Source organism: Caretta caretta, chromosome 8, assembly GCF_965140235.1.
Source record: "Caretta caretta isolate rCarCar2 chromosome 8, rCarCar1.hap1, whole genome shotgun sequence".
NCBI classification, from domain to species: Eukaryota; Metazoa; Chordata; order Testudines; family Cheloniidae; genus Caretta; species Caretta caretta.
The window spans coordinates 20,034,310-20,278,102 of NC_134213.1; the positions used below are offsets into that span (position 1 = coordinate 20,034,310).

The 243,793-nt window shown below is 41.7% G+C and overlaps 3 protein-coding genes and 2 long non-coding RNA genes across 14 annotated transcripts; 2 read left to right on the plus strand and 3 right to left on the minus strand.

Annotated features, from left to right (window-relative positions):
* Positions 1 to 47,334: 47,334 nt before the first annotated feature.
* On the plus strand, positions 47,335 to 48,027 carry LOC142073076 (uncharacterized). Its single transcript, XR_012669764.1, has 2 exons — positions 47,335 to 47,480; positions 47,598 to 48,027. It is a non-coding gene; the product is annotated as an uncharacterized LOC142073076 (long non-coding RNA).
* Positions 48,028 to 100,604: 52,577 nt separating this feature from the next.
* Positions 100,605 to 147,294, minus strand: NSG2 (neuronal vesicle trafficking associated 2). The gene is made up of 5 exons (XM_048861223.2): positions 147,145 to 147,294; positions 146,147 to 146,297; positions 130,309 to 130,428; positions 104,124 to 104,234; positions 100,605 to 102,530 (listed from the first exon to the last, which is right to left on the minus strand). Exons 2-5 carry the CDS (start codon positions 146,273 to 146,275, stop codon positions 102,339 to 102,341), a joined length of 552 nt encoding a protein of 183 aa, XP_048717180.1. The 5' UTR covers positions 146,276 to 146,297; positions 147,145 to 147,294; the 3' UTR covers positions 100,605 to 102,338.
* A 10-nt stretch (positions 147,295 to 147,304) lies between these two features.
* Positions 147,305 to 168,529, minus strand: C8H5orf47 (chromosome 8 C5orf47 homolog). 5 transcript variants are annotated; one of them, XM_075131332.1, is made up of 5 exons: positions 167,981 to 168,520; positions 166,404 to 166,492; positions 164,838 to 164,940; positions 162,575 to 162,624; positions 154,284 to 154,760 (listed from the first exon to the last, which is right to left on the minus strand). In XM_075131332.1, exons 1-5 carry the CDS (start codon positions 168,414 to 168,416, stop codon positions 154,695 to 154,697), a joined length of 744 nt encoding a protein of 247 aa, XP_074987433.1. In that variant the 5' UTR covers positions 168,417 to 168,520; the 3' UTR covers positions 154,284 to 154,694. The 5 variants fall into 5 exon arrangements, with proteins under 5 accessions (XP_048717178.1, XP_074987433.1, XP_074987434.1 ...); XM_048861220.2 differs by lacking the exon at positions 154,284 to 154,760 and adding an exon at positions 160,094 to 160,956 and having other exon boundaries at positions 167,981 to 168,523; XM_048861221.2 differs by lacking the exons at positions 154,284 to 154,760; positions 162,575 to 162,624 and adding an exon at positions 147,305 to 147,406 and having other exon boundaries at positions 167,981 to 168,529.
* On the plus strand, positions 168,241 to 188,646 carry LOC125641375 (uncharacterized). The gene is made up of 5 exons (XR_012669588.1): positions 168,241 to 168,353; positions 177,601 to 177,777; positions 178,002 to 178,063; positions 186,803 to 186,912; positions 188,522 to 188,646. It is a non-coding gene; the product is annotated as an uncharacterized LOC125641375 (long non-coding RNA).
* On the minus strand, positions 180,288 to 241,702 carry CPEB4 (cytoplasmic polyadenylation element binding protein 4). Of its 6 annotated transcripts, none has more exons than XM_048861208.2 (9): positions 241,568 to 241,702; positions 223,028 to 223,109; positions 198,175 to 198,198; positions 195,737 to 195,910; positions 190,287 to 190,376; positions 189,406 to 189,524; positions 188,623 to 188,737; positions 188,142 to 188,323; positions 180,288 to 184,729 (listed from the first exon to the last, which is right to left on the minus strand). In XM_048861208.2, the coding sequence occupies exons 1-9, from the start codon at positions 241,595 to 241,597 to the stop codon at positions 184,502 to 184,504; spliced, it is 1,044 nt and encodes a 347-aa protein (XP_048717165.1). In that variant the 5' UTR covers positions 241,598 to 241,702; the 3' UTR covers positions 180,288 to 184,501. The 6 variants fall into 6 exon arrangements, with proteins under 6 accessions (XP_048717165.1, XP_048717163.1, XP_048717166.1 ...); XM_048861206.2 differs by lacking the exon at positions 241,568 to 241,702 and adding an exon at positions 235,286 to 238,120; XM_048861209.2 differs by lacking the exon at positions 241,568 to 241,702 and adding an exon at positions 233,340 to 233,440.
* Positions 241,703 to 243,793: the final 2,091 nt, after the last annotated feature.

Consider the following 243,793-nt stretch of genomic DNA (forward strand, 5'->3'; position numbering starts at 1 on the left):
CTTCTGGGAGCGAGCTTCCTAGCCTGGGTCAACAGACTTGTGTTAGTGGGGCTTGCACTAGCGTGCTAAAAATAGCTGCATAGTAGTTGCTTTGATGTTGTGACTCACGCTGGAGCTCAGGCTCTCAAGCCCAATGTCTACACAGCTATTTTCAGCTCTCTCCCTGTGATCCCTCATGAAATGTCTTGACCATTCATGGCCTTTAAAAGACCCCCTGGCATTCTTCCCAGGAATGATGAAGTGAAGACTGGTGTTCTAGACAGATTACATTCTGCTGCCCTAAATTCCCCCTGCTATTTCAGTTGGACATGGTGTTCTTCCTCATGCCCTGTCCTAAAATGATGTGCACTGTCAAATATATGCTGTGTTCTATCCCAGAAAAGGCTGAATTTCAACGGTAGAAGAAATAACCCATAATATTTATTGCATGTGAAGTATTCTGGGATCCTTCTGGATGGAGAGCATTACTGACTCAGAATACAGTCCAGGAGTCTGATTTCTCAAAAGACATAAAAATTCAGATAGGATTTCCAGCTGGGATTTTCAAAAGCACATAAGCAGGTTACAGAGTAGCAGCCATGTTAGTCTGTACCCGCAAAAAGAACAGGAGTACTTCTGGCATCTTAGAAGCTTCAAAAACAGACTCCAACGAGAAACTGCTGAGCTTGAATTAATATGCAAACTTAACGTGGGTTTGAATAGAGACTGGGAGTGGCTGGGTCATTATACATATTGAATCTATTTCCTTAAGTTAAGTATCCTCACACCTTCTTGTCAACTGTCTAAATGGGCCATCTCGATTATCACTACAAAAGTTTTTTTCTCCTGCTGATAATAGCTCATCTTAACTAATTAGCCTCTCACCGTTTGTATGGTATCTTCCAACTTATCTGTATGTATGTATAATTTCCATTCTGTGCATCTGATGAAGTGAGCTGTAGCTCATGAAAGCTTATGCTCTAATAAATTTGTTAGTCTCAAGGTGCCACAAGTTCTCCTGTTCTATAAGCAGGTTAGGTGCCTAGCTCCCATTAATTTCAATCAGGTATTAAGTACCTAACCTTCTTCAGCACTTTTGAAAATCCCACTAAGCACACAACTGCAGTTTTAGGCTCCTAAATACATTTGAAAATCTGGCCCCAGATCCTCAGATGCATCATAGCTCAGCAGAAGTCAAAGGAGCATAAAGTCTGGCAAGTGAAGTACAAAAATATATTAGGAAGGCCAAAAAATAACGTGAAGAAAAGCTAGCCAAAGACTCAAAAAAGCAATAGCAAAAAATTATTTATGTACAGTACTTCAGAAGCAGGAAGCCTGCTAAACAACCAGTGGGGCCACTGGACGATCAAGATGCTAAAGGAGCAATCAAGGACAATAAGGCCGTTGCAGAGAAACTAAATAATTTTTTGCATTGGTCTTCATGGCTGAGGATGTGAAGGAGATTCCTAAACCTGAGCCATTCTTTTTAGGAGACAAATCTGAGGAACTGTCCCAGATTGAGGTGTCATTAGAGGAGGTTTTGGAACAAATTGATAAACTAAACAGTAATAAGTCACCAGGACCAGATGGTATTCACCCAAGAGTTTTGAAGGAACTCAAATGTGAAATTGCAGAACTATTAACTGTGGTTTGTAACCTAATCATTTAAATCAGCTTCTGTACCAAATGCCTGGAGGATACCTAATGTGATGCCAATTTTTAAAAAGGGCTCCAGAGGTGATCCCAGCAATTACAGGCCAGTAAGCCTGACTTCAGTACCCGACAAACTGGTTGAAATTATAGTAAAGAACAGAATTGGCAGACACATAGATGAACATAATTTGTTGGGGAAGAGTCAACATGTTTTTTTGTAAAGGGAAATCATGCCTCATCAATCTACTAGAATTCTTTGAGGGATTCAACAAGCATGTGGACAAGGGGGATCCAGTGAATATAGTGTACTTAGATTTTCAAAAAGCCTTTGACAAGGTCCCTCATCAAAGGCTCTTAAGCAAAGTAAGCTGTCATGTGATAACAGGGAAGATCCTCTCATGGATTGGTAACTGGTTAAAAGATAGGAAACAAAGGGTAGGAATAAATGGTCAGTTTTCAGAATGGAGAGAGGTAAATAGTGGTGTCCCCCAACGGTATGTACTGGGATCAGTACTATTCAAAGGGGTAAATAGCGAGGTGGCAAAATTTGCAGATGATACAAAACTGCTCAAGATAATTAAGTCCAAACAGACTGTGAAGAGCTACAAAGGGATCTCACAAAACTGGGTGACTGGGCGACAAAATGGCAGATGAAATTCAATGTTGATAAATGCAAAGTAATGCACATGGAAAACATCATCCCAACTAGACATATAAAATGATGGGGTCTAAATTACCTGTTACCACTCAAGAAAGGGATCTTGGAGTCATTGTGAATAGTTCTCTGAAAACATCCATTCCATGTGCTGCAGCAGTCAAAAGGGCAAACAGAATGTTGGGAATAATTAAGAAAGGGATAGATAAATATCATATTGCCTCTATATAAATCCATGGTACACCCACATCTAGAATACTGCATGCAGATGTGGCCATCTAATCTCAAAAAGATATATTGGAATTGGAAAAGATTCAGAAAAGGGCAACAAAAATTATTAGGGGTGTGGAACAACTTCCAGATGATGAGAGATTAATAAGACTGGGACTTTTCAGCTTGGAAAAGAGATTGGGCGGGGGAAGGGGGTAGGGAAATATGATAGAGGTCTATAAAATCATGATGGGTGTGGAGAAAGTAAATAGGGAGGTGTTATTTACTCCTTCTCATAACACAATAACTAGGGGTCACCAAATAAAATTAATAGACAGCAGGTTTAAAATAAACAAAACAAGGTATTTCTTCACACAACGCATAGTCAACCTGTGAAACTCTTTGCCAGAGGATGTTGTGAATGCCAAGACTATAATAGGGTTCCAAAAAGAACTAGATAAGTTAATGGAGATAGGTCCATAAATGGCTATTAGCCAGGGTGGGCAGGGATGGTGTCCCTAGCCTCTGTTTGCCAGAAGCTGGAAATGGGCTACAGCGGATGGATCACTTGACAATTACCTCTTCTGTTCATTCTCTCTGGGGTACCTGGCGTTGGCCACCGTTGGAAGACAGGATACTGGGCTAGATGGACCTTTGGTGTGACCCAGTATGGCCATTATGATGTTCTTATAATTTGTCTTAATTGATAATAAATACTAGTGTAAGTGGGATTTGCTGGGAAAGCACTCATAAAAAGAAGAGCATATCCATGTTTATTAGAGGAATACTGTGTATTTTAAATACATGCTTACCTAACATTTAGAAACAATGTGGATTGGTAATGAACACTAGCAGCAGTCTGATCATTGAGCTTGTCTCAAAACAAAACAAAAAATGATGAGGCATATATGATGAATGGTACAATGCAGTAAATAAAAATATCGGCCATTATGTAATAAAGTTAATATCAGCCAAATGTTAGCAAAATGCCTTGGAAAGGAACAGAGTTAGGAATGCCTGGCAATACTAGATATTCATCAAACAAATGCAAGTCATTTGTGTAAAGTGTCATGAAAGACTAATGGAAGCTATAATAGATAATAGCTATAATACAGATAAAAGTTGTCCCTCAGCCTTCAGGTTAACACACATGCAATAACATTGCTCCTAGGCATTTATAAAACAGCATCTTCCATCACAAAGTCATCCTCTTTCAGCACAACAGCCTATGAAATATTTCAGCTGCAGGTTACATATATAATGGTCCAATCTGGATACCACCAAAGTCTAAATTTAAGGGTGAATTTTTATCCCAATCCTAGTCCACATTGAGATTTCTAACATCGGAAACAAAATGGCAGAACTCTCGTGAGAATTATATTTCCACTTTCCCCTATCCTCCCCCTTCCAGCACCTTCCTTCTCACTGGGCCTCAACTCAGCGCTGCAGTGTTCACCCACCTACTATTAGCCCCACAGGGGCTTTTGTGATGTGTAGTTCCAGTGCATGGTATGAGCAGTGGGCTCATCCTACTGTACTGTGGGAGGTAGGATGAGGGGGTGGAAGGGGGCTGCTTGTGCCAGCTATCACTTCCTGAGCCAGGAGACATCTGTGGTTAGTGGAGGTGCCCGGGGCAGGAGGTTTCAGGGTGTTATTAATACTAGTAGGAGCTGAAAGCCCATGCTGTTGCACAAGGGAGACAGTTGGGTCAAGTAATCCATCATCTGTGCAATCTCCCTCATACAACCAATGGAATTGCTTCATTGCCTGCAATTCAGCTGTTGACTAAGGGTGGTGATTTGTTGAGTTGCCTCTGATATCACAATGGTTTATACTACCACACAGGTGTAATTCGTGAAGTAAAAATGGCAGAGAACTTAGAAATTAGATGGTATCACACTGCAAATCCAAGCAATGGTTGAATCTGGTGATATTCTGAACAAAAAGAGCTCTCTGCCATGCTTGTAGCTGTTCCTATCCCTTCACACTGGCTAAACAAACGTAGTTTTCAGAGTGACACACAGACAAGAGACAATACTGGAATCTTATTATATAGAGTACAGCCATTTATTTGGTGCCCATCGCCATGATATCGGTACATCTAGATGGGGCAGAGCCAAGATTTCTACTTGCAAAATTGGCTCAGGCACCAGAAAATGGATCTGGTATTCCAGCCAACTGAACATCCCCCAAGGTCGAGAGATTTGGTTACTTGGGACCCAGAAGTGATCGTGACTTGCTGAGAACAACATTCCTAATGCCAGGGCTCCACAAGCCCAGCCTGGCCCTTGATATATTCTTTCCACATTTGACATGGTCAGTGGCTAGAATTGGGAACTTCGCTGGCAGATGGGAGAGGCAGGGAAAGGGTGTGCAGTTTTGTCGTCTCGGTACTGGTGAGAACGGCTCTGCAAGGCTCAGAGAGCCTAGCGTTCAGACAAGCATTCAGAAGTTCAGATGTTTATTCATTCTTTGAATTGATCGCATTACTCATTTTCTTTCCTGTGAGGGAGGAAAGGAATGAAATATAGGTGGGAGGGGGAGAATCATGTGACCCGGTAAAAGATTTTCCAAGGTTAAAAATGATTACATCTGACTAGTCTTAATTCTTCACCTTCCACTATAAACTCTTTGAAGGAGGGCAGCTGGTGTTAGCTAGACCTTATGGACTCCACATCATGCTGTAACTAAGCAGCCATCCACTTGACTAGGATTATAATTGCGGCTCCTAGGCTGCAGACTGACGTCAGCTCTTTGGAGGAGGATGCTGATTGCTTAATGAATTTCACTGGACAGTGTTTAGCATCCACTCAGGAAAAAAAAAACTCAAAAATTGCTTTTAGGGAGCTGTCAGCATCCATTATCTTCTTTCTGATGATAATTTATATGTATTAATTCTTGCCTTTCATTTTAGTGAAAAATACTGAGAGGAGGACTTCTTCCAGAACTGAAACTTCAGCTGTGATTATGTGGCAAACAGAAGGTGACATATATGTCTAATTACCAGGTCCATTTCCAGGAGAAAATTAATTTCCATTACATGCTCAGCATGAAATGGGTCCTCATGTTAATTCTTTATAGCGCCTCTATTTCTTTTGCCCAATTGTTAGTTCCCTCTTCAAAGGTTGGAAGTGTCTTTCCCCCACCATTTAGTCCTCTCTCCCTTTGGCAAAAAATTTTTCCTGTGGTTTTCAGTTAAGCTAAAATTTACACACACAGGTTTTTTGGTTGAAGTTCTTTGTGTTAAATGACAACAACATTTGATGAATGTTGATCTCAGCATGCTACTGAGATCACTTTGTGTTTCAGCACAAAGAATTCAAACATCCTTCCTTATTAGGGACACTCCGCATTGTAGATCCAAGTTTATTGCAGTTGCAACACAAATTATTTTTACTGTATATTACTGAACCACCAGAATCATGAAGAGTATGTTATGAACAAAGTTATAAATGCTGAGGAGATTAATCATGCGTCATTTAGTGCTCCCCACTTGTTCTTGTATTTTTCATTTTGAGCCAGAATGAGCACTGAAATCAACAGAATCATAGAATAACAGAGTTGGAAGGGACCTCTGGAGGCCATCTAGTCCAACCCCCTGCCCAGAGCAGGACCAATCCCAACTAAATCATCCCAGCCAGGGCTTTGTCAAGCCTGCCCTTAAAAACTTCTAAGGAAGGGATTCCACCACCTCCCTAGGTAACGCATTCCAGTGTTTCACCACGCTCCTAGTGAAAAAGTTTTTCCTAATATCCAACCTAAACCTCCTCCACTGCAACTTGAGACCATTACTCCTTGTCCTGTCATCTGCTATCACTGAGAATAGTCTAGATCCATCCTCTTTGGATCCACCTTTCAGGTAGTTAAAAGCAGCTATCAAATCCCCCCTCATTCTTCTCTTCTGCAGACTAAACAATCCCAGTTCCCTCAGCCGCTCCTCATAACTCATGTGTTCCAGACCCCTAATAGTTTTTGTTGCCCTTTGCTGGACTCTCTCCAATTTTTCCACATCCTTCTTGTGGTGTGGGGCTCAAAACTGGACACAGTACTCCAGATGAGGCCTCACCAACGCCGAATAGAGGGGAACGATCACATCCCTCAATCTGCTGGCAATGCCCCTACTTATCCACCCCAATATGCCATTGGCCTTCTTGGCAACAAGGGCACACTGTCGACTCATATCCAGCTTCTCGTCCACTGTCACCCCTAGATCCTTCTCTGCACAACTACTGCCTAGCCATTCGGTCCCTAGTCTGTAAGCGGTGCATTGGATTCTTCCGTCCTAAGTGCAGGACTCTGCACTTGTCCTTGTTGAACCTCATCAGATTTCTTTTGGCCCAATCCTCCAATTTGTCTAGGTCCCTCTGTATCCTATCCCTACCCTCCAGCGTATCTACCACTCCTCCCAGTTTAGTGTCATCCACAAACTTGCTGAGGGTGCAATCCACACCATCCTCCAGATCATTAATGAAGATTTTGAACAAAACCGGCCCCAGGACCGACCCTTGGGGCACTCCGCTAGATACCGGCTGCCAACTAGACATGGAGCCATTGATCACTACCCGTTGAGCCTGTCAATCTAGCCAACTTTCTACCCACCTTGTAGTGCATCCATCCAGCCCATACTTCTTTAACTTGCTGACAAGAATACTGTGGGAGATCGTGTCAAAAGCTTTGCTAAAGTCGAGGAATAACATGTCCACTGCTTTCCCTTCATCCACAGAACCAGTTATCTCATCATAGAAGGCAATTAGATTAGTCAGGCATGACTTGCCCTTGGTGAATCCATGCTGACTGTTCCTGATCACTTTCCTCTTATCTAAGTGCTTCAGAATTGATTCCTTGAGGACATGCTCCATGATTTTTCCGTGGACTGAGGTGAGGCTGACCGGCCTATAGCTCCCAGGATCCTCCTTCTTCCCTTTTTTAAAGATGGACACTACATTAGCCTTTTTCCAATCTTCTGGGACTTCCCCCGATCGCCATGAGTTTTCAAAGATAATGGCCAATGACTCTGCAATCACATCCGCCAACTCCTTTAGCACTCTCGGATGCAACGCATCCGGCCCCATGGACTTGTGTATGTCCAGTTTTTCTAAATAGTCCCGAACCACTTCTTCCTTCACAGAGGGCTGGCCACCTCCTCCCCATGCTGTGCTGCCCAGTGCAGTAGTCTGGGAGCTGACCTTGTTCATGAAGACAGAGGCAAAAAAAGCATTGAGTACATTAGCTTTTTCCACATCCTCTGTCACTAGGTTGCCTCCCTCATTTAGTAAGGGGCCCACACTTTCCTTGGCTTTCTTCTTATTGCCAACATACCTGAAGAAACCCTTCTTATTACTCTTAACATCCCTCGCTAGCTGCAACTCCAGCTGTGATTTAGCCTTCCTGATTCCATTCCTACATGCCCAAGCAATATTTATATACTCATCCCTGGTCATTTGTCCAATCTTCCACTTCTTGTAAGCCTCTTTTTTGTGTTTAAGATCAGCAAGGATTTCACTGTTAAGCCAAGCTGGTCGCCTGCCATATTTACTATTCTTTCGACACATCGGGATGGTTTGTCCCTGTAACCTCAATAAGGATTCTTTAAAATACAGCCAGCTCTCCTGGACTCCTTTCCCCCTCATGTTATTCTCCCAGAGGATCTTGCCCATCAGTTCCCTGAGGGAGTCAAAGTCTGCTTTTCTGAAGTCCAGGGTCCATATTCTGCTGCTTTCCTTTCTTCCTTGTGTCAGGATCCTGAACTCGACCATCTCATGGTCACTGCCTCCCAGGTTCCCATCCACTTTTGCTTCCCCTACTAATTCTTCCCAGTTTGTGAGCAGCAGGTCAAAAAGAAATTGTCCCCTACAGTTTCCAAAAACTTCCTGGATTGTCTGTGCACCGCTGTAGTGCTCTCCCAGCAGATATCAGGATGATTGAAGTCACCCATGAGAACCAGGGCATGCGATCTAGTAGCTTCTGCGACTTGCCGGAAGAAAGCCTCGTCCACCTCATCCCCCTGGTCCGGTGGTCTATAGCAGACTCCCACCACGACATCACCCTTGTTGCTCAGGCTTCTAAACTTAATCCAGAGACTCTCAGGTTTTTCTGCAGTTTCATACTTGAGCTCTGAGCAGTCATACTGCTCCCTTACATACAGTGCAACTCCCCCACCTTTTCTGGCCTCTCTGTCCTTCCTGAACAGTTTATACCCATCCATGACAGTACTCCAGTCATGCGAGTTATCCCACCAAGTCTCCATTATTCCAATCACATCATAATTCCCTGACTTTGCCAGGACCTCCAGTTCTCCCTGCTTGTTTCCCAGGCTTTGTGCATTTGTATATAGGCACTTGAGATAACCCGCTGATCGCCCCTTGTTCTCAGTATGAGGCAGGAGCCCTCCCCTCTCACACGCTACTGCTCGTGCTTCCTCCTGGTATCCCTCTTCCGCACTTACCTCAGGGCTTTGGTCTCCTTCCCCCGGTGAACCTAGTTTAAAGCCCTTCTCACTAGGTTAGCCAGCCTGTTCGCGAAGATGCTCTTCCCTCTCTTCGTTAAGTGGAGCCCATCTCTGCCTAGCACTCCTCCTTCTTGGAACACCATCCCATGGTCGAAGAATCAAAAGCCTTCTCTCTGACACCACCTGCATAGCCATTCATTGACTTCCACGATTCGATGATCCCTATCCTGGCCTTTTCCTTCCACAGGGAGGATGGACGAGAACACCACTTGCGCCTCATACTCCTTTATCCTCCTTCCCAGAGCCATGTAGTCCGCAGTGATCTGCTCAAGGTCATTCTTGGCAGTATCATTGGTGCCCACGTGGAAAAGCAGGAAGGGGTAGCGGTTCGAGGTCTTGATGAGTCTCGGCAGACTCTCCGTCACATCGCGAATCTTAGCCCCTGGCAAGCAGCAGACCTCTCTGTTTTCCCGGTCAGGGTGGCAGATAGATGACTCAGTCCCGCTGAGGAGAGAGTCCTTGACCACCACCACCCGCCTCCTTCTCTTGGGAGTGGTGGTCATGGAACCCCCAACCTTAGGACAGTGCATCTCATGCCTTTCAACTGGTGGAGTCTCCTTCTGCTCCCTTCCCCTAGACATATCATCTGGGCCACTCCCTGCAATGGTACCTGTGGAGAGAACTATTTGTGGAGTACGACACTACTCAAAGTAAGGAATCAGAATCTGGCCCTTTGAGAGTTGGTCCAATATAACTTCTCAAATTTAGCTCAGGAGTTTGAGCATTGGCCTGTTAAACCCAGGGTTGAGAGTTCAATCCCTGAGGGGGCCATTTAGGGATCTGGGGCCAAAATTGGGGATTGGTCCTGCTTTGAGCAGGGGCTTGGACTAGATGACCTCCTGAGTTCCCTTCCAACCCTGATATTCTATGATTGGGAAAAAAGAGGATCAAGCTCATCACAGTTAAAAGGATGCATCTTAGATGAGGTGTATACATGAATGACACTTTTGAAAAAAAAAAAAAACTCTCCCTGGAGATCAAGGGAGAGTTTTGTTCTTTTTTCAAAAGTGTCATTCATGTATACACCTCATCTAAGATGCATCCTTTTATCTGTGAAAGCTTGATCCTCTTTCTTCCCACACTCTTCCCTTGTCCACTCAGTTTCTTTGTCCGCCTCAATTATTTTTTTAATATTCTTATAGGTTAAGAATAGTGTAGGTTTAAACATTTTGTAAGCTATTGGTTAAGTGAATAACTCTGGTGCCTCTTGGGATCAATACAGCACTGTCATCCACATGATCTGCTAGTAGTGATATGGTGATGATGCACACAGTGGTGTTTTATTATAGATCACTGAATAATTAAGTTGAGATCTCCTCTTGAGCCAAGATCCATTTGTTGAAGGGATCAGGGGGCTGTCAGGCAGCCAATTGCAGGGTGGCCCCTGGAGAGTTTAGAACAGCCTGAGAATTAGCTAGGACTAGTCCAAAAGGAACAAGACATCAGTTGGGGATTGCTTGAGTACACTGTGCTTATTCCATGTCCTCACTCCACCACTGAATGCCTTGACAGTGGGGCTGGGTACTGAAGCAACCAGGTAGGCTAGCGCTGCATCAGCTAAGAGCTCCTTCACACAGGGGGGAATTCTCAGCAAGCCAGACCCAGATTCTTTCTGGCATCTTTGTGATGGGAGAGTAGCACAAAGAGGCCAGAACACTTGAGAGCATCTGATCCTTAGGCAAGGGTTATATTCATCCCTCGTATAACTCCACTAAAGCCAAGGGAGTTACATAAGGGGATGTATTTGCTCCATTAACTCTTCTGGAATGATTGGTTTGTAGCAATGATGTACCTATCCTGAGATCTTGCTATGAAAATGAATATAATTGCTTCACATACTGCATGCCTGAGTCAGATATATATTATACACACACACACACCCACCCATTCTGGTAACCAGGAGGGAGCCCACAAAATAAAGGGCTGAAATAACAAAACTAATAAGTGTTACAGAAGCAAGCTTTGTTTTTCCTTTTGTAACGTGCAATGAAATGTATTTCCCAGGGATCTTCAAAGCATCACAACAATTCATCTGAATTAGCAAGATTCAGGTGGTAGGTTTTGAGCACTTGGAATTTAGTGTGAGGATTAATGCACATAAATGAATTATGAAATTAAGACAAACTATAACTGTCTTTAAGATAAAAAGTTCTAGCAGCATGGAGTAAGTAAAAATGGCCTGAGTGGGTGGACTCATTTCCATCACCAAGGCACTAATATAATAACATAATATTGCAGGTCTGCAGAAGTGTTCCCAGAGTTTCTGTATTGGGAAGGAAGTGGGTCAGAAGTCCCTTCACGGCTACAGGAGTGCAGTGCCTGGCTTACTGATTTTAAGTCCCCGATTCCTTAAAATCTCATGTTGAATCCCAGCGGGGGCAACTGAGCTCCAACGCAGTTAATTTTGTGGGGGTTTGTCAGAATGCCTTTGAAAACCAAATCCTTGTCTGTATAAGCAAGGTGCTGAGAAAACACAATGATGCTGGGGTACAAGAATTAGACAGATAGCTAACCTAGACCCAAAATCCTCTTGGTTGTTTGGTGAGATCCAGCATCCTCGGCCAAAACTTTCCCTTCCCTCCAATATTGCACAGTGCACCAAATGACAGCTGAGCTATGGCTCAGAAGCTGGTGCCCCCTTCGTGGGGGCTGTATGTACAGTTCGGGCTCTATAAAGAGAATTTATTGTTATGACCCATATGAAGCAATGCAAATATGCCTTGTGGTGCTATATCTCTAAGCCGCCACAAAGTGACAGTGTTTCAGAACATTCCTTTCTTGCAGGGCCAGATACATGATCGGTAAGACTATGGGGTGAAGTTTAGCAGTGATGCTTAGGCTACAAGGGATTTGGACAGATTTTAAAAAAGGAATTGCCAAGGCTTACCATACAAAATCAATTGTTCAGGTAAGGACCTTGCAGTAAATATATCTGCATGCACTATCTACTACCCCTCCCCATCTGAGGGCCTGATCCTGCATCCATTGTAGTCAATGACAAAGCTCCCATTGACTTCAATAGTGCAGGCTCAGGATCTGAGTCTGCTCCTCTCCCCATCAGCATGGGTCTAAGCCCAGTCGTTCCTCACCACTTGTCATGTGAGAGATCTCTCCTCTCAAGTGCCTTCTCTTTCTCGGTCCTCTTTCCCCTCCCCCCCCCCCCCCCAAAAAAAAAAAAACACACAGAGCTCAGAATGATCTCACTTTTAACAAAAATGTTAGGGAGAAAAGGAAGCCATGTGATGTTCTGCAGTGAGCAAAAAGTATTTTCACTGCACTGAAGCAAAGTCACGTAGCGGCTCAATGGGATTGTACCACTCATGTAAATCAGCTTCTCCAACCACGTTGACTAGGGAGCCATGAAATGGCATTTCAAGCCATTTAACAACGTGAAACCCAGGCATTGCCATGGAGGCTTCAAATTGCATGGCTCCTGCTCTCATGTAAAGAGAAATCAGGGACTCCGCAAGAGAGAGGGGGCTGTCAAAGCCCCACTTGGCACGTAACTACTGTCGGATGGAAATGAATTGCAAATAGAGGCTAGTATTCATATCGCTAAGCGCCCTAGCTCCCCAGTCTGGTATATGCCTTGTTGAGGCATAAGTGATTTTCATTTTTGTCATTAGATCCTCTATGGGTCATGAATGGCATTGCAAGTCATAATTTGCATTGGAAATACAGTAGTACCCGGTTTATAATGGACTGCTACACATCAGGAGCTAATGTGATGAGTGTAAAATAAGCCTGTCTGAACTCTGTATGCAATCTGCCCAGCAGTGGGAAAAATATAATTTCCATTTTCCATCATGAGTGGCTCATGATTGACATGGTAGGAAATGTCACCATTAAAACCATTTATTATTCTGCAGCGGCATTCATTTAGCCCATTTTTTACCATCATACTTTGGGAGGGGTGGGGAAAAGGCATGTACTCTGCTGCAGTTTCCCAGCACCTCAAGCTGAGTGGATCACTTTAGAGTCAAAGCTGTCAAAAGAAATCAATGTAATGTCTAGTCCCAATGAGGGGCAGAGCAGCAGCGATAATTTTTTATCCTTCAAGCACTGTTACAGATATCTGAACTGCAGCTGTGCAGGAAGGAAGCTGCATCTCATTTGCGAGGATGGAATTCTATTCCACAGATAAAACGATAATCCCCATTACCAGAAGCTAATTAATTTCATTCTTGAGTTTTCTTTGAAGTACCAACTGAAAATAAAAGGACCAAGATTGATAGGGGGAAAAAAAAACCCTATAACTTTAGGTTCTATCAGATCTGGCTGTATGAATCCGCTCAGAAGAAAAAACAGCCTGTTCACAGAATGTATTACAGCAGGGTAATTTTTAAAATAATGAGCTGATGCCAAAAGAGAAGTTAATGTTAAATGGAGACTCTGGGTTATTCAGCAAGAGAAGAGGCAAGGAACTAATCTCTCACACGTCTTTTTAAGTACTGGTGGCATGTTTCTGAAATAGCCAGCATGAGGACACAAATGTGCTGTTCACTGGGCTATGGCAGATGGTGGGTGTGATCTTCTCCAGGAGTCTTGATTTGAGTGTGAGTGCACAAGTGTATGTACATGCATGTTTGTGTCTTTATTTGTGCATGTATGTTTGCATTCATGATACTTATCTATCTATATATATGGGAGGCTGGTGGGTGTGTGGTGTCCATGAGCACAAATGTCTGCATGTGCGGGTAAGTACGTGTGTGGTGTGGGTATTCAGGGAGGGGTGTATACACATATGTGTGTGCACATTTGACAGTTCAGTAAGAGGAATCACTATTCTGAGCACTTTGTCTTCTTCTTTTCAAGAACTAATTAATAAGGGCAGAAAACCTTTTTTGCAGATGACTGAAAGTCCCCCACTAGCAGTTTGCTGAAGAACTGTTTGCACGCTGCCTGGAGGGGGAAAAAACCACATATCTGGCACAATCTACACAGCTGACCTGTCCCTCAAGGTCTTTTCACTTCTCTTTCTTTGCTTATAATTCAGACTTGAAAGTGCATTCTATAAAGGGTCAGATCAAAAATAACCTCTGCTATCTCAGTCCAGCACACCTACTCCTCTAGGTAAGCACGGTCGCCTGGCAGGCTGGAAACAGAGAGGTCCAATGCTCTCTCCTTTATGCACACACATAGCACACATAAATGTTAATGTGAGAGGGGAAGGTGCAGGAAACCATCCGGGAGAACATACCCCAAAAGTCTTCCTCACTTGCTGTCTATGTACAGTACACAGCTGGTAAAACTCAACTTTTTATTAAGTGTTCAGCACTGGCTGTTTGCTTGAGGAGGAGACCAGCAGGCTGCAATTCTGTATGTTTGTATAGAAATGTCAGCCTGCAAACTTGTATTAACCTAGTTTCACCAGAGATGTTTAGAATAACACAGGGTTAGGACTCCCTGACCTCTCCCTGCATTTGTATGCAGAGGTTGAAGAGGATTTATCTTCAGCGTATTCAAAGGTGCGGTTTAATGCTTGTAGGGAGGGTTGGTTTGTGTTTTGAGGCCATAGCACCCCTGCTGTATTTCATGTTTGCATTTTATGATACACTGAATCCTTTGGTGCCTCATTCTAAGCCCTGATATAGAAATGTCACTAAATCCATTGCAGGTAGATTGTTCCCTGCACTTGCCAATTCTTTCTATGAGAGAAAAATCCCAGGCACATTGGAGAATTCTTCTCTTACAGCTCAGTCATTCATGGCTTTGCTTTCCCCTCATGCCAAGTCACAGCAACGTCATGGATATGCAGCGACTGTGCACGGCTGACATGCCGACAACAGGTATTACTGAAGAAAAGGCACATTGTCCGATTAATGCACAACATTAAACACACTGATGATCAAGCAGGAGATGAAAGAGCGACACCTTGCTTAAAGATTTAACATTCATCCTTTTGCTGTATATTCATAAAAGCTCCCCTGCCTCTCTCTGTCCAGAATTATTAATAGAGATGAGCTGTAGCTGCAGAATTTGCATCTGGGTTTCAAAACACCGCAAAGATCACAGGCTTGGTTCAGGCCATTATAAAGACAGAGACAAAATTAAATGAAGGTCTGGGCTTGTATTCTGCATATCTGCAAAGTTAGGGATTGCCCAGATCTGGGGGTTTGGCTCAAGCCTATATTTAATTGCAAGGAGTTGTTGCAAGCAGCTTAAACATGTGATACAGACTGCAGGTAATTGATGTAATGCTAGGATAATGATGCAATTCCCATCATAGAAACTTATTTTTCAGTGAGATTGAGTTTGAGTTGCAATTTCTGCTTTGTTCTTTGGTATTAAATAATAACTGGCTTTGTTCATATTCCAGCCAGTATGAGAATTGCCTGATGTTTCCTTCATTATTCTCCACCCACTGGGCTGGAACATGAAAAGACACCCTCTAAAATCTCAGCCTCAAGACACAGAGTGTGTAGAGAAATTGGATGGCATACTGGCTAAAGCACTGACTTAGTGATCTAATCAAGCATACAGCTCTGACACAGACTTCCTGTGTGGTGTTAGACAAGTCATGCTCTCTGCCTCAGTTTTCCCATCTGTAAAATGAGGGTGATAATATTTATCAGTCTCTTACTAGTGTGGTGAGGATAAACTTTGGATTTTCAAAGCACCTAAACACTCAAATCCCATTGAACTGCATTGGGATTTGGGCTCCTAACTTCCTTAGGCTTCTTTGAAAATCTCACCCTTAAATGTTCCCAGGCCCCTAGATACTTCGGTGACAAAGTCATACAACTAGATAGATCAAAAGCATATTCCAGGCCATCATGTGAGGACACATTGTCTGCTCCCCTTTCACTCCCACAGATAGGAAGAGAGAGTAAGCAGAGGGAAAACTGATGGAGGGAGGAGAAATGGAGAGGATTTCTGTGGCTGAGGGTACAACCAGAGATTTGAAGGGATAAGGGCTCCTCAAAAAAATAATCTCATTGGAGAATCCTGAAATTCTGGACCAGGCTTTCCTTATTACAATCTAAACCTTAACATAAATCCTTGTTTTTAATCTTCTCTACGAAAGGTCATCTGCTCACATTTCTCCCTGAAGCAGGCTTGTTAAGAATCCAGCAGTGAATTGCTACAATTATGGTTTAATTCAAAATTAAAACAACCACCACCAAAAAAGCACTCTGAAATCTTTCTGGGAAACAGCACATATAAATATTCTAAGCCATCTCCTCTTTGCTTCTCATTTATTGCCCTGCCTGGGAGTTCCTCCTCCTGCAGCTGTGTGTCATTGGGATAATTAGACAGCACAGTTGCTTTGCTATGTAGTGGCCAGACCAGTGGGGATTTCAGGAGATAACTAATTCTATTTGATTTTGTATCCAGGAATGATAATTTACATTCCCTTCTACCTTAGAGAGAAAAATAGAGTCTGGGCTAGAATTAGGCTTTTCTTCTGTCTCCTTTAGTCCTCCATTCATCTTACCACTGGGCGGTGGCGGCAGTAGCAGCAGAAACAGAGGAGTCATGACAACTGATTGCTCCTGAAGGAATTTGGGTTTGTCAGAGGAAAGAAGATATCCCCATAAAACACAAGTGCTTGAAAAAGCAATTTGACCACAATACTGAATGAGATAGAAAATAACTTCAAATGGTTTCCATAGGGTGGAAGATATTTATCTGCATGCATGACTATTGTGGGGCAGATCCTCTCCTGGTGTAAATCGACATTGCTCCATTGAGTTAGGTTGATTTATGTCAGCTGAGGGTCTTGCCCATGTATTGGGCCTACAAATAAATAAATGCCCACACAAATAGCTAATTAAGGACACAGCTAGCTTTTTGCATAAAGGTGGGATTTTCAAGAACACCTAAATAATTTAGGAGCACAAGTCCCACTGATTTTCAATGGGGGTTGTGTTTCTAAGGCACTTAGACAATTATGAATACCCCATTATAAGTCAATTTGCATGTATATCACAATAACAGAGCATTCAATCAGCAGGACACTTTTATTGCAGTATTTAATGAATGAACTTGAGCGTCCAACTTTAAAATTTGGCCCACACAGTGAAGCATTCAACCCAAACCTTGGATTGTGCCCTCAGGAAATAATGGGGAGCGTGGACAAGTTGATTTGATTAACATAAGAACTCTTTTAAACCTTCGTGATTGGATATCTAGTTAGTATACCACGGCATGATGGGTTTTATTCATTTCTACCCTGGCTTTCATATTATAATAATACTTTGCACGTACGTGGTACCTCTTCATCCAAGAATCCATTGCTTTACAAACTTTAATCAATTGAATCTCTCTCTCAAAACCCATGGGACATTAACTAAGGGCTTGTCTATGCTACCCCGCAGTTCAGACTTCGGGGGGGTTGAATAGAAGTGTGCACCAAAGTTCTGCACTGTAACTCCCCCATGTGAATACTGCGGGCATGGACTCAAGGTTCCGAATACGCATTGAAGTAGCTCTCTTCAAACAGGATTACATGAATGTGAACTAGGAACCTTTTCGTTTACACCCACAGCATCCACACAGGGGAGCTGCAATGCAGCACTTTGGTGCACACTATTTACACCCCCATAGTCCAAACTGCAGGGCAGCAGAGTCATAGCTTGAGCGATATTGCCAACTCACAGAAGAGTAAACTGAGGCCCTGAGATATTAAGTGGCTTGCCCAAGGCCACCCAGCACATGAATACCAAATGCCAGAACTCCTCACTTCTACCCATCAGCCAACAGTACCTCTCTGTCCAAACTAGAGCAATAGCAGTGACCTTATTTATCCCTTTGAGCTCCAACTTAAGGTGATGAAGCTTCTCTTCTACCCTAATGTTAGTCATTCTTTGATACGCTATCATTAATCTGTTTAGCATCAGGGAAGAAGGCATTAGTTCAGGGATCCAAACTTGGCAAATCTTTCTAGTTCCCGATAAAGTCCATAGACACTAAATATATTTCCATAACAGTCTCAACCAGAAAAAATATTGCAACAGTGACATTATTTTCAAATGCTCTCAGATGTAAAATGAATTCTCTGGTTCATACTTTTACGGTAGGGTTGTAAAGACCTAGTGGAGCACAAATGTTTTATTTTTGCAAATGAAATATGCAGTCACATGACTGGATTAGTTGTATAAAATACCTAAGCCTAACAGGCAAAAATATCTCAAGTCCTGCCCTTTGCCAACCACCCATGGTCTCTCTGAGACCCTGTTCACTTTCCCCTCTCCCTTCAATTTCTTTCCTTCATAAAGATATGTATACACACACAGTATAATTTCATATTCTCTGTGTATATATAAAGTCTGCTGCAGTTTCCACGGTATGCATCTGATGAAGTGAGCTGTAGCTCACGAAAGCTCATGCTCAAATAAATTGGTTAGTCTCTAAGGTGCCACAAGTACTCCTTTTCTTTTTGCGAATACAGACTAACACGGCTGTTACTCTGAAACCAGTATAATTCCAGATATCCAAATTCCCTTCATCCAAAATCATAGTTATCTGAATCTACAGTGGGTCTCCTATGTAGCCCGTTGCTAGTCAATAGCTGCTTCCGTTTATCCAAACACCTGGTTATCCAACGGTTCCGAATGTGCCCTGGGCCATTCAGGGAAACGGACATGTACTGCATATTCAGGGGCTGAAAAGGCTGGGCACTGGTAGTTCTAACGGTATCTTTTGTAGCTCTCATTTATCCTGCTATCCAGATAGTAAAGGCAAAGCAGTAACATTTTATAGAGGAGAGAACATTTTTATTCAGTTCTCCTAAATCCTTTTTTAGCAGTTCTATACAAAACCAGTTACATTGTAACTGGAATTTAGTAAGTGAGCCAGCCAGGGCACGTATCCTGACAAACTGCTTATTCCTCCGAAACCATTGCATAGCTATCCTATTTATTCAAAAAGCCTATTCATAGGCCTATATTTACACTTTGTTGTTGTTCTCTCAACAGCCTTCAAATATTTTCTACTGATTTTTTTTCTTGTATTTATTTTTTGGTTGGTTGGTTAGTTTTTCTTTTTTAAATTATCAGTGCATTTTATTGTTCACAGCTACAAGCGTGATAAAAGTGAGTATAAATACTGTACAAAATTCCACACTCAGGAATAATGAGTGTAAGTATTGCGCAAGCTTCCCCAGTGTTCTTCCGCCAATGGCTTATGGCACCTATGATATTTCATTCTTGTTCCCCCGCACAACTTTTCCTGACCTTCCATTCTCCATCTATTCCATCCCTGCAATATCAGTGCTTCTCAATCCTAATCTGAACCCACCACCTGTTTATAACAATTCTGGGGCTCTTAGAAGCAGAGTGAATGAATCCTGCTGTATCTAGCAATAGTTGTGTGATGTGAAAAAGAGAGGGACCAAGGTAAGACTAATGAACAAACCCACCTTTCCTCGGGACAAAAGCTAGGATCGGAGCCCAGCTCCTGAGAAGTGAAAGGCTTCTGCATTAACCTACTGCACCTCCAAGAGTTTGCATTAAATAACTAAAGACACCTTTATCAGAAAATGTAAGCTGCATGGAATGCTTATTAAACACAAAATAAATAGAGTTCTATACAATTAAACCCACACAAGAAACCACCTTTATCCGCAACCTCTTATAAGAGGCTTACATTTGTTCTTTCTTTCCTTGTTACTTTGTTCAGCTAAAAGCCAGCAAGTACATTTTATTTTCTGTGTATGGAAAACAGAAAAAATTACATCAGGGTAATACTCTTACATTGGTATAACAGTTTGGCTCATTGCATTCAGCTCCCCTCCACCTTCATCAAAAGCGACTGGAGTGCAAAAAAAAAAATGGTCTGGTTATGAGGGCAGTGGAATGGGACTCGAGATACCTGGGTTCTGTTCCTAACTTGACCACAGATTGCCTGTGTGAATGTGAGCATTGTAGTAGTAGTTGATCTCAACTGTATCGGTTCCCAACTGTATCGGTTCCCATCTGTAACATGGAGAGAATACTTCACTAGGGTACCGTGAGGCTAAAATCCAGGTACTCAGATACTGTATTCACAAAGGCCCCATATAAGTACCAGACAGAAAACAACCTTCAAGTCTCCAGTTTCTGTTAATAGCCCGGAGTGGTTGCTTAAAACAGATTTCGCTGGAATTACAAAGTCATGGGCAAATACATTTCATACACTGTTTAGGCTTCCTCAGCTCTGTCTGCTGCACAGGGAGATTTATGCCTCCAAACATTTGGCTTCTTAAAAAAAAACAAACTGAGAAAAACAAACCTGCCTCCCGGCCAGTCCATTTCCTGTCTCTCTGCCAGCTGGTTAAGTGATCAGATAATTTATTTCTTGTTGCTATAAATTTGGAACATAGGATTGCTGCCTTGAAGCATTTTAATGGCACTGTTGACCTTAATAATAAAACTATCCATTCTGGTTAGAATTGGTAATGCCATCCAATACACCTTGAGTCACAGAGAAAGAATGAGCCTAATAACAGAGTCAAGTGAGACGCGCCATAGGATAAGCAGCAGCAAGTGAAGAGAGCCCCATTTTCTATTCTAATCTCCCTTTTTACACCCTGGCCATCTGCAGAATATTTGAACTGCCTACATGCAAGCAGGCAACTCTTGGGTATGGAGAGACTTGTGGGACCATTTCTGCACTGCTCTTTCCTATAGCTTACTAGAGGTACCCCTACACTGTCTGACACTGATCGTTGCAATAGTCACTGCATCTCAGGCCTCTGTGTAATTTGGATATAAATTTGCATACTTCTGCAACCGAGGGCATAAATTAAATATATTAACGCACACAGTACTAACGAGCATGGAAGTGGTCACAGCTTCTTCCACTGTATTTTGGAATGGGTTTCAACACCTCTTCATCTGATGTGCCTGATAGTTATAAGAGACGTTTAAGGACACAGAGCGAGTGATAATTATCATCAACATGCATCACAGGCTTTTTGTCAAATGATCAGAGAGGCGCCTTCCAGAATAATTAGCCTCCTGAAATGGCTGAATCCCTTCTGCTGTGTTTTGACAGGAGTGAGGGAGCGGTCTCAGATTATGCTGGATTCTTTATTTAAAGCAACCCCTAGAAGATAACAGTTCCCCATCCATATGCTCCCCTGTCCTCCTCATTCTTTCCCCAACCTGCCACTGGTGTTTTCAAGCAGATATTGCATCATATTCCTGCACTGTTGAGATCACATTGGCTACAGAACACCACAACCTGTGAATCATGTTAAGCTTTATCAGCCAGCAACTTGCAAACCTCAGTAGTCTATGTACAGCCATCAACCTTTAGTGCAGGGTGAATATGAAACTTTTTGGGGGAAAAGCCCTACTCAATATTTCCTCACCATACAGTAAGGGTGACAAACTTGTGACTTCATTGCTGTTGTTAGCATAGCAACCTTCCTCAGTGAACAGGAATAAGGTCAGTGACAGAGCAAACTTCCCCCAAACTACCCAGCCAGTCATGTGAGCAGAAAGTTTAATTCAATCCTCTGTTGAGATAAGTGTCTGCAGTGATGTGGGCAGATGTGCAATAGGAAATGGCCTGAGACCATAGCTGGTATTATGGCCAAACAGCCATCAGATGGTGAGGACTTTGGCCATGTACCATGCAATGATCCTGCCTGATGGGTAGGCTCAGAAGAAATGTATAGTAGTCGTCTCTGGGCAGGGGCAGGGAGGGGCTGTGCCATTACAGACTCCTGAATCTCTTTGTGGGGAGCTCCAGAAGACTATCAAAGATGTGGCCAGTAAAGAGGAAGCAGGGGTGTAAAGGGAACTGACGATTTGAACTCATGTCTCTGCTTTCCTTTCTTTTAAGGTAGGAAGGAGAGTCTCATGGTTAAGACAGAGTTCTGTTCTGAGTTCCATTCCTAGCTTTGCCATAGATTTCCTTAATCAAGACCTTGGGCAAATCATTTAGAACGAGAGCCACAAAAGTACGTTGGCGTTACAATGCTTAACTCCTAGGCATTCTGCTTCCCAGTGGAATTCATAGCCCTCAGTTAGGCATCCAGGCTCCCCATGCATTGTATTGGGAGAGTCAAGAAACTAAGAAAGGGATTCACAGAAGCCAGCAAGCTGAGTGGGGAGCTGCCTAACCTAGCCAGTAGGAAATGCCAAGGAAAGAGGGAGTGGGGCCTAGAGTAGTTAGGCGCCTCTCTCTGCTCAGTATTCACAGATGTGAGCCCTAGAGTTGAGAAGCTGAGCCCAGTCAGCCCTTTCTCATGGGAGAGAGACCCACCTACCCCATTATAGCCAATAGCCAAGGGGTTAGAACAATCCCCTTGCATGCAGGTGAGCCAGGTTCAAGTCCCTGCTCCAGTGAATGTTTAGCTATACAAAATGGATATAGCTTCAACCACAGAGTTTGAGAGAGACCCACCACATAATAGCCTGGTGGCTGGGGCATTTTCCTTGGAGGTGGGAGACCTGGCTTCAAGTCTGTGCTCCAAACCAGACAGAGTGAAAATTCAAACTTAGGTCTCTCACATCTCAGGTGAGTGCTCCATCCACAAGGCTATTGGATATAATGAAACGCAGCCAGCTGCACAACATCTTGTCCATGGCTGACTTCTGTGCTGGTTAGGATGCTCTGAGCATGCCTACAAGGATAGGGCCCAACAGGCAAGATAGGCAGGGGATCACCTAGTTCGAGAATCTCATTGGGGCTTGAATATGAGTGAGGGTACCAGGCAGCTCAGAGGCATCAGGACCTAAATGGTTTTATGCATGACCACCAGCACAAACTAAGGCACCTACAGGCTTAGACAGCAGCTGAGTGGGAAGTTTGTGAATGGCAGTCTGGCCTAGATGTTGGACTTAGGTGCCTAAAATAGCATTTAGGTGTTTAAGTCCCTTTGTGGATCTAGCCTTTAACCTCTATGGGTCCTCTGGATCTTAAGGCATGCCTTTACTGCCAGAGCTCAAAGACACAGGTTTCTTAGCCAAGGCTGTAGCAGGCTCATCAATCTCTAACTGGCATAGCCACCACTAGAAGGGGAAAGAATGCCTCTCCTATCAGCGTTGGCTTGCATTGCAAAGTGGCTTCTGATCCTCAGATGGAAGGTTCTATAGAAGCCTCAAGTGTTATCAAGGGCTCTTGTGGGTCTATATTGTTTGCCAAGTTCAAAAGAATAGTGATTTAGAATTTAAAGCCTCTTTTCCCAATTCCAGTCCCTTCCATTCTAGTCTATATAGGTTCTTATATCACCCTCATCACCATGGCATCTGAGCACCTTCCAGTAATGCATTAAGCAACGTGACTACACATTTGTCATGTGTTTATTCTCTCATCCTCTCCCCAGAGGGAGAAGTGTGTGCAGTGGAGTGTCATGGTTTGGCAGGGTGTGCGCTGGGTGGGGGGCTTGTTTTTATTATATATATGCCTAATATAAACACACAGAAATAGGTTTATATATTGAGAAGGCAACGTCAAGGAAATGTGCCTGGCACTTGGAGTTGAAAGTTCAAGATGGCTCTTATTTCTTGGGGGAGGGGTGCCCATTCCACAGTCTGACCACCCCAGGAGAAAGTTCTGTGCCCCTTAATGTCCATCTACACTGCAATAAAACACCCATGGATGGCCCGTGTAAGCTAACATGGACTCAAGCTGCCAGGCATCAAATTGCAGTGTAGACATTCGGGCCCTCATGTCTTGGGCTGTGAGGGACAAGAGCCCAAGTTACCGGACACAGGCCAGCCACAGGTGTTTTATTGCAGTGTAGATATATTCTTACTGTGTGACTGTCAGTGCAGCTAGTATCATGATGATGCTAGGTACTACACAAACCTAAATAGGTATCTTTATGAAGTCCTTTTGCAATGAAGATTAAATATATTCCCGAACTGTGATTTTTTCTTTCCCTTTCCTTATGAATCTGTATTTACTCTGTCCCAATGATATGGGACTTTGCTGGCAGGTCAGTTAATAATGAGATGATGAACTACAGCCTGTGCCCAGCATGCTTAGCACTAACAATGAATAAACAATGCACCTTCTTTCCTTAACATTTAGAGAGTAGTTCCAAAGAACAGAGGAAATAGGAACTGCTGCTGTATGAGCTACTGGCCATAACATTCCACTTGGAGAAAACAAGCCCCAGACATCTGTCAGGAAAAGAATAGCAAAACCCCAAAACACCAAGTTTATTTTAAGTAGAGATTATCTTGAACCCAAAATCTGGATCCAAACACCTTCAAACTTGAGTGTGTTCCAAACCGGATCTAAATGTGTGCAGGTTGGGCCCTTTTCCAGTTGGAACTACTTGTCTAACTGCTGAACTTTGACTACTGAGAAGCGTGCCTGCTGTCTTCAAGTAGGAGTTGCTGAACACTGCAGATACTACATGTCCAGCTGGAACATACCTGTTTTGATATCATGTATTCCTGATACATCCAGGGAGAATTTCCTTGGTCTGTCTCTGCCAGAATAAAATGCCCTGCTGTACTGCTGAATTTTCCAAGGAGGTTCAGAAAGAATGCTCTTCTCCTTCTAGATTTTTCAAACACACCTAAGTATAACACACTCGGCCAAATTTGCCACAGGCGTAAGGAGAATGCAATTTCAATGATGTCAGTGGAGTTGCATTCACGCCAGCAATGAAAATGACTCCTCCGTTGTGCTGGTGAAACTTTCAGGAACATCCTAATATTCTCACGGATTTCAGGGGAAGGCAGCAATCTGGCAAATGCAATAAAACACCTTCCGCGAAACTCAGGCCTCATGTCAGCAGGTACAATTCCACTGGCCGATTTGGATTTGCCCTGAAACTTGCATCCCTTGCCTCAATTACACAGAACACATCAGAACAAAAGGTCAGCTCAGAAGAGCTTTCACAGGAGGAAAAGCCAATATTTTGCTGCAGGTTGGTTTCCCTGTGATATCTGCAACATTTCTACCTGGGAAAAATGTTTCCAAGTATCTGTTTTGCCTACTATTCACATATAATAAACTGATATTTCCTTGAGAATATCATAAATTTGGCCCAGAGCAAAATTGTGTCATCTCTGCCAATTAATCATTTTTTTTCTCTGCCCAGTCCTCCCCGTATCCCCCCGCCCTACCTCCAGAAATAGTGACAATCTGCTCAATGGTGAGAATTCCTGATTTTGCCCAATGACAAGAAATGTTTTTCAGATGTGATGCTTGGCGGGGAGGGTACAGACAGCTGATATTTCTGAAATCAGAGTGATTTGAGACTGTATGGAAAGGACTATCAAAATAGAAGTCATATACATATCTACATATATATATATATATATATACACACACACACACACCCTTGCCTATGTTAAAAATGAAATATTTTGAAATCATTCATTCTTGATCATTTATTACATTGATTTACATGTTTGCACTTCAGTTAGTTTGGATTAGTCCATATCCTTCTGTTTTCTAGGCAGTTGCATTTTCGTGGTTCCCAAATACTGGTATGGTGTTCCCTCTGCCCTCAGACCCTATTTCCTCAACCTTCCACCTTTGAACACAACTCCCCTCTTACATGGGTGTAAATCTAGGCTGTGATGTAAATAAGAGGAGAATCAGACATTTTATCCTATATGGCCCTGTGAATTGTTTTTCCTGCTACACACCTCTCTCTTAGAATCATAGAATCATAGAATATCAGGGTTGGAAGGGACCTCAGGAGGTCATCTAGTCCAACCCCCTGCTCAAAAGCAGGACCCATCCCCAATTAAATCATCCCAGCCAGGGCTTTGTCAAGCCTGACCTTAAAAACTTCTAAGGAAGGAGATTCCACCACCTCCCTAGGCAACACATTCCAGTGTTTCACCACCCTCCTAGTGAAAAAGTTTTTCCTAATATCCAACCTAAACCTCCCCCACTGCAACTTGAGACCATTACTCCTTGTTCTGTCCTCTTCCACCACTGAGAATAGTCTAGAACCATCCTCTCTGGAACCACCTCTCAGGTAGTTGAAAGCAGCTATCAAATCCCCCCTCATTCTTCTCTTCCGCAGACTAAACAATCCCAGTTCCCTCAGCCTCTCCTCATAATCATGTGTTCCAGTCCCCTAATCATTTTTGTTGCCCTTCGCTGGACTCTTTCCAATTTATCCACATCCTTCTTGTAGTGTGGGGCCCAAAACTGGACACAGTACTCCAGATGAGGCCTCACCAATGTCCAATAGAGGGGGACGATGACGTCCCTCGATCTTCAGAAGGTATGGAAGTTATTATTTTTTGCACACTCACTGAATGTCACATTCGTATAAGAGACAAGGCGGGGAGGTATTGTCTTACATTGGACCTACTTCTGTTGGTGAGAGAGACAAGGGGCACATACAGCGCTGCAGCTGTACTGATGCAGCTGTGCCATTGCAGCACATCTGGTGAAGACTCAGTGCCAACAGGAAAGCGCTCTCCTGTCAGCATAATAAAACCACCTGCGGGAATGGCGGAAGCTATGTTGGTGGGAGAAGCTATGTTGGTTGAGTGATATAAGTTACGCAGACATAAGCTGGAACATAGCGATAGCCAAGCTTTCACACCACACAGATCTCTTCTTCTGGTCTGGGAAGAAGAGCTCTGTGTGGCTCGAAAGCTTGTCTCTGTCAGCAACAGAAGTTAGTCCAAGAAAAGATACTACCTCACCCACCTTTTCTCTCTAATATCCTGGGACCACACAACTACAGTTACACTGTGTTTATGTTACTCCCTGATTACTTACCTTTGTTTTCTGTCCAACTTACGCATGGAGCCGGATTGTTACCTCACTTACTTTGGTTTTACACCAGTGTAATTACACTGACCTTAGTAAAATTACTTCTGATTTACACTGGTTTGTGTTTAGAATCAGGCCCATGGAGTGTAACACACTACTGTTTACATTATCACTGATCTTGGCCATTTGAGTTTAATAAACCCCATACTCTCCATCTGAGGCCTGGAAACTGCTTGACATTGGCCCTTTAAAAAATATTTAATATGATTTCCTCTCAACTTCTTTCTGGAAAAATATATATTAACCTGGGCTGGATAACATTGTACACCAGCTGTAATCCTCAGCCCACTCCCAACCACACACCCTCTTCAAAAAATATGGAATTATTTTATTGTCTTACTTTGGTCTCCGATCAGGACGACTGGAAACCTATTACACAGTTTTTACAGCAAAGGCAATAAATGTATGCATGGCATGTAAAATGACTTCTGACAGGTGCAAACCTTGGCTCAGTTTTAATTGTAAACTTGTTGGTTACCACAGATGCTCAGATGACAGATTCCATTGGCAAGTTAGCAGTGTTGCCAATGAAACCTGCATTCTGATTTCAGACCCCACAGGAATTAATACTGGGGATGCAGATGCATTTGAGCCATACCCATTCATCCCCCAAAATGCCCAGTTAGAGACCAACAAGTCTTTGGCAACAGTTGTTACCTGCTTTTTGCACTGCTGTACAGGTGCCAATCTTGTGTCACTCTGAAAGAATAAAAACACCAATCTGTGGGCCTGAGCCTGACCACCTTACTCACAGCAAGTAGTACTTACACTACTGAATAAAAGGGGACTTTTATGTGAGTAAATGCTACTCAGCATGAGTAGTAGTGGCAGAACCTACAGCTATCACCTACATTATATGAATGAAAGGGGTTTTTCTTAAGCTTTACATTTCCCCACACAGGGAAAAATAAATAACCCAAACTCTATATATGTAGGAGGCACTAAATCAAAGATTTATGGATGGAATATTTTAAACAGTCCAGGGCTTGTGAATTTATGTGTGAGCACCATGATGGGATGAATAAACATCAAAAAAACTTTTTCTTGTTCTCAGAAAGCCCTTTACAAAATTCTTCCCTTCATAATCTCTTAAGATTTTTAATTTTTCCACCCCCAAAACACAAACAGTATCAAAGGCCAAAGGGTCTAATCCTGCAAACACAACCAAGCATATGCTTACTACACCAAGTAAGAAGCCCCATTAGCATCAATGGGGCCTACTCCAGATAACAAGAATGCAGGATTGAGCCCCACAGACCCTATTCAGCAAAGCACTTGATTAACTTTAAACTTTTCTTTTAAGCTTGACTTCATTGGGATCTAAGCACATGCTCAAATGCATTGCTAAATGGGGATGGATTTACGCATGTTTTTATGTGCTTAAACGTGTGTTTCAGTGCTTTGCTGAATTAGAGTTTAGTGCTGCACCATTGAAATCAATGTTTTCAACAGGAGGCCCTTAAGTCCCAAGGGGAAAAAAAGGTATAATTGAGGGATCCTGTGGGCAGTCCAGGTTTGCAAGGAGATGGATTCTCACAAAGAACTCATAAGATAGGAGTACAAATGCACATCTCTAATGAGCTATAACAAAAGTCCACTAATTTGTTTGTGCAGTTTAGTCTGCGTTTTGATTATTTCCATTGTCCTTCATTTCCTGTATGTGGCTGTGAGGCATTCAGAAAAAAAGCATGAACATTTGCGTGGAGCATCATCTGAAATATCCATTTAAAACGATCCACTTTGTTACAGAAATTAACCTCGTAAGTGGAACCAAGTGTGCAGCACTGACAATAGTTGCTAGCAATCACCTCACTTCCTAATCAGTCTGCTTCTTAAAGCCTTTTAATTTCTTTTTACTAATGACTATATGGCAGATTCTGCATGGACTTACATTGTAAGGGACTCCAATGAAGTAAATGGGATTGCAGAAAGTATAAGTTAGCACAGAATTTTGTCCAAGATGTCTTAAAGCTGCTCTCATCCTGGAGTATCCCAAAGCCATGACATAGTGTTTAATGTTAGACACATAAACCTGCATTTATGTGCATCTAAGCAGATGGCCTGATTTTCAGACATGCTTCGACTTCAGTCTTGACTCAACTGACAAGCACTCAAGTTTCAAAATGTTGTCTCTAACACTCAACCCCCATTGCCTCCCCTCAGGTAAGGTGGGTCTCTCTCTTCTGGTGCTGAAGTAGCCCTGCCTTAGGGCACAGCCCTGCAAGGATCTGAAACACCTGCAAGTGTTGCCGAGCATCTTCAACTCCCATTAAAGTCAGTGGGAGTGGAGGATACTCAGCACCTGTCAGAAATGCTCAGTCATGTGCAGGATCAGGATCAGAACCTTTACACACAAGTGCAAAGTCCACGGAGATTCCCTTGAGAGTGAATGACCCTGAGTTTAACCCGCTCATTTACATCAGAGTAAACACACACACACCATATTTTTGTAGGAGGAAGGCTAAAGTCGATGTTAGATTGTTAATCCTTTGACAGAAATGCATGTGTTCCCATTAAAACACAGGTCCAATTATATTAACATAACCCTCACCAATTAAAATCCCCTCAGCACCTTTAAACCTTCTCCACCTTTTATGATGCATAGACCCCACTGGGGTCTGTCTTCTCCACAGCACTGTAATGGAGAGTCATTAAAGAGGCACTGGCAAGGATTCCTTCTGCAAAACTGCAAAGGATTTATGGAGACAAGAGAGAAAAAAAGTGTTGCACATCCCTAGGTTGGGCTGGCCTAAAACCAGAAAAATCCACCCCCCCACCCCCCCCCCCCCGAGAGATGTAGCTATGCCGAGCTAACCCCCAGTGTAGATAATCCTAGGCTGACGTAAGAATTCTCCCGTTGAACTAGCTACCACCTCTCGGGGAGGTGGATCATCTTTGCTGACAGGAGAACGCCTCCCATCAAAGGGGGTATTATCTACAGTGGCTGGAGCTGTGCTGCTGAAGTGACTTGGGCGTAGACATACCTAGAGAGAGAGAGCGCGTGCTGGCCCTTGTGCATGAAATGCTGAACTGCTGGCGAAACCCCTGCCCTCTCCACTTTCAAACCCCTTTAAAAATCCCACTTCTATGGGGATGCCTACAAGAAACCTTCTGATTCTAAGTGGTGAGCCACAACCTACGTACTGTATCTTTCTAAGCAAAAAGAATTCAAGACACTGGTTCAAAGAATTACATATTGAACCATAACCGTGACATAATATGTCTAATTACCGTCTTGACCCCTTTACTCCTATGCTACATTCCTTCCCCTTCCTTTGGTCTGTTTTTCTGTCCATCTTTTAGCTTGTCAGCCCTTTGAGGCAGGAACCAGACCTTTTTTTTTGTTTGGTTGGTTTGGAAAGCACCTCGCACATTGTGGGAACTATCATAAGCAAAATCATCCATGAAAAATTTCATCAATCTTTAAAAAAAAAAAGACAAATTAATTTGAGACAATCACAAATATTAGAGAAATCATTTGCCACTATGCCTGTACCTCAAGGTGCCATCAAAAATAGAATCCTCATATTTCAAAGGCTCAGGTCCCTACCATTTTAGCTAAGTGACTATCTCCCTTGGCTTTTAGCAGTAAAGAACTAATGACACGCAGCTGAGCAGTTCTGGTTCCACCCAGTAGAGAACAATGTTGCATATGGGCACTAGTCAATTCATTAGAGTCTAAGACCTGGAGAAATTGCCTTGAGATGTACATCGCATCTTCATGTACATCCTGGAGTCGAGGCCCTTTTAAAAATTTGGTCTCAACAGCCCTAAAGTCTTGAAGCAACTCAGGCAGTCCATGACAAAAGACTTGATAAGCAATTATGAATAAGAAGCTGTATGATGATCTTATTCTTAGGAGTTTGCACCTGCTGCCTATCACCCTTTCTGTAGCCATAATCCTGTTTGTGATATTATCCCATGGATTGTGCAGCACTCCTGCTTTTGATTATTTGAAAGAAACTATGGAGGCTGGTGATGTATGAAAATAGGTAGGCAAAATTGCCATGTGGTGTTGTGATCAGAGCCATTTTGCACCAGCAGCAGGTATAGATTACACTGGCACAGTGGGGCAGTGCAATCTGGAGGAATAAGCAGGGGACTGAGAGTAAGGAAAAGGTCCTGAGTTCCGATCCCAGCTCTGCTAGTGACTTGCTGTGTGATCTGGAGTAAGTCACATGCCTCTCTGCCTCAGTTTCCTCATTAAAATGTCAGGGCGGGGATAATATTTATCTATCTCACAGGTGAGGCATTATCAGTTAATATGTAAGGGTGCTTTGTCCTATGTTATAGGACAACATAAAAAGGGATGTTTGACACAAAGATGTTAGGGCCCCTTGAATAGACGAGACACCTGACTCAGATCAAAGGGAATCAATTCTCTACCTCACCTATCCCGAAGAGTCTCCACTAGGAAGAGGAATAAAAGAGGACGGCTCTCCCTGCAGTCCTTACTCAGCACCTGTTCCTGCCACCATGGGAGTCAGTGGCAATACTCCCATTGTTATCAGCAAGAACAGGCTCAGGTCCTCACTCTGTAGCAGGCAAAGCTGTCACTGAATACAGCGAGCCCTTTGCCAGAGGAGGGAAGGTACAATTTGACCAATGGCGACATTGGAGTTTGTCATTTCTTTCCCCACCAAAGATGCTGGGGAAAGGCGAAGCTGCAAGAACCCGATGAGACAGAAATATTAATTTGCTGTTATTGCATCAAGTTTGACTAACAAGCTGCATGAATAAATCTGCAGTCTTAAATGGTTACAGTTTCTGCCAGCGCTAAGTTACTATGGCAACCACCACCCATCACATCTTCAGGAATTTCATTAGCAGGGAATAAGGTGGGGAGAATCAGTCTGTCAAGTTACAGGCAGCACTTCCATTTAAGGAGAGAGTCATTTGGGACTTTTTTAAAAAGGTACTTTTTAAAATTCATATCATTCTGTTAAATGAAGCCAGCAACTCTTTTTCCATTTGGGTCTTGGGGAGCGGGATCAATAACCTGCAAGCTGGAACTGCATTTGATGAACTCGCATGTATTTTCCAGTGGCTCAGCATTCAGATGAGCCCATTTGCACACATGCACTGATCAGAGCTGTCACTTCCCTCCCTGCACCCCAATTTGGGAGCGTGAAAGAACTGCCACTGATGTGAGAGTTCTTGGTATCTGTCTGGATCGCGGAGGAACTGGCTGATGGATACAAATACCAGGGGAGGAAACCTACTGCTGGGAAGTTATAATGGAGCTTTAGCCAACCACATACACACGTCTACAGAGCCTCAACATTTAATATTCTTGTGATTGGAATGAGCTCTCTGGTTCCATACAACACACAGCCTCCCTCTCCTCCTCAAAGCCCTTTCTCTCTCTCTCTAGTTCTTCCCCACACTCTTGTAACAAATAAAGATAAACCCAATATAGAAAGCCAAACCAAAAAAAAGGGGGGGGGAGAGGAGGACTGACGATACTGTGTAGACCCAGAGATGAGAAAACCTATTGTGTGTACAAGTAAACCTCTCTTACCTGTTCCTCTCCCCACCAAGTTATATTGACTCAGATTTTATTTTTTTACTGGCCCAGGTGCCCCAACTGCAGAGTCATCACAGAAGGGGATGTCGGTGGACAATTACAGAAATTACGGGGTACAAATTAGAGGGAAGAATCAGCTGATAGCAGCCTGAAGAGGGGCAGCCAAAATGGGTACAATAGAATAGCTGGGGTAGAGGAGGTTGTAAACCTTGGGAAAAGGTTAAGATGGGTAGGGATGGGACTTCAGGTTGGGCCAATGCTTATCCTTTCTAAGCCTAGTATTACAGCTGATCAGGTAGAGAGAGAAAAGTGGTCTGTAGCTATTCATTCAGACTTAAAGCAAAAGTCCTTTGGATTAGCCCCTTTGAACCGTTCTGTGTTTGATCTCTACTGATATGCAAGCACTCAGGACTATCTGCAAATTCTCACAGAAAGAGAAAGACAATAATGGTTTCAAAATGGGTCATTTCTCGGTCATTTTATATATGGCTCAGTATCTCTTAGGCAGCATCTGTGGAGATAGTTGAGTAAGATGATCCATAATTCCCTCCTCACTTTTACCAGTTTTACATTACTGTAACTCCATTAACATCAGCGAAGTTATCTCCCATTCACAATTACACCCATGTCAGTGAAGAATCAGACCTATTATAAAAAACACATCAAAAATTAGATTTTTTTTGGCTCGCGCTAAGTGAATCATAATTAACTCAGCAGTTGTGACATTTACTATCACAATTCATGGTGTACTTGTGAGTTACATAAATCATCTAGTCTGGGAACAGAAAGTATCATGTAATATATCTAACTAAGCAAACAACCACAACCTCACTTTAGTATAGTGAATTGCAACTATTCAAAAAAGAACTGTTTGTAAAATGATCTGCAACCCAGTTTCATTATTCATGGAAGACGTTTACAGACAATTTAGAACAACAAATAAATCCAAACATTTTGTGCTCTGTCTGTAGCTCATTCATGAGCTGGAGAAAACAAAAAGCAAAATCTGTGGAAAGAATTGCCTCTATGGTTGGCTCTATCTAGTGTACCCCTGAGGCTAGTGACTTAAAAATCATTTAATGCATATTCCAGAAAGAGACCAATATTTGCTAAACTGTATCAGCAAAGCACCCAAAGCAACAAAGGTAAACAAATTATTTGTTCAGGACTCGTCTGCAAGTTCAGAGAGGAGTTCTGGGGAAAGTTTCACCTTATTAGCATTGCCCTCTCCTGCATCTCCTTCTAGACTGCAGACTCATGAAGCTAGGGATTTACAGTATCTCATTGACAGAGCAAAATTCAAGAAGAAATCGAAATTTGTAAGTGACTTTGCAACGTGTTTGTTTTCAACTCTTTGTCAGAGCAAAACAGATTTCCTAAAGTAAAACTGAAGCCTATGCAGTCCTTTCTGAGAGCCTGTTGACTTCAGTGGACTTTGGATCTAGCCTTAAGGTAGCCATGGAGCTTTAATGTGGCTTGAGCTACCTTGTTACTAGAGAAAGCCTACCTGAAATCAATGGGAGTTGAGGGTGCTCAGTACCTTTCAATTGCCCAGACAAACCTGGTACACCATACTGAAACCATAGCCCAAGCACACTCATCCACTGAGGCCTGAACAGACAGAACATTTCTGATGGAAAGTTAACATAACACCTAGGCAAGAACAGATTCTCAGATGAATCTTTCTATTAGAATTAATACACAGAAGCAGTATTTAAAATAACAGCAGCAGCAGCAGCCGCCGCCACCTTCTGACAGCCCTGAGACCAGGAACCAAGAACTATTGGGAGCTCAGGTCATCTCTGGCCTGTTGATTGTACTCCTGATAGATACTCTGGCAGGTATTGTCCAAAATAGACCTGACTGGAGAGCTCTCCAGTACTTAGGCATGATGGAGTGAGTGGCAGCCTTAACACAGGGTGGTATCTCTTTTCTCTTCTCACTTTAAGACAGGATCCTAATGCTACTTCAGTAGCACCTTCACGACTTGAACTTCCTTTGACCGGCAGCAATAACGATATGAATACCACATGAACAACAAAGGTAGCCCTGGTTCAACTGTGCTGTGGTTCTCGGGGTGGCTTGAGCTCCAGTGCATTTCAGTATCCCAGACATAAGAACAGCCATTCTGGGTCAGACCAAAGGTCCATCTAGCCCAGTATCCTGTTTTCCGACAGTGGCCAATTCCAGGTGCCCCAGAGGGAATGAACAGAACAGATAAATATCAAGTGATCCATCCCGTCGCCCATTCCCAGCTTCTGGCAAACAAAGGCTAGGGACACCATCCCTGCCCATCCTGGCTAATAGATTCATAGAGGATAGCCATTGATGGACTTATCTAGTTCTTTTTTGAACTCTGTTATAGTCTTGGCCTTGCCAACATCATCTGGCAAACAGTTTCACAGGTTGACTGTGTGTTGTGTGAAGAAATACTTCCTTTTGTTTGTTTTAAACCTGCTGCCTATTAATTTCATTTGGCGACCCCCAGTTCTTGTGTTACGAGAAGGAGTAAATAACACTTCCTTATTTACTTCCTCCAGCCCAGTCATGATTTTATAGACCTCTATCATATACATGGTGTGGGGGGTTAGCATATCAGCCATCCTGACCGATCACTCATTCCCCAACAGAGGAACATTTTCTGTCACCCATACTTACTGCCTGGACTTCTTTTTTCTTTCTAGATATTCTGAAGGATTCTCTCAAAACAGTTGTGTGCACAAACGATTACCATCCAGCCACCTCCCTTTACTGTCTGAATGGCTCTCCAACAGAAATGAGCTCACAATGCAAGATCTCAAAGAGAAAAAACTCAGCTGAGACTGCCATAAATTTCTCAGGGCTTTAATGCAAAAGTCAGCCAGTCAGTCTGGGGGCCTGTCAGCAAAAATGGGTGAGATTTGGGATTGTGGAAAAACCCAAACCACATAAAACTTGCCTGGTTTTGACTTGGGAACATTCTGTACAACACTATCCTGAACCCTCCCTACTCACAGATAAGGACAAAAGAGAGACTAAGCCGTATTCTTTCATCTTAGACATCTTCACGCTAGTACTCAAAGCCCCACATTGCTGATTATTAGGGTGTGCCTACTCCAGGAAGCCTACTATGTTGGGGCCTCATGGAAAAATCCTATAGAGTTTAACATCCCATACAGTTCTACAGAAACTACTGTAAAAATCTATGGGCTAGATCCTTGGCTGGAGCAAACCAGCAGCTGAGGATTTGGCCCATATATTAACAGAGAAACAACCTATCAGACAGAATAGAGAATTACACCTCTGCTACCTAGGCTGGTCCTGAAAAATGTCAATAGGAAGTTAGAGACACAATGTGGGTGAAGTAATATTTTTTATCAGCCACCATATCTCTCTAATATCCTGGGACTGACATGGCTACAACACTGCATAGGACAATGGGAAGTTGTCACTCCCAAATAAATTCTGAAGGATTTTTTCCATAGGAGGCAGGCCACATTACAATATGGTAGTTCCCCCAACACTGCTGAAACACCATTTGGACATGTGGTTGCAAACAGGACCTTTGCTGTGCTCCTTGCCCCATTGAAATTTTGCCTGTCTCTTGTACATGGGCATCTGCTTGTACTCTCTCCCTGGACCTCACTTGCATGTGCGTACAGGCCATGTCTAATAATGATGATGATAATAATCATTGCTGTTTTGTTTTTAGGACATTAATACCAAAAGGCCCCAACTGAGATCAGAGCCCCAGAGTAGGAGACAGTGCCTGCCTCACATACATTACAGCCTAAATAGACAAGACAGTCAAAGAGTGGGAGAAAGGAGAATCAGACAAATATAGAGATGGGCAACTGAGTCATGGAGCAATTAGATGAGTTGCCCAAGGTCATAAATAAACCCCACCTTTCCAGGAATACACAGCTGAGATCTGGACAATATTAAACAAAATGCAATTTTAGATCTCTAAAAAATTCTATATATGGCAAGTAGGAAAAAAAACATATGTACAAGAGAAATAAAAAGAAACATGATACATAGGGCATGATAACATCAGATGGATTTTTCTGTTTTATATTCCCCACCCAATCCTTTCGAACCAGCCTCTCCAGTGTCAGTTCCCATGAATATGTAAAACATTCCCCAACACTTCAGAAACCCATTTTTTTCCCCCATCTGTAAAAAAGTAGGGTGGGTAATTATAAGAACCTGATTATGAGCTCTCAAAAAACACTGGACAAGCTGATTTGTGCTCTCCATGTCTGACTGAAAGCAACTGAGCACGATCCTCCTGCTGTAATTATTATCATCACTCACTCTTCACTGCGGCAAAAATTTATTATTTTTAAACAAATATGAAAAACAGAATTAACTCTTTCCAGAGACACTTCACTCTGCAGTTTCATAGCAAGACATTGCTGCAGGTGAAAGCCAATGAGGAAAAGGTTTACCCCGCCCCATTTTGAGTTTTTATTTCTCTCGTTAAAATATTTTGGAGTGAAAAGTAGAACAAGGGACAGATGACTTGGGGCAGAGATTCATTTTCAGATGCTAATTTGATGCCTTACAGGAGCCTGATTTGCAGCAGGTGGGTGCTCAGCACTTTCTGAAAATCAGGCCCTTTAATGGGTCTCAGAAACTGAATCAAAATCACTAGTCATGGAAAATCTCGGCCTTGTTAGTGTTCGAGAAAGTGAAGAGATTCACAGAACTGGCAAGATTCAGGTACGTATCCCAGGTACCATGAATACTTTCTGTGTAGCCTCAACATGTCTACCAATGTGCCTCCAGGTTGATGCTCCCTTTAATTCCATTTCTATCCCCAACAGAGCTCTGCTAGCACCCCTCAGTCCCAAAGTGCAACACCCCCTGCCTCAGTGTATGGGGGGAGTGGGGGGGTAATGATGGTGCATTTCTGCTCAGCAGGAGACCGTGAATCCAGCAAGCTACAAAGCAATGCTAGGAGGAAATATTTTAAAAGAGAGAACAAGAAAAAGAAACATCAATATGGGCCCGATCCAGGGTTCATTTCCTCCAAACCCCAACAGATGGAGCTCTAGTAGGTGCTTTATGTTGTTCAGGAACATCAGCCTGGTTGTAGGTCAATGAAAACAAAACCAGTTCTAAGTGGGCCAATCACCTTCTGGTGTCCAAAACTCCTTTCTGCAGAGAGTGAGTGAGCAAGCTATGAATGTTAAGTCCGAAGTTGGAAGAGTGTGGCATAATTTCTCTCTTAGTCTAGCCCTCCCTGTCTTTATACCATGCACATCCCGGTAGCATCTGAGAGCCATTAGGCTGGATAGCTGCAGTAATTCTTTTAACTCAATGAGGAGCAATTCATACACAGGGTTAGTAACTCTTAGCTCTTTTCAGCCATAAACCTCATAGAACTTAGCAGTGGATTAGCCCATTGTTAACAGATGAGAAAACTGAAGCACAGGGGAGCGAAGTTTCTTGCCCAAGGTCACACAGCAAGTCAGTTGCAGAGCTGTAAATAGAACTTAGCTCTCCTGACTGCTCTATCCGCTGATGCATCCTACATGCCTTCCCCACCCTCCCCAGCCCTATTCCCTGTGGTGACGTTTGGCCCTTGATTATGCATTGCAAGCTTAAGCTCTGGGAGGAAGCTCCTGAGCCTCAAATAAGGAGGAAATGCAGCTGGGAGGAGGAAGCAACGATCAATAAGCACATGGTTTTTAATGAGTTCAATATGTGGCCAGTATCTCCGGGAAATCTGTTTGCAATTGTTCCTTATTAAAGGCAAATGACAAGCTGTTTTCCAGGCATAAACCTCCTCCTCTCTTCTCTAGGATGCCAAGGCAATTATTCATGGCATTATTTCTTCGCTCTCGTTCCTTCTCTCAAAGGGTTCTCCCACCCACATGCAGACATTACATAGGCAGCCTTGACATTCGCAGCATGGTTATGGTGGCAGAAGTTAATAACTAGAGTATTGCACCATTAAAACAACAAGCAGCTTAATAGGGGGGCAGGGCCTACTTACTGCTAAGTAATACTTTGCCCCAAACAAAAGAAAACAAAGAAAAGGCAAAAAGAAATCGTAGTTTAATAGCAACTGATCTGTCTGTATCTTACCCCATTGTTCTGAGTATTGCAAAAAAAGTATGTTATGCAATTAGCTGTACATACGCTCCCTGCAATATCTGGGAATGAGAGAGGAAATTAAGGTTAGGAGCACAGATAACTGAAGACAAGGTTTTTAGACAAGGTGTGCAAATACCTGCATAAATTGTGCATCTCATTTGCACATGCAGTTACCATGAGTAAGGCTATGATTTAGTCATGGGTATTTTTAGTAAAAGTCATGGACCGGTCATGGTCAATAAACAAAAATTCATGGGCTGTGACCGGTCCATGACTTTTACTAAAAATACCCATGACTAAATCTTGGGTGGGGTGCCACCACTGGGGGGAGGGCGCAGGAGCACACCCTGGGAGGCCGCTGCTGGGGGTGGCTGGAGCTGCCAGAGGCTGCTGAGCAGCAGCTGCTCTGGCAGGCCAGGGACCACTGCTCGGGCAATCCCTGGGGCTACCCGCACCCACCGCTGCTCAGGTGGTCCCCAGGGCTGCCTGAGCAGCAGCTGATGTGGCTGTTCCCGGGGCTACCTGAGCAGCTGGCCCCAGAACCAGTTGCTTGGGCAGCTCTGGGGTCAGCCGCACCAGCCACTGCAGAAGTCACGGAAAGTCACAGAATCCGTGACTTCGACGACCTCCAGGATAAACACAGAGCCCTAACCATGAGTGCAGGTGTACATGCATCTGATTAGCCCTTTGCACATGCAGTGGGTATGTGCACAAATTAGAAATGTATTCCTCACGTAAACAGACTGAAAAGCTGGCCCCGTCACCCTGGCTTTTGCTAAAGGGCTTATCATTAGAGCTAAGCTAATTATTCACTCAGTGAATTTAGCCTCTTCTTCTGCTTGGAGAAGGTCCGGAAGCAGATTACAAATTCCCAATACATTCAATATTCAAAATCGCTCACGTCCTTGGTGACACTAAGTAAATTTGAAAGTGTAGAACTGCAAAAACCAAATGCCCCCCACACCCGTTCCCAAAAAAGAACCATTATTAAACTGCCACTAAGCATCTCCACTTCTGTGTTCTCTATTTAAGACAAAAGATGGGCTCTGGAAACTGGGATGTGGATTTGGTTTTGCAAACTCTGGTCAGTTGAGGCTCCCACAAGACCCGATACGCATATAGATGGAACACACTGCATGCATATTTCCCCTCTTCCCCCATGAATGGAGGTCAGTCACCTCTACACCATTCCCAACCCATCCATCCTCCAAAGGATGTTTCACAGGGACCCTGTAAGGGGAGCATGCAGAGGGTGGGTTGGCTGGGGTCAGTGCAGATGCACACTGACTCCCTCCAACCCTACAGAGATTCCTAGGGAAAGATGTATGCTGTATCAATATTGTCTTTTCTATATAGCCCTCATCTGGGGCCCAGAAGCAACCATGGCTTTGGGAGTCACTTGAAGTCTGGCTTCAATGGAGCTACGCTTGAGAAAAAAGAACCAGTTGGGAAGCAGTGGTGTGGAGGCACCAGGCCCTCAGTGTAGATGTCCTGGTATCCACAGGATCTAGGTAAGACTCAGCCTTTTCCAAAGGCGTGCCAAATCCTGCACCCCTTAACAGTCATAGAGGAAGTATGTGAGGGCCCCATGTAAAGATTTCCTCCCCCATACCCCAGTCCCCTGGATTCTTCCCTGTCACAGTCTCCAGGCTGCTCATGAGCACAGCTAACCCTGATTGACCACTTTGCCTGTTTGGCCAAGAAACTCAGCAAGGCTGTTCTTAAGCCAAACAGCAACAATTGATCTCTGGCTACTCAATGCTTATGCCCGCAGCTGCAATCGCTCCCATGTCTGCCTCATCTCCAGGCATGCTCCTGCCCTGCTTCCCTTCTGCTTCCTGACTCTGACCCCCAGCTTTAATTCCTGACTCCTGCTCCCACCCCTGGCTCCAGCTCCTGACTCACCACGACTGCTCTGACCACTAGGCCTGGCTCCTGCTCCAACCACTAGGACCAACCACCCACATCCTGGTTCGTGACATTCCCATGGGAGGCAATGATCAGGACCAGAGTAAGGACCTCATGTTCTGGGCCCCTACTTGGAGACACTTCATTCCAGAAGGTGCCATATAGTTTTAGTGGAGAGGGCAGAGGTAAATAAATATGAGTCTGAAATGAAGTATGATCAGGTGAGCCATAAAGAAATCAATAGACATTTTTTGCTGTTCTAAAAGCAGGAGGGACATGTTATCTCAGTTGGGTTATATTTATGTCAAATAAGCATTCTGTCTCACACATGTATTGTTATAGCAATGACTGACTCATTCCACCTTCCAAGTTATTTTCTTAACTATTCCTTTTGTTTTGCTTTATTTCAACCTACAAGGAGCCAAACGTGCTGTGTCGATTTCCCATTTCATACTATGAGGCTGCAAGTTATTTCCATGTGTGCACACGCACTCACGCACTGTCTGCAAATCACTGCAAATGCACAGAGCAACCTGGGAATAACATGCTCCCCATAGCTTCCTTCCTCAATGTCTAACAAAAGACCCCAGGAGAAATTAGCCTTTCAGAGAGTCCTAGAAACATTAGCCCTAAATCTACTGAGGGGGAAACCTCTCAGTGCAGCAAATGCATTCTGTTTATAGGAGCAAAGAAAATGTGTGTCTTTGAGAGGTAGGGGGAGAGGTCTTTCAAAAAATAGGCCTATAAATAAATCTGTGAACATTGATTGGTTATGCTTTGACATGGTGAAATAGGGAATGTGAATTAATATGCCAACATTTACCAAACAAGCTATGGTAGTGACAGTCCCTGTGAGTGATGCAGAACTGCTAGTGTAAGATGTCGTATTTTCTTTGTCTGTACAGTCTCTCCCCCACTCACCATTAAACACACACACACACACACACGATAGGGGACAAACTAAATAGCAGAGCAATCTGAGGCTAGGTGAAAGCTTTGTTACTATGGGCTCAGTGTTTAGTCTCTGAACAGCAGTGTATACAAGGGGTGAAATTAAAGGCTGTTAGAGTGATTGCATCATTCACTCTTTTTTCCCCCTTTAGATGTTCATTTAAAGAGAGAAAAAAAGATGAAAGCTTTTAACCTGAAATAGCCTGATTGACTGATGCTGATAACCCTACCTAAGAGGAGCAACAGGAAAAGCTGTGACAATGATAGATGAAAAAAATTAAATCAAATCAGTGATGAAGAAATATCAAGTAAACTAAAACAGGTAGACTGTAACCAGGTCTACATAGAAATCTAAATAGACATATAGGGTCAAGATTTGACCCTATTGAAGTCCATGGGAGTTTTGCCATTGACCTCAAGAGGGGCCAGAGTTTCAGCCATAAAGGTATAACTATCTTTTTAATTTCTGGATATTGAGTGAGATTTTCAAAAACTGTTCAGGGACAGATTTTCAAGAGAACTCAGCTCCCACTTAGGTACCAAAATAAGTGGCCAGATTTTCATCAGTGCTCAGCCTGCTGGAAACTGAGATGACCTAGAAGTCTGGCCACAAATGTCACAGTTGTAGTGGCTGATTTCTGAGTGTTTATTTGTGTTATTTTGTTTAAATCTGAACCAATAGCCGGAAGCAGGTAAAATTAAAAATTCTTTTTGAGGTTGGGTCTTTAACAATGTTGCTTAGATGAGAAATATCTTAGCTTGTGCAATCATTTTTAACCTCAGCGCCTATATGCTCCATCTGCAGTGTAAGCGTTTATTTTCCCGCAAAGTGCTCATGTACCCTACATTTCCACGTATACTCCAGTACAATTGATAGTATTTTTTGTTGCAGGATCAGGTCCTAAATGGAATTATTTTACCCCATTTGCTGTTGAAGGACCCTGAAGTCATTAAACCAGAGCGAGTGTCTTTCTAGGTTGACTTTCTCGAAATATGGGGTTTAAATAAAGACTATCCATAAAGGAAACTGGGGGAAAGGTAAGGTTTTTTAGGGAAAGAGGAGGGGATGTGAGGAACAGAATAGGCCAGCCATTTTTATTTTATTTTTGTTTAAGTCGTTGTCAATATGTTAGCTGTGCCATCTGGCATCTGTGATAAATTAGACATGTGTGTGTAATTGCAAGCTGCAGAGAATTTTTAAAAGGCTGGAAATTTCTCTATCTAGGCTAGGTTCTTATATGGCCCTCATCACTGTAATAACCGAGTACAGAAAAGCACTATTTTCTTTTTAACACTGACCTGGGACAAAAAGACCTCTGGCTAGTTATTGTCTTTTTCATTTCATTTTATCTGAACAGCAGAGCAAGCTTGGAGTCTCCCTCCCTCATACCCCGCATGAATATTTCATATACATTTTAGAGACCCAGGGAACATAAAACTCATCTATTTTTCAACAAATTCCTTCCTTCTGTTACAAACCTCACTACAGATTAGTAAACGAACGAAAGAATATTAAAAATATGACTTACATTTCACCATTTGTCCTCTTCATTTTTTATTTATTTATTTATTTTTACATTTCACTTGTCATAGGCAATTAAACTACATTGGTTGGTGGCGCATTTGTTTGTAGCAGGCTACTGGCCGCTTTCTGCTCTTCATGCATTTACTCAGCACTTTTATAGTGTAGGTTCACAATGCTGTACAGGATTGTTCTCCTTAAAATGAAAACAAATCCAAAGAACAAGGATTCATATTAGGCTTTGCAAAAATCCTTTCATTGTTTGTGTTTGGTTGGTTTCTGGGCAGCTGTAGCTCACGAAAGCTTATGCTCAAATAAATTGGTTAGTCTCTAAGGTGCCACAAGTACTCCTTTTCTTTCTGGGCAGTGTTGTTGTGTGTCTATGGGTGTCAATGTGGTTGTTTGGTTGGCTGAGGGCTCCCCACCGCCCAAAACATTTGATCCTAAAATCCAAATCAAAGTTAAGGCCCAGACTTCTCATTACAGCAGGAGAGAAGGGCAGATGGGGCACCAATTATGAATGCCTGAGTCTCAGGGCAATGCTGTACCACCCTGAGCCCTGGCTTTCTTTACAGCAGCCAGAGGATGCTCTGATTTACACCATCTGGCTACAGTCCCTAAGGGAACATATATCAACTGCGCAATGCTAGAGCACAGGGCACTCAGGCTATGCTTCCTACCTACCGCAACACACACCTTGCACTGGGGCCAAGTGGGGATGGCACAGTGCTAAGATGACCAGCTCCATGCCAGCTGACAATTTCCCCCTGTGCCAGGGAAGTTATCAGCTGGCCAGATCTGAATGGTTTCCAGCTCCTCTGCGCAAAGGGGCCAAAAGGCAAATCAAGCCCTAAATCTAAGACTATTTGTTAGTGTCCTTCAAAAGGTGTTTGGCCTAGAATGGGTGCTGCTAGCTGAATTTACAAGGAAACTATCAACCCATTTAAAGATCAAATGTGATCTGCTGGTATATTGTAATGATCTAAAGGATAACGGTTTCCACATTTGAAAAACCCACTTTTAAAATATCCCACTATTTATTTTAAAAATCCATCTATTACCGAGAAATGTTTCCATTCTGGTGTTGCTGTATCACAATGTGTGCAGCAGAACTTGCCTGTAACACCCTCTTCTGCAGTGAGCTCCAAACCACAGGGACAGAATACAAAGATGAAGCAGTGCCTGGCATTTTGTTAGCATGTGGCCAGCTCCAAAGAGACGTGCAGGTTCCAGCTAATGGAGTAAAGTCACCCATGGAATTGGGGAGAATGGGGGGAAGACGCCTTATCAGTTGGGTTTTGGTTTTGTGAACTTACTACCAGAATTCATTCAGATTTGGGTCCCATTTCTCTGAATACACTCCCCTCTTGCAGCCCTCCCAAAAATGTAGGACTCTAAATAGGTCTGGCCAAAAAAAAAAAAAAAAAAAAGAGGGGTGGGGAGGCTGTTTTTTGTTTTGATGGAATACTCTCCCTAGGGAAGTGGTAGACTCCCCATTGTTTGGCACATTCAGAATAGGACTAGACAAAGGACTAGTGAATAAATGTAAAATAAGGAGTGTTTCACCATTTTCAGGGAGAGGAACTCAGTGGCCAATAGGTCTATTTCATCTCTAATTTCACTGAGTCTCTAAAATCCAGAGTAGTTCAGATTGGAGACATTTATTCAAATCCTTCTCCCGCAAAAGTACTGGGATTCCAATCATCTCCACTCACCCAATGTTAATGCACAGAGGAATAAACACAAGGTGGCCTTTTCCAGTGCTAGCAGGAAAACCAAACAGAAGAGGTTTATTTGCCATGCAAAGAGGGACAAGATCAGCACGAAGAGATTTGTGTTCTCCAGATCCCAAGACGGTGTTCTGAACAATGGGGGTGGGGGGGAAATCCACAAAACGGGTGTGTCAGACATGATGCCAGCCCTGCAGTAAAAGGACCCAATGGATTTACACCTGCCTACCCCAGTTCTGAATTTGGCTGGAACCTCAACTGAATCTGCATGAAAAGCAAACATGAATAACGAGGGTTGAGAAGGCAGCTGCAGTAGCTAACAATGAATATTGGCCTGTACGAAATCTCAAAAGAACAGGGTTAGGAAAATGTGTGGAACTGACTAGTTAACTAGACTGCAATGTGTGCAAATTTAGCTGGATGTGATACAATAGAAGCCAGTGGACCTAAGCAGTACAGAAGAGAAACCTGGGCCCGTAATTGTGGAGGCATGTGCCGTTTTAAGTGCACTAGTAGGCTCAGTACAGACCTTTAGCCTTGGGGAACATGTTCAGAAACCATCATGCACAACCTTAGTGGAAACAAAGTTTGTATCTAGTTCAAAAAAATGTCACTGTCTCCTGGCTAATAAAACAGACATAGAAGTCAGGACTGGTTTAACAACCTCCTTTCTCAGAAGTTCCCAACCATTAAATTTCAAGGGTTGCTACTTTGATCTTGGGAGAACTAGAGAAGTTTTTTTTATTCCACCAGGGCTCTACAGCACAGTCTATAACTCTCCTACTGTGGGTTGTTTTTGTTTCTAACTCGTCTCTAATTATTTTGTATTGGGGGGTGGAAAACACATTATAGATTTGAGCATCTCTTCAACTGAAAACAAGAAAGCAAAGAGGAAAAACAATTTGGTACGGTAGGTAAGTGTTTTGTTCGTCAATCAGATAGTAACTTATCTCCTATATAAAAAAAGACCTTTGAATTTCCAAAGGAGAGCGAGCCAATAAAAAGCACCATTTCTCTGAATGCAGCACAGAGTCAGTGCAGTCCTTTTCCTTAGTTCATTCCCTCCTCTTCTCATTAGTTCAGATAGCTTTCATAATGCTAATTCCTTAGGTGCTTCCATCTTTATTTCCCTTGAAACCGCTGCTGAGAAAATAGTAGTAGTCCCTTTGCGGTGGATTGAACCCCATAGTGCTCCTGCCAATATTAAGTCTCCTGCTGACGCCAGGTGGAAGGGACAGTTCTAAAGCTGGGGTAGTTGTTTCATGCTCATACGAACAGAGGAATGAGGCCAGGAGATCTTGTTTAGGCTTGTCCCTCAGTTTTATGTCAGACATTTATTTCGCATATAATTGGCTATGCTTAAGGGTGAATCCAGCTTCCTCTGAAGCCAATAGAAAAACTCCCACTGACTTTACTGGGAGTTTGAGTTGGTCTTCTAGGTTTGAGCTTTAATGGGCCTTCGCCAGCCCCCTTTTTTTACCCACTTCTTGATGTCGCGTAAGCAGCTATCTATCTGATTTGAAGTCACAATGAGATAATTTGATGCTGCGTGGCCTCGTTTGCACCTCCAGAATGGAGACCACAGTTACCTATGGGCAAAAAATGTGGACAAAAGAAAGGTAGGGTGGCTTTTAAAAATAACGCTGTTTTCTCATTTTTAAAGAGTTGATCAGAAGACTTTCTATAATAGCCCATTGTTGTAGCACAACCCACATTACTGTACACTGCTTTGCAGCTGTTTTTTAAAAAATATGAAAGAGAGAAGACACATGCCAGGGGGCAGAAAGGGGAAGAGGAAAGCTCTAGAATAAATTAGTTTCTCCAACAGTCTATCCCTGAACTTCCCGGCAGCAACATGGTCCAATGGGCAGAGCACAGGACAGGAAGCTGGGAGATATGGGGTGATATCCTGTCTGTTTAAGACAATGGGAGTTTTGTCATTGATTTTGACCATGGGATCTAGTCCACGGACTCAGGGTGTGGCTTTGAGCAAGTCATATGTTTGCCTATTTGTCTCAGATGGGGAAACCGAGGCACAATCATACAGATTCTGACTTAAAACATTATTAAATGTAATATATAAGTGGTAGGCATTATAGCCATTCCTATTAATTAACTGATGTGTGTTACATTTGCTACAGTATTCCACAGCAACAGTCCCAAAAACTACTGCTTACAACAGCATCACTGCGCTGCCCTGTGCTACTGACTGTGGAAGATTTTAAAGCGACTTGATAATTAAATTCAGCCTCTGCTATAAAAAAATTAATTTATTCTGCAGCCATTTCTCTCTCTCTCACACACACACACACACACACAGTCTCGGAGAGAGAGAGAATCAGAATCCAAATAATGGGTGAGCATTTTGTGGATGTGTAAATGCCCAGCTTTATGCCACAGTTGTCTTTATGGGCTTCCTGATGGATCAGTGCATAACAAAAACCTGTTTCCAGCCCTTTCTGGCTACTAACTTGAACTGAAGACAAATATCAAGGACCCTAAACAGCACAAAGGTGTCATCTGATGATGTTCATTAGCCAGTCAGATATTTCATTAATGTACCGCATACCCGTTACCTATTTAAGTAGGGAACACCACTCACAAGCACAAATGACCAGAGGTATGTTAGCATTTGAACGGGAATATACATCATTCCTCATTTCCCTCCCCCCCCACTCAACTAAAAATAGCACGATATGTGATCTGCAATTTAATGTGAGGTTAACAAAAGGTATGTGCAATTTGCAGAACACAGACTGGTAACCTAGCAACAGGATGCAGCTATTTGAAGCTGTCACTGGTCAAAACAAAGCAGAAGAGAGGACTCATGCTTTTCTTGCCAGGAGAGGGGTGGAGATGGTGAGGAGGAGTGGGGGGATGTCATTCTGTTCCCAAGAAAACAGTAAAACATCGACTGTATCAGCACCTACACTTTGTTTCTTTTTTCAATTCTTCTTCAGTACAACATGTAGACAGCATATCTGGTCTGATTTTCCTGAGTGCTGAGGTCCCACAGGCATTAGTGGGAGGGAAAGCGGGGCTTGCATGGTATTATGGTAAGGGAAAAAAGGGTTTTTCTAAAGAAAAATGCCTACATTTTCAGTATGCTTGTAATGATTCATATACTAGACACTAACAGAATGGTTTGTGTTTCTCACCTTCTTCATACACAGAGAAGTTCCACGTTCGGAGTAAGGAGAACCTGACAGGATTGAAGGTATGATCCTGCCCCACTGACTTCAGCAGGTGCAGGACTGAGCCCTCGTTTAGGAAGAGCATGACAATGCTGCCCCCTAACTGAATGGTGACTATGAATTGACCTGGAGTGCACCTTGCCCAGGACTGCCTCAACTGCGTTACCAGCCTGTTCAGACCTTACCTGCAAACTGCGGTAGTGTGGTTTAGTGGTTAGACCATAGACCGGGGAGTCAGACATGGGTTCTATTCCTGTCACTAGCATTGAATCAATGTATGACCTTGAGCAAGTCACTAATCTCACCAGGCTTCAGTTTTCTCCTTTGTACTATAGGAATAATGAGATTTACCTCCCTTGAGTGAAGCACTTTGAGATCTAAATATGAAAAGTACCAATAAAAATGCAAAGCCTTATCATGATATTTTTTTAAACAGCCTTTCTATCCCAGTTCCCAGCCTCTTAACTGCACAGATTGACAACTGTGCTGAATTCAGATAGGACCACACATGGCCCTCATGAGACTAGTCTCAGAGCATTCTCTCAGAGTATTTCATTTGTGCACTAAGCTGGGACATGGAACCAGGTCTCAGCAGAGGTGGAAGGTAGGACAGTGGGTTACTAAACCACCTATGGAATCTGTACATATTCATCCCAGGTATGATCTGTGATGCTGGTTAGAAGTTCCTGCAATAAAGAGACCATTAGAGTTGCATGATATTGACTGTTCTGAACTAGTCACTAATAACAAAATCTCCTGCTGGAGATGAACAACTAAAGCAATTCTCCAGTGAGTCATAGATGTGGATACCCCAGTGCCAAAAGAGCAACACAAAACCTCACACATGGCAAGATGCTTCAGAACATTGAGGGGGGTCCTGGGTGTCTGTTGTTTCATCATTTTCATTGTCAATTAAAAGATGCTATTGATGGAGTTGTCAAGATCAATAGACGGCATTTTCCCCTTTCCATCCTTACCCCAGATTTTTTTTAAATTCATCTAAATGCACATTACAGTTATACAGGCCCATAAATTAAAGTGTCAGATGAAAGGGGCAATGGAAGTCCATGGAATGTGCGCAAATTACTCATTCCTTGATGCCAAAATTACTAATAACACTTCACATTAGCCAGCGTATCTTTCAGCAAAATCCTATTGAATTTAGGGCTAGATGTTCTTTAAGTGATCTATGCACTGTTCACCCAGGGATTCCCTTGCATTGATCTGGAAAGGCAAGCAATTCGTTTCCATAATTTATCTTGAGTATGGCTCTGAGTCCTTTAAAAGCATTTGCATTCAGCACAACTAGCTGTGATCTTTTTCAGTTGGACAGTTGAATTTACATGAGACTTCTATATATACACAAAGCTTTAGCCAGAATCTTTAAACTTGGGCTGCTCCTTTAAGAATAAATGCTAAATTAGACTTACATGGGTGGATTCATTTTACTCCTTTTAATAACTGTGCATAAAAGCAGATTATACCATGCTCAGATTGCTAGTAAATGAGATGACCTGCTGATTCCCAAATCCCCAAGCCAAGCATAACAAAGACAGCTGAGCAGCGGCTCCCCTTTCCAGTCATCCCTTCAGCGATCTCAATCTTTATGGACCCCCTCCTCTTCCTAGTATTGAATAAATATTCTTTGATTCTCTGTGCAAATGGACAACCCTGAGTCTTTCCTTGACAATACCCACAGCACTATGCCAAAAGAGAATGTCACCTCTGTTGACCTCTCGGGTCAGTTCATGCATTCATTTCACATGAAAGGCCCAACAAGCAGGGGAGTAGAAAGACAGAAAGCTCTTTAATTCACGATTTTAAAGCAGATTTTAGGCTTCAAATTTCATCAAGTTAGGCCTGTGTTTGAAAACCTTGGTTCCAATGCAGCAAAGCATCTAAGCCTGTGCTTACCTTGAAAAGTACTACAGTGGGAATCATGCACTTGGGGTTTTTTTGCTGGATCAAGGCCCCTGTTCACACACATAATTACTGATCTTTTGGACACAAATCAGGAAACTGTACCTGCCAGGGGCTAATGGTGTTTATTTGTGCATTCAATTACCTAGTTTGCAGATGTAATTGCGCATGGATTTTGTTCCTGCCATTGTTTTCCTAACTTGCTTAAAAACCAGTTCTGTTTAATATTAATACATTATGTCACAGGGTAAAGTCCTTATCACATAGATGGTAACTGTTGACCATTCAATTATATTGTTCCAATTCCTGACATCTCAATCAAAACTCCCATTTAGTTCACTAGGAGTAAGGAGTGCAAGGTATTTAAGGTAATTTGCATTTTCCGTATACAGTGACAGTCTCTGGGAGAGTCGCACTCCTTGCTTGCTAGGTCTAATGGACGTGTGGAGCAGACTCTGTGACTGGTACAGTTCATAGAAGAGAGAACCATAATTGTCTGGTGAATCTCATGCCACAGGATGGTGGGGATTATGTCCCATTTCCAAAGGGAAAGGTTGCTTAGCCTGGTGTACTCAGCCTCTTCTTCACTTATTCCTAATGAGCTCTCATGAATGATTGCTAGTAGAGATGGAAGAAACTAACCAGCCATCTATTCTCAACGCCCCCAATACCATCCTCTCTCCCACGACCCTGCTAGTGCAAAGAAGTTCCCCATATTTTTTGAACACTACTCTGTGCTTCAGTGCTGCCTCGCCATAAAGAGCTTGCTAGAGTGGCTCCAAGACACAAGGAGTTAACCTGAAGGGTTTAACATTCACACCTTTGGCCCCATCTTCCAGGATTTGCTTTCTATCCTTGTTTGTTGAGCTCCTGTTTCACAGCACAGATTCTCGCTTCTTCCCTCAGAGCCCTTCACTCATATGCCTGACAAAGCTGCCCCTAGACCCTTCTGAGCCTCTGACATCCAGATTAGTCAATACGTACAAGTAAAGACCCCAGCTTTGCTTCTCTGGAAGGGATTAGAGTGTTTCCAGAGGAATATCAACCCTGCAAGCTGTTCACTTTGCTCTGCTTCATGCACTCGTATGTGTGCTGAGCCACACCAATTAAAAAAAAAAAAAAGTGAGATCACCTCACTACTTCCCAGCTTTATCCCTTTTTGCCTTTATCGGGGGGGGGGGGGGCGGGGGTGTCTAAGCAGCAGCATATTCTGTGGCTGGTGCAGCAGCTCACCATACTATGAGTCAGATGTTAATAATTATTTGGCTGTTTAGTGGGCAGAGAAAATGAAAATTGAATTTACATGCACCACTACAGTGGCCTTTAAAAACCTTAGCATGAAAAATGCCTGGCTGCCTGGGCATTATTTATTCAGCAATAGGTAGAATTGTGTGAAGATCAGACTCCTTGGTCAGGGCAGACAAATCGGGCGGAATTGAGTCTCAGGTTTGTCAGTCCACGAGCAGGTATGGGTGTGAGGGGGCAGGGCAGGGGGAGAAGCATTTCAGCATGTCAGACATACTAGCTTTGAAACACTAATCTTACTTTTGAATGATACCCGGGTTTTATATGCTTATGCATCAACATAGGCTGGCCTGGGAGTGTATCATACGAGATCCTTCACCCCAGAATCTTAAACTGGACTGACTCCCTATTGCTGAAGCCCTTTTATATAAAATCTCTTTGCCAAGATTGAGCTTTTGGGCCTAGTAGCCCATTTGTATCAGCTTTTCCCTTGGTGCATGCCAATGGCGGACAAGGTGATATGTGTGCACAGTTGAGGATCTGTGGTTACAAATGCCCCTAGAGTTCCCCCCGCACCCACTTTTTCAGTTGTGACTCTTACATGAAAATAAATTGCAATCTCTGGTCCAGATGAGTTGTGAATGCTCATGTGTGAATGCACATCTCACATTTGATCTCAGACTAGTCTCAAACTGGTCTGATCCAGTATTAAGCAATACTCAGACCCTACCATACATGCTCAGCCACTCCCCACAATACACACAGCCCCAGGCTTACTAAAATCAGTATTGAACAATAATCTGCGCACGTCACTGCTGTCTGACAGTGTGCACAGGTAGCAGTCTGAACAGCAGTAAGACACTGCATTTATTTAGCACCATCCAATTTCAAAGCTCCCTGTAAATTTTACCTAAACTCATTAGTTAACTCATGACTGAACATCTGGTCACTCTGTAGGTTTTCTTTTGCGAATGATAAATCTGAAATGCTGGGGGTCTATTTCCTTGTGATTTGCAAGCTTTGAAAACAAGCAATCATCATCCATACAGTCAGAGCTGATTAGAAACTAGTATTAAGACATCCCACTTGAACTAGTGGCCGACCCTGCATCCTTGATACACATTCATTTCTCCTGAGAGTGAGACTACAAGGAGTGCAGTCTGGGAATAAAAAGCAGCTGACGGATCATTGCTGTCTGACTGCATCACACTCCAAATCCCATAAAAGAGCAGATCCCTCCCTCACAAGCTCCTTCTTCTTACACCCATCTTTTCCCTTAATCTTTAGCTTTTTGAAGAGGAAAGAGAGCCAATGAGCAGGGCACTAGCCAGAGACCCATGTTCAATTCCTAGCTCTAACACAGACATACTGTGTGACCTTGGGCAAGTCACTTAGCCTCTCCTTGCTTCAGTTTCTTATCCACACACAGGGATACAGCACCTCCCTGTCTCACAAGGGTGTTGTAAGGATAAATTTGTTAAAAGATGGTGAGGTATCAGATATGACAGTAATGGGGGACATGCAAGTATCTTAGACAGTGGAAGTTTACCCCAACCAGAGATCAGATACCTCAGTGATTGGGGCCATCCATGTGATAGCAAGATAGATCTCTTATAACAATGTCATTTGTTTCCTTTCCTGGATCGTTACTTCTGCTCATTTTCCTCTCATACTAATTGTCTTGCTAAATATCCTGTTATTTCCCTGAGGATCCTTTCATTAATGTGAAATGTGTATCTCTGCAGCAGCCAAACTCCAGCTTCCAATTGATCAGTCTGTCATCTCTAAGCAGTAAGGGAAATCCTAGCTGCAGTCTATGCGTGTAAACAGCTACAAAACAGTGTTATATGGCTATTTTAACCATTACTACATAATCAAGAGTGCACATAAAACAAGATCATCCAAAACCACAAAGAAGTAATGAGTATAGGCTGCTTTCTGACCTCCACCCCAAAGTCCCCATGCAGGCATGAGGAGGGACAACAGGTGTGGCCAGGGAAATGATTAGAGGCTAAGGATCCTCCATAAACCCTAGCCCCAACCTTACATACCTCACCTCAGCATTCCAGTTACCAAGCAACAGCTGATGGATGTGGGATTGTGGTCTGGGCATCACGTTTTAGGAAGGATTATTAATCATGTTTATTACAGTATTGACTAAGCACCATCCAAGCATAGGGGCCCCATTGTGCTAGGCACTGTAGAGAGACAGAGTCACCGACAATCCCTGCCCCAAAGAGCTTACAGTCTTCTTAGACTAGACAGAGCAGAGTGAACTATGCGAGGGTGGCAGAGAGTATGTTAGTTTTTGTTTGCTCATTTTTAGGGTTATTTAACTAGGAGGGAGATCAGCTAAATGGGAAGAAAGTAAAGGGAGAGGGGACACTAAAGGAAAGGGGGTGAAAGGAAAAGGGAAGGGAGAAGAGGGCTAAAAAGGCAGGAATGGAGTGAACTGAGGTGAGGAGATTGAGGGAGAAGGTTGGAGGAAACAGCCAATCAGCACAGCACAGGGAAAGTTCTCTGAATGCCCCAAGATTCCCATTTTGACTATTTCAAGTTACATTAACTAATTCTCAATTTTATGTACAGTTCAGTCTGTGGAGGAGGGGGAATATGTTGCTTAGAATGCATCCTACCCATCCAGCCCCTCTGCTCGCTGGCTTTCTTCCATGAGAACAGTGGGCTTGGATGATATTGTACAGAAAAAAACAACTATGCAGAGAGAAAACATCTCATATAAGTTTTCCCCAATCCATGCAGTCTCCTACTTTAGCATGATTTTGTTTCCCTGGCAGTGGGTGGGAGGATATGGGAACCATAGCACTAATGGGCTTCCCCCTTTTGTGGCCTAGTGTTAGGACTCTGCATTGTCCATGTAGGAGCTAAGGATTGAATTCCAGTCTCAGTTCGTACAGCAGGAGCTGGAAGGGAATTGTGCCTTGCATCTCTCAACAGCAAACCCTCCTGGGAGCAAAATTTCATCAGCTCCATAGGGAGTCCCAATGGAGGAATTCACAGAACGATGCTAGCAACAACAAAGGGCTTCAAGAAATGAGATAAGGGATGAAAAGGGGGGTTCATGGATGTCCATAAAAGGATATAGGAAAAAAGGAAGCTCCCTGACTCCCCCCCCCCCCCCCGCACACACACACAAGCACGGTGTTCAGATGAGATACAGGCTTTATCAGGTTAATACAGTCTTATGCATGTATTATGCCAGTAGGATATTTCTTTCCCCTCCCTTTTGAATGCAGTAAATGTACCACCTACATCATATAAAATACAGTAGTGCCTCAGTGCGCAGCCATGCTGCAGGAGCAATCTACTCTTAAGCTTGCTGGAAAATTGCTGCTTGCTGTAATGTTACCCAGGGGAGCAGTGCTCGCTAATATTTGTTTAAGACAAACTGGTGAACATAAAAGTAATGACCTTGTCCACTTTGTGCATCGCAGGATGCTCACTACAACGTTGGATAAAATAGATTCTCCACACAGCAGGGCAGAAGGTTTCTCTGCTACAGAATTAGGGATCAGAATATAGTAATAAATAAATAAAATAAAATAATGGAGAGGTGAACAAAAATTAATATGTAAAAGGAGAGTAGACTACCCTATCAGCATTTGGTACCCCTCTGGGATGGAGCATGACTTCCTGCTGCTTTCTATCAATGTTTACATAAATCTTGTTAGTCTAAACATAGGCTTTTTTTAAAGAGAGAAACATGATATGTTAATTTCAGAAAAGGGGTGTGCGCAAGTAGGAACCCAGTCATATGAAATGCCAAGTGACTTCAACTCCCAGTAAAGTCAACACAGATTGAAGGCACTGAGCACTTTGGAGATCAAGCTCTAGATGCCCCTTGGAAAAAGTCCAGAGAGAACTAAGGACATAGGAAAACCCGGGGAAGGAGCTAGTGGCATTGACAGTCAAGCCTGGTATAAAGAGCCACCAGCCGACTTGTCTGGTTCATAACTATGTCTTGTATTAATATAGCAGGAAAAAAATTCCCAGTAGCTAGTAACATCTCCTGTAGTGCAGAAATATCACTAGGAGTCTGGCTTTTATTGTCTGTCCTCTGGTTCACAAAAGTGCATTTGGTGAAGGTGATGTGTCACACACAGGTAGGCAATTTATACTCTTCCATGGAAATTGGCCAAACACATGTCTCTCATTTTATACAGCTTTCATACATTTTAAACAGAGTACTAGTCCATGTAAACAAAGAAAGTGACCTTCAGCAACCCTTTATTTCTTGTCGTTTTTCTCCGTAACAAAAGAATGTCCATAAGAGGAAGAGGAAGTTTATAGGGAGGACATGTGCTCTCATTAGCACTGCTTTGGCATTCTCCCATTTTTCTGATGTTTATGTGTCAATGCCCAACTGCTGTTCTGCAACAAATTTCAACTCCACTGGTACCATGTCACTCAAGGATGAGTTTTCTGAACATATGCCATCCATATTGCACTGTGAAAGCTTCCAGAAGGTGGCATAATAGGGTCTGACCCCAGTTATTTGCCATAATACCCACACTAAGCTACATCAGATCATCCAGAACAGTGAGAGATTTCAGAGAGATTTTCTGGTGTTGGCTGGGATTTAGAGGGTTTGGCCTGCTTTTTATGCTAGGGGTGGTAGCCGCCACAACTATCCTTCTAGGAGCAGAAGAGACCTGTCTGGTAAATGGCCTGTATTTTTGCCTGGATAGTTACAATTAAACACTGTTTCCAGCCAGGCAAAAATACCGGTAATTCACACAATTCCCATTTCTCAAGCACTCTGAACCAGTCTCCACCGTCTTCATGCAAAAATGGGGCAATCCTGAAATTCTTACTCATAGCTAATATCTGTCACTCTTACTCATATTATGTAGCACCTTATGCTGTAAGTAGCCCCGGATCGATTTCAATGACAGTAACCTACTACTCAGTAAGAGTAATGGTGGCAGCATCCGACCCTTGGTAATTACTCCTGCAAAGTAAAAACTGAGTAAGAATTTCAATGTTCTTACTAACATTTGTAAAATGTTTTGAGAGCCTAGACTGGAAGGTACTTTGCAGTGAAACAGTTAATATCCTGCATGAGTCCTTGCAACATTGCTCCTGGTAGCCATGTGACAATGAGTGTCCTTTCCCCTACCACACTCCACGTTTTTCTGTAAAAAGTATGGCTTTCTGGATCGGAGATTATCTGAATTCAGTTGTAAGGAATATCTTAAGACTTGCTGCATGGGTGAAGAAGTATAGTAGAATATAATACAGAACCCTTTGTCACTGGCTTTACATTTATCATTCATCAGCCACAGTTTGTAGATGCAGGGAAAAAATTAAAATCACTCTCCTTGAAAAAGGTGTTTGTTGAAATAATTGGGTATTGTTATTCCCAGAACACATTGTCATCAAAATGGTTCCATGAAACTGCCATGCATATGTGCTGCCTTTACATTGGACTTGCATTTCTTGACTGTAATTATTTGGGTTGAATATTTCTCTCTGTGTCACACTGAATACAGAAAATAATCTCTAAGCATCTCTCTCTCTCCCCCTTGAATAGTGCAAGAAGGCCTGGATCCATAAATTCCTTTCGTGCCTCACATCACTTTCATGTACTGGAAGCATCCAATGCTGTATCCATAGGCCATTTGGTGCATGAGTGTGTTGCATGTTATTAATTTTTATCTTCTGTAACAGAGTCAACCAAACCAACCCCTTGTGGAATTGTCATATTGCTCTGCATTTCTATAGCACCTTCCTAATGAAGATCTCAAAACTACCATTAAAAAGAGTGAAGTTTTGCTACCCTCCTTTGAGGTAAATAGGTATTATGCCCATTTTACAGATAGGTAAACGGAGACCTAGTTAAGTGGCTTGCCGAAAATCACATAGGAATTTTGTTGAACCTGGCAGGAATAAAATGAAATCAGTATAACCCAGATCTCCTGATTCTCAGTCCACTGGTTTAACCACAAAGCCTTCTCTCCTGCCCATAGAGAGAGAGATGCATTGCTGTACTGATCACATGGCACAGAAAAAAGAGAGAACAATGTAAGGGCCATAAGCTGTCCCCAAATCGTGAATTGGTAACCCATATATTGGAGCTCACCCTGACAAGGGAACTATGTAGCTGCTAAAACAGATCTCCTGTACTAAGCAAATGCACATTTTTGTAATGTAAGGAAAACCTAATCAGATTTAATTTGTTTACTTTATTTATTTAAAGAGCTGCTCTATGCTTGCTGCCCTGGAGCTCTCAGGCGCTAGAAAGTAATGGCTCTCTGTCAGTCCAATGGAGACCGTTATTCCAACTCTATGTAATTAAGAGCTTGGTTTATTTCACTGCAACTGGACTCAATCTATTAGACTTTAATTTCAAAGATCTTCCTTATGTGTCCACTTCTTGCTACTCTTTAATTAAGCCTTTATGCTCACTCTTGCAGGCTCTATAACTGACCATGATTTTAGTTATGTGGCCCAAACCAAAGGCGAGGGTGCATGATTGTGTTGTCAAGGTCAATTATCTTGTGCTAGAGTTCTCCAGCTAAGTGAGTCATTGCTGTTAGAACATGCCATTAAACAAGGGCTTATTCCCAGCTAACATTGTTTTAGCTGCACTTTTGCTGAAAGCAGTACTAACAGATGATCCGCGTCAAAGACAAGGGTGGCCAACCTGACCCTGAGAAGGAGCCAGAATTTAGCAATGTACATTGTATGAGCCACAGTAATACCTCAGCAGCCTCACATCAGCTCCCCCTGCTCCTGCTCCCAGTGTCTCCCACCTGCCGGCAGCCCCACCGATCAGCGCCTCCCTCTCCCTCCCCATGCCTCCCACCCCCCACAATCAGCTGTTTCACAGTGTGCAGGAGGCTCGGGGGGGGGGGGGGACGGGGAGGAGCGAGGGCACAGCAGGCTCTGGGGAAGAGCAGGAGCTTTGGGGGAAGGGGTGGAGTGGGGTCAGGACCTGGGCCAGAGCCAAGGGTTGAGCAGTGAGCACACTGGCATATTGGAAAGTTAGCCCCTGTAGCTCCAGCCCCGGAGTCAGCACCTATGCAAGGAGCCGCATGTTAACCTCTGAAGAGCCGCATGCAGCTCTGGAGCCACTGGCTGGCCACCCCTGGTCAAAGATGATTGCAGGGTTGCAAACATACAATAAAGATAGTCAAACCTTTTAGCAGGTGTCTAATAAGAATTCAGTGGAAACAGCTTTATTGAGGGATTTTGTTTTTATCGTCATAACTGGCCTTTCTATAGTACCTTTAATCCAAAGATCTCACCATTTTGCAGTATTTAATTAAGTCTCCCAACATCCTACTGAACTATTATATCCATTTCAGTGGTAGGTAAACTGAGACATGGGGAGGTTAAGTCACTTACCCAAGGCTAACCAGAAAGTCAGTGGCAAAGGATCATAAAAATAAAAGATGGGAAAATGTCTGAGATCACTCGGTTCATCTCCCCACCAATGCAAAATTGTTCCCCAAAGTCAATTATGAAGCATTTGTACAGTAATTTTTTTAATCCTAAATATTTGGGTAGCTTTAGTATGATGGCAAATGAGAAACCAAATCAGTAGCGTTGAATTATATCTAAAAGGTGCTAGAAAAAAAAAAGATTTCTATAAACAAGGGAAATTGTATCAGGTGGAGAAATTAAGGAACGTTTTGAACTGAGAAAGAAATTCTACATGCTACAAAACATTAAAGCTTTCCACAGCTGACAAGGGGATCCTGAATTTCATATGGTTTTAAACAGCTCAGGTTTGTCAAGGAGCTGGCAATCGGCAGTGAACCTTTCAATTACCACAATCCTAAACCATACGTGTTCCACACCTGCTTTCAGCCTGTCAACTCTCTTTCTATGACCAGAAAACGTGCAGAGGATTTATGGGTGGGCCTGAGCTAAACTCCAGACCTGAATATCCCTGATCTTTCAAGATGGTTATAATCTGAACCTACATCCAAATTTTGTGAAATGGCCCCTACTCCCTAGAATATGGGTAACCAAAGCCCCAGATCTAAATATATCGGGCATTCAAAATATGGATTTTGATGGACATGAATGAATCATGACCTACTGATGCACTGACTTTCAATTGGAGTTGGGTGCATAACTCCCCTCATCATCATCATCATGGCAAATTCCAAAAGGATTAAGTACCACCTGAATGAATCTCTGGCTAGGTCCTTAAAATGGTCTGGCTTATGGTCCAGTTTATAGTCCAATCACTAGCAATCTTATCACACCACCTAAGCTTTTGGTGCCCATGTGACTGCCAGTCACATGGCAGTATTCCTTGATGCACGCTTCGGAGTTCACTGACCTTCCATTCTAATATGTCCAACCAAGAAAGTTGCCAAAACAAACTGTGCTGATGGAGGCGGTCACTGGGTTCAGCTTCCAAAATCCTTATTTCTGATCTTGTCCCTCACTGGATATGGAGCAGCTGACAAATTAAACAAGAACCAGAAACAAACATTGATCCAAGGTTCTTCAGCCTTCCTCAGCGTCCATGTTTCACTTCCCTGTAACAGAGTTAATAAAAATGTGATTCTATAGAACTGCAGCTATGTAGCATGCTTGACGTCACAAAGTCTCCACAGAGGCCACTGAAAGGCATGAAACATGTCAGCAGCTGCTGCTGCTATAAAAGCATCCATCTCTTTCAAGCATGCTCCAGCATTGTCTATGACGATGCCCAGATATTTGACAGTTGCACCTGTTCAGCGTCCCATCTGCATGGGTTAATATTGAGCTGGTTGTACTCTGGAACTGGAGGCTGCTTGATGGTAATGGCCAGGGGGTTAGTTTTATTCTGATGAATAACCAAACCAATGCATGCTGTTCTTGCCCAGCCAGATTGGCCATCAGCTTCACGATCCACCAAACTGAGCCAACATGACAATGCCATCAGTGTATTAGAGACTTCAAAACAGCATGGTGTTCAGTTCAATGCCACCAACAGCTACCTCCTTAAGCTTATCCATCAACCAATCAATGCCAATATTTAACAATGGTTACAGAACACAACCTGGCCAAACTCCCATGGAGATAGGAAACCATGTTGTGTAACTGCCATCAACTCCAGCGCAGCTTTCCATTCCATTCCGGAGCTGGAGCGTCATGAACTGATCTTCCCATTGACACAACTGATCTTGCAGACGCTGGTTGATGCTGCCACCCCAATTCTTTACTGGAGAAGCTGGTGCCACCTTTCCCTAAAAACAACACAAAGTTGAATATAAGACACAGAGAACGTGCTTGCCAGCAGCCTTTTCTAACTGACTGGCTGAGTCGACCATCAGGATTCCTTATTTTTTTTTTTTACAAAATGACTTCACGATGTTCCAAAGTCAAACCCATTCAGCCTTTACTTTTGCTCCCAATAAACACGTCTTTGAAGACTCAAACTGTAGCCTTGTTTTGTTCTTAGTTCCATTGCGGAGACATCTTCTCATTGATCCACGAACGGCATTTGAAGGGCTGATGTCCCATCACTGAGCTGGCTGTGGTCAGCACTCATTACTTGAAACAACACCGTTCCACATCAGAGTCAGAGAGAGTGAGACTTAAGCCTCTAATGGTTTGGTGGCCTTAAGCAATTCAGAATGGAAAGCTCTCCGCGAGCTTTATTGTTTCAGCTCGTTAACTGGCTGTCTTCAAAGTTATAGGTGCATTTTTGTCAGAAAAAGATGGCGGTCAGTGTCAAGTTCAGCACCTCTTGGAACTGTATAACTGTTGATAGAGTTATAGCTGCTTCTGTTACATATTAATAATTAACAGTTAATATATGCTACATTGTTGTGTGTGCCCAAGGAATGCTATTGGATATCGGTTTGGAGCTCTTGTACAATACAAATGTGTTTCACTTTCAGCAGCATTTTCCTGTCCTCTGAATTACTACTTGGACTTTTAATAAATCACACACATAAAGAGCCACCAGTGGAAAATGTGTCTGTTCTCATTTACATTGTATAATACAGTCACATTTTAAAGGAGAGATAAAGAAATTGTACTAGTGTGTCAAGACTGAACCTGGTAATGGGATCAGAAAATAATCACCATTTAAGAGAGAAATCGTTCAAATTTCAGGTGAAAATGGGTTCCTGATTATGAGCTGAAAGTCTATCCATTATCTGGAATCTGCAGAGGATTCAATGGGAAAGCTATTGTTGCATTTCCTTTATACTTGCTGACATTCAATTTCACTTTGTATGCTTCTTTGACATTAATATATTGATGTTTACATCACTACTATACATAGATGCCAGAACTGGTAATGAGGAGAGAGTAGAATGCAACTAACATCAGAATTAGGAAGGGAAAAAAGTCCTTGAGGAGATTTATAGCTCCCAATTACTCACTGATTTGGTGTGGTTGTCTACTGTTTGGGAATTCAATCTTCCTTTTAAACAGCTCTGAACAGAGAGTGATCTAAGATGTTTAGATCTTGATTAAAATACTCAGCCTGTCCTTTTCTTTTTAATTTCCCTGAAGTAAATATTTGTGTTTGGGGGAGGTCAGGGATTGGTAGTTCTAGAAAGTGGCATCCTTCAATCAAAGACAGTGTTTTTGACATGGTGAAGCCATTTTCTTTTAAGGAGATGAAGGGTAATTCAGTTTCTGTACAAACTGGATTCAAACCTTCGTCTAGTTCTCAGAGTGCCCACCGGCCCTAATGGAGCATGATAGATTCACAATCAAGCTAGAGTCCCTTGCTGACTGAACTCTACCAAATTCATTTTATTTATAACCTCAGGTTGGACTCCAAACTGGGTCACAAAGGGATAAAGCCAACACTTTCTTAATGCACAGCAATGATGAATTCAAAGAGGATATTCTCTACCATTGCATGGATAGGTACTGGGATAGACTATCAGTCAGTGCTCACAAGGGTATTGAGAGAAAGAGCGTAAAACACTGCAACACTGTTGACTTGAAAACTGTTGTCATGTTACCTTGATTTCTGGATCCTGACTTGTGTCAATATGCTCTCCCCACTGCTCTGAGTCTGTCAAAATGGAGTAAATACAAAAAGAATGCTCTGAAGTTTAGGTGAAGATACTACACACCTTCATCTTTCAACTGGCCTCCTCCATAACCTCTCTGAGGGGGCTGTCTAAGTTGTAGAGCAGACCTTTTCACACCTCAGAATCTCCTGGCAGAGAAGAGATTATGGCAGAAGCTCATTTCCTAAATTCTAATGTCCCACTCAACCATCTACATAGATAATGCTGAGGTGTCTTAAGCCTGACAGGGCTAGCACACAAATAGAGAGGGAACCTGAAACCTTCAACCTTCTATGTACACTGCGGTTTCCCCAATCTCATTAGTACTGTACCAATCCATTCTCCAAAAAAATCAAACAAAGAAGAATTCAACAAGTCTTTTAGGCTTATTTGTTTCCGGTCTTCCAGCACACCCATAGGTCAGCCATTATAATAGCCAAATTAAAAACACAGATTTATGAAGGCATAGATTTTAGGGTTTGGAGGGACCGTTAAAATAATCTAATTTGACTTCCTGCATAGAACAGGCCATAGAATTTCACCCCCTGGTTCGTGTATCGATCCCAGCTATTTGTGGTTGAATAGTATTATTGTTGTTTATTTGTATTGTGGCAATGCCTGGAGCGGCCATTCATGGATCAGGGTTCCATCGTGCTAGACACTGTATGAACAAATAACAAAAAGATGGCTCCAAAGAGTTTACAATCTAAGAGTAAAATGAGAAAGACTACAAAGAGAGTGAGGGGTTTGTTTGTTTTACAGAACATAATCTGGATTTAAAGGCTCCAAATAATGGAGAATTTATCACATCCCTTGGTAACTTGTTTCAATGGTAAATTATCCTTGCTGTTAAAAAAAAAAAAAGTATCTTATTTCTAATTATATCTTTGCTGAATTAAACTTTCAGCCATATTATGCCTCTAGCATCAAATCTTCTCCCTATATAGGCACTTATAGATCATGACTAAATTGCTTCTTTACCTTCTTTTCCATAAGTTTAACTGAAAATCATAAGATCAATGAAGGTCCAAAAAAGTACCATTTCTTGGTGACTCTGATTTTCCATAAAATCTTGTTTTTGCAGGAACAAATTAAGTGCCCTGCTCGCTTGCTACCTTTGATTCCTTCCCATTTTTTTCCTAAAGAAAATGTATTTTAAAAGAAAATGTTCTGTGCCTTCTTAGGAGAAGCTCGTTTTCAAGCAAGGGTGGTTTCATGATAAATCAGAACACTTGAAAGTACTCAAAAAGGTGCACCACAAATGCCTTGGGACTGAACTCAAAACAAATCTGGTTAATGACAAATGAAATAAAACTAGGGATATATGGATTACAAGATACCCTACGTACTATAGAGGACAGATGATCCTGTGGTTGAAACACAAGACTGAGAGATCTGGATTCTATCTTTAACTACCACAGATTTAGTGTGTGATAATGAAAAATTCATTTCAACGTTCTGTACTTCAGTTTACCCATTTGGAAACTGGAGATAAAAGTCCTCCTCGAAGGAGTGTTATGAGGATGAATTAATTAATTAGTGTTGGCAAAGTACTTTGAGATCTTCAAGTGGAAGGTCCGATTAAAAAAAAAGTTACCACCACATTGATTCATAATATATGGTTCTATTCACCCATTCAGCTGTCATCACTCACAAAGTTCTCTCTCTTCTTCCTTCCCTTCTGCTTCCCATTTGCCGCTAGCAGGAGCTTATCAGACTCTACTTCAATACAATAGGCCAGATTCTGATCTCACATACAACAGTTTTACCCTGGCAGATTTCTCCCAACACAAGTAAGATTGGCCCTGATTCTGACCTAGTCCTAGAGTAGAATACTGAGCTTTACAACATGACAGAGCTAATACCTGACGCTTTATCTCCCCTTTCCGACGCTGAGTCAGGCACTTTAAAGTATTTATTCTGTTTTGCCTGTTGAGAACTCTGCAAAACCTCCTTTTTCTGTTGTTGTAAAGGGCAATGCCAGGCCATTAAATATTAGATATTCTTGCCTCTATGGAATCCTAGGCTAAATGTGCAGCACCATCTTCGTGTTCACCCACAGTTATTCCTCCTGGTTCAATGAAAAAGCTTCCATTCCCAAGACAACTAAAAAAGCCTGCATTTTCCCCTGAGACGATCCACCTGCTCTAAAGCCTAATATACATTTTACTAGCATCTTAGAGATAGTGGCGTTAACTAGCAGCTACTTACCAAGTCTTTCCACTGTGTAGTGGGGTGGACACCCGCTGGGGCCCAGAGGGGTTTAAAACAGCCCTGAGAGAGGGCTGCTGCAGAAGAAAGGCAGCGGGACTGATTGGGGAAGCAGCCGCCTCAGCTGGGGGCCATGCCCCAAACAGACCCAACGGGCCTTATAAAAGCCAGGGAAGCCAGGAGCAGAAAAGCACTCTCTCTCTAGCTCTGAGAGGGAGGGACCTGGCTGCAGAGACCAGAACAGAGGACCTAGTTTGGAGCAGGGCTGGGGAAAGGCCAAGGGAGCCGGGAAGCTCTGGCCTAGGAAAGCTGCAGGCCTGGAAGGCCTATTAGGTACAGGGGTTGTAGGGGCATCCACGGGCAGGTAGAGGCAGCAGGTCCAAACCCAACCTTGCCTGTGATGAGTGGCTCATACTGCAGTCTGCCCCAGGGCGCAGGGGCTAGCTGGTGACTGGCAGGAGCCTATGACTGAGGCGAGGTAGGGATAGTGGGTGGGGGGTTCCCCTGGGAGGGGGAGACCCAGAACTGCAGTGTACTGCCAGGAGGCAGCACACAGTGAAAGGGGCATCGGGGTCCCGGGAGGGACACAGGAGCCAGCAGCAAGGCGAGACACCGGCCTGAAGAGGGCGCTCCAGAGGCTGGAACGCTAATTCCCAAGGACAACCAGCAGGAGGCGCCACCAGTGAGTCTGTGCCCAGTTACACACTGACAGTCATACATCTCATTGACCAAATGGTCCATGACAACTAACATGACAAGAAAAGTCCTTGGCTTGAATGTAGGACAATATAAGCTCACCGTGCATCAACATTTTGTTTCTTACATCATTTACTCCAGCGTGAATGAATTCAAGGTGGGTGTAAAATGCCTTCAAATTATTTAATCTGCACCATTGTAATTTAATCTGCACCAGGTGCAGTGCAATGGTGGATTAGACCAGGGAGTCCGGGTCTATTCCCTTATCTGCCATCAACTTCCTCTGTGAACTTGGGGCAAGTCACTATTAAAGTACATGCAAAAAAGTATGCACCCCTCAGTGTCATTCGCTACATGTCTGAGGTGCACATTTGTTCTGCAGATTTGCACATGTACACATCAAGATATGCACAGCACAGAATTATGCATCTGGGTTAGGCACTTAGCCGAGTGGAAGAGGTCTCGGGGGAACCCCAACACTTCGTATACTCAGTTCCAGCATGTATGCTTTTAAATATATAATCAACTTTATTGTGCCTCAGTCTTTCTATCCGTAAAATGTGGATAACAATGGCCCTACAAGGCAAAGGCTTGTGAGATTTAAATAATTGGTAAGAGTCTTCCAAAGCCTTCTGTATTTAATTTTCATGAGGTTCCTAAGACCCAAGCCTACAGCTTTTATGAGATAAACAGGAATTTAGATAAAAGTCAACAGTCTGATCAGAAATAGAGTTTATTCATTTTAAACAGCATTTTTTCCTATTATTCTTTCAACTCTGGTCAGAGGCATGATATGAAATGGCATCTAGATAATAACTCTGAATAGGTGGAGAATATCAATTTCAGCATCTCAGATACAGTAGCTGTTGAGCCTAATCATATTCCCAACGGCTATGTGTCATGATCTCTAGAGTTGGTACTAAATCCCATCATTAAGTGCTCAACGTAAACTCACAGGCGTTCTCAGATTTTGAGTTCCTAGCTCTACAGATAATTACTTGAAGTAACTTGTTCATTGTATTTTTTGGTTGGCTGGTTTTCCTTTGACCTCCCAACTCTAAGTCTCTAACACAAATTCCTCCAAAAAAGACTAAACAAATCTCTCCTGATCCTCCACTGTCATTATCTTGCACTGCCACAGGGCAAGCTGCAGGCCCCTGATGAAATAATACATGAATTTCAAGTATATATTTTGAATGCACAAGTCACAGAAATCTACTTCTTGGTGAAGACTGCAGAACTTCATATTTTCTTGTCCTTATAGCAGTGGTCCTCAAACTTTTGTACCGGTGACCCCTTTTACAAAGCAAGCCTCTAAGTGCTCTCCCCACCCCCACCTTATAAATTAAAACACTTTTTATATATTTAACACAATTATAAATGCTGGAGGCAAAGGAGGGTTGGGGTGGAGACTGACAGCTCATGACCCCCCATGTAATAAACTCGCAACCCCCTAAAGGGTCCCAACCCCCAGTTTGAGAACCCCGCCTTACATAGTATGCAGCTTTGACCAGAGAATTTACACACACACACACACACACACACAGAGAGAGAGCAGAATATACTCGCATGTATTACTACTGCAGCTCTAGCTTATCTCCAGTATTTAGAAAATGTATAACTAAGTAGCCCAACTAACTTCAGTGGAATTACTCAGGTGCTTAAAATTACACACATACTTAAGTAATTTCCTGGATTCAGGCATAAACTGGGAAAACTTGAAGACATCCATAAACATTTGACAAATTTTTGGAATAATCTAAGGCTTAAAACAAGTTCTAGGAACTTCTGGTCACTCAGCACTGGTTCCTTCTATTCTTGCTAATGTGCTCCTTGCTGAGTACACCGTTTATGATTAATAGACATAGCGGGGTAAAAATCATTGTTTGCAGGAGTTCTATATAGAACTCTATAAGTACAGAACTGGAAACTTAGTTCAGTTCTGTATTTCAGCTATTTCCCATACTCTAGCAGCCAACTAGAGATCCCTGGAAAGTGTCACTATTAACACCAACTTTTATCTAGAGCTTTTCACCAGAACATCTCACAGCAAGGTCAGTATCATTATCCCCATTTTACAGATGGGGAAACTGTGGAGCAGAATGATGAAGAGACTTGCCCAAGGTGTCCTAGCAGGCTAGTAGCAGAGCTGGGAATAGAGCCCAGGTCTTCGGAGTCCAGTGCTGTATTAGCCCCGTCTGCTCAGTAAAGTTGTTACCAGTCTCTCTGTTTACTATAATCTCCGAATAGCTCATGTTGTGCCTCACTGGACTGTTGAGCCTAGCAGGAGATTGTTAAAGCTTTGCCACTTTTAGCTTCATTTACTGAAGGACTGATTATTTATATCACATCTGTCTTAAAAAGGAGAGAACACCAATATCACCAGTAGAATGGCTGAAACTGGTCTGGCCCATTATTGCAATGCACAAGGGCACCCATTCAGGCAAGCACTTAATCAAATGCTTAAATTCATTCCTAGTCAGGGAAGCAAAAGGTTTACTTTGAAGTCAGTGGGAGTTACACACTTATTTAAAGTTAAGCGTGTGCTTAACTGTTTTGCTGAATAGCGATGATTTCCTGAATTGCAACCCAGGGCTTGCGGGAGTCTCTGCAGGAAGGGAAGCCGGGAGGAAAGCTAACAACACTGAGAAGTCTGCAAAAGGGAGAGTCTAGGGAATAGATAGGGCAAGAACGCACGCAAAGCTGAAAGCAGGCATAAAAAGACCTACATTTAAAAAGGAAGGAGAAAGTGTCTGGGGATTGCAGAATTAAAATTAAAGACATGAGCCCTGTAAGCTGGAGAAAGGGGATTGGGACATGAAAAGCAAAGGCCCTATTTTTCCCTTTTCTTAAGCGAGAGTTAATTCCCCAATCAGTTAGAACAAGCTTGTAATCTACAACCTGCTTCTTGTTCCCCTAACCTGCAAATGGAAATGGGTTTCTATTATTATTGTTTATTAAAAGTAACTGTTCTTTGTGGGAGCACAACAAGCCTCTTTTCCTCTTATCGCTTCTCCTTCATGCTCTGGCCATGTGTGATGAATGCTAATGAGATCAGACTTTTTCAAACCCCATGCAGCCATGCTTTTTGCATCACAACAGTACACCCAAGCTGTAGCTCTTTGGAATACTATACTAAGTGGGATACCTCATTACCCATAGTGTATTTTGATAGTATCAAGTCAGGTATCAACACCCATCTACATCTAATATGCAGCATTCATAGATGGGCAGCATGTGTTCCATTCTGAGTCTCCTATGCTTTCAAATCACAGTAGAGGTTAAGAAAAAAATAGCATCAGACAGGAAGTATGTATGCTCTGTAACACAATACAGGGTTCATATATCCCATGCTAGAACATATTGGGGTAGCTATTTCATATCATATCTATCTTGTTGCAGGAATGGTACATTCAAATGTGTTAATACAAGTTACAGGAATAGCAAATGCAATATGGCAACACATGCTACAAGGTTCATATACTTCATGCTATAATACATTTCAAGGTAGTATATTCCATGGGGCAATGAAAGTTGTAGGGATAGTACATTCTATGCTATAGCAGACGACAGAGATAGCACATTCCATGCTGCACTGTAGCATGCTTCCCAGCGGTCCTTCATTACAAGGAATAGCTGCAATTTACAACTCAAATTCCTCCCGCACAGGCGCTATTGATTCAGTTTTTATTACTGTAGGTTTCTGACATCAGAAACATTAAGTAAGGTAGGGAAAAAATTACTTATGGTAAAAAAATTAACCTGGCCAGACTTCCATGTTTCCTACACTGCTAATATGCATTTTCTTCTGGCTGTTTTTCATATCTAAAGGCCATGGCTGCTAGACTGTCCTCTCCAGGGGATCTGACACCTCTGGCTTTAAAAACTCAAAGGGCAACATATTTACTGGTCAAGGGATCCACAGATGCTGATTAGCACATTTCCTTTATCCCTATGAATAGCCCTGAGGAGAGGGATGTTCCTGGACACAGCAGATGAAATTGATCCTGTGCTGAGGGCTGAAGAGTGAGAACAGGGTCTTGCTGACTGAGTGGAGGAAGCAGAAAATGTGGGAGGGGGGCCTTTGAGGTCTCAAAAGAGCACAGAGCAAAGCATGTTACAGGGAGCTTTTACAGGCTGAGCAAATTACAGGTTAGCTGTGGTGGGAGGTTTGGGCATGAAATAGAGGCAGTTCCCTGTAGACAGGGAGTTACGTATGAGCTTCTAGTTGATAGGCTGGAGAGCACAGGTGGTGTAACAGCAAGGGAGCTAAATGTAATCAGTTACTAGTCAAAGACCCCTGCAGCTGAGCAGACTGCAATGCTGCAGTCAGTGAACTACCAGCAGAAAACAGGGAGCAGTGAGCTGGGACATGGCAGGGAATCCAGGAAAAACCTGAACGACCCAAGAAGTCTGAAAGAACAGGGTACTTTAATATTTGATGATGAGCTGCAGGTCCTGTGCATTAGTGTTCTAAAGAGCAAAACCCAATCAACAAATGGGGATTCGCTGGGGGTCACAGTGAACAAGGAGACTTTCCCAAAAGGATCCTGGTCTCCGTCTCTCTCCACCTCTTATACCTCAAAGTCTTGATGCGGACTGCCTGGCTCCCCCACCAACCACCTGCCGGGGGAAGGAGCAGAGAAGAGCAAGGAACAGCATTTCTCTAAAACATGTCAATCAGCAGCCAAGAATTTAATTACTTGCCTTATCAAAAATCTATTTCATGTCTTGTTCCCTTTGATTTCTTCCCTCATTTAAAAGAATCAGTTTCACCTTGTTTGCCTGCATTCACTCCCTTGGATGCCCACATGCCCTGACATGCCTGAATTGTCCCTTTCTGAAAGGTTCCCCCCAGTACTGGTCACACAGGCTTATCTCCCCCAGCTACAGCATTGCATTCTGCTAAGATGTCATTGCATTCCAAAGCTCACATTTTATACACACAAGGATCCTGATTGAAATGACTCAGATGACACCAAGTCTGATTGACTCATTAAGCAATTGGATAAGTGGGAGTTAAGCAACAGGGCTATACTAGAAGAGACAATGGGACAGCTTATTAGAAAAGGGAATCTGTCAGAGTATCTTTCTTACCACACTATCCACTAACTGTGGGTGAAACCTTGCGCTCATCACAAAGTGATGCTTAGTGGTACCATCCATTCGTGTGGCCAGGAGTCACCCTATCACAGCTGCTTAGGACAGATCAGGACAAGCCAGGGGAAGAGCACCAGCAAATGCATTTTGTGCCTCCTTAATAAAGGAGATCCCAGGCTTCCCCTGCAGTCTCATAACACATCACATACATAACCTATATGTGCGAAATATCTTCTAATGCTGCTGATCTCTCAGTTAAGGTTTTGCGCTATAGTCTGAGGGAGATGAAGGTGTTGTGTGCAGTGTGTTTCCTTCTCCACTGGACACAAAAGGACATGCCTTGGAGAGGCCCACAGTCTGCCACTGACTAAGGAAATGTGTTGAGTGTGCATCAGAGTAGGGTTAAGAGGCAGCCCTTAACTTGGCATGTCCTTGCTTGGGAGGATTTGCACTGTGGGAACATCACCCTTGAACAACTTCAGCTGGTTTCAAATGAAATTTTTGGTAATGGGAATATACATGTGTGACGAAGTTGGGGGTTTTCTTGGGTTTTTCCAAATGGTTTGTATGCAGAAGGGGTGGGACTCAGTTTCCCTGGATGTTACTGGTTTAAAAAGGTGATGGGAGAGGGAGATTCTTACAGAGGACCGGCGACGGAACTTGGGGCTCCAGCCAATGGCCTGGAGAATGGAGACCGCAGCGACTGGTGACCTGGTGACCAGGAGGCCCAGCTCAGGAGTCACAGCCAGTTCAGGCCAGTGGGAGGACAATGGGCTGTGAAGAGAGGACCCCAGTGACCTGACCAGCCTGTTCCAGCCAGAAGGGGCCAGAGGACGGAAGAGAAGAGGAGGCCCAGGTGACCCTGTTTACCTGGATAGAAGACAATGGACAGAGGCAGGACTTGTGGGAGGTGATATCAGATGCCGAGCTGGGAAGCAGTGGGGCTCGGGACTGGAGAGAGAGAGCAGGCAGGGCCACCTGGATGCAGGGGACACTTGGATGTGCTGTGCTGAGGGAGGCCAGGCCGGAGGGCCCTGAGAGTTTCCTATGCTGTGTTCAGACGCTCAATAAACCCTCCTGTTTTACGCTGGCTGAGAGTCGCTCCAGTCTAGAGAACAGAGTTGCATTATTCCCTCTGGGAGTGGGGGCCCTGCGGGTCCAGAGCGAGTGGACTCCCTGAGGGGGTCCACAGCAAGAGACAGGAGTGCTAAGGCTCAGAGGTGTGGTTCCAGGAGGTGGAGGGGCTTAACCCTCGAGAGTGGACCCCCGAAAAGGGCTGTCATGCTGAAGGGGGTTCCCCCCAGGGACTGCACAGGGCCAAGAGTGGGCACAATTTGTGAGTCCATGACAACATGTGAAAGCTCTTGGTAACAGCTGCTCCAACAGGACTTTGCCTTTGTTTCTGGTAGCACTGACAGGCTCGGATTTTTATTGTACAGCTCAAAGGACACAGAGGATTCAGCGGCAGCAGCTTGGAAGAGGGAGCATTGTCTGCCCTGCCTTTGGCATTTTACACTATATTTCTCCTCCCCCCCAGCACCGTGCAGCAGGAAGAAGCATGAAGGCCTTTGCCAGTTACGAACCCCCCCCAGTTTCTCTTTAGCCTGCTGTGCTAAGCTACCGTGACAGAGCATTTCGCTCTCTAACAGGCTCTTTCCTGGCTAATCAAACATGTAGCTTGGCCCTGAACCCCATTTCTGTTCCAAACGGTTAGAGCTGGGAAATAGAATAATTACATGAATAGATAAGGACGTGTCTGAAAAGCTGGCCTGGTTCTTTGATGGAATAGTTAGTTGCAGACTAGATGGAAATGGATGCAGAGATCTGCTGGAGGCCACAATCGTTGTTTCCTGGTTCATTACATCAAGATTTCTTGACTACCCACACCTGAGACAGAGGATTGCAAGGGGAGGAGTCAATATGGTTCATCCAGTGGCTCATGTGGGCTGCTTGTGGATCTGTGGTCCATACAGAGCACCTGCTACATTCACCGCAGCGCTTTTTGGTTGGCAGCCCCCACCAGATCAGACAGCAATTCCAGAGGGAAGGGCGTTAAAGTTCTGAAAGCATGATACAGGAACTGATTAAACATCCAGCTCCAAAAGCACAGTGCACACAGCCAGTGAACCCATTGTAAAGGGATGGGAATAATGGTCCCCAATAACAGCTCTCTTCTCCAGGGACTGGTTCTCTCTTTTGCTGTCTCCCTACTTGTGTGCTTAAAAGAGCAAAAAGAAGGGGAGAGCTTCAGGATTATGGTAGCAACCAGTGCATGACTGATGATCTCAAGACTGTAGCATGTGCATGAAGAAGAAGGATGCGGGGAGATTAAATAGAATCGCACTATTCCAGGAGATGGGTCTGCGGCACAGAGTCTGGTTCTGAGTCTGTACTTCCCCTAATTCAGGGTTCCATTACATAGAGTGAACTAGGCTGTAAAGCTCAAATCAGAAACTGAGTTCTTCTAAAAGTTCAGGGGTCATCAAAAGGGTTTGGATTCAGTGTTCTGGTCATGATGGATCAGGGTTTGAACACCCGCAATGTTCAAGGGAAGTTGGGTTTGAGGGTCTGGCTGTTTTCAAACATTTATTTGAACTCCTTGGATGTAGTGGGTTTCATTCAGAAGGCCTCACTCCTGGGAAGGCCTTTTTTTTTTTTTTTTTGGCTTTGATCCATGCAGAGTTTTTATCCTGAGAGTTTCATTTTGAACTTTAAATGAACCCAAATAAGCAAAGAGTAACTCAGTCAAAATGGTCACGTTTGTCCTGGTTTCTGGCTGAGAGTAGAAACATCTAACACCCCAATATTTGGGGATGATCAGCTCTAGAGTTTTGGTTAAAGAAATGAGACATTTGCAAAATTCAGATCTAGAGTGTAATTTGTACTGTGAACTCCTCCCCAGCTGTGGCTTAATCTGAAGTTTTAATCTGGCCTCACATGTAGTTGACAATAAGTACTATGCGAAATCAGTTCAGTCTTATCTATTATCCACTTGATCTGAACCTATGAATTATTCCAAATTCACTGTAAATTCACCACAGTGTCACTCAAAATGGAGCCTTCATTCACCACTTGCCTTTAGTTCCAGGTTTCTAATGAATTCCAAAAAGTAGGGACAGGGTACAAAGATGACATGCATGTCTGAGGGTGTGTGCATGACTCCTTCATCTCTCACAGCACTTAGATTTTCAAGTGTTCTTCAGCATCCTTCATATGGGGCTAATGCATTCCACCAACACACAAAAATAAAATCATTGAATAGCCACTTTTTTAAAGCCATACCAAGTTCATCACTTAATGTCACTTTTCATCATAATCTAATCACCACAGAGCGAGGAAAATCATCATATGGGAATGTGCTTGTCTCCATCAAGAAACCAGTGATTATTCAGACAATAACTAGGTTTATTCTCTTCGTTTCTTAAAATGAATGGAGTCTTACGAAGATACTCTGCAGAAGGGATTATTTATATTGGCTTTTGGATACTAAAATAAGTGATGGGAGCATTAGAAAAGGCTAAGAGATGTTCATTTGAAAATAAATATAAAAGTCTTAATGATTTTCACTCTGCAGAAGGAAAAGGAAATGTTAGGTTATTCATCAGATTAAACGTGCATTGCTCATTCCATCTGGTTACATCCAGGTCCTGTATGTAATGCCATAGCTGGAACTTAAATACCAAGACAGCCAACATTTTTGCTTGGATTTTTATTTTTAAGTTAGCATTGCCACTCTACAGCCAAATGGCCACTATTTTTTTGCTCATTCTTGGAAATTCAGTTCCAAATATAGGACTAGACCCTTAGATGGTGTAAATCAGAGTAGCTCCATTGACTCTGACAAAGCTACATCAACTGATACCAGCTGAAGATCTGGCCCTGAATCTCTAGCATGCTGTAATAGGAAAAATGTATAGTTCATCCCTGCATGGATGACAATGTCCATTAATGGAGAGACAGAGCAAATCCGAATGACATGTGCACACTCTCACATTCCAGGAGACAGGTGCATGCTGTAGCATTTCATGCAAATAGATGTCTTCACTGAATGCATCAAGATTGCCTGAGCATCTTAAAAGAAAATAAAGATGTCAGGAAAGAAAACCAATTTCCTCCATGATCCAGTTGCCCTCCCAGCTATTCATCACACCTCCAGATTTAAGTGTACACATGCAAAGACCACTCATGCAGCAGAAGTTCTGGTTGTGGGAGGATAAAGTGATTCTGAGGAATAACAGAAAAATATTTCCATGGCACAAACAACAATACGTCATTTATGAATTACTGATAACAAAAATGTATGGTCAGGTCCTTCTGACCTCACTCTGGTGAAACTGCCATTGACATCAATGGGAATGTTTGCCCAGATGATCTGACCTATAATTATGATGGAGGCATGGTAATGACTTCATAATTAGTCCCAAGTAGAGATCTTGGTGCACTGGAGCTGAATCCCGTTTGAAATACAGGGGAGGCCAGATTAGGTAAGAATTTCATAACCTGTACCTATCTCAGCAATGAGTGGGGGGGACAATGGGATGAAATCAGAGAAGGACAAGATGTCCTTTTGCTTAAGGTTCTGGATTAAGATTCAGGAGATCTGGCTTCAATTCTTGGCTCTATTGAAAAGTTCCTGCATGACTTGGAACAAATCACTTAACTTCTTTGTGCTTGAGTTCACCATTTGCAAAATGGGGATAAGATCTCCTTTTCTCTGCCCTTTGTCTGTCTCCTTTGTTTAGACTGTAAGCTTATTGGCTTGTGTGTTTGTACAGCACCACCTAACACAAAAGAGCTTAAATGGAATTTCTAAGGGCTACTATAATATATATAAAATAAATAAATTAACCAACAGCCACCACCACCACCAATTTTAATAGAATTCCTGTATTTTCTGCTAAAGCCTCATTTGATATTCCATAATCAGCCCTGGCTTTTTTACTGTCTTTGAGAGAGGACCTAGCAGGGACTTAACTCCTTACTTGCTGGAAAACAAGCAAAGCCTCTGGACCTTTTCAAAGAACCAGACCATCCAAAAAACTCTGGGGAAAGTTGTAATTTGGGTACAGGTCAGGATCTGAACTTCATGACTTGGATCCATGGCTGCCAGAGACACTGCCTAAGAAAAGTCCTTTAGCCCACTTTAAAACATTCACGATAAATCTCCTTTTGGCTTGACATTTCTGTAATACGTTGTTGCAGAATGTTCCCATAACAGCTGCAGGCAGCTTGTGCCATCTCAGTGACCTTGTGCAGCAATGGTGCACAAACTGTAAAAGCTTGGAATGATTTTGCATTCTTACAGTGTGGTTGGTAGGAAGGGTCAAGGGGAAAATATCAGCAAGAGACAATACAAACTAAAGTGGGGTGGCAGAAGAAGATTGGGGAACTAGCTTGGGGAAAAGGATAAATGAGGGGCAATCCCTACTTGCATGGCGGGAGGCAAAATATATAGTGAGTCAGGCCACAATGGGAACCTGGTGGCATATGGACTCATGCCCTGCTTTCCTGTTTGCGCTCGGACACGTTGCTATGGGTAGATCAGGGCAGTTCTCCTCTAGGGCTCGAGGAAGTTGACTATAGTGTTGCTACAGGGTGCCTGTGCACTGGTATGGCACCTACCTCAGCCATTGAGCAGCTAGGAATGCCACATCACTTATCTGCATAGGGTACCATGAGACCATCAGAGTCCCTCAGGTGGAACTATGGCTATGTGTTGCAATGCAAAGCTGGACTCCTTTACAATTTCAACAAGCTACTTTTTATTTCAATTTAACTGAAATTATTATTATTAAAATAATGCCAAGAAGGCCCAACGGAGATCAGAGCTCTGTTGGGCTGGGCACTGTAGATACACATAGTAAGAGATGGTCCCCAACCCAATCTAAATAGGCAGGACAAAGGATGGGAGAATTTCTCTCTTTTCTTTCAATATTTTCATGCAAAGTGAACTTAGCATAAATTTAAGTTTTCTAGTGATCAAAATCAGAGAAAGCCAGCAGATGCTTCTTCCTGTCCTGTGCAGTTATTCTATGCAAGTATTTTAAAGAGCATATATGAAATACTTCCAAGGGGTTTCCTGGGACATCATACATCTTAGACTTATTTGGACTTGGTAGGAACCAAACAATCAAAAAAAGAAAAAGCTCTAGAAGGTTAATAAGATTTCAGAAGGTAGGGAAAAAAGATTGCACAGAGGTATTATGTGAGAGACTGTAAACCCATTTGCTATTCTCAGTTCTTATTTTAATGCACCAGCTTTATGTTAGACGTGGATGAATTTACAGCCCTTAAGTCTATCAGGTACTTGAGGTTTTAACATGCAAGGGGCCCTACGATCTGTCAATTACCTTGTAAGGCTATTCCTCTATAAGAATTCTTTATAATGTCAAAATTAGTACTATGGGACCCCATTATGTGTGTTTTAGCATCTCCTCTGCTCCTACCAGCTTCATTGGAAGTTTAAGACCCTCAGTTCCTAGCAGAGTGAACTCAGCACCTCACAGGATTGGGTGTTCTAAAGAAAACAATCAAAGTGACCATGAAATAAACCCCTATGCTCCTAGTTCAGCATTCTGAAAATTTCAGGGGAATGGTTTACACTTTCATTTTGAAATAGCAAGCTCCCCTGTTAACTTTGATGCTTAGTGTCTTTGCAAGTACAATCCTGGTGCTTGGCTCTGATGGGCTGGACAGATTGCAACAACTGAACTGAGGGAAAAGATCATCTGTTTTTTTCTAACACAGAGAAATTGTCATGGGCAGGAAGAGGGTTAGAATGAATTATATTTCACTAAGGGAGGATATTGTTCAAAGGCCGTGTCCACACTAGATGAAAAGGCACCACAACAAACCATAGCTTAGAATGCTCTGAGCTTACAATGCTTGTACAATACTTTCCGTCCCTACAGCTACTGTCCAGCTATTTTATAACCATTGGTTGGCTGCAATTAAGTCTTCCGCTCAAGTCTTTCTGAGATGTTCATCTCAAGTCTTGCTGTGCTCTCCTATATTGTAGGCCAGAAGCCACAAACATGGCAGCTGCTCTGGTTCAGACAGTATTCATTCCTCCTAAGTTCATCCCAGAACGGAGTGTCTCAAATTTAGAATCTTTCCAAAAGCCCCTGTTCATTACAACAATGCTGGATAGCTGCTCCCAGAGTGCATGGCTGTAGAGTGTGCCATCTATGGACACAGCAAAATGGCTCTGCCAGAAAAACTGTTTCTACATAGATGAAATCAACCATTTCAAGGATAATGCAACAATCAACCATTTCCTCAGTGGTAACAATTTTTCAGGGACACTCAAGTGTTCTAAGCAGTGAGTTGTGCTGCCTGACTGATGGAGAGATGAGGCACCCTAAATGTGAACTAATCCTCTCCACTTTTGTTACAGCTGTGTTAGAAGCTTTGTTATTTAATTATTAGGCCTGATAGTCAGGAAACTTGAGTTGTATTCCTAGTTCTGCCTTTGTCCTGCTGTGCAACATTGGGCAAGTTACTTAAACCGTCTCAGTTTCCCTCCCCATCTTTGTCTTGGGCGTTTAGACTAAGCACTTTGGGCCAGGGAATCTCTATTACTGTGTGTTTGCACAACACCTAGACCAGAGGGACCCCAATCCTGGCTGGGGCCTCTAGGTGCTGTCATAATACAAACAAGCACAAATATCAGTGTCTACATTCTTTACATACTTATGGATCTCTGTCACCTCTGTTTTTTATTTGTCTCAGTTAATAACATAAATAACTTTGTTACTCTGTTGCTTTTGCTTGCATTTCAGACTGCCCATGGCTGCAGGTAGGAAATATGGAGTAAAGACAGACTTCTGCAGGGGCGTTCCTTGGGGCAGCTTATCTGTGCACCCTGTTCAACTTTCTTCCCAGTCACCAAACAAGCAGGCCCTTCCTGGACCGTTCCCTGGGCTCCCCTTTGCGTCATCCACGGCTGACAGAGGCAGCAATGCTTTCTCCACAATCCGCTGACACGGTTGCTCAGAAACATTCTGCTGCTTCCCAGATCTCTGCTTCACTTCTGGACCCACACAGCTTTCCTGATTGCATGGCGATGTCCTGTATTTTATCATGCTAGGTGAGGCTCAACACAGCACGACCAAGTGGTTTGCTTCAGGTCTGGAGCTCTATCCCGGCTCCCATTTCCTTCCAGTGAGCTTCACCAGGGTAGCTATTTTTCTGATCTGATTTACCCCTCCTCCTCTGCTCTCACGCAGCTAGAAACCATCCCCCGCATGCCTCTGAGTAATTACATTTTGTGAATCAGTATCACCTTCCCTGTGAGGATCTCAAAGCATTTTACAAGCTATACTTAACTAATCCCCAAAGAACCCTTATTAAGTTAGGAGAACCACTTATTTCAGAGCTGATCATCTGAATTAGGGGACTGATTCTGCAAAGCAGTTAAGCACGTGTTAAATGGACTCCAGAATGACATAAGCACATGGTTAAGTGCTTTGTTGAATCAGGGCCAAAAGACTACAACGTTTTTTTAAAATGATCTTTTTATTTAAATAGAAAGAAAGACTAACCGGAGTAAATGACATAATATTTGATATAGGAATAAAAATAATCCCACATTTCATCTTAATTTCTTATTCCTTTAAAAATCAGCCTCGAGATCTGTCACTCAGCTTTTCAGGGTGGGTGGGCTACTTTGACTTATTTTTAACCTTTTGTGTGTTGTTTATTGTACAATGCTTAGATGTTGCACGACAGGCATGCTAAAACGATGTGAAATAAGTGTAAGAATCTGTACCTTGTTCCTTTATTTAACAAGTGGCTAAACACCAATTAAACAACATGGCACTATCCAAACATGTCCTTGTGAAGTGGAATTTGTTAGTGCTGTCCCAAGAGAGTAACAGTCATTACCATTCACAATTATTTAGGCTAAATCTGTTCCCAGAGAAAAATCTAAGGAAGGGACCAGCTCTATTAAGCCATGTATACGTTATCACTATACTCAGGTTACAAGTGGGGAAACAAAGGCACAGGCCGTTTGAGTGGTTTGGTAATGATCACACTGCAAATCAGTGGCAGAGATTGAAACAGAATCAGGATTCTTGGGTTTTCAGTCCCTAGTTCTAATCCCGAGATGCACTGCCATGAAATGCATGTACACATGCTTTCTTATTTTTGTTCTCTTATTATAGTGTTCATTATACTAGCCCCCATACCAATCACTTAAAAGTGTATTCATCCAAGACTATTTGGGAACTATTTAAATGGTAAAATTATTATGAATGGGCAGAGGGAGGGGGTAATTCTTTTTGTTCACCTTTATGGTTATGCAATATTAATGTTCTAGATTTGAACCAGAAGACATCAGGAAAAGCAAATATGTAGGTCTCATGGGAATAATAATTTTCCCATTTTGCCCATTTATGATAATCCCACTTTCTGGAATGGTTACTAATGTCTGGTTTTCAAAGACCAGAAGGCCAATGCCATGCTAAAAAATGCACATCTCTCTTGCTAGTGCAATTACTGCAGCACACATCCAAATCCATATTTAGCAGACCATTAGATGTGAACAAATACCTGATTTATAACTACAAGTCCAATAACTGTGCATGCAAATTAGGTGTCCAATGTCAGTGCATGCCTGCATGTGGTCCAGACTCCCCAACCCAATCCGTTTTTATTCTGAATAGTAACTACACAAATGGGTCCCTGCATAAGTTAGGAGATGTGCAGGGAATAGTGAGGATAAAAATAAGGGTTTTATCTACACATGGACACTCAGGAAAATTAATCCAAATTAATTAAAGGTGAATTAATTCAAATCAATCAAAGTGAATTAAACTCAGCCAAAGTAAGGCCATTTTAATTCTGAATGAGTGTCCACACAGGGATTTAATGAAGTTTAAGTAATCCACTTTAAATTCACATCTTTAGTTAATTCAGATTAACTTTCCTAAGTATCCCTGTGTAGACAAGCCCTAAATATTGACCAGCTACCTCATTTACTGTGCACCATCTAGCCTGCACACTGAATGAGATAGTGAGGGGGGAATAGAATGCAATCAAAGGTTGTATTGTTCTGCATAGGCAGTAAGTAGAGGGCAAAGTTGGGGCTGTGCGTGATCTTATCTTGGGCACTTCCTGGTTTTTGAGAGCTTTACTTATCATCCTTATTGAGCTTCCACACAGCTGTGTCATATTGAGTACAGGATATAGCACGTGCAGTGCTGGTGTTTGACTGTAGCATGGAGGAGTAGGATGGTCTTGTGGCTAAGGCACTAGTCTGGAACTGAAGAGATTGGGGTTCAGTTCATGACTTTGCTATAGACTTTCTACATAACTTTGCACAAGTCACTTAACCTCTCTGTGTCTCAGCTCCCCATCTTAAAATGGTTCTAATAGGACTTCCTTTGTCTATTAAGACTGTAAGCCCTTTGGGTCAGTCGCTGTGTGTGTGTGTGGCCGGGGGGGGGGGTTAGTGCTATAAGTATATGATCTGAGGTACTGGAACTGTGGGTGTTGGGGATGTATGGTGGAAAACCACTGCTGCACAGGGTTTACAGTTTGGTTCAAAGGCTCTCAGCACCCCCACTATATAAATTGTTCCAGCATCACTGAGTCAGGGTCTCTAGCTACTACCATCATATAATAATGTTTTCATTTCCTGGGGTGGGTTCTGAATGTGTCTCTCCATAGCTGTATGTCATGGATATATTTTGTCCCTTGTATGTATGCGACAAACCTTTCAACTTCACGTGAGCGATTTGGAGGATTAGATGTGAGTTGTGGTACACTTCCTCTTCTCTCCTTTAAGTTTCAACTCCGGTGGCCATTTTACTGCAGCGTGTGTTGCAGCACCCCCATAGCTTTTCCGTGGCGTGAGTCCATGAAGTATGGATGGGCTACAATAGCACCTCCAGAGACAAGGCCACTTGGGGGGAGGGATAGCTCAGTGGTTTGAGCATTGGCCTGCTAAACCCAGGATTGTGAGTTCAATCCTTCAGGGGGCCATTTAGGGATATGGAGCAAAACTTGGGGATTGGTCCTGCTTTGAGCAGGGGGTTGGACTAGATGACCTCCTGAGGTCCCTTCCAATCCTGAGATTCTATGAAGCCAACCTCTTTGTCAGCCTCAAAGGCAGAGCCAGTCTTGGGCAGGAAGCCCCTTGCTTTCTTTGGCAAGAATTGACAGGGAAGAGGGTAACAGATACAGCACGGCTGCCTTTTCTAGTTCTCTGCTGCACCAGAGTCCCAGCACAGAGCTCAATGGAATGGGCTTCCTTCCTCCATATCCCTTGTGACCCACTGAATCAGTTGGCTATGCTGGGATAGAAATACTGTATGCATATAGTTTCTCTTGAGTCTAATTGGAAAAGACAGCAGTCCAAGTGCATTTGGAGCCTCCTGTAGTTAACAGCCGCACAAATGATCTTTAATATCCTGTATATCATTTTGATTAACAGCTGGAAGACATTAAGTCTTATCAGTCATGTGGCACAACAACTAAGAACAAAGGCAACAACTAAAACAATCTTTCACTCATTTCTGGGTGGAAGTGTTAAACTTTTCTGAACTTGGAAAAAGTGATGTGAAAAGGATACTGTCAAAGTAGCTTCCACAATTTTAAAATCCTATTTTTCCCCCCACAGTTCATACTGATCTTTAGGAAGCTTCAGACTGAAAATGAAAGCTTCTTACCCAAAGGTTTCTTCCATCTCTCAGTTATTACAGCAGTGCTTGTGAAAGCTAAGCTACACACAGTTTCGTTATTGTAGGACTGTTCATGAACGCTTGGCTACTTGAACTGGGATTATTTTCCCTCAGGAATGAAACTTGGGATGCTGGACTCAAAAGTCACATGAACTTAGCAAACAGATACAAGATCGGGGAAACAAGATCATTTTGCAGGCCTCATCAATGCTCCTTTAAATAAACAAGATCCACTCTAATCTTTAGAGCATCACAGATTTAAACTTAAACATTAGTATAATTGGCATGGGATAAAAATGTCCATTCCGGTATCTCTCATTGATATGTGGACAAAATATAGATACTGGTAGCAGAAAATATATGAATGGACACTAGAAATACAGTTACTTTTATTCTATGCTTCACTAAATTAGATAATTTTCTGTTTGCTCAACTGCCGGAGTGCGAATATTGCTGAAAATGGACAAGACCATTAGAAAGAGTTATAACTGGCATAAACAGTTCCCGTTCTCTTGAAGAAAGAAATACAATAGAGTAGCATTCAAATAATAGCTCTTACTACAGTCTAGTGAAGCAACTGTTCAGCATTTACATCGTAATTTGGAAAACCTGCAGGTAACTATAAGAATGCAGTGTCAAGGTAAAAAACAAAACAAAACATAGTGATGTGAATTATTAAAACATATAGGGCCAGATCCTCCACTGATGCATGGCCTATTACGCCTGTGTGATGTAGATCGCTATAGATGTGGTGGGAGAGACAAATAGGTATGGAATGCAAGATGGTACAAATGTTTATCGCCATGAATTGGGAATACGTGTATTTCTCAGTACTGGTGAGAAGGGAGTTATTCAAAACTCAGGCTGATAATACCTTTATACCACCTTACTCCATCATGTATCTTGGATATGCTACCTATGTTACAGAAAAACAAATTTGAAAAATGTTTTAGAGAGTTAAAAATATTCTTGGTACTATTTATTTTTATCCCTGCATCTGTAAAGCCAGGTTTCTTAGTTACCACAAGCACAGTCACACAGGGCTCAGAAGGAGCCACTGAGACATCTAACAAAGATTTTTTTAAAAACCCTCTATTCTAAAGACATCATGAGTGAAATGGTGGCCACACTGAAGTCAATAGGAGATTTGTCACAGAGTTCAGTGGGACCAGGACTTCACCCCCTGACAAAAGACCATGATTTGGGGCCCTTCCAGGGTTAGAAGAGAACACTGTGTGTTCCACAGGGAAGCTGAGAACATTCTTGGGATAAAGCTACTGGGCTTGATTTTTCAAAAGAGCTCAGCTCCCATTTAGAACCTGGCCCCATTAGCGGATGCTGACCTCTTTTGAAAATCTGGCCACCCATTTCCAGACCCAGTAGGGCTGAGAGATTACGAGCTTTAAAACCAGGAAGATTTTTTTCTGTATCACAAAGGTGCCATTGGTGCAGGGCTAAACCCTGCCCAAGTTCTCCTTGCAGCCTTGCGCATGAAGGTAAATCAATTTGAGCAGGCCTGTAAATGGGATTATACTGAGTGTGAAATGAACATCCTTCCCAAACTAGTTGTAGAGAAACACCGTAGCTGTATCTGTTCATCTCAGGAAACTTTGTGCTAATTCCACATGGAACATGAGACAGCAAACAGCTGATCTGAATGGCTTGTCTTTCAACCCTCCTAGAAATTGCCAGACCAAATTTAAATTGCAAAAACGAGAACACAATACCAGCTGATCACCTGTGTTATGGGTGTTGTCTCAGAGCATTGGACACCAGAGCCCCATTCCCTTCTCTATGCCTCACCAGTCCTAATTTTCCATTACAGCAGTCTCAAGGTAGGATTACTTTTGAAGAAATTTGATAGCCTTGGTATGCCCTGCATTAAGGGGATCAGACACTAACATCCTCTTATTTCTGAATAGAGCCATTTATCAGCAGATGCTCACAGCCATTCTAGGTTATATAGTAGCTGGTGCTTTTTATAGTACAGATCCAGTCAACTGATAATTAATCTAATAATGCCTATACATCTCCTGTTATCTCACAGGAGCATACAACCTGAGCAGTGAACGTGGAGGTTTGTTAACAATACATTGTCTTTATAGTTGCCACAAAAGCTTTAGTGAACGTCACTGAGTCTCTTTCCAACCAAAACTGGATTTAAACTGGGGGTGAAATTCTAAGTGGTCAAATAAAAAGAAATGGCCCTTTTATTAGGAAGATGGGTTTTGTAACTCCTCCTCCTGCAGGTGGTATGCCCAGAAACATAGAACCCAAGAGAGAGATGGCTTCTTTGGAGGAGAGCTCCCCCAATGAGAGCATAACCTCTATCTCCATCCCCTCCCTTTTTATCCTAAGGTGGTAGTAGAGTTGGGACTCTAGGGCCTCGAGCCAGCTAGGTGGGCCAGTGCAAACGTATGGAAAAGGACCTAGAGAAATCCTGTTTGATTCGATGGTTAATAAATGGTAACCTGCGTGGAACTTAGAATGCAGCCTACGTGTCATAATCAAATAAACTTTAGGCTTGGTCGTAGGTCCAGCACTGAGTGAGGTCTTGGCACAGAGCACATTATAGGCCAGATCCTCAGCTGGTATAATTGGCATAGCTCCATCTGGTCCTATGCAAGCAGACGGGCATGCTCCCCTTCCAGGTGAGGGTGCTTAGCACCTCTCAGGATCATCTTCCCCAGAGGTGGAAGGGCTTTGTTTTCCCCACAGAGTCCAGGCTTTTGCTTCCTCATTTCCGTATCTTTGAAGGAATCCGCCACTGGCTGGAGTGTCTATTTGCTTTTGAAACAGGTTATTTGCCTTGAGTTACTTGTGTTATTACAAAACACCAATACAGAAAAAGAAAATAAAGAACAGACCTTAGAAACAAGTAGAAAGCAGAGCGGAAATGGTTTCTGCCTGGGCAAATGAACACATGCTGTGAACAGAAAAAAGGACTATTTCATCTCAATTACAATGCTCTTCTTTCTAGTGGAAGCTAAATCTAATGGTTTTCAAACAGTCCAGAGACGAGAATTCAAACTGAAACTTTATATCACGCACTAGCACCCTCCAGGCAATACGCTATAGACGCTGCAGTAAAAATGACACAGAGAAAGACTCTGCACATGCCCCTCTCCCCACATCCATTGCAGCTGACTAGGTTCATGGAGATCATATTGGCACATTGCTGCATATGTCCTGCAGCCCCCTGGAAATGAGCAATGCTCCCTCAGAGGGTCACCTTTCATTTACATTTCCCTTTTCATCCCAGATATTTTTTCTTCATCAGACCACAGTAAAGCATGGGGCATCAGACTGTGTCACCGAAATTACTGTGATAACTTTTCTTCACACAACATGTATATCCCTGACACAAAATATGTTACATACACAAAGAATTATGAATCCCCATCTAGCCCTTTAACAACAAGATCAAACTTTCCCAATCCTTCCACTCGATTATATGCTGCAAAAGGCTCTCTCTGCGAGTAATGAGGCTGTTTTCGTTTAGTCCCTATACAAGTTATTATGGATAGACACTCACTGCAGAAAACAACAGTAATACCCACAGCAGATAAATCCAACATAAAAGGGCAGCCCTGATACAATAGTAACATAATTGAAGATTTTGCTTTTCCTTCTGGCTTTAAATGCACACCAGACAGTAAATTGACTTGTTTTGAATGCATTCCTAAGTCCTGCAGAAACTTTCCTTATTCATTACATTTTATACAGTAGAAGGAAAGGTGCAACTGATATTAAGCAATCAAAAATTTTCCAGTTAAATATCAATGTTATTTTCCAATCAAGGAACTTTGCAAAATTTAGATGGGTTCTGAGGAAAGACTTTGTTCACACTTGCAGGTTTGATAATCAGATAACAGGCATTGCCAGGGAATGCCGGTTAACTGAAACCATCTTAAGACATCACCTTCGCCAATCACACTTGAGCTATCACACACGAGTTTCTTCCCATCACTAATTCATATTTTTTGATTCATGAATTCATACTAGGTTAGGGAGCTCAAACAGCAAACCCATTTGTGAAAGATAATGAATGTATAACCCCTCTGCCACCTGTTGTCAGCAGCAAAAAGTGCCAGGTTCAATTATCTAGGGGTTCCTTCTGAAAACACCACCAGCTTGTGCCCCATCCAGAAACCTCTCCTACACACACTGGATAGGTAGTACTTCCCCCTCACAAGCACTGAGTCCAAAACAAATAATGTCTGGGGGTGGGGAGGAAGGGAGAAGGCACAGAATAAACTTGGAAAAGCCAGCAATTAATAAACCAACTATATCTATTAGAGAAGACTCCCTCCGACCCCTCAGGGTGTCTTGTCAATAATCTTCACTTCCACCCCTCTCTGTGAGGGGCTACTGAAGCAATGCATTCTCACATTAGCCACTTCTTCCACCCCTACTCCCCACTCACAGTTTGTTGTCCAGAGTTGACGGAGTCCAAACTTCAGGCAGGTCCATCCTTAGCCCCTAAGGGAAGTGCTGCTTAGCTTGCTCCAGGAGCTCTTATCACCTGACCCAGCTCAAGTGATTTCATTGCTGGTCCTGTTGGTAAGGGAGGCCTTCACCAGAATCCCTCAAAGTCCCTGAAGCTGCTGCTGCTTCAGCCCAAACCACCTCAGCACCCTTACTCAGCTTGAAACTCTCTCTCTTTGTCGTATATCACTTCACTCCATCTACTGCCATGCTCCCCTGAGTCAAAGAGAAATTAATAGCATATCTGCCTCTTAGCAACATTCTTGGCTATAGAGAAACTCTTCCTGCAACCAACAATCACCACTTTTTACCTCTTTCTAGCTTTGCCCAGGCTTCTCTACCCATCTGCGCCAAACTGCAGTTTTGCTCAGAGTGACCTTTCACCCGGGGCGTGTCAGGGTGAAGTTCTTTTATCCTTTCATTACCCAGCAGGGATGATAATGTTTTACTGCTCCCAAACTTAAAACGTAACTGAATTTTCACCAGAATTCCCCAAACTGACACATCACAGATATGCAAATGAGGCCTGGCCCGTTCAGCCATTTCCACTTGCCCAATAACAGATGGCAACAGACAGCTCCCTTCCCTACGGGCCCCTGTCCATCTAAGTTCTCAAGCAGCTCTGTGCTGCTCTTCTCCCTGTGCACCAACAGGTGTCACTAGGAGCTCCTTACTCTCTAGGGATTCAAGCCACAGGACTCATGTAGCCAAAGAACCTCTGTCAGGCTGCTCTGACTTATGCTTTTGTCAGTATCCCCAAGGGTAACAGGGACACAGCCATAATGGCGAGTGGGGGAACACCAGCCACACCCCCTGCACTCACATAGGAGCCACTGCAATGATTCTGGGCTGGGGAGAGCTTCCAGAGGCTGGGGAGCTAGCTCTGGGGCATCTTAGTGCTGGTGAAGCAGTGCACAGCTGCCTTAATACAGGGGCAGATCTAGCCCTACAGAAGTGTCATTTAGGAACCCAAACGTGGACTTGGGCACCCTGATTTAAGTTCTCAAATCTGAAAGTTGGCACCTCAAGGCACTGAAAGTGGAACAAAAATAGCACCGTAAAATACAAATAGCAGCCAGATAGGCCTGCACCCAGTGTATCAGGTTATTCGTTTGCATTGTAGAACTATAACATTCAGTGTATTTATTCCTGACTTGGGACTACCACACACACTTCCAGACTCAATACAGCGTTAACCACCCAGGGTTTAGCGATAACAGCAGCATTTCCGGCTTTGTAGCAGCAAAGGTTTGTGTGTAATTGTTTCTAAGTAGGCACAGTAAAGAGATGATTTGTTTTCTTGAACTGGAATACTCAGTAGACAGATTCTGCTTGTTTTTCAATTGCTTCCTCTCTCTCTCTCTCTCCCCTCCTTCTTCACCAACTACCCAAATTCACCCTCTTTGTCTCAAGGAGCTATCTTTGCAGTCGTTTTATTGTATGCAGAAGAAGGCAGGCAGATTTAAATACACTTGGGTAGGGGTAGTCAATCATATTACCCAAAGTCTTCCAGAGGGCTGGCAGGGTTGTTTACACAGGTTTCCCTAATGGCCCAGGGGGGTTTTGGGGGGCGGGGAGAACTGTGGATTACTGACTTAGGCAACATAGGACTCCAGAGTCTTAGCACTTCCTATTTGTAATGCCCACAGACCCCAGTCACTGGTGGGTGGGATCGAACCTGGCGCCTCTGCAACTTAGTGCATGAGCCTCTACTTCATGAGCTAAAAGCCGTGTGGCCTTTAGCTAATGCTGTTGAACAGACTCATTAATCTCTCTCTAAGTGGTCTCGGTGCCACTGGGTGGGACAGAACACCACACCCAGGAGGTGTGTGGGTTACATATTGTCCTTGTCATAGAACCTTAGAAATTAGAGCATGGCGTGGAGGGGAGGAGACCATTCTGTTAGCTCAGCCAGATCATGTGGAGGTGATCCTCAGAACCTCTTGCTCTCTCTCACACAGACACACACACAGACAACCCCTCGCTTCACTGTGAGTTCATGGTATATTGTTTCTTTTCAGAGGACTGTTACCATGATATATGTACCACAAGGCAGAAGGCAGGTTTAGCAGATCCTCCAAACATTGGGCTCCAGCCCTTGGTGAGATCCCAATAAACAGCTACTAGTAAAGGGGCAATCTTTACTAGGGCTAGGAAACAAAGGGTAATACTACCAGAGGAAAAAAGGTTGAGTGAGTAGTTATTGAACATACAGAATAATTCCTCATTAAGCCCGTAGATGGGATGTCCAATAGGAAAGTACAAAGCTGCCATTGTCCTTAAGGGTGCCACTTCAAGTCCACCCCTCTCTCTGGGGAAGGGTGGGGGCCTTAGGCATGAATTTGGATCTGCCTCTGGAGTCATAGGTTTCCCTGTTGTCTGTCAGCCTCCCATCTGCCTTGTGGGCCTACATCCTCTGCTATGCGGCCTGTGCTCCTTCTTTGGTCACAAAACAGAAGCCCCTTCACCTCAGCCCCAGTGTCTTGCCAAGTATAGCTGTATAGCTCACAGGTTGCTGCCACCATCCTGCTGCTTACATACCCTACCCTCTGTCACTTCCCCCTATGAAAACGCCCTATAGAACTGAACAGGGAACAAAACAATTAGCTTTTATGAAAGTTACAATACAAACCTACTCAAATAAATAAAAAAAAATCTCTTCTGTCTATACATTTTTGAGCTACCCTAGAGAACTCTATATGAGGAGATACAATTTTTGGTTACCTTTTATAGGATGGTCCAAAACACCTGTAGAAAAGGGTTTTTTTTTTCTTATATTCTATAGGACTTTCCTATACAAATGTGTGTCACATTGTGCACACTGCTGGCCAGGCAATAATCTGGTCCCTGCCCCTCCTAAAATGACCTATGTCCCAATTATTTCATTCCACCATAAGATGGCATCTAGTGATGTGCTACCAGGCTCACTACACTACATTTTCTGGTGTTTTATTGATCTTCATAATGCTTTATATATTTATTAACCCTCCTTACAAATCCTGTGAGGTAGATGAGACTAGTTATCTTGATACTTCACATAAGGAAACTGAGGCAGAGAAGTTAACAGTAACATGGGGATTGAGTATCATAACCAGAATTAGAACTCAGAAGTTCCTGGATGCAGTCCTGGGGCAAGCCACCACACCAGGCCTCTCTCCTTAGCCCCGTTTGGTTTTAAGTCTCACGACAGAATTTTTATTTGTCAGAAGAAAAAGAAAAAAAAAAGCCCACATAGCTGTATTTAGATTCTCCCTCATTATTGTCGAGAGTGGGGGGGATACATCTTGCTGTTAATTACTGCACTGCTGAGTGATGTCCTGGTGTTGAGGACTGGCTGCGACCCCGAAGTACATGGTGCTGTACAGTCTTGCTGGTTGAAATGCATGGTCAGACAGTGGCTTGCCAAAAACAATTCCCAGCAACTCAAAATCAATTAGCAGGCTACTCCATCTCCTCTAGCCCCTTTTATTTATTTACTTTAATAAACAAAGAAATTGTTACAGGTAATTAAGCTCTGTGTATTCTAATCAGGTGGAATATTGGGTGGGGAGAGTGGGAATAAGTAGCAAAGTAAAGTGTTTCAGAATGTCATCTACCTTCCGAACTGATACATCAGTTCAGTTATCATAAAGGCCTGATTCTGATCTTAGTTACATTGTGTTTATGCTCCATTGACTTCAACGGAGCTTACTTCTGACTTACTGTGCAGTGACATCGCAGTCAAGTCCAAGATGTTTTAAGGAGGAGAAGGCAGAATATTGGATCCCCAACCATGCAAAGGACTAAAGCAAATAACTTACTGCGATAAATTCTGCCCACTGGCCCCAGGTAAGGAGGTCCCCAGACTGAGAGAAACAGGTACGGTTTCCCCATATGCAAAAAGGTAAGGGGATGGATTTGGAGAGGATGCTCAGTCAATCACCCTAGCATTCTACATTACTCCACCAGCCACTACCTTGAGCAGAGCAGGGGGTTGCAGGCACCGATCCCTTCCATGACTGTCTGGTTCAATCCAGGATTTAGGAAGACCCTGTATAGGAACATTAAGCAGCCCAGGCTGTCAGTCTGGGGACTAGAGAACCACAGGATCTGTCTGTGTCCAGCAGCCTCAGTGAAGGAAACCCCTTATTATTCATTTCAACCAAGTCCTATGTCTTCCACAGGAGACACTGCAGGTGCACGGAGCTGCTCTGGCCAGACAGGGAGAAGGTCGAGGAGCAGGAGTCTTCCTTCCAGTCCCATGGAGAACCTTGACATCCTACCTGGCTATTGGGGCTGCTTTCCAGGATTCAGCGTTTTCTGAATAATCCGTGTTATTAATGGAAAACATTCTGAGCACCCAAATGCCAGGGGTGAGATTCTCACCCCGGCTCTGGCCCTTTTACACTGGGTAAAAAGGCTGGAGAGGTGCCAAGGGGCCCTAAAAAGCTGTGGTTCCAGATGGGGGAGGATTCCCCTGCGCATGCACTCCAGGGACAGCCGTATGGCTGTTGTCCAAGGACCTCCTTCCCAAGCCCTGGGAGGGCACATCAGGGCTGGGCTGTAGCACAAAATGCTTTAGAAATTACAGGCAGCCTCCAAGGCTGTCTAAACTACCTGAGGAGGCTCTGCAGCCCCTTGAATAATCCTGGATCGGAAGGGCACAAAGGTGACTTAAAATGGCCATAGCCTCCCTTCTGATTTTGTGAGTTCTGGGCTTAGAGGCACAGCATAGAATTCCCCCCCCCCCCCACATCCTCTTACAGCAAACTGGGAGATAATTAAGCCCTTTCTACTCCTGCCATTCTGCCTCCTTCTGGCCGGTTCCTATGTGCATGGCAAAGAACTTGTACATCAACAAAGGGACAACTCCAGCATCGTCATGCATCATTAGCACCAGGGGGAGCTGCACTTTGAAACAGATTTGCCAGCACAAAGTCCAGCCTCCCATGATGGTTCAAAACATGAATTGACAGGGCATCTGCACGTTCAGCACCATGGCTCAGCTGGGGGTATTCCCGCCTGTGGAAGAGAATAATAATAAAAACAATACTGAGTACTTTTCATCTTCAAAGCTCTTTAAGTCTGCAAATAAATGAATCTTCTCTACCCCTTCCCCCGTCCCCGTAAGGCAGAGGGGTGTTGTGAGACCTGTTTTACAGCTGGGAGGATGGAAACACAGAGAGGCTCTTTCATTTGCCCAAAGCCCCACAGCAAATCAGTTGGCAAAGGAAGCCTTATAACTCATGGGCCCGATGCTGATGTTACTCATACCAGCATAGTAACTACTGAGATCACTGGTGTTACTCCATTGTAGAAATGGTGTGAGAAGAGAAACAGGCCCATGGATTCCTAACCCCATGTAAACCACACTAAGTGCCACTAAAGATTCAGGCACATATTCTCTGCAGCCATTCCATGACAAAACATACAGGAATAAGTGTTCGGGTACCAAGGTAATCGGCCAGTTAAATAGATCATAGATACCTATTTCTTGTTAAAACAGTCATACTTTAGAGAGGCAGTGTTTTCTAGTGGATAGGGCTGTAAAAAACAACTGCGGAAAGCTGGCTTCTATTCCTGACTCTGCCACTGCCCTGGTGTGTGACCTTGGGTAATCACGTCCCCTTCTTGTGCCTCTGTTTCCCCTCATACAGCTGTCTTGTCTATTTCAACTGTCAGCTCTTTGGGGCAGGACCTCTCTTACAATGTGTTTGTATAGCCCTAGCATAGTGGGGCCCACCATGATCTCAGCTGGGGCCTCTAGGTATTATTGTTACATATGGTAATACCAGATATGGGGCCCCAGGGAATGAAACATTATAATGCCTGCTGCTTTAAAATCAATACCATCAAAATAGCTGTAAGACTCCCTAGTAACAGGAAATCCATTTCAGAGACTTGGTTATAGCACTCTGCAGATGGCCCAATATCCTTTAATATAATAATGGGGGTGGGTGTTCTCTTCAGATGTCTCCTTCCAATTTTGCACTTGTACACGCACGCGTGCGCGTGGGTGTGACAAATGGATCAGTAACAGACTGGCCAAATGCCCTTTCACACTTGATCCAAGGAAAGTAGGCCACCCTTAATTTATTTGTGTCTGACTAACTGATGGAATACTCAGGGCTCCCAATCCTTCTGCATTTTTCATGGGACTCAATACATTTCTTACAGAAGCAGCCCCTGATACGTACTAATATCAGCTGTTACAAAGACCTGAATGCTTTATTTCTCTCTCCCTCCCCACTTTGCCCTCTTCCCCTGCTCTGTCGGTCTGTCAAATTATTAATATTGCTCCAAATGAAAGTCAACAACCTTCTCCTTGGAACACAAATAATCCAAAATGTTAATGGAAACAGAAGAATAAAAAATATATATCCCTCTTAATATTATAGACCATCGCCACTGGGCCACAGAGACTGAATTTGGCAGGGGGGAAAAATCCACAAAACAATGGTGCAGCATAAAAAACAGAATATAGATATTTTCCCCCTTTCTTTATTTAGTCTGAAGAGAAGAAAGTGGCGTCTCTTTTTAAAGGTTAGACCACACATTTTTAAACAAGCTCTTTGTTAATCTAGGGGTGTGTGGGGTGGTGTTTAAATTAGATTTGCAGTTTTTGAAGAATAAGAATGAATTATATACTTCACAATCTAGCTTACTCGTTTATTGGTTGAGCTCTGTTATATGATTTCTACTGTGCTACTTTATCAACTCACTGTCAGTTGAAACATTATGATCATGAAGAATGATCTTTGATGTAGATATAACAGTACTGGGATCTGGGAGACCTGAGTGTTATTCCTAGTTCTACTGCTTGCTGTGCACCAGATTGTGATACTCTTGATCACAGTGAGTAGCATGTTGCTTTACAAGTACATTGACTCACTTCAAACGGGCTACTTGTGGCATTAGTTATTGAGACTATAAATCTTTTGGACCAGGGACCATCTTTTTGTTCTGTGTTTGTACCACACCGAGCCCGATGTGGGCTTGGTCCATCACTGGCACTCTTAGGAGCTACTACTGATAATATCCCTTATTATTTGTATTGTGAGAGCAAAGGGATCAAAATCTGGCCTGTGCTGAGCCTCAGTTTACCCATCTGTAAATGGGAATAATATCTATTCACAGTTATAAGAACCTAGGATGACAGGCATTGTATGGGTACAAAGCATCATCACTGGGCCAGAGCTTCAGCTGGCATAAGCTAATGTAGCTCCACTGAGCTATGACAATTACCCCAGCTAAGGATGTGGCCTACTATTGCCATACGCTTAAACAATGGCATATGACAAGCATAAGTAGTATAAACCAATGCTATCATGGTTTTCATGTATTGGTATATCTTAACTCTCCACGGATTATGAAACCGAATTTACACTGACAGCAAAATGTCTTCTAAAGGATTTGCATGAAGATTTTTGTCGACAAAAAACAAAATACTTTCCAAGTCACTACCAACCTGAGGTAAAACACAGCTAACCAACACTGACTGCAGTGGCCAGGGATTTAAATGTGGGAGAAGGAATGGATGGTACTCTCATGCTCCACCCACAAGCCAAGTTCCACCCACTTGAGATGGCAAAACGAAATGCCACTCACAGCAGAGCGGGTGGATGGTGAACATGTGATCAGGCATATTCTGTTGGGCTACTCAGGTGTGGTTCTCTCTCAGCATGGTCCACATATCCCCTTAGACAGGGCTGGATTAAAGCATAGTCAGAACAGAGCCCCGGCTTCCAGAGTCATGTGCTGACATAACTTCAGCTTTCATTTAAAACAATAACAACAACAAAAGTTTCCAGCCATCATGGTTGACAAGAAAAGCTTAAAACTAGACCTAAGTGTCACGGATGCAGCAATGTCTGCCTGAATCTGCAGACAACCTTCAGCAGAGGCAAGAGCAGCAGCTACTACAGAAGCCATTTAGCCCCACATCCACAACCGGAGCCAACCTGACCCCAGATGCTCTAAGGTGGTGGTGCTAGTTGAAAGTCTTCGGCATGCCACTTGGCTTTGTGAGATTAGCTCCCCCTTGGTGAGGCTCAGATGCTCTTCACACTCTGTGCCTCCCCTTGGGCTCCATGAGTCAGACTGAGAAAAAAAAATACACTTCTAGTTCCAAAACGAGATGCAATTCATAGTAGATTATGCAGATCTGTGACACTTCCTCTCATTTCTAACATCCTTTGACCAACAATGAAACAGTTAATAAAGTTGCTATTTAAAATATCATCATGAGGCATCTGAGTTGACCCCATTGAGATGACCCCAACTGCCAGAGCAGTTCCCATGTCAGCGCTATTGTTTCTGGTGCTTTGCAGATGCCGACAGATATCTCTGCATTGGTTACACTTGCTTTACTTTTCCAAGTTTCCTTGGAAATCATGCCAGCTAGAGACTTACTTTTCCTTTTAAATGAACGCTCAGGTTCTGGAGAACAAGATGGCAGATACAAATAAAGTGTTGGGTCACTGCCCTGATGTGACGTGACCTAATTCAAACCCTGGGAGTGGTAACCTTGAATGGGGAACTAATTAGGTCAAGTACTTGTAAGCCCGACTGTAAAAATAGCCTTTTCTTCCCAATGGATTAGGGATCTTGTTCATATGACAAGCTGGTCCATTAACCCTGCCGAATGCTATATTTATATTTCCAAAAGAGAAACTGTTTCTAATACATTTCCATAGGGCATTTTTGACCCTTTGCATTTACTGATAATGGTCTTATGTTTATGTAATTGCCTTTCATCCCAAAGGACCCCAAAGTGCCTTAATAACGTGGCATACAAACTATACACAGAACTCACTTTTCCTACTGTTGAAATGCAGCCATCGCTGGGGTGAAACTCAGCAACCGCTTTCCACTGCACGGCAAGATTGTGCAATAGTTTAGGCAGGACATGAAGTATAACATCATTTCCATTTGAAACTGAGAGGAGGATGTAATTCCCTGAGTTGGTAGTTAGCCAGGATAAAACCCATACTTCTGAGAAAAGTGCCTTGAGATCTTTATGATCTTGATTACATAAGTCACTCAAAAGACATCACAACACCCATAAAGCATCCTGGAGCAGTAGCTGAAAACTCACTCTGGGGGAAGATTGCTGCTGACTGAATAACAACCATCAGTTCTTTCAGGATCAAGGTGTTCCTTGGAGGTCTTGCACGGAAGTACTTACCAGTGTCTGATGGGGTCTGGCAGGACGGCAGCACAAGCTGATAAGACTGATTGCCACAGCACAGTGCATGCATTGGCAGGCAATGTTAATCCTCACTATTATAATGTAGTTATATTGTGTTAACATCTCGGAGCCCTAGTCACAAACCAGGACCCACACTGTTCTATATGCTGTACAAACACAGAACAACAGGGCTCCCTGCACCAAAAAGCTTATTGTCTTGCTGAGCCACTACCTCCACCCATTCAGATAAGGCAAGCTTTGGTACCAGGGATAGTGTGTGCCACAATGAGGCACATGTCAAATGAAAGCGTGAACTCTACGCTTTGAACCCTGTACGTTTGGGAAGGTAGCTTCAGATTCTAATCAAATTTATTTTTCAATGACTTTTCACACCCAGGGCAAGGCAGATTGTGCTTGGAGACCAGTCCTTACATGATCTACATGCAAGAAAGGTGTAATAATCTCATCATCGTTCATAGATTTCCCAATAGAAGCCTCATCACTTGAGTCATTGAAAATAAGGTGAGCAAAATGCTGTAAGTAGTCTAAGAATGGCCACCTAAATCTTCAGGGTTTTCATTAGCACACGCACCATGGCCACTTGCATTTTCACAATGTCAGTGCACAGGGATTCTCATGCTCCAGATCCACAGGCCTCAGCCACTTGCACTAATGAATAATTTCTGTTAACTGACTAGATCCTGTGACACACCCTTCACACAGCTGGGCAGTTCTCATTGCATCAGAAGAAGGCAGTTGTGTAGGTCCACCCTAGCCACTTCATTACAACATAAAGGGATCCCTTTACTTACCACTGAAATGCAGTCATCTCTGGAGTGGAACAACAGGAACTGGCAGGGCAAAGATAGACTGAATCATAGAATATCAGGGTTGCAAGGGACCTCAGGAGGTCATCTAGTCCAACCCCCTGCTCAAAGCAGGACCAATCCCCAACTAAATCATCCCAGTCAGGGCTTTGTCAAGCCTGGCCTTAAAAACTTCTAAGGAAGGAGATTCCACCACCTCCCTAGGTAACTCATTCCAGTGTTTCACCACGCTCCTAGTGAAAAAGATTTTCCTAATATCCAACCAAACCTCCCCCACTGCAACTTGAGACCATTCCTCCTCGTTCTGTCATCTGCTACCACTGAGAACAGTCTAGATCTATCCTCTTTGGAACCCCCTTTCAGGTAGTTGAAAGCAGCTATCAAATCCCCCCTCATTCTTCTCTTCCGCAGACTAAACAATCCCACTTCCCTCAGCCTCTCCTCATAAGTCATGCGTTCCAGTCCCCTAATCATTTTTGTTGCCCTCCGCTGGATGTTTTCCAATTTTTCCACATCCTTCTTGTACTGTGGGGCCCAAAACTGGACACAGTACTCCAGATGAGGCCTCACCAATGTCGAATAGAGGGGAACGATCACGTCCCTTGATCTGCTGGCAATGCCCCTACTTATACATCCCAAAATGCCATTGGCCTTCTTGGCAACAACGGCACACCATTAACTCATATCCAGCTTCTTGTCCACTGTAACCCCTAGGTCCTTTTCTGCAGAACTGCTGCCTAGCCATTCGGTCCCTAGTCTGTAGCGGTGCAGGGATTCTTCCATCCTAAGTGCAGGACTCTGCACTTGTCCTTGTTGAACCTCATCAGATTTCTTTTGGCCCAATCCTCCAATTTGTCTAGGTCCCTCTGTATCCCATCCGTACCCTCCAGCATATCTACCTCTCCTCCCAGTTTAGTGTCATCTGCAAGCTTGCTGAGGTTGCAATCCACACCATCCTCCAGATCATTAATGAAGATATTGAACAAAACCGGCCCCAGGACTGACCCTTGGGGCACTCCGCTTGATACCGGCTACCAACTAGACATGGAGCCATTGATCACTACCTGTTGAGCCCGACAATCTAGCCAGCTTTCTATCCATCTTATAGTCCTTTCATCCAGCCCATACTTCTTTAACTTGCTGGCAAGAATAGTGTGGGAGACCATGTCAAAAGCTTTGCTAAAGTCAAGGAACAACATGTCCACTGCTTTCCCCTCATCCACAGAGCCAGTTATCTCATCATAGAAGGCAATTAGATTGGTCAGGCATGACTTGCCCTTGGTGAATCCATGCTGACTGTTCCTGATCACTTTCCTCTCCTCTAAGTGCTTCAGAACTGATTCCTTGAGGACCTGCTCCATGACCTACTGTAATAGGTTATGCCTTTTCTATCTCCTTTGATTTTGCTATTAATACTCAGTCTACTGCAGGACAAAAGCCTCTTCAACACTAATCCTGTCCATCCTGTTGAAGACTCTGTCCAGTGAGTGTGAGTAGGACATAATGCTATTAACTGAGTTCACTTCCTTCCTGTACTTGAACCTGCAAAGGATTATTATCCCAAATAGTGTCATACAGATTTCTCATCAGTGAGAGTCCTGAGTAAAGTAACATCCAATTTCTTTAGCAGAAAGATAATTTTACCTTAACCTGTCTGCACATTCCCTATCAGAAGGCCCAAGGGGCAGGGGGAATAAAAGGCCTTTTTGAAGGACACTTGCCCACAGCAGCAGGTGAAGTGAATACTAAGGAACTCTGACTTTATTACATAGTTATGAAATACAGCTGAAAGGAATACAATTCAGCATCACTGACAGTGCAAGGTGCTTAAAAATTACTGAAGCCAAAGGAGAGATAGAGGATTTTTCCCTTGTCATTTTGACTTTCCATTTTGCAAGAACAAAAATCGAGTATATAAGCAGTCTAATCCAGTTTGACTATAATACTTCGGGTGTTTTAAAAACTCTAATCATATAAAGTGTGACTATGGAAATTTCAGTGTAGGTCCCTTAAACTTAGCATTTGGGATACTATTACAAACTAGAAAAAGCTTTCAAGGGTAGACGTGCAAAACAAAACAAATGAGAATAAGAAAGGTCTGGAAAATTTTCATTTTTAAAGGTACATTTGATTTTCCTCCACCTTTTCTGGTCTCCAAGCAAGATACTGCAAACACCTTTTGCCATCAAATGAGGTACTTGTCTCTAAGTTCCCTCTGGAAAACAGTAACCAACAGCTTTCCCCAGTACTGCTGAAACAGCCACTTTCTTGTTTCTCCGGGAGAGAGCAGGAGTCCTATTAGCCAAAAACTAGACACTTCACAGGAAATTGGGCTTATGCTAAACCTGAGCCTACTGCCTGCTGATTGAGCCTGTGATCGCTGGGGTCAGCAAACAGCTGGTAGACTTGGCTGAAGACCCACACAGAGGAAGCTTTTTGTTTGAGGATTTGACCCTCCCCCCAATAGTAGCCAGCAAGGTGCCTGGGGACATGGAGCAGAGAGGGCCCAGAAATGAGGATGAGGGCTTTGTGTAGAAACCAACACAAAGAAAAGTAATAGTCAAATAGAAGAAGCAGCAGGAAGTGGAGTATATTGAGCAGCTGACTTAGCCAGGAGGCAATTAGTGCAGGTTTATTGATAAAAGTAATTGCAGAGTTACTCTGACAGCATCAGAGAGGCTGATAATATGCCCCAGGTAAATAACTGTGTGCGTAAATACAACAGCGGCGGTTACCATAATGAAAGAAAGTAGGCCTAGTCCTTTCAAAGGAGGTGTTCCCCAGAACAAAGCACCCTTCTACAGAGACACTGGGTGTACGCTTGGAACTTTGGCCTTTATGAAGGGCAGCGAGCAGTGTGATGCTGAGACCGGGAGAGCCCATTGACCACGGCTGAGCAAGCTGCTCTAACCAGCCCCTGAAAGTAAAGGAGTGGCAGCTTTTTAAAATGTTGTTTAAAACAAGAGAGGATAGATCCTACAATAGCAATCAAGTCTCTTCCCATTCCGGTGACTAAAATAAGTGGCTGAACTTGGAATTTATATTGCAGCTTGAACATAGACCATGGCAATAGCAATGTGCAGAATGATTAAACTTTTAGCTGTCATTATCTTTTACTGTCCCCTGTGTCTCCCTTGAGCCCTTTTTTGTTCTGTTCCATATAGAATTTTGGTTCTTCCTTTATTAAATAAAAACTTTTTATCGCCACTGACTCAGTTATCCAATTATACCTTCCACCCAAGAATACAAATCTTTTGATTCCTGGGATTTTGATCAAAGTAAACACAGGACTAAGGAATTAACATGAGAGATGCAATAGAAATACCAGTCAAATTACAATGTGACTCAGTTTGGAAGAGAGCACTATATCCTTTATAATGCTTTTCACAGGTTCTCTGTGGTGACTATGATACCACTGATTCCTCTTCTACAGTGGCTCAATTCCACAACCCTGAGCTTTTCAAAAAGGGAAGTCATCCAGAGATTTTATTGGAACATTATAAAGCATTTCATGAGCCTGCAGAAACCAGCAACTTTAAAGACAGTGTCATTCCATTTCAAAGAGCTGCTCCTGGATGAATTTAAGGAAATGTTTTTGCTAGAAACCAAGCCACAAAGTTTGGCTATAGATCCAAAGTTCAGGGGTGGCCAGATTCAGGGTCTTGGTACAGTCAATCTCTAGTTTTTGTAATGTGTATATGTATGGTTTCATGTACCATTCTCTTGTAACATTCCTAATTATTATTGAGCCCAATACAGCAGTACATACATAGATAACACTCTCACTGTTGTCCATGGAAGGGTAGCCAAAGTACACTACTGACAAATTTACCTTGAAAGATTCTACCAATCTGAGAAATGTTCTCCATACTTAAAATGGGGGTATTACCAGTCAAACCAGTAATATCTTTCAAACCTGTGGAAATTGTACCCTATCCTCAGTTCCCTCCTTTCCGAGTTTGGGGCAGAAATTAGAGGGACCAGGGTGAGTGGGATGGAGGTTGTTTATGCTTTTGTGCTGTCCTTTCCTGAACTTGAGGCAGTTCGCAGCATACCCAGCCCTGGTGTAAATTAGAGTAGCCACAGGGCTGCTCTGAGGTACACTGTGCTTCCCAGGGCTCAGCAGAGAATAGCCATAGCACTCTGGCCACACGCCCTCCTTGCTTCCCCCTTTCTATTCCCCACCTCCGGCCTTTACTCCCTGACTTGCCCCCTACACTAGGATCAGGGATGGCATTGAACCCGTATGCCAGCTCCATGCGCAGGCTGCAGCAGTCCTAGGTGATATTTCTGTTCTTTTATTTTGCCAGAGCAGTGAAAAGGGGGCCTTATGTAACTGAGAATCAGATGATCCAGTACCTGCACCCACTCTAAAGACAGCAGGATTCAAGCTCCTCTTGTTTTGAAGGGTTTTTTTCAACTGAAAAACAAGCAAACAAATAAATAAAACTGTGTGAGGTTCCCCCATAGCAGCAATAAATGCAAATGACCTCTGAAGCCTCCAGACATGTCCATTTCCACCAATGCAGAGTAGACATTTCTGCTACAACCACACCCAGCAGTTCCATGCACACAAACATTCCCACTGCTCCCTCTTCACACCATGACAGCAGGACACAGACAAAAGAAACCCTTCTGGGCAGTTGAGACTCTCAGACACATCTAACTTTATTTTTCCTGTCAGAAAAGTTCAAGAATTACACCAAAAAATACTTCAGTCTCTGATACCTACTGACAAAACACACACCACAAAATTATAAATTGTTCAATTGTTTGTTGGAGTTTTGATTTTTCTGTGGTGGGTTTGTACATTTCAAGTGAGAAATGAATTTACAGGTGAAATATGGAGGGGCGGGGGGGTCAGACTATGGGGTTTGGCACTACAGTTTTAGCTATACTATACAATTGCTTATCATGACTCCTGTCAGCTCAGTCCTGCCCCCATTTACACCAGGTTAGTCCCATTCAAACCCCTAGGAGCTGTGTGTGCATAATGAAGGACAAAACTCTGCCCAGCGGGTTTGGCTCCCAGTTTCTAGCCCACAATACCCACAAATCTGATCAGCAGGCTTGGTGAAATGCAAAGCTTAAACTCTAAACACAAACGTGTGTCTTGTCCTACTCCTGGTGCTTACTCTTTTGAACTGAATGCGATCCCAAGTATTCTGTCACACTGCTATGCTTTGGGTGGCAGCTCTGAAAAAGAGAATTCCTTTTGCTCAAGTCTTACAAAACAGACATGCTTGCTCAGATCAATTTACATGCTAGATACTGGGCTGTGTTTGAACACTGTACAGGACTGGACTTGACTTGGGGTTTGCTTTTACGTTCACGGGTTTATAAGTCAACTAACACTTTGAACTTTGATAGTACTTTCTATCATTAACTCTCCAAATATTTTACATACCAACAGACAAACCCTCACAATCCCCACATAAGTAGTGTCCAAGAAATAAGGACAAGGGGAAAATGAGGCACAGAGGGGGCTTGATGCTTTAAGGTGCTAACCCTCTGCTGGGAGGTGCTAAGCATCCTAGATTTACAATGAAGTTATTTGTTTCTTCGCCCTCCAAACAAGTGCTCAGCATGTCAAAGGATCAGGCCCCAGGTGACTTGCCCAAGATCACACAGGGTAATCTGTGGCAGAACTGGGAATACAGCCTGACCCATGGTCCTGTGCTGAAGAGATTTAAACACAACAGCTTCCTTCTCCTGCTCTATGTCCAAAACACTTAATCCTGACAAACCCACTGAAGATCTCCAACATCATGACCGTGTATTCCAAATCCCTAGACCTTTCTGTTTTTAATTCAGGCCTCAGACTGCACACACATGTGTGTGTACTTCTCTAGCCACAAACTAATGCCGATATCATATTTTGTACAGCTCAATTTGCCAGTAGAAGGACCCTGCTTTGGCAAGTTTAACTTCCCAGTGACGTGATTTGTAAAAGACTTCCCCCTACCCCTGCATGTCTTCCATTACATACTGCTCTAGGGTCACAACTTTCTACCAAAGGTTCAGCTTCTGGGAGATTCTCTTTGCTTGATTCCATCCTCTCTGGTTGTTTTCTGAATTTGCTTTTTTTGTTTTTTCATTTATTTTTCTAACAAATATTTAAGCAATGATTTTAAAAATATTTTTACATTGTAAGTTACAGTCAACATCAAACATGCCTTTGTACAAGAGCTTGGCCCGGTTACAAATCAACGAGAACAATGCACAAAAAGAAATATCAATTAAGATGACTCCTGCACTTGAGTTTCATTTCTTCTTGTCGTGCTGTTAGCACAGCGCCCTCTCTGAGGCAGAGCGACACTTCATAGACACGGTATTGTTTCCCCACTCCCAACCCCTCCCGTCACCACTGAGTAGCTTTAATGGCCTTCTGTCTTGGCAGCCTTGGCTTCATGGTTTACCGATCCTGAAGAAAGCCAGGGCGATACAGACCGTGAGCTGGTTTGCTTAGCCATGCTGTAGTGGCTTATGACAGTATAGAATCTGCCCCGGGAGTTGGAATCCTGTGCTGAGTAATAGGCATCCAGGGAGGCTGGGATACATCTCTTATGCTGGAGAGAGGGAAAAAGCAGGACAAGTAAGTAACAGTCACATTACTTAACATTTATTTTAAACTCCCAGTTTGTTCTCACGTGGATGACCGACTCATCTCACCGGTTCATAGCAATTGGGCTGCGTGCGCCAATGGAAACATATGTGCTCCTCCATTGACAAATAGCTTGGGGAATGTCCAGAAACACTGGATAGCACGGGGCACTGAGACAGGGTCAACGGATGTCAGAACCTGCTGGAATTGGCAGCCCTGATTAAGACTGGTTTCATTCTGTGAAACAGAACCAAAATTACAGAATGGGGATCCTGCTGCTCTGGCACGGCACTGGAACGCACTAAGATCAGGCATCTGGCAGCGGTACTGGAAGAGGATGTTGGTTAGCTCACAAAGTGTTGGATTGACAGCCCTGCAGACCTACGTTCTCTATTAATCCGTAGAACAGATACAGGCCAGGCAGAAGCAATGTAAGTTTCTTATGTGCTACCCTGCTATTGTGCCTTATCTCTGACCTGCAGGAAGACCAGTCCTAGAGATGGGTGGCCAGTTCAGTCCCCTTTCTGTGCTTCTCCTCTGTGCTGAGGCTGCCAACTAATCTCTACTGCTGTAATGTGGATGCTTGTCCACGAACAACTGTACTGAGAAAACCAATTTGCTTCGTATAGGCCACAGAAGAGCCAACAAATGGTAACAACCTTTGGTCCAACCTGCTCAGATTGATAGTGGTGACCAGGAGATGAAGGGCCCCATTTATAATTAGCATGCCCCTGAGCCATCCAGTCCCCCCAGCCAATTCTAGCATGATTAAAGAGGGGCAAGACCAGAGCAGAACACTAAATCCAGTGTGCATGAACTGTGAGGAAATTCACATTCAGATCTGATTGTGAATTCAAAAGTCATGACTCATCTCCTCTCTGATTTTATGTACCCTAAGAGAATAATTTACAACAAATAATATATCAACTAACTGAGCCCCTTTTCCTGTTCATAGAATATCCCTTGTCCAAGGAATTAGGACCTCTATGAATTTATTTGCTGTAAATAATTAGACAGTGACTTGTTTTGCAAACTTTTTTAACTCTGTGGACTGAGCAAACAGTTCTCAATGACTATCTGATATTCAAACTCTGTTGGTTAGCTGTGACTGGTCAAACAAGTCACATGGTTTTCTTTCTGTTGCCCAACTGGATGAGGTGCAAAAGCATGCCTCTCAAATACTTGCACATGCAAATTTCAAAATCAGTATCAGTGGACGCTTGTGCATGCACCATTGAAATTTGCCTTGCGGGAACATTTATGCCAGAAAAGCTTAATCACTTGAATGTCTGTGGGAAGCAAACCCAAAATTCAGCTGCATTGCATTCATTCCAGAATATGAGGGATTATTTAGGGACATTTGTTTGTGGCATTCACAGAGATCTAATCCTGACCATTACAATATAAAACAGCGTCTGATGGAAGCAGATGGAAGTTCACATTTTCCAAAACACTGACTACTTTTCAACACATTCTTGTAAATGCTCTCTTAGACTCTGACCATGAAGTCAATTGAATTGTCAAAGACAATAGAATCTATCTGACTGGAATCTCTTACCTTATAAACAAATCCATCTGGGCAACTGTGATCATAAGTAAAGGCTTTGTATACCACAAGAAAGACTATGCAGGCAAGGAACGCAAGAGCCAGACTTATGAGAATAGTGACCTACAAAAGAAGGATAATATTACTCTACATATGTTAAAATGGCATATGAACAATCTCACAATTAAATGACATATATTAACAACCGTTCTAATGGACTGCAATCTTCACTCCCCTGTGCTGTACTTAACTAAGTGTAGTAATTGAATGAGTGCTACATCCAATATCCCGGAATTTTGTCATGCTTTCCCCCCGACCCAAGACCTTTGATGTTGCATTTTCTACGTTTAATCCCTTACACATTTCTAGATATTTGCTAGGAGATTTAGTGCTCTAAAAGGCTTTGTGTTCTCACACTCTGATCTTGGCGTTCAATAGAAAGTATCTGCATACAGGCCCGCTGGTGTCAATCAGAGGTCACAAACTGGGGGAATATGGGTTGTGAGTTCAATCCTTGAGGGGGCCATTTAGGGATCTGGGGCAAAAATTGGGGATTGGCCCTGCTTTGAGCAGGGGGTTGGACTAGATGACCTCCTGAGGTCCCTTTCAACCCTGATATTCTGTGATCAGTCTAACCAGCTGTCTCTGTGTGTATATAATGTCCACTGCAGTTTCCACGGTATGCATCCGATGAAGTGAGCTGTAGCTCACGAAAGCTCATGCTCAAATAAATTGGTTAGTCTCTAAGGTGCCACAAGTATTCCTTTTCTTTTTGCAAAGACAGACTAACACGGCTGTTACTCTGAAGCCTGACAGCTGTAGCCAAGGTTGCCTCCTGGCCCTGGTAAGATCCTATTTTTTCCATTTACCAAGGGCAGGTGAGTGGGTAACAAGAATAAAGTCTCTGTGACACACTTTACTTCTATGCCTTCTAAGTTACATTCAGCCTGATGTTACATGGTTAAATTTGGGCTAGATTTCCATGTGAGAGGGAAAGAGGTGTCTTCCCCTACCATACATAGCTGCAGAACGGTGACCCAGCCCTTTGCTTTAAGAGCCAGACAAAGGACCAGCTTACATGTCAGGTACACTGATGATCACAGGGAGTGTGCTCAGGCAGATTGAGGGTCTGGTGGTGATGATCAGGCCAGTGCTTCTCTTCCCCTTTTGTGGCTGCTGGCTCCTGGCTAGGTCACTGAGGATAGCACACACAATGCTCCTCTTTGGACCCAACTCAGTGTTCTGTTCCCCCATGCCTGAGTGTGCTACCCCACCTGAGCCATCCTGCTTGACTGGTGCAGTTCCATTTTCTCCAAACTACTCAGGTTCTCTTGAAATGGAGTTACCAGCTTCATTCATTCAGAGGACCTGATCCTGCTGTCTTAAATCAGGTAAATCTCTGAGACCTGGATTGGGCCCTGAAATGCCCAATCCCTGATCTTCTGACGAATCTGATGTGAGTTTCAAGTTTGTAATGAAACCCCTAATGAAACGTCTCGTGGTTTCAGGTTTCACTGTGAACATCCAGCTCAGCAATAGCACTAATCCCCCAAAGGTTTGCTTATCGTAGCGGGTTATCAGCGGGTGGGCAGCAGAAAGCAAAACAAGGCTGCAGCACTGCAATCTGCCTTGGTGGTGCTGATATTATGACTACCCAGTTCTGTCAAGGCTGTTGCCTCATAGTGACTGGATTGGCATTACAAAAGAATCAGCCCTGGGGCTCATATGTAGCCCCCTGCACTACTATGGAGCAGAGAGTTCACATTCTTGCTCTGTGGGATGACAGGGGTGAGGAGTGCAATGAAGTTAACGGTTAAAACCCCTGGGAGGCAGAGCATTTATGGCCTCTCCCCGCTCCTGCATGGCTGGCTGGAAAGGGCAGGAGCAGCTTCTGGATTAGAGCCTAATGCTTTTCCAAGGTTGCAGGGTGGCTGCCTGCACTGGTGAGGGATTGTAAGGCTCCTGCTGGAGGAACAGATTTTGTGACACAAGTGTGGGACCCTATGGTAACGAAATTGCTGAAACAAAGGGTTACGGCAGTAATTCACTTTGTTCTGCCCTCCTGCTTACTACTATGGCAAAGGGAGACCCAGAGACATATTCAGATCTATCTATTTCAATGATGAAGTTTTATACCTTATTATAATTTGGATTTTAGGGCCCCCATTAATTATGCACAGCCATAGTATCTATTCCTAGAAGCTGCTCCCTTAACCTAGTCACAGCAGCCCTAGTGATGTTAAGGAAAGAGAAAATACAGAACTATTTGCCATGGCAAAGTAGACAGAATAGTCAGGAAAGGTAGCTAGACTATGCAATAAAGCACAGACTTGTGCAATTCAGAATCTATTGTAGCACCATCTGGTTCAATTAAAAACAATAGCTGACTATTGGATCACACTTATTTTGCTTTAATTCTCTTGTAGCTCTAAGGGTCAATATGATAGGAATCCATACCTGGGCTCAGACAGGCTGTTGGAATTGCTTGCAAATCAGGAACAGATCTTATGGCCTAGTAAATACTCCAGAAAGATGTGCCACATGGTGAGGTATATTCTCAAGCACACAGCATCTGGACCATTACTAATACTAAATGCTGCTACAGTAAACCTGGCAATGCCACCTACAATGACAAGACATACAAAGCTACATTGTCAGTAGATGTTGTAAGAATGTTAAATGGAAAGAGTACAGCTAATGTCACATGTCTCCCGCTGAATCTAACTCCAGAAGGTCCATTCCAAATCAAAGGGGAGAGAGGGGAGGGAAAGAATACTCTCATCTGCAGTGATTAATTAGCCCTTTGTTAGAGAGTTTTAGAATGAAATGTAGAGAGATAATGAGGCCGGGTGAGATGGAGGCTAGAGTGACTGTTTGGTGACTCAAACACAAGGATTGCAGTGAATTCTGCAACCTTCTCTGGTATCATAATCTAGTTAAGCCATAGCCCCCTCCAGAATGAACCTTTCAAACTAACCTTCCCCTTGAGGTCCGATGTGCTGAAAAGAGGGTCAGGTAAGCACAAGGTGTCGGCAGGGGCGAGATTCAGATACTTATTGCCAGCCCTAATCAAATATCACTCGTAGGAAATTCAGTACTGCACTGGGGATGGTTGGTAGAAACGCAGCACATTCACATGAAAAATACTACCCATAGCTATGAAGATGTTGGCTCTTTTTTACTCTATGATGAATTGGAGAATTTCAATGGGTTCTTATTTGATATTTATATTCTGGTAGCCCAGAGGTTCTCAGTCTGGAGGAAACAGCGACCCTGCCCTTTTCATATTGCTAAACAGGAGGGGGTCTGGGCTACATCCCAGGTAGAAGAAAGTGGGTGGAAAAGGAAGACATAGCACAGAAAAGGTTGACATCATAATAGCCAATCAGGATCAGGGCCCCATTGTGTTAGGTGCTGTGCAAACACAGAGGCAGGCATGGTCTCTGCCCGGAGTTTACGGTCTAATCTGTTTAACTGGCTTTTTCAATTGCCTGTCAGATTCTGCAGGTCCAATGTAAAAGTACTACTTTGAAATAAAAACACATCCAAATAAATACTCAGGAGATGTGTATCCTGAGAAAAACACTCATCCACTAAAGCTCTCCATTTCACCACGTTCCACTAACCTCACCACTCCAGCAAGAGGCTTGGGAAAACATCACTCTTACAGCATGTCCTGAAAAATCACCAAATCCCAGCTCTGGCAAGCCACGGCAGAAAAACAGCTCCTCAGAAAAGACACTACCACCAGCCCCATCTCATTTCATACAGAAAATTATTAGATCGTACACTTCTGACGATCACAATTGCCAGTGTATTGAGGGTGGGTAGTTTGATAATGATGGTGACTGAGCTCCCTTGGACGTTGGTGAGATAGCACTAAGGCAAGACTTATACGTTGCTATGCTAATATGAGTGTTCGGAGGGCAGCCCTTGATGCTGGTTAGAAGTCCTGAGAATGAAGTGTTGAACTATATGGTGCTGTTGCTCTGCCCTATTTACAGTGTATAGCACAGGACTCTTGCCAGGCCTGTTACTCTAGGTTGATTGGAGGGGACTGATGGGGAATCAGGTTACGTGTAAGAGCAAAGAAGGACACAAAGTTACACTGAAAATGTGCATCAATACACCGAATAAACCATACTTGTCAAAATACAACCTGCTGTTTCTACATAGCAAGAGGTTACTCATCCTCTGACCTATTTTTCAAGTCCCACAACCTTCCCCCATCAGGGATATAATATCATTCACTGGACTTTCACTACATCAAAGCTCATTCAGTCTCTGCCTCCCACGTCTACAGCACAATACCCTTCTTTTACACGGCAGACCAACCAGGCTCTCTCGAGCCCAGTCCTAGTATTTGGGCTAATTTGCCACTTGAGAAGAGAATGGGAATGGGGGGATAATCCCAAAACTGTGCGATCATCATCTCCCAAGTCTAGAGACTAACACTGGAAACTGGCCATGAGGATGGCAGAGGCAAAGTCCCTCTCTAATCTTTTCCCACTGAGCCAGCTATGGTGGTGAAGTTACTTGTTTTTCTTAAGGGTGAAAGACCAATCTCAGTATCTGAGCTCTTTGGGGCCATAGGAATGTCCCTTACGCTGCAAAATCCCATGTTAATGTACATGCTATATGAGCAATCATTAATAATCTGACATTACCAGTCCCTCTCCTCTGTGCCAACTGAGCCGCTCATGACAATAGACTCTCCTTAGACATGTTCTACTGTAGTAGCAAAATGCTAACACCCAATTCATAACCTCCTAGAACCAGGCAGTTGTACTAGCCTTTCTCTCCCTCCCTTGTGTAAATGAGCCCACTTTCCTCTCTGCTGCAGTTTCATGCACTTGCAAAATTACAGCATGACACAATATTACACATGATGACACATAATGTAAAATTGATCTGGGATGAATGTCACATAAGGTGTTAAAACCTAGAGGAAAAAGAGAAGAAAAATCCCCCCACAGATATTTTGCCAAGCCTGAGCTAAGATCCAGCTCCCTAGTTATTCCAGAAAATACAGTTTCATTAACATTCAAATACCAAAGAATCACATTGCTGCAATAACTAATAAACCTCCACATTTTAAAAAAAAATGAATACCATGAACCTCAGCAGTCGCAAAGCAATATAAACATGCACTTAGGGGAAATAAAATGTACTGAGCTGAAAAACCTACAAGCACCGCAGGCATGAATCTGTCATGTATGGCAGCAGGATTGGGCTAATGGGAGAAGGTTTTGACCAGCGGTGTAACAAGCTACACTATTATGGTCACCGCTTTTACAAAATTATGATAAATCTTGTGCAAAGTACGCCCTGTGAGGTCTCATTGGGAAAGTCATAATCCAGTGACCATTACTGTCCTGTTGAAATGTATCATCAGTGCAGATGAAGTTATGAGATTTTGCTACATGTTTGTTATTTAAACGCTGTGAGGCTGGGAAACAACCACAGACTAGCCCCTCAGAAAGGACAAAAAAAACTGTAAACACAAAGGCCTTACATGCCAAACCTCATGTAGTACAAAGATGCAAACAAAAATTTGCTATTCATAATGAAGGATGGTCAGCAAGTCACGTACACCATGGGGGCTGCCTAATCCCATGACACAGCATGGATTTTTCCAGCACCTGGAGAAAAGTATAAATGAGGGACAGTGACATCACCATGGGGCCTCTCTCTCCTCCCACTCCTCGACACCTGGAAGCAAGATCATTTAGAAGACAAAGAAAAGTCTCGAATTGCAGGGGGTGGGGCGGGAGTGATGATCCTAACTAGAAGGCTTTCTAATTAGTACGAACTGTGAACTGAAAACTGTCTGCAGTGTCCAGTAGGGTGAGAAAAACTGTTTGATTCAAATCTTGTTTAGCCTGATAAAGTTTAGGATTTAGAATGTGTGTTTACTTTTTATTTCTTATGTAACCAACTCTAACCTTTATGCATCCCACTTACAATCATTTAAATCTATATCTTTCGCTAGTTAATAAACTCATTTTGATATTTAATCTCAACCAGTGAGTTTGTCTAAAGTGCTTGCGGGGTCTGCTCAGATTACAGAGGCTGGCACATGTCCGCTACCCTTTGACGGAGTGGCGAACTAATTAATGAGCTTGCATTGATCAAGAAGGTCTTGAGCAGTGTAAGATGTACATTTTTGGGATGCAAGGCTGGGGGAATTTCCGGGGGTCTCCCTGTATTCAGTTCATGAGTGGCTTGGGAGAGTATTCGTGTAACTTTGGGTATGCCTTCACATGCTAATGGCTGTGTGAGAACAAAGCCTGAAGAGGCTCCTTGTCACTAGTAGAGCAATGTGAGAGGTACCCGGAGTCAGAGAATTAAGAGGGGACAGTAATTCCACGGACCAGGTTGTACCCCAGGGCATGTCACACACCCCACATGTGTATCGCCAAAAATCTGTTGGAAAAGGGGTCCTTGGCAGGAGATCACTCTACTGGAATAGAAGTAGGAGAAAACACATGCACACGTGTGCACGCACACAGACACACACAAACACACAGAATTCCCCTGAAAACTAAGGGCCTGATACAAAGCTACTGAAATCAATGAAAGGATTCCCAGCAACTTCAATAAGCTTTGGATCAATGTCTACATTCACTTTCTCCCTCCTCCCTTCCCAAATACAAAATAAATGCTTCATTTCCCCAAGATCCTGTGTAAAAGCTAAAGTATCCCAACCCTCCAAAGACAAACAAGCCATTTTAGATTTTCATTGGGTTTACTGTACTGATGATATCTAATTGTGGTGGTGTTTCTGGTAACCTGGCTCTCATACCATGAGTCTGAGCATCCTTTGTACTGTGTCTGGTCTCCACGGCTGGCTGCCTATGATTTTTCATCAAAAATTCCCTTTGTCCCTCTTTAGTCACAGAGAAAAACCTTATTTAAAAGCAAAACCCAGAATACTACTGGATTTAAACAGCAGGGCATTCTGTTAATAACCAGTTACATTTCAAGATTTCTTACATGTTTATTCCTTGCCTTTTCCTCAGTGGATGCTTCCATCTTTTGGCCTGATTTTCAGAGGCGCTAAGCTCCTGCAGCCACAGCTGAGGTCAATGGGAGTTGAGTGTGCTCAGCATCTCTGAAAATCAGGCTACTTATCCTTTGCTTTTGAAAGGGGGAGGGAGTTTGAGAGTCATACTGGCATCTTATATAGGCCCTGATTCTGCAATTGTCTCTTGAGGATTGGCCCCTGGGCTGGTGCAGAACCCCACTGAAGGCAATGGGGCTCCAGCTGAGCACAGCTGTTCACCTGCATGGAGTTCATTGCATGATCAGGGTCTTAGAGACTTAGGAAATTTGCGCTCACTGGAAATACCAAGTATGGGCCAAATCCTGCTTGCCTTACTCCAGTGAGTAACTTCATGAAAGTTGGTAAGATTACTAGCATGTAGAGCTGGGTAGCTATTCACAATGAAGAATTTAGTTTTCTCACCATATGGATTTCCCTCAAATGCATGAGCTGTTTGAATTGATCCAACAAATATTTGTTGAATGTTGTTTTTACTCTACGGATTGGACACAGACTGTTCACTACTACCATTTCACATCCAAGCTGTATTGGAGTTACAGATTTTTCACATAAGTCATGTAACACTGATGGTGTTCCCAAATGGATGACTGTAACTCTCATTGAGACAAAGTGAGGGAGGTAATATCTGTTACTGGACCAACTTCTGTTGGTGAGAGAGACAAGCTTTCGAGCTTACACATAGCGCCTCTTATGACCTGAAGAGCTCTATGTAAGCTCGAAAGCTTGTCTCTCTCACCAACAGAAGTTGGTCCAGTAACAGATATTACCTCTTCCACCTTGTCTCTCTAATATCCTGGAACCAACACAGCTACAACACGACTGCATGCAACTCTTATAGTCAGGTATCTAGTGTCAGTGCTCCTGCTTCCACATTTAAGTTTTGCTTTCATTTACTACACATTAATCTGAGTTTCAAATGCACTTTCTGCGAGTATTTTTTTCAATCAGCATGAGTAGAGATACAAAATAACTAATGGTACAGAGAAATTAAGCATTCATATTTAACCTTTGTCATAATAAAATATAAGGGGTTGTCCAGTGAAATGAAAAGGATACATTTTTTAAAGAACTAAAGGAAATTCTTTTTACCCAACATGTAAATACTTATAGAACTCACACCACAAGGTATCACTGGTGTACACTTAATAAGATTTCAAAAGGATTAGACATTGATATGGATAATATCTACAATGGCATAAACTAGGATCAAGAAAATATAATTGGTAAAATAACATGTTTTAGGGCATAAACCAGTAATTAACCATATTTAGGTTGTTATATAATAGTCCATTATGGCGCTTCTTCCACCTTCCTCGGAAGCATCTGGCACTGGACACCAAAAGAGGATTCTGGTTTAAATGGACACTGGTTTGGTCTGTGTGGCAAATCCCATGCTCCTTTAGTAAAACATGATCACATGGCTTAAATGTGGTTGAAGCAAATTCACTGTTAAATTTGAACAAAAATGTGCAGAAAAACCTATTCACTCATCTCCACTCGTGTGAGGAAGGTATGGCCTTTAGTAACACCTGTTCTGCCATTTGATAGACCTACCAAGAAAGCTTTTTTCTAAACCTTGCAAACAGATATCCTACTCCCTACACCTTTCCAAATGTTCAGAATCTTGTGTTTACGAAAGCCCAGAAATTAGTCGGATTAGGAAGGAGCAATGGCCATTAACAGAAGTTGCCACCTATAGAATTAATCATCCATTGAAGCATCACAGATAAATGAGTTAACACCAGCATAGTGCATAGAGCTTCATGTTGCTATGCAGCAGACCAGAATTCAGTTCCTGAGGAAAGATCAACATTCCTCCATGGAAGAGTCGCTGGGAGGTGGATAAGTGGGAAGGAAAATTCTGCAAGTTTTTCCTGGTACTGGCAGCCGTGGTGGGAATAATTTGGGAACAGTGGGGCTTGGAGGCCACACACCTCTTGCAATCCCTTACAGAATAGTTCCTAGTATTACTAGTCTGTACCCTGCTCTGAATCTCTCTCTTCACGTCCAGTTTGCCAGGGAATGAGGCCACCACAGAAGCAGAGTGTTCAACTCTTCAAGACACTGAGTATATGACATTACTCAGCACTGGGCAATTAATGTGACATTTCACATGAAATCCCAGCAGTGAAAAGCTAATTTTTTTTAGAGTCTCCCTTTGTGCAAGAACAAAGAATCTATATAGGGGAACTTTCAGTACTTAGATCTCCAGGATTTCTGTCAAGATCATTTTAGCAGAAGGAGCATAATGCCAATAAAAAACAAGTCTCTTCCCATATGAGAGTTTTGGACAAATTAATGCCATTCCACCTGGAAACCTATGAAGTCAATTGACAACCTTGTTTGCTGCACAAACACACACAAAAAAATTTTAATCAATTGTTACCAATCCCCAGAGCTTCTACTAGTCAGTAGGAAGTTTTTGGCTATGAAGGCATCTCTCTATAAACTCAGGATGATTTCATTAGAACGATTTACAGTCAACACTGAAAAATTTAAGAGAGTAATTTTTTCCCTTCATCCCATAATTTCTCCAAGCCAATAATTAGATTTTAATACAACATCTAGTCCAACCACATAGAAACCACCTACTCCACGGCCAGCAACATGTTCTTTGTCACATGATCGGAGCTGATCTGTAAGCAAAAACTGATCTGGCTGCATTTATCAGGATTTTTTAAAAGCTGCATTTTACTCTTGCTTTACATGAAGTCTCTGTGAAGGAAAGGAAGAAAGGATCAACTAAAAAGATCAATAAGAAGGGGCACAATTGATTCTTCCTATTTGCTTGGGTGCTGTTTAGGAATATACAGTTCGGTATACAGAATCAGACCTCTGGTCCAGCTGATCTGGTTCCAGCTCGTTCAAATAAGGGGAAAATCCCCAATAATGAATCTAACCAATTTTCAGTGCTGGGGGGAAAATAGCCTTCTTGACCCCTATGGCAGTCAACTTATGTCATGAAACATAAGATTTGATTATCTTTACCTTCTCTTTGGTTTCTGTGAGCAGAGAGGACACAGGGCTATGCAAGAGGATGGGAAAATGTGCCATGCTTATTCCATTATTCTTCCATATCCCTTGAGATCCTGTGGAAGCCCCTCAGCAAATGCTCCACAGAAATCAGGTTCCATAGGTCGTATGGGGTGGGGCCAACAAAAGAGGAGGAGACCATGTTCATGACATTATCCCATAAAATGGCAAGTATATCTACTTGGAGCAGCATCAACCATCTCTGTACCAATTTTCCATCTCAGTCAAGTCCTCTGTGACTTCTTTCCTGGCTCCACCACTCTGCTTTCCTCTAATGCTGCCATACTTCTCTTTATTTTGTAATTTAAGAAAGAAGCACCCATCTACTGAGATATGTGTTCCCACCAATAACTGCCCATGCCCTGTGCCTTGTAATACTGTGAGCACAGCATGGGTTTTGGAACATGATTCCAAGCAATTTGTCAAATAATTAAATTATGTACAAAATAACTAGCTGGCTCAATTACATTAGCTAGTCTCCATCACGTAATATAATTTCTAGTGCCTGTTTAGGCACTAATAGCCTTAGATCTCTTTAGATGTGCATGGTGCCAGCTGCGGTCTGTTTGACATATTTCTGTGCCAAGTCAAAAGCCCTGAACTGAAAATACGTTGCTCAGTTTACAAGACCCTGTTTTTTATGGAACTTCTAAAATTCCATTTTCTATGGAGAGGCTTGAAATGTTGAATGCTAATTAATTTCCACTTTAATTATAAGGTTTTGCATTGAGTACCTTAGAACTTTCCGCCTCTGTTACCCAAAAGAAATAGCTTACTGCAGGTACATCAGACAGGAAATAACTGATTTTTTTTCCTTCCAACAAAAATGAGTCCACTATTGTCTTTCTGACATCTTATCAACTCAGCAATGGCACCAAGATGCTGCAAATCCCACTGATGTGCAGAAGCTTATCAGTCACTGTTAGACGGTTTCAGCCTTGGCCTTCCATATGGCTGAAGCACACAGAAACATATCCTATGCCATGTGTCAAGTGCCAAAGCTGATTTGCTAAGGTACAGGATTTGCAGAGGACAGGATTTGCAGAGGACAGGATGATTTCAATGCAAGCTACACAAGTGCAGCCAAGGTCAGATTTATGGTTCTTAATGATCAAACAGTGAAGTTCTCCTCCTAAATTTAACTCTGTTTTCCAGTCTCAGATGCTGATTGTTCAGGAATGCCAACTGTAATGACTTTATTTTCTAATCCAAATTCCCAATTAACACATGGCATACAGGTTTTATAAATGGACCTTCAGAAAAAGGTGCTGAGCAACAGTGAAAGTGACTTCGTTCTAAATCACTAATATGAGTAGGTTATTCAATTAATGGACTATTGTACAAGGACACTTCCTTCCATTGCTGACCTTTCATTAGTGATATCTTATAACATCTGATCATGTTGTGCAATGTCTCATCCATGACATTTCATTCCCTTTATTGCACATGGGACGTGACTTTAGAAGCCTCAGCTCACCAAAGGCACTTTTAAATGCAATAGTGGGGGCAAGAGAGAATGTGATGAGTCACCAACAAAATGTATCTCTCCCAACCCTTTGACTGACAGAACTCAATCTCTCAGTGGAAGCTCTCAAGAATTTAATCTTCTCTCCGGTTTACCTGTTTATATTGTGTTGGATTATGCATGGTGAAGCTGTCAGCAGCATTCATTACTGTAGACATGGAGGTCATACTCCTACTCATATACCCTCATTCATTGGGGACCCAAAGCTACCTGGGATCTGCTAACATGAAAAAGGGCTGCAGTATCAGGTCTATAAAACAGAATCACCATTTTCAATTTCAAACCCACTCGGAAAGGAGCTCCTCCCAGTTAGCACTTGAGGAATAGTAACAGAACAACATTAAAAAGAAAAGGAGTACTTGTGGCACCTTAGAGACTAACCAATTTATTTGAGCATGAGCTTTCGTGAGCTACAGCTCACTTCATCAGATGTATACCGTGGAAACTGCAGCAGTTTCCACAGTATACATCTGATGAAGTGAGCTGTAGCTCACGAAAGCTCATGCTCAAATAAATTGGTTAGTCTCTAAGGTGCCACAAGTACTCCTTTTCTTTTTGCGAATACAGACTAACACGGCTGTTCCTCTGAGAACAACATTAATTTGATCAGGTGAAAGAGTTTGATGAATACATAACCTGCTGGTTAGTATGTTTTACAGGTCTCCCTCTGTTCCCAATCCACAGAGGATCTTAGTCTGTTACAGCCCCATCAAGGGAGTCTTGCCCTTTTAGATCAAACTGTAGCAGCTCATGCATTTAATTCTTGTGGTCCTTAGTTCAATCCCCAGTCAGCCAAGATGGAGGCTATCACTTATAGAGGAAGAATGGGCTAGTGCTTAGGGCACTAGCCTAGGACTCTGCCACAGATGGCCTGTGTGATCTTGAGTAAGTTACTTAGCCTCTCTGTAAGTTACTTAGCTTCCCATCTGTAAAATGGGATAATAGTACTTCCTCAGTACACAGGGGTATTGGAGGTGCTCAGACACTAGTGAAGGAGACCATATACGTACCTAAAATAGACGGATGTGCACAGCTAAACAGCACCTAGATGGTGTTTGGGCTTTGAGATAACCCTACTGGATGCTAATTTTGTTCTCCCCATAAAACACCATGATCCACTTCATAGAGACTGGAGAAGAACAAACATTAAACCTTTTAAAGGGGAACATAGAGGACCTGAGGAATTATAGACCAGTCAGTCTAACTTTGATATCTGGAAAGATACTGGAACAAGCTATTAAACAATCAGCGTGTAAGCACCTAGAGGACATAGGGTCATAAGTAAAAAGGAACATGGATTTGTCAAGAACAAATCATGCCAAACCAACCTAATTTCCTTCTTTGACAGGGATATTGGCCTACTGGATGGGGGGAAGCAGTAAATGTGATATATCTTGATTTTAGTAAGGCTTTTAACATAGTCCCACGGAACATTTTCATAAGCAAACTAAGGAAATGTGGTCTAGATGAAATTAGTATAAGGTGGGTGTAAAACTGGGTGAAAGATCATATTTAAAGAGAAATTTTATCAATGGCTCACTGTCAAACTGGGAGGATGTATCCAATGGAGTTCCACAGGTGTCTGTCCTGACACTGGTACTATTCAATATTTTCATTAATGACTTGGATAATGGAATGGAGAATATGCTGATAACAGTCTTCAAAGGGCTGTTATAAAGAGGATGGTGATCACTTATTCTTCTTGTCCACTGAAGGTAGGACAAGAAGTAATCATCTTAATTTGCAGAAAGGGGATTTAGGTTGGATATTAGGAAAAACTTTCTAACTATAAGGGTATTTAAGCACTGGAATAGGCTTCCAAAGGAGGTTGTGGGATCCCTGTTGTGGCAGGTTTTTAAGAACAGGTTGGACAAACACCTGTCAGGGATGGTCTAGGTTTACAAGATCTTGCCTCAGTGCAGGGGACCTCTCCGGGTCCCTTTCAGCCCAATGTGTGTATGATTTGATATTAGTAGGCGGTGTCCAGATTTTCTAAGATGCTGAGCACCTGCAACTCCCACTGGCCTAATGGGATTTTTGGGAGCTCCGTAATGCTGAAGACCAGGCCATAACCTGCAAATCTGTTGGTGATATTCAGCAAAACTAAACTAAATAGCTAAGTGGGAAAGCCATACAGAAGCATTCACTGGATTAAAAGACATGGGGACTGGGTTGACCCTGTGCTGCATGGAGGTGTGCAGGGTAGGAAGATAACACAAGGAGCCTCCTCACAGCAACTTGGCACACCCTGCACAAAGGGACAATCACAGTTCTGGAGCTGGCCAACACTGCTGGGAGCAGACATTTAATGACAAGCCTTGCTCAGAAGAGTGCAGAGTTCTCTTGTTCCCAGGGAGAGAGGATGCCGGAGCTCTATGGACCTTTCAATGCTGGGGAAGTTTTCTAACTGGTTTTTAAAATCGTTAGAGACAATAAAGCAGATTCTCTCCTGAGATTTGAATCCTTTGTGCAACTCAGACATGCCAAGGGGCTGGATTCTGTCCACAAATTGCCAGCAGAGAAGACCCTACTCAGAGAGGAACTCCCTACTGACACAAATGAGCCATATGCAAGCCTGGTGCCTCTGCCCCCTTACAGGAGCAGGAGCACAATATAAGTGGTAGAGAGCCTGGTCGGGGAGCAGCAGAGATCCACTCCACCACCAATGGCAAATCGCAGAGCTGGGCGCTAGTACCTGCTCCCTGATGCTGCCTCCTTCTGTCCTGCACGGAGTGAATCTCTGGCACAGGACAGAATCTGCCCCACTCTTTAGACTCAGTTTAAGGTGCTCTGATCAGGTATCCTTAACTAGCTAAAAGCAGGTTTACACTAAGGCTATAACCAGTTTTAAAAAATTCCCCTAGTTTCAGTGAACCCTCTGAGGTATGATCCTTGCTCGACTATGCCCCTGGGAACAATGCACCTAGCACTAGCCCTTATTTGGGGCAGTGTCTAAATGCTTCAAATTAGTTTAATCTGACTGCTCCACTGCTTCATGCACCATTTTTTGCAGGTTGAGAAATTGCGACCTCACACAACTTACCTGCTGAAGCCATGTGTGGACAGTGCAATTACCTAAGCAGTATTGCTTCACTGGGCTGAACCACAAAGTCATATTCTTCTAAGTTTCTTTTCCTGTTTATTTGTGCTCCCATCACTTTTTACATTTCCATTTTGCATGCAGCTCTGACATTTAGCACATCCTCCCTAGCAACAGAGGCCTTGATTTAAAGATTTAAATATCCTTGGAACAATCGAGCTGTTACATTAAAATGCATGAGATGACTTCCCCCACCCCAAGCCAGTGGATTTTTCACTTGAAATGAAATCAAAGGCCACTCTTGCATATTTTAAAGTACCTTTGTCTGGGGCGCCCTGGTGGTTTAAAAAAATCAATTGATAGTTTTTTTCTTTGAGAAGGCTGAGGTACTAAAATGCATTGCCATATCTGTATGTGTCGTAGTGGGTCAGGAAATAAAACTAATAGAGCACCAGCATTCACGGTCCAGTATACCCATTTCTCTCACAAAACTATGCTTATTATATGGACACCTCACACTAGTACAGAGTGTAGAGACATTCCTGCATTTGCTACAAATTGGCTGGGCCACAAATGCGCCCCCTGGGCAATAGGAGAATTTAAAGTTCTTTTCTTTTATATGAGAAATTGAGTAAGTTATTATTGTATTAAAATACAAATAAAAGGAGTACTTGTGGCAAGTTAGAGACTAAGGTGCCACAAGTACTCCTGTCCTTTTTGCGGATACAGACTAACACTGCTGCTGCTCTGAAACTTAAAATACAAATGTTACTTTAAAAATTATCAGCTGGTGTCTTCAAAGGAGCTTCATCAATTTACACCTACTGAGCATCTGGTCCAACATGTTTAATATGCCTGCAAGTGTTAACAGGAGGGAGCTCAGTTCTATTCAGTGCTCAGTCAGCAGCCTGTGCTGCTTTATGATAAGTAGAATGAAACTGTACAGAACAAATAGGGTGAAGTGTTTCCCTCGTCCAGTTTTGAGCATTCTGAGGTGTGGATACCGCACCTGAAATGCACTTTGCGAGAGTTAACAAACTTTGCCTTGGCTTCAGGTCAACAGACATCTCTGCCCCTTCCATTACGTTAGTTCTCGCTTGCTATAATAATGGAAAAAGAAAAATAAGCCAGCCTCAAATATATTTTATTCCACCCTAACTGCTGACAAGAAAATTACCCTACAAATAGGGGCCATAACCAGGAGAAGACACCAGAAAGAAATATGACATTTGGTTGTTAAAGATAAAGAGATCCCGTCTAATGAAATTATTCAAACTAAACTGAAGCTGCTGTTATGTTGTACAATTTGTGTCCTGTGTGGGCTCCCATCCAGTCTCAGCAACCCTCGCCTTTAACATAAACCCATTCAAGAATTGTACTGTATTCGTGACACTGTAGTGAAGGGTCAATTGAGATTTCCATTGTATCTGCAGAGAATACAGATTCAGGGAACCAAATCAGCAAACACTTACTCATGCAAATAGCACTTACTCATGTGAGTAGTCCCACTGATCTCAATGGTTGTCAATTTACATACATGTTGTCTGAACAGAAACGGCAGAAAATTCCAATAACAAACAAAGAAAAACCCTTCAGCTAAATCTGCTCAGCTGATTAATTTGTTCATGTTTACTGAAAGCAAGAAATACATCTGAGGTATTTAAGTATTACTTTGGTACAACAGAATTTATGTGCAGAATATGGGCATGAAAATGAGGTATACTCCTGTGTTTGTTTGGGTTTTTACTTTTGATACAAGCACTTATGTTTCTTTTGTCTGTAAGGCAGCCCCCAATTCTTTCTATCTAAGAATCCAGTCAAATCAAAATATATTTATTTTGTGTATTTTAGTCTCAGAACCTTTATGGGGGTGTTCCTGACTTGGCTTTTTTGTAACAGGAACCTAGGTGTTAGCTGGAAGTGTTCATATGGAACTCAGACTTTTCCATATGCAGAAAAATGGAAAGTTGCCCAACTGATAGTACTATATAAGGCTAAAATATCTGAGCATATGAAAAGTGGTGCTATTTACTTTTTAGAGAGTGAGTCACAAACACCCATTCAACTCATCTTCAAAGCTTAGAATTGTCACAATTGGCTAAATCATTCTGTCTCTGTGCATGGTGTGAGAATGACTGTGACTAGGGTGACCAGGTGTCCGGTTTTCGACAGGAACACGCAGCTGAAAAGGGACCCTGGCGGCTGCAGTCAGCACTACCGACCGGGCCGATATAAGTCCAGTCGGTGGTGCTGCAGGGCTAAGGCAGGCTAGTCCTTACCTGTCCTGGCACCGTGCTACACCCCGGAAGCAGCCAGCAGGTCAGGCTCCTAGGCCGGGAGGGCGGGGGGGGGGCCATAGGGTTCCACGCATTGCCCCTGCCCTGAGCTAGAGGGGCAGTGAATGCGACCGAGAGTAGCACGCGGACCCTCCTGCCCCCCCGACCCGCCTAGGCACCTGACCTGCTGCTGGCTGCTTCCAAGGCACAGCGCAGTGTCAGGGCAAGGCCAGGCAGGCAGCCTGCCCTAGCCCCGCTGCACCGCTGACCAGGAGCTGCCCGAGTAAGTCTGCACACCAACCCTGAGCCCCAACCCTGAGCTCCCCCCAAAACCCGGAGCCCATTCCTGCACCCCAAACTTCTAAGGATGGGGGACAGCGAGCCACCGAGGGAGGGCGAACGTAGTGAGCGGGGGCGGGGCCTCAGGGAACGGGCGGGACTAGGATGTCCGGTTTCGTGTGATTAGAAAATTGGCAGCCCTAACTGGGACACATATGCCACTCTTCTTCTGTCCCCCTCACAGCCCGCGGGAAAGGAGGGGAAGAATAATGGCTGGTCTCAGGCAAAAAGGAGATCAGCAACATTTCTTATTTTCTTGTATATGTGCTTTGTTGCACAGTTCCAGAGCTGCACAAGAGCTAGTTTGCACTAGCTTAAAGTGGATCAGAGGCCACTAAACCGTAAGCGATGGCATCAGCCACCTCAATAAGGAGGCACTGTAACCCATCACGCTGGCGTGGAAGAGAATTCCTCCTGGCCAACCTAGAAGAAAGCCTAAGGCTGGAGCCCAGGGGGAAAGGCCACCCAGTCACCTTCTGAAGAAGATTCACGTTTGTTGGGAGCAACCTCATCACAAACAATATGCCAGAGACAGCGAACAGGCAACCATCCAATTCCCCTAAAACAACACCATGTCAGATAGAGTAGAAGGGAAACAGAGCCTGTTGTGGAAGGAGGTTTATCTGCAAAGACAGGGAGCTAAGTTTGGTAGTAGATGAGTACTCCCAAAGAACATGGATAAGCAGCGAAACCTTCTAAACTTTTCAAGTTTTTCACCTCAGATTATCAGAGAAACATCCTGAAGCTGAATAACACCCAGGACATTCTACACAGTCTGAGCAACCAAGAAAGCACATCACCACTACCTAAGCTGGATGTACCCAGAGTAACGACAAGTTTTCAGTTCAGCTTGCATTTCACTCCTATCACACTCACTCCGGCTGTTCCCTTGTCTCCATGTTACCTATTCACCTCCACTTGTAACTCTTCATTTTGCCCCTTGCTTTCCTGGAACATAAAGAACATTAGAGCACATTGTGCAGTGTGCAGCCCGAAATAATAACCCAGTTGCATTAACAATTATCACTAAAGTAAGAAAAATCTCTGTTTATTAGAGTACATTCCCTCCCCGAAGCACCATTTGCATTAGTGAATGTAATATGATCTTTCAGCAGCATCCTGCATCTCAAAGATATCGGATATGTGATGTGGCAGTTGCTATGGTAACATTGTTAATTATTATTATTATTAAAAAGAAGTAGGGAAATCTGGACAGCTCCTGCACACAAGTTTTTCCCCCATGAGTAACTGCTGCCCTGTGGCAACTTAATAATTAAAGGATCCTTTTATTTAAAAATACAGATCTACAGTGAATGGGTACAAGGACCCACACCAGGCCATTTTCTTTTAAGTGATACATCTGTCTGCAGGTTAGTGAATGGAATATCAGCACAGAGCAGAGTCCTACAGGCAAATGTGGAAAAGCAGTGCCTTACATGGCAGAGTGGGAGACCAGCACCCATGGGCAAGCATGGGAGAACAGCAACTTATGGAGAAGCACAGCACATTCATTCCCATCCTTTGGAGAAGCACATGGAGAACATGGCAGGCCAATATTTTACTGGGAGTGTTGCAGAAGAGCACCCAGAGGCAGGGGAGGTGAAAGAATGACACACTTGGGGGGAAGGACAATGTGGGAGAGCCACACCTATGAGGGAGCATGGCAGAGCAGAATTTCACAGGGGAGAACAATAGAGCACCATGCTTGGTATCCCAGATGCCATGGCGATGTGCCCTTTTGAAAATGCGTGAATGGATGTGTAGCTGATCTATCCATGTCACAATGCAAGATGCAATACGTTACAAATCAACATACAAATCAAGGTGCAGTAATTTGGATGACGTGCCTCTGGCAGCCAAAAAATTCACATAGCAAATTCTTTACATCACGTAGTGTAAGGAACTCTTGGTGGCATCTCAGCAGATTTCAACTACAGATATATACAAATAAAGATTCTGGCCCCAAATGTGCCTCTACTAAAGTCAATGGCAAAACTCCCCCATTCACTACAATAGGAGAATGAGCCAAACACTCTTTCATTCCTTAAGAAATGCAGTGCCTGCAGGATGAGCGTGCTTGCAGTTCAATATCTATCTGAGTAACCTCTTGGACATGGAGGGGCCAAATGTTCTGCTGGTGTGTGTAGATGAAACTCCTTTGATGTCAATGGAGCTGCACCTATTTATACTAGCAGAATGTTTGGCCCTGCCCCTTCACCAATCCACAATATAAAGCCATTCTTAATTCTGAGCCAGAGGCATTAAATATATGCACACTTCTGATTAGCAAGAGATTATCACATTGTCTGCCTTGCAGGGTTTGGCTTGAGGCATCCAGGCTCTCTCCTTTGGAGGGAAAAGCTTTTATTGCAATTTACTTTTTACTGAATAAACATGATTCTGAAATAGGCTCTGTGGTTTCATTTCGCTTCTTTGACTTTGGGTCAGAGGAAGCTCATTGCTTTGGTATGTGCATTCAGGTAATAGGCATATTTAAATGGGTTCCATTGCACTTTGGGAACCTGCTGAAAAGTGAGTTGAATCATTAATCCCCCTGCATATTAGAAATACCTTCCTCCAAGCAATCTCTGGACCTTTTTTGATTTGGAGTGATAAGAAATGCATTGTGATTGCATTCTCAAAAGGAAAGGATTACACAGCCAGTGACTCTGAAAATGGATCTCACTGCCTTATAGTAAAGGGTGAAGTTTCCAATCTTGTTTAGTGAAGCAACAATCAAAACGTGCAACTGATTTTCCAGCTAGATAAATTGCTCACAAGAAAACAACATCTGAAATATCTTAATTTCTCGCCTATCCATCCACTCTCAGTCTTGTTCTGTTAGATACAAGAGTGTGGTTTTATTACTTCAATGTCCGGAGACCAATGAATTTAGCATTCTCAAGAGGAGGATCCATAAAAAGCAAAGAAATATGGAAGTCTTGCAATAGATGGTATCTACAGTCCATCACCACAACTGATGCACTAAACCACTCAGCTATAAAGGTCAGTGCTCCACAGCTTTTACAGAGTTTAGTGATTACTGAAGTCACACTGGTCACACAGTGAAATTACTTGTTTGTAATAAGGGAGAGAGGAGATGGTGTACAAACAGTAACTGGATCAGAGGCTTCTATATTAACTGGAAGGTAGAAAATGTAGAAAGGCAAAGGTAACCCTTGGAGACAATGCCCTTCCAAATAGTCAAAAACCTTCAAAGAATAATGTGCTCTGAAATCAGAAAAGCATTTGACATATCCTGAGTTTGGCAGAAAGATGCTAACATGGCCACTTCAGAATTTCTGTACAATATTAGCACATCACCAGCTTGTTCTCAAAAGCTGTCATCTGAAAGGTCATAGCCTATAGAAGAGGTGAGCCTCACCTGATATACCTAGGCTTGGATCCATTCTGACTCTCCAGAAAGGAATACACTGTCTTGGCAGGGCCTTAAGGCACCTCTATGATCATGCATTTAACTACCAGATCTTATCTACTGCACCATGGCTTTGTTACCTAACAAAAGGGATAGTAATAAGCACAATCCTGACAGCATGGCAAATAATTGCTATGTATTTCAAAGTAATCACTATAACCTCACCCCACCCCTTGTTGATGGACCTGTCGGATCTCGTGGAGGGCTGGGAATACCTCAATATCACAGAGTGAGAGGAAAACAGCCTAAACAAGTTCAAAAACTTCCTAGAGAGGCACTCTGGAAACGTATATCAGCCCAGAAGGGATAAGACACATAAACCACTGCCAACTGGCTTAGAAACATTTTGTCATTTCTTCTCTGGAGGGGCGAGGGATAAAATAAGGAAAGAAATTCCTTTTGTGTATAGACGGCTCTAGCTTAATGCTATTTTAACATCATTTTCTTGTAACCTGTCTACACATAGCTATTTAAACATTTGTCAAACTATGGATGAGATGACTCATCTAGCTGAAGAATAAGCCTAATTGGTCAAAGTTTCAGGACACACTGTACTGAGCTATAAAGAAACACAATCTCATATATTAGAAGTGACAAGTTGCAGAAACTATCTAAAATTCCAGGAAGAGGTAAGACTGAAATAAGAATCATCGCCCGGGGACAGTTGCTGCTGTCAGACTTTATGATAATTAAAGAGATCAGATCTGTACTGTTCTAGATGGATGAAAGATACACATATATAAGCTTCGATTCTGACTTTGGCAGGCTCATGTTGGAAGGTTGTCTAATAATTTATTATCATTTTCAATAAAAGATATCCAGTAAGGGAAAATAAACAGCATCTGAGGATTCGACTCCTCATGTACATAAGGTCCTGAAACTTCCCCAGAGAAGGGGAAAAGTTCTCTGTGATGTAACCACATGGCTTGGAGAAAATGAAACCCTTCGGAAAACCTCCTCCTTTCCCTGTGAACTTTCCTGTACCAAAGTGACCAAAGGCGGAGAGGAATTTAACACAGAGAAAGGAGTTGACACACTCGATCAGTGTTTCTCAAATGCGACCACTGTGGCCGCATGTGGCCACCAGGGCCTTTCCTTGCGGCCACAGTCATCTGGGCTGTGATAGGGCAGGTGCAAAGCAGTGGCCCCTCTCCCAGGGCCACCAGCAGCGGTTGGACCCTGCCCCCTCCATAGAGAAAAACTCTGGAGGTGAAGGTAGCTGGTGAATTCCCCACTTTCCCAGGGTAGGGGAGGCTGGCTTTGGCCACGGGGCTTCAGGCTCTGTCCATGCGGTGGCAGGCTCGGGTTCCAGGCTCACCATCCCCACCATCATCCTTGGGCCCTGCTGCCTCCCTGCCCACCTCCCCATTCAGGACTTAAATTTGTCCCGGGGCTTGATGGGGCTGCGTAAGTCTGGTATGAAAAGTGATATGAACAAACATACAAATATCACTTTTCACAGCCGAAGACTTACCAGCCAGCAAGTCTTAGAAGAAGAAAAAAGCAGAACCAAAAAAGCAAAAGAAACAGCAACAAAAAGACAAGAACATGCAAAACGCCTTAATTGTGTTTCTATTCTGATTAGGTCCAGTAAAGAATAGATAGACAACTGTAAGTTACTTTTATTACTGCGTCTGAAAAAACCCTACAGAAATAAATTACGATGACTTGGACATGTAGATGTGCATATTTATTTATTTTTCCTAAAGTTAAGTATTTTAGGAAAAATTGTCAGCGCGGCGACCAGCAAGAGTTAGTCGCTGCACTCTGAGGCCACCAAAAGATGTGTTGTGAGAACCCCTGCACTAGATAAGGAACATTAACAGGCAGAGGGAGAAGCAGCAGCAGCAGGTGGGTAACAATCATACACAGAATCCCAGCAGCTTCTTCCCACTCATGGTTATTAATGGCAGAGTCTCACTTTGTCTTATTATCACAACATTTATTTCTGGCTGAACTGATGATAATACTGCCCTTAGGGGGGAAAGCAGGAAGCAAAACACCTCATTTCTTATCCTTTAAAGAGGACGCCTGATTTACCGAGTGCCTAATCCAACAGTAAAATGACATGTACATGAGCATTAGGAGATCAATCTCCTGGTTACCTTCTTGTCTCATCACCTCCACCCCACTCACACACATCAGCTGTTGACCCACAGCTCGCTCACCTTCCCCACCCCATTCATCCTGTTGAAATCAATGGGATGACTCATTTGGCCTAGAATACATATGGCCAGATTCTGCTCAAGTTTTACACCTGAGGATCTGGTTCACATATACAAATACTCTAATTTTAATTTGCCCATTAATGAGAACATGTGGATGATATTTCTAGTGCATCACTCGCTGGAATGCTGTACAGAGCAACTAGCTAGTAACAGAAAATGATGATCTCATTTATATGGTCTTTAAATAAAAAAATTTTAAAAAAAAAAGGTTTTAAAAATGAAGCCAAAACTGAGATAATAGAAGTTAAGCATTTACTGTGCTTTCCTCTTACAGAAAGCAAATGCAAAATGATTTCATCAGTATCAGATAATAGACCTGCCTATAACCAGAGGGAGGTATTTTTAATAACTTTCCTAAAATATGCATCCATTTAAAAATGAAGCATAATAGAAAAAAATCCAGTACAAAAGCAATAAAATATAATCTATTATCTCAGCTCATTTTGGTTAGGAAATAATACCACAAACCTAATACAATACGTGGAAGCCTCATGAAAAACAGGTGGGTAGATATTTATAGTCTTATCCACTGAGTGATTAATAAGTGACAGTGAAAAGTACAGAATGAAAATCATATGGATTTAGGGGAAAGGAAATAGCTTTAAAAAGAAATGGTTGCGTTGCATGGGAAGAGCTGTGGGTCCACAGCAACTCTCCAGTGCATCAAAAGGAAAGTCAGTTTAGACATTTACATTGATGCGTCTGACATGGGCTTTGGTATCACAGCCTGCTTCCCCATGGCCTGTCTCTTGGCCAGGCTACTTATGCTATGTGTGGGGAAGAGGTCAAGAGTAGATGGCAAGGGGAGGGAAAGAGATGGACCAGAAATACAAAGATGAGAGCACAAAAAATTCAAGAGGAGGATCTGAGCTATAGAAGCAGGCTGGGGGGACAGAGTAATTGGAAAAATAAGAAACCCCATAACAGGAGAAGATGAAACAAAACTTATACACTCAGGCGGACTAAATTTTAACCATATATTATAATAAATCATGGGCCTCCAACCTGCGTAAAACAGAAGGATCAAATGTTCTTGGTTTCTTTTTAAATATTAGGGCCAGATCCTTGGATGGAATTAAAATCTGATCTTGCATTGTCTGTTTCCAGATTGAGGACTACATGTTTGAGCACTAAATAGATGGTAGCACATAGTTACTTATGGTGATGATAACAATTCCATTTATAAGATGCCTCTAGCACAATGGTTCTCAACCTATTTACCATTGTGGGCTGCATATGTTGCCCACAATGTGTTATGTGGGCCGCATCCAATACTACCTGTATGGCCCTGACGATGTCACATGGGCCACAGCATTGTGCAGATTGGGCTGCAAGAGGCCCAGAGGCCGCAGGTTGAGAACCACTGCTCTAGCACAATGCACATCTTGAAAACAGGATGCTGTATTTTATTCCCTGTAAATCTGTTTCCCAGGTACAGTATCTAGTTCTACTGCTGGTTTTCATAATGCACACTGGGATATGTATGCTGTGGTTTCTATGACCCGGGGTTTTAAACTCCTGAGCCCTGTTTACACTAGCATTTACACTGTTGCTGGGACCACTGCAGCGGCACCATTGGTGAAAAATGGGTATGAAAAGTTCTGGGCAATTGTGTCATTGATAATATCAATGCAGTAAAAATCAACAGCATGATAGGGCCCCATGTAACTAACTGAGATCAAAGCACAACATGCCTCCTGAAAAAAATGAGACCACTAACATTTATTCATAGAACACTTGAAAATGAGTCACGGATTTAAATGTCCCAGATCAAATCAATGGAGTTACCCAGGTGTGCTACTTGGTGAATTGATTAAAAGCAGAAATTAAACAATTCAACAGCGTTTTACAAAAATGCTGTTAAAAAAATTGAACATTCTAGAAAGCTGAACCGTCAAGTCTCAAACTGCAATAAAGACCAATTGAACTGATTTGTATTGGATCATGTTTTTGCGTATTACATTTTGACATATCAGGTGTCCAAAGTGATATTTGTCTCCTGAGGTAGTGAGGGTAGCTGTAACAAAATTGTGTTACTACTTGAAGTCTGCATTGTTCTTAGTTTCAGACTTTGCTGGGACACTCCTGTTTCAGTGTCTTACCGAAACAAGTGCAAATGGGCAAAATAATGGACTGCAGAGAGTGCATGTAACGTAACATCCAGAAATCTACAGCAAGGAATTGAACGAAGTCTTTCATTATTACAAGACCAGTCCTAGCTTTTCAGGGACAAGGACTGTTGGACCAGACACAAGTCTTCTCCCTTTCAGGCTGGCTCCTGTTCCCATTTAAGTCAATGACAAAACTGTAACTGACCTTAGTAGACACGGGATCAGACCTTCTAAGATTGCGTTCCATAGTGTGTATTGCTTAATTCAAATATTTCCTCACTTTTCTCTGAGCAGCTCTAATGTTTTTTGTGCCACGTTTTGGGTCTGATTTTAGGAGGAGCTAAGCCTCCCCAATTCAGCTGCAGTCAAGGAAAGTTGAGGGCACTCAGTACCTCACCAGACGGGGCTCTTTTTTGGCTGTGAGTAGAGCTGGTTGGTCATTTTTTGACAAGACATTTTTTTCAATGGAAAATGACAATTCGCTGAAAGGGTCAGTTTTGACAAATTTCTGTTTATACAAATTTTGGGAAAAAAGTCTCAAAAGTGTTGAAACTGAAAATAAATTTTTGCGGTGCAAGGCGATTTGTTTCAAAATGTAAGCGAGTTATAATTTTTTAAAGTATTAATTAAAAAGATAAAAATCAAAATAAAACATTTAGAAAATGTAAAACCAAAATGTTTCAACTGACCTGAACCCAAAATATTTTGGGATTGTCAGCTTGCAAAAAATGAGATCTTGACATTTGGTCATGATTCAAAAGGGGAAAAAAATGTTTGAAATTTCAAAATTTTTCCCATGACAGGAAAACTCTTTCTCTAGGCCATTTCTGTGTTCCTTCCAAAAATAACAGCCTAAATCTAGACCCACAGAACAGCTCGGTATAAGCTAAAAGTTTCTCTCTCTCACCAAGAGAAGCTGATCCAATAAAAGATATTAACTCACCCACCTTGTCTCTCTAATATTCTAGGATCAACATGCTACAACAACACTGGAAAGCCTAATCCTTATAAAGGCAAAACTCTCTCTGACCCCAGTGGTGAGTACAGCATTAATTTTTAATATTTTCACTGTCGCATTGTATCAGTTATTCTGCAATATATAAAGCTGACATCCTAAGGTAGCAGGCAATGACCATTTCTTACCTTTAATCTTTCTGTTACGCCATCAGTGAAACTGACTGTGAATTCAGCAATTTTTGGCACCCTGAGTTTTCCTTTGTTCTTCTGGTCAGGCTGATATTCTGTTCTTGTTTTCACAATCACCTGAAAAATGTCAACGCTTTTAAGCTTTAAGTGCAAAACAGACATTTTTGTTATCTTAAATAAATTGCTTTTCTACATGCCATTTCACTGGCCATTCTCAAATACAATTTGAGAACTAGGTAAATAGATTAGATTAGATCAAATAACTTCATCCCTCATTGAAATGCAGCCACCTCTGAGATGAAACATTAGCTATTTAATGGTAGAACTACACAACAGTAAAGAACACCACAACCAATTGAATCTGCAAAAGGTGTTCCAATGGACTATATATAATTACTTACGTTATGCTAGGACATAGAGGTTATCACTTCTGCTCTTTAATAGCAACAGGACCAAAAACATAACTTTTATATCCCACCCAAACAACAGAACTTGCAACAGCATAGCCCATTAGCCCCTCTAAAGGAAGAGCATAACTTATTAAGAGCCCAATTCTGTGAGGCGCTGAGCACTCACAATTAGGCCCTGAGCCACCAATATCACTTTCCACCTTTTCCTGAAAAGTTCTTGCATAAAGTGCTGACTAATCCTGTTCCTATTTAGCTTTTAAGAATGATGAGACATAATCCAAGGTGCTATAGCTACAGGTTTTTAAAGGGACAATGTCAAATTAATAACACTGCAACTTTGAGCTTTATTGAACCTATTTCTAAATCTAGGAAGAATAACTAGATAAATAAATAAATAATTTTTGTACTAAACCCACCAAAATAAATGTTACACACTGAACACTTGACTATACCTAGAGTTGGCCAGTAGAAGATCAGACAAAGACATACTCTGAAACCTGACAGCTATTGAGAGAAGATGTCATCTCCATCCTTTTAAAAAAACCTAAAACACTACTGGAAAGGGAAATAGCACATAAAGTTTCTAAAGGGAGGGCTTTCACAAAAAGGCAAAAGACACATGTGAGGAACAAAATTCTGGAACTCGGGCATTCAAAGTATAGGAATTTCTTGGTGACCCCTAAAAATCTGTTGAAGAAAGTTGGCCAGTAATTGTAAAGTGAAGAATATCAAGCCTGATTTGGACCAGGAAGTGTCCCTAGGATTCTCCTTCTGCACTTAAAGCATGTGAAACTTGGAGGAGGAGGAAACCACCCTGTGGGTTCAAATGCAAAGCACGTAGTTAATAGCTAATATTTAAACCCTTGAATAATATCCCTTTCCATATTATTTGTTACAGTAGCAATCGCAATAGCCTTTAAAAGAGTCAGAAGAAGTGATTCAAACACATTTATATTAAAATAGCCTTTTAGAATATAGTGAGCCCAAACTGAGTCCTGGCAGCACGAAGCTAACATTAGTGAAGCAACACCAGGGGTGAATTTGGCCTGGCAGGTTTGAAGTGACACTGCATCTTCTATGCAGTGGAGAGTAGAGTAAGGGTCTAATCCTGTGTGGTCCTTACTCAGTTATCACTCAGGCAAAACTCACACTGAAGTTAGTGTGAATTTGCCTGAGTAAGAGTGGAGTTAGAAATAAGTAAGGATCTCAGGATTTGGCCAGAACAGAGCTGAGAATGCTCAAACCCTTACCAGACTAGGCCCTAACTCTCCACTCTTCCTCTTCATCCTTTGTAAAGCCTGTACAGTAGATGATAGAGTACTACCTATAAGCACCTGCACACCAGTGCTCAGAAAATACCTTTTGTTCTATTTTTAAACCAACCGTCCACAATACCCAGATCCCCTCTACGCTGCTGTTTCCAGCTGTGTATATTTTTTCATGTAATTGCAGACAGCAATGCAGAAGTAATGCAACAGTGTTCATTTTCTTTCCACAGTGTCTGATTTGTTTCCAATTTAATCCCTTTGACTTCTTTCAAATTCCTTTCAGTTGTTCAACGTAGATCTTGTATGTAGATAAATTCCATAATGATAGGTAAGAGGGTTTTCCCTTATGCTCTGACAGTAGGCCTCAATGCAGAGCTATAAAGCTAGAAAATAAAATATTAAGAATCTTACTTGTTTCTATGTATAATTTATATTTTTTCCTGCACATTTGTAATTCACCCTGGTTTTCTTACTCCCCTCCTGGTTTTACTTCAACCTAGGACCTCTCCATAATAAGGGTTTAATTGTGCTAGCTACAACCAGGAATCAAGTGTGATATTGAAAATAAATCTAGCCAGGCCCATACTACCTCCTGAACAGTCCATTGTAGTATTTTGTAACAATCTTCTCAGGAGGAGGGAGAAAAAAAATCCCAGTCCCCAGTTATCAGAGAAACTACTTGAGCCCCTTTTGCTGGTTGCTCTAGCAGTTAAACGCTTGTGTGGGTGGGGCCCTAATTGCTCCACTGATCAGATTAATTTGCAGGGGTGTGATAGAGATGTAACAGAAGCATTTAGGACTGCTCTTCTATTACATACAATCTGGTACATTCCAAAGGCCAAGCATTTGCTCTCCAAAAGTATCTTGATTAGGCAACTGGTGAAATGACTGGGCAGAAAAAAAACAGATGCTTAGTGTGGATCCTACGATTATAACAGTAATCTCCCCACTCTATTCCTAAACAGCCATTCATAAAGCCAATGCAAGGGGTGCTGAGCATTGAGCTGATGTTAACCCCTTGTTCACCAACAGCCCAGTCACTCAGGTACAAAATCACCCAGTTGGGGTTAGATTAGCAGTATCCAGCTATAGGAACAAGCTCCATCAGGTGGTAGGGAAATCCTCCCACAGACCCTACCAACTTCTGTCTAATATGGCTCTCTCTGCATCTCTCTCTATAGCACAAAAGGCCTGCTGGATCCCAGCCGCCAGCCCCGCTCAGCCCGCTGCCAAACCCAGGCCGGGAACCCGGCAGGCAACAGCGAGCCATTCAAAATCCTGCCCGCCCTGGCCCGCTCTTCTCCGTCCTGCCCCCCATTGGGGCAGAGTGAAGAAGCTTGGTCCTGCCGGCTGCTAGTGCAGGGCAGGCAAGGTCCCCCCTCCCCCGCCTCTTCCCCCAGCCGGCTGGGTTCCTGCCCCTCCTCTGCTCCCTCCCTGCTGCTGATCAGCTGATGGCCCTTGCGAGAGAGGGGGAGAAGTGGAGCTGCAGCATGCTCGCTGCCCCAGGGAGGAGGTGGAGAAGAGGTGGGGACAGGGCCTTGGGGCAGGGGGGTGGAATCAGCACATATCCCCTCCAGCCCCCTGCCGTGAGCTGCCCTGGGCAAGGGGGTGTGGGCTAGGGTCGTGGGGGTGCTCCCGGTCCTCTGCCCTGACCCTTCCACACACACCCCAGCCCTCTGCCCTGACCCCTGTACCCCCCTCACACACACCCAGCCCTCTGCCCTGACCCCTGCACCTCCCCACACACTCCCAGCCCTCTGCCCTGACCCCTGCACCCCCCCACATACCCAGCCCTCCCACCCCATGCCCTGACTCTTGCACCCCCCACATTTCCACCCCCACCCTGAGCACCAAACGGGAGCTCCTGAACACACACACCCCACACACATTCCCACCTACACCCCTTGCACCAAATGGGAGCTGCCCAGGTAAGCACTCCACACCCAAGCCTCCTGCCCCAACCCTGAGCCCCCTCCCTCATTCTAGCTCCTGGCCAGACCCTACACCCCAACCCCCAGCCTGCTTCTTCACCCCCAGCCCTGTGCTCAGTGCACTCCCACCCTCAGCTCAGTGCAGAGAGAGAGGAAGAGAATGGGCTAGAACCAGGGAGAAGGTAGGTACCCACTGTATGTGGGCAGACCCCAGACTGGCAGCGGGCTGAGCGGGCCTGGCAGCCGGGACCCTGGCTGCCAGGAGCCGGTGGCTGGAACCCCAGATTGGCAGCGGGCTGAGTGGCAGCAGGCTGAGCCACTCAGCCCACTGCTGGTTTGGGGTCCAAACCGCCGGCCCCACTCAGCCCGCTGCCGGTCTCGGGTTCTGACTGCCGGCCCCTTGCCAGCTGGGGTCCCGACCGCAGGCCCCGCTCAGCCCGCTGCCAGCCTAGGTGAACGGAACCCCAGGCTGGCAGCAGGCTGAGCGGGCCAGCAGCGTAAGATCAGTATTTTAATTTAATTTTAAATAGAGCTTCTTAAACACTTTGAAAACCTTGTTTACATACAACAATAGTTTAGTTATATAATATATAGACTTATAGAGAGAGACCTTCTAAAAAACATTAAAATGTATTACTGGCATGCAAAACCTTAAATTAAAGTGAATAAATGAAGACTCGGCACACCACTTCTGAAAGGTGATGCTCTATAGTGATGTCTTTGGAGCAGGTCTAAACTACAGCTGGTCGAAACACGGTACTGATTTTTCACAAAGAAATGGAAAATCATTTTCATTCTGCTGGTTTAGAAATGGATTGTTTTTCGTATATTCAAAATTCTTTGTGATTTTTTTTATATAATTTTTGTTAGTTGAACACACCCTCTCTCTCTCTAAATGGCAGTAGACTCTAAGAATCTACTGCCAAATGGCTGTGGGACTACATAATAAAAAAATCCCCAGAGAGGAACCTCCACAACCAATACAGTGATCAGAGATCATTTATTTTTAAATGTCCTGAAGCAGCTCCTTCATAAGACCAGGATCCCATTGTTTGAATTAAAAATGAGGCACCATACATCTCACTGGTTATTTGTTATTTAACAGAGAAAATACAGAGGGCCTCATACTTCCCTCACTCATTTTACAACAGTGTGACTCCACTGACTGCAACCGTTACTCCTAACTGACACCAATATAAGGGAATCGAGAATTGGGCTCCGAAGTGTATTTAATCTCAATACAAAATGCAAGCAAAAGAAATTCCCAGGCTCCCTACTTGCTTCTTTCTGGTGAAGTTACAGAGGAAATGATCTGTTATGAGGAAGGCAACTTCCCTAGAGAACATTGCCCTGCACTGGGTTACCATTCTTTTAGGAGGTTTCTTAACTATGGCCCTTTGTGCATTTATAATACAAGCAATCATTCACTCAAAATCTCATTTAGCTAGAGAAATAAATGTCTTCACTGCACCCTGCCAACATGCATTAGTCTCCCGAATGACCCATAAAGCCACACCATCCTGTCTCTCATTTTTCCTTTGCACATGCCTCCCTATGTTCTCATCTCCTCCTCCTGTCATTCTGGCCTTGACTTCAGTGGGACTCCGCCTGGTCACAAGGGTCTGTGCTTGCAGATCAGTATTTTAGACTAAGGCCCAGATTCTCAAAGGTATTTAGGCACTTAATTCCCATTTAAATCAATGGGAGTCAATGGGAGTTAGGCACCTAAGCTCCTTTGAGGATCTGGGCTGAAGCTGTTTGGGGCAAAGGATCCATGTTTATTCATTTTGTAAAGCAACATGCACATCAATGTCATACTGAAAAATAATTTTCAGCCTATCAATCAGTGGGATCAGTTTAGCCTCTGTGATTGCTGAATAAGTACCATTTAACACTTGTCAGCCTTTGTGTGCGTTCACCTAGGCCCCAATCTCGCAAAGACTAACGAATGTGCTTAACTTTACACACTGTGTTCATCCCACCAAAATCTTGCAGAGTGTAGCTTTACTGCTGGTTATACTATAGGCTTTGTGACCCTTCCAAGCCCTGTGCCCTAGGTGGAGTCTGGACAAATACCTACTCAGGGGATATTTACGCAAAATGATACTGCTGCTATAACTTGTTTACGGACTCCTTACTACATTTCCCGGCCAGGCCCCACCTTTCATCTAAACAGGGGCGATGCTTTTTATAGCAAAGGCAATAAAGAGGACAGAAATAAAGTATTCTGTGTTTGCTTCACTTCGTGTCCATGGAAGAATCGTCCTGTGAACGCCTCTTCCAAAATGAAGTTTGGAAATAGGTTGTAAGACATTTTAGGAAGAGGAGAAAGCTGCCTAATCCAACATGGAAGCACTTCTCTTTCGTTGGATCCTGTCTTCCACACCCCACCCTCTTCTCCAGAAACAAGTCTAGCTATCTCTTGCAGTCTTTAAGGCCCCACTCTAGCAAAGTACTTAAGCATGTGCTTACTACATATAAGTAGTCCTATTAATGTCAATGGGGTTACTCAAATGTCCAAAGTTAAACATATCCTTAAGTGCTTTGATGGACCAGAGCCTAAGACTATTGCTTCAATCACCTTCACTCAGCAATGTATAATAATAATGCTCAACAGGCCGGTCATGCTCTTCATCCATAGAGCTTTACATAACAGCACATAAATCATTCTCCTTATCGTGCAGATTGGGAATCAGAAACAGAAAAGGGGAAGTGGTTTGCTGAGTCACATCAGCAAGTCAATGGTTGAGACAGGAAGAGAAACCAGCTCTCATGACTCTCAGGCCCATGCTCCACCTACTTGACCACACTGCTACTCAAAACGCCCCATGTTCTCTCAGGTTCCCCCACTATGGAAAGCTAAGTGGAGCTGAGCTCGGACAGTGGCACATTATGGGATAGCAATGGCTCCAAGGCACACTCCATCTGAGCACACGGAAGTCTTTGGTATGTTGTGGAATAAGAGTATGTCTACAGTACGGAATAAGTCGAATTTATAGAAGTTGGTTTTTTAGAAATCGGTTTTATATATTCGAGTGTGTGTGTCCCCACAGAAAATGCTCTAAGTGCATTAACTCGGCACTTTAATTTAAGAGATTCTTAAATTCTCTGTTTACATCTCATTTCCTAATATTTGAATTATTTTCCCCTAATTTTTGACATCTTGACCAGTCTGAAAAATGTCACTTCTCAATTGATTCAATAATCTGAAACCTCTGTTAGGTCACCTCAGAGTCTTCTCTTTTTTTTCTGGTTTCCTATCACCTTTCACACCTTGTTCAAGCATTGCAATGTCTCCTGCACCTGCTCCTGTCCTGCAACACACAGTTCCTACAGACGTCTCTGCCTCCCGCTTCTCCTACTCCTCTTCCTGCTACCAAGGTTCTGCCAAAATCTCCTTCCTAAATGACTCTTCTCCCTACTCTTATCTTTGTACATCTTTTCATGAAGCATACATGTTTGGATACTGTGCATGCATACCAATCACCCTCTCACTCTTCATTCAAATCCCTCCTTAAAACACATTTCTTCTGTGAGACCTATCAATAATAACCCTCCAGAATGGGTTTTTATTAGGCCTTTAAAAATGGTGAGACTGTAGGTAGGCATGAGCCATATATGCCATGCTGTTCCATTTCCTGTAAGTAATATTCATCCATGAATATAAGCAGAATTTTGGCTGATGAGGTCTTTTATTAAAACACTCACAGAGGTGTATATCTAAATGCACCTGCTATGTTGGGTCTAATCCTCATCCCCCTGGAGTCAAAAGCAAAATTATCTTTGTTGGCCATGAGTCCAGAATCAAGCCTTTTGTGCATAACAGTGTTTTGGCTTTGGCAGATTATGGGTATATTGAGGTGAGGAACAACAGATCAGATGCTATGTGTGCATCTTAAAAACTATTACCTACATCCTGGGGGGAAATAAACAGCAGAGAGAATGTTGGGAATTCCAAATGTTCAATTGATAAGAAAAAGAAAAAGAAAAAGAAAAAGAAAAAGAAAAAGAAAAAGAAAAAGAAAAAGAAAAAGAAAGAAAGAAAGAAAGAAAGAAAGAAAGAAAGAAAGAAAGAAAGAAAAGGATATTTAAAACCATTTGCTTTAAGCAGGACCAAGGTAAAGGTGAAATGTAACAAGGAAAAACATTACATTTATTATTGAAACGTTTAAAAATCTGATTTTCCTGTAGAAGGATGAAGTAGGAGATTCTGAAAATGAACTGATATGAATTTCAAGTCTTTTCTTTCCCTGGATAAATGTAATATCATTTATTGCCACTTTATATTTGCGCTTAAGCTCTGCATTTTCCCCAAAGAAATGAGTAATAATATTTAACATAACTGGCATTGTGAAAACTTTAAATTATTCATTTAGAAAAGGACACACAGCCCTCATGTAATTCCCACTTCACTGCCAAGGCACATGTAATATATTACAGTTCAGGTGCTGCAAAGTGCAGATCATGAAAATTTAAAATACTACTTCCCAGGATTATTAATAATGGAGATTCTCTCACGCTGAGAGGCCTTGGTATTGGCAAGACAATAAATAAAATGTACTGCTCCTGCCAAGGAGAAAGGTTTCTTCCAGCATCAGAGCTGACCTATGTAGTCCCACAAAACCATGATACCCTTTGAATTTGGGAGGGTAAGAAATTCATGGAGTTACAGATTGTAGGCCAGGAGGGACTATTAGATCATCAAATCTGACCTCCTGTGTCACACAGGCCATAGAATTTCATCCAATTAGCCCGGTATTGAGCTCAATAACTTATCTTTGGCTAATGCATGGCTAATGCTTCCAGTCTTGGTCTGAACAGGACTGGGTGCCCAAATCCCCTCATCAGCTTTGAAAATAGCCTCAATTTCCTGCAAGCTGTGCACAATGACCTGAGCTCAGGGCCAGCCTTACAACTTGTGGTGCCCTACATAAGAATAACTGTAATACCCTAGCTCAGCTCAGGAAGGAGAGCTTTTAGCAGGTGAGCTTAGTAACCAAAGAGATTTTTCAGGACTTCACTTAAAGGAAAGATGCCAAAACATATCCTTCTCTGTTACACTGGCAACAGAGCAGTGATTAATGGCGCCGATGGGAAAACATATTAAGGCAGGCATCTAGAACACTGCTCCTTGTGGTTAAAAATAAGCAGCAACTGATTTACGCTTAAGAAGAGGAGAGCAGTGACTTTTTGTCTGTTGTTGCACAAGCCCCCACCACACACTAGTTTTGAGTCATTTAAGAGTCATCAAAAGCCAGCCTGGTTCCTGTTCTTACTCTCAGAAGCCATAATCCACAGCTGGCAGGACCGTGTCTGTTACAGACAGACAGTAAAATTCCCTTTAAAATAAAATGGAAAACATTCCTGCTCCCTGATTGCAAAACAAATTCTAACATACATATAGGCCAACCCAAGGTCCTTCCTCAGGCTCAATGTCTCACTGAAGTCAGTGAGAGTTTTGCTTGCGCAAACACTAAGTAAGGTGAAATTCACCCTTACCTCTTAACCCCCACTCTCTTTACCTTAGGTTCAGCTGATTAATAAGGCCTTACAAAGGCCCTCTGCCATGGAGTGACTTTCACCCTTCGGGATTTGTCCTATAAATAATAAAGTAACAAGGATTGTTGGGGATTTTTAGCACCTTCTCCTTTTTTATAACAGATTTTCTGTTACTGCTAACTCCTGCTCTTAGCCCTGGTCTACACTAGGACTTTAGATCGAATTTAGCAGCGTTAAATCGATTTAAACCTGCACCCGTCCACACAATGAAGCCCTTTATTTCGACTTAAAGGGCTCTTAAAATCGATTTCCTTACTCCACCCCTGACAAGTGGATTAGCGCTTAAATCGACGTTGCCGGCTCGAATTTGGGGTACTGTGGACACAATTCGATGGTATTGGCCTCCGGGAGCTATCCCAGAGTGCTCCATTCTGACCGCTCTGGACAGCGCTCTCAACTCAGATGCACTGGCCAGGTAGACAGGAAAAGAACCGCGAACTTTTGAATCTCATTTCCTGTTTGGCCAGCGTGGCAAGCTGCAGGTGACCATGCAGAGCTCATCAGCAGAGGTGACCATGATGGAGTCCCAGAATCGCAAAAGAGCTCCAGCATGGACTGAACGGGAGGTACGGGATCTGATCGCTGTTTGGGGAGAGGAATCCGTGCTATCAGAACTCCGTTCCAGTTTTCGAAATGCCAAAACCTTTCTGAAAATCTCCCAGGGCATGAAGGACAGAGGCCATAACAGGGACCCGAAGCAGTGCCGCGTGAAACTGAAGGAGCTGAGGCAAGCCTACCAGAAAACCAGAGAGGCGAACGGCCGCTCTGGGTCAGAGCCCCAAACATGCCGCTTCTATGATGAGCTGCATGCCATTTTAGGGGGTTCAGCCACCACTACCCCAGCCGTGTTGTTTGACTCCTTCAATGGAGATGGAGGCAATACAGAAGTAGGTTTTGGGGACGAAGAAGATGATGATGAGGAGGTTGTAGATAGCTCACAGCAAGCAAGCGGAGAAACCGGTTTTCCCGACAGCCAGGAACTGTTTCTCACCCTAGACCTGGAGCCAGTACCCCCCGAACCCACCCAAGGCTGCCTCCTGGACTCAGCAGGCGGAGAAGGGACCTCTGGTGAGTGTACCTTTTAAAATGCTATACATGGTTTAAAAGCAAGCATGTGAAAGGATTACTTTGCCCTGGCATTTGCGGTTCTGCCTTTGCAAAAGGTTTCTGGGGAGGGCAGCCTTATTTCGTCCTTCATGGTAGGACACTTTACCACTCCAGGCCAGCAACACGTACTGGGGAATCACTGTAGAACAAAGCATTGCAGTGTATGTTTGCTGGCATTCAACCAAAATCCGTTCACGCGGTGGGAGGAGGCAAAATGCGACCTTGTAACGAAAGCACATGTGCTATGTATGTAATGTTAACTTTCAAGGTTTACCCTGAAAGAGTGTAGCCACTGTTTTATAAAATGTGTCTTTTTAAATACCGCTCTCCCTTTTTTTTTCTCCACCAGCTGCATGTGTTTCAATGATCACAGGATCTTCTCCTTCCCAGAGGCTAGTGAAGCTTAGAAAGAAAAAAAAACGCACTCGCGATGAAATGTTCTCCGAGCTCATGCTGTCCTCCCACACTGACAGAGCACAGACGAATGCGTGGAGGCAAATAATGTCAGAGTGCAGGAAAGCACAAAATGACCGGGAGGAGAGGTGGAGGGCTGAAGAGAGTAAGTGGCGGGCTGAAGAGAGTAAGTGGCGGGCTGAAGACAGGGCTGAAGCTCAAATGTGGCGGCAGCGTGATGAGAGGAGGCAGGATTCAATGCTGAGGCTGCTGCAGGACCAAACCAGTATGCTCCAGTGTATGGTTGAGCTGCAGCAAAGGCAGCTGGAGCACAGACTGCCACTGCAGCCCCTCTGTAACCAACCGCCCTCCTCCCCAAGTTCCATAGCCTCCACACCCAGACGCCCAAGAACACGGTGGGGAGGCCTCCGGCCAACCAGCCATTCCCCCACAGAGGATTGCCCAAAAAAAAGAAGGCTGTCATTCAATAAATTTTAAAGTTGTAAACTTTTAAAGTGCTGTGCTTAAAGTGCTGTGTGGCATTTTCCTTCCCTCCTCCACCACCCCTCCTGGGCTACCTTGGTAGTCATCCCCCTATTTGTGTGATGAATGAATAACGAATGCATGACTGTGAAGCAGCAATGACTTTATTGGCTCTGCAAGCAATGATTAAAGGGAGGAGGGGAGGGTGGTTAGCTTACAGGGAAGTAGAGTGAACCAAGGGGCGGGGGGGTTCATCAAGGAGAAACAAACAGAACTTTCACACTGTAGCCTGGCCAGTCATGAAACTGTTTTTCAAAGCTTCTCTGATGCGTACCGCGCCCTCCTGTGCTCTTCTAACCGCCCTGGTGTCTGGCTGCGCGTAACCAGCAGCCAGGCGATTTGCCTCAACCTCCCACCCCGCCATAAACGTCTCCCCCTTACTCTCACAGATATTGTGGAGCACACAGCAAGCAGTAATAACAGTGGGAATATTGGTTTCGCTGAGGTCTAAGCGAGTCAATAAACTGCGCCAGCGCGCCTTTAAACGTCCAAATGCACATTCTACCACCATTCTGCACTTGCTCAGCCTGTAGTTGAACAGCTCCTGACTACTGTCCAGGCTGCCTGTGTATGGCTTCATGAGCCATGGCATTAAGGGGTAGGCTGGGTCCCCAAGGATACATATAGGCATTTCAACATCCCCAACAGTTATTTTCTGGTCTGGGAATAAAGTCCCTTCCTGCAGCTTTTGAAACAGACCAGAGTTCCTGAAGATGCGAGCATCATGCACCTTTCCCGGCCATCCCACGTTGATGTTGGTGAAACGTCCCTTGTGATCCACCAGAGCTTGCAGCACTATCGAAAAGTACCCCTTGCGGTTTATGTACTCGGCGGCTTGGTGCTCCGGTGCCAAGATAGGGATATGGGTTCCGTCTATAGCCCCACCACAGTTAGGGAATCCCATTGCAGCAAAGCCATCCACTATGACCTGCACATTTCCCAGGGTCACTACCCTTGATATCAGCAGATCTTTGATTGCGTGGGCTACTTGCATCACAGCAGCCCCCACAGTAGATTTGCCCACTCCAAATTGATTCCCAACTGACCGGTAGCTGTCTGGCGTTGCAAGCTTCCACAGGGCTATCGCCACTCGCTTCTCAACTGTGAGGGCTGCTCTCATCTTGGTATTCATGCGCTTCAGGACAGGGGAAAGCAAGTCACAAAGTTCCATGAAAGTGCCCTTACGCATGCGAAAGTTTCGTAGCCACTGGGAATCGTCCCAGACCTGCAACACTATGCGGTCCCACCAGTCTGTGCTTGTTTCCCGAGCCCAGAATCGGCGTTCCACAGCATGAACCTGCCCCATTAGCACCATGATGCATGCATTGTCAGGGCCCATGCTTTCAGAGAAATCTGTGTCCATGTCCTGATCACTCACGGGACCGCGCTGACGTCGCCTCCTCGCCCGGTATCGCGTTGCCATGTTCTGGTGCTGCATATACTGCTGAATAATGCGTGTGGTGGTTAATGTGCTCCTAATTGCCAAAGTGAGCTGAGCGGGCTCCATGCTTGCTGTGGTATGGCGTCCGCACAGAAAAAAGGCGCGGAACGATTGTCTGCCGTTGCTCTGACGGAGGGAGGGGCGACTGACGACACGGCTTACAGGGTTGGCTTCAGGGAGCTAAAATCAACAAAGGGGGTGCCTGTACATCAAGGAGTATTTCAGGCAGGACTGCACGGAGGGTTCCAATAAGAAATGGTGCACCTAAGTTATCGTTGTTATTGGAACAAGGAGGTTAGCCTGGCCTCTGATTGATACATGGCTAGATTTACCTCGCTGCACCTTCTCTGTGAGTGACTGCAGTGTGACCTAGAGGAATGAGTCCCCTAGACAGGGGAGGAGGCAAATGAGTACAAAACAAATCTGGTCTATTTCTTGTTTTGACCCACTCCATCTATCTTTTACATCTTTGGCTGGCAGCAGACGGTGCAGAAGGACTGCATGCCATCCACATCTCATGGCTGCTCGGCAGAAGATGGTACAGTACGCCTGCTAGCCATCCCCATCTCTTGCCTGCCTGGCAGAAGATGGTGCAATACGACTGCTAGCAATCCTCATCTCTTGCCTGCCTGGCAGAAGATGGTACAGTACGACTGCTAGCAGTCCGTATCGCCTGCCTGCTCACCATAAGACGGTTCAATAGGACTGACTGCAGGACTAAAGAGAATGACCTGGTCAAGTCACTCCAAATGTAGTCCCTGCGCCCATGTCTGCCCAGGCGCTCCCAGCCGACGCGGCCAGGAGCACCTCGGACACGATGAGGACGACTACCAGTCGTATTGCACCGTCTGCTGCCAGAAGGCAAGGGGTTACTGCTACTGTGCAGCAAAGCCGTACCGCGTCTGCCAGCACCCAGGAGACATAGGGTGACGGTTACCTGAGCGGGCTCCATGCTTGCTGTGGTATGGCGTCTGCACAGGTAACTCAGGAAAAAAGGCGCGAAATGATTGTCTGCCCTTGCTTTCACGGGGGGAGGGAGGGAACGGGAGGCTGACGATATGTACCCAGAACCACCCGCGACAATGTTTTAGCCCCATCAGGCATTGGGATCTCAACCCAGAATTCCAATGGGCAGCGGAGACTGCGGGAACTGTGGGATAGCTACCCACAGTGCAACGCTCCGGAAGTCGACGCTTGCCTCGGTACTGTGGAAGCGCTCCGCCGAGTTAATGCACTTAATGCACTTAGAGCATTTTCTGTGGGGACACACACACTCGAATTTATAAAACCGATTTCTAAAAAACCGACTTCTATAAATTCGACCTTATTCCGTAGTGTAGACATACCCTAATACACCTAAAAGCTGTCTCAGGGTCCATAGAAGCCACTAGCAATGATTTCAATGGGCTTTGGATCAGGGCCTTTGTCCTTTGGCAGGTGCTCCAGCCCTCAGGCAAGGGTAGGACCAAAGACATAGCGGTATGAGCCACAGCTAACAAGTGTAGTAACTACATGTGCATGGAGACGAATACACAGTATCGGCACATTCATTTAAACAGAAAGATTGCCTGGGAATCCATTTAGACCAATACATTACAATGGGTTTTCACCAACAGACAACTATAATATGGTAATCATCAGAGTTTTGATTATCAATCCACCAGTTTTAATGTTGTTTTTTAATTTTACAGGTGGTAGCCACTACCTGAGTGATTTAAACCCCACACTGTATGGCAATTAATGCCTAAACTTCACTGGCTGCTTTGTGGTAGCATCAAAATAATGCATCTTATGCATCCTTGATTTCCCCTAGAGCCTCTCAGACATTCCTGATAAATCATGTTAATCTTTTTTAGTTATTTTTTTATTAATTTTCAGATTATCAGAACTAGAGGTAAAGAGCCAGTTTATCCCCTCATTTACACCAGTTCAGATCAGTATCACTTTATTGATTTCAGTTATGTTACTCTTACTTGACACTGGTGCATTGACACTGGCAGAAGTGGAAGGAGAATCAAGCCCATTATCCCTATTTTGGCCTGGTTCTGGTTTCCGCCAACGTGTGTCAATTTATTCGGTTCTGATATATAGATATATTTGGTTCTTTATTTATAGAAAATAAATAATTATCTCTTTATATGTATATAAAATATATATAAACACACATATATAAATACATAACATTTGTGTATATTAGAAATATATGCACAAACATTGTTATGTATTTTCTATATATAATTTTGCTGTTATCATGAACCCTTGAGATTTAATCCTTCCCTCTGTCTTTTGTATCGACATGGCATTTACCGCTGTGGTATCTAGGCACCACACTGCAGTAAGCCTGTTTTTTTTTTCATAAGGAGCGGTGACAGTGGAATCTCTTGGACATTTGATCTCATTGTGAATGGTATCACACATTATCTCCCACTGTAACATTATTGACATATACCATCACTGTAGATAAATAGACAAAATGACTTCATAGTACATACAGTACCTTTAAAAAAACCAGCTCATAAACACCATCCAATCACAGGTGCCCATTTTTGAACATTTTAGTTCAGCACTTAAATTCTGTGAGTGTTGATTGGCTAGGAGAAAAAGCTGCTCCCTCACAGAAGCCAATGGGGGGAAAAAGAAGACATGGAATGACCCATTACCACATTTTCTATCGGGGACTTCAGTTGTTCTAATCAGATAAATCAAATTGAATTAAAATCAAATGGACTCTGAAAGGCCACAGTTAAGAAAACAAATCTTGATTTGCGTAATTAAAATTAGATACCCTTCAACTTTTGTTTATTACACAAGAGTCATCTCATCACTCTCAATGCAGATGCAGACTCACTTGCTCACATGATGCCTCTTTTATTGTCAAGATGCATTCTAAGCTTTTTCCTATTTAATTTTAATGCCATTTTTAGGAAAAATATATTAAGCCTTTTCCCAACCTGCAATCACGAGGAAACATTTTCTGGTTTGCCTGTGTCAGTCTGTTGTGTTTAAAAAAAAAAAAAAAAACACCAACAAAGAAATCCCTTTTTTATTGTGTTGCATTGATAATGTAGAAGGATTGCATTTTAATGCCCATTAGAGACCAATAATGGAACAGGGCAGTGAAAAGAAGAGACCTGGTTGCTCTCTGTGAGGGTTTTTTTGTGTTTGTTTGAGGTGGGGGGTTACCTTCTCCGGAGCTGGAAACTGCAGGTGATTTACTTCCAAGGGTGTGATCAAAGGAACTGTCTGAAAACCATCTTCACTGGATGGTTGTTTGCTGTTCTTGTCACTCAAATTACTCCCCAGCTTCACCATTCTTGGACCTCACTTTCCAGACCTAAAACAATTCAAGATGACTGATGTTACAAGGGTATGGAGATGGGTGAGGGGGGGAAGGGGAAAGGAGATGGAGAAGAGGATTCTGCTTTACACTGCTCTATTGAATTCTTCATTGCTCACTTGGGATTTTTTACTGGATTGCTAGAGACAAAGCATGTCAAATCTGGAACAACTTTCACTTTAACGTGCATTAAACAAATAAAAACTTCTCGAAAGGCCCAAAGTGAGTCCAAATAAAACCTCTCACAATCCCACTAACACAGCAAATATTGTTGCAGATCAAGACCGTGTTGCAAAAAGCCCTTGCACATGGGCCAAATTCCTCCCCTGCTGTAAATCTGCTGATGCCTGTGGACTTCTAGCAGGGATAAACTTGGCCCAGTATTTTTTTCATCACATATATTGTTTTAACCTTTTGGTGTCTGGAGCTATGAAAATCCTTGTTAGCAGACAACATAAAAAGTGCACAGAAGAGAATGCTGCTGAAACTGGTTCCCCTTGTTCTGTGGTTAATCCGATGATGGGGCTGCTATTACAGGCTGGACGCTGCTCTCCTATAGGCTATCTTTTGTTTAAAGAAGACAAAATATTAATATGAGAATGGGTTTCTGAGTGTCAATATAACCCCACCAAGCTTGATCCCCTGTCAGAGCGGGACAGGCACCCCCCAAATTGTGGCACAATGCAAGTCAGGCTCCGTTCTCATTGTCTGGTGGTGGTTGTGAAGCGATACAGGCACACCGGGGGTAGTGTACAACACACACACAAAACACACCAGCAACACCCCCCCACACACACACACACACACGCACACACCCCATAGCCACAAATCTCCCTGTACTTACTGCAAAGCAAGCTTTATTGGGGAGGATCCGGCCGAGCTGTGCAGGACTGGGTTTTTCCTAGCGCAGGAAGGTGGTGCTGAATGGACAGCGCTCCGGTCTGCCGGCGCCTGGCTCCAAACGCTACTGACGGCGAAGCGGGGAGCGGAGTGCTGGGAGCAGCGCCAGCCTGCTGCGCGCGCGCACCTACACACGCAAATACGAGGGTAGCGGCTTCCATGTGGAATCTGGCACCACCTGCTGTTTCAGTGCGTGGCCACAAGTGCTGCAGAGAAAAGTTCACTGAAGTCATGGGGCAGCCGGGAAAGCGCTTACTCACCGGCGCCACCTGGAGCCTGCTCAGGGAATGAAAGGGGAGTTTTCAGGTACAAGCAGGAGCAGCGATTCCGGCTTGTGCTCTGATGCTGCGCGGCGGTCCCTAAGCCCGGAAACTGCTGTTTGTGCAACTGTGATTTAAGGTACACCAACAATAAAGTTTTCCTAGACGGGGCTAAATCCTGCAGTCCTCACTCCAGACTTAATAAGGGGAAACGTCTATTGGCTCCAATTAGTAAATCTTGCGTGAAGGTTGCAGGATTTTGCCCCCTAAAGAAGCAAGAAGGGGACTGGCTGCCTCATGGACTTAGTGCTGGGATACAACGCCTCTCACTTCTTAGTGCTTGGATCAACTCCAGTCAGGGCTGGTACTGAGTGAAAGTTATAACTACCCCCTGGCCTCTTGGTTGCCCTTTTGTGAAATGAGATGATGGAAGGTCTCATTCTGCTTCCAGAGGACAAGTTCCTATATTGCATAACCACCACCTCTTTGGTACTAACAGGCACAAAGGCTAAGAACTGACTGAGCTCAGACACTTAACTCTATCTACCTACATTTCAATTACACCCATAACCATAATATTTAGATGATAAGAAGTGGCCTTTGTAGGGTAGGGCTAAAACGCTTTGCTTAGGAGTAGAGCGTAACATGGGGCAATCTAACCCTGTTACTGGAGGTGCCCTAGCTGATTGATTATAAATATAAAACTTTGCCTCTAGGGCTCTCAATTTGGCATCTTTTACAAGTACTAAATTTACTTCTAAAAGGTGTGAACTGTTTGTGTAGAGAAGGCCTTTTGGAGCCCAGTTGTGACAATGCTGTTAAGTGATATCTTGGCACTGGCAAGACAAAGTCTTTCATTACAGTTCTGTGAGTTCATTCCAAGTGCTAAATATGGCTGTTGAGTGCAAGAAGCCCTGAGGGAGAAATTATTATAGACAAGGCTGTTAGCACTAGCTAGCATTAAGGTGCCCACACTTCCCATTATAAGAGCCTGTTTTGAGTAGCTTATAACTTTACCAAACTTTAACTGTTTTGGCTGAAACTTTCCATGCAGGCTGTCTGCCTCAGGCTGAATATTTTTTTTTTTACTGTATTCTATTTTATTTTTATTTGGGTTTCTGAGAAACATGCTAGGGAAAATACATTATTTTGCCTATGATGAAAAAATCTGGCCTCCTTTACTTCAAACAGTTGCTTTAGAGCAGGGACTTGACATTTGGCAGGGGGTGACCTTCATGTCCAAACTCTGCCTTTTGCTGTCCCTGAAAAAAATCACCCAAATATGGCAAAAATAAGTTTTTGAAAAATCATAATTCACACATTTTCTGTTGACTCTTCTTGGATTTTAGCCGCTAAATTCCTGGAGGATTCCATCCACGCTGGGCATGTTCAAACTCAGGGCTGAGCAGGACTTTCCTTGCAAGTATAGCTCTGGGGTACTGCAAGGCTTGCTGGGTCCAGACACCTCAACTGAGAGTAGGGAGCCTGTCTCATCTGTGCTATCAATGTGCTCAACTGGGCCCAGGGCTGACTGATTTGAATACAGAGAACACAAGAACCAGAACTGTTGGGAAGATGGCACGGGTAGATTGGAACAGGGAGACTGAGACTGGCGGCTGAGGGGGAAAGGGAAATTGGGGCTGGCTGGGCAAGGACACTTGGACTGGGAGCCAGGGAAGGAAATATGGAGGGAAACTGGGAGCCAGTAGGTGGGGAAAGACTGAGATCAGATGAAGAGCTTTGGGGAGATTGGGATGGGCTGGGCAAGGAGACTGAGACTGGGAACCAGTAAAGCAGGGGAAAGGAGATGAGTGGGGCTCTGATGGGGAACCAGAATGCAGGGGAAGAACTGGGATTGGCTGGACTAAGAGATTGGGACAAGGAGCTGGGGAGAAGGGGTAGAGGGGCACAAACACTGAGATTGGGTGAGGAGCCTGGAGAAGGAGATTGGGATAGGGAGCCAGTAGGGTCAGGGAACAGAGGCCAGGAGGGGTCAAACTGGAGGCCAACAGAGAGAGACAAATTGGATGAAAAGCCAGGAGGGGACAAATGGGACTGGCTGGTCAATGAGACTAGGACAAAGAATTGAGGGCTGGTTGGGCAATTGGGAAGGAGTCTGGGACTGGAAAGCTGTGGGGAGATGGAGGTTGAGGTAGACAGTATGCAAGGGAGAGACTAAGACTTGCTGAGCAAGGAGGTGCAGACTAGGATGAGTAGTCTAAGGAGTGAAGACTGGGGCCAGCTAGGTGAAGAGACTGGGACTGGGATGAGGAGTCAGGTGTGGTGAAGAGAGAGGATTGGAACAGGGACCAGGTTGGAGGGAAGTGGGCAGAAAAGGGAATGCTTGGGAGGAAAGGAGAGAAGATTGATGCCCACTACAGCACTCTGCTTTCCAGAAATCCAGATTCCTGAGTCTCACTATTCTTCTGCTGTTAGCAAATATCTGTGCAACCCAGTGGCAATGTCCCATTTGCATCTAGTTCTGGTCCACACAGAGGATGACAACCTACTACTACTATCAGCTACTCCATTAACTCAAGAGTCAGAAGTCTATGTGGTGTATCTAAAGGTTCCAAACCTGCTGATGGCCCATGTGGCAGTCAATAAGATGCCACATGATGGAATTTCTGTTTTTCTCAGTTTGCTTTTAGTAAAAAAAAAACAAAAACAAAAACAAAAACCAAACAAAACAGAAAATTATGCACATGTAACCCTAAATTAAAAGAACATTATTAAAGTTGCAAAGTCAAGCACTCATAAATCAGGGTCTACCAAATTCATGGCTGTGAAAATTGCATCATGGATTGTGAAATCTGGTCTCCAACCAGCCAGCTGTGGAGGCAGAGTGGAGAGTGGTAGCTGGTGCCCAGGCGCCCAGCTCGGAAGGCAGCGCCACCCACCAGCAGCAGGGGAGAAGTAAGGGTGGCAATGACGTGACCTAATCGGCTTGCAACCCCCTTTTGGGTCCAGACCCCTATTTTGAATAACGCTGAGGAGAAATCACATGTTCTTTTGTGTTGGTCACGGCCTAAATAGCAGATGTTTTGGCTGTGTAACACATCTGCGAAATATGCTATTTATGCCGTGACCAACCTGCAAAAATTGTGTGATTTCTTAGCAATTTAAGTGGACCCTTACTCCTCAGTTAGGAAATGTCAGAGTTAGGTTGTCTGTGCAGTTCAGCTCCTTTGTGCAGTTTTAAATACATGATCGTATCGGTTTTTTCCACAGGATGCCCACCTAATTCAGTGCACAAGATGGACCTGCTTTGGCGATGAATCAGGGTTATGTAGTGAAGGAGACTGGGGTCTGTAAGACCCCTCCATTTGTTGCAGAAGTTGGAAGGTGCATAGTGAATTAGGCAGATTGCAGGAAGAGAAAAGACAGTGTAATAAGTAAAGCAATTTGAATGCTTCCCTGGAGAATCGGATTCTATTCCTGTCTGTGCCACAGTGTTCCTGTGTGAATTTAGTTAAGTCATTTAAATCAAACATCTCAGAGGTGGTCACTAACTGTATTTCCTTCATTTCCTTATGACTTTGGCACTGATGTGCAGAAGTATTGAGAACTCACAGCTGCAGCTGAAGTCTGTGTGGGAGTTGTGCTTCAAACACATGAAGTGCTATATAATGCTCTAAGTATTTTGAAAAATCAGGTCCGACGGTGTCTCAAATTAGACACCCAAAATAGTGAATACTTTTTACCTTAATCTCTCTGCACCTCAGCGCCCCATCTGTAAAATGAAGATAATAATACCTCCTCCTCTCACAGGCATTTTGTGAAGATAAACTGTTTGTGAAGCACTCAGATACTATAATGACAAGTACCACTGACAAGCCCATGAGAAAGTTAATAATTTTGTCTTCAGAACATGGTTTAAATAGTGTGTATGAACAAGGCATGGGTCAAAAGGAAAAAGTCTCTCATGCTGAGAGATTATGCCCCTTTTTTGACCAAGTAATAAAAGTTATACTTTTAAAAAAATTAATTGGCCATTTCTTTTCCTTAATTTTGAATTCATGTTAAATCCTGAATATTTTGCATATCTGAGCCTTATCCAAAGCCCACTGAAATTTTTCTCCAGACATATATGAAGATACTTTATATCTCATTATATTATTAAAGATACTTAGTGTAATTATCTGCTGCTGAGTACACACTGGAATTATACAGCTCCTCTACCAGCCAGATGACTATGTCACTCCAGGTACTCAAGTGAATGGTTATGAAACAATGTAATCACTTTGTGCCAACTTTTGTGCACTTCTTCTATGAGAAGCAATTCCTTAAAAATGGCATCCTGGCTTTCCATGTTTACTGTGTGTCAGTGATTTCCAGGTAAGAGTACTATGAAGTAAACGGATGTTTTTCTAACTTCCAGGCTTGCAAATTCACCCTGTGATCTCAAAGTCAAACCTCTCTTTCACATATATCAGCATAGGTGCTGGAACTCGGGGTATGGCAGAACCCCCTGGCCTGAAGTGGTTTCCATCATATACAGGGTTTATAGTTTGGTTCAATGGCTCTCAGCACCCCCACTATATAAAGCGTTCCAGCACCACTGTATATCAACACCAGTAAAGATCCAGCAAGCCAAATTATGTGCTCAGTGACACCTATGCAGCCCCACTTCCTTCAAATGATGTCATTAGTGACATTTGTGCAAATCTATGCCTTTCAAATTGTGCCTTCAGCACCACCTCCACAAACCCATCGAGACTGTGCTTGTGCTATGAAGAATGCAGGTACAAAAATGGGACCTGCTTACTCAGCATATTGACTCTATATATTCAGACTTATTTTAGTATTAAAATATTTTTCCTGATTGTTACTTCCATTACCCCTTCAGGGCCAACACAGATAAGGGGCAGCACACTGTACTCCACTCCTTCTTGTGCATTTACCAATAATATTGTTTATTAAATTCCATGAAGTTATACCTTGTAATACCATAGGTAACTGACTGGAACTAAATAAATAATTACGTTGAGGATACATGGGACAGAACAGAACCCCTCATTCTGCCTTAGCTCTCCAGGACTGACAGGTGTAAAAACATCTTTGACACTAAAAATAAGCAGGTATGGTTGTGAATATACACAGGAAATGCATCTAATGAAATTCCACAGTGCCATCATCTGAAAAGTGAGGCAACCTGATAAAGGGAAATTGCAGAATTTCCTCCACAAGACAGAGGAAATCCCTGTGGCTATTTTAGCAAGTGTAAACGCCTCATTTTCATTTGAAAATGTTTCTTTGAAAATCGCCAACGCTGATCTTCACAAAGAGATATGAAATAGCAGTAATAAACTTATAAAACTGGGTGATTCGTATAAAATTGACATTTTAAAGCTGTCAGCAAGATCCAAAGAGAGAGACACCATTAAGGCAGTGTATGGGAAAGCAAACTGAAACAACAAAGCAAACAGTAACTTACAGATTTTACTACAGAGTAAATACGTCTAACATTTCTACCCACACAAAGCAGATCAATGACTGGCAATAAGAGAAAGAAGCAACATGATCAACAGGAAATGCCATGGGTACACCAAGACAATTCTTCTGTCAACAGAAAATGTGCCCCTTTTTATTCCTTTAATAAGAGACCCAGAGTCTATTGTTTTCTATTTCCAGCTAAACAAATCAGAATAGAATTATTGCTTTCATTACCAGTTAACAGTAAGGCCTAAGATTTGTAACTAGGTCTCAGATGTAGCATTTCACTAGATTTTTAATTTCTGCAACTTGTCAACAAGTATGTGATAGCTACAAAATAGCTGAACTTCTACATAATTTAAGAGTCCAAGATATAAATCATTCTACTCTCAATCTTCTTCTTATAAAATTACTATCTCCATTTTCCCCCATGGTCTATGATATATTAATATTTAAGCACATTTTCTCTTTCATTAAATATATTTCATGCACAAATGCATTTTCTTCACAGTTGTGCACACTACTTTATGTAGCAACATTATTTCCATCAAATATATATTGGAAATCTGGGAGCACAAGAGATCAATGGAAGAGTTTGGAGGTGTGTGGACAGGCATCAGGAATTACTGAGAGAGAAAGGAAAAACCACTGTAGCACTTTGAGAGCTGAAGAACCACAGTTCTGCATGCCAAGGATAGTATTTGAAAATGTAGAGCAACTTCAGACAAGCCAGAACATGACAGTTCATAGGGGAAAATGAGACTATTCTGCTGAATTATTAGTTTTGCTTCTAAATCATCCACACAGAATAATTTTGAAAGGGATTCAGGAGGCTAACTTCTGGACGCAGAATAGGCCAAATGTGTCCCTTCCCTATTCTGATTCCACTGAAGTCAACAGATTTATGCCAGGGATGAAATTGGCCCTCTAGCTGAAATAAGTGGTAATTCAGTATGTAAGCAAAATAATAATTCCAGAAAAGTTGAATATTTCTGCTAAAATGATCTCATTGACCACAGGTGTTGTAGATGGAAAAAGCTTCGCTGAAAGATTGTTCTACTGCACATTTCCCAGTGTTTTGTCCAGTCTAGTGTAACCGTTTCCAAGTAATGGGGCTTCTACCATTTTCCTCGGGAACTTATTCCACAGCCTACTTGGTTTTATAGTCAGGAAGATTTACCTTGTAATAGTTTCAGGGATATCACTAGTTTAAATGCAGTGTAACAAGTAAAGTAAAAAAGTAAATATACATGTTTTTAAGTAAGGCTTATCTAGTGGTAGTCCCAACTATGGAGCATTTCATCCAGCATGCAAAATTACAGCAACCGTGCTGACTTCTTGTCACACACATAATGACACCAAGGAACAACACAAAGCAGAAATAAAAGCAATTTTAAATGTTCATTTATTATTAACTTTAAAATATAGATGACAACATTCTGGAGGAGAAGCAGCATTTCTCAGTGCTTTGATGAACCTTTGAGCAACAGTTCTGTTCTTGTAATCGCTCTCCATTATTTGTCTGTACAACAATGTCAAATGTGCAGTAATTTCCACACTTTCATAATTAAAATAATTTATTCTCATCATGAACGCCAATAACATGCACAAACCAGCCATGCTCATAATCAACCTAGCAACATCCACAATTGAGCAAAGCCACTTATCTTACTCAGACACACTTAGAGCAATACCACAGAGCATCTCATTGACATGCCACATACACTGTGGAAGAAGCAGAAGGATCCAGTTCTAAGAAGTGCTGAAATCAATGGGAGGTGAAAGCACTCAGAATTTCTCAGGCCTCAGGAAGCACTAGGCATAATAATTCCCTTTTCCTCAGAGGTCTCCTTATCTTTTGCCACTGTCAAAAGAAAATGTAAACACATGTATTGATTTTCACAGCCTACAATGACAGTAGTAAAATTGTCATACATGCATTGTCTTCATCAGCTCTAACCTCCATGGCACTGTCACCAGCTGATTAGTGATTGCTTGTGAATACTTATGGAAAAATCTCACTAGGTTTAATGCTCTTCCAGAGATTTTTCTCTTTTCCCCAGAATATAAGCTTCCATTTAAAAACAGTTTCATTTGCTATTATGGTTTGGTGCAAAACCTATTCTGCTCAACAAATCAAGGCCATGTTGTCTTGGTTACTGTGCAACCAGTATCCTATCATCATAGTTACATAAATACTTAGGCAATTACAATACTAGCCAAAATACAAACTTTGCTCATGTCATTGCAAATATATTTATAAGTCCCTTAAATAGTTGGATCCTGTTTTCTTTCATACCTACAGGACCTACTGTACCCATACACAAAAAATTACATACACTGCTAAATCAGCTTTAAGCCACCTCCCAAAGGAGCAACAAAACTCTATCGCCTGCTAAACTAGAGGTCATAAAAATGTAGCGGAAGCCTTGAGGATATACTTAAAAGTTAAAACAGGGAGTTGCCTACTGGAGGTTTCCCTAAATGCACGGTTCACTGTATATTAATGTTCAGTGTAGCTGAAGATCACCTTGCTATTCTGGTCAAGCTCCGCCTAACATCGCAAGCTCTGCTCACAGCCCTAAAGGCTGCTCAAAATCCCAAAACAGCTCAATGCTTCTGCTGAAATAATCAGAAAACAGCTAACAATGTTAATATTTAATTAACATCACTATGGCTAAGTGTTAATATCCTGACTGGGTTTCAGGCTGTAAAATCATGTATGGAGGTGCAGAGGAATCCTGCTGACTGACCCTAGTAGCCAGAACAGACATGTACACAGTGGTGAGCTGGAGCTGGTTTGCACCGGTTCACTAGAACCGGTTGTTAAATTTAGAATCCGCGAGGGACAACGGGTTCTAAAAGGACTTCTAAATTTAACAAGCCAAAAGTGGCGCCTTAGGCACCGACTCCATGGGTGCTCCAGGGCTGGAGCACCCAAAGGGAAAATTTGGTGGGTGCAGAACACGCACCGGCAGCTCCCCGCCCCACCCCCAGCTCACCTCCGCTCCACCTCCGCCCCTGAACGCACTGCCCCACCCTGCTTCTCCGCCCCCATCAGGCTTCCCACGAATCAGCTGTTTGCACAGGAAGGCAGGGCAGGCTGAGAAGCAGGCTGCAGCTTCCTGCTCAGGCCCAGGGAGGCGGAGGTGAACTGGGGTGGGGGTGGGGATGCGAGGAGGGCCGCCCGCGCTGCAGCAGGTAACCCAGGGTGGGAGGCGTGCAGGGGAAACTTTTGATGTGATCAGTGGGGGAGCAGCCACTCACCCTGCCCCCCACCTAGCTACGTTCCCCTGCCCCGAGGAGCCAGAGGGACCTGCCAGATGCTTCCTGGGAGCTGCCTCAGGTAAGCACCTCTGGGACTCCCCACCTCGCCGCCCGGCAGGTGCCTCTGGCTCTTAGAGGCGGGGTGGGCACCCACTATGGTGGCCTATGACACCCTTCTGCCCGGTTCTGGGGGCAGTCAGGGGACAGGGGTGGATGAGGCAGGGGTCTTGGGGGGGCATCAAGGAATGCAGGGGGGGTTGGATGGGGCAGGAGTCCCCAGGGGGCAGGGATGGGGCGACGACCGCCTCGTGGGGTGAGGAGGGAACCAGTTGTTAAGATTTTGGCAGCTCATCATTGAATGTACCATTAACTTCACTCAGGAATGCAAAAGACTGATCCATTGCTCTGTAACTATCGTAATCACTTGCACTACTGTAAATTGAATGCAAAGGGGTACCTGCTCAGACCAACCCCTGAATTGACTGTAAGTGGCTCTGTTTTACTTGTAACTCTTCCTGTATACCTGTGTGCTGGCAAGTGGTAATGAAGTCTTACAGTGACATGTGATCATGTCACCTGAACTGGAATCGGTCTTTAACCTGGTGTTTTTCCATTGAGAAGGAGGGGTGGGAACCCAGAGGGGGACAAATGATTCCCGCCTTATGCAAAAGATATATAAGTTGGTGGAACAGAACAAAGGGGGCGGCCGTCATGAGAAATCCCCTAGCTACCACCTGAGCTGGAACAAGGGCTGTACCGGGGAAAGGATTGTGCCCAGACTAGGAAGGCATCCAGTCTGTGAAAGAAACTTATGGAAACATCTCTGAGGCTGAGATTTTATCTGTATTCAGTTTTATTACTGTATTAGACTTAGACTTGCATGTTTTATTTTATTTTGCTTGGTAATTCACTTTGTTCTGTCTGTTACTACTTGGAACCTCTTAAATCCTACTTTCTGAATTTAATAAAGACACTTTTTACTTATTATTTAATCCAGAGTATATATTAATACCTGGGGGGAAGAGGGCAAACAGCTGTGCAAACCTCTCTATCAGCGTTATAGAGGGCGAACAATTTATGAGTTTACTCTGTGTAAGCTTTATACAGGGTAAAACTGATTTGTTTAGGGTTTGGACCCCATTGGGAGTTGGACATCTGAGTGTTAAAGACAGGAACACTTCTTAAGTTGCTTTCAGTTAAGTCTGCAGCTTTGGGGCACATGGTTCAGACCCTGGGTCTGAGTTGGAGCAGACTGGCGTGTCTGGCTCAGCAAGACAGGGTGCTGGAGTCTCAAGCTGACAGGGAAAGCAGGGGCAGTAGTCTTGGTACATCAGTGGGCAGTCCCAAGGGGCTTTCTGTGATCCAACCTGTCACACCCATAATTTCATATATTGCCCTGCATTGAGCACATACCCATCTAGATTTCTTATTAAAAAGTCAAAGTAATTTATTTGTAGTTTGAAAAGAAAACTGAAAAATACTATTCCTACCCAGAAACAAGATGAAATGGCATTTGCTTCTCTTTTCTGGGGTAACTGTTAAGGGATATCAAGGGAGGGTCATTTGATTGCTGAACTCTGATGCATATGATCTGATGCGCTGAGGTTTCACTGCTTATTCCTTGTTCCTTTTAATGAATCAATTTTAAATAATTTTTTTCTTGGGGGTGACAACTCTTTTTTCCTGTTGATGATGCCACTTGTCTGGTTCACATAGGAATGTTATTACTCAGCACAATACACATTATTTCATCTACAGTTTATGTTTAGCACTTCAAATTAAGAACACAAAATACTATAACTGGAATATTGTTCACTGTGCTTTAGGTGTTTGAGTTGATGTTCATGGTGTGGATTGCACTTTGCATAGGGTCTACATACTGGAGCTGATTCTTCTTTCAGATTTGTTTTTCAGAAGTTTAACTCCTTTGATTTCAGTAGAATTACCCCTGCTTACATCAGTGTATTTGAAATCAGGCCACTATTGTCAGAAGCCAGACTTCACTACTATTCCAATACTGGGCCCTATTCAGCACTGCCTTGCAATCCCTTTGTGCTAGCCAAGCTAACACAAAGAGGCTGTAGAACAAGTCTAAAGTGCCCCAGAGAATACCCTCAGTGCAAGGGTACTCTACACCCACCTACCACTCTGGCATAAGGGGCATCCTAGAGTGATCTGGGAATGGAGTGGAGGCAGGGCACAGGCATGCCAGAGAAGGGAGAGGGATGGATCAGAGATGGGAGAGGCCATAGCCAACCTGAACCCAGGCTATTTAGTGTCCCTGTAAAGAGCCACAGAAGCCACACTGGTTTCAGGGTAACAGCCGTGTTAGTCTGTATTCGCAAAAAGAAAAGGAGTACTTGTGGCACCTTAGAGACTAACCAATTTATTTGAGCATAAGCGTTCGTGAGCTACAGCTCACTTCATCGGATGCATACTGTGGAAACTGCCACGCTAAAACTGGGATATAATACTGGGTGCTAAACTAGCTCACCCCCACAGCCTCTGAATACGGCACATTCAAACTACCTTCCCCCGGTTGCTGCACTGACAGCTATACCAGCAAAAGGCCCAATCTATCTCATTGGGTCTTATTCTCCCCAACCGTGCACCCTGTGTAGTCATTTACACATGTGCACAGTGAGTGCAATATGGGGGTAACATATTACCAAATAACAATGGCAGCTATTTACACTCACTTCAGGCAGGTATACACACAAACTACACAAAGTGCAAAATAGTGAAGAATCAGGTCCATTGTTATGTAGTGTAATTTCTTCCTTTTAAAGTCAATTTAGCACAGCTGTGGAGAGTGAAGTCCATATTTATTATCCAAAGAACATGAACAGCATGGGCATTCTTCCTTCACATTAGCTCATTTCATCGGATGCAGCCACTGAACGCATCCGATGAAGTGAGCTGTAGCTCACGAAAGCGTATGCTCAAATAAATTTGTTCGTCTCTCAGGTGCCACAAGTACTCCTTTTCTTTTTGCGAACACAGACTAACACGGCTGCTACTCTGAAACCTGTTAGTAGTAGTTTACTCAGAAATAACCAACTCTAGAGCTCACAATCTGGGATTTATATACATTAAAGAAGCTTCAGACAGCTTTTCATATTGTCAGGACTGCAGAAATAGAATGACCAACCCATAAACAATAAAAAAAAAAAAAAATTCTGACCCTACATATCTATTACGCAAACAGAGAGACAAGATGGGTGAGGTAATATCTTTTACTGGACCAACTTCTGTTGGTGAAAGAGGAAAGCTTTCAACCTCTGTGTAAGCTCAGATGCTTGCCTCTCTCACCAATAGAAGTTGGTACAATAAAAGGTATTACCTCACCTACCCTGTTTCTCTAATATCCTGGTATCGACACAGCTACAACACCACTGCGTATTAAGCAAATATCAAGGGACTTACAAACTTTTACTCTTCCTGAAAAAATGATCATGTGCTTATCTGAATATTTTTCTTTCCCCAAGCTGAAATGTCAACTATTTTGAGTAACATTAAAATATTATTCTACAACACATCACTGTTCAAAATGAGAACTTTAATGCAAGAGTAATCAATCAAAAAGGTATAGCCTAGTTATTTACTTGCAGTTTATCATTAGGAAAACTGAGCTTAAACCCTCTCAAGTGTTTTGCTGCTTGATGATACAACCACTAGCATGTTATTAAAGCTCAACGCTGCTGAAATTTTAGTCATTATATCTGCAAATGCTGAGACATTTTGAAATGAAAATTTGTTCTTTCATAAGAATAAGAAAGGTCTAAGAATGACAGATAAATGTTTTATCTATAGAGAGGAAATACACACAAAGAAAAAAGAAAAGGAGGACTTGTGGCACCTAAGAGACTAACAAATTTATTTGAGCATAAGCTTTCGTGAAAGCTTATGCTCAAATAAATTTGTCAGTCTCTTAGGTGCCACAAGTCCTCCTTTTCTTTTTGTGGATACAGACTAACACAGCTGCTACTCTGAAACCTGTCAACACACAGAAAAATTATTTTTGCGATCTCCTTAAAAAGGTTTCAACAATCAATCAAAACTCCAAGTTTAAGGTTCTATAACACAAGAAAATCACCTCATGTTACTATTAAGGGCACCCAGATAAACAATACATTTTGATTATGAAACTATCATTATGTGCCTGATGATGAATGATGAGGCAGAGAGGATTCACCTGGATTCTTATTTGAAATAATTGCTGAGATTCATGTATCAATGGATGAATGAACAGAAGGGTGATTGTATGTTGTTTTAATATAATAAAATAAAAAATATTTAAATCAATAGAATGAAAGTGGTTCATTCATTTTAGACAGAGATATCTTGTATGACATTTTATTTTACTAAACACAAGTTTGTTAACAATTCTGACAAGCTGCTGATTATACAACATATATATTCATAATATAATTAACATAAAATATTACTATTCTTTTGAATGCAAACCATCACACTATAATATTAATTAAAAAGCCTTCAAAAATTAACAATGACTAAGTGATGTATTATGCTTAATAAGGATTTCTACAAAACAATACTCTGTAACTGAAAAGTTTAATTGAACCCATATTAAAATGTAGCTCTCAAGCGAAAATGCTAGACAGACAAACTATATAGACTCTGATCCACCGCTCACTGAAATCATTTTCAGTCTTTTCATTAATGTCAGATGGGTGTTAGATCAGATCTAAAATGAACACTAATTCAATGCAACACTTGAAACTGAATCTTCGTTTACTTCTTTGCTACACCCATCCAAAGATGGACTCATTCTAAAGAAAAAAAGATGACAAAACTGAAGCAATTTCTTTGAATATAAAAATACATGCAACAGTTAGATTAGTTATATAGTACATGACAAAGGCTAAAGGTTTTATTCAGATTCCTTTAATTTACACTTGAGAATTCTAAAAATGCTACAGTTCAATAAAAAGACTTATCACATACATATTCGCAAAAAGAAAAGGAGTACTTGTGGCACCTTAGAGACTAACCAATTTATTTGAGCATAAGCTTTCATGAGCTACAGCTCACTTCATCGGATGCATCACGAAAGCTTATGCTCAAATAAATTGGTTAGTCTCTAAGGTGCCACAAGTACTCCTTTTCTTTTTGCGAATACAGACTAACATGGCTGCTACTCTGAAACACATACATATTGGTTCTGATCCCTAGCCCCATTAAGTCTCATTTGCAATGCTACAGCGGTACAAAGCAGATTTAAGTATGGTTTAAGTGGCCTGCTGATGTCTCCCCAGGTATTAAAATCCTTCAGTGCTATATAACCAGCATAGCTGTCCCTATACTTCACTCTTTCACAGCCCACAGACTAAGGGTTGTGTTTGGGGAAACATAGCATGGTCGGAATGCTGCTGTGCTCCTGTAATCATTGGCTAGTGGAATGGCCCCTTGAAGCTATTACAGACAGATGCAAATTAGAACAACTCTGAGGCTGCTCAAAGTTACAGCACAATCAAACTGACCTCTGGGCATTGCCGGGATTAAGAATGGATTATTAGAGGGTGTAATGATATGGATCAAGTCATTGTGCACCCCCTCCAATCAGATCCTGCACTACACAGAGCTAGATCAGACCAACGGTCTAGTCCACTGTGTTTAGAATTAAATCTATTTAACTGATGGCCCGAACATTATGACTAAAACAAACATACATCTTCATATGACACTGCACTTATGTTATTCAGAATACTATGGCATTTGAGAATGTTTAACTTTCATATTTATATACCAAGTAACTCCTTGAAGAGACATCTCATATTAATTTAGTGAGCCTAAATATGTAAAACAAAATAATTCCAAACTGTATACAATTCTGGCCTCTGCACTTCAGTTATCTATTTACAAATATGTGCTTCAGCAGATCTTTAAAAGTACAATGACCCATATTTATTAAAACATGTTATAGCTAACTCTTTATTGGTGCACTAAAGAAGAAAAAGCTCAATGAAACCTTTCCCATGCTCCTGCACAGGGGCATCTATAAACAGCATCAAAGAGCTGGGAGGCTGCAAGCACCGCCAGCAAACTAGAAGTCCCAGAGAGGGTTTGAGCAAAATGGATCACAGCCATTGTCTCACACACACACTGGCAGAAATGAACCAGGCAGTAAAAGGTATAGCAAGAATTGCTTCCCAGTCTTTCAGAGGTATAAAGCACTGCTGCTGACGGTGGCTTATGCTCGTACTCCTCTTCCCAAGCATGGTTTAGACCCTTAAAAGCCATATTTGAGCTTTATATTAAATGACTACGGTATTTTATAAAAATATCATGCTTTTGTATCTTTCAACAATATCTTTATGCATATATTTTGATTTTACTAAAAACTTATTTTGCCATTTGAACTTGTTTGGCGTTTGACTGACTACTTACTCTGTCCATGCATGAAGCCTCATTCTGTGAGCTTTGGTTCACATCACTGCCTGTGGAAGAATACAATGTGTAGGCACAGTGACATCATTTTCATTTGTACTGTATCTGATTTTGATTGCTAGTTTTCCATTGAAGAAATATGTAGCATTAAAACTGCAACAGACTTTCATCTTCCAATAAAACTATCCACAGAGATAATAAAATGCAAGATTAATTTGCTAGTTGTATTAATCTAGTTTAAAAAATTGTAAAGCACAACTGAAGTTGATTCAGAGTTGATATTTTAATGTATTTTTGCTATTTGTTTAATGAAAAAGTTAGATCAATAGGAGACTTATCACCTTAAGGCAATACTGTGCAAAATCTGCTAGTTAAAAAGGAGGTGTTAGGGTTAAGGAATTTCAGCTAAATATGGCTTAATGAGAATCACAATTAAAGCTTAAGAAAAATGAGTTGCAATTAGGACTGAGGATAACATAAAGTTTGTTTCAGTGGATGCAAATTAAACCTAAAGATAAATGATGTTATCTAACCCCAGATGATAAAAGAGACAGGCAACTGAAAACACAGTTGAGAAGTAAACAGCCCATGTCCATTCATTCCTGAAATAAACACAAGCCTCTTGGGAAAGCTCATAGAACCACCCCCTTAACAAATGGAAGACTAAACTAGCAGCCATAATTTTAAAAGGCTCTAAATCCTAACAAGCGAATGTATCCCAAACAAGAACAAAGCTCTCTGGTTTGTTGCCAGACTTTGAGAGAATTGCCTTGGATCTTTCTCTAACATATGACTGCCTCCCGAAGCTCTACCACATGCTCTATTTCTCCTTCTCCCTGGTTACGTAAGACATCTTTTTAAAAAAAATTAAACTAGGGAAGTTATTTTTCTTGCATAAATGCCAAATCCTTCGGCCCAAATAAGGGCTGTGCGAATGAACCCCCACAATGATTCAGGGGTGCAAGGAGGGCCAAGGAAAAGCTATGTATGGGGTCCACAGTTTTCACATGCTGAGGAGCACTGCTTTACATTGGCTTCGATAGCAAGTCTACAGAAGAGGATTGTGGAGAGGCCACAGACATGGCCAGTGGAACAACAATAAATATCTTCCAGCCAAACCCCCTCCCACAGAAAGGGAATGCAAAAGCCTGAAAAAAGGATTCTCTGCCTGACCTCTGTCAAACTCCCATATTCAATGCCCACTGTCATGTGTTTGCAAAGGGGAGAGATAGTGGGCATGAGTCAAATACAATAAATATACAACTGTAGGATTGTATACATTCCATTCATGCAAACAAGTAAGCAGACACAACAAGTCTTACCACATAAATGGTAAGGCAGCATTTTATATTGAGTACAGTCTTATGGAAGCATTTTGGAACCACGTATGTGTAAAATTCATATAGGTAAAATATACAAAGGTTTACTAACAAAAGTCACTAACAATGGCTTACAACTATTTTAGTATATACCCTGTCCTCCCAGCATGAGAAAAACTTCTATTAATACTAATGTGAGCTAAGCAGACACGGAGAGAATATGCTACTTTTAATTTAACTGATAATATTTAATGGATTGGTAAATTCTTTCCTAAAACTAATCAAATTGCCAAGCCAGAAATTCCAATTTTGTTTGTAAGCATATACTGTAGTACCTTAAATTGTAGTGGTAGCTACAACTCTAACTGCAGTTGCATCTATTCCGTGTGTCAGCTTTAATTCCTGTGTCATTTTACACTAATGAAATAGCTGTGGTCAGGCCACAACTTGAGGATCAATTTTGTTAGTTATGTTAAATTAGGTTACAATTCACATTTGTGGGAACTAATTTATGACTTACATGAAGTCAAACTATTTCCAATTTTATACTGCAGGTGAAAAAAATTATTCATCTTCAAGTATTTCCCTTAACTAGTACAGGCATCTGTGAACAATAGTTTCATTACATATTTTACATGGTCAGAAAAATGTCCAGACTCCACTTGCTTTTATGTTCATGTTTTTCATATTCTACAGTGTAGTAAAGAGCTACTGCCACCACCCCCTTCCAATTACCCGCACTTACTACAAGACTCTCAACGGAACCAGAGGGCAGTTCAAACACAGGTAACAATGACCAAGTATGCAATAAAATCCATGAGTTGTGAAAGCATATCACCCAAAAGTAACTTAATAGACCCCAAATCTGGAGCTCTTAAGTCAATGCATATGTATTAAGAACCTATTTGTATTTGCTAATGTAATGTTATTGGTTCATTACCTACCTTCAGTATTAAACTGACTGCAAGTCAACAGTCTGCCTCTAAACTTTTCATTTTCTTCAAGCATTTTTGAAATTACTTTCAACACTCCATGAAAGACTTCAGACTAAAAATAAAGGAAGAACATTCTCAATGAACAGTGTCAAAAAGTTTGTTTTAAAAATCTCCTCTGAAATAGGATTTTGAATTGTCCAGCACTGAACATTCAAGGGTAGTCAATCTGCTTTGTTTGCAACTCTAGTAATTAACTAGATGTCTGAACATAAACCACATTTATTTTACAAGTCTAAAATCAGTGTTTGGATTATTCCTCCATATTTTTCATTCACCTTCTTCCCTGGATCTCTCATTACCCAGCACCTGTGATCCTGTCCTTCCAGAGGAGGAGAACTGGATGTGACTCCCTCTGGGGCCATTAAAGTCTCTTCAGGGTCAGCCAGAAGGGGAATACCTGAGAGAGATGCAAGATGATCCTTTTCCCCAGGGGTCAAGCACATTCCCTTCCAGTCCCTTGCCTGCAGTGCAATTTAGACCTAGCACTCAGATTCCAGCATGGCAATGACCTGACCGGTTCTGATATATCAATATTAATTACTTTTATGTTATCTACTGACCTTTTCAGTTGAAAAACGTAAAAAATTCCCTCTGTAACTGGCACACTTCAAACTGCCATCATAAATACCAAAACTGAAGCACTAGCAAATTCAGAATGCTAACACATCAAAAATAGGAGATTACAGGATTTACATTGCTATAACGTGCCAAAGTTATGGTGATATCTGGACCATCCACTGTGAAACTAGTCTAAATCTAATAATTTCTTCTTCATTAAGCTTCAGTGCTAAAATGTAAAATACATTCCTTGTTCTTCTTGGAGACTATTTAATGAGCTAGAAGAGACAGTGTAGCAAGTGTTAGCTGCACCTCTGAAGTCAGTTGTTTTCTCCTTGTTTTAAATCATGTATCGATGACATTACTGTATTATATTATATCTGGGTACTTGTATCTCACGTATGGTAAATCTCATGAGTTACCATTGTAAAAAATGTGTCTTTTTAACTTCAAGCATTGGGTGAACTATTCAATAGTACCAGAAATACATTTGTGACACAGAATGTAATTTTGTATTTCTATTAATATAAAATTAATAGCCAAATGTTGCTCTCACTTATCTGTTCCCTAAGCAACCCCATTACCTAAAATATATAAGTAGGGACAGAATTTGGCCTTTATGGGCTTAATCCAGCAAGGTGTGGTGCATTCTGACCCTGACCCATCAAAGCATTGCTGGGTTAGTCATTTAAATCAAAGGAACTACTGGTGTTCAAGTTAAGCACATGCTGAAGTGCTTTGCTGGACTGGGGCCAGAATTCTCAGATCTTGCAGATTCAAACTCTAAAGGGGTGAAGATAACACTATTTTTCAATTCCTGCAAGTGAAACTTCCTATAACATCCTTTTGCATCTCTCACACACACTCTTTCTTACACACACACACACACACACAGTGCAAGGAGTTTATCTTCTAAAATGCTAACACTTTCGTTCACTTTAGTCCCATATTTTATACCTTTTCCTTTTTCTGTTTTGTTACTTTATTAACAACTTTAGAAGTGAAAGGGAATCCAAACTTATCAGCCTGATTCATTTGAAGACCACCTACAAGAAAAATTAAAATTAAAGAGCTTGAATGTATCCAACTAGTGGGGATTCTCCATCCTTCCATGGTAAACAGTATTCATTTCGAGCACTGGCAGCCTGTGAGATATCAGACTTTCATATCACATAATTCTGATTAACACCTTGTTTTTTCTTCCGTTACAATTATTAGTGTCTGATATCTCAAACTGCTTAAATCAGAGATTAATACTCTATAACAATTGAAAGTGTAGACATTAGGCATTCAGGTGACATACCATTGGTTTCTAGTTCTCATTTTTCTTGATAGTATCCACTAAAATCCTGTTTGAGCTGAAGTGAAGATGGTAATCAGTACTGTGATACTGAAGTCTGATATCTCGCTTGCTCCTAGTACTAAAACTATTTTGGCATACCAGTACTAATATATTCAATGAAGATTTCTCCTTTGTACTCAACCTAATTTGAGCTTTCTCACAAATTCTATTAACTGCTCTTACTGTTGATAAGTGATAGCAAATAATAACTACATAATAAACTAGTAGAACTGTTGTCTTTATTTCTGAAATACAAAGTAATGGATAATCTGGATCTATCATCCTTAAAGGTTTTTAAAAAATGTTTACAAGGACATTGTAAAACTTCCTAGGGTTAACAGTTCTGTAAAATTAAGAAACAGCCTCCCAGTTTTCCCCAGAATCTCCTTCCAGGCCCAAGCTCTTATCTTGAGAGCTGAGACAAGTTCTCAATTTTCATTCCATTTTATTTTGTGCAGCAAAACTGATCTTTTTAGCAACACATCAGGAAAAGTTTCTGGAAGTGAAAAACTACCTTCTTTTTTTTAAAAAAAAGCAAATAAAGGGACATCTATCCCCATCTCATTTGGGCCCAGACACAAAGAAAAAGAACACTGAGACATGCATGGACGGGAGCTTAAGTATTCCAAAGGCACTATTCCATCTGGGGTCTACCAAGCAAGGTCAGTGAGGATCCAGGAGCTGAAGACAGATCACACCAACTCCTAGGGGTGGATGTCAGTGACTCTGCTTCCCGTTCTACTGGGTGAGGAATGTGGAAGGCTGAACAGCGAGAGGACAAAACTGCCTTCACCCCTGACTGGGGGAGAGAGCTTCGCCATTCACCAGTGTATTGGGTCTGGAGCAAAAGTGCTTTGGGCGTTTGTCACTTTCCATTCACCTGCCAAGGAAGTTATTCATTCTCCCTCCCACCCCACAGCACCAAGTTTTGTTGCTCCTGGCGCAGGGTGAGGGTCCCTTCGTGTGTTGTGTGGAAGGGCGGTTACCAGCCATGCAACGGGGTGGGGGATGCCGGCACCGCCTGGCTCAGCCAAAGAGCCCGACGTGAGGAGGCGATTAGCCTCATCGCCACGTAACTAAGAGAGGGGGCTCGAGTCAGCCCCTGCGGCTGGGCCCCTAGGGGACGTCCCACTGGGGCAGCGCCCACTGGGCACCTGCGCTCAGCCCATCCCTTCTCCAGGGTGGCGCGTACCGTATCTCTGGCTGCCGGGCGCCTGCACGCTGCCGCCGGCTCTGCTCTGTGTGCACCGCAGCCCCGGCCCGCTCTCCCGGAGACTGGGGGCTCCCCCGGCCTGGCCACCCCGGCTCGGTCCCTGGGTGGCAGCACACGACCCAGCTCCCTTGGGACCGGTGCTAGGCGGGACCGGGAACCAGGGGCTTCCGCGACCTTCCCTAGGAGCGGCAGCCGCCTCGCCCCGCAGCACCCCACAAGCCGCCCCCTGCCTCCGGCTCAGACCGGAAGGAGAGGACATCTCTCGCTCTACGACACCGGAAGCAGCGGCCTTCTCCTCACGGCGCCAGCGGCCGCGGGGACCACCGCCATATTGGATCACGGAGCCGCAGCGGTGGGTGCCGAAGCTGTTCACGTAAACTACCCGCATGCGCTCCCGGCCAGGGCGGGGCTTCATCCTTGAGGGATACTGAGGCGGGGGCGCTCGCTCTTCTCACAGGCGACTCGGGGACAGCTCTCGGCCAAACCAACCGCGAAGGGCGTGCGAGAGACCATTAGGGGAGAGGGACCCGCTTGGAAGAGCTCCTTGGGTGTGGGAGCGAGACCTGATTGGGAGAGACCACTGGGATTTGGGGGGGAGAGGCCGCGGGCATTGGGAGGGGGTGACTCGCTTAGAAGAACCCACTGGGAATTGGGCGGGGAGGGGTGAGACCATTGGTAGAGGTAGTGTCCCATTCAGAGGGGGAAGCGGGAATCCTGGGGAGTCCATTAAAAATGGAGGGATGGGCCCTGGGAAAGCCCATTCACATGGGCGGGGAGAGGCAGGGTGGCTATACTGTGCACTTACCTGCGGTTTTAATAGCTGCTGCCTGGGATGAGCCAGGTCTCAGCTCAGTGTCCTGCAGCAGCTGGCAGTAGGACATGGTGAACTGGAGTCTGTACTGTGCTCCTGGGGGGACTGGAGAATCAGCTTATCAGTTGTATACAGGACTCACAATTCCAAGTTCTGTGCTATGGCTTGCAGAGTCACAAGCCAGTAAACCATTTTCTTAACTGTACATGGGTAACAAATTTGTTAGCATGTAATAATAGGTCATTGTTAAATCACGGTGACTAAGGGAAGAATTCAGTACAAGCAGTATTGCAAAACTGCCATGAAAACTTGACAGAGCAGCAACAAAATCCACTCACCCACCTTTGCCATGATGCTGCTGTGGATGGAAAAGCTAGACATAATTTACTCACTTGTCAGAATATCGCCCACCCTGCTAGAATCAGATTCTGCAAGGTTGAATCTGATCCATGTTATTTAAGGCTTTGTTCAAAGTTTATCACCACCTCAAGTCTGGTTCTTATGTTACCACCACCTGGAGACATACTGATTTATTTTATGTATATACTTTGATTTAACACGGTATCAACTGACATCTTTTTGCTGTGGGTGCTTTTATAGAATGTTAAAATTCATCAGTATAATCCAATAAACTTGACCCTAGCCTGCTGTGATTGTTAATTAGTGCAAAGTTTTCACTGGCCTTAGCTACATGTGTAAATACAGATTTAACCAGTGTGTGTACATTTCTGCCCAAATTTGTATTTTAAATTGTGGTGTTCGCAGTGCAACCATCGTCAAAAGGTTGCATGATGTAGTATTGAGAAGATCCCCATTTGATTCTGAATCTGTTACATTTGAAAATGTTCTTATATGCAGATGTGGGTTTTGCCACTTATCAGACTTTTCCAGAACAGATGGGATTTTCAACAGCACATAAAAGCACAATCCCATTGACTTTTGCTTAGTCACGTAAGAATTTTGAAAATACCAATGAATATTATTTCTTAGACAGTTGAAGCAGTTAATTGGTCGCAAGAACAAAAAAATTACAAGTTAAACTGAACAAATATTGGGTAGACTCTTCCCATAGTATTTTTAATGTGACATGAGACTTACAATGTAAAATATAGGAGTACTTGTGGCACCTTAGAGACTAACAAATTTATTTGAGCATAAGCTTTCATGAGCTACAGCTCACTTCCGAAAGCTTATGCTCAAATAAATTTGTTAGTCTCTAAGGTGCCACAAGTACTCCTTTTCTTTTTGCGAATACAGACTAACACGGCTGCTACTCTGAAACCAATGTAATATATGTTGAAAATGTATTGGTTTTTCTTGCAGCCTGATCCAAGGCCCAGTGAAATTAAAGGTCATTATATTGACTTCAGTGGATTTTGGATGAGGCCTATGATTCCTAAGTTTAAAAAGCCATTTTAATAGCACCTGGACCGTCAAAATAAACAGTGCAGTTGAAAGGAAAGTGTTGGTCAAAAATATTCCACAAGATGGCAGCCTTACCTACATGAAAGACACCATTTCAGTTAAATCAGCGTTGCTGTGGGAACCAGGGGATGAAATAATTAAAGACAATAAATCCTTCCCCAGGGTACCCAGGATTTCATGCTATTTTATACATTGTAGATAAAGGGCATTTTGTGTGTGTGTGCGTGTACATGAAAAACAGGAAACAACCTGTGGAAACAGCCTGATATTTTGCCAAAAATAATATTTATTTTCCCATGATAAATGCAGTTATTATGGCCTCCACATACACATATAATAAAAATGAGATCATGTGAATGCAGTACAATTATCAGCTGAACTACTATCAATGAATTTAAAAAAATACCTCCCCGTTATGTCAAACAGACAGGTAGGGCTAGTAAAGTTCCTGATGAGTTAACAAACTTGAGTTCTGTCAATTCCAGATTTGAGGGCTGCTCCATTAAGAATGCTCTGATCTCAGAGTGCAACTCTAAGACTGTCTGGTGAGAGAGTATAAGGAGGGATTCTGAGATACAAAGGTCTCAAACCATGTAAGCAGGCATTTATCCCAATCGATAAACATTAGTAGCACCCATTTTGATTATAGAACTGTTTTACACTTAACATGAAAACTTGATGATGCATATTTCTGGCTATGAGTTCAGTTTGCCAGCTGGCACTCAACATCCCTCCTATAGTCCCTTCAATAGCTCTGTGGATGAGAGTTACAAGAGGCTTGCCAAATGGATGGTATGGTCAGCATCTGTGCTTTATGCTGTTCTTTCATTCTTCACTATTTCCAATGCATATCCTTCATGGGACAAGTTCTGTCCATCCTTCCCACCAATATGTTGCCAGAAGCAAACTTGATTTTGATAGAAACCTCAATGCAGCACTCCATTTTGCATCTGCTGTTATTTTCAGGCAAAACTGATGCCATATAAAGTCTTTATAATTTTGCAGGTGCAAAAGGGGAGTATGCTTCCCAATATCTCCAGAAGTGGGAAAACTAACCTGTTTTTAGATATTCAGAATTCATATAGCCTCCTTCTTCACAAGGGTCTTTGATGTTAGTGTTTAGTTCTTAACCATTGTTTTTCCTTCCTAAGTTTCTAGTACAGCTTAGGTTTTCACTAACGTATATGGGAGCAGTGCAAACTCCCATGTTTTGTGATCACTATTTCTCAGCCAAAAAATTTCAGTGAAGTAATTTCCATCTAATTATTTACCATTTGACAGTGTTTGTGGGGAAGGCCATGCCCAGAGCTGAGATTACAGGATCTTTCTTCTGCAGGAGTCATAGCTGTGTGGAGAGTTGTTTAGCACATGCATGCAAACTGCAGCCATGCTAAACTCCATGTAGCATGATGGCTGCATCCTGCTGTGAGACAGTTGCTCTGGTGAGCTCTTTCATCCTCTTTTAGTTGGAGGCTGCATTATCAACTCAGGTGAAGTGGCATCAGACCAGAGCTGAGTGCTGTTTATAAGCATCCGTGATGCAACTGTGCTTAGGGTCTGAAGCTTAGGCTTGCAGCCTCTTACGTGTATGCCATAGAGGGAACAGCACTAGCCATACTATTTTTGAGCTTGGTCAGTGGTCTTGGTCTAAGAGTTATTTCTATAGGCACAAATGTAAGAAAGTGTTTTATCAACCCATACAACACAGGAAATTTATATCTGCATAGAATCGTAGGACTGGAAAGAACCTCAAGAGGTCATCTAGTCCAGTCCCCTTCACTCATGGCAAGACTAAGTATTATCTAGAGTAGTGGTTTTCAAACTGTGGGTCGGGACCCCATTTTAATGAGGTCACTAGGGCTGGCCTAGACTTGCTCTGGCCTGGGACAAAAGTCTGAGGGCTTCAGCCCTGGGCATTGGGACTCAGGGACCGTGCCTGGAGCTGAAGCCCTTAGGCTTCAGCTTTGCCCCCACCCAGCAGGGGCTCGGGCTGGCTCAGACTTTGGTTCCCCCTCCTGGGGTTGTGTAGTAGTTTTTTTTGTCCGAAGGGGGTCACTGTGCAATGAAGTTTGAGAACCCCTGATCTAAACCATCCCTGACAAGTGTTGGTCTAACCTGCTCTTAAAAATCTCCAAAGATGGGAGATTTCACTCCCTAGGCAATATTGTCTCATTTGTTCCCCTGTAATCCCCCGTTCTCTCTATCCATCTGCTATCTCTGGTCTTAGATTTAGATTGAAGATCGTTAGGGGGGCAGGGACTGTATGTTTATATGGACCCTAGCATGATGGGGTCCTAGTCCAGTACTAGGGCTCCTAGGCACATACAAAAAATAACGATAACGTTATACACCAGGGATTGGCAACCTTTGGCACGTGGCCCACCAGGGTAAGCTCCCTGGTGGGCCAGGCTAGTTTGTTTACCTGCCTCGTCCACACGTTTGGCCAATTGCGGCTCTCAGTGGCTGCAGTTCACCGCACCAGGCCAATGGGGGCTGCGGGAAGTGGTGGCCAGCACATGCCTCGGCCCGCGCCTGCTTCCTGCTTCACGATCGGCCCAGCCTGAGGACGGGTCAGGAAACAAACTGGCTCTGACAACCAGGGGGCTTACCCTGGCAGCCCGCATGCCAAAGGTTGCTGATTCTGGAGAATCTGCGTTTTCATTTTTTTAAAGTAAATTTCTAGCACACATGGTTGTGAAGAAAGCCTTCCAAATTGTAACCAAGTGTAAACCCATGCAGTGTTGTCAGTCTAAAATAGTAGTTGTGAGAGGTGAGAACACACACACACACACATCCACCCACCCACCCCCCCTTTCTGGTTTATCTTGTTACAGCATGAACGAACTTCTTTTCTACATGCAAAAGTTGTACTGTTTTAACTATACCAGATAAAGCAGTATAAACTCCTAGTGTAGATGCAGTTACGTTTTATACTGGTATAGCATTCCCATAAGGGACGGGGAATGATCTATTTCAGTATGAGGCACCTTTATACCAATAAAACTGCATCCACACTGTGGGCTACTGGTATAACTATATCAGTAACAAAAAAATCTCACCCCTAACCAAAATAGCTGCGCTGCTACAAAATGGGTGCGTAGACAAGGCCTTCAGCCTAATACAGACACTGATTCTCAGCCTTGCCTCTTTCAGTGCCAATCATGGAACGGGGGAAAGAGCGGCTGTGAATCCAAGGGGATGGGAATTAGGAGTTGCTGTGGGAAAGGAAAAGGAATGGATATAAAAGAAAAGAAAGAGGGGAAATGATAGTGAAAGAAGAGAAACAAAGGGCAGAACTAGCAGTTGGCCTAAGGGAGGTAGGGGTATATTTTCCCACTAAGTGATGCTGAACATGACAGAAAGGTACTGAACAAATAGTAAACAACAAAGTTTATTTAGTACATAAAAGCCTGAACCTCCCCTGGAGCTTTTTGCAAATCTCTCATTAAATGAGTGGGCCCATGGACTATAACCAAAACTGGAATTCAGCCCTCACCTCACAAGAAGTTTAACATCTCTGGTTTAGAAGTTTATGAGTAGGCTTGGAGGGATTAGATTATTGAAAAATGTGAATTTCACCATACACACACAAACTGACAAAAAATATTTCCAATTGCTAATCTAAACATACAGATTGGCAAAACAAATGCTGCTTGAAAACTTAGTTTGATTTAAGGCTATTTATTTACTTTGTATATTTTGTCATGTGATGTTGACAGTTTGTGTTTTAATAGTTATAAAGCTTTCACTTTTTGAATCAGTGTCTACTGTCATTAAATAACTGTCCAGCCCTCCATACATTTTTCACAACTGTGGAAATTTAAATCAATAAAAATTGGAAAAATGCTTACAAATAAACATTGGTATTATCCATTGGAATTATTTTAAAAAAATCAAATTCTGCCAAGCCTGCCTATAATATAACAAGTGAAGCATACCAAAGTCAAGTGAAACCGCAGGGGAATTTAGATAGACAAACTGATCACCAAAACTGAAAATATCTAAGGCAGTGTTTCTCAAAGTTTTTGATACCAGGAACCAGCTTGCTGCCTTCCTAAACTGTCAGGGAGCTCTCAGGGTCCACGTCCCAGTCATTAAGAAACACTGATCTAGGGCACCAGGATTAACAGTTTTAGAGAGGTAGTTGTGGTCTATTAGTTAGAGTAGAAGACAGAGACAGGACTACAGTTCTGTTCCCAGTTTTGTCATAGACTTTGAGACACCTTGGATAAATTACTAGCATTTAACCTCTCTCTGCTTTAGTTTCCTAATTTCCAAAGTGAGAATAATGATGCTTTTCCCCCATTTACATCTAGGGGGGCTGGAATGCTAAGTTTTATTACTGTTTGTCTTGGAAAAAATGTGATGAGATCTTCAGTGACCTCACAAGTGGTAAAATTAATTTTTACACGAGGTACAACACTGCACTGCTCTTCTTAACACTATGCTGGGGACAGTGCTTGGGTATAGATTCAGAATGTGAATCGCTAAATCACCAGCAATACATTTGGCAGTATACTAGGTTTTCCAGGGCCTTCTGTTCAAGTACCGAAAGTCTGAGGTTTCTTAGCTTGTGCGATCTAACATGATCACAGCCCAAGATTTGGCTGCTGGCTAATGTAGTATTGATGGCACAGGTTCTATACGTCAGACTGGATGTGTGAGATGATTCCATTTGAGTACAGTAATAAATATCAGTGAGTACACTTGTTCCTCAGCACCCCATCTGCCTTGTTTAACCATGAAAGATCTTCGCAGTACTGTTTCAATCCTTACAGTCACATATGTCTCAGATGACATAAGGATGGTGCCAAAAGAGAACAGAGTGGAGCATCTGTCTTGGGAGCTTTCTCTGCAAAGAAAATTATAGCAATCGCCGCTTTGTTCTGCTGTCAACATCGAGTCAAAAAGACAACCCCCTGAAAAACTGACCTTTGAGCAAATTTTCTTGCTATTGATTAGAGAACGGAGTTGATTCCGCCAATGTGTACAGAGCAGCATCTGCCTGTGAACAGCTGGTCCTGCTGAAGCAAAGCTGGGGGCAATTCTATGCTGCTTATATTATGAACACTCCTATAAGTGCCACATATACAGTGAGCACTGCAAAACTAAAATTTGAGTTTCAAATATAAATCCAATAAAAGGACATTTTTAGGCCCCAATCCAAGAAAGCACTTAAAAGCATATGCACATATTCATCTACAGGACAGCACTTAAGCACATGCTTAAAATTAAGTACTGTCCTGAATAAGGGTGCTTTTAAATCAGAGTCTTAATTATTTCACCTGCATAACAGGGTATATATCTCAGAGCAAATTAGTTTATATGACTCAGCAGCAGATTGGGATGATTTGGATTAAGTGAACATTTGAAAACTGTCTTGGAATGGGACAACTTTTAAATGCATTACAATGTGTGTGAATTCATACCCTTCAGAGATGACAAAACTACATCACAGTTAATGTGACACACTGTGTGAACAGCCACAGTTCTGTATATACTGACAATACCATTCTGCCATCTAAATCGTTTCACCATTCTTCACGCATAACTCCGCATGAAAAGTAATCTGACCCATTCCACAATGTGGAAATGCCCAGTGACAGATTTTTATTTATATCAAAGTCTAAGAAGGGAACACTGCAGCAACAAAATTCATAGAATTTTAATGCAAAAGGAAAAATGCATGTTCACAAAGTTCTGACAATGAATAGATCGGTATTAGAGACCATCTAGCAAATGTGGACTGGATGGTTTAAGGAACTGGTAATGAAACATGAAGCCTTTCAGTTCATGGATACCCATTCAAATCTCAGGTAGTCAGTTGTTACCAAAAATAGTTACTCTGATAATTTGTAATGATCGCATGCGAAGTGAGTGGATAGTCTCACTCCATTTCCAAATGGAGGGGTATACACTTCACAAAGCCACCACCACAATGGCTCCCTTGTTAACAGTTCCAACTAAAACTCCAGCCATTAAATAGGCATGAAGCCTGATATACCCTTAGAGGTTGTCCCTCCAGGGCAGCCCTTAGACATGTTGTTTATACACCCACTAGCTGTGTTATTCTGGATCTACTCTGTGGCCAGAGGACTTCCATCTCACAGTTTATCAAGCCAGTATCTTTCACGACCACTGAAATAACTTTAAAAAAAAAAAATCAACCTGTGTTTTGTCAGAAAAAAAAAACAGATCTATTTTCATGGTCTACAGAGAGAGCTAAAGTGGCCCCCTGGAAGTTTGCCCTCTTACGTTAACATATTTGAACCAAAAAGAAAAGGAGTACTTGTGGCACCTTAGAGACTAACCAATTTATTTGAGCATGAGCTGTGGCTCACGAAAGCTTATGCTCAAATAAATTGGTTAGTCTCTAAGGTGCCACAAGTCCTTTTCTTTTTGCGAATACAAACTAATACGCTGTTACTCTGAAACATATTTGAACCAGTATCATAAATTTAGGCCTGCATCTTAGAAGAATTCTACCATAAAGCCAGCAGGGGAGCACAAAATTGTCATCCGTTCCATAGCCATGGTGGGTACTGGGGTTTCTCTATCTCCTCAGTGATGGATTTAAAAAAAAAAATGAAATCTTTAGAATCCAGAGGACTTCCCGTTCCAAGCAAAAATAGGTACATAAGCTACAATTTGCCTTGAAAGCAGGTGATATTTGACAGCATGAAAGAGTGTTTAGTTTCAGTTAGATTCTCTCCAGAACCACCTCTAAATGGGGATTTAGGATGCAATCTATTTAAATAATCAAGTCAGTCTTTTTTCAAATTAAATTTATACAACTGAAGACAGCTGCATGTATATTCTTACCCTAGAGACTGCTTTTTTGCCTTATATATCTCACACACACACAATCATCTTATTTTACACATTGGAAGAGATGTCAGTGTTTTTCCCTCATCTGTCCTTTCTAATGTTATTTGTCTTGATTTCCATTAGGGAAGAAGTGTGCTTTTTGGACTATGGTCTGAGCAGGCTTTCATAGCACTGAATAAATATGAGTTGAAGAATCATAATAGACATTTGCTAAACAAACAGTTTCTTCTGAGCAATCAGTCTGGCAGCAAAAAGAGCCTTTTTAAAGTAAACCATTTGATGAAAATCTACACTATAGGTTTGTCTTCCCCTCCAAAATGAATCTCTCTCAACTGATGTGGAAAAATATCAGCTCAGTGAGTGAATGTGGTATCCCAGAGAAAATTGTGATTTATTGTTGTGTTCAATGAACAGTTTGTGCAAAGGAAAATACTTACCAAAGATTTATGTGCTGAGGTGGTGTTGGAGTTCTACCTATCACGTGCATCTCCACCTTCTAATGCCTGCCCGTGATATTTCATTTTAATTGTTTCAGGACAGAATCAGTTTCAAAAGGACCTTGATAAATCTGCTTCCCTAGAAAGCTGCTTCTAAGCAAGTCAACTTCAGCAACAGCCGCACACACCAGCAAAAGCAACAACTTTCATTTTGCAACGTGTATGACCTTTGGGCAGTCACTTCAACTCATTGTGCCAGCTTCCTTATAATAGAGGTAATAGTGCGTATGTACCACACCTGAGTGCCATGAGGTTTAGTTCATTAAGTTTATAAAGTAATTTGAGATGCTCAGATGGAAGGAGCTAAAGACAGTTTATTAACATCACAACTAAAATATACACCCAGTCCCCCGCCCCCCCAAAGTCAGTTAGGTCAGTGTTTCCATTCTAGTAAATAACTTTTTGCTAATGCTTTTCCACATGAATTCCTATGAATCAGGCACTATTTGGGCAGGAAGACTATTGATACAGCATCAGAAGATACCAGAAATCCACATTCAGGTACTAAGCTTCCTTTATGTTCATGATACTTTTTTTTTTTTTTTTAATCACTTGCAGATAAAGCATTCCCCTTCCTTCCCCCGCACCCCCCCCCCCCCATTTTCTAAAAGATTGTTTTCTCTTGAAAGTGGGTGTTAGGCAGGTGTGCGAACAATTTTTTTTTTTTGGTACGTCAAACCACCTCTAATCCAGAACAAAACAGCAACAGAAGGAAAGGAGCTATAATTAATACTTATGTAAAGAGGCACGTCACATGCCAGAGAACAGTTGATGCTGTCTGGGACTATTTGGCTGGCACAAAATGCTGTAATGAGGAATTAATTACTAAGGAGACATTCACATTTTTCTGTAAATTTGTGCTTATGACCCAATTAGACTGCTGACCATTGTCTTTAAAATATCTGTTTTGAGGGGATGGGTGACAAGCTAGTTAGTTAGTCGAGGGACTCTCAGTATTAAGTCTATTAATGAAAACTTTGTTTAAACAGGACATTGCTTAAAAGCATTAACTTTTCCTTATGTACACATCTTCTGAAGCCAATGTGAGTAGACCTCAATCCTGCAGGGCGTTGAGCAGCCTCAACCGCCAATGAAAGTTGCCCAGCACCTCATATAAGACGCTCAGCACTTGGCAGGACAGATCCTCTTAAATTGAAACCTATGTACCTACGTCATGGTATAGGAAATTAATTGCTCAGATGAGCAGCTGATTTACATGCAGAGAGTAGGATTGTGGGGAACAGAGCTATCACAAAAGGCATGGATTTGAGTCTTTCACTGGCAAAATATTCTGTACTATTTTGGGGAGTTTCTGTATTTTCTTGGGAGGCATGCACACAGATTCCAAAGCATGGTTCCACCAGGTGGAAAGCAACTTCCTTACCGGACAATTCAGATTCTCTACAGTTTGGATATTCTTAGCACAGTGAGAATGCTTAAGCTATTTGGGGGATCCAGAGTGCTGAAGTGGTGCCAATTAAAATCCCTTGTGAAGCTCCTTGTGAGAGAGAGATAGCAGAAGCTACAGCCCTACATGTCTAAATTTTAACACAGGTCTACATTATGGGGGGAAAGTCGATCTAAGCTATGCAATTTGAGTTACTTTAGTAGCGTAACTCAAGTCGACATAGCTTAGATCGCCTTATTGTGGGGTCCACACTACTCTGTCGACAGGAGACACTCTTCTCATTCCGGTGGAGTACCCGAGTAAATTGGAGAGCGATCTGCAGTCAATTTAGCGGGTCTTCACTAGACCTGCTAAATCGACCCCTGGCAGATCGATCGCCACAGCGTTGATCCACCGGTAAGTGGAGACAAGCCCTTCGTGTTAAACAGTCTCCACTGTAAAGCCCCTTAACAGACTTGTTTATAAAAATCTTTAGTCTTTTCCCCCCTCAGAAGCTTCAAAGTGTGTTAGGGGTAGAGGTTAATCTACAAGGGCCTTTGTCTGTCCATTCCATGCTTGGCTCTAGCCCAGATTTGGCCAAGCCTTTTTGACATGGTTCGCACGGTCTGAGGCTCTGCACTGCCAATGGCTCGGGGCTGTTCTCCTCATTAGATGTGTTGCCTGCCCAGTTAGGTTTAATTCTCAGCCAACATTCCATTATTTCTGCTTTGTCCTGGGCTTGTCTTTGTCCCTGTTAATTACTAGCAGAAGGGCAGCAAGTGGAAGCAGGAGACTGAACATTTGGCTACTACTCTTTGGCCTGGTTGACATGCTGAAGACTGCACAAATAAAAATAGACACTGAGGTGCTGAGTCTGCTTGAGGGTCACTGCAAAGTCACATGAAATTCCAGACAGTGATCTCAGACCTCCACAAGCACTGAATTCACAAAATATAACCAGTATTCAGCTCTCAAGACTGTTCTCAAAGCACACTGTAGAGGAAAACCTGATCCAAAATGGCTAACACCTGCAGTCCTCCTCACGCAATGCTCCCAATTTATGGGCTTGATTCTGTAGTATTGAGCAGCCTCTACTCATGCTGATTTTACTGAGGGCACCAGCAGTTTTTACCACCCGTTAGCATCAATCTCTAAGTCCACAGAAGTTTTGACTTGAGTAGGGACTGCAGGATTTGGCCCTAAGGATGTAGCACATTGTGCACTCCATCAAAATCACATTCCAGGCCCTACAGGGCTTCAACCAGCCGAACAGTAAAACAGTGTTTCCACAAATGGCTGCTGCTTTTAGTGTTTTAAAATAAAAAGGTTAAGAAGAAATTTGAATTAAAAGTTTTATTCATTCAACATCTCACATTACAAATATTTAAAAATTATATGCATACTGGTATAAATAGTCATTTGCAAACTATTTAATAACATTAATTTTCCACTAGCACTTCAACAAATGAACTCTTTAAAAAAAGTAACTTGTGTTATATAACTTAGAGTAGAACATACAAAAATATGAACTTAAATGTGAAAATTACTTTAATAAAAAATGAATTACCCTTATTTAAAATGCTATAATAAATACTACAACCTCCCCATACACAGTAAAAACTATATGGAAATTCAGCCAAGTAGTACAATTAACTGACATACTTAAATAACTTTTCCTTCTGATAATATGAGCAATACATTGGGGGGAAAACATATTAGGGATTAGTAAAAACTAGACACCCACTTGCTAAAAGTTTCACGTCCAAAAAATATAACAAAAAAATCTGATGAAAATTATAAAAACTAATTATACTTTAAAATTTAAAAATATAAAAAATAAAACAGTTGAATACAATATTGTCCCAATTCTTACAATGCTATCAATCACAGTAGCTTTAAAATAAGATAATAAAATAAAGCAAATGACCAAACCTCTTTTATTCCTTTTTTTAAAAATAATCTCAAATTTACATTAGTAGAAAGATTGATTTCTGATTCTTTTCTTTAGAAACACCAGCAAGAAAGAGGATTTACTAGAACAGTAGAAAATGACATTTTTAAATGTCTGCAATTAAAAACAAAGAATTACACTGCAAAGATCTTCCAGAAGTCTGAAATAAGTATTGCACATAACTTGAAGTTAACTTGCCACAATTCATCACATTCAAGTTTTAAATCACCTTTTAACAGAAGGTTTTAACTCTTCAAAAACAAAAGGGGTGAATTATCAAGTCTTTCCAACAGCATCCTTATAAAACGCTAGATTCATTCACTGCAAGTTTTAAATTTGCATTCTGCAGAGGTCTGTGTATGGAGAAGTATATACTATACCAAAAAGCATGGGGCAGTGGGGGGTCCTTTACATATAAAGTAATCAGAAACACTTTATTTTACACTGCAAAAATAACCATGTAATTACTCTGTAACTACATTGTAAATACATGGCCAGTGCCATGCTAGCGTGATAGAACTACAGGCTTAACCCTTTTGCAAACTGAAGTGATACCCGAAGATTTGTAAGCTAATTGCATGTTAACTATGTTTGGAGTGACATGGTAACTCCAACTACAAATCCCATGTAATCAAAAGGACATGTAATCACTATCTAAGTACAGAGTAATATATGTAATTGTTTATGCCCTGTAAATTGAAGTGTAACCAAATAATCTGTAAACACGCTTGTCACACAATCACAAGTGAATATTAGTAGAATAACAGTTTCTTACATTAGTCATGCATACTAACATTACATGCCTGCCACATAGCAGGCTTGCTTTTATTTCTTTAAATATAATTTAAAAGAGCAGACACCTTTCTGCATCAAACACCTAACATCAATTTGTTATTAATATTAAAAATGGCTAAACATTCACCAAAAACATCTGCATTTGTGTATAATTTTTAAAAACTTAGTAAGAAGCGGTAGACAATTTTGATGTTACTTTACTTTTAAATTTCTACACTACACTTATGCATTTAATTTTTGAGGGTCTAAAGACTGTCATTTGTCACTTTCATGCTTTTTTTCTTCTTTAATTCTCAACTTTACATATACTATTTCTTAAATTATATGTACACCAAATACATGGTGCTGGGCTAAGATGTTTAAGCAACATGCTTTCTTTTCTCTGCAGATTCTAAAATAGCATTGCCAGTGCACAACATCCATAATTCAAAATGTATGCAGAGCACTGAAATGTATAAAAAGCAGAATATAAGAAAATAAAATTTATTAAAATTATTTATATTAAAAAATGAAGTATATGAAGATCTCTCAGTAATAAAAGTACAAAAAGCTACTCTTTGCAATATGAAAAATTGAGGTATTGCATAAAGAGATATCCCGTCAGTGAAAAGTGTGCCTAAAAATGCTCACTGTTGGAAAAACAAGATATACAAAAGTAGTGCATAACAAATATACATTATGTGCATGACAAAATAAGTTAGCTACAAAAACACTGTACCGAAATTCAGCAGGTCATGTACAAAGGGAAAATTATTATTCAAAGCTAGTTCTCAAACAGTGTTATTTCTTGTAATGTTAACCCATCTCACCTATTTACTGGGTAGGATCGGCACAATATCACACCCCAAGCCACCTAACAAGCATTAAAAAAATTAAAAGGAACATTCCAACTATAATTATTATGGACTTCAGAGAAAAAAAGTCCCTGACAATCTACACAAGAGCACTCTCCATTTGCATTACTGTTGTCAATATTTTCAGGGATTTCATTAAAAGCAGCTCCCTTTCTTTACTTGACTAGTAGACAGCAAATGTCTCCATTTTGACCTTTGGAACTTAATAAGGTATAGTTCATTAAAGCCTGTATTGAAAATAAAAACTGCTTCTCATAAAGATAATCTTGAGGGTTAGGGGGCTCACAGAGTAGAAGTTTTCTGCAGCGCTGAGGCAAATCTTTGGTTTGAGAGAATCTAGGATGGTACCATGCCAGTCAGACAGTTTAGAAGATTGCCATTGGATTGGTTTGTTTTGCACACTTCTACACAATCATTTTAAAAGTTGACCAGGGCATTAGTTAAAATCAAGTTTGGAAGTTGATGCCCCTTCTAGTGCATCAAGAGACTATTTCAAACAAAACCCCCACCTCACCCTTAAGCATTCAGTTATCTACCATGTATTGTGTTAATGCTTCTCAAGCTGGAGTTTATTTATAATAAAGCATGCATTAACTTAGCAAAGTTGGCACTTCAGACACCTGTAATTCTTTATTTCCCCATGCGAAGTTCTGAAGAAAAGGATTCTTAGTTAGGATTCTCTCTGCAGGAAGAGTAAGATAGGCATATGCCTCTTTGCACAGATTTACACACTTATTAGTTCAGCAAACAGTGCAAAACAGACTTAGAGACTACTTAGCTTTGTCCTATTTATGCTTTCTACCTTATAGCTAGCTAAGTTAGAGGATATTAAAACTGACTTTACATCCAAGAGTAAAACCAATTAGCAGCCAATTTTTAGTCTGTGATACAGTGGAACACCAGAACTTAAGATAAAATCAGTGATATCCTTGAGGTATCTTATTTTTCATGTCAAAATGGAGAGCAAAGGCTGGCCCCTGATGAATGTTAGTATATTAGGATATAGAGTTATATATAACCATCAAAAATAAAATCTATACATTTGTCCTTAAGGAGAGGAAATGCCAGTTTACTAGTTGTTATTACTCTAGCTTTGGTAGAATTTCTAGGGCAGTAACCAGACAATTGAGTTCTCTCTCTTTTTAATGAAAAGTAATAAGTGCACTCCCGCCCCACCACTCCACTCAGTAGTAATGTTACCCAACTTTTATATTTGGGAACCTTTAAAAGGTAATTGTTTTGATAAAAATATACTAAGCTCTGCCTAGCTGATTAGTACTTTGGATGTGGTTGAAAGTCAGAGACATGGTGAAATATATCCTGTGCTAAAAATTCAGCCTCAAAACCCTTAACGTAAGTAAAAATAATTGTTATAATGCTGCTTCAACCTTGCTCATGCATTTTTTGTTGCTTTAAACATGCTCTTTCCTAGGCAGTTACTAGCTTCTTTCATTGCTGTAAAATTTAACGGTAAGAAAAGGCAAAAAAACAGGCTTCCCTTGGCGGGGCGAAGGAGGGGAGTGTCAGAACAGACTGATAGTGTTATTGTTGCATGGTTATTTTAATAAAAGTATTCTTATGTTTTTTATTAACAATAATTTAATTAAAAAAACAAAATACTCTATTTCATTTCTCTTTTCTTAAGATTCATAGACTCTCTCCTCTATGAAAATGTTGCATGAAGTAAGTGTCCTCTTGATACCAAGGACAAGAGGATGTAACTTACATGCAACATGTTACCAATACGAAAAGGAGTTCCCAATACAGTTTTCAATGACAAGATTCTACAAAATACCCATATTATAGGTCATTCTTTCATTATACTATTGTTAAATTACAGACTACTACAAAAGGACATGCTATCTTGAATAAGGGGGATGGCGGGGAGGGGATCAGGATAACAGAAGAGTGCACTTATTTTGAGGCCTGCATATGAGCACTGCAGTAATCTTTTAGTTCCAGCGGAATGAAATATGTCTTGGGCGATCTCCTCCCTCCTTCACCAGGGGCTTGTGGAATTCCCTGCCAGCGCGTGAATGGATAGCAGCCCAGCAATATTCACAGTAATACTGCAGACAGGTAACATTAGCACAGAAAAATGGAGCAAATTTTCCACCACAACGGGCCCCCTGACATTCATCACACAGCTGATCATCCAAGACATATGGCTTAACTTCCACCTGCATTCAAAACACAAGAAAGTTTACAATACTTAGTAACTGTGCAGTTGATACTCCCAATGTATGCTATTATTTATACTGTGGCAGGACCCTGATGCCCTAATCAAGGTTCTGTAGTCGTCAGTACTGCGCGCGTGCACACACACACACACACACGTCCTTTCCGTTCTCATTGCAGGCGTCAAAGACTGACAAAAAATAAATATAGGTTCTTTGTTTTGTTTGTTGAAAGAACAATCCTGCCCCCTTTTTACATTTGTTCAGGATTCAGTAGTTTGTGCTTTTTTGTTTTTGGTTCAGAGTCAGTTTAAGAAAGCCACTAGCTGCTGAAAATCAATGCTGAACAAGCAGCTGTCAGCACAAGGGTGAATCAATCAGTTTCGTTCCAGAACTTGTGTGAACAGGTTCATATTAAAATCAAAGGAGGATGCTGGGGATCTATTTTAAATATAGTTACAGGCATTATTATTCACAAAATTCCCTTTCAGCCAGGAATGTAAATTTACACATTAAAATTGCAGCTTAAGCACTCCAACATTTGAAAAGTCCAAAGTCCATATTTCCACTTATTTGCGAATTTCATTCACACCTTTAACAAATGATGCTACACTTAGTTTGTTTCATCTTCCTCTAGTACTTCAACTTAGTCCAGTCAGCAGTAGGAGATGTAACTGATCTACTTGTTTACTAATAGTAAGACTTGAACAGGATAGATTAAACAATATAACTATACCAACTGACATTCAGGACAAGATTCTGAGCAGTAATCTAGCCCCTATGTGCCACTCTGGCACAAGAAAAAAGCCCAAAAGCACACAGATCTTCCTAGCTAAGGATTTTCTTGGTATGGAAGAGTTCTGACTATTGTACATGTAGTTCCCATGCCAATCCCTATGTAGGAAACAAGGAGGGGTAGGGAAAGGAGCATGGTCAGAGCACGCTACACTCTTGCAATTCCCAGCTAAAGACGACCCAATGTGGACCCACCAGCTGGCATATTTTCTGGAGCATAGAGAGACTGCTCTAAAGTACACTGGGAATTGGGCCAAGATAGAATAGACCCCAGATTCAGGGAGCTGCATCCAGCTCCATTGTGGTTCCTCCTCTCACCTGCATCCAAAGGAAGCCAGTCACCACTGAGAATTTAATCTATATCTGACTAGCCAGAAGAACTGCCAGTTTTATTTTGAGAAAGTAGTAAAAGTGAGCACAGAGACAACAAGCTCCCTTTTGAAAATGTGAAGGGAGGACGTGAACTGATGTCAACTATATTCTTGCCACCCTCATTGTTCAACACAGAAAGCTGAGGAAGAAAATCCTATTGACACTCTGTAGCTTCCTTTTTCTTAAGAGAAGGAGTAATGGGGAGAACCTTTCCAGGTTCCAAGAGATGGTCATAAATATGCAATCAGTGTAACTCAGTACTCTATATCTAGAAGAATATGAATGTTTTGATACTGATCTCTGAAGTCTAGCAGTGTTTAGTTTTATTTAGTAACAATAACATTCAGTATTTTTTTACCATTAGCACATTCAAAGTGTTCTTCCAATGAATCCTCCCAGCATCTACCGTCATCCCCCCCCCATTTCTTTTTAATCACAAATGGAGAAACCGAGGCAGAGGTGATAGACCTGATTGTACAATCCTTACTCATAATAGCAAGGACTTACTAGATGAACAGTCCTACTGGCTTCAGTGGGACTATTCACCCACATGCTCACTTATGCAGCAGAAGTTGAACAACTGGGCCTTAAGTGACTTGTTCAAAACCACAGAAGGAATCCATATCAGAGCTAAGATTAGGGCAAAGGAGTTCCTGATTCCCAGTGCCATGCTCAAATCACTGAAAGACTACCTATCACCTGTCTGCCCAGACTTTGAGCCCAGAGTGCAAGTAAAATTATAAGAGCAGTTCTGTCATCCAATGGTAGTGAGAGACTGCTGGAGTTTTAGGGAAAGTTTTTCGAAGAGAAAATGAGAGACTACACAATTGCAGAAAGAAAAACCTGAAATGTAGCACTTAATGGAGCAAAGAGTAGCAATAATGACCTGAAAGCCTGTTTCATTTATAGTCCAGAACACTGAAGCCTTTCAGATGACCAAACTGGGTTTCTTACATGTGAAGCAGACACAACAGGCAGAGGTGCACACAGTCCTGATACAACTGGCACACTAATTTCAGGTACATTAGAGTGAGGACAACTGTGCTCCTTCTTTAATTGTCTCTTCTTTAAAAAGTTAACTTGACATGACAAAATACTGAAACCGCTAAGGCAGGTGGGGAGAGTTGTTATGAGGCTATACCAGAATACTTACAGTATGCTGTACAATGCACTCCTATGATGCTCTTTTGGGAACATTCCCCAAATTTCCTGCCTTAGCAGTCACCTACTGGGGTCAGGAAGGGATTTTTCTCCCCCAATGTATTTTTGCTGTTGGGTAGGGTGATTTTTTTTTTTTTTTTTGGTTCTCCTTCCTCTGAAGCATCAGAGATGGTCACCGTTGGAGATGGGACACTGGAGGAGATAGGCCAGTGCTCCGAGGTGGCACCGAGCAGAGTCTCTCCCAGGTGCTTGGCTAGCTGGTTCTAGCTCACATGTTCAAGATATAACTGATTGCCATATGTGGGGTCAGGAAGGAATTTCCCCCAGATCAGATTCAAAGTGACCTTAGAGGGATTTTGCCTTGCCCCGACAGGTGGGTCACTTGCCAGGACTGTGTGTCTATATGCCACTTAATTCCCTACCATTGCAGGGACCTCTGGCATTGGTGCACCTCATAACCAGTCTAGTCTTCTGTGGGCTGTAACGTTTTGGTCTAATTTCAGTTTCTTAGTTTAGTGTGCAGGTGCTGGGTGGTTTTAGTGGCCGAAGTTATACAGAAGGTCAGACTAGATGATCTGGTGGCCTTTATGACTATTTACATATACACACACACAACCACCCCCCTCCCTCCTGGCCTCTATGACTGTACACCCACCCACACGCACACACACACCAACAGATTCTGCCTATCCTTTATGCTGGTGCGCAGTGGAGGTGGGGAAAGAGCAAGAACTGCTCCCTCTTTCAAGAATGCTTCAGTCCATCCCTCTGCCCCAGCCTTCAGAGTCAGACAGCCTAGCAGTGGGAGTATTCTATACCCCTGTGAAGGGGTATGGCAGCTGGCATGATCTCTTCCCCCCTGTACCAGGAAGTTCAAGGATGTATTTTACCTCTAGGTTACCTCCCAGCGCACCATACGCTGTGACTGCTCCTTTTTCTGGGCTGTGCTAACATGGCACAATGTAAATCTAAGCATGCAGTAAGTCTGAATGTAACATTTATAATCTTCACAATGAAACACTGATATTTACATGGAAACAACACATTTCTAGAGAAGACACTGAACAAAATGTGCTTTAGCCCTTACCCGTTTATCTATCTCTCCATGCTGCAGCTGAACAAAGCGGGCACTGATAGCAGCTATGTAACTTTGTTGATTAGAAAATGCAACCCGCCCAGCTCCTTTTGGGTATTTCAGCTCAGGATCTGTGTCAATTCCAGCGTAGCATACACCTCCATACAGCCGGTCCATTATCATTGCAAGCTCCACTAAAGCAGAAAACACAAACACAGTTAGGTAGATTTTTATTTTCTAAATCCCCTTTCTTCCATTCTAAGCATCGAATGTGCACGTTTATTTGTACTCCTGTCTCTAGCTACAGTTACATAGCATCAGCAATACTTACATTTTTCAAACACTAATATATGTTTTGTATGTTTAATATAAAATATATTTTTTCTCCCGAGATGTCCTGCTGAAAAAACTCCCAGGGTTCTCCCAAAGCAGTAAGGCTGATTGTACAACATGCCAGAATTAACATGCCAAAGCTGCAACACATGTAGTATACCTGCTCGTAATGGCCGAGGAACACCACCAACAAAAATAGTTTTTCGTGGATCAAGAGGCTGCGAACCATCCATCACGAAGTCACTATCACTGAGATTCCAAGGCCTGATCTGAACCTATGGCCAGAAAACAAACTTGTTTACTGTTCCTAATTCAGATTAAGAGTTGAGGTAAGTATTTTAGCAATATCAACTGTCAGTTACAATGTAGCCTCCCTGATGGTAAAAACTTTAAAATGGTATCAATGACTATACTTTGAACTCACTTTCAAACTGTACATCAACTACCAATTAGGAGTTAATGCCAATATGCTCTATTAATGGTGACCTAAGCAGATCAGATTTCACCTTGTTATTTAACTTGTATGAGATATACAAGTTCTTCCTGTTAATGTGATGCATTATCACAATCCAACCATGCTATATAAATACACATGTATTCATGATTATTTGTGGTGTTCTGAAAGAGTAAGCGGTACTGTAGACATCAGGCTAATCACTATTTCAATAGTTCCAGCATGCAAGGCTATGCATAGTTTATTTACTAAGCAACAATGGCTGCCGACAGAGGGTCTTGACCCAGAGCCCTCTGAAATGAGTGGGAGTCACTAGGCTTTGGATTGGGCCCATAGTTACTGTAGTATTAGTACATAATGCATAACCGTACCATCCTCTTTGGACATTAATCTGTTTCACTGAAGTCAGAAAATATGCATGACATCTGCAGTGCACAATTTATAAACTTATTTTATACCAACTCTAAAGTACTTGAAAATGTTACCCACCGGTTTGTCTTTGATAGTGGGGCTGGAGACACAAAGGTAGAGTTTTCCATCCTCTTCAATACATGCATCAATCAGAGCCTGTACAGAGCTTTCATCTTGGAACAGCAAGAACGCATATCCTAGGTAAGAGAACAAGAAGACTTGCAAGATTCCTGATGAGATTCCAAGAGATTTAGTTTTTTATAGTTTATAATATTTAGTGTCATTATTTAGGGCCAGACTATGCGCTGATCCCACATGATTACACTGCAGTATAAGAGGGAGTAAACAGTAAGACACCCCCCAACACACACAAATGCTCCCCCATGCGGCCGCCCAGCATGCCTCCAAAAGCAGGAGGGAAAATAAGAGCTATGTGTTCAGTACTCTCTCCTCCCTATCCCTTTCGCACTGGTGGGGAGGAAGCAAGCAAAGAGGTGGAAACAGATAGAGCCTTGCCTCCATCCTGCCAGCACAGGTGAGTTGTGAATGTGAGGTACAATTTCTTCCCTGGGCTGCTTAGCTGTGCATTCCCCTTACACAGCGCTAGTCTAATATTTTACATATGATGTAGTAAATAAGAGGTCAGGCAGAGTAAAGAATAGAGAAATGAGAGGAAGAAGGCACAGAGAAAGAAAGGGGAGTCTGACCGGAAGTGAAGTACGAGTAATTATTTTAAATGTGTATTATCATGCACTGTGCTGCAGTCCACCTACTTGCAACATCCTGCAGGATTTGAGTTACATCATGATTTTCGGGGATATTTTCAGCATGGTACGGGGGAGCAGTGAACATGAAGATCTTTTACATAATGAAAATTACACTTCAAATTCTTACACTGAAAAATACAGTCACTGGTTCTGCAATAGTTCTTAAAACGATGTTAACATCATGATAGTTACCTTTAGGAGGAAAATAGGATTTGCTTTCCGCCTTGTGCGGCCAATCCACAATCAAAGGACCAAAGCGACGAAAGCTAGCCGTGATCTCATCTGAGGGATGAGGAACAGGGGGATAAAAAGGAGCATGAATAGAAGTTAAAACCCACTGAACATAAAACCCTGGAGAATCTTCATTTCAGGTAATTGGTCATATTTTTTCCTAACCTATAAACAAATATCAGACCGCTGATAGCGTTTATTGAGGGAAGGGGAATCTTCATGACAAGTCAGAACATACATTGAATAGTGAGAAAAACAGTTCAAAGATCAAGGATTTGTCTCTTTATTAATGGTTACAAATAAAAGCTTGCAGCCCACTAAGTCACAGGAATGAAATCAATGAATCTAAATAGCTACCATATCCTAGCTTCAGGCATTCTCCCACATAAAGAGTTCAAAGTCCGAATCCTTGACTAACTGCTTAGCAGTAAATTCTGCCAATCTGCCTTGCAATCACAAACGGTTTGGAGAAAAGGAAAGGGAACATCACAAGGCCCAGTCAAGCTTGTTCACATCACATGCTTGTGCCACATCTGTCCGCATTATCTGAGTTTGACCTCAAACTAACTTACAGTAATGCTTGCAGAATGCAGTTATACAATAGCTATAGGAAAGAATGCAGAGAAGAAATACAGTAGTGTAACAGGAAGCAACTCCAGCACCCATTTCAAATCCTCCTTCCACTTCAGTATTCCGCTAAGATAATTTATATTTGCTAGTCCTGTAAAAATGTTCCACTAATTATGGCATTGTTCTTTTTGAGCTTGGGTAATTTTCTCGCCTCAAGAGAATGGTTGCTAGTAATAAGAAGCTTCTGAACAAGAAACACCTGTGTACAAAGCTCAAGTAGGGATAAAATTTTCTATTACTGAAGAGGCATCTGCCAGTTTTAAGTAGACTACATTAGCACCTAGGTGCTACAATACATGAAAAATACCTAAACAAATGTTTTCCCAGTGTTTTGTTATGCATCCTTCATCACACTAAGCAATTTTTTCCATAGAAATTACAAGGTAACTTCTTGGATTCCCCCCTTTTTCTTTTCTTTTATTGTTCTCTTCCCTCAAAGACATTACAACAATCTTCCCTCATTGGAGGCTGGTCACTGACAATTTTGTACAGAGAAGACAGACACAGAGGGCAGAGCAACAGTGCTTTGCAGGAGTCCCAGCCTCTCCTACCCTGGGAGAAAGTTCTTGTGACTGCAGGACTGATTTCCATCAGCTATTTTTATTATAGTATGTATCATGTATTTATAATTAGTGTAAGTGTTCCCCCCCGCCCCAATCTTAAATTGTTAAAACCTGGAAAAGTGTGCTTTTCAATTTGGCCAACACAAGTTTTGGTTTTTTTTTTTATGATATTTCTAGTGGAACAAAAGTTGACAAACTTCGGTATTGACAGTTTTCTTTGTTTGTGCCCAAGGGTCATCAGGAATGTATATTGCGATAGAAATGTGTCAGGGTTACCTTAGCTGATGTACACAGACACAGTAAGCCCACCACTTTGTAACTTTGTAGGCATACTTAAAACTGGTCTCTGTTCTAGACAGCACCTAAACATGTGCCTAATTTTAAAGTATATGCTTAAGTGTTCTCCTGAATTGGGAGCAGAAGGACTTTAAAATTTTTCAGTGGTGAGGTGGATTTAAATCATATCTATATGGATTGTGATCCTTATTCTAGTTCATTTTCTGGGGATTGATGGGGGGAGAGAAGGACACAACAAGAACATGTCTTGAGGGAATGGACTTATCCTTTCAGCATAGGTTGAACAAAGGCAACACAACTATGGTAAGTCTAGTCCTTCACAAAATGAACTGTTCACATGCCCATCTGGTTTCATAAGATTAAAAAAAATTTTTTTTAAAGCCATTACCTGGGAATAAAGAACACATACCCCAAGAATGTTCTATTGTAAATGTCATATTAAATTTGACCATTTAATTGCTAAAAACATACCATGGTAACCATGGTGAAAGTAGCTTGTGTTTGACTGTCAAACTGTCATATCACAGTGATTTACAGTGCAACATATTATAACTTTTTGACTGAAATACAAGTCTAGATTAAAATGTTATGGTTAAGAAAAATCCACAGATTAACAACTTTCTGGATTGCAGGTGTCACTGTGCTCCAACTATAGCCCCTCTCATGCTTTGACATCATGAAAGACAGGGTTCCTTTGTCAGAGGGGCTCTGTAACACTAAGGCTAGGACTACAGTTGGCAAGTTTACAGCGGCACAGCTGTAGCAATGCAGCTGTGCCACTGTAAGATCTCGTGTAGCCGCTTTATGCCGAAGGGAGGGAGCTCTCGGATAGACGTAATTTAATCACTCCCAACAAGCGGCGGTAGCTATTTCGGCAGGAGAGCCTCTCCCGCTGACATAGCACTGTGCATGCTACCACTTATGCTGGCGTAACTTATGTTGCTCAGGGGGGTGGTTTTTTCACACCCCGAGCGACAAGTTTTGCAGACATAAGTAGTAGTGTAGACATGGCCTTACTGCTGCTGCATATCATGGGTGTTTCTTTACACAAACACTGCAGTGTTCCTCAACCCCCCAATATTCATGTTGAATTCACCAAACATTCTTGGCTTCTCACCAAAATTAAGTGCCTCTGCATTGATTCCGGACTCAGTTCTTACCATCCACTGGGGTGACAGGCTACCATTGGACATAACCACTGTCAAAAGCTGCCACTGAGTAGAGCAAGTTTACATAAGGAGCTGAATGAAGATCCAGAACAAGCTGGGACTGTACAAACCTAATAGAACTACTGGTTATATTACTCCTACTCTTAAGTTTCTGAAGCTCATTAGAAGAGTATTTTAAAATGAGCATGGGTTTCATGAGGAAGAGGGATAACTTAATTCCTTATCTTCCAGCTGTATTTCAGTTTGAAACACATGATCCAAGTGATTTAATATTCAAACACCAGTTCAATGTGGCATGTTTTCATGTTTAAAAAAAATACATATCTGGCTCCCAAAGCAACAGATACATAAGAATCAGAGTTTGGGGTTTATAAAATTTTATAAAAAAAAAACTAAAAAAAAAAAAAATACCCATAAAACAGCTTTTTTAAAAAAAGACACTTGAGAAGGATAGTGTGGGTATTTATTTATGCACTTATCATTGTAAGGCAGAGATAGGTTCATACTTGTTCTACTGATCTTGCCCCCTAATTGAAAGAGTCAACATCTTTCTAATAAGAAAGACAGAAACAAGGGCTGTCAAGTGATTAAAAAAATTAATCGTGTTTAATCGCGCTGTTAAATAGAATACCATTTATTTAAATATTTTTGGTTGTTTTCTACATTTTCAAATATATTACTTTCAATTACAACACAGAATACAAAGTGTACAGTGCTCACTTTGCAAATTTTTTAATCAAAAATATAATGTAAAAAACAAAAGAAACAGTATTTCTCAATTCACCTAATACAAGTACTGTGGTGCAATCTCTATCATGAAAGCTGAACTTACCAATGTAGAATTATGTACAAAAAATAGTTGCATTCAAAAATAAAAAATGTAAAACTTTAGAGCCTTCAAGCCCATTCAGTCCCAACTACTTGTTCAGCCAATTGCTCAGACAAAAAACAAGTTTGTTTACATTTGCAGGAGATAATGCTGCCCACTTCTTGTTTATGTCACCTGAAAGTGAGAAAAGGCATTCACATGGCACTGTTGTAGCTAGTGTTGCAAAATATTTACATGCCAGATGTGCTAAAGATTCCTATGTCCCTTCATGCTTCAATCACCGTTCCAGAGGACATGAGTTCATGCTGATGATGGGTTCTGCTCAACGACTATTCAAAGCAGTGCAGACTGACGTGTTTATTTTTGTCAGCTGAGTCAGATGCCACCAGAAGGTTGATTTTCTCTTTTGGTGGTTCAGGTTCTGTAGTCTCCGCATCGGAATGCTGCTCCTTAAGATTTCTGAAAGCAAGCGCCACACCTCATCCCTCTCATATTTTGGAAGGCACTTCAGATTCTTAAACCTTGGTTCAAGTGCTGTAGCTAGCTTTAGAAATCTCACCTGGGTACCTTCTTTGCATTTTGTCAGATCTGCAGTGAAAGTGTTCTTAAAATGAACAACATGTGCTGGGTCACCATCCGAGGCTGTTATAACAGGAAATGTATGGCAGAATGTGGGTAAAACAGAGGAGGAGACATACAATTCTCCCCCAAAGAGTTCAGTCACAAATTTAAACGAGCATCATCAACATGGAAGCATGTCTTCTTCATGCTTCAGCCACCATTATAGGGGCATACGAATGTTTAGCATATCTGGCACCTAAATACCTTGCAATGCCGGCTACAGAAGCGCCGAACGCCTATTCTCACTTTCTTTTGACATTGTAAATAAGAAGCAGGCAGCTCCTGCTTATTATCTCCTGTAAATGTAAACAAACTTGTTTTCTTAACGATTGGCTGAACAAGAAGTAGGACTGAGTGGACTTATAAGATCTAAAGTTTTACATAGTTTTGTTTTGTTTTTGGAGTTAAATTATGTAACAAAAAAATCTACTTTTGTAAATTGCACTTTCACAGTAAAGAGATTGCACTACAGTACTTGTATGAGGTGAACTGAAAAATAGTATTTTGTTTTTTAAAGTGCAAATATTTGTAATAAAAAATACAAAGTTAGCACTACTTTTTATTCTGTGTTGTAATTAAAAACAATATATTTGAAAATGTAAAAAAACATTTATTAAATTTCAATTGGTATTCTCATATTGTTTAACAGTGCGATTAAAACTGCGATTAATTGTGATTAATTTTCAATCGTGATTAATTTTGAGTTAATCGTGTGAGTTAACTGTGATTAATCTACAGCCCTAATAGAAACCAATTTATTTCTGTCACAAGTTTTGTATTTTGTCAGTGCTGAAAGATTTTGATCTAGATTAGATAAAAGATCCTTAAGCATTTGAGGCATTGCATCCATCTGTCAAGACTACAGCTGCTGACCAAAGAACATTTCTATGATAATCTCATAAACATGAAGGTCTTAGCACGGCCAGCTCCCTAAAACAGATCTGCCCGTTTTTATGGTCTAGGTCTGGACTATATACAACTAAAAGGAGGAGCTGGAGAAAGAACAGATTTATCACACAAATGTTACAGCACATTAAGCCTTCATTCTCAAATTCATAACAAAAGTACTATTCCTTGTTAAAGAGCTCATATTTTTATCTTTCAGTAACAAAGCAGTTGTAGAGACAGGGCTAATGGGAACAGCAGGTGTTCAGTGCCGCTTAGGATCTGGCCAACAATTTGTAAAAAAAAACAAACACTCCTATTATAATCATTCTTTAGCTTGTTAACAACAGGGTCCACTCTACAGTTTATCATCAAATCAACATGGGTTGTTCTGACTGAGCTTGTTTCTGAAAATACCTTCATCAATATCCGGTGGCAGTCCACCTACGAACACCTTGCGGGAATACCGTTCCACTCTTTCTCCATTTTGGTGAGAGAAGCAGTGTGGTGATCCTAAGCCACTATGAAGAGTCTGATCCCCACGTCCATCATCCAAGAACCCGTCTTCCATTGGAAACAGTGAAGACTGACCTAGGGGGAAAAAAGGGAAAAACCCCATACTAATAGGACAAAGAACATACTATTTAAATATTATTAAAGAAATGTTCTATATTAGCAGTACGGCTTCTTGTACTCTTCCCCTTTTAACAAGTAATGGGAAGACTAAATATGATCATATTGATATCCTGCTTATCTCATTTAACCTTACCATTTCTAGTTCTACAACAATCCAAACACCTTGTTAATTACACAGCTACAGAAAGAGGCAGTATCTTTTATTATAGAAAATTTGTAACAAAACAAACAGCATTTAAAAAGGACCTGAACATCCACAATCTTTTCATAGACAGAACTCATTTTAGCTCATTTTTGAGAAGTTTTGCAATTGCTATTGCCTAATTCTGCTGCCTGTTTTTTATATATGTCATATTTTTAAAAGACTTGCCACAGAAAGAAACATTATATAACCATAATAACTACTTTGTAGGGACTATCCTGATTGTATACACATAACTAAAAATCTAAGACGCATACCATTTCTCAAATAACTTCTTATATGCACACGGTAATTTCACAGTACAGATGAAAAAAAGATTCCCACACCAGCTAACTACATTAACCTTTTAGGTCACTTGATATCAAAATATTTAAATCACAAACTATACACTTGTAGATAACAAGAACACTTATCAAAGCAGTAAGACCCACTGCAATTTCCTATGAATGACGACTGAAGACTCATTTAAGTAACATGTCATTCTTGGAGCAGATCAACTTTACTGAGATATTGTAAAAGAAGATTCGTTCCTTAACTCGTTTTCTAACATGTTGCAAGCATTCTTCCTCTATTGAGACAGTCACATGTCCTTTTGCTGTAACACTTTTTGGGCATATTCCTTTAGTAAAGATCTTTGACTTACAAATGCAGTTGTATAACACAATACATATGAACGCACACAAACTGATCCCTGCAATGATATTACTCCTTATTACAACATACAATAACTAGAGTCACAACATATGTTGGCCAGTCCTCTACGAACACACATTGGAAAAACAAGCAAATATATGTGAGGTCTGTTAAGGCTTCTAGAATAATTTTTCATTTGCCTACAGTTTGCTATATGGGGATGGGTTTCAGAGTAGCAGCCGTGTTAGTCTGTATTCGCAAAAAGAAAAGGAGTACTTGTGGCACCTTAGAGACTAACCAATTTATTTGAGCATAAGCTTTTGTGAGCTACAGTCGATGAAGTGAGCTGTAGCTCACGAAAACTTATGCTCAAATAAATTGGTTAGTCTCTAAGGTGCCACAAGTATTCCTTTTCTTTATATGGGGATGATATTTCAGGATTCAATACAATCTATAAAAATGGTTATCAGTGGGATTAATTTATCTTCTTTTGTTATCCTGACATTTGGAATGTCCAGTAGGTTACATACATTAACCTGATTTTAAAGTAAATCAAATTATTAGAGACTGCAAATTTGACCACCTCTGAAAAGTGGACATTTTCTATGCAAAGTCAAAGTCTAATAGAGATCACACTTCAATTTTCTTTCTTAATCTACATTCAGAAAATTAAAGAACTCAATACTGACAAAGTCTTAGTTTCAGTATTCAACAATCTGTTTTTTAAATGTCTTTTACTCAAGGAACCCTTTGAAAACTGAATCACACCCACTTTTATGATTAAGTTTCTACCATTATAGCTTTCAAGGCTTTACAGTGGTTTTTTCCTTATTTAGTGCATTATCCATTTTCATTTGTCTTGTCTATTAAGACCCAAATCCTGTAGACAATTTTGCATGTGAGTAACTTTGAATATCTAGGTAGTCACGATGAACACAACCGCACACCAATATGCATAAACTTACTCAGTATGCATGTTTACAGAATCGGGTCCTTCAACTATAAACCCAATGGGACATGGCCCATATTCAGGGCCCAACACAACTGTCAGCACTCAAATACAAGTAATAGTATGAATCACTTCTACAGAGTTGTCATTCATAAACACAGGAGGAAAACAACATTTTAGCTCTCCCAAGGAGTAATTCACATAGATGACACTTAGCTATAGGATCATGCTAATCTCAACCTAAGTAGTACTATTCTGGGGAGATATTTCATTCAGTTAAAATGTTTACCACAGCATGCAGATAAACTAAGCAAGCTTGGGTTAAACTGATGGTTTCAAATCTTATCTTTTTAGGTTGCTTTCTAATAACAGCGTAGTGCTATGTATGCCATGAGACATTGTCAACATTAGAAAATTAAAGAGGAATATTGTTACCTCGCCTTCTCCCATATGTCCTTGCTGCATGTTAAATGAGAAAGAAAACAGCCTTTCAAACATTGTTATAAGGACCAAAAGATCTAGCTTCATCTCCTTTATACTAGCTCAGTGGTTCTCAAGCCTTTTCATACTGCAGACCACTTAAAATGGTGTCCACAAGATTATCTCCAGACACAACCCGGCCCCCGCCCAATCCCACAACTTCCCTGCACCACTCTGTTGTTTGGTTACACAAATTAACATTACATCTGCAAAGGAGATAAGCATAGTAAAGAGACTCGCTTTTTAATACAATTCTTTTACATTGGGTTACAACCTTATTTAGTGATGTGTGCTCTTTACTGCTCTCCCTGGATATATGACTATTAGTAATGGATCACCCTCATTGTACTAGGCACTAAAGTTACTTGACACTGATTCTGCCATTCTGTGTGTTCCCTACCCCTCCAATTTTAGTGCCTCCTAAATTTGATTGTGTTAAATTTACAGGGAAACTCTTGATCAAGACATACAGGATACAAAAAGGTGCCTGAATTTTTTTAAATTAAGGTTGCCAAAAAGCCAGCACAAACTCTAGGAGAGTTCTTGATTAACTTACAACTAAACAGGAAGCTTTACTGCTGCAAGACCGACAGACAGTCACAGTGGTGAAGCGTAACAGCTTTGTAGGCCACTGCCCTGTGCACACCTCCAGAGATCTACGGACCACAGTTCAAGAACCTTATGCACTCCCTTATTAAAACTGATGTATATACATGGTAGCTACAACTACGGTGCTCCCTCCTCTTTTTGTGTGCACCTTTTTGGGATGAAAGTGGAGAACATTCGACTGCCAAAATAATTAAGATGATCTCTACATCTATTAGAACATACCCAATAACTCATTCCCCACTCACAATTACACTTAAAAATAATAATGCAGTCCAAATCCGTAACAGACAGGAAAACAACTCTGTTCCAAAATCTGAATTTCCTGGAGAGTACTATAAAACATTCTGAATATATTACCAGTTTTATTTTCTTTCCTCATTCAGAATTCATCTTGCAGACCCACCAGTAGCTACAGCATCTAAATGTTTTAAACCCACTACAAATCATGGGTATTTAACCCACGTGCAAGAAAGCATATCGATCTAGTTTACTTAGGTGTTTATTTTATATTTACTTAACTGATCCTTTTCTGATGGGGACATTCAACACACAATCCCAATGAGAATGTATTGCTAAGCATTGGTCCTCAGTTGAGAATATAGCCACAAGTGCTTGGCACATACATTTCCTGCTATAAATAATAGCTTACATTTTGGGGTCTTTACAAGTATAATTTCCGTATAGTAACTGATACTGCTTTTTTTTAAATAAGAAATCTAAGGTGTTTTTACAGTTCCCAAATGAGTGAAAAGCTATGATAAGCTTTTTTCCATGCAATGACCTTGCCAGTTGCTTTGCATGCTGGACAGAGAGCTGAGAAGCTTTTGTGCATTTAAGAACCTAAAGTGGTTTCAAAGTGTGCCCTGTCTATAAAATCATAAAATCCTGTCATCTGTAAATTGTTAACAAAACCAAAACATACACAAACTCACGTATCTGGTGCACTGACTCCTGAAAACTAGCTATTCAACATAGCTGTAATTCCTGAGAACGGCCTATGTGACACAGAGATGTAAATCAGCAGACTCCTTGCTGTTTTGCCACCAGATTTTGAGAACGAACAGTATTTCTCAGGCAGCAAGACTCCCACTCCAAAAAAAATAAAAAAGGAAATACAAGATCCATTCAAAATCACTCAGCATTATGCTTGGATTCTGTTTTTTGGGGTTTGGGGTTTTTTTAATTAAAAGTATGGCAGTTTTCCTTTGTAGTTTTCCACATTTATTTAATCTAATCCACTGTATTTAGGAGCCCAGTATTTTGTGCACTTTTTGGGATATTTGGGGGAAGCGCTGCATTTTGGGGAGGCTGCAGAAATGCCTGACTAAAACTTACTAAAGCCTTATTTGGTAGATGACTTTCATTATTTGCTTTAGAGAAATCTGTGCTTTGCAACTGTACTAGCTAAGATTCTGCTCAAATAAACTGTGTAAGGAAACAGTTACCAGTGGTGCAAAGTCTGTCTCCTCGTTCTTGGATAAAAGGAGATCTGTCTATAGTTAGCACTAAAAAGTAAGACCACTTCAGTGTTACTTTTTTGTACGGCTTCCTCTTCACTGATTACCCTAGTTTTTCTTGAATTCCTCTAAAATTTAAGTTAAAACATCAAGGGCTTGGCTCATACCCAAGAAAATTGAGTGAAGGCTGAAACTTCCTTAACTCACTTCATTTTGCCAGAAAATTGCAATGTACTGTTATATTGCAGGTAAGGTCACCCACTGCTTTGAATAAGAGGGCCATAACATCTGTATCACTTAGACCGGTGGTCCCCAAACGTTTTATGTCACCGTTACCTGTAATGTAATCTGTCTGCCTCACCCGGGCCACGGCCGGGACTGCGAGATGGGGCCTCGGCTGGGGCTGGAGTGGAGCTGGGTGGTGTTCCCTTCCCTGTCCCCAGTGGGGGCTAGTCCAGGCCTGGAGCAGAGCCAGGGCTGCGGCTGGGACCGCGAGATGGGGCCTAGACTGGAAAAGGAGCAGAGCTGGGTGGTACTCCCTCCTGGGACCATGAGATAGGGCCTCTGCTGGGGGCGGAGCTGGGAGTGGGAGTGGGGCTGGGAGCTGCAGGCAGGCTGGGGCCACGGCCGGGAGCAGAGTCCCTCCCCGCCCCATGTGGGGGCTGGCCTGGGGCCTCGCCGCACCCCCCCCCCAGAATGTTCCTCCACGCCCTGCCCCAGGAATGTTCCTCCTCTCCCCGCTAGGGGAGCACGTACTACAGTTTGGGGTCTACTGATCTAGTTAATATAATATTTTTACTGTTAATATTAGCCTAGGAAAAAATTTCCCAAGAAAGTAAGGGGTGAGCAACTTAGTCTAAATTTCCGTTCTTCTGCCCCCTCAATGTTCCCTACACACCTCCTTTCAATTTGAGTACAGTATGATTTTTGCACTTCCTCATCTTCAAGGCACTCCTCAATGAGTCCATTTAGATCCTTGCCTCCTCATACATCTCCCACCTCCACTCCCTCAAGACCAGGTGAGACTTTCAATGGTTCTTCTTGTCTACTGGTATCTCCATGCCAGCTGTCATGGCTAGTATAGTCTGCCAATTAACATATGTCAAGCTTCTTCCATCTTCTTTTTGAACCAAAAAGAGGAATATGTAGTATTACATTAATGTGCTCAGCCCTGTATAAGGCACACAGATAGTCCTTGCCTCAGAGAGCTCACAATCTAGAAGACAGACCTAAAGGAGAAGATACACTGAAGAATCTAGATAAAAGGGTCACCTCAGATTTACAGTTCCTTAAATCCAAAACCTGCAACAAACACTGTGCGGGAGAAGCCCTGGGCCCATGCAGAGCCCCTCAATTTTTGTGGGGCTCCTCACAGATATCCACTCATATGGAACAACTTGCAGGACTGGGGCACTAATAATGTGGTTTTTATGTGTGGGCTGAATGAGGGGGCTGGCAGCCTAGCATTAGGAGGCTGTTCCATGCAAAAGAGGCAACATGTAAGATAGCACAAAGATGGGAGCTGGACTGACACACAAGCTCCATTTAGCACGCCAACCTCACTGATCACACACCACCCTGTCTGCCTAACACTACATCTACACTAGGAAAACAACATTTTTATACACGTCCTTTAACTCTAATTAAAATCCTAATGTAGACAGGGCAACTATAAGTTAGCTGGTCAAAATAAACCCGGAGGGAGCAGCCTAAGGTTTACATTGACCAACACACATTTAAAAAAAAAAAAAAAATCAAAACTGCCTTGTCTACATCAGGATTTTAATAAATGTCAGCTGGCATGTCAAAAAAAAGACCACCTTTTATTGTAGCCAAGACCTAAATGACACTTTTCTATCTTGTAGATTACTGTACCTACGTATGCCTTCAGTACGGAAGCGTCTTAAGATAGCAATTCTATTCTTTGCCTAGCACACCAACCAACATAAGGCACTTGCTACTTTCTACTGGTCCATAATACGCTTTTTTTTTTTTATTTTTCAGTTCTGACACTGAAATAAACCAGCTTCATTAGTAAGTTTCAGTTAATTTGAAGTCTTCACGCACTAGGATAATGCTGCGGCTGCAAAGAAATGTTTATTTTAAAAATAAAAAGGATAAACGTTCCCATTGAACTTAGATTTATAATCAAGTTTTTACACAACCTGACTACAGTGGCAAATGTGACCCAACAGCACCTGTTTAACAAGAATCATTTCTATTACTAAGAAAAATAAAAGGTCATAAGTGTATATTACTAGGGGAGGGGTTGGTATTCACTCTCAGCCTGTATTAGAGATTGGTCTGACACTTTATTCTGGCCTTAATAGCCCTGAATTTTGGAGAAGCCTTGAGCCAAATCTGAACCTGCGGATGCAGAGGAAACAGGGATAGTTACAGAAAACAGTAACTCCCAAAAGGCAGAGTGATTAAAAATCAATGATTTTTAAAAAATCTGATTTTTTTAAATTTAAATCAGATTGTTTTGATAAAATGCTTTTTGAAGAAAAAAAATCTAAAAATAGTTTTAATTAAGCTACATTATAGCTCAAAGATCTCTCATCATGGAAGAGGGATTACAAATTCCTATTCTACAGTATGAAACAATATATTCATGTAATGTTTAAGAAAAGTTTTGTAAATGAGTTCTAATAGTTCATGAATTAGGAACCCAATTTTATGGGGTTCCAGGGGCTTCTGTATAGATTATTTAGGTTAAGCTTTCTATCTACCCAACTGGACTCAGTGCTCCGTCTAGAAGATACCATCAGAGATGCTTAGTTTTGCAGTTCTCAAACTGTGGATTTGTGTCTCCAGAGATAACATGCTTGTTAACAGCAAAAATGTTTTAAAATAAATAAATATATAGAGGTGAGAAATAACAGACCTCAACCCTATTGTCCCTCTGCAAATTTGTGTACACAAAGTCAATCCATTACTTCTCTCTAAAAGTTCAAAGTTTCATAAAGTTCAAGGAATAGAAGATTATTGGGGGCGAAATAGATCTGGACAAGAAGTAGTCTGGAGATAAATATGAGAAGAGAGGAACAGGCAGTAGAAACAACAAAAGGGAAACTGTTTGAGCAGCATATTCCAGAAGTCTTGAGGTCTTTCTGAACGTAGTCTTCATTGATTTGAGATCTACCATACCATTCTCTCACTAGAAGGGAAAACCTATAATGGCAGCAGGCCGTAAGAGACCACCAGTTTGAGAATATTCTAATAAAGTTCTTCTACCTGTGGGTAAGACAGGCATGCATGCAAAATGCGAACAGTGCAACAAAGAAATGCAAGGCCCGAATGAAACATCATGAAAAGTGTTCCCTCTCAGGAGGAAGCTGTGTTGAAGATGATGAAAGGAACATGTCTGAACATGCAGGATTTTCAGGTTGGTAAACCTTTTTATTTCATACGTCTTTCTTAAGGACTGCCTGTCTTCCTTCTGAACTATTCTTGAATTCTCATGTTTGAGCAAAAAATATAGTTGTTACTCTATGGTACTATAATTTTAGATGCAGTTGTGATAAAAAATAAATAGCTGAAATAGGCAGATCTTCCTTTTACAATTTCACCTTTAAAGTAGTACTGAGTGTCAATGTAATGAGTAATACTAAATGAGCAGTACGGTAATAATAATTAAATAATGGCATTGACTTATTTTCATTTAGGAGAATCCATCCTCAACATACAGGAGTCTGAAGACTATCTACCTTCAAGATCACCATCATTTTCTATAGTTTCAGAGTTATCTGCCAATGACAGTGTTTCAGTCACATCATGTTGGTCACATAGTCACAGTATATTTATCACCTGTAGCAAAAAGAAAAAAAATCTCCATCATCCAGAAACCACCATAGGTGGTGATCAAGTTTGTGATAAGAACCAGCAGATTACAAAAAAAAAAAAAGTTAATTGATGAAAAAGTTGCCCAATTTGTTTATGCAACAAACTCCTTTCCATATGACTGAGAACCCACACTTCATTAACATGGTTCAGTCATTAAGACCAGGATACAGTTCACCCAACAGAGCAGATGTCGCAGGCAAATTGCTGGATACAGTGTATGAAAGAGAAACTGAGCAGTGTGCAAAAGGTCTAAAGGGTAAAATTATTAACCTGAGTCTTGATGGGTGGGAGCAATGATCCTGTTGTATGTGCTTGTGTGGTGACAAAAGGGAATGTCTTCCTTACAGAAACAATTGATACATCAGGAAATGCACACACAGCAGAATACTTACAAGAAGTAGCAATAAAAGCTATAACAAACAAAAATTCAAAATGTCTAGTATGCAGCTTGGTCATAGACAATGCTGCAAATGTATCCAAGATAAGTAGAAATTATTTAGAAGAGAGTCCCAAGCCCATATGGTTGCAGGGCTCATTTGATGCACCACGTAGCCACATACTTCAGTGTTCCAGAAATAAAGGCTAATGTTGTTGAAATTGCAAAATACTTCTGTAACCACCATTTTGCAGCAGCTGCTCTGAAAAAAGTGTGAGGAACCAAGCTAACTCTCCCAGAAGACATGCGATGGAACTCAGTAGCAGACTGTTTTGAGCACTATATCAAGAATTGGCCTAATCTGATGACAGTCTGCGAACAAAATTATGAAAAAAATAGATGGCACTTGTCACAGCCAAAGTTCTCACCACTGGGCTTAAGAGAAATGTCGAACACATGCGGAGTACCCTGAAGCCTATTTCTGTAGCCTTGAACAAAATGCAGGGAAATAGCTGTTTTATTGCTGATGCTGTTGGAATTTGGAAGGAAGTGGGTAAGATCTCAAAAAGAGAAATATGCAATGACAGAGTTAAATTACAAGCATTAAAAAAAACAAATGGGACAAGCACTATCTCCAGCTCACTTTCTTGCAAATATTCGCAATAACTTGGTACCAGGGTCAAACCTTAACTGCTGAAGAAGAGGAGTTGGCTATGACATGGACATCCAGCAATCATCCCTTCATAATGCCAGCTATAATAAACTTCAGAGCTAAGGGTGAGCCATTCAAGAAATATATATTTGATGATGATGTTTTAAAGAGTCACACCAGTGAACTGGTGGAAGTCACTCAAGCACTTGGATTCAGAGACTGTTGAAGTGATAATCTCACTTTTAACAGCAGTAGCTTCTTCTGCCAGTGTAGAAAGAATATATTCTTCCTTTGGACTAATTTATTCCAAATTGAGAAATCATTTGGGACCTGAAAAAGCAGAAAAGCTTGTTTTTCTTTTCCAGATTATGAACAAACAGGAAAATGAAGGTGAAGACGACCAAGTTAGCTACAGAAGCCAACATTTTAAGTCACAGTCAATTTAATGTTTGAGATCTTTTTTTAAAAATATTTCATTTAACTATTTTAGTTAAAAACAATTTTAACAAAAACAAACCTGATTTTAAAATACTTGAATGTTTACATTGGAAAATTCATATGCTTGTTTTGTTAAAATATTATACGTTTGCTGTTGAAGAAAAAAAATCCAGAATACATAATGTTGTTGTTTTAGTTAAATAAAACAATTTAAATGTCTGTCTGGTGATGTTCTCCTCCTAATACAGCATGGCAAGGAAATCCTCCAAATACTAATAATTAACCTGTTGAATTGGAGATATTTATGAAGTCATTGGGAGGTGAACTATCTGCTTCAATTATCTTTGGTAAATGAAATAACCAATCATTCATTTTCTGACATAGCTATAAAACTAATCTGAAAACTTTTCAAAATAAATCCACTTTAAAAATGTATAGTGCATATCTTCTAAAAATGAAACCTACATCTATCTCTGAGTTGTGAAGAATATGTATTAAGGTTATAACAAACCAACAATGCCCTTTTATGTAGAAATCCATAATTAAATCTAGTCTTCCTGACTAGTGATTTAAATCAATCAACATTTAAATCAATCCACCAAAATGTAAGGATTTTGCAAATGGTGCCCCCATGATTTATTTTTATAATGAGCAAATATATAATTAAAACAAAGGACACAGATATGAAGTGCATCATGCAAAGACTAAATAACCAGGGTTCAGAAACAGACGGTATCGGCGTAGAAGCACCTCTCTGAAGCCTTGTTCTCATGAATCTTAGTTTTTATTTTAAAAAAAATGAGAGTCTCTTAGCTGTTATTATGAAGAAGTTCTCTGTTTATAGTTTTTAGATAATCAGATACAGTTTGCCTGTGTCAATCTACAAGGAGCCTGGAGCAACAGCTCAGAGAAGTGTGAACTGCCCCATCCAACTAAAGAATTAAATTACTATCACTGGACATCTGAGTTAAGTGTCAACATTGTTAATAGTTTTATTCCTCACGTAAGAAAGGAGAGAGAGGATCACAGATCTGGAGTTTACTGAGTGACATGTTATTTTGGTGCACCAGTGGGTAACATCTGGGATAGACCACCACTCCTTCTCCTTAAATCAAAGAGCCTAGTCCAAGGAACCTATAGCAGAATCCACGGGCATATTCAAAAATTCTATGGCCTGCAGAAACCACTGATCTAGTCTGACCTCCTGCTTGACACAAACCATAGAACTGCCCCAAAATAAATTTCTGTTTGAACTAGAGTATATCTTTTACACAAACATCCAGTCTTGATTTTAAAATGTTGGTGATAGAGAATCCACCACAAGCCTTGGTAAATTCTTCCAGTGGTTAAATTACCCTCATTGTTATAGATATATGCCCTATTTCCAGTCTGAATTGGTCTGTCTTCAACTTCCAGACTCTGGATCTTGCTATAGCTTTGTCTATTAGATTGAACACCACAATCAAATATTTTCCCCAAGTAGGTATTTATGAACTGATCAGATTATCCCTTAACTCTCTTTTTGTCCAGCTAAACAGGCTGAGCTCCTTAAGTCTATCACTACAAGGCATATTTCCAATACTTTAATCATTCTCTCCTCTGAAGCCCCACCAAGGAGGAGCAAAGCTCAAAGACTCCAGTGGAGCTCAGAGAGCACACATAATTTGAATGTCTGTACAATCTACAATGAGTGGTAACTAATTTTGGCAACTAACATGGGAGTTTATTTGTAGGTAAGAGTATGGAAAAGTACCACCACTTCCTTGCCACATGACCCCAAAAACAAGCACCCAAAAAACCTGCTTATTACCTTCCTATACTACCTAGAACCACTGCTGAAATCTCAGGAGCTGGAAAGTTTGCATTTCACAGTCAACCTACACATGCTTAGTACTATACTATACCGAGCACTATACTAAACTGAATGTTTAGTACTATACTGTTAGTGCAAGCCCTAAAATTCAATATTTAAGAGTGATCAAGCTGGGCTGCCCAAACGACACATGGTTTGCAAGTTCTCTCTAATGCAGTGATATTTTGCTACTGATTTCTCGACAAATAAGAACTTGATGCTACACTGAAGTGTTTGAATCTGTCCTTTATTATACAAGACATATCAGGTTGCACCACTTCCAGGTGAAAGCCTGGGGACAGAAGATCACTCAAAGAGAACAAGGACCCACCCCGAAATCAGCAGTCATTTAAAAAATATTAGAGATGTGAACAAGCTTTAGAACTGAGCGTCAAAGCAAGGGATACGAAGGCTGCCTCTAGAAAAAATATATTGTACATTTATTTCAACTAGCTTTCACAGTTACTTCTCTGAATAGTATTTTTTCTTCTTCAAAATATGAAGATTCACTGCATTGGCTGGACAGTTTTCTTTCCATTTGAAAAAGGATCTTCTTGCTGTTGGACTTGGGCCCTGACTGATTACCCAGAAAAGTTGAAGTGTTCTAAAATAACTAGACTCTTATTTCTATTTAACTTATCTGTTGTTTTCTGAGAAAGTACTAAGATTACAATCTAAGCCAGATTCTACCACTCATTCATGTTGCATAGCATCTTACTCCAGGAGTAGTTCTCTATTGTCTTTAAAAAGCTAGATTGTGATATTCCTACTCATGTTAAATAGTACCTTATACCATGAGGAGTCCCAAAGAAGTCAAGGGGCAACTTGTGAAATAAAGTACTAGTCAGTGGAAGTAAGATTTCCACTGATTAGAGAATTATTTAATTCACAGTATCTACATTCAAACTACTCAAATAAAAGGCAACCACTTCTCTTTTATACAGCACTGTGTATGTCAGCTGAAAGTTTCTGTCTTGGTCTGTATACACTTGCTTTTTAAAACAGAGACAACCACATACAGCTTAAAACCAGAAGATCCCTTTTAATTACACAATCAAAAATGAATAATTAACACAGAAGTTGGTGTGAAAGGCATGTATGTATCCCTCTCAGTGATATTTTGCAATCTGTACAGAAAATAGCTTTTTAATGCCATAAGATGTGATTAATACATCCTGATCTATGAATCTTTGTTTTCGCTCTCTAACTGCATATTCTATGTACTGCAGCATCACTGAAAACAATATATTTTATGTTAACAGGTGGCCCTGAAGACTCCCTTAAAGCTGGCATGGGAAACAGCAAGCATGAGTCAGATAAGATTGTACTTATTTAAAAATATTAATGTTGCAACTTTAAGTATTTTAACTTGAGCTAAGTTTACTACCAGGACTTCTGAGGAAGAAGATTGGGATAATGACTCCAATCTTTCTGAAATGGTTAGAGAAGGGGATTCTGCTTATGCAAGCAAAAACACACCCATTGAAACAGGTATGCTGCTACACCAGCCCACCTCAGCTCAAGACTAAAAGCAAGCTGCAAAATACTGTGGCCAGCCTAGTATTAATGTACTTCTTGACATGCCACGTTTATAAAATATTGATTCATTTTTGTAATGACAGGACCATGCGGTGTGACCAATGAAGTTATTCTGAGTATTTGTATATTCCATTATAACTATATTTGAAGTTATTCTGGATATTTGAAGCAGCCATTCATATTCCAGGTCAGATATCCATGTGTGTACATACATAGGCATGCTCAAACTGGAATTGTCATGAAAGTTGCACTTTCACATAAATTTGTGCACCTATATGATAAAATGGGCATTACAACAGAATGCTTATTTAGATGAAATGTTTAATCCGATTTAGGCCAGAAAAGCTCAAATTGTCATAAGGCAAAATGAAAATGTCATTTTCATGCATTCCTAGATTCTTAAATTAGAAGGCTGGAGGACTTAGTTTGAATAGTGATTCCAGGCACGTGACGTACTGAAAGGGAACATGTAGGAGACTTTACATGACATGGATTTCTCATACAAGTCTTCAAACTTATGACATTGGAGAAAGATGTGCATATTATTCTGTAAAATAAATATTGGCATCAAATTCTAAGAATACAAGAAAACCCATGTATACCTACAGGAAACTCAGATAATACGAAGCACTATATGCAACTCCAAAAGGTACCATAAATACAAAAGTAGGGCTTGTTTGGCTCCAGAATAAACAGCAGAGTGCCTTCAGATATACACTGCTGTTGATCCTGCAGAATCCTATGAGAAAAAAATGTGTTTTGAAATATTTCTCTTTTCTTTTATTACGGAAGAGCACAATACAATACTATAATCACTGTGGAGACAGGCAACACCCTGACTGAGTAGGTCTTGGGATTAAGATACTTCTGGATATTTTTCCTATGGTAAATTGAATGCAACTAATTAGATGAGTCTACACAGTAACACATGGACTGTCTCTTGCACTTCTCAACTGTTGGGAATGGGCTACATCCACCCTAACTGAATTGGCCTCGTTAGCACTGACTCCCCACTTAGTAAGGCAACTCCCCTCTTTTCATGTGCTGTATATTTATACCTGTTTACTGTATTTTCCACTCCATGCTTCTGATGAAGTGGGTTATATCCCACGAAAGCTTATGCCCAAATAAATTTGTTTGTCTCTAAGGTGCCACAAGGACACCTCGTTGTTTTTACTACCCATTCGTATATCATAGAATATCTGGGTTGGAAGGGACCTCAGGAGGTCATCTAGTCCAACCCCCTGCTCAAAACAGGGTCAATCCCCAATTTTTGCCCCATATCTCTAAATGGCCCCCTCAAGGATTGAACTCACAACCCTGGGTTTAGCAGGCCAAAGCTCAAACTACTGAGCTATCCCTCCCCCTATACATTGAAGAGGAAATGCCAGATCATATGTTGGTGGTTTGAATGGAATAAATGAGCATGAGATTCTGAGTACCGCCAAACGTAAGAAAGACTGTGCCACAAGCTTTAATCAGATCCCTTTTTGGATCTTTCTTGGGGCAAGCAAGCTGGAGATCAAACTTGCACAGGTATTATAAACCAATGTGTTAAGCAGACAAGATCATATTGTAATAAAGTTTCTGGTATTTTTATAGTACTAGGGCGAGGGCCTTATTTGGATGATTTTAAATTTAAAAAGTTATCACACTATAGTCTATTTTATAATTCAACATTAAGCAACCTCTGTTTTCCAAATCCCTGCTGAAAATAAACTTCTTCCACAAAGCCTGTGAAGGTTGATCCTTCTGAAGATATCAGCACTGTCTTACATTGTTTTCTACCAGTATATGCTGAATTGTTTGTCTGAATTAGATTGGCTCTGTGGAGTAGGGGAAGAGATCCTTACTGTTTGTTTGGCACAGACCAGAACAATGGCATTTTAATAATATGTTCTAATGAAGATCTTTGGGCATAAATTTTGGGGGAAAACCTTATAGTTTAATATATTTAACATTAATTGGGAATGCTCTGGAAAACTGAAGTAGAAATAAGTGGCTCTCATTTGTTAGGACTTTAATCTGCCTACTCAAAGTTTCTCAATACCGAGCAGATTTTGTAATGTTATATTTCAGTATATCATCGGGATCTGAGCAGAGAGGAATGAATGTCTTCGCCATTTATAGAAATGAATCTACCATTTATGCCCCCCTATCCTCCACACCACCACATTACTAGCATTATGGTATCCCGCTTCTTAATATTAAAATGTGATTTTATGGACTGAACCCGCAGAAGATGATCTGCATGCACTGCAGCCACCACAGAACTACCAGAGATTATGAGCCAAATCGTGGTCACATTCACTACTATGGGACTAGGCTATAATGCAGTTTACACTGTCCTCTGGTGTCAAAACTGAGGTGTGCACTTCAGTACTCTTCTGAAGTTTCATCTCCAGTTTTAAACCTGCTATACATCCTAAACATATAATATATATCACGTTATCCGAAATATACCACTATCGTTTCACAATTTGTAACATTATACCAGTTATTTCAATTGACTGACAGGGAACATAATTTCAAGTAGATCTTATCTTTACACTTCCTTGGTGGTTCCAAGTGATAAAAATCAATTCACATATATTGACGGAATCCTACAAAATCTCGGATTTGAATGGGTTAGATGATGTGAAGGTGAAGTGTTATTGCTATATCCACTTTTTTTTAAAATACAGAGATTCAAGGGATTCGGTTTATGACACGGGGGGACAGGAGAAAAAGATTATCACACTTTTTAGAACAGATATATGCACGTATTTAAAAATGGTTTCATAATTGAGAATATGAGCTACAGCAGGGGTGGGCAAACTTTTTGGCCCGAGGGCCACATCTGGGTATTGAAATTGTATGGTAGGCCATGAATGCTCACAAAATTGGGGTTGGGGTTCAGGAGGGGGTGAGGGCTCTGGGGTAGGGCCAGAAAAGAGGAGTTCAGGGTGCAGGAGGGGGCTCTGGGCTGGGGTGGGGGTTGAGGGCTTTGGCAGGGGGTGTGGGTTTGGGGTGAGGCTGGGGATGAGGGGTTTGGGGTCCAGAAGGGTGCTCAGGGCAAGGACTGAGGGGTTCAGAAGGCAGGAGGGGGCTCAGGGCTGGGGCAAGGGGTTGAGGCACAGGAGACATTGGGGTGCAGGCTCCAAGCGGCGCTTACCTCAAGCAGTTCCCAGAAGCAACGGCATGTCCCACCTCCGGCTCTGGCATGGCCAGGCAGCTCTGCGCACTGCCCCGTCTGCAGGTGCCGCCCCTGCAGCTCCCATTGGCCGCAGTTCCCAGCAGACAAGGCAGAGCCCCCTGGCTGCCCCTAAATGTAGGAGCCGGAAGGGGGACATGCCGCTGCTTCCAGGAACCAGAGTGCGCAGAGCAGCCCTCGACCCTGCTCCCTGGCTGGAGCAGGGCAAGCCCCAGACCCTGCTCCCCAGTGGGAGCTTGAGGGCTGGATTAAATCGGCTGGCGGGCCGGCTGTGGCCCACGGGCTGTAGTTTGCCCACTCCAATCTACAGTCAGATAGGAAAAGTGGTGCTATATGAAACTGATGGACTTTATGGCCAAAGGGAAGGAGTAAGTAGGACTTTGCACACTACAGGTCCTCTTGGTGGAATACTTTTTTCCAAGGGATTATTCTAATCTGTAACTTATCTTGCTAAACTGTTTGTGGATGAGAAAAGAAAAGGTATTAGGAAAAGCTGTAAAGCCTCTTCCTAAACTTCCCATTCATACTCCTAGATCACATTCACTATTCCTCGCGTCTTTTATATAAGCATTTCTCCTCAAGCAGATCCTGGTCTATTACCATACTAACAGCTAAGCAATTTAAATAGATGGGCAGGCAGTACCCTTCCTATGATTTAATGAATAGCTGGAAGTGCAATTCATGCACGATTCACAGCAAGAGCTGGATTTATGTTGGCATGTACTAGCATGCTGCAGGATTTAAACTAGCATGGATTTTTTATGGTTAATACTAATAGGTTCAAATACACTTACTTTTATCTGTGGAAGGATTGCTCACAGGTCAGTTTGGAATTTTACATGAGGTTTTTGTGTTTTTTACAGCTTCCTCTTATTTCACTCCCAAAGCAACAAGTAAATGGTAGTCCCAGCAAAAGCAGCAGCAAACATATCCCAGCTGTTTGCAGCCAAAGCTTCCTCATTTCTCATTTTCACAATAACGAGCAACGACAAGAGGGCTGTTATTTTACAAGCAGTAATTCATGTAGAAACTGGCTGTACCACACATATTCCTCATCACATGTAAATTGCATCACAAAACTGGAATAATATTTTTTTTTTTTTAAAAAGAGAGAGACTCTCCACTTGCCCTGTCAAGGTTTTGAATCGTTGCCTGGATGGAAGAGAGGCTTGGATACCACCAAAATTTTCCCAACAATTCAATTCTACTGAGGACAAGCATGATACCCTGCTGAGGGTCTCTTTCCACAAACTGCGCTTTTAACCCAGTACAGGGCTTTATCCGTCCAAACCTTTGTCCTGTAACACTTATCACAGCTTGGAAACTTCCAGGAAACATTACTACTCTTAGATGTTACTGGGAAAAGATTTTATACCCAACTTAAATATCTTAACTTATTTGATCATGAAAATTCCACATGTTCCAAGGACCAAATTACTCTTACAGATACCTACATGGCCTCATTATTGTCAGTGGAATTTCAAGGTTATAAGCCAAAGTGAATTTGTCTCCATATTTCTATGGTCTACTTTACAAAGGTGCTGAGCATCTGCAACTCTCACTGGCTTCAACTGGAGATGCGGGTGCTCCACACATCTGGAGGTCAAGCCATCGGTGGTAGATTTAATAAAATACAGCATATCATACAGATTTAATAAAACTGCTAATCAACTTGTATTCCACAAACAATGAAACAAACCACGCTAGGATGATACCTATTTCTTAATATGTCATTTAAAATTTAAACATCATGTTCATATTCACCTAATTAAAAATTATTATCGTAGCTTTATAGCCAATGTCCTCAATGGCTAAAAAATTAAGTTTGGCACTACACATGTTCAAATTCTAGATTTGAATTTTCTGGAATCTTAAAATGACAAGAGATCATAAATAAATGAACCACATGTAAAATTTCAGTCTGCTGAATAGTAACTCCTTTGCATATAAACACAGATCACCCAATACTGAAGTTATATTTATATGATCTACGAGTGCTATCAGAATTAGTTTACACTATATTTTTAAGAGATAAAAAGTATAGCCATAAACCAATGGCAAAATCTGCTGCCATCTTTTTAACTGTATACATTCTGTTAGCTTTTAAGAAGTGGAATACTGGCCAGGTTCATCAAGGTATACATTATTTTCTTTTTAAATTAAATGAATGGTATTGGTTTGTAAGCATTTGTGTAATTAAACAGACCCCAATATCAATAAAACGGTTAAATTTCTAAAGCAGATATCAGAGTTCTCAAATCATGAGTCAAAACACAACAAAAAGTGACCTGATAATTGTACCTGCACTAATGCATAAGTTTGTTTATTCTTTCACTTCGGCAGAGAAGAGACCTTGTAGGAAATATAAGCATCTCAACAAGCACTGATTTTAGTCAGTTATCCCCTGACAAATATCACAGGCATGGGTTCTCAAAACACATCACTTCTGTTTCCAAACTACTGATACCTGCTTTCTTTTTAAAATCCTAGGAAATGTATTTAAAAAAACATTATTTAGGTTGCAAAGTCAAGAATTCAAAAGTAAGGAAGCGCACATTTATAGTTGCCCGTGCAACTGTAATTTGCCCCCCCCTTGCACAAATGCATTATGATGCAGTCTTTAATTACATGATCAGATAAATACTTCATCCTAAGTGATCTACTGTGCCTCAAAAACTGTATTTTAAGCATCGAAGAACACTCAGGAATCAACTTAGCATAAAAGGCAATTTACATCTTATAATTACTATAGTGTTTCTAAACATTAACCAAAATTTAACTCTTATATTTTCAGTCTGTTAATTTGAATTGTGTTATGATTCTGATTCATTATGGCTGCGAAATACAAAACAATTTTACTCAAAAGGTAACATCTTAAATGCCAAATTCCTTTGGTTTTTTACAGTGGCCATGAGATCACGCAGTGACACTGTGGAAAGGAGGCTCAGATACCACTGTGATGGCTAGCCTTATAAAAACCTAACTCAATATCTGGTGCCTAATCTGAGATTCCATGAAGGAGCCTGGTCTTCAGAGGTTGAGGCTCACCATTTTCTGAAATTCGGCCCCTATATGTTGTCTCAAGTTAGGCACTCAAAATCACTGTCACTTCTGACAAGTCTTGACCTAGGTCAGTCCCTATGGTGCTCTCCCAGAGCATCTTGTCTTCTCGTCCACACAGGCTATTTTTTAGACTAACTGACAATTTCTGAGTTAACTCTGAGTCTACATTGGTGTAAATTAACTCCACAGTTATATTATTATAAATGAGAGCAGAATTTGGCCCTGTTTTCTTTGGAGACAAATGTCTCATTCTGTGCTGGCACTAAACAAAAGTAATCACTATATAAATTAGAGATCAATTTTAACCTTAAATGTTTTTTTTTTCCAGTCCTGAATTAGAATATGGGGAAGATGACCCTTTAAACTATTCTCCTGACCTGAAGAAGAGCTTTGTGTAAACTTAAAAACCTGTCTCTTTCACCAACAGAAGTTGATCCAATAAGGCATGTTACCTCACCCACCTCCTCTCTCTAATCTCCTGTATGTTTTATAGTTTAGTGAGAGATACCAGTTTTGCATGTGTGTTATGAGTGAGATTTACATTATGCAAAAAAAAAAATAATAATAATCAAAAAATCATGGGGCTTGCATGTGACTTCAAGACTCCAGCCATTTTTAAAAGCTCCTCCATTTTTACTAAGGTTTACATTACATAAACTAACATGATAACAATCCAGTATGCCACCAGGAAGTACAAAACAAATTATCACCTTTAAAAAAGGACTTCAAAAAGGGATGTGCTTTAAATAGCGTTACAGTGAGCTATTCACCACACATACAAGCCAACCCGTGCACCCCCACCCATGTTCCAAAAGGAATCTTCTGAGTAGGCAGCAGCTTTAAAGCAAGCCAGAGAGAGCTGGCTAATGTTACATTTGCAGTTTCATTATTAAGCATGCAGTGACTGCATGGGATACCACAACCCCATAAGTACACCCTCTTCCTGCCCCCCCAAGAGAGAAGTTACCTTGTGCTGCACAATCTTCATACGCAAATTAGGACTGATTCTTGTATTACAGGCACTTAAGAAAATAGCAGCAACACAAACACAACAGAACAGGCACAGAAAGAAACAAGTATTTGGGACATACCATAACAGCAGTAACTGCTGGGGGAGTCAAGATCATTTTCTTCCTTCCTACACTCCCCACCAAGTCTTTGTCCCCTCCCATCCCCACCACCACACACACAAAACCCTTTGCTTTCGAACAAACTGTATTTCAGGGTACTGTAACACTTATACAAGCTATTCCAATTCTTTCTGGAATTAAAATATGTGCTCTCAACTGCAGTTCACAGTACTTGGTATCATCCAGCCAGTTCAGGAGATTGAGCAGGTTCCAGAAAGACAAGCAGGCAAGCCCAAGTAATCTTTCAGTTTATTTCTTCATAGAAATTTTAGGGCATTTTAATGATTTTACACACTTTAGGCTCAAAGTGTGAGTGGGTTTTTTGTTTTTGTTTTGTTTTTTTGGTTATTTTAGTTTTTAAATGTAAACCAGTGAGCTTCACCCACCTCATGCATATTTTTCCAGAGCTGATCTGATTCTTAACCAATTTTTTCTTGCTAAAACTATTAATATCAATGCCATTTCTATTTTTTCCTACATATGGTACACCATGCTAAGTATCTCTTCAATGCATATCTACCCCGAGTTCAAATTGAGACCAAATTCTGTGACAACTAGCTCCATCAAGACAAAAGTTCACTTGCCATCATCAGTCTTTCTATTTTTTTAATCTACAATAATTCGAAATTAGGCCAAACTGCAAAATTTGGAGCTGGGTTTGGTTATCCTACTCCTTTTTCCCCACCCTGCAAAAATGCCCTAAGAAGTTCATCTCAGATCTGTTTAGGAACTCAAAACAAATTCCCTCTTGATTTCTAAGTCTTAGGGCAGTTTATATATGGGTCATACCCATGTGACTGCCAGGCTCAAAGGAGGACCAGGAACAATCAATAATTAAACCAGCGTCAAGAAGCAAAAGTCCTTGCGCTGTCCATTTTAGTTTTTCATTTACCACAGTACCAACATTATTTCTTTCACGTTTCTGCTCTGGTCTTCCTGCTTGCTATGAATTTTGAGTTCTTCCATATTTAAAAAAGTGAAATGATCACAATCTAAGGTGATTCAGGGTTTGTTTTTTAAATGGAAGAGTGGTCAAAAATTGGCCCGATAATAGGCATAAGAATCATGAAAGCCAAGACCTGATGATTGGTCATTACTTTTCCTTTATTAGTTTAAAACCAAACCTCCAGTGTGGCCTTGATTTCTGTTAGTATCTCTGTTTATTTCATTTTGTTAAAAACTGAACAAAACGATTCTTAAGAGATTATAATTTAGCTATTTTTAAATTGAAGGCTCTGGGAAAGAGCCAAAAAGATATACAGGAGAGATTAGGGAGAACCAACATACAGGTATAGGAAACACTGCATTTTATATATACATACATATAATATATACACATATAGAAATAAACATGTTGTAAACTAGAAATAGCTAAAGGGATTTAAAATAAAGGCTTGTAAATAATTCAAGGACTAGGTCAAATGATGAGTTAGTACCTTAGCAACATTTGGCAAGAATAAAAATCCTTGACTGTCACAAATGAAGAGTCTGGGAGTAGCATCCTAATCCATTTGCAATGGACAATTTTAGGACTGGAATCCTTTGTTCCCAGGTCAGGATTGGCAGAGTCATAGTGAGGAGACACCAGTGTCAGGTCTAGCCTGTTTCTTAACTTGTCTATTAGACCCTAACTTACAGGTATTATGTTCACTTCCTTTTTAAAAAAAGTGAATAATTCACTTGTAATCTAATTTATATTATCAATTAACTCAGAAATCCCCTGGGTTCTTCATTTTTACTGTGACAAAGTGAATTTGCAGGCTGACCACCAGTGACTACAGGCTGAAATCATTTAATGCATAACTCACAAGTACTTCCTAATTATGGTTAGGACAAACTGGGCCAGTGTACAACACAATGAGGGGAAGAGGCAGTTAGTTTTTCACCATTTCATATTAAGTTTTATGTATTTAAGGTTCAAATGAGTAATGATCTTTTTTTTCTATAAATTGCTCAGAGAAGGGGGTGCACAGATTGGATCAAAGATTGACAGGGCTTTGTGCCGCTCTTTCACCCAACCTAATATATAATACAAAAGGCTTCACTGATTATAAAGCTATATTGAGTGCAGGTCACATGGGTCTGCATTCACTCAGGATCCCAGTAGGGTACTGTGTAGCACTCCCAAAGTAAAGCAAGGGAGGAAAGGAGGAGGTGTTTTTGGCTATTAAGTTTAACATCCCTGCTCAGCATAAAAATATGTATACTTCTGTTTTTGTAGACTCCTTTAGGATGCTAACAAAAATCAAACCTCAGGGGTTTTTTTGTTTTGTTTTGTTTTTTTTTTTACTGATTAGTCATGGTCACTCACTTATCTGGCCATTATTATTATTACTATTATTAGTTATTTACATTACCACAGCATCTATAGGCCTCAACCAGGATTAGGACCATTGTGCAATCATTGACATATGACTCTTTGTGTCACCAATTATCTGAGCATATATTTGCGGAACCAAATAGGATGTCTCAAAAACAAACCACATTCCAAACACTGCACAAGAAAACGCCAGTTAATTTCTTCCTTCCCAAGCGTTCAGAAAAATCTCTGTACAAGTCATTCCAACTCTTTGACAAACATCTTTTCCATAGGATCATTGTGGACCGTCACCCATTTTTAAAAATCTAGTAGTTTTTCAGGACTTGAAGAGGCTGATTGTTCTAGAAATATCACTACATGTAGCCTTTAACTCAAAGTAATCCATTTTGAGAAACATCAGGTCTTTGAATTTCATTTTCATCAGGTTGCCTCCCCCCTCTCCAATTTTTAGGCAATGTGCACACCATCTTCACATCTACCTCCCCGCCTGCCCCCATGCGCCCAATCCTTTTCAATTTTAGTTTACTCTTTCACTCCAAAGCCTAGCTTTTTCTCACCCTACCCATCTTCGGCCTAATTTTTCCCATGTATCTCTCATGCAGCTTTAGAGCTGATTCACATATTTTTTTTTGGCTTTTTCTAGACGGACTCTTTTACAATAGTGCTTTGCAGTGCTGAAAGCATGTGCGCCAGCCTACTTCTTTAATCCCTTTCACTTTGCACCACTTCCAGGCAATAAGCGCCAGTCCCATAGCCTGGAAAGAACAGAGGTACAGGACAGTCACTAAAGCAGCAAGTCTGCCACTACACAGCATTTAAAGACATTTCATTCTAGATGAAAGAAGGAAATATTTAGTCAGCCATCTCGTGTTACACCAATGCTCAAACTGCAATCTGGAAGACCCAGATTCAAAAATCAGTCTCTGGATCTCCAGCTCAGCTGAAGGCCGAGTACAATATAAAGAAGATGCAATTAGTCTCTAGGGAAAGGCTTCTGCAGATTGTCATTGGCTATGCAGAAGTCAGCACGCTCACTGTCGTGGATAAAAATAACATACTGAAATGGCAGCTGTTCAGGAAAGGAAATGGGGATAGGATTCAAGGGTAGAAAAAATGAAACAGCCACAAATAAAAATATTCTCTATCATGTTTTACAAAATCTCATCAGGATTTTAACACTGAATTTAATAGTGAATCAATGCTATTTTCAAAATGCTTCTCGAGGATCCACCCCCCCCCCCAAAAACAACAAAAACAGAAAACATTGCCTTGTTTGTACGCTTATTATTGCGAGCAATCCAAGAACAACTGTTATATTTATTAATCTTGGGTTTCTTTATGAATAAGTGTAAGACTTGATCTGTAAGTAGTCGGAGAGAGAATAGATTTCGTTTAGTTTTACTGATTGTTATGCTGTAGACTTCAAAACCAAAACTACCACTATTCTGTACAATATTATCAATATTACAATCCCAATATTAAGTCAGGCCATCACTTAAACATTCAGGGGTTTTCGTCAAAGCCTTAAGAGACAATGGTCCCAACACTATGATTCCCAATCCCTAAACATCTTTCCCCCTCAGTTCTGAATTGGTCTGAAGACTTTAAAAGGCTCACTTGGTGTATTTTAATATTTTTCCTTATTTCTGGAGTGCATTGTGCTATGAAAGGAAGAAGTAACCTGACTTAGAATACTGACACTTAAGTCCTTATTAAATTTTATCAAAAAGAGTCAGAAGTTAGCAACAAGACCTATTAGATCACCTGTCCCAATTCCCTGCCAATCCCAGATTGTTTCCTACAGTATGTTTTCTACTGCTCTGTCCAGTCTATTTTTAAAGTCTCAAGCAATGGAACTTCCATCACTTCACATAGACGGACAATCCAAATTAGTTGAAAAACACTGCCCATGAAAAGTAACCCATATAAAACAAACTGCGTAACTATTTTTATGGATCAACTTATGTAACTGCAGGTATTAAAATAGGACAGCAAGACTAAAATGACAACCACAACTCATCATATTTTAAGATTCTTACCTTCTGCTGATTCTTTTAAACATAGTCAAGCTAATTCTTTTTTAAAAGGCACACTCCTTAAAATCCTACAGCAAATAAACCACTGCACAAGCCTGCTAAGCTATAATAGTAGAGAACAGGGATTTATGTACCACAAGTTTCATGTAAGTAACTTAAAAACGTAGCCTAGGAAATACTACTTTAAAATGGAGTACTTATGGCAAGAAATTTAAAATGGAAGCATTGTCAAGGTAAGTATATTTTTAGGGCTATTAACCATAAAACATCAAAAAAGAATATTATAGTTTAGAGTAATGTGTCAATATAGGTCAAGCACCTCACGAAAATATAGTAGAAAATTTCCCAGAACAATAGCTGATTGATGTTGCTGTGTTCTGATTACGCAACAATACACGGCGCTTTAGACCAAATATAGATGATTGTGCACTGGGGATTAACAAATCAAGCTCAAACAAGAATTAGTATGCATCAGAAATATACACTATTCTTTGCTGACATTTATTCCACTCTTTGGAACACTTTTCACTTTAAAGTAAAGAACCATTTGAAAACCAAAGGACTTTTTCAGAGCAGTTAAACCAATCACAGTACTGTACAAAACTACCCTTAATTACTGAACATGACAATATAGCAACCTTACTTTGTTAGAAAACTAAATTTCCCTTAAAAGGCTCGTTTGGTCTGCAGCCACATCACTGTGAGCGTGTCAGATTTAATCAGCTAAAAAATTGGATTGGGCCCGCCTAATAGCTGGATGAAAGGCCTCCAAGCGTATTCCAGGTACTCAATTTAAGTGGGACACTTGACTTAATACTGAACTAAGGCTCCATTATGATGCTACGGTATACACAGCGTACTGCGCTCTGATGGCATGTGGGGGTAAAAAACAAAAACAAAAAACAAAGCCTTTACAACTTGCTGTTATTAAAGAGTAGCAAACCTCAAGGGTTGTCCTGGAGTCTCCAGGAATTGAAGATTAATCTTTAATTGAAGATTTTGTCATGTAATGAAACCTCCAGGAATACATCCAACCAAAACTGGCAACCCTATTAAAGAGCCAATGGCACTGGTACCCTTCTCCCCACAGGGAAACTTTTTTGTTTTCATTTTTAAACTCAGTGGGAGTTTTGCCTACTTAGAACTCCATTGTAGTTTCAGTTGGAAAGTTATTTCCTGCACTAAATTGTCATGCAGCTGCATTTCACCCCAGATCTGGATGCATGAACTTTTAGTATACATCTGTTAAGTACTTTGGGATTGTACTAGAGGAGAAGTACTATTAAAAAGCAAATCACTTTCATTAATAACACAAACCTTGGTGTTAGGGGAAATTTATTTTTAAAGACTACCATAAATCTGTTTTAGTGGCCTCAGGTCAACAACAAAAATGAGCATAAACCTTGAAGTGGATAAATAAGAGTAGTCAGACAACTGTAACCCTGAGACTGAAATTGTAAGATTAGTGTTTAGCACTGACCTGCAATAAACTAAACTTCAGGGTTTTATAGCATGTGCTGCTTTTATTAAGCAATATATTAATGTGTATTAAAAGCATTTTCAGAAGACAGTTGTTTCTTTAGTCAAAATTTTCAGAACACTTTCATGGGGAGCTTAAAACTCATTTCTTTTTAAATCTTTCACTGGCAAAATATACCACTCCTATATATTTAAGGATTTCTCATTCCGAAGGGACAGCACAAGCCTGTTCAATCTTTACTCTGGAGAAAGTACTGCATCAGGAGAACCTTGTAATTCAAAAGGGAAACGGACATAATTACACAAGTGTGTGGCATAATCAAGGGAAAGACTACTTGAGACAAAGTTGTGATGAAACAGCTTAGTACTCATATTAGACACTGGGTTAGTTAAATAAGTACCGAAGACATATTTTTGCAGAGACAGAAGACAGCATATGTGGCTGAAGAGGGAAAACACTGTCAAGTAGGTAGGTATGTTTTACCTATCTGAATGAGATTCCAGAAACTAGGAATTTAATTTTTACATGCTGCATGTTTAAAAAAAATTCAACAATTCAAGCCACTTATTACAAAAAAGAATGCCTTGTGCTTCCATTTCATAGCGTCCTTGATCAAGACATTAGACACACACCGGTGTTCATGTGCATTGATACCTTCGTCTCTTGATGGAGCAGGAAAATGAGGCCTAGATGAGTTGACCAGCATGCAATATTCAAATGATACCTTAGTTGTTCAAACAAAACACAAATTTTGTATCCTGCCCAAGCACATCATCCTAATTATTTACTGCAGGAAACAGTCGCCTTCTAAATTTACCTTTCAGTGAATCATTTTCAGCTCTCATGATGTCAATCAGCGAGTTCTCTAGTGAATGCATGTCAAAAGTTCTTGCGCGATCCTGCAAGTAAACACAAACAAAGCCAGTTTAGACAACAAAATGCTATCCAAGGCTACCTCAAATATGCAGAAGCTTCTACTCCAGCCTAGGTTATTAGATCAGAATTAAACATATACAATGAAATTATATTTAAAGTAAAACTACAGGACTCTTGGGCTTTTACTGAGTAACAGTAAATTCATATCAGAAGCTTCAGTTTTGCATTAGTAACACCACGAACAAAGTATCTGAAAACAAATGAAACTACAGTTTTACTCCTTAGAAAGCCTCATTGCAATAAGTAGTTTTTAAAACAATTAAAATGAGATATCCTGTATTAAAGCTCACTGCAAAGCAATCTCTCTTTAAAAAAAAAGACAATATGTTTATCGTATTGACATTGAGCATTTATTTTGCCAGCCACAGAAATTCAGTCAGAACTGATACTGTTAAGAGGCCAAGAAAATTTGGGTTGCTTTATGTTTGTTTTAAGAAAGAAAAGTAACATAAAATAGGAGTGTTCAGGTATATTTTAGAGTTGGCTGGAAAATGGAAAAACAAATGACACACAAGTTTGCTTTCCTTTTTCATCAATTTAGTTTCCACTGAAGTTTTCAAGCCAGCTGAAGTCTGGAGGCTGAACTACTCCAAAACTTTATTTGCCTAGTTTAATACTCTGCACCCTCAAATAAATCCTGTTTGAAGTAATGAAACAAATTGCAATTTAAGGCTCCAGTTCAGGAAAGCATCCTTGTTAAGGAAAGCACTTACCAGTTTAAACTATGCCATTACAATACAATGTATGTTAATCCAATGCTATACAGTTATCAGTCATTTTGGTGTCTGCACAATTAAAACGGAAGTTCACGGAATTTCATTTACTGCAAATATTGGTGCCAAACAGCCTAGTTTTTTGGTAAAAAGTTAACATTTTGTACTTTAAAATTTCACTCTTTAGACCCAAAACGTTGCAATTTTAAACAAACACTTAAAAACAAAGCACTAGACAAACTTTAGACACAAAAGGTGACTTGTATACATTACCATCACATCATCTGGATCCATTTGAAGTAAATTTACCAAGGATTTCTCCTTAGTGTCACCCTTTAGCATATTTCATAGGTCACCCTTTCTTGACTAAAACAGCCAATGCTCAACTGAAGAGAAAATCAAAGTTCACATATGTCTATCAAAGCCACCTATCTGGTTATCCAAGTTAAAAGTAATGTATTGCATTAATGTAGTAGTAGGTTTACAAACCAACACCAAACACTTTGGCCAAGCGTTGTGGTTCTCAGTTACTTGACTTTAGTGTCTATATTTAACTTTCATGTTTCAATAATACAGTCTTGCAAAATTACAAGTGTTCACTAGTCCAGGCACAACATATTTTGCCCCATGATGAAATAATTTAGTCATCCACCCAAAATAGTTTCCCCACACTACCCCCTCCCAGGGAAACAGGCAAGTAGAATTTTGTTAAACTATTATTAACAGACATTGCATTTAATTTCTGTGTTCAAAAAGGAGACCACCTCTAATCCCAGGTGTTCTGTTTTGTTCATTTTCCAAGAGAGATTCACCTTGAAACCAAGACCAAGTGTGGAAAGTTTCTGCCCATAAGAAAACAAGGAAAGTTACAAGCAACTGTAGATAGGAGATTAGAGTGAACTTGTATACAACTATATCAATTATTACCCACCAATGTGGGGTTTAGTTTCTCTCTACATCTAGATGTGAAGCTAAACTTTTGCAAGGTAAGTAGAGCCAGATTTGCTCAGTATTTGGATGAGAAGTTAAAAAACCCTGCATAAAATGGTGCTGTATATTCAATAACTGATACTTTCATTTGCTTCAGTATTGAAATACTGCTGCCATTCTGGCTGGGCACTGTATTGCTGAAGAGTCAATCTTTAAATGAGAAACTGGTCATGGCCATTTGTGGTCATTAAATACTCCGTGGTATTTTAAGAGTAGAAGTGGTTGGCTCTGGTGTCCTAGCCTAATTCCTATTTAGTAAGTCACATTCCTACCAAAAACAAAATAGTAATTTTAACTGAGAATTTATTTTTCACTTCCCCTTTAAAAAAAAACCCAAAAAACCCACAACCTTGTGCGTTCCTGCCACAGAATGGTTCAAGTACCCCTCTCCAGAGAGAGCTCGTTACAGTAGCATGTAGACGATCCTTAGAGAAAGTCTGGCAGAAGGGTGAAGGTAGCTGTACTCCGGTCACTGACAGGGCAGAAACATTTACCATACTAATATGGCCAAAATTCAACTTGCTGTGTTTCTGCCTCATCTTTTCAGTGTTTATTTCTCACTAACCTGTATGACAAAAGAGCATACATATCTACCAAAAAATACTAGTTTAGGAACATTTGGTTCCTTATACCTTTTTTCCTCCAGCTTCACATTTGTTTCTTCTCCTACTTGTTTCTTTCTTCACTGGGTCTTTTAGTTTCTTGATCTGATATTTTTGTCCATGGTTCCTATCAATTTCAAAGTCTAGTTATAATTCTAATAACTCCAAGCCCTAGTCTGTACTACTAATTTATGTTGGTAGAACTACATCACTCAAAGGTGTAGAAAATCCACACCCGTGACTGACAGAGTTATACTGACCTAACTCCTGGTGTAGACAGCACCGTGTCATCAGGAGGGCTTCTCCCAGCTCTTCTCCCTCTTGGTGATATCGAGTACCTATGCCAACAGGAAAAGCTTTCCCATCGACATAGATAGCGTCTTCACTAAGCACTACAGCAGTGCAGCTGCACTGGTGCAGCTGTGCCACTGCAGCACTGTAAGTGTAGATAAGCCTTAAATTTCAATGAAATCAATTTGAATAGTTTACATAGGTAAAAAAGTGTTCCTTATCTTAATTGACTTTAATGGGAATAGGTATAATCCATGCAAGTCAGAAATGAATAAAGACAGACATTATCCCTAAATTTTCAGTATCTGTATTGCTTCCATTCAGGACTGTTTATTTTATTTTATTTTATTGGGGGGGGGGGATGGTTTTTAATGATATTGTAGCACTTTCCAATCTCTCAACATTTCTCACTACGTATTTCTTTCTGTTCTGTACCTTATTTTGTGCTTTGAATCTCTTGTTAGCAATAGATCTAGAACTCAGCCTCACCAATATTGAAGCAGCTGGAAACTCCAACTTGTATGCATCTGCCACTGCTCCTATCTCACAACAGGGGGAGCATGGAATTTCAGAAGCTTGCAGACCCTTCAGCTGCCACGCTGTCAGTGACATCTCAGTTATCTGGCAAACATTTAATGGGAAGAATACTGCCAGGCAGCCTCTGTATGTTATTTTGTATGCAATGCTGCCAACAAACTGTAGGGTTGGCCCCAAAATAACTTCTCTCCCCTAAATTTTTAGTGTTGTGCTGAGATTAAGTTATATTAATGAATGTCACAGAGAGGGATTAGCATTCATCAGTTGGATGTGAGGTGGAGGGGGCAGTGTTTGGCATTCCGAATAGAGGCAGTATTTAAACATATATAAGGGAGAAGAAAGGTGGAATAAACTGGAAATTCCCTCAAAGGGACAACTAGATTTTTTAATGGAAATTTTCCCTGAGCCCGCTCACTTTCTACTTGTTCCATTTTTAATTACATGCCCCATTTATTCTCCCCCTTTATGATGCATGAATTTCTAATGAGGATACCCATGTCTTATAAGCTCAGTTTCCCAAGGTTCTTCACCTACAGTTCTAAACCATGCTCATCTTGATTACCAAATAAAGTTATGTGGCTGTGTTCCCACTGGTAGCCACCATTAATGGATCATTCACAATGGAAGGGTGCAGACCATTCTAAAACATTCAGAGCCTCATCCTCTCCACCCTCTCGTGGTTCCAGACATACCAAGATGATGGAAGACTCCGGGTGATACAAAATGCTGAATACCAAGAGGCCCCTATCTGCCACATTCAGTCATATGTCTTGATGAGGTTTCTGAACAATTCTAGAGCATTCTCAATATACAACTGATAAGCAAGTTTTTTCTCAGGCCTGAGGGAATGCCTAATGGCCTAGTCAGCTTGAGGCGCTGAGTTGCCTCAGCCTCAATCCTGGGAAAACACAAGTCTTGGTACTGGGACATCTGAAAAAAGTTGCTCCTCAGGGTCCCTGCCTATTGAGGGCATTTGTTAAAAGGCCACAAACCAAGTTAAAATGCATCTCAGCATCATGTCCCTTCCACAAAGCACCACTTATTAGTGAAAGAGTAGAAGCTAGACCAACAGTCTATTCTAGTTATCCTAATCTTTCTAAGTTGTTCAGTTACTATGGTGGCAAGCCTAGTACACACTTTATTTCATGACATCTGATGCTATTTTCCAATTACAGAATTTCAGCAGACTATGTCCCTATTTATACCATGACACACTCACAACAGCAACCCATGTTTCCTGAGTGCTATTTAACTGCAATTCCCTTTCAGCACGGCTTCTCAATCACCTGTAAGACATTCAAAACGCAGCATGTCATTCACCAGTTTGCATAATTATGAGCATTTTGTCCACCCTGTATTATGTACTATTTACACTGGGTAGGATAGACTAGCCTAGAAATACCCCTAGCACTTTGAACTCAGATGGCAGCAACAATGCATAAAACCAGAAAAGCAGATCTATCCCTGAAGTGGATAGAGCAAATGTTTTATTTACTTACTTACTTTTTGGAACTTCTGGATAATCCCAGTACTTTGTTTAGTCAATCAATTCTAGATGGTGCCTATTCTGAAAAGAACAGATACCACAGGGCTCCCAGATTCCTGAACACAGACCTAAATCTGCACTGACTACCCTGAAACCTCATCAATTTCAGTGAGCTTGCAGTGTTTAAATCAGCAAATTTGGTTCACTGTGCAGAGAGGTCCATTAACAAATTGAAAGGCTAAGTATCATAATAGTACAATGGCCTGAAGAGAGACAAGCACCATGAACACATTTTTCTTTTTAGTAGAATTTCTCTATTCAGGTAAGATATTTGATCCTGAATTATTTAAAAAGAAAAGAAACTGCACCAGTTTTGCTCAGTGCAGTGTTCTAAAAGTTTACATGGTGGTCAGCAAACAAAGAAGTACTTTATCTGAAAATGATAAAAATTAACATTTGAGACTAGCACTGGTGGCCATCTTGCCAGAGACCTGTGACTACACATTTAATACTGCTTCAACATTACTGCTGAAACATGTAAATATTAAGCTCTGATTTTTAACTCAGTAACCAAATATGGGGAAAAGTTGGTCTTTGCGAAGCATATGAATTTTCACTATGCTGTACCCAGCAAAAATGAGTGCAGTCCCTCTTTCAAGCATTCAGTGGGGAGGGGGATTCATCCCACAGCGTGGTGTTTTCTAAATGGCCCAATTCACTGAGTGACAGTGGCCCCAACGGAGTCATACCAGTGATCTGTGTGTAATAAATATATGAATGAGAAAGAAGGGATATAGGGATAATGATCACCCAAAAGAAAGTAAAATGTCTATATAGGTATAACAAAATAAGTTTTCTGGTGGCTGATATTACTTACCTAAGTTGATCAGAAGAAGAACTTTGCACTTCAGGAGTTTGTATTAGGGTATCTGACCTTTTGCTTTGTAAGAGGGCTCAAAGGGCAAGCACATTTACCTTTGGCAAAAAAGGACTTTGAGAAACAAGATCCTGATGAGAATCAAATTATAGCTCCAATACAAGAGGCTGCTTTTAAGATATTAACAACATTTACATGCTGTAAGAAATGGTGGAATTTATATAAAAACAGCATTGCTTAGAAGACTAACTATATAAAGGTAATATTTAGCAGCCCACACCCAATTAATATAGAGCTGATATTCTACACCAGTGAACTTTATGCAAAGGTCTGGCCAAATCACTCTAAAAAGGAAATGGAATTGCTTGTCTGTTTCCTTCATGCTGCCTAGAAATAATTTCAAAATACATACAATAGCCATGATAATATGATCTAGTGGCGAAGGACTGAGAGATGAACTCCCGGATTCTAGTCTCAACTCTGCCACTGACTCATGTGAATTTGCACAAGTCACTTAACCTCTGTGCCCCGTGTTCTCCCCACATCGATCTGTAAAGAATATTTTAAATACTTTGGGATCTGTGGTCGACAGGTGCTATGTAAGGACAACATTTAAAATGGAGATGCTTATAAGTAGGAAACCACACAATTCAGATTCCATAAGATCCATCTTCTTCCCTACTTCAAGTCCAAAGGGACCCATTCCAGAATAAAAACACTTAGGATAAATTATGTATTATACATACTATGATACTATATGCACTGGAAGTTGAACATGAAAACTTGATGGCATGGAAGAGAATGTTCAGCATGGACCTGAACCAAAACCTTAGATTTAAATTCTCCTGAGCTTCACAGACAGTTGATCTGGATTCAACCACTGAAGTACAGGCCTAACTACATTTAATCTGTACCCATGCCTTCAGTATCGCCTGACCAATTAAGACTCCAGAAACTGAGAGTTTCTATTCAATGTTTCCCAAGATGAGGCAATCGCAACCATAGTCTGCCAATGCTATGAAAGCCAAACAGTATAAAATCAAAGCCTGCCTGGGTGTGACAATTTGCTTGTAGCAAAGGCTGTGCCTAATATTACAAAATGTGAATTCTTTGAAGAGTCAGGCATCTATAATGATGCAAAATAAACTGTTGATTTTAGCAATTTATTGAAGATGATTAAGCAGTATTTATGGGGCAAGCATAATTGCATATATCATACTTTAAAACTGGAGGTTTCAGAGTAGCAGCCGTGTTAGTCTGTATTCGCAAGAAGAAAAGAAGTACTTGTGGCACCTTAGAGACTAACATTTATTTGAGCATAAGCTTTCGTGAGCTACAGCTCATCTGATGAAATGAGCTGTAGCTCACGAAAGCTTATGCTCAAATAAATTTGTCAGTCTCTAAGGTGCCACAAGTACTCCTTTTTTTAAAATTGGAGACTATCAATTCTATTCAATATATATTGTTTAGTTCTTTGGAGAACTTTCCTTTGCAGAATTGCTGCATACTATAGTTGTAGAAAGATCACCTCTAATTCCTAGTCACTGTATGTGCTTTGGATATTTGAAGCTTTCTGAACACTTGTCCTAGTTCCCGCAATTTAAAAAACTGGTGTCATAGCTATAAAGTAAATATTTACTATTATAAACCAAATCCTGTTTATTTCTTTATGTTTGCCTTTATAGTTTCTAGTAACTCTATATCCAGGAGTCCCTAACACTTAGTCAAGTGTCTTGGTAGCCTTAGGCACTGGACATGAATTCCACATTTTTATTTCATTCTGAAGTAGAATGATGAAGCTTAACTCAGCGGCTATATACACCCCACCCAACCCTCCCCATAAGTGGTGTCTTCCAACTCCCAATCCAGTAACCGCTGAATTAACAAGGCACTGAATAAACAGGTTTTTCCTGAACGGATGTTGCTGTATGCTGCCCTAGTCATTTTTTATAGCTTCACCAGGAAGAGTAAAATGAAAGCTGGAAAACTCAAGTGAATCAAAAGTGCTCACTCCCACAAAAGCTCTTATGCTCTGTCAAACTGAAAGTTTTAAATATTAAGAAGAGTTACTGTCCTGTCTATACATTTCAAATAACATGCCTGAGCCCACTTCTGCTGTACATAAACCTCTTTATACATCTACTACTGTACGCTACTCGATGTTCTCTGCTCTATGCTGCCCTGTTGTGTATGCAATTCATTTTCAAAGCAAAATGAATAATAAGATTCCTTCTTTTAATCTTAGGAAACATAATTCAAATAGCTTCTTAACAAAGGCCCACTTTTTAAAAAATCCCTGAGGTCAGAAATATGCAGGAGGGCTGAAGCCTAACTACAAACGTCAGTAGTAAGTTTATAAAACAAGAACAGTGTTAACTTCCACAGTACTTAAATTGTGTATGTCATACCACATTAGAGTGCTTTTAATTCCACAGACCAATAGCTAAATCAGTAGGGGGATGGCATACAAAACACTAGTTACTATGCAGTGGATATAGTTATAGAAAATGGGTGAGCAGGTATTTAAAAAACCCAAATATATGTATTTTAATCTAAAATAACAGGTTGCCTCATCATTTTACACAGCCAGCTCTCAGTCTCTCAAGAGGCTCCTTCAGAACAATAAGAAAATATAAATCAAAATCCTGAAGTGAGCAAAGAAAAGACCATTAGCAAGATTCCCTTATGATGAAAGGTTGGCAAATGCATGTAACGGAGAATATTTTTAGTTCTAAAATGCTTTATGAATGGGATTGTTTTAATACACTAATCAATATAGTCAGGATTTTTGTGTACAAACAGATCATTACAGAAGGGAGTTTTAATTTTACACTACAGTAGTTATGTGTTTTCACAAACATTCCACATCTACCTTGGGGAAGAGAAAGCCCCCTTAGCACAGAACCTCCATAAACGGGGATGGGGTTAAATGTCTGGAGGCCTCTCTCCGAGGAGGAAAAAAAAAACATTTTGAGCAAGTGAATTCAGTGAGCTGCCCACAAATGTAAAATTCTATGAAACTGGCAATTTGAATTTTTATTTTCATGTTCTAGTCTAAGAAGCTTTGCAGAAATTTGTCTGAATACTTTTTACAGAAAGCTGAGCACTATTGCTCAGCTTGTTAGTGCCTTCAAGGATTGATTCTACAAACATCCTCACACGTTTGAAGATGAGAGTTTGAAACCTGGAAATGCCTATCAAAGCAAGATTTATATATTGCATAACAAGAAGGGTGTTCCAGTCTTTTTAAAAGTGCAAGTATGTAGCAAGAGGAAAGTCTATACAATCTGGAAGACAATGCTGCAGTGCAGTTCAATTACTGACAATTCACCATCCCATGGAGCTACTACACTTTCAGTGTCGCAGGGAGGAAAATGGGGAGCAATTGTTTTTTTTAAAATTCCTCGTTACAAGGTAGGTCCACCCGCTCATTTGATAAGATGTCTATGGAAGGCTACTATAACTAAGAACCTACCATTTCCTTTTTCAAGAGCACAGTTTATTTTTTTGAAAACTAGCAACTTTTCAAATGAGAGGTCAAAGAAGGATGACAACTTGTGGCTTTGCTCTTTCGAAACAGATCTTTTGTAAGAGTGTAATTCTGAAAAGCTAAAAAAATAAGGAATTAGTTAATTTTTTAAACAGATTTAACTGCTTTAATTGAGAGGAAGCTTTGTATGGCTGTAAAAGCACAAGATGAGAAGTAAAAAAATGTAGGTTTTGTTTACTGCTCTGCCAGCTGATTTTGGGCAAGTCACTCCACCTTCTGTGCCTTAGATTCCCCAACTGTAAGAAGAGGACCTTGTCTACTCCCCAGTCATGCTCTGAGACCCTCAAACAGTACTATAGAATTACTAAGCATCACAAACACCAGACCAATTTGTACATGGCCACCACAATACTGAATGAGCTACCTTCGCTGGTATAAAAATACCAAGCAAATCAACACCGAAAATGATCCCTACTTTTATCTACAAAAATTAGGGATTTTTGTCTCATGGCAAATCACTAGGAGTCATGAAGCAGAAACAATTAAAATCAACATTTGTTCATGTAAGTTATTTACACAGACATATGCAACACTTGTCAAAAAAAATGAGAATTTAGATATGGCTGCTATAGGATCTCTGCCACAAGATATGCTCCAATATGTACTTTTGTATTTCACTAAGCTTTTGAGTAAAGATACCTTTCCTAATAAATAAATAAATAAATAAAACAACCCCACATTCTTCCATACTCTTGCATTCTAAATAAACTAATTCTCATAATATGAGGGCAACACTCATGAACAGATTTAAATAAGAAAATAAATGTTAAATGAAAGGGGGAACCAGGAACAGGCAGTTAATCAAATACCCCCATTCTGTTTCAGCAACAAAGGTAGCTTTTGGATGCTAAATATGGATCTAAGAAGATTCCGGTAATGAAAGTCTCAGACAAAACATGATTGCCTCCACAAGGACACTTCATATATGTGCAACTACATACACGTATTCCATCATAAGCAAAAATCCTCATGACTGATTTGCTTCAAGAATACAATCTGAACCCTACCTCCAGCAGAACAAAAACCTATGGACACATTTTATATAATTTCCCCCTCCCCCCAGTGTTCTCAGAACTGAAGTCACTTTTTAAAATGATCACAAAGGTATTAAGGATTTCACACCACAAAAGTTATAAAAAACAGTTACCCAAAATGGTCTGGAAAATCATCAACATCTTTTCTGGATCTGCATTCTGGAGTCCTGTTTTGCTGCCCTGCCCTGTCCTTTTCTTGTTCATCAGGGAACATAAGTGATAGTAACAGACTGGAAAGCATTTCACTCCAACACTTTCCTTTTCCTGGCATGAAGAAGTGTCAGACATGGTCTTGACATGTATACCTTCGTCTTACTGTTTATGTAAACAGACACCAGTATGCTATGTAGAAATTATATTTAGCCATGATAAAAATGACACATTTTGAGATTTAGAACATAATACAAAAGCCACACTCAGGAATCACTTAGCTTTGTTAATTTCCTTGATACCAAAAGGAGCACATTTCTATCAGTACATATACATTTGGGCCTTAAATGCAGCACCAAGGACACACTTGATCTCATTCTGTCACTCTGTACATCAGCTACGTGTCAGGGTACAGAATGAATTGAACAGCAAGCCAAGTCTTGCTGCAGTGAGGCTGAAAAAAAGACCAACTCCAGCTGTGTCCCTTTGCTAATGGTCTGAGCATATGAATTTGGTATACCGGACACCAGTTCTTTATATTATTTCCAACTCTTAAAATTAAGATCTATTATTGTTATGCATTCCAAGGTTATGCAGACTTTACCTGATGTTTAAACTACTAGTGGTTCTGCAGTAAAAAGAAATCCTTAATGAAAGGTATTACCAGCAGCTGCTGCTGTTTTCAGAAGGCTGCATAGGCCCTGTAAACCAAACAAACTGAATAATTTACCAAGGGGAAATGAATTGGTCCCCCCTCTGATTCTACAAGGTCATTATAAAATATATTTAGATCTCTTTGGGGTTGTAGTTACCATGACAAATGTTCTGAGGTTCTTCTAATCTACTGATCTTCCAGCCCCAAATTACTTAAAAGTAGGTCACCCTGCTTCTTACACCATGGCTAGAAATACTGCAATCATTTTGCAATCTTTACTTTTGCCCTTGTCTGAAGATCCTGAAAAACAAGCCACTAGACATTAAAGAATCTTGTGTTTTGGATCCACCTTATGAGGTCTTTTTCAAACATATGAAAGCTACCAAGCTAGGTCTGTAACTAGTGGTCAGATAGAGAGAAAACTATTACCATCCAAATGTTCACTGTATATCTGGATCAACATCAGATAGCTAATTTTAACCTCAACAAACTAGGTATGTTTCTCATGAATTTGAAGTGTCAGAAAACCTGCCTCCTGACAGTATAAGGTGTAGCACAGTGCAGGCCAACAACTGACTAGTCCAGATCTATTTTTAGTAAAGATTTAATATTGTATAACCAATATTTGTTACCACTACTGGTGGAAAAAAATGTTATGCAGTTCACTGAAAAAAAAAAAATCAGATTTTTTTTTCTGTACAATGAAATTACTAATCTACAAAAATATTCAAGTCATGTCACAATGCAAATCCATGAACTACTTTACAACATAAGGCAGAGACAGATTTAAGGATTACTGAATGCTTGTTCTCAACATACAGTGCAATATCATTTCCAAATAGTTAAAATCTTTAAATGTTAAAGTCAAGCAATATTTCATTTCTTCACTCCTTTTTGTGTTACATTTTTAAAAAGCAGAAACATTTGTTCACCAACTGTTATTGCTTACTGTGTGTAATGTTAATTACCAGGATGGAACTGAACTTTAATAGATGTCCCACTGGGCTATAAATAGATATTTATCTGACAAGCACTATTGAAAAAAATACATGATTCACAGCTCAGAGATCACAAAGACTGAAATGTCACAGGGTGAATTACAAGTTAGACATGTTCACTTTATTTCAATTTAAATTCATTTTCAATCATGCAAGTGTGATAATTGAAGTATATTGCGCAAAAAACCCCCAACCTTATTGTTTCTATAAAAATTAAATCATTTTTTCTATTTATATTAGCAGAGTAGACTCTCACCTGAAAAGGAAATATGTTGTCGGCTCTGTTCAAACTATCTTCCATCCAAGATTTCGGAGCAAAGGCCGAGCTAGGCCTAGCATACTTCTGCAACTGGATATGATTACTTGCAAAATTCTTCTTCAGGGGTGAGATGGAGTTCAGGGGTGTTATCCCTCCATTCAGTCCCCTGCGGTGGTCTCGCCCTTGGGACCCTCCCCACCCACCATATCCACCGCCACCGGGGCTCCATGAAGAAGATGGTGTAGGTGATGGGCTTTGGTAGCTGCTCCATGGAGAAGGTGGTTTGTTAAGATTATTAGCCAAATGAGGCAGTTGATTAAAAGCAGCATTTCTATGTGTAAATGGAGGTGGATGAGGGCTTGCAGGTGATCTTCTTTGTTGCTGATGCTGATTGTGATGATGCTGAAAATGGGGGTGATGAGGGTGGTGTTGAGAGAGGGGTCCAATCTGGGGGGAAAAGCTACCTCCAAAGCCAGGGCTGACATGATGTGGAAAATTCTGAAATAGCAGAGCACCATTATTAGCTGAGGCAGCAGGGACCCCTCCCTGGTGAAAAAAACTGGCATCTTCATTGATTATTGTAGAAGAAGAAGGAGCTATAGCTGCTGACCAGTTACTAAAACCAGTCAGAGAAGATGCAGTGGATGTTAAGGGCTGAGTTGAAGTACCTAGCCCTGAAGCCTCTTGATAATCAAATCCTGTTAACACTGGTGATTCTATTCTTATTTTCTCTTTCCCGTTGCCATTCTCTGAAGAATTGTCTCCCTGATTTTCCTCAGATTTAGCTTTCTCAGGTTCAGGCAGCATGCCTGCTTCCTGACTTTGACTAGGGGAAAGCTGCTGTTTTTCTAGAGACTCTTGCTTTTCCTGTTGCTGAGTTTTAGATTTTTCTGACCCCAGAATCTCATCCTGAATGTTATGGGCAGCTGGAGCAGGAAAGAGCCAAGCTGACCCAGCACTACTGCCATTGGCAGCTGTGTTATTATTTATAAAAGCAGCAGGGCTGGGGGCTGCATTTTGATGATGGTGTGGAGGCTGCAGATGTGGGTGAAATCTCACTGGAAAAGCTGACTTATTGCCAGTGTTGTTTTGCACTAACACTCCAAACCCGTAATCCCCCATTTATTATATTTAGGATTTGATTTTCTCCTGTAAAAAAACAACAACGATGTTTAGTGTTTCTCTCCTCCTCCACCAAAGAGGAACTAGCAAATATCTTGTTTTAATCTAGATATTCCAGTTTCTTCCTCCACACACTCCTTAGATATTTCTGATTTGGATATAAGTTCTGGTTCTTTCAAAGATAAATCTCTTTAAATATTTAAGATGTGTCAATTTATGTTTGTTTCCTTTCTCTGGTTAGAAAGAAAAGAAAAATAAATCTTTGGTTAGCAAAATAAGAGGCTTCCTTTTCCTAAAGGAAATGCACATCAATAAGAGAAAAATCTTCTGGGGACAGATATAAAGAGATTTTAACTATCCTGTTTTTTTCCTCCTCAGCAGCCTTGACTCGGCCATAAATGAGTTAAGAGGAAAAGAGAAACAATGACGCCTGGTCCCTCCACCTCTTGGCTGCAATAAAAGAAAGAAATTTAAGTCTGGAATAATTTAATAAATTCTATATAATCTAATATATATTTGTTTCCTGTTCAAAAGAGTCCTTGCTGTGGATATGGGAAGATTTTACCTCAGGATTTTAGCATTCAGTGGGGGAGTGAATTGTGCAGGAGGCTTTTTTCCCCTGCTGCTGCTAGGGAAGCCTTTATTGTGTATTCTAATAATAAATAATAATAATAATAAATACTATTTTGTATGTGTCCTTTAGAGAAGTCTTGGCTTATTGAAGGGGTAAGATTTTTATCTCAGAAAGTCAGTATTCTGGAGATGAGAAGGAAGTGAGCTGTGCAGGAGAAGGGTGGATTCTTGATGCTGCTCCTGTTGGGTTGGGTTTCTGAGCTTGCCAGGCTGGCCTCCTATTTACGATCAGATATTTGTGTGTCCTTCAGATGAGTCCTGGCTGTCCGAAGAAGAGTTTCATCTTAGAAATCAGCATTCGGGGGAGGGGGTAGAGCAGGCAATGACTTGTGCAGGAGGAGGGTGAGGGTGGTGTCTTGCTGCTGCTTCTGGAAGGGTGGTTTCTGGTACTGGGCTCGCCTCCTTTTACTGAGCTAGGTAGGCTTCCTTCAGCTGCGGGAGCCCTTGTCTGCAAGGGAGGGTGGGTTTTACCTCAGGGACACGGCATGCGGCAGGGGACAAGAGGCCGGTGGAGGGAGGCTAAGCTCGCCAGGCCCCTGTTCTCTATGGGGTACTCCCTCACCGCCCCCCCCTCACAAGTCCTGGCGTCTGGGAAGGCAGGAGGGATTTTACCTCAGGAGAGCAGCCGCCTCCAGCGGGGAGGGGATGGTGCAGGCGGCGAGGGGCCGGGCTCCTCTCTCCCCCATGGAAGGTGTTTACCCGGCTCTCCCAAATCGCCCGCAGATTACGGGACAGGGTCACGATCGATTAATACTGCAGGGGAGGGAGACCGCTGGAGTCACCAGGGGGGTGGGGTCCTGCGGCGGCGGCTCCGAAGCGTCCTTTCCTCGCTTCTCGTCCTCGCAGCTGCAGGCGATTGCCCTTACCCTTCATGTAAAACAATCGATTATCGCGGGGGGAGGGGGGCGCGAGACCGGCTCCGAGGAGTCGGGAGGCGTTTCAGTAATCGGCGAGTCTGGATATTACGGAATCTCTTGTCCCCGGCCGCCTCCTGCTCGCTGCCGCAGCCGGTACCTCCCTCCCCGCCCGGCCGCTGCCGAGTCCCGTCTCCCCAGGACAGAGCCGCTGAGCGAAATGACAACCAGCTGGAGGGAGGCAGCGCGGCACTTCCGGTTTGGGGGAGGACACACCTCCTGCCCCGCCTCCCTCGCGTCTCCTCAGGCGGAGGCCTCGCCCCCGCCGGCTTTACAAGTCTCTTCCTGGCGACGTCATGAGATGCAAGGAGGGGCGGCCGCCATTTTTGGTAGGGGCACGAAGGTGCCACTCCGACAGTCATCTTTGTGGTGGGCACTCTTCCCTGCTTGGTGGCCATCTTGGATTGGGGCACGCATCTGCTAGCTGCCAGCAGGACGGCCATCTTGGACTGAAGAAAGCAGGTACTCCTTGAGCAGCCATGTTTGAATATGGCAGCGCTCTGTAACTGCTGGTTCTCTGTTGTCCTGTATGGATCAGAACGAGCAGGGGGCACGTTCCTGGGCAAAACTCCATTGTTAAATGGGGGAGGGGAAGGGGCAAAAGGCCTGAAACCAGTAAGATATACAACTGCTTGGGGAAAACCTGGGGAGCAAGTAACACCCACTGCCAACCCCGTCTCACTATATGCCCCGAGGGCTCTGGCCACTGCAAACCTCACCTCCCAGTAATGCCCTGAGGGTTTCAGCTCACTGCAAACCCCACCTCGTTGTATCACCCACACCCTCAAGGCTCAGGCCCATTATAAACTCCACCTCCCTCCCCCCATTGCCCTGAGGACAGAAGCCTTTTGCAAACCCTGTCACCCCAAGGGCTGAGCAGTATAGCAATCCCTCCCTCCCTGCACTACCCTATCACCCTGTGGACTGATGTACCTTACAAAACCTACTTTGCTGTAGGACTTCATCACCCGGTGAATGAGGCTTATGGCAGCTCCACCTCCCTGTAATAAATACGTCATCCCAAGGGTGGACTGCAGGGCACAGAGGTGATGAGAAGTGAATAAGAATGGAATAAAACAAGAGGAAGAACAAGGCACAAAGAACCCATAAAATAAATACTCAAGTAAATTCTAGAATCTATCTGCCCCATAACTGCAATATCTAATCATCCCAAACATTGTAATATCACTACTTGAAGGTGTGGGGGGTTGTACCATTACAGAAAAATACATGTGTTTTAAACAAGGTAAAGGAAATAATTTACAGGACTGAACATGCAGGTTCCACAGGAAACAAACCCGCCTGTAGATATTAGAGTTTATATCTGTGTTTTTCTCACTGCCTTTAATTCTTCAAGGGGTTATATATTTAGTCAAAATACCATCAGATCTGATCTCAACATTTTAGTTTCTATATGGCAGATACAGGATATGAAGACAAGGTGTCAAATTTTCAAAGTTGGCTAAATTGGCTTAGGAGTCTAAGTCCCATTTTCAAAATTGACTTAGCCACTTATGAGCCTGGGACTGAGGCTCCTGAGTCCCTTATGTATTTTTGAAAATTTATCCAAGAATTTGTGGTGTTTTGGCACTAGAATTTTCTCCCTAGGCAAAAGTTGCTAGTGAAAGATATAAACATGAATATAAACATAGGAATTGCACAGACCCGTCATAATCAAAAAGCCAACAAAAATATTACATTTAAATATGAAGTGTTTAAAATATTCACCACAACTACTCCCACTGAAAGCAAATGAGTTACAAATAAACTAAAGTGAAAATAGGGAAAGCGTTTCAGTATAAAATGAGGCCCCAAAAGCCATATTTTGCTCTCATTAAAGATGGCAACCCATTGTGGCATATTGCATCAAATGCTCAGTCCTCTCCCCTTCAGTCCACCATGGTGTTGGTCCTTCTGGCACTAGCTCTACCCATGGAGGTCACTGAGAACATGTGGCAAAGTCATTTGGACAGCCGAATGCTGCCTATTTGGGATGACTTCAAAAGTCAGCTGGAATCTTTCATCTGCAAGTGTTCCCCCTCATTCCTTGCCCCATAAACCTATAAACCCATAAACAAAATAAAGAAGTCAGATCAGATGTTCTTGTATCAATGCAAATGGAAGTCACCATGCATGCATTGCCTAATTTAAAGGGTTTGTGATTCTTAGCTAAATTTGTAGAGGAAGGGAGTGGAGGTTTAAATTGTGATATCCAATAAATCTGATCTTTCAGGATGATGAGATGAGGACATTATAACATGAGAGCTAAAAATAGGGGTGTTTATACAGGGATAGAAAAAATACTGAGCCATGTTCATACCATTATGGAATTCAACTGTCAAAGTTGGAGTGGTGGAAGGAAAGGACCGTTTTAATTTAGTCTGCCCTCATGAGCATTATCAGAATTTCATCTTGAACTACCATGCTCAGACCACAGCATTAGTAAGCCTGAAGCCAGCACTGGCATGAAGTAGATATAGTAGAACCTAGGATCTAACTGACTTTAGTAAAGAGTTTTTACTGAGTAAGTACTACAGGATCAGGTCCTTTGTTTCTAAAGCACTTTAGGAAGCTTAGGGATGAAAGGCAATATATATATTATAATAGTAATTAAGCGTACTTTGTGATATACCTATATGTTTATTAAAAGGTTAGTTGTTATTTTTGTACCTTATATGGCAACCTCCACACAGTGAGCCTGATTTTCAATGCCATTAGATATGCAAAGTGAAATTCCGTGCTTAATTTGAGTGCAGTTATCTGGTCTGCATGTACATCAAATAAACCGCATGCACACAACAGATATGTATTTGCATCTTTTGTTCATAGTTTTGTCTTTTAAAAGTCATCTTATGTTAAATATTACATAAAGATTGTATTGGCTGCATTTTCTAAATGAAAAATAAACAGACCTCTGCTGGTTACAGAGCTAGCTAGGCTTCTCACCTTCCAAGTCTCTATGAGGGCACCCCTCTCAGGTCTTGGGCCTCATGCCTTTATCTTCTCTAGAGTGCAATCCTGTGATTCTCCCACACTTAGACTAGGTTCTTGGCTACAGAACCCTGTGTACTGACTGTGCTTACTCAGCAGGTCCAACTGGGTTTGGCACCTGTGATTTTTTCCTTCAGCAGAAAAAGGGTTTTAAAACAACAGTCTACATGCACATCTATCTTACCTAATGCACTATCATCCTGTGATTCTAGGCCTAGATTCCTCAGACACTCCTGTGGATGCCTGTGTCAGTCGGGTTTCCCTGACCAGCTCCTTAACAACTACCTCCTCACTCAAGATAGAGAGAGCCCCTTTTAGTCCAGCTAGAGTCCCTTGTTCTTGTCAGTTCTTCAGCTATGGCCTTTCTGGACAAAATCAGTTGAGTAGGCTTAATAGGAGGTTGAGCCAGATGCGACAGAGCCCATACCAATCCTCAAATACTTGCTGAGGGATGGCTTAGCCTGAGCTATTCTTCTCCCCTTCCTGCTTGTTTTTCCTTACAGCCCACAGTTAAACTAAACCAACATATTAATACAATACATATCCCAATAACCAAGTTAGTATACAGTATTCATAAATTATTACAGAGCAGCTGGATATGCATCAAAAAACTACCTACCTGTTCCTGAAAGATCACTTCTGTCTCCATGCCTCACTGCTACAGTTGAGATCAGCAGAGCTATAAATAATAGGGACAGCTAGCAGGGTATTCTCTGTGATGGGTTCACAACTTTGGAATTTGCTCCACCATAGTCTGAAATAGTCCAAAGTTGATGAATTTCAGTGCTTGCCATAGACTCATTTTCTCTCCCTCCCACCAGATATTAGAAAATGTGTGTGTGTGTGTGTGTGGGGGGCAGGATTGTAATTGGAGAGATGGGGAAATAATGGGGTGGAGGACTGTGGTGAGTGATCTTAAAGTACTACACTGATATTTTGAATTATGTCAAGGACATCTAGAGATGGGCATGTCTATAAATAAATAAATACAATAAATACAAACATTTTCCGAAGTTAAGTAACAAAAAAGAAATTAAGACGTACGTATATTCCAGAGCGAAAGATGGAAATCACCACACAGAAACACTTTTCAAAGAGTTTCACTCAGTAATGGGGTATCCACCACCACCTACTCCAAAGCCGTTTTGAACCTCTTCTGTCACCCGATTGCGTGACATGATATTTTCAACAAATCCAGTATTGTTCATGCATTTTATGAAGTAAGCTCTTTTCTCTGCAATTGTATACACCCTGTTTCTGTGTGAGAAAATATATTTGTTTCCATACAATGAAAAGCATCATTGTTTTCAAACATCTAATTAGTGGGTTACAATTTCCCTTTTTGTGTACTGTTTTGCAACCTGTGCAAGCCTGTCTGAATTTTAAACACTATTTTTCTCTGCACTTTCCAGTCACTCTGTTATCAGCATCATCATCATAGATGCAGAGTTAACAAGCACTTCTGTCAAGAAGCAATGAACCTGGCTCCAATAATGTATTGTTGAATAAACAGTTGGAAAAGGACTGCATGGATGGCCCTCATTTAAATTTAGGCACACCCTTGCAATGCATTAGCGTAAGTGCTGATCAACTAGTGATATAAGTAGAACTTCCAAACTCTGATGTTAATCACCTTGCATGACAAACATGGTTTCCTGGCACTAGCTACCTGATGGAGGCTTCTCAACGGGTGATATTTTGATGGCATCGGCTGCCCAACAGGATTTGCGTCATTTTATATAATCTTTTTAAGGAAAACTGCACAATGATATAGAAGAGATTGCAGTCATGACATGTAATTCCAAAGAAGAATAAATCACTAAAGAAAATTAGTAGTGTCTATAAATATTAGCATTTAACAACCAGAAAGGAAGCTGCTGCATTGATGGTTTGATGATGTCAAGTAAGAAAAGCTCACGAAATTTGGAATTCATGAACAAACAGGAGGAATTATGATTTGCCACATAAGTTTTGTGGAGTTTTTTTAACTGATTCATTTAGACGTTATATAATACTTTTAAATCAATCACTTTTAATAGCTGTAGAATTTCAAACAACTCTGAAAGTCTCCTGCTTTCCCAAATGTTAAAATAGGAGCTTGCATTCTCCAAATCATATGCTACATCACCAGTCTGTAGTTCCTGCTGGGAAATATCAGAACAGCAGCAGCCTCCACTGAGAATTAAAGATATTACTACTAGTTTCTGCAGTGATGGACATATTGAAACGTTGACAGTTATTTCTAAAAACCTTCAATATATATATTTTCTTATTGCTCTAATTAAATATTTCCTTAGAAGTCTAAGCAGGACCTTTGCAATATCTAGACTCACTCAAACCACAAACCCAAATACTTGCAGGGTCAAGTCAGTCAGTCATTCTCCTCCTGTAGAGTTCTCTGACACTTATTACACAGGTCTCTTTTGGATGGAACCTTTAAAACATTTTTAAAGGTATTTAGGCACTTAAAATTGCAGAAAGGTGATTACTGGGACTTTCAAAAGCACCTAGGCACCTATCTGCATCTTTAGGTACCAAAATAACTTTAAAAAAATCTAATCCTAAATTCTTGTCTGCTCCTCCTGGACATTAAAGATCCCATGACCACAAGAGTGGAGGTTTGCTCTAGTATATTGTAAAATTTCCCTTCCCCACAATCAAGACTGTGTAAGATGCAATGTGCAAGTTGGCTGCCATCCTCCATCAAAGAGGAGGCTGCAATTCAGTGATGATATATGAAGCTAGCACCTTTCTCCTGAAAGAGCTTTAGAAATGAAGTATATTTAAAATATTATTTAACTGTGTAAGGTTTCATAACAAATTACTGTATTACCAATATGTAATG

Coding starts and splice junctions, on each gene's coding strand:
- NSG2 (XM_048861223.2), bottom strand. CDS start 146,275: ATGGTGAAGCTGGGGAGTAATTTGAGTGACAAGAACAGCAAACAACCA. Junction 104,235..130,308: donor GCGTAACAGAAAGATTAAAG/GTAAGAAATGGT, acceptor CTTCTTTTGTAG/GTCACTATTCTCATAAGTCT. Junction 102,531..104,123: donor CAGATGGATTTGTTTATAAG/GTAAGAGATTCC, acceptor CCCTCTCTCCAG/CATAAGAGATGTATCCCAGC.
- C8H5orf47 (XM_075131332.1), bottom strand. CDS start 168,416: ATGAAGCCCCGCCCTGGCCGGGAGCGCATGCGGGTAGTTTACGTGAAC. Junction 166,493..167,980: donor GCCCGGCAGCCAGAGATACG/GTACGCGCCACC, acceptor TTTTTCTTGTAG/GTGGTCTTCAAATGAATCAG. Junction 162,625..164,837: donor CAGTCAGTTTAATACTGAAG/GTAGGTAATGAA, acceptor ATTCTTCCACAG/GCAGTGATGTGAACCAAAGC.
- CPEB4 (XM_048861206.2), bottom strand. CDS start 236,410: ATGGGGGATTACGGGTTTGGAGTGTTAGTGCAAAACAACACTGGCAAT. Junction 195,911..198,174: donor GACATATGGGAGAAGGCGAG/GTAACAATATTC, acceptor TTTTCCCCCTAG/GTCAGTCTTCACTGTTTCCA. Junction 184,730..188,141: donor ATGGAGAGATAGATAAACGG/GTAAGGGCTAAA, acceptor TTTTGAATGCAG/GTGGAAGTTAAGCCATATGT.